Source organism: Neofelis nebulosa, chromosome 2, assembly GCF_028018385.1.
Source record: "Neofelis nebulosa isolate mNeoNeb1 chromosome 2, mNeoNeb1.pri, whole genome shotgun sequence".
In the NCBI taxonomy this organism is placed as follows: domain Eukaryota; kingdom Metazoa; phylum Chordata; class Mammalia; order Carnivora; family Felidae; genus Neofelis; species Neofelis nebulosa.
Window position 1 is genome coordinate 26,355,758 of NC_080783.1, and position 236,494 is coordinate 26,592,251.

The following is a 236,494-nucleotide window of genomic DNA, read 5'->3' on the forward strand; positions in this document are numbered from 1 at the left end:
CACATGAAAATCATATGGTATATGGAAAAAAAGTTGAAACAGTCTGATAAAAGCCTAGCTGCAGGTATAGGGTGGGGAAGTGAACAGGGATCAAAACATGGAAGACTTTGTGGGCCTTAAAATGGTTGATCTTAACCCATAATGTTCACAATAGTCATGGAAGTGTTTTGAACAAAGATGAAATGTGTGTGAAAGAAAGATCATGGAAAATGAATTAGAGGAGGCTGAAACTGGCGGAAGGAAAACTCTTAACTCTGAGTACAAAAAACTTAGAATCAATACTTATTGGTTTAGTCTCATTCTAAATTAGGCCTCAGTCTCACCCTTTGTCTGTATGTCTGTCTCTCTATATCACTACATATATATATATATATATATATATATATATATATATATATATGTATATATCTGGACACCTCTTGTCTGTCCCTTACTATATACATATATATACATAGATATATATCTGTGTGTGTGTGTGTGTGTGTGTGTATATATGTATATATATATGTGCGTGTGTGTATATTTAATGAGGTTATTTTTCCCTAATTAGAAAAATGACATGTACTTACACTGGTTATAGAAATTTTTTGAAATGCAAAATAAATTTAAATCACTTGTAGTTGCATTACCCAGAGGTACTCATGCAGTAAACATTGTAGTATATTTTCTCCCTTCTTTCCCTACACTTTGATTGAATATGACAGGGTACTGAGGACTCCATGATTCGAACAAAGAAAAGACAGTAGTAAGTAGCTTCTTAACCTTTTATAACAGTTAACCAAAAGCATGATGAGCTAAACATGGTTTTCCAGAGAGATGTCTACAACTTTAGGATATAATTCCATGACTCTAGAGTCTAAAGAAAAATATAGGTCTGAGAGTTGTAATGGGCTTTCATTTGGGTCAGTAAAAGGCCCTGCATGTAGGCTATGGTCCATGTTTCCAGTCATCAAAATGAAAGAGAAAAGTCAGAAGATTTAGAAAATTTTGTTAAGTATTCTGAATTAGAGACTTAGAAAATCCATCCATCCTGGGGTTGAGCATCCAACTTCAGTTCAGGTCATGATCTCACAGTTCGTGGGTTCAAGCCCTGCATCGGCTCTGTGATGACAGCTCAGATCCTCGAGCTTGTTTCAGATTCTGTGTCTCCCTCTCTCTCTGCCCCTCCCCAGCTCACTCTCTGTCTCTATCTCTCTCAAAAATAAATAAACATTAAAAAATAAAAAAAGAAGAAAATCCATCCATCCTGATTCTATAATCATCTGGGAATTGGAAAGACCAATAAATAAAATGACAAGTAATTTCAGATTGGAGTGTTCAAGAAAGACTTAAATCTACAACCAAACTGAAAAAAAAAAAAGAGAGAAAAGATTATTTGAGAGTTTACATCGGGATAGATCAAAGGAGACGGTAAGAGGTGATTGGTAGCAAACATTAAAGCCAGAGATAAAAAATTTAGTGGAAATATTATACTTTTATGAAAGACATTTTTTCAAAGCATTTCAAAAGAATGTATTTTTCAGGTTGGAATGAGTTTTTTGTCTCCCATAGCATTTACATGGTTCTCCCCTCACGTAAACTGTCTGCATGTAACTAAGCAGGGTGACAGGTATGGATGCATGAACACACAGCAGCCTGGGGAAATCTGTGCATTTGAAATAGATGTTCTATGAGCCAGGATACAAATCCTCTAATCTTATGAGTGATTCACTCAAAAAAGAAAAATTTTTTGTATAAATTTAACCCTTCTCTATCGATACATTTATCATAGTTTTCACTGTTTATAGTACTGAGCTACCTTCTCTTGCACAATCTCATATAGAAAATTAAAAATTATTAAAAACAAACTTTTTTTGATTTTGTTAGATTTTGACACTTGAACATTTTTATCTAATTCTGAGAAAGTATTTTATTTCTTCCATAAACTGAAAAATGTCATATATATATATATGCACACACACACATACACACACACACATATATGTATATCTATACATACATATGTATAGATATACATATATATACACATACAGAGAGAGAGAGAACAGAGAGGGGAAGGGAGAGAGAAAAGTATCCGTAACTAGTATAATTATTTATCATTTCTTTTTAAAAAAATTTTTATGTTTATTTATTTCTAACAGAGAGAGAGATAGAGCATGAGCGGGGGAGGGGCAGAGAGAGAGGGAGACAGAATCTGAAACAGGCTCCAGGCTCTGATCTGTCAACACAGAGCCCAACGCAGGGCTCGAACTCACAGACCACGAGATCATGACCTGAGCCAAAGTCGGAAGCCGAAGTCGGTCTCTGAAGCCGACGCTCAACCGACTGAGCCACCCAGGAGCCCCTTTTATTTATCATTTCTTAAGAGGAATGGAAGCATTCAGACTTCCAAATTCCTAAGAGCACTTAATTTGATAAATGTGTCATTAAGATATCTGGTATTGAAAATGGTATTATATCAAATATACTAAGTGATATTTATTTTCATGTAATATTTAAAAATTTTTTGAATATGAAAAAATAGATAATAGCTCATTCCTCTAATGTAACTTCTGTTAACATTTTAGCGTACCTTCTTCCAGCATTTATTCCTATGTACAGGTCATAGTTTTAAAGCTGTAATCAACTTGCATTATGCTTTGGTGAGGTAATATTATATTAAGAGTATATTCGATGTTATTACATGGTCTTTTAAAGCCTTAGTTGAGGGGCACCTGGGTGGCTAAATCAGTTAAGCGTCTGACTCTTGGTTTCGGCTCAGGTCATGATCTCGCATAAATTCGAACCCAGCATTGGGCTCTGTGCTGACAGGGTGGGACTTGCTTGGGATTCTCTCTCCCTCTCTCTCTGTCCCTCCCCTGCTCATGCTCTCTTTCTCTCTCAAAATAAATAAATAAACTTAAAAAAAAAAAACCTTAATTAAAAGAGCTATAAAATATTTGATTTCCATTGCTTCTAATGTTGTTACAAGGCATATCAATATTGCTATTTTTATCAATATTGACACATTTCTCCCCAAAGATAGTGTATCCATCTACACACAATTGCAGTATATGAGTGTCCCTCTCAATACACTCTGCCAACAATAGGCATTATCTTTCATTTGCTCATCTAAGAGCAGAAAACAATATTTTGTTTTTACTTTAATTTTAAACTACTAGTGAGGTCAAAAATTTCCATGTGCTTTGTATAAGTACTATTTCTTATTTTGTACATTTTTCATTCCCATTAATAAATTAATTAATATCAATGATCAAGAAAACTTCTTAAAAGGAAACGTAAAGTAACACTGATCGACAGCCTATAATAGTATTTGTACTAATTTCAAATATTGTCTTCATTTGGATGATCTATTGACATAAACAAGGGGAGATCTGCTACAAAGTGAAAAAAAAAAAAATGAGACCCAGCTCATGCTAGAGAACAAAGGCCTCAAGTTTTGGAATATAGAGAAAATAATGGCGTTAGTAATTCCTTACTTAAAAAGTACAAAAACTGCCTATTGCCCTCTTGAAGTGTGTCTTGTTAGGTAATGAATCAAAAGCAATTCTAAGAAAATTATGCATGTATCAAAAAGTCTTTAAAAAAACAAGCATGCAGGAGGTGCTTCTAGAAAAATGATTGAGTAAATGAATGGATTCCTGTGGACTGAGTACCTGCCTGATCAATTATGATTATTTAAGCAGAAACAAAATTATGTCCATAAATATAAGAGGAAATAAGGATATTCAGGAATAGGGGAAAAGAACCACCAATTAAGAATAATACAAAATGCTGTGTTGAAGAGAGAAATTTAAGAGGCAAAGTATGTCTGCAGAGAAAACAAATTCAGAGTAAAGGAAGATGAAATAACACCCTCCAAAAGAGAAAGTTCTATTTTGTGTTTGAGTCGTGATGCCAGAAAGTAGAATATAAAAGGAAGAAATGATTATTATGTTTCAATTCTGGTTTTTATTAGCCTAAAATAACAAGGAACACCATCACAAGTAAAGATATGGACAAAAAAGCCTATTCTTTCAAGGAAAGTGATGCAGATTTGTACCTGCATAGAAGGCATATACTTTCTCCCATCACAGAAATGAGAAAAAATTGATAGATAAAATAGTTTGGCCAGAGAGAAGATTTATCAATAATGACCGTAGACAGATATTACGTTATTAGATGATGGAGTCTTTAAAAAATCACATGGCTTTGGAAATCCAATCAAGTAAGACACATTCATTAAATCCAATTGGTACTTAGAGGGATAGACACTGAGGAACGAGTTTTCATGAATGTGTTTATCAATATAACATTTGATAACATAAATGTTGAAGTGATACAAAGGAAGTGCAAAATGAAGCTGGGAGACTGTAAAAATGGTGTCACACTTAAAATCCAAGCCACGTGGGATTTATAGCCTAAGATAATAAAAAAGCTCTCATGTATGAGACCCCACTCGAGAGCACCTTAAAGAAAAGAGGTTAAGGGCGCCTGGGTGGCTCAGTCGGTTAAGCGGCCGACTTCGGCTCAGGTCATGATCTCGCGGTCCGTGAGTTCGAGCCCTGCATCGGGCTATGTGCTGACAGCTCAGAGCCTGGAGCCTGCTTCCGATTCTGTGTCTCCCTCTCTCTGACCCTCCCCCATTCATGCTTTGTCTCTCTCTGTCTCAAAAATAAATAAACGTTAAAAAAAATTAAAAAAAAAAGAAAAGAGGTTAATCTATGGAAGCAGCATATATTTATAAAGAATAAATCTTGTTATACTAATTTCTACCTTTAAGAAAAGAGACACAACTCCTAGGCTAACTAGAAATGTTAGATGCAATCCACCTTCATTCAAGAGCATTGAGTACATATTCCAGACCAGGATTAGGTATATATACACCTGCTGGAGAACATGCATAAATGTAAGAGGACATAGTGAATTAGCCAGTGAACAAACCAAGCTTTTTATGTCTTTGTAGGATGAGAACAGAGTAGACAATACCTTAGAAAGTTGATTCAGAATTCACAGTGACCTTGGCAAATTTGAGACATAGTCAAATACAAACAGAGTAAAGTGCAAGCAAAGTGAGGACAAGTGTAAGTCAGTCCAAAAAGAGGGAGAAAAACAAACTGCAAATACAAACTATGGCGGAGTGATTATATATTATATATTATATGGAAATAGGCCAAAAAGCATATGTAGCAGTCATAAAGCATAGCAGGCTGCCCAGAATTAGTTATAGTAAGCTGTTATTATTAAAGCCATACATAACAGAATTTAGAGTGAAATTTAAGAAAAGAAGCTCAAAGTTCACTAGAAAGTTAAATATTAAATAATGTAAAATACTAAAAATGGAATTTTGACAGTAAGATGACTATTAAATATAAGAGCATGTCATGCAGGGTTCCTAGTCAAAATTTTCCAACCTTCTTGAAAGTCCAAAAGAAAGGGCAATTATTGGGTAATAAATAAGAAAACTCCTACAATAGCAGTTAAAACACTGGAATTTATAACTATAATATATTAGTATATACCTATATCTATGTAGAAAGATATATACACCACTTGCTGTTCTGACAGTAAGTGTCAATACGTATTCAAATAAATCCATTTTAATGGCTCCAATGCTGATAAATATGATCCTGCCTGAAAGTCCATTATATTGGAATGACAAAAGTACTTGCCATTTGTGGATCACCTACTAAGTGCTGACCTAGGTACTTGGCGTGTATTATTTGCTAATCTTGAAAGCAATCTCTGCACTGAACATAGCTAACATTATCCCTATTTCACAGACAAGTTGGTGAGTGAGTCACAGACAGTTAAGTAGCTTGCTCAAGATCACTCAGCTAATAAGCTGCAAAGCCAAGATCAAAACTCAGCTCTTAGCCAACGTCCATCCTCTCTCCAGCATGTCATTTATAACTAGGAAAAACAACATGAAATGAGTTGGAAAGGGTAGGCACATTAACATCCAATTTCATAGGAAGAATATATGATTGTAGAGGTAGCAATGCTCAGAGATACTATGGCATTACCTGGAAATTAGTAAATGTAACTTCAGTAAAAATCAAATAATGAGGAAAATGTATCCACAACTTCTCTGATTTATTATTATGTTTAACATTAAAATCACATACGAGGGGCACCTGGATGGCTCAGTTGGCTAAGCATCCGACTTCAGCTCAGGTCATGATCTCATGGTTTGTGAGTTCGAGCCCCATGACAGGCTCTGTGCTAGCAGGTGAGAGCCTGGAGCCTGTTTCAGAGTCTGTTTCACCTCTCTCTCTCTCTCTCTCTCTACCTTTCCCCCACTTGTGCTCTCTCTCTCTCTCTCTCTCAAAAATAAATAAATAAACTTAAAAAATTGTTAAATAATATAAAAAATGAAGAAGGTAACATGGAAGTAAAACCATGCAATTTTTGTTCTAGTAATCTACCTGGTGGAACCAATTGGCCAGGGAGCCACACTTCTAGCTGGCTAACTGATTAAGCTGTACTCACATAAAGTAGCAAGAGATATTTTACATTTTTCTATCTTACATCTTATTGCTTGCAGTTACTTATTCCCGAACTGGATAATTTAATGCCATTGAATTTTCATGATTGCTTATAAAAAAAAAAATGAAGTCTAGAATTGCTAAAAGAATAATGAATTCAGGAAGTATTTACTGAACACTTTCCATGTATTAGACACTGTATATCAGGAAACAGCATTCTTTTATGCTGAAAGATGCTTCATGGGAAATTGAAAAAAAATTTTTAAAGTATTGCCTAAATTCTCATCAAGCAGAATATAAAAAAGTATGTAGATAGATGGTTACAGATAGCTGAAAGGGATCCTTAAAATAATCTTTTCAATTCCTTTTTTTATAGATATAAGAAATAAATATCTAAATAAGCCAGTCATCTCATGATTTTGACTTATTTAATACTAGAGCTAAAGCCTTTAGTAGAAATTGCTGTAAAAACGTATATTTTGAACAATTACTACATTTTAAATAAAAATAATTTTGTACATAATGGCACAATTTGTGAAACAAACTACATAAATTATATCAGTCAAGCTTTACACTTGATGTTGGCCTAACATTTCTTAAAATTTGGCCTAAACATGGCTGCAACATAAATTTTACACAATAAAACGACCAACTCATCAGGAAACTATTATTCTAAAGAGTGAAATATTTCTAAGGTAAAAAATTTAATTCATCATCAGCCCTTTTGCACAATAATTATCATTGCATTGAAATCATCTTCTAATGTGCTGAACAGAACAAACAGCTCTGACGGTCTTGTTTTCTTAACGTTTGTTGAGGGTAAACACAAATGATTTTGCAAGGCTCTAAAGAGCAAACTTGGCCATGAGGAGGGGTTATCCATGGTAATCCAGGTCATGTGCTAAGCAAGTATCGGACCCTCTTTAAATTAAACATTTTTGAGAATCACAAAGAAGCAAGTTGTGCAACATGTCTTGAAGTTACCGACTTCATGAAGTAAAAGACAGCAGATTACATTGGAATGACGTAGAAGACATTTTTTCTTTTTTGACTAAAAACAGGTCACCCACGCACATTCATACTCCACCCCCTTTTATGGTACATTTGTTGTATTAAAACTGATTTCTTCCCTGGCCTCCTATTTTCAGAGGAACTTGGTCCAGGAAGATGTATTCTGCCCTCTTGAACTACTGTCATAAATAATAAAGTTCCATCTTCCTAAAATATTATTGCAAATTCTCATGAATGGACCGTACAGCTACTTCTTCCTCCAGATTAGGAGACTTGTGAGTTGAATCATTGAAAGGGTGTCTTTTTTTTTTATTTTATTGAGGTTAAATTTTTTTTGGTGAAAATAATGCTCTAGAGGGGAAAAAAAGAAAAACAAGAAGGAAGTGGACAATGGAAGGAAGAAGAGGAGGATAAAGAAAAAGAAGCCAACATCCTGATCCTTGAATTCTACAGAGAAACTGCCAACTTGGATTTCAACTCCTGACACTCCCTGGGGTGTTGAAGAATTAAATGTTTTATTCTGGTATTGTTTATTGGATGTCACTTATTTTTAACTTATACGTGACTGCATCGAAATCATCCTCAGCTGATAGGAAGAGGAAAATAAGTAATGTTGTTGCTAACTGAACTCAGATTAGGAAACTGATTATTTCAAGAGAACATTCTTGAAAACTCTGTGGACCAAAAAAGCAGATTGAGCATTCGAAAGTTGAGAACTGGGAGAAAGTTTCAAAAGTTTATTTTTAAAAGTTAATTGACTGGGATTAGAAACTGAAGCCAAATAGCAATAATAAAAATCCTACAAAAAGAGTGATTAGATATATTATGAAAAGATAAATGAAAAAGATAAGGTTTTATATTGGAAAAAGTATATTATATGTTAGTTACTCTGGATGGTACACCAATATGTAACTTGGAAAAAAAGAGAGTTGTCAGGTCAGAATAATATTTGTACTAAATATGGTAACCATATTCCTTAAATTATTAAAGACCTTGACTCAAAAGCTACTTGTGAAAATATCTATTTTTCTACCATTAATTAACAGGATTGATTAGTACTTGATTAATTAATCAATATTTCCCTATCATAAAAAAATAAATAATAAAGATAGATACAAGGCCCTTGGGGACATAGGATAGTTATAAAATATTGTTATTCCCAACACAAACCAAAGATTCTCTCAAAAGTATATGTTTCTTCTCCAAATTCACAAATAGAATTATATATCCTCTAGATAAATTTGTTATGTGATAAACTTTTAAATAAAAGACATATCTTTTATTAGGACATGATTTTTTTCTTATATTTACATTCATATAAGTTTCAAAAACTTAAAACCTGAAAGTTTACTGAAACCTTCAACTAAGTTCTTTCAGGAGTGTAGTTTAATTTCCCCATTCATGTGGCGATCAGAGTGCCTATATGATCTAATGATCATTCTGTGACACTGAAAAAAGAACTGCTAGGGTATGTGCCTCCCATTTCTTTCCATTTTTAATACAGGGGGTAAGAAAAACAGGACACTTCTTTACTGTGAAGGTATCCCAATTCTTATCTCGATAATGTTTAAAAGCACGTTGAAATACCACAGCGTACTGAGAAAACAGTACTCAAATCTGAAAATAAACATTTTTAATAATCTAAAATTAAAGTCCTGAATTGTCTGCATTTTTTTTTTTTTGGTAAATTATCACTGCAGCTAACTCTCTGCTTTAGAGACCAGAATCAATTTCAATGAAAATCAGCCTTTTAAAGAAAACATTCTTTTTAAAAATGTTTGCATTTACATAAAAGTTGTCTATAACACTAACTGACAAAAACATCGGCAAATACGTCCATCGAACACCATCAATTTTTTGTAACTGCTAATTTCAGTCCTTGGAGTTTATAAGTAGAGTCTTTGGCTCAGCTTCTAGGCAACCATGATGATGTGAAACAGGTATGATAACAAGCCAAGATGACTCTTGAACACTGAAGGTAGGACATCCAGCTATTTCACAATGATAGTATAAGAAATCAAGGCATAGTCCTATGCATATACAAAACAAAAGAAAAGAAATTAACACTGAAGTTCAAGCCTGACTCCTGGCAGAGACTAGAGCCACTCAATGGGAGGCTCCAGTTCTGCTGTGATGTTTCTTTCCCACCCTTCCCACTGGCTAGAATCAAAAGTGTCTTGGTACTCCCCGTCTCTGCTACTTGTTCCTCTTAGGTTCCTCATCCTGCCACACAAATTTCACCCAAGAAAATACTTAAAACATGACAGAAGGAGTACAGGGAACAAGAAAAGAGAGAAGTCAAAGGAGGACTGTCCAATTACAAAACAATACATTTAAAATATGTAAACAGATTTCACAGTGGCTTGACACCCTGCCTGCAGCGTCAAAGGCCACATAACTTCTGCCTACTGAACTTTTCTCCTTATAAAATAGAGTTGATAAAGAAAATTAGGAGGAATAATTAATAAAATGGATTGTGAATCATTTAGCCAAAGTAAGATGATGCGATATTTACCTGATGAAGAAATTTGAGGGCAAATTAATGGCAATTTGTCCATATCCTGTTAACCCTTCAAAGCCATGTGAAATCATACTTCCTTTATGAATTTTATGTATATCTTATGTGTATTATAAACTGCTTCACATACTCTTATTTCATACTCTGAAACAGCTACACACTGCTTATTGACTATAATGCAAAGCTAGAAAGACAATATATATACTTTCCACAGCTTTAGACTCTTTATGCCTCATTCATGTTGTGAGATCCTAAGTTAGTTTCTTTGGTGTCTTAGTTTTCTATCAACAAGTTGGAAATAGTATCAGTGGTGACCTCCCATCGGTCACATAAGACCTATGTCATAATTAATTCTCTCTAATTCCTTTTTTCAACACTTATTGGTGACATTTTATGTGCCAAGCATGGCGCTAAGTCCTGGAGTAGAAATAAGATTTGACTCCCAAAAGCTCACTCATAAAAAGTCTTTTCAAGAGTTTATTGTTTTAGGTTTATTCTTTAAGAGACATGACATAGGGGAAGGGAGGGGAAAATAAGATAAAAACACTGAGGCAGGCAAACCATAAGAGAAACTTAAATACAGAGAACAAACTGAGGGTTGCTGGAGGGGAGGTTCAGGGGATGGGTTAAATGGGTGATGGGCATTAAGGAGGACACTTTTTGGGATGAGCACTGGGTGTCATAAGAGATGAATCACTGGGTTCTACTCCTGAAGCCATGACAACATTGTATGTTAACTAACCTGATTTAAATTAAAAGGTAATAAAAATATATTTTTAAAAATAAAATAAAAGAGACATAACATACATTTTCTACTCTCATGATCAAATAATAAAGAATAACAAAAGGAACTAAAGGCTTAAGAAACTCAAGACCCTCAAGACCCAAGTATAATAGGCCAAATCAATATTCCTCTCCAACATCTCTCCCAAGATGAAATGGGATTACCTGTTAATGAACTTTACCAAGTGGAAAGCCCTCATGTCATCTTTCATATCCCAAAGGAGTTGACCCACACCCTTAAGAGACACTTCGGCTCCAACCTCTCAAGGGAATAAAAAGAACCACACCTTTCACCTGCCAATTTTGGCTAAAGGACGTAGTGATCAACACTGAAAAAATTAACTAGAGTGAAATTGTAAACATCCACTGCATGTATGGCTACAAAAACAAGGTATAAATAATGAAACCTCACATTAATTTCTTTAAAAACACAAATGCTTTATGAAAACACATGAAAGATAAAATTCATGATAAAATGCATTTTAAGTGAATTTAGATTAATATTGAATCCTATAAACACATAAGGCATAATATAAAAGACAGCAAGATTTAAAACAAATAAAGCCTCAAACACTCATGAAATTATAAATTTCTAGCTACCCTCACACCCAATAGGAAGACCAAAATATAATGACTATATCTCAGAGAGAAAAGTAAAGGCTCAGACCAAAGTTATATTAAAGTTACAAAAATTTAAAAAGTTAGGAATAATAAAATTTCTTAACAACTCCTCATCACAATCCAATGAATTGCTCAGCTCACCACTGTTCCTTCTTTTCCAAATCTTGAGTACGAGCAGCTAAGAAAAGATGAAAATTAATATCAAAGCAAACAAACTTTTGACTTTGCAAGCTTATACACAGGATGGCTGGAAACAGGATTGCCATGTCCAGGCCCCAGTTAGCAAAGTCCTTTTTTAAGGAGATTAATCTTTCTCTTCAGGCTTGAAAACCCTGTGCTATTGTCTGGGAAAATAACTACTCCACTACCTTGACACTGGACTCCGTGTTTCTTCCAGACATAAGATAAGACACTTTTCCTTATCTTCTTTGAGGGAAAGACATAGCTCCAAAGTCCAGGAGACAGGTCATATTCTCATACCAATAGAATTAGAGGCCTTGCCAGATCACCTGATTTAAAAATAGTATGGAGATGAAAAAAAAAGTTCTTGACACTTCAATAAAAAAAATTCTCCAAATTAACATATTTCTTCAGTAAATACATGTCCTAAATATCTTGACAAATTTCAAATGAAATATGACAAACATTCTTTTACACACTTAATGTATTACACTTCAGATTAGCACACACACTTTGGGTTAACCAGCAGAAATACGTTCCAAATTTTATTTGCAGTTATACTTCAAGTATGATGTAATTTTTTACTTCAAGGGCTATTGACACACTCAAACTAGCATAAGGGAAATTCTCATTGAAGCCAACTAAAAATAATTTATGGCTATAAAAATATTCTGAATATTTAAAATAATTCATACATGTAATATTTACACATATGAGTGATATATAAAGAGTTAAGTAAAATGTGATACAGAATGTTTCCCTAGAAGGACTCAAAGCATCCTGAATAATCTTCCTTTTATGTGTTTCAAGGCTTAGCAATCAACAAAACTGGAATTTTTAATACTAAACATATAAACTGCTCTTCCAATGAGGATGAAAAATATAGCTGTGTTTATGAAAGTCAACTAGAAATCCCAGAATGGAGCTCTGACATGAATTCATCCTATCACAGCAGCTAAGTTATTTAACATATTTGTCTGCATCATTTTCTCATAAGGAAATTTGAGAAAGATTAATGATCATGAAAAAAAGAGATCACCCTAAAGGTGTATCTCATCAAACATTCTATGTGCAGAGGACGAATATTTGCAGTAATATATTTCAGAACGAAGCTTCTAGTTTTACAAACCTACTGATGTGGATTTATCCCCAAAATATTTTCCATAACTCCTAGCAAGTGTGTAACATGCTAATCTAGTCAAGAAGTAAAGGACAATTCTTTCCCTAGATCTGTCAGCAACCCATTCTATTGTTAATCCATCAATTAACCTTTCTATATCCCAGTTTCTCTAAAAACTGGCCAAGTCAACGCCATGTAAATGACAGGGGTGTGTAAGAGTTAATGAGGGAATATATATCAAGCTCTATGCTCTCAGAAGACAGCACCAAAGGACACCAATTTGATTAAATATCAAATGCCCTTATGTTGATAGCCTTAGAATTGTTAAGGGAAAACTGGTGGAAAAATGAGTGTTTCCTGATCCCCTGGTTTTGTATGTCGAATTTGTTCATCATGTATCCATTTTTTTTAACATTTATTCATTTTTGAGAGACAGAGAGAGACACGGCGCAAGCAGGGGGTAGGGCAGAGAGAGAGGAAGACACAGGATCCGAAGCAGGCACAGGCTCTGAGCTGTCAGCACAGAGCCCAACACGGGGCTCAAATTCAATACCCATGAGATCATGACCTGAGCTGAAGTTGGACACTTAACAGACTGAGCCACCCAGGAGCCCCCATCACATATCCATTTACGTATTCATTCATTCAGCAAGTTGAGTATCTACTACTATATACCAGATTACTGTGTTAGGCAATGGTGAAATGAACTGACATGGTTCCAAATCTCATGATACTTCATAGGAGGTGCTGAACAAATATGAATTGGGGCTTTCACTGTATTAAGACAGCAGTAATCAATAATACAATACATGATTACAAATTATATTACAATGTATAATTACAACTCTGCAGGGAAAATAAAATCGGGTATTCAGCCAGCAAATAATAGTGGGTAACACAATTTAGATTAGATGGTTAGGGACAGTCTCTCTGAGGAAGGATATTAAGATGAGATGTGAATGATACATATCAATTAAATGGGTAATGTGGGAGAAAAAGCATTCCAGGCAGAGGGGACGCCATGCGTGAAGGCTTTGAGTTGGGAATTGACAATGTTTTCCAGGAACTAATTGGTGGAGCAAAAGGATGGTGAACAAGTAGTGAATATGACCAGGTGAAATCTGAGAGATTGTCAGACTCCAGATCCTAAAGGCCTTGGTAGGACCTGTTGGGATATATACTTGTCATTCATAGTACAGTAGGAAGCCAATGAATGATTTTAACATTCCAAAATAAATGCTATACACCGGGTGGCTTAAACAACAAACATTTATTTCTCAATTCTGGAGGCTGGGAATTCTAAGATCAGGGTGCCAGTATAGTTGGGCTCTAGTAAGAGCCCTCTTCCCAGTCTCCTTACATTTAGAGAGAGAGAAAGCAACCTCTTTCATGTCATTTCATATAAGGGCACTAATCCTATCATGAGAGCTCTATGCTCGCAACCTAATTACCTCCTAAGGGTCCCATCTCCAAACACCATCACACTGGAGATTAGGGTTTCAACATACAAACTGCGGGGAGGGTCATAAACAGTCTATAGCACATGGAAAGTGAAATTATTTTATGTTATAAAAATTGATGACTGTATAAAGAATGCATTGCATGTGAGGTGAGTCCATGTAAGAAGCTAACTGTGGTAGACCTGTTTGGGTGTCCTTCCCAGATCCCCTTTACCAGGTCAGCATACTCATCTCCCAGCCACTGTGAGGGTTGACTGCTAATCAGTCATACCTGACACCTTTTGCAGAGACTTGCCCCGGCTGATGAATGTTGCCTTCTCCATTTTAGGGTCATGAAAGGCCAAACTTCTTTCCCTCAAGAACAGACAGCTTTGCCATGTGGCTTGTGCTCCAGACCTCTCCCCATGTGGATCAAGCCAAAGCTAGAATTTACTTAAAACTATATATTTAATTTTATTTAAGGGGTGGAGGGAGAAGTCAAATCTGAGTAGATCAAAAAGTGAATGGAACGTAAAAAAGTGGAAACGATATGGGAAAAGAACACAGTTAAGTTAAGTAACAGAAGCTGGTTGAGAATGTAGAGCAAATGAAGGGCTTTATTTGTTAGGTGTTTTGTTGGTTGGTTGGTTGGTTGGTTGGCTGGTTGGGTTGGTCAGTTGGTTGGTTGGCTTTTTAGACGGAAGATGACCAGGGCATATTTGATGAAAGGAAGGAATAAATTTGTATGAGAGAAAGAGTATATCCAAAAAGTGGAGCCTTTGAGAAACAGAGTCAGGATGAAATATAGAGAACACGGAGAAGGACTGGCTCATGATAGGAGGGGTGAGGTTTCTATCCGTGTATTAGAAGAGTAGTAGGAGTAGATGTTTAAAACATCCCTTTTCTTGTTGATTTGGTAGTATGAAGATGACAGCAAGGCCCATTTCCACTTTATAATGAAGAAAGGTATATAGTTTTCAACTGAAGGTGGGAAAGTTTAAAATAACTCCTATGAAGAGTCAGATCATACTCCCATTAGAGAACCATAGCGAGAGCCAGGAGTACTGGATTCCCATTTGATCATGAATTTATAATGATACCAGAGTGTCCACGTATGTGGTTTTCTCCCTTGTGTTTGAACACAAGGGTGTGGCATAAAGGTGCAGGATTGTTCACTCAAGGCTTGAGGTTTTCCAGGCCAGTTAGAAAGAAACAGGAGTGTGGAAGTTAAGGATATCTCCAAAGAAAGAATTATAATGGCATACTCTAAGCTAGAGAAAGAAGGTTGCTCAAGAAACAGTTAACTGTGGGACTACGTGAGTATATGAAGTCAAAGAATAAGGAAGGGGCCAGGGGCAGAGGGATATTTGAATTTTGGAGGTGGTGTAATTTCTGGTAGAGAGAGGTCTAAATGTGCCCAAGGAGTTGGTGGCTGAAGTCAATGCTGAGTCGAGGGGGGGATTGGTTTGCTAAAATTGGTTTACATCATACCATGTGGTTCATGAAACCTAGCATTCTATGGTCAAAAAACAGCTGCCAAATAACACAAATTCTCTTTACAAAAATAATTAACCATTGTTACATTGGAAAGCGATCTGAATGAGTAAATTGTGTTAAGTAAAACACAAAGATTTTCCCATTTTTTTTTCCCTTTGAAGAAACCTAGAACTTCCTATCTCAGAAATACTGATTTGAATAAAATTCTAAGAACATTTTTTTTTGTTTTGCTTTGCAGGGGGTAATAGTCCTAATGTGGCCTTGGACTTCTCTAAGTCAGCACCACTGATCAATCAGCATTTCACTGATTGCTTCATTCCCCTTCTCTACATAAGAGGGGGAAAAAGCCCTTGCAAAACGTGTTTGTTCTGCTTGTTATTCTGGACAAAGCCGATAACGAGTTGCAGCTGCTGTACACAGAGTACTGCTTGCCGAGGCCATTGCTTTAACTTATAGATAGAAGTAGAGCAGCCAGAGATGTGCCTCAGGCTGAAGCGGCTGCTGTAAATAGGACAGCACTCACCAGCTACAGTATATGTGTTCCATTAGCCAACAATTTGTTCTGTGAGGACAGTTTGATTGGCCAGGCAAGGGACTCAAAAGGAGAGATTTTTAAATATCACGACTCAGCTGAAAGAGTTCTTCTGTGTTCTAACCTGAGGAATTTGCTCTGTCAATCTCAATAAAGATGCTTGCAATAGTAGGTGATGCAGACGCTGAAGGCATGTGTCCCTCTGGACACAGTGCACCCCTGATGATTAGTCTTGGGGCTGTGCCTCAGGCCTCACAATTCCTAGTGCAGAATCTCCTTGCAGATCCAGCCCTTCATCCAAATGAGTTTTGTTCTTCTTTTCCCGTGTAACTAATGACTGTGAGTCAAAAAGTTGTGAGGTCAGCTATTTGCCCTTGACCAGTAAATAGGTGTTTAAACTGACCTAATAGCACCATTTGTCTATTATTTGTGATTTCATTTTCTATTTTATCCTAGATTATTTACTAGGACATGAGGAGAACAATGGTTAACAATTAGATAGGTTAACCCAAAGACAGATTTCTGGAATGGAGAGATAAAACATTAGGATTCTTAGGCCTTGCTTGGAAAGATTTGCAAATAAGCCACTGTCTGCGTGACCTTCAGCAAGTTGCTTTAACTCTTCCAGTCTTGGTTTCTTCATAAAGTGGGAGTAAGAAAACCTGCTATGGAGGATTGTTGAGAGAATTTAAGTGGAGTAAGTTCTGTAAAATGTCTGGCACTGGTGAGTAAAGGATTCTATGGGTCACTCATAATGTGAGTATGAACTGGCTAGTCACTTACAGTACAATTTGTCACTATATGGTAAAATGTAAACTAAGCATATCCCATGGCAATTAACATTTCACATTGTGTAATTCAGAGCAATACTAAAACACACGCAAAATAATAGAGAGAGAGAGAGAGAGAGAGAGAGATTCATTGCAGCAGAAATGAACCAGTGGAAATAATATTTAAATGTGTTAACATTCTTTTTCCTTCTGAGATTTTCTTTACTGACCTTCACCACATGCACACTCCATTTGCTTTGGGGTAGTTTAGGATTATTACAGCAGGAATACAAAGAGAAAGAAAAAGTTAATATTTATCTTCTGGCATTCCAATGGTATTTTGCAGTAAGACAACAGTCCTAAAAAATAAGATGTATTTTAAAATCCTTTAAACTCCATTAACTTATCAGACCTTGCCTAGAGGACTCAGATCACTTAGCACTCTTTCATATTACCAATGGACCAACCCTTCCTGCTATAATTACTGGGTATTGAGGTGGAAAGAGGAAATGGCACGGAAGAAACACACAGCCTACCACTTCTAGGCTGAACGTGGTGGGAAGAACACAGAAGGGCAGGGGAAACCAGGAGGTCAGATCCAGATCCCTCAATCCCAGTCCCACCCAGTCCCCTCATCCAGGACCACTCTTCAAGAAGCGAAGTCATGGAGCACAAATGACAGTGGCAGGTCAACAGATGCATGCACATCAGGAAGAGCTCTTGGTATTCCAGGCCTGGTAACTAGAAACCCAGAATCACCCAGGACCATCCTCACTGTGGCAGCACAGAGGTTTTAAAGTACCAGAGGAATTACAAGGCCAAGGGTTGAGAGGAAAAGATTGCTGCAAGCGGATCATTTTAAACAAGAGACAAGTCGTTAAAGCCAGTATTACCCCCAAAGGGCAGGTGGAACATAACACCACAGCAAGGACCAGCGCAGAGAGCAGACCAACCCAGCCCCGCTGCAGATATCAAGGACCCAGAAGACTCATCGATCCAGGCACCCTTCCTGTCTCTACCATCAAATCATATAAGCCAAATACCAGATGCCACCTTGAAGAGTAATAAACAGGCAGAACTTGGAAAAAACTGAGCATCTACATAGATCAACCAAGCAAGGACAGATCTACCTAAAAGGGACATTTGGGGACCGTCTGGGTGGCTCAGCCAGTTAAGCATCCAACTTAGGCTCAGGTTGTGATCTCGTAGTTTGTGAGTTCAAGCCCCACATCAGGCTCCTGCTGTCAGCCCAGAACCCACTTTGGATCCTCTGCCCCTATGTCTCTCTGCCCTTTCTCTGCTCATTCTCTCTCTCTCTCTCTCTCTCTCTCTCTCTCTCTCTCTCTCTCTCTCTCCCCTCTCTCTGTCTCTGTCTCTCTTTCTCAAAAATTTAAAAAAAATTTTTTTAAAGTATTTGTATTGCAGCGTTGGGCTTAAGGTAATGTCTACCAGCTCATACTAAAGTTTAACTGTTGTTTTCTTTTACAGAGAGCACATGAGCAGGAGAGAGGGGCGGTGGGGGGTGGGGGGAGAGAGGGAGAGAGAGAGAGAGAGAGAGAGAGAGAGAGAATCTCAAGAAAATTCCATGCTTAGCATAGACCCCAAGGCAGGGCTCGTTCCCATGACCCTGCGATCATGACCTGAGCCAAAATCAAGAATCCAACACTCAACTGACTGAGCCACCCAGGCACCCCTAAAGTTTAATTTTTATCAGGTGAAATAGATCAGATTAGTTGTAAATAAAAGAAAATTAAGCTACATTTTCTTTGCATATCTGAGCTTTCTGTGAGTAATACCAAACCTTGCTTAAAATAATCAGTAGAGATATGACTGAACAAGGCACAATATACCAATTCTATGGAATATTTTGCAGCTGATTAAAAGACTAAAGTAGATTTCTACATACAAAGGGTAAGAGCAAACACTGACACAGCATTTACTCTGAGTATTGGCTTTGTTCTAATTGCTTCACATGTGTTAACCCATTTCATCCTCCAAAAATCCTGTGAGGCATGTTCTTTGTTATTCTCATTTTATGTATGAGAAAACTGAGGCACGAAGTTAAGTTGTCTTCTCAAGCTTCCCATACAAATTAATGATGAAATCTAGACAGAAATATCTCTAAGGCAGGGGCGCCTGGGTGGCTCAATAGGTTAAGCGTCCAACTTCAGCTCAGCTCATGATCTTGCAGTTCATGAGTTCGAGCCCAGTGTTTGTGCTGACAGTTCAGAGCCTGGAGCCTGCTTTGAGTTCTATGTCTCCCTCTCTCTGCCTCACCCCCACTCATGCTCTGTCTCTGTCTCTCTCTCTCTCTCTCTTAAAAATAAACACTAGAAAGAGAAAGAAAGGAAGAAAGAAAGAAAGAAAGAAAGAAAGAAAGAAAGAAAGAAAGAAAGAAAGAAAGAAAGAAAGAAAGAAAGATCTCTAAGGCACCCTGGTGGGTGAGAAAGGCAACATAGAATATTACATATAGTATAACACTAATACACACATGTACACAAACCAACACTATCCAATTTTATCTATAAATGACGGGAAGAGGTTTGAGAGGATATGATCAAATTAGTTATAATATTCTCCTCAGGCAGCAGGAAGAGGTTTTCCATAGGGAGGAATGTTGTCAAATATTTTAGCCTTATCTGTAATGTTTTAATTTTTCATATTCACAATACAGCAATGCACTACTCATGTTGCTAAAAATTGATAATATAGATGATATAAAAATGGGGGTCTGAGAGTATGGTGATAAGTAATATTTTTTTTTACTTTTCTATTTTATCTGCAATATGCTAATATCATAGAAAATTATTTTTAAAATGCAAGAAGTATTAGATATGTTGGAAGTTAATAAATTGCACATTGTTTATCCCAGCATCCCCACTGGATATCAGTGGACTGATTTTTAATCATGCAATAGTAATTAAATAGGAATCAATGGCATTCTCTCAAGAACACTAACACAAACAAAAAGTTACTCAAGATAATTTCTATTGAAAAATAAAAGAACAAAAAGTAAATTACTGAAATTAAAATACATATATTTATTTAAATATCTAAGGATATTTCATTTTAATATACTGAATACATTCAACCACTATAAAATTGTTTTCCTCATTTTTTTCAAAAACCAGTCGAACCTTCACTCTAGGCTATACTGTACAATTTGTAATATACAAGAGTAGACCATTTCAAATGTGATATCATTATGTATGTATGTGCATAAATATGGAAAGAAACAAGGATACAGGATGTATTATAATAGGAAATAGAGGCCTCTGTAAAGTTTATAATGGCCTTTAAAACTTGAATAGCATATTGGGACAAGACAGGAAATCTGAAAATGGAGCCTTATTGATTTGAAAGATAATTTCATCATATAATTATACAAGCTCCGTTCTTATTTCAAATCTTGCCACAAACTAACAAAAATGGCTGCCATAGAAAAGATTGTGAATTATATTGCCCACCCCAAAGCCAGGAGGATCAAAGCACCTGTATTCTACAGGAAGACAAGCCATTGCTGAGGTATCGTTCTTCCCACCTGGAGAGATTAGTAGTACCAGAGAGTAGTGTGGAAGCGGAAAAGTAGTGCGTTTTGTAGGGTAACAGACTGCTTTAGCCTCTGTGCAAGGCCAGATTTAGCACAAACATATCATCTGTCAACAGTACCTGATGAATCACATCACCACTGATGCTAAAAGAATAAAATTTTCATATAAAAGGACACACTGTTCAGGGAAATGCGGTCGCTGACTACACACCAGTGGTATAAGACATTCACCTGGGAGTCAGGGTATCATATCTGATTGAGACTAGAATTTAAGAGCAGCTGAATATTGCTGCTGTAACGCCTAGTGAACACTCAGGCAGAGCAGTACTCAGTGTTTCAGAGGGCTGCTTTGGCCAGTGTTAGTTATGTTATTTACGTGTGGCACCACTGCAGGAGGATGGCAGTTCCATGCTAGAGCAAACTCACCATCCTGTACACACAGCCTTTACTAACCCCATGCCTATTACCCTCACCAGATTGAATTAGGCAGTTATTCCCTCCAGAACTCACAGTAAACACAAAAGAAGTATGCGTATATTCACACGGAAAGAATTTTGCCAGTTACAAGTGCTTTTCTTCCCCTTCCCTTATCACCAGCTCTTCTGACCACTCAGTTGGTTTGAAAATTAACCCCCTTAGCAATGTACTGTAAGTGAACCTGGTGGTGATTTGAGGCAATAGAAATCCAAAACTGATAATTCATCTTTAGACAATATGTGGTACACCTCTGTAGCTTATCAGCATTTCAAAGTACAAGAGTTTAAGAAATTCCTATTAAAATGCATCTGCTATCACTAAGGAAGGGAATGGCGAACTTTATATCTTTCTGGGTTTCTGGTGTTCACGAATATGATGTAAATTCATCACTAACTTTCAACTGCTGATATTTCTACCACTTGGAACAGTGAAATCGCCTGTTAGTAATACATGGGCTTTTTTCTGTTCACATTTATTCATCCTGTACTATTTAACTTTAGTTTTAGAAGTAATCTAAAAATTATTCAAAGTTCCCATTCAATAATTCATTCTCATGTTCTTTATTCCTTACTCTCATTTCCCTCTTAATGGATACAAGATCCATCAGGCAATTTAAATTCTTCTCTAGAAAGGTATTATAACAGTGGATACCCACAGTTAGTATTTATAGTTCCAGTGACCTTTGAAGACCTACTGGTTTATTTTGGGTTGCCAATCCACTGGGTTTATATCTAAAGAATCACAAAGCACTATTTAATCAGGAGGATTTGTTTTAACTATCCAGAAAAAAAGCTTTGTGATTACTAGAAACTAGAGAGCTAATTTTCTTTCAAATTTAAAAACTGTATGTAATTTTTTAATCCCATACACATAAAATCCTTTTGTGGGACATTAGTTTCCATGTAATGTATTCAAGATGGGTTTAGATTAACATGTGTGTGACCAGTTTGAAATAGACTCAAATTGGAAATGGCAGTATAATGTCCACTTTTAAAGTGTTAAATACGAAGTTACAGATCTGGGTTTGAATCTCTAAATATGTTTTCTCATCTGAAAAATGAAAAATCATAATAGCACCTTTCTCATCACACCTGTTTTAGATGTTTTGCTACAGATGGGTAGCAAGCTGATTTGGGGGAACAGGGGTTAAACTGCAGTTGCATTCATCTTTACCCAATAAGGAGGAAGTTTCAATGTCATTAAAGAATGGAGAAGGAAAAAGGGAAGAAGAGAGACTGGACTTTTTTTTTAATTTAAGTGCATGCAGTAAAAAAAGAGAAAGTGTTATAGGGGCGATAATATTTTTGAAATATTAACTGATACATATCCTACCTTCCTCACTGACTCAAGCAACTGCATTCCCTACTTCCAGGAGAGGATGAATATAGCAGAGAACTAAAACATCATTCCTCAGCTTTGATATCCAAAGCTTGGTGGTAGCTGGGAGCAGAATCTGGAAAGCCAGGCTTTCAGGCACTATTGTGAGAAAACGGACTTGTGGGTTCCAATGAGCCAGAGCTTAAAAGTGACTCAGCATAGCATTTATAGTATAAAACTGGAGCAGGGATAAAACATGAGGTGTGCCAACACTAAAAGGTAGACAGAGCCTTTAATGGGAGGTAGGTGGGGAAGGGAAAAAGGAGATGAACCAGGTGAGAGTCTTACAGGGGTTGGGCAGACTGTCCCACGCTGATATGGGTAGATGCCAGACCCACTCTCTACCTACCTGCCCACCCCACTATGATTAAACATCCAGAATAGAGGAGCAATTAAAACACCCCTGGCAGGGAAACAAATGCTTTGTTTCTCAAAGCATAGCCAGGGAACACTGTAAGCTCTTAAGAAAATCCCTCATTCAGCCTGGCACCAAAGCAACATGGCACAAGAGCCACCACGATGGCTGGGCAAGGCTCTAGACAGATGGCCAAAAGAAGCCTCCTACAAAACCAGAGTCCACTCTCTGCATGGAAAGCAGCCACGAGTTCTGGAGCATCCTCTAAGGAAAAATAGGGACGTACACAGAGGGCCTGTGGCCTGAAGAGAGCCAAAACTGGATCTCTAGACCAGAGGCTCAGCCAGGCCCAATATATCAGCACCAGATGCTGCACAGTAGGCTCACGTGCTAGAAGAGGCCTGCTATACATAGGTGGAAGGCAGCAAGGACTAGGGAAGACCCAAGAAGCAAGACACTCCTCTGTTAATGCCAGGATGCCTTATAAGCCACATGTCAAGTTAGATCATTTCTAGAGATAGAAATGAAGGAGGGACCAGAAAGATAACCTCAGAATTGTACTGAATAAATTAGAAGTAACTGAACTAAGTTGAGGTGCCAAGAATAACAGTAAATACAGGCTTGAGCTAAGTTAGTTTCAGTAATAGATAAATAAACAATCCTGGTGCACCTGGATGGCTCAATTGGTTGAGTGTCTGACTCTTGATTTTGGCTCAGGTCATGATCTCACGGTTCATGAGTTCAAGCCCCACATCAAGCTCTGCACTGACAGCGCAGAGTCTGCTTGGGATTCTCTCTCTCTCCCTCTCTCTACCCCTCCCCTGCTCGCATGCTCTTTCTCTCTCTCTCTCTCTCTCTCTCCCAAAAGAAAGAAACTTAAAAAAAGAAAAATAAACAGTCCATTCTGTACACGAGTTATGACTGTAAATTTTAAACCCACTACAGTGTCTTATCAATTATATATTCCTATGTAAAGCAGATCCACTGAGACCTCTTGGAAACGTACTGCCTGTTTCTTCTAAGGCACTTGCAAGTTAACAAAAGCATGTAATCGATGCTATGTGCTGAGGTCAATAACTGCCACAGTGGAACAATCCCAGAAATGTACAAATCTGACCTACAGCAATATATATCAACGGTTTTTGGTAATTGTTACAAGAGTGGACAGTCATTTATCTTTCAGTAATGAGTTTGCATTCGGCAGAAGAAAAATGAAGTGATTATGCATGGTCCCTCCTCCTTCAAAGGTGCCCTTCATCCCTTTCCCAGCACAAGTGAAGGGGAACACCAGAAGGGAGCAGCGTCTCCATCAGTCACCGCAGGGCTGGCCATGCACCTAAGCAATGTGTGCTTCTGTAGGCAGCCCCTCCACAGGCAGCCTTTTTGCCTTTGAAACATTGCTTATTTCCCCACAGCTGTCAGATAGTAGCAGCCAAGGGTTAACTCATCAGAACACGTGGCACGGACATCCAACACGGCTCTATCAGTCATATTACACTTGGACTAATCAAGGAGCAGTCAACAAAGGGCAGCTAAGGACACTGGCTTGATTCGACAGTTCACTGTCTGATTAAACCAGGCACAGAGCATTTTCGCAGTTGGTTTCCCTATTCCCCAACGGCTTTCCTTTGAAGAAAAGGAGGAACAAAGGATCATTTTTGATTACTCTGAAATGAACTTGTTCCTATGGTCTTTATTAATGATCATTTGATTGATTCCCCTTGGTAAGCCACTGTCTGGTGCATTATCCCTCAGGTGCCTCATCCAAGAAGCCTCTAAATTGCAAAGCTAGGAAATACTCCAAATGATTCCTTTACAGAAAATAGACAAATTTGTATTGTTTTGGAAATCCAGATACACAGCTCATTACCATTGCTTTCAGCTTTATGAAACTAGACACGCACTGCTTCCATTGGTAAGGCTATGTCTTAGGAATCTTACTCTTCATACAGGTTGTAACTGAGAACACAGACTCAGGCGTCTAACTGCCTGGTTCAGATCCTCGATTCACATTCACTAAATGTGTGAACTTGAGAAAACTGCCTACTTAACTTCTCTGTGCCTCAATTTCTAATCTGTATGATTGGAATAATGGTATTGCTTATCTCATAGGTCATAATGAGAATTAAATAAGTGATTACAGATAAAATGCTTACAATACTATCTAGCCTGTAAGTGTCATAGAAGGGTTAGCTACATATTTATCATTGTTGTTATTGCTATTTCAAGACACTCTACCCATGAGCAGTTTTTATTTGCCCAAACCTCTGCCCTAAATTTAAGCCTTTGAAAAACCAAAAACGTTTTTCATCCTTAGGGTCTTCTTTGAGACCAGGAGACTCCATCTATTTAAGGTAGTGCAAGGACAATGATGGCAGGCCTTGCCAGACGCTAGTTCCCTGTCCTTGGTGGTCATGCCACCCTCCAGAAAAATCTTACACCTGAAAGGTGACTTTCCTCCCTTCCCAGCATTGGTCTTCCCTATCTTTCCCAACTTCACTGGTCACTCATTCTTATAGTGTTGTCCACTTTAGCTTGACCATAACTGAGATTAGTTCTTGCAGGACCATTTTCTCGAAGACCTTTGTAACCTAGAAGACCAGTTGAACCATGGCCAAAGAGTGTGATCTTCAAGGCTAAGTACTGAGTGTGTCTTATCAAAACAAAATAAGAATGAGCTTCCGAGTTGGTGGACACGTGGAGAGTGGCACACTCAGAGAGGACAGGGAAGCTTCCGGTTCCTTCCCACATACCTTTCCTTATGCTGCTCTTCTTTTTTTTTTTTTTTTTTTTTTTTTTTTTAATTTTTTTTTTTCAACGTTTTTTATTTATTTTTGGGACAGAGAGAGACAAAGCATGAACGGGGCAGGGGCAGAGAGAGAGGGAGACACAGAATCGGAAACAGGCTCCAGGCTCCGAGCCATCAGCCCAGAGCCTGACGCGGGGCTCGAACTCACGGACCGCGAGATCGTGACCTGGCTGAAGTCGGACGCTTAACCGACTGCGCCACCCAGGCGCCCCATGCTGCTCTTCTGTCCAGCTATTGCTTCATATTCTTCAGCTGCTGCTACACAATCGCGTGAACTTTCCCTGGGGCGGGCTGGCACCCAGCTGTAGTCTCTGGGGATCGGCAGTGAACGTTCCTGGATGCAGAACACCCAGCCATTGCTCGGTGAGACCCTTCCACAGAGGGTCAGAATGGGTCAAAGCCGCAGTCCCTCAGAAGTGAGGGGTCCAGGAAACAGCCACATCTGAGATAAAACTCAGGAGGGGCGATTCCGCCTGGCAACCTGACAGTGTAAAAGTGGGGAGTGGACAGAAGCCAGAGACAAAATAAAAACAAAACCATAAAATCATCCTATTTGGACTGTGGCTGAGGCCTGTGTCAGGTTGATAGAGTTGCTTACCAGGTATAAGACACCACGGATAAGAACCTTTTAATTAGTACCAAACTCGCTGATTTCTTTAGAAATAGCTATCTCCGGGGCGCCTGGGTGGCTCAGTCGGTTGGGCGTCCGACTTCAGCTCAGGTCACGATCTCGCGGTCCGCGGGTTCCAGCCCCGCGTCGGGCTCTGGGCTGATGGCTCAGAGCCTGGAGCCTGCTTCCGATTCTGCGTTTCCCTCTCTCTCTGCCCCTCCCCCGTTCATGCTGTGTCTCTCTCTGTTTCAAAAATAAATAGACGTTAAAAAAAATTTTTTTTTTAAAAATTAAAAAATAAATAAATAAATAGCTATCTCCTAAATCAAAGTTTGAAATGAATAGCTTCAAACTAAATTTAAGCAATTTAATTTCATTTTTATGGCACAATAATATTTACAAAATTACTCATTCACACCCAATAACACTAAATAGTATATGAAGATCTACATCTCTTAAGGACATAATATCAAGCAATTTCATTGAACAGAACAATTCAGAATTCTGAGCATCGTCACAGAAACCACTATGTGACAATCTAAAGCATCTAGCTTTCTGGACCTGGCAAACTTGAACTTCAAAAGCCAAACACAATTCTTACCTATTGTTTGTGCACAAGTCCCTTCATGGCACCTGCCTAGTCCTACCAGGAAACAGTGGAAAGGCAGAAAAGCCTACACCTACTTCAGTTTTACATAAGGCTATTTCAAAACAAGAAAATTCTTGTTGATTCAGAATTTGGGATCACTACGTAGAAACTCATTCATTTAGCATTATATCAGTTTCTCTTTTCATTCTCCAAAACAATTTTTGATCTAATACTTTCCAAGTAACACATTCCCCTTCCAAATGACTCTAAGGTCAAAGACTAATTAACCTTTTCTCTTTAAGTTTGGCAATGATCCAGGCCTTGTTGCCTTATTTTCAAGTTTGGAGCCACCTTATAACTCTACAAAATTAATTACCCCTTCCCTTAAAAGGCCTCATAATTCTTTGTGATCTAGTTGAGACTAATGAAATGCTTAAACTTTCACTCCTGGGGCCCTAAATGAAAACCATGTACAGAAATGTAGTATTCATCAGAGAGCTAACTAATTTTTTTAATTAATTTTTATTTTTTAATGTTTGTTTTTGAGAGACAGAGAGAGAGAGAGAGAGAGAGAGACAGCACGTGAGTGGGGGAGGGTCAGAGAGAGAGGGAGACAGAATCTGAAGCAGGCTCCAGGCTCTGAGTTGTCAGCACAGAGCCCAATAGGGGGCTCAAATCCACAAACTGCGATATCATGACCTGAGCAGAAGTTGGACGCTTAACCGACTGAGCCACCCAGGTGCCCCCAAGCTAACTAATTAAGATTACCAGAAAACTGCAGAATTGTCAGAGTTAACCAAACCCTGCACCTTTGAAAGAGATCATCATGTACATGAACCGGTCAGAAATCCTTGCTCTCCTCGCTGACTTAGGAAGCTTGAGTTGCTAATTTAATACACATTAAGATGTACATTTTTCTAGCAATTAAATAGGGAAAATGATAGTCAGGGTCTCCATCTCACAAGAACAATGGAGTCTAGAAAGCCAGGTACAGCACAAAAGAACTGAAAAACAGGGTTATGGCAATCTCTTCGTGCTTAAATCTTAACATTCGGGACATCCCACAGATGGGTATCATATCAAGGCCAAACTTACAGTCTTGTTCCTCAATGCTTCTTGGTAGTGGGTTGTAAACAATTTAAGCAAACCATCTGTTCAAAACAGATTCTGATATGAACTCCTCCTCGGGAATGACTTTTTTTTTTCCTGCAGCTCAAAGTTACCTGAAATTCTCTAATCTTTTTTTTGTCTTTTCTCATTCATTAGGCCAAGTAAAACAGAACTGGAGGCATGACTTCCTCAAATTTAAACAAATACTTGAATGCAAAGCTTTGGGTTGGATTGCCTCATTAAAATGTTCCCAATTGATTACTTTTATTGTTCACTTTTTCAGTAGGCATGGAATGATAAGTACCAAAGAAATAGAAATCCTAAAATAACTGGTAAATCACTGGACAATTGAGAGACCATTACACAATGCTAAATAGAAACCACAGGAGCTAACAACTGGCAGAATAATTCTGTTTAAAATTACAGACTGAACATAGAATTATCTGTTCTGCAGAGTTCATATTTTTCCCCTGTCTTTGCTTGTTATGGCTAAAATTAATTCCCCAGGGCCTTCAGCCCCAAGGCCATGATCTTTCAACTTGCATACAAGTTGCTCTTTCTGTCATCGTTTCTCCTATATCAGAAACCAGAAATGTTAAGTCATGTCCTGGAGAGTTTTCAAGCCTTGTAGTTTTATTCAGGCAGTGATACAGCAAGAGGTTTTAGGACAATATTACTGGTTACTTTTCAAAAGACATATATAAGACCTAAATAAGAATAAAGATTAAAAAGTCATTACTTCACGAACATTTCCTGAGGTAATTCTCCAAGCTTATTGTGCATAACAATGGCAAGGAAAGATGGCTAAAATGCAGATTCTTGGGCCACATACCAGACCCACTAAATCTGAATTGCTACAATTGAAACTGGCTAGACGCACTTGAAACTGGCTAGACGCATTTTTAACGAGCACTCTAGTTCTTTCTGAAGTATATGGTTGTCAGCTACATACCCACCAGAACTAGAGTATAAATGGAGGTTAGGGTAAAAAATAATTAGGGAGGCAGTATTTGTGATGCAGCAGGAAGATTCTGGAATTTGGCTAACTGCTGACTTTATTATTAGCACTCACAGCTACTACCTTAGGTTAAGCTATGTAATCTTCCTCTCCATCAGTATCTTCAACTGAGGAATGTAAACATTCATACCTACCTCATAGCACTATTGTAAAGTTAGGTTTACAGTACTGAAAACACTCAGTGGATATAACTACTAGAAATTGGCTGCCCCAGAACTGAATGCCCCTCGCAGCAGGCCAGAAGAAAACATCTTTACTTCAGGAATTGTGATGTTTATCCTTATGTCTCTCGTGTATACCAAACACAACTGTCTCTGAAACAGGAGGCGAAAGTAGTCTAAAGTGCAAGTTCTAGAGTTAAACCATTTGAATTTAAATGTCAGTGCAACCACTTATTTGAGCAAATTAACATTTATGTGCCTTCGTTTCCTCCTTTGTGTAAGCAGCATAAAGAGTAGCTGTCTCCTGTAAAATGGTTAGCATAGTACGCGTCAATGCTCAATAGTTTCGCTATTATTGTACCATAGGAAAGGGGATTTAATGGAGAAGAGTGACTAATTTTATTTTATAGTTCAGGATAGAGCAAAAATGGATGCAGATTATTTTATTAAGGATCAACAACATTTAGAAACGTAAACTGCTGTCATTTTCAACAAACATGATTCCAGATCAGAAGAGTCTAAGCCACTTAAAGAGCTCAGTAACTCCACCCATCAAAAATTGTATTTCACTTAGTATATAACAACCCATTTTGTAGAGGAATTTGGTAATAATTTTGCTCAACTTTTATATGTGACCTCATGTCCTTATGCAGGTCACTAAATTGTCTTTGATAGCAACCTTCCTGTCATGAAGGTAATTATAAACGGTAACCTTTACCAAATTACCAAGGTACCCTAGTATTACACTTTTAGTAAAATGTTTGCAGTCTCTAAGCTTTTTAAAAGGTGAGAGCTTAAAATCACTAGAATTCATTATAAGACACTTGAAATCCATAAGAGAGGATTTAGCTGGTGACAAGATCTGAAATGCTTTTGAGTGAAAATGTCCATCCTTATATATTGGGTGTATATCTCAAGTTGAAATAGAATAGAATGGAACTGACATGGAGCAACGAATGGGCAATAAAATGGAGATAGAATAAATGCAGTTAAGATGAAACCAAATAAAATCTAGACTTTGCCCATCCCCATCCATCTCCACAATACCGTCACTTATTATCAGGGTGTCTAACCTAGTTCCTACTTCCAGTGTGAAGGAAGACTCTGTCTCTTGCTGCTGGTGGACGTATTGATCAAGTAGTGAAGAATAAGCAAAATTATTCTGGAATGCTATCTTTCCAGGTTATTTTTTTTTTCTTTTTTTTTTTTCTTTTGCCAGAATCAAAGGAAAACTCTGGCTAAAATATCTCTCATTGTTTTCGTTCAAGAGGCTAATGTTTAGGGTTTAAGCATCTGTAATGCAATAAACCCAACAACCAAGAGAGGGCAAATGAAAACAAAAACAAAAACAAAAAAACCCAAAAACTTTCCCTGGTCTATAAACCTGACTGGAGGAAATAAATCGTGCAGATGGACTCTCTGGTTATGGAAAGAGGTGGCCTCTAAAATAGGTTTATTCTGGCGGAGCCTTTAAAACTGAAGACAAAATTTTAAACTAGTTCCAGGAGAAAGTGAACATTCCTTAGCAGTTCACTCTTTTCTCTCTTGACTTCAATTGAGTTTAACACCACAGTGACTTCTTTTGCACCTACCACATGCTAAGCCTTAGGAGATTGCATGAAGATTCAGGCATGGTTCTCTATGTTCAAAGAAACTAGAAGAGGCAGTACAAAATTAACTCCAAGGAGAGTTATTATGTTCTTATGGCTATGCCAAGACTGACTTTATATTTCCAGTTCTATTTCACTATAACTCCCTTTAAAAGCCTTAACTTGGACTTCTCACCATAGTGATGAATTCAAATATGCATAAAACCAAATGTATAATAATTCCCTCCTTCCCACTCCTCCCAAAAAAGCACTCTATATTCCAAATTTTCCCATGGCATCACTATTTTCCCAATCGACCCAGGCTGTAAAAGTTAGACTTTCCTTGATTCATCTTTTTCTCTACTGTCCCACTATGTCCCACAGTTAGCCACCATGTCCTATCATATTTGGCTGAGGAATTTACCCCACAACAATCTTTTTCCTTCAATTCCTATCACTAACTGTACCATATTTCAGAGTCCCTTGACCTTTATCTATTACAGTCAAAGGTAAAATAGGATGACAGAGATCTGCCTCACTCACACTCATGAACTTGGAACTAAGTGAATGAGAATGCAGTAGACACAGGAGTACCTGGCTGACTGTCAGTAAAGCAAACAACTCTTGATCTCAGGGTTGTGGGTTTGAGGCCTACATTGGGTGTTGACATTACTTAAAAATAAAATCTCAGGCACCTGGGTGGTTCAGTCAGTTAAGAATCTGACTTCGGCTCAGGTTATGATCTCACAGTTCATGAGTTCGAGTCCCATATCAGGTAAGCATGAGCCCCACTTGTGGTGAGCTTGAGCCCCGTTTTGGGTAAGCACGAGTCCCACACCAGGTGACCACAAGCCCTGCTTCAGGTGAACCCTGACTTTCTCTCTCTCTGTCTCTCTTTCTTTGCCCTGGCTCACTGGCACCCTCTCCCTCTCAATAAAAAAATAATAATAATTAAATAAATAAAATAATAAAACAAAACAAAAGAAAGAATGCAGTAGACACAGTTGGAACAGCTTCACAATTCGCCACTTATGTACCCAGGTTCTATGCCATTCCTGCCTTTCCTGAGGCACTGCTGTTTGGCTCATCCTTCTTTTCTGTGAGCTACGTTGGTGTATCTCCAATAAATCACCCTTTTTTTAACTTACTGATTTCTGTTGCTTGCAACCAGAAGAATCTTAACCAATACAAAGGGAAATAAGACTGAGAATGAGATGAATTAAATCAATAAATAGTAAAAGGAGACAGAATGTCTCTCAGATCTATATTTTGTTAAAGCTTAATTGATACTCTCGATACAAAAGAAGACATGAATGTTAAGTGGAGGCCAGTGTTGAAACCTCGTTTAAGGGGGTCTAAAGTAGCACTGTGTACATTAGAGAGGCTGTTGTGGGGTCACTAAAAAGGTTCCTATTTTTTTGCTGTGGGGTAAAAATGTTTTTTCTCATCACACGGCAACCTAGACAAAATATGCCTCCAGATCATCACCTCCCCTTTCTTCTAATTATATGCCCCCTAAACAATCACCATTAACTGAGTATAACTTACCTCAACATTGGCAACAAAGTGACCTGTGTTGAAAATGTTAGCACTGTAAAAGGACAGCTCCATTTTAAATGAACAATATCTATATGCATTTAGTTACAATGAGTGTCTTCCAAAGAGTGTAATAATTTCTTAAAGAACCAACAAAATCTGGCTTCTGGTGCTAACATGCTAAGGAAAATAACCTTAATTGACACAATTTCATAAGGAAAATATCAGTCTCTGAGCCAGTGATGCAATCTTCTTGTCACTGACTCTGATCCCCTACTCCCACTCTGCTGTATCGAATTTCAGCATCTGTGCAACAATCCCCGTCCCCAAAAGACTCTCATGCTCATTCATTTATTTTTGGGTCTTTTTTTTTATCTGTCAAGCACTATAGTAGCTAACGGAGATATAAACAGCATAAAAGGTGGATAATAACTCGTTTATTAATAACTAATCATTTATTAATATTATGCCAGTGAACATAACAAAGAACAAATAGAAGATTCTATTAGGACATATAAGAGGGTCACTTATCCAAGTTAAGGTTATCAAGGAATGCTTCCATGAGAAAATAAGATTAAAGATGAGACCCGAAATATGACCCCAGATCCCTCCCTCCAAACCTTCTTCCCACCACTGCCAAACTAATCTTTGATAAGGCGTCCAACACTTCCCCTGTGTTCAAAATCTCTGTCTGCTAGGAATATAATTTAACTGAAAAGACCCATCTTTGGGAACCACTGGACTGGGTGACTTCTAAGGTCCCTTATAGATCTAAAGATTCTATAATTAGCTTTCAGTGTGTGTATAATGTTCAATTTTACGGAATCCTATTAGATGGATGTAACTGATATATTTTTTTAATTTTTTACAAAGTTCTTATTTATTTATTTTGAGATAGTATGAGTGGGGGAGGGGCAGAGAGAGAGAGGTAGAGAGAGAGAGAATCTCAATCAGGCTCCACCCTATCAGCACAGAGCCCTAGGCGAGGCTTGAACCCACGAACCCCAAGATCATGACCTAAACTGAAATCAAGAGTCAGTTAACTGACTGAGCTGTCCACACCCCAAATCTCCCTGATATATTTCTATGTAAGAAAAGTAAGTTACAAATAAATGTATAATGTTACTCCATTTTTAGGAAAATGAACAACAGTGTAGTATAGGTGCTTTTGTTGGTATACAATTTTATAAGCATGAAGAAATACGTACAGGGAAACACATTAAGCTATTAACAATGATTCCTGATGGAAGAAAGAGGTAAGAAGAGCCAAAAAAGCGGGGGGGGGGGACCTATAGAAGAACTTAAAATTTTCATGATTTAATTTCAAGTAAAAATTCAAATGTAAACATCCTATTTATATACTATTTCTAAAAATCTGTAAACATTGAAAATAATATAGATTTGGGTCCTAACAAATAGAAGTATCATGAATAAATGACAGTACCGATTGATTGATTAGGTGACAAGATCATAGCAATTTATATCATTGGTTTCTGGTTTCATTTTAATACTACATTTGCAATTAAGTAATGTTTAAGCTTGTGATTTTAAATCGATAGCGCTTCCACTCCACTTCAAAAGATCTCTTTAGTTCAGCTTCACCCTCTCTCTTCAAGCAATTTCCCACTACTTCCCAAATGCACCCACCAAGCACTTTTTATCAGTAACCTTCAGTTTTATGGCTTTTGTGATAAATGTCAAGGTGTGTGGCGAGGGGGAGAGAAAAAGATTTCTGGAATTCTGCTGTGGCATGCACTGTGCTAGTTTCTTTACATTCACGAATCCATGGAATCCTTACAGTAATGTTAAAATGGAAGTATTTACCATTAAGGACACCAGGTCAAGTAACCTTTTTCAGTTGACCACACCAAAAGGGCAGAACTTGAGTTTTCACATGGGACAGCCTAAGTATAATATTCATCCTTTACCCACTGTGCTTGATCTTCTGTCCTCCTTTCCATGCTCATCTCGCATGAGTCCTCCAGTGGACTCTTCATTCTAGTAGTCATGATGGACTGCTTGCATTTTCTAACACAGGCCACTCTTTCTCTCACCCAATCTCCTCTTCCCAATCTTTTCCTTCTTCTCTTCCTTCTGCTCCTCCTCCTTCTCTCTGTCTCCCTCCCTGACTCCATTTACTTGGTTTGGAATACAATTCTTTTCTTCCATCTGTATATATCAAGTAAACTTGTATTCATTTCCTAAGACTCAGCCCAGTTACCCTTTCCTTCTACAAATCACCCATGGCATGGCATATCCAAACAGACTCAAGACCATCTTCTGTCCTCCCATTATGCATATTTTTATGCCTCTATTGTAACACTTACCATTGCCATAATTATTTGATTATTTAGCCACCACCCCACAATCAACTTTCCTCCCTCTGACTGTGAGTCATTACTGGCCAGAAACTATAATAAGTTATTCGTTGTAATTTCAGAATCTCATAATGGACTCAGCACAAGGCAAAAAATAAATACATGCTCAATGAATAAATAAATGAAATGTTCGCCAGAGTTCAGTACACAAATCCAGGTTCATTTGAAGAAGGCAACTGAATGAACAAAGAAGAATGAACATAGTAGTTTGCCCTCTGTTCTTAGGAGATAGCATAGTCTCTCAGATAAGTTAACTGCCTGAGAGAGGTTTTGCATCAGAATAATTAGCTGGAAAGTACAAAGTTTCAGAGAAATTATATATTACTTACATGTACTAAGTTTTCCATGGTGCACCTGTAAACTGAACCCTAACTGAGGGGTGTTCATCCACATCAAAGATTCCCTTATCCTTGGCACGGTGTAGATGCTGGGATCATGGGTATTTCCAACAATCAACAAGGTGGACAGATGACTAATGACAGCAAAGAGCCTCTGTAGTTCTCATCCCTACAGGGAAGGAGGACTCTCATTAAGGAATAGATTTTATTTCCTGCCAGCCCTGTGGATGAAACTGAGGGTTGAATTTAAGTTAGTAAGAAAGGATAAATAAATGCGATGCTTCTTACTTAACCAATTTAATATAGTTAGGATTGCTAGGTGCCAAGCAACATGAAACTCAACAACATAAACAGGAAACATTGAAGATTTTGCACAGAAGGAACAAAGACTGAGGCCTTTGGAACCAACAAGAATTAGTCAAGCTCTGAGGTTCTAGGTAACAGAAATCAATGGCATTTGTCAGAGTACTGTCTTTGAGCTGAATTCACTCCAATAATTTTCAATCCTTTTGTTACCTAATCTGACAGAGTATCTGATTGGTACAGAATGGTCATGTGCCCACAAACTGGCTAAGGGAGATTGAAGTAATTAGAGGAACAGTCCCATTAAGATTCCAATCAATGGAGGATAGTTTCCCATAGAAATATTGGGGTGTAGCTACCCAGAAATAAGAAAACAGATAAATGGAATTTGGAACAGCAAAAATAACATATCCACTATTGATTCATATCCCTACTTTTCCCTATTTAGAATGTAAGCTCCATGGAGACAAGAACTTTTATTTGTGTTGTTCCACAGTATACCTTCATCACCAGAATATTACCTTGCATACAGTAAGCATTCAATAAACATGAGCTAAAATAATTTAATACTCTAAACTCTTTGGTTATAGTTATCTAATGGGTCCTTACAAGTAAGTGAATGTTCAAAAAGCAAAAATTTGAAAAAGGATCAAAGCCTGAGGCAGAATATAATGGAACCCTGGATGAACAGAGAACCATACGAAGTTTCCAGAGCCTTATAAAAGATAAATACCATAGTACATGTTGGAGGGCAAGGCATAGGGAGAATGAGGAAACTGAGGCAGAATATAATGGAACCCTGGATGAACAGAGAACCATACGAAGTTTCCAGAGCCTTATAAAAGATAAATACCATTGTACATGTTGGAGGGCAAGGCATAGGGAGAATGAGGAAAGGGAAATAATACCCATTAAGTGTCTACTTTCTGACAGCTTTTATATATGCTCTCTCACTAAATATGGTGCACCAAAATTTCAGGGAATACATAAATTGTAACTAACGACTCCTGCAGAAATGCAATTTTATTTACTTCGTAATTGTGTGTGTGTTTGGCCCTTGACCCGAGGTACTAAGCACACATTTGTTTTGCACAATGGAGCCGTTGGCTCTGATAAAGTGCAAAGGGTCAACAGAGAAACAGCAATCTTTCCAGCCCATCTCTGCCCCACTCTCAACCACACCCACTACAAGAAATCATGTCAACCACTTTATAAGTGCCAACATGAGCATTCTTTCTTTAAACATGTTTTCAGACAAGGCAATCAGGCATGATATTTTTAAGAGTTTCCTTCTCCCCAGCCACTAAAGTGGAAAGAATCTAGCTCACTCAGTCCTAAAATAAAGACTGTTAGCTTAAAGTAGAAAGGAAGGTGTTTCCAGATCATTATCTATACAGTTAGATCTAGAAAAGGCCTAAGGAACTTTGCAATATCTAGTCCATGCTTAATTTACAGATGACAAAACAGAGGCTCAGATAAGGAAAATAAGATGCTCAATACCTCAGAGCTGGTTAGTTTTAGGAAGACGACTTGATTCTGACACTCCCATCTCCAAATTCACCTGTCCTTTTATTTCATCAGTTTGTTTAGATATTGAGATTCCATGGTTGCTTTAAGTTGTTTACAATAAGAAATATTCCATTAACTATCTTAATTATTGATTAATTATATTTCCCCTTGATTTAGTTATTTGCCTCTTTCAGAATTGTTTTTCTCAATCCATATGATGCCCAATGAAACAGTGTACCAGTTTCTCATAATAAGCTTAGAACCCAAAGAAGAATCCCAAATCATGGGTTTGTGATAAGAGGTTTTAAATTTGAGTTGCCCTTTCTCTATCTGAAGCCACAACTACATAATGATATGCTTGTTTTTTCTATTTACTATGATTGTGTTGAGATCCAATGTCCACAATGATCTCTGGAGTGTTTTAGATCAAAATAACATCAACCATCCAGATGAGGAAGTCCCTTGATAGACAAGCCAAGAGCACCCTCTGGTTGACAGCAGTAAAGGCAAGCAACAAAAATTTTAACAATCCAAACATTATATTATAACTGTCCAAAATGAAGTTTTAGGATTCCAGAGTAGCTTGCTCCCATTTTGGATTCAAAAGTTCTGGAATGAAATACAGTTTTTTGGTCTCCTTTCTTAATTATCATGTCATCTACATTTCTTTGTTCTAAATAACAAAATCCACTCTGGCTAGTATAAATAGAAAAAAAGAATTTATTAAAATGACAACACCTTTAGCTATACCAAAACATGATCCATAAAATTTAAGAATAATAAATTGGACTTCATCAAAATCAAACACATTCACACTTTCACTTACTTTTAAGAAAGTAAAAGGATAAGACATGCATGGACTGGAAGAAAATTTGTAAATAATATAATGAATAAAAGGCTTGTACCCAGAATTTATTAACAACTGTCATAGCTCAATAAGAAGACAAATAACCTGATTTAAAATGGATAACAATATTTGTATAGATATTTCACCAAAGAAGATATACGAATGACTAATATGCACAAGATGCTCAACATCAGTGGTCACTAGGGAAATGTAAAAACCACAGGGAGATACCCACTTGATACCTACTAGGTGAACTATAATCAAAAAGACAGATAATAGTAAGTGTTGATGAGGATGCAGAGAAACTGGAATCTTCATTCATTCCTGGTAGAAATGTAAAGTAGTACAGCTGTGTGGAAATCAGCTTACCAATTTCTTTTTTTTTTTTTTAATTTTTTTTAAACATTTATTTATTTTTGAGACAGAGAGAGACAGAGCATGAACGGGGGAGGGGCAGAGAGAGAGGGAGACACAGAATCTGAAGCAGGCTCCAGGCTCTGAGCCATCAGCCCAGAGCCTGACGCGGGGCTCGAACTCAGGGACCGCGAGATCGTGACCTGAGCCGAAGTTGGATGCTCAACCGACTGAGCCACCCAGGTGCCCCAGCTTACCAATTTCTTAAAAATGTAAGCATAAATTTAGTATAAGACTCAACAATTCCACTACTAGATATCTACTCAAAAGACATGAAATTAAAACATATGTCCAAGCATTCCTGGGTGGCTCAGTCAGTCGGTTGAGCTTTTGACTTCGGCTCAAGTCATGATCTCATGGTTCATGGGTTCGAGCCCCGCATTGGGCTCTGTGCTGACAGCTCCGAGCCTGGAGCCTGTTTCAGATTCTATGTCTTTTTCGGTCTCTCTGCCCCTCCCCCACTCATACTCTGTCTCTCTCAAAAATTAGCATTAAAAAAATTAAAAAAAAAAAACATATGTCCAAAGACTTATATGCAGATATTCATAGAGGCATTATTCATAACAGTCGAAAAATGTAAACAATCCAAATGTCCATCACTTGGCCAATGAATAAACAAAATGTGATATACCCATACAAAAAGCTACTATCGTCATAAAAAGGAACAAACTCCTGATAAATGGCTACTGTGTAGATAAACCTCAAAAGCCTCATTGTAACTAAAAGAAGCTGATGCAGAGGCACCTGGGTGACTCAGTCCCTGCAGCGTCTGACTTCAACTCAGGTCATGATCTCACAGTTCGGTTCCTGAGTCCAAGCCCCACATTGGGCTCCACACTGACAGTGCAGAGCCTGCTTGGGATTCTGGCTCTCTCCTCTCTCTCTGCCCGTCCCTCGTTTATGGTTTCTCTCCCTCTCAAAATAAATAAATAAACTTTAAAAAAAAATAAAAGAAGCCGATGCAAATATTGTCTGATTGTTAGATAAAATGTCTAGAAAAGGCAATTCTATGAGACAGAACATAGTAGTTGTCTGGACTTGGGATGGGAACAAAGATAATTGATTGCAAATGAGTATGAGATCTTCCTGAATTGTTGGAAATGTTCCAAAATTAAAATGATGTGATGATAATTGTATAATTCTGAGAATTTATTGAAAATCATTGAAATGTACTCTTACAATGGGTGAACTTTATGGTATATAAATTAGAACTTAAAAATTCTCTTTGAAGACTTTTATTTTTAGCTAAGATGGAGTAAAAAGGACTGAATACACCCTCCCACATGAAGGAATGACAGCAATAACAACAACCAGTGTACAGAAACAACTGCTTTTCAAGACTAAGGAAGCAGGCAGTCAGGATGAGGGGTGCCTGACACACTGACTACAAATGAGGCGAGCCCTGTGATCACCCCAGCTTACTGTCTTGACGACATTTCGGGCTTTGGCTCAGGGGAAAGGAGACCAAGGCAGAGTCCATTGTGTTCCCTAACTTTAGGAACATGAGGCTGAGTCTGGGGAGACAACAGCAGCAAGAGTTCTCAGTATGGTGTACCAGCGAGGAGTGGAGATCTGCAAAGGGTCCCCCTCAAGTATTCAGCATTTACATCTGATGAAATTACCCAGGAGTCCACAGAGCCACATCAATGACAATTAAACTCTCATAGTGTAACCACCTGAGGTTACCAGTCGCTAACCACTTTTTGGAGGAGCAAGTGAACAAATCCCAGTAATATGGATAAAGTGTATAATGTCCTGCATGCTGATACAGAACCGTGACAGGAAATTATTAAAAATGGCTTGTAGTTCTGAAAAGCACGAAACTCTCATTTTGGACAACCACTTGGATGATTGGTTCACAATACAGCACAGTCAGAATGAGTTTCCAAAAATAAAATTCTTTAAGATATCCTTCTAAGAACCATAATCTGTTTTGTATCATATATTCCTCTAAGAACAACTCAAAAGCTTTATGAATCTATTAGAATCAAAAAAAAAAAAAAAAGAGGGAGAGAGAGAAAGAGAGAGAGAGAGAGTTGGAGGAAATAGCAATGAAAAAGAAAAGAGGCTAACCTGTGTAAATGGAATAACTGCCATCATTTTTCTTTGTCATTACCTTGACAATAAAAGGTTCTCTATGGAAGCTTCTGATTTATGGTCCTTTCCAGCAGTCACTGCTGAACAAAGCCACACTGATTTCCCAGGATCCAAGGTGGGGCAGTTCAAGGCCACTAACAATTGCAACTTACACTTCTGTTAGTTGAATATCTATGAATTGGATCTGACCCAGACCAAATTTATGAATGGGGCTGCTCTTGGCCCACCACCTTATCGCTGACAAATAGAAACCTTTACCTTGCCATAAGTCACACGCATGAGTGCACCCTGGACTTCTGACCCATCCTGGTGCTAGCTTTCTCGTCGGGAGAACTTATGACTCTCTTTGAAGATTATGCACCAATAAAGCATATTAATCTTTGATACAGCCGAAACTTTACCCGCTGAGAACAGTATTATTACAGCAAGAAGACTAACTTATAGAATTAGGTGGAAAAGTTCAATGCATTTGTTCTTGGGTTTCCCTTAGGTGGTCATCATAGTACCATTAATAAAGTGGGATTAAAAATTCATTTATGAAATATTTCCTCCTTTAGAAACCATTATAGGGCAAATATGCAGAGAAATAAAGTAGGGACATAGAAAAGAATAGATCAAAACTTAGTATAATGGATGTAGATTAATCTATGCATAGAGGTAAAGAAGAGAGAGATTAATAAAAGAATGACAGAAAGAAACCTAGTATTTTAATAAATAACTGATAAAGAAGAAGAAACCCTGACACCAAAGAAATGGTAAATAAAGCCATTTGGAAAATATTGGATAAACAAAGAAAAGTCAAAGTCTGAACTATACAATTGAGTGTATCATTTAAAGGCTTTCTGGAGAAGATGGTGTGAGCTGAATTTTGAGGGCCAAGAAGGAGTTATGAGAGATAAAACAGCACGTGTGAAGATAGAAAGATGTGTTGAATCTAAAGAAGTCAGGGTGTGACTAATGGGGAAAGCTCCCAAACGCCATCTGTTAGTCCTACCTCTGTCCCCTTCTCAAGTAACACAAAAGTGAGTCAGAAAAAACAAACAAACAAACAAACAAACAACAGGGATCATCCTCTCAGTTGTCTCCTTCCTAAACTGAAGACTGTGTATACACCCACATGATGCCAATCACAATTAAGAAGTGTGCCTCCTCTTGATTGCCTAACCAATGAGAAATGGATATATGCCAGAATGCACTTCGGTCCTCCAGAATGCGGAAGAACTGGGTTTGGCGCATCTATTCAAACCTATGCCAAAGGAAATACAGCTACATGAACAGGAAATACACACTTTCTTAATGACTGTCCAGTTGGAGAATCTATCCTTTTTTTATGTGGGACTCTAATACGCAACTCTTTACCACCTGAATGTAGGGGAAAGAGAGTATTGTCTCTGGTATCACATTGCCTCAGTTCAAAGCATGTCTCAGCTACTTATCAGCTTTGTGGCATGGAGCAATTGACTTACCCCTGCTTTTACCTAGTGTTCTCATATGTAAAATGGGGATAATGACCGAACCTGGGTCATGACCTTGATGTGGGGATTAAAGGATAGAAGAAGATGTCAAGTGTTTGAAACAGTATCTAACAAACAATAAGCCCTCAATAAATGTTAACTCTTAATTTAATGACAGAACTTTTTCTTGTATTTTTCTTTGTTTTTGCATTTTTTTTTTTTTTGGTTGGTTGGTTGGTTTTTTAATGAAGATTGGTATCCGATGCTGCCAGATGGGAAACCAGAGAAGAGTAAACAACAAGGGATCTTCATGGATGGACACACACCATGCTTTGCTCGGCTGTTCCAGGCAGTGACCCATCAGTATATGTCACTCAGGGAAGAAGAGAGCACAGCAGTAAATCCTGGCACCAACAGCACAGCATCTCCCTGAATGACAAGCAGCTGGGCTGGAACAAAGCCAGGGAAGGAATGCAATCTCTTTGGGAAAAAAAAAAATCACAACGCGTCTTCGTATTTTGACAGCCCGGGGAAAAGAGGCAGCTCTATAGAATAAAGCAGCAAGCATGCTTTGAGATCTTCCAATGAGAAGCAGTGGAGAAGCACACCCTATTTACTGTGCAAAACCCCTACTTACATGTATACCCAGAGCTTTGGCCCTCACCTGAACTGCGTTGTTAAAAGGAGAGGAGTTTGACTGTTTTTCCCTGATAGGCACATAAAATTCTTTCTTTCTTCCTGGGTTTGGCTGGTGCTGCTACAGTGGCTGCGGAAGAAATCCCCAGCATAAGAATTTCTCCCAGGAACCTGAGTGTGTTCACCTTGCTAAGAATACTGTGTCTGAATCATTTTTAGATTCATGAAATGTATCAGCCACAAAGGTAACAGGATAAAATATAATCCATTTTTAGCTATAACCAGATTATAAATAGTGGTTAGAGGCAGAAACCAAGAAAAGAGGAGAAAGAAAGGAACGGAGAGAACAATGACAGAGAAAAAGAAAGAAAACCGTGGAGAAGAAGAGAGGAGCACACACCTGCTGGAAATAAGAAAAATGGGAGCTAATATTTATGCAGAGGTTCACGTTCTCTCTCCCTTCAGACAATAGGACGTTTATTTAATGAGTCTCTCTCTATCAAATTGTCAAGCAAAGCAGCTGCACCTTCTGGGCCTCTAGCTCAGGGAAAGGGACTAAAGTGTCATGTCCCCAGAAAGCTTCCTAAGCTAGGCGTCTCTAGTACATTGCCCAGGGAAAGCAAAAATTCCAAATAACCAGAATCTCCTCCATCCCAAGAATTGTCTATGCCATCTAGTGGCAGTATGTAATATAACCTCCCAAAGGTACGGATGCAATCCTTAGAGCTTCTGACTTCATTATCTATAGAGTTAGAGACTAATGCTGAAGAGGAGGTGGCTGAGGGATGGGCTAGATGGGTGATGGGTACTAAGGGGGGCACTTGTTGTAATGAGCACCGGGTATTGTATGTAAGTGATGAGTCACTAAATCCTGCTCCTGAAACCAGTATTATGCTAGACGTTAATTAACTGGAATTTAAATAAAAACTTGAAGAAAAAAAGAAAAAGAAAAAGAAAGACTCAAATTATCCACACAATCACAGGATGTCAATGCTGGGAGAGAATGTAGTGAGACCAATGGTCCTGACTCTGACTGCACAAAGGAATCACATGAAGCATCCTTTAAAAATATATTAGTACGTGGGTCTCGTGCTCAAATACTTATGACAATAAAAAATAATTTTTAATGAAACAATTGATTTTGCTCAAATAAAAGGAATTGGAGGTTCAGGGTTCCTGGAAATGGCAATTTTTAAAAGCTCTTCAGCCTCCTTAAGCTGAATCTACCCTTCAGAACCAACGAACTATCCCAACCCCCCACTTCTCGTTCTAAAGTGTGGAGAGGAAGAATGAATTACCGTGAGTCACGTAGCCATAGGGGCGCGGATGGAAATGGAAGCGCTACCCCAGATCGCGAGGTCTTGATAGATCAAGGTCAAAGTCATGAGACTGTGAAAGTGCAGGGCAAGAGGGGTGCAAGAATCACCATCTGGACTAGAACTATATGACTTCCTTTATTTGTTAACTGTTATTTGTTTTTACGCTTACTAGTTTACTGAAGGATATGATAAGGGATACGAATCAGTAGGCAGACGAAGCAACATTGAAGATCCAGGTCTGGGGAAAGGGCAGGGAGCTTCCATGCCCTCTCAGGTTCACCTCTCTCCTTAATTCCCCAGTGACTTCCTCTTAGAATGGGCTTGTTTTGCTCTTTTCTTTTTTCTCTCCCTTCTCCTGAAGTAGTTCCAAGCACATCCAAACTAAATCAATATATGTTGACCTAAATCAACCTTGCATTCATTTGAAAAGTTGATTTTGACAAAAAAAAAGTATAAATCTCCCCAAGTAAACAAAATGTAGATTTTTAAAAATATTTTTATTGCATTTATTAAAATTCTCTTTAACAAATTTTCCTGGTATTAGGAGGTATAAAGATAAATTCTTTTTTATCTATAATCTGCCTCAATTCCAAAAATATTTAGGATAAAAATACACAGAAAACAGTATTTTTTTTTTTAATTTTAAATCAGGGGGAAAGGTAATGAAGACCAAATAGTAAGACAAAATCAGGAAGAGTTAGTACCCAGTTCCTTAATTAGATCTTACACAAATTCTGCTGTGTTTAGCAGGACTAATTTCTTTTAAAGGGAGATATGATCAGTTACAAGATTCCCATTCCTTATTTGATAAAAAATAGACCAGTTGTTCAGAATAAGAGTACTTCCCTTAGACAGAAAACAAATGAAATAAATCTCCACATAGTACTAGATGGTCGTAAGTGCTATAAAGAAAAAATAGAGCAGGGAAGGACAGGAGTTGAATATTGAATGGGGTGACCAAGAAAAATGGGAGGGGGAGGCACCGAGCCATGCAGCTCTCTGCATAGTAAGCTTATTTCTTACTCACATGAAGTCCAGTGCAGGTCAGCGTGATGATTCTAATCCATACAATAATTCAGGACCCCAGGACTTTGCCATCTTGTGGCCCTGCTTTCCCACAGGGCCTCAGGGTCTTTCTCTCCACTCAGCAGGAGAACATGGAAAGAGGAGTTTGGGGTGGGTGGCACTCCTCCACCTAAGGAGCCAGGCATCACCCTCTCTCATTCTAAAGGTGAGAACCGGTCCTACGGCTCCACATGGGTGCCGCAGCTCTGGGAAATGTAGGCAAGTAGTGTGCCCAAGAAGAAGGGAAGAATATGCATGTAGATGAGCATCCGCGGTTCCTACCCACAACCAGTTAGGAAGCTACTGCAGTTATCCAGAGGGAAGATCGTGTTGATTGGGACCAGGGTGATGACGGTAGAGCTAGTGAAAACTGAAAAGATTCGGGATTTATTCTGAGTCAGCTGACAAGGTTTACTTAGGAATCAGATGTTGAGTGTGAGAAAATGAGGGGAGACAAGCTGAAAGCCAAGAGAGAACTGCTGAAGTTCACATGGTCCTCACAGAGGCATCTTGAGAGGATTCCATTTGCCTGAGTTAATTCCTACATGGCTCCTATTTGTGGCCAGAGGAGGGAGTTTGTTTTTGTTTTCGTTTTTTATGTTTACTAATTTATTTTGAGAGAGACAGTGCGGGGGAGGGGCAGAGAGAGGGAGAGACAGAGTCCCAAGCAGGCTCTGCACTGTCAGCATAGAGCCTGACTTGGGGCTCCAACTCACGAACCTTGAGATCATGACCTGAGCCAAGATAAATAACGGGACAGTTAACCCACTGGGCCACCTGAGCACACTAGAGGAGGAAGATTTTATTCAAGAACACCCAGGGAAGTGAAGCAGGAAATATTAATATGGTGGCTCTTCCTAGACCATGAATATCGTCGGAGAGATGGATAAAGAGCTTGTTTCCACAAATGGCTCTGGAGACAGAGACATACACAGTTTGTTTGTTTATCAATTCTTCAAATAGCAAAATGTGTAATGGGAAGCAGCAGATGCCATGGACACTTCTGGTGCATCAGAGCTGACCTGCTGTCTTGAACTTTCTGGTGCAAAACCTACATAAGACATATTCCAAGAAATACTTGGTATAGGGGACAAGGCATTTCAGTGACAACCAAGATCTGAATTTTTAAGAAATAATGAAATATTTTATATTCCCTACCAATTTGCCTTTATTTAGAAAAAAAAAAAAAAGGAAAGAAATAGAGGGAAGGAGGGAGAGGGGGAAAGAAGGGAACAAGGGAGAGAGAGAAAACCTATGGTACCTTCTTCCTCCATATTCTCTCTCTCTCTCTCTCTCTCACACACACACACACACACACACACACACACGCACATACCTCAAGTAATAAATTCTGTGCTCAGTGACAAAAAAGAGAGATGTGGCAAATTGGAAAAAAAAAAGGAAGTTGCTCACTAAAAACTTTTCTTCATATTTTTTGCTTCCAAAAGTCTAAGCCCATTTGGGGGAGGAGGATAAGAGAAAATGGTCCTAAGAGATCAGATATGCAAGTAAAATATGAAAACATGAAGGCAAAAGGATTTTTCTTGGATTAAATGAGATTTTCCTCACCTGGAAGGGACAGGAAGGAAGAAAGTGTACTCTTGCTAGAGAGACTGTATTTCCCACAAGGAAAGAAGCTGCTGATGGAAGGTGTACAGATCTCGTCTTTCTTTAAAATTCTGCTCTATTCTTCGACAAGGATTTTGTTTTGCATTAATTCAAATTTTTTCTTTTTTTGCGTTGGAATATGATTCGTGCTCTGCTGACTTTTGTGGCCCCCCTTAGTCCTACCTAGTTCTGGTGTCTGAATGCAGCACATCACAGAAAGATGCCAAGGTTCCAAGCATGCCACACCGCTAGACCCAGAATATCATGCCAGTGTGATGACAGGCACCCAAAGGTAACCTCAGTGGACAGATGACCTACGAATAGAAGCTCCTCCGTTCCCCCCAATTTTGCACTCTGTAAGAACTTGGAACTGTGAGGTTACGTAAACCTTAAGGGAAAAAGTGAGGTTAATAGCAAAATCAAGGTTAGGAATAAAAAATAATTTGAGTTCTGTTTCTTGTCCATTGAATTCATAGGCTGATGTTCACACCCATTTTGTCAATAATTCTCAACACTGACTGCACATTAGAATCACCTAGAGTGCGTTTAATACGTACCAAAGATACAGCACCCTCCACCCCGAGATTCTGATTTAATTGGTATGTTTTAAAAGCTCTCCAAGTTATTCTAACATGAAGCCAGGACCAGAAGCCATTGACTTATGGTAACAAGCACCATGGTGCATGCCATGAACATTCTGACAGTTGAGCCTAGCAGAGGTCCAGCAAAACAGCAACCCCCCCCCCCCCGCCGCCCCATCTTCCCTATCTTCCCTTCTTATATGGCTTCAAAAATATCTCAGTGCATACTGCAGTGAAGCATGAAACAAAACCAAGCTCGCTACAAAAAGTAAGAGAGCTTGGAAACACAATTCAAACAACGAATTTAAAAGAATCCTGGGCACCTGGGTGGCTGAGTTGGTTAAGCCTCTGATTTTGGCTCAGATCATGATCTTGCAGTTTGTGAGTTCGAGCCCCACATGGGGCTCTGTGCTGACAGCTCAGAGCCCGGAGCCTGCTTCAGATTCTGTCTCCCTTTCTCTCTGCTCCCTCCCTGATCTCACACACACACACACACACACACACACACACACTCTCTCTCTCTCTCTCTCTCTCTCTCTCTCTCTCTCTCAAAAATAAATAAATAAATATTTAAAAAGAAAAAAAGAATCCCTTCCCCTAAAGCTCATACAATATTGATTCTTTAAAAAGTGTGTTTGCATTTACATGAGCATTTCTTTCAAGATGGCAAAGCCATTTTATAATAAGTGTTAGGAAGTATAGAAAACACATGTAGAATAAAATAGCACAAAACTGATTTTAATTCTTTTTTATGAAACTAATTTATTTTAAATATTTTCCTCTATGATACATGACAGCAACATACTCTACACTACCTTTATCTATTAAAGCCTAGAGGTAAAGCATACGTCTCTACTTTGTGCTAATATGGACTTGCTTTAGATGAGCTTTAACCCTGGTTTTCAAGGTGCTTATAATCTAATAGACTATTGGTAGTTCAGCATCCAGCATCATGACACCATGATGGATGTCCCTGAAATAGCTTGTGAACCAGATTACAACTTCAGACAGCTTTATTAACCCATCTGTTCACTCATATGAATGAAATCATTCCTCTACAAACTACAAATGACTATCACTTCAAATGACAGCACTGCAAATGAGATGTTCAACTTGAAAGACTATTTGCCTGCCCCTAGGGAAATGTTACTGCCAGGATAAATAGAACCAAGAGCAAACTGAAAAAAGAACTACTTCCCCTGTTTGCCCAATAAAACCTACAACTAGCTTATGAGTACGTGTGAAAGCAGCCAACCACAAGGTGAATGAAAGGTATCAGTAACTAACAAAAATATCCCTTTACCCATTATCCAAGTGCCCAAAAAGAACCCTCAGATCCATGATTGGCAATAGATTCCTTTGGATTTAATAGTGCTGTCTCCCTGTAGACTCTATGTAAATGTACATACTTAATATCCAGGTAAAGTCTAAAGCATTGTCACTAACAATTAAATTTAATTTAATTGTTACTATCACTCAAAAGCACTTAGCACCTCACTTGGAGAAAGGTTATGGAGAAAAAAAATGATCAATGAGACAAAAACAAACAAACAAAAAAACCCCACAACTTTATTACTTTATTATTTGATCTAGGATTCACCTGGTCTGTGTTCTTACTGCAATCATCTGTACTCCTCCAGTGAAGTTCCCCTCCAATGAAGCCACCAGTTTGCCCCCTATCGGAAAACCCATTTGAACACCATCTCAGACAAGCACGTGATGGAAGATGATTTCATCTTCTATCAGAGAAGGAGTTCAGAGAAGGAGTTCTTCATCTTAAACCCACAGACAGGGGTCTGAGAATAGAAGTCAAAGGAATTTACTTATGCTTTTTATTTCTTTTTTTTTAATGTTTATTTATTTATTTTGAGAGAGAGAGAGAGAGAAGGAGAGCATGAGTGGGGGAGGGACAGAGAGAGAGGGAGAGAGAGAATCCCAAGCGGGTTCCATGCTCATGGCGGAGCCTAACGCAGAGCTCGATCTCACAACTGTGAGATCATGACCTGAGCCGACATCAAGAGTTGGACACTTAACCGACTGAGCCACCCAGGCGCCCCTGATGTTTATTTCTTATTGCAGTTTTTCCACATCTATTGAAATAATGTATATACTGTTACTTTGAATTTGTGATGATTATTAGGCCAGCCACTAGATTGTGTTATTTAGGGGTGCCTGGGTGGCTTGGTTGGTTGAGTGTCCAATTCTTGGTTTCAGCTCAGGTCATAATCCCATGGTGCATGAGTTGGAGCCCTGAGGTGGGCTCCACACTGACAGCGTGGAGCCTGCTTGGGATTCTCTCTCTCCCTCTCCCTGCCCCTCCCCCACTCATGCTCACTCTCTCCCTCTCTCCCTCTCTTCCTCTCTCTCTCTCAAAATAAGTAAAACTTAAAAAAATTTAATGTGTAAATAAGAAGCACATACATTACTGTATCACGATTTTTAGTTTATTTTGATAACTATATTTCAATGCAATTGTTTTCTTTGAATCCTTTATATTTTATTTAAAAATGTTTTTTTTTGAGGAGGAGTAACAAGCCAAAGCAGTCAAAATACAAAATATTCAAGAACCTTGAAATAGAGAAATTTCTCTTTTCATTGTAATTATTGGAAATTAGATTTCCATGTTCTCTTACTAGCTCTCCTGAGTATGTAATCCTAAATTCATATCAAGGAAGGCAAGAAACAAAATATACTCTACTAGACTCTTTGCTAGCAGTGGCCCTCTGGGCTTTATGGTGGGGGGTGAAGAAAGCAGGTATCCTCTACACTTCATCCAAAGAACACATGAAAAGTTATTTTCTGCAGATGATCACTTCAATGCTATGAAAGGCTTTCGCCTGCATTTCTCAACGAAGAAAAGAAATTGTCCTCTACCCATTCATGGTAGCTATCCTATTTCTGACTTCTGTAGTGACTTGCGAGAGGATTATGGCAATTAACTTAACCTTTTGGAACTTCTACTTCTCTATGTGTAAAAAGCATAAAGTTGTGGGTCATTAAACTGTACAACTACATTTAAAGGTTCTCTAGTGAGCAAACGCTGCTATTGCTTACAATATATTTTGAGACTTCTGAGATGAATGTTATATAATCATAAAACGGTACAGCACAGAAGAATAATTCTGGAAGGATAGTGAAGCCTTGTCAACTCTTGTTGACCAACTCTTGTCAGTTGGTATATTGGGTTGGCCTCAACGTCAATTCATAACAGCCAACTGTGTTGGCTTTGGCTGTGCCACCAAGTTTTTGATTACCAGCAACTCCCCCATCATAGGGGCAGCGGCTGCCAGTGGATCAGCTGATTCTCACCAGCTCTGATGCCACCCATGCTTAAATCTCTACTGAGGCCCCTGCTAAGTTAAGGAGATAGAACTGAGACTCAGAGAGACTGAGATGTGACTATTCTTCAGGCTAACAGGAGGGAGGGAAAGCTTGGTCCTTTAACTGGAATAGGGCCCCCAGGAAAAGATTCCTCTAGGAGAGAGGCATCTTCAATCCCTAGTGCCAACAGATCTGCTGAAGGTGATCCTACATATTTTTTTTATGGGGTAACTGGTGGAGCCTTGGTTCCCTAATGGTGATGGCAAGATGGTAACGCCCACTGTCACAGGACACACAGAGCACCAGGGAGAGCTAAACAAATCCACAGGCATCAAATGCACACTAGTACAACCAATGCAATTCAGATACATCATCCAACATTTAAATCATTTCTGCAGGAACTGAGTACAGGCAGTAATTACATCAGCCAAAGAAACAAAGCACTCCCTTATAACCAATTAAACTCATTCAAGTCAATTATTCAAACAATTCCTGCCAATATACAATTCAAACCTTCGTGTCAAAGAATGTGTTTATAAACTGATTAATGGCTTTCAGAAATTAGTTCCCTGGAAATATTATAAAGTGTCCCAGTCCAGAGCATCAGCTTTGGGGGATTTTCCAGCTTTGCCCCCACAACCTTCTGCATCTTATTATACATGAGGAATCCAGAGACCATGGAGCTTTGAGAGACTGAGATAAGAGATTTCTGAGATAAGAGACTTCTGAGGAAGAAATAGGACTGGACTCCCAAGCTAGAGCTCTATAGACAATATTCTTATTTCACACACACAGGAAAAGTATAAACTAAGCTTTTCAAGAATTACATTAACAGGCCAACAAATACACTGTACACACATGTGTTGCATGGCTCAAATTGTAGATGATACTTTGTGGGTCCAAAAATTGAACAATCCCACTTCAGTTTTCCAAAGAATTGACTTCGGTTAATTATGGTCATGGCCACCATGGGAAAAAGAGAGCCTCTCTTCTAACACTTGATATACACTATCACAATTTATTATGCCACTAAAGGTCCTTCCCCATATCCCCACTACCTCCTGCAAGTATCCCAAGTATCCCGGAGCTGTCTGCAAATGCAATACAATACAAATGCAAAAGTCAACTCCACAACTGGAACAGGAGTTCAAGTTGCAGTGGATACATTTAGATGTTAATATGCATCATTTTTAAATCTCCAATTCTGCATTTAAAATGCTATTGTAAAATCACTTAAGATTTTAAGATTTTTTTTAAGATTTTCTGTATTTACTTATAAAAGTCAATGCATGTATTAGATACAAAATTCTCTCATACAACCAATGCTGACATTGATCAACTAAAGTGACATAAACCCACATACTCACCCTGGCTGTGCAGGAGGGAAAAGAAGGAATTATGAACAATTACAATCTATAGTGGGGACAGTTTGTGGGGTGAGTGGTAGGTCTATAAACGTACAAATACCTACATAACCTTTGAGAGTATTAAGGTTAGCAACCAGGCTCCAGCTCTAAGAAATTTCCCAACTGGTGTGCTGAGAGGCAGAACAATGCCGGTAACTTACATGCTAACATAACACAGAATGTTGTTCACAGTTGAATCGCCCTCCAACTGAAGCAAGACTATATATAAAGTGAAATTTCTTTTTCTCTTTCTCCCTCCTTCCTGCTTTCCTTTCTCTCTTCCCTCCTTCCTTCTTCTTTTCATTCTTATGATAGCATGGGGAAAGGCAAGTATAACTGAGGTCCTGTGACTAGTTTATGGCTCCGTCTCCCCATTTTATGATTTTTGGCTTACACTACATTTCCATATCTTTGATTGCTCCTTACATAATATTTATTTACTTGCTCCTATGACCTCCAAATTGGAAATGTCAAAGTTCTAGCCAATAAATGCACCAGGGAACATTGTTCCCTCATGCACACATGAAAATAGCGTAGCCGTGTTTCTAGGTCGCTCCACTTTACTTCTGGTAGCCAACATGCAGAGAGGAAAGCATTCATTCCTGAAATTTGTCAGGGAGTGAACCAGTGCCAACACACCTCCACCCATATTGCACCAAGAGATTTCATCTGTCCTCTAAAAAGCTCTCTGGCCAGAAATTCAAGACAAAGTCAGCAGCAGTTGAATACCTCACTCTTCAAGTCAAATTAACCCTAGTGGCAAATAGTAACATCTGAGAGAGAAAGAGGAAAACCCCTTTCCTTTTACTCATTTTTTTTAATTTTTAAGTTTATTTATTATTTTGAGAAAGAGAGTGCAAGTAGGGGAGGGGCAGGGAGAGAGAGGGAGAGAGAGAGAGAATCCCAGGCAGTCTCTGCATCGTCTGCATGGATCCCGATATGGGGCTCGAACTCACAAACTGTGAGATCGTGACCTGAGTCAAACTTGGGTGCTTACCCAACTGAGCCACCCAGGTGTCCCAAAACCCCTTTCCTTTTAAACTGTGGGATATATATTCTTCAGCCCTAAAAGGTACTCAAACTAAAGTCCTTCTTGAAGGCTGTTTTTGCCCTGATCCAAGCCTTAGAGATAAGCTTTCCCATCATCTATAAATTTGCAGTGGAGACCAAATAATTTTTCAAATATTAAAATAATAAGTAATTTTCTTACTAAGATCTCCAATGGACAAATTGCAATAATCCTTAATCATCTGTTGCAACTTTAATTTCCCAGATGTGTATGAAAGTAAAGTATTCACGAAAAGTATGAATCTGCAGTCCACTAAGACCTCTCTTAGATTTGCTAGAAAAATCTCAGTAAACTTGAGAAATAATTTTTACTTTTTTTCTATAAATATAAAAGTAAACCTTTCTACCATTTTTCTGGCTATTGCATGCAATTACAAACTAAAAAGTAAAAGAGATACGGGAGTGGGAAAGGGGGTATAGGTGCAGTGGTAAACACAAGTTTTTAACCCAGAATTCCCAAAGAGAAACATTACTTTCTCAAGACAGATGTTTCCGTTATTGTTCAAAAGATGGGCGGAATTTATACCCTGATAAATCCATTGGTTTAGCCCTGCTCACAATGCGCCCTTAATCTCTCAAGGCAATGGTACCTATATACACAATCACTACCACAGCAGGTGCAGCAGGAGTAGATAGAGAGAACAGGCAGCATGCTAATAAGGAGACGGTTAGAAAACTGCAATCTGTCGAGCCCTGGAAAAGAGATGTGGTCATGAGCAAATTCAGCCTGCAATCAGAGACAGAGTTTTCTTGGTATGGGTCTGAATGATAATGATGAGCCCAGACATATGCTGCCCTCCTTCCTCACTTTTCAAATAGAAAGGATGTTTTTGCTCCTCCTATAGCACTGGAAACATTATAATAATACTTTACACTGACAACCGGCTCATCTCCCCTCTAAATCAGAGGAGGTGTGTCCTTTCCTCTAACACAAAGGGGAAAGTTATACTCATGATCTAACAAACAGTATAATTCAGTCCTGATCTTTTTTCTTTTTCTTTCTTCTCTTTCAACCTTGGAGAATAGCCAACATGTGCAGCTAAAAAAGAATAATGCAAGCAAGCCAAAGAAAAAGGTTGTAAAGCAAATCAGATATTTAATAAAGAAAGGAAAAGGCCATTTCAATGCAGATTCAATTAGTTTCAAGTCCAAAGGTTTCCCACAGGTCCCCAGCAAAGACCTGTGAGTTATACTGAGTGAGGTTCAGATGCCCCTTTTTAAAAAGAACTAGGACATATCCCTGTGGTCCCTGACATAGGCAGGAAAACTGATTTAGTGGCCTAATTCCATTCTCAAAATTCGAAACTCCAGTATTGCATTGGTGCCTTCTGGGCATTTTCCTGACATTTCACTGATGCTAAACTGTTCTCCATTTGGCTTTTTACAAATTGATACATATAGCTGGGAGCACAAACATGTGTAAAGGTAAATTTACTATCCAAACTCTTGAATGAAGAAAGACAAACTGTGGAGGAAAGAAAACTAAAAAAGAGAAATCAGGCTTAGCTTTAAAGGGGGCATAGGGGCATCATGATGTACTAACTAACACCTAAGATGATCTTAAACACAAAGACAGTAGGTCATTCAAAGAATGCAGCTGCCAGGAAGTGGCTTGGAGGAACATGGTGTAATTTCCATCCACTTCCTCATCCCTTGTAACTTAAATCGCACAGTTGATGCTCTTCTGTCTTATGTGAAGCATTTTGCACATGCGTGTCCAAACAATCCTGTTCTGTGTCCCGCCCCATGGGACAGCTGCTTCAGCCACTCCCGTGTATAAATTATGGAGCTGCCACAAAATTCAGATGATTCAAATTCAATCTGTTATATATCAGGATCCGCCTATGATTTGTAAGCTACTTGTAAGTCACCAGAGTGCAAACCCTCCTGCCGAATATCTAAATGGCTAAGGGCAGAGGTCACGGGAGAGATGACCATAAGCTCGAAGCAGCAAAGAGGTGGTGGTTTGGAGTATCGCTACAGCTAGGGCCACACGAAAGGCAAGCAGAGTGACATGTTATTCAGTAGATTCTTCTGAGAAAGCAATGTATAGACTCTTTGAGGACATGAGAGGGTAGAAGGTGAAGAATATGCTTGAATTAGACTTCATGTCCAGAAGTTGTAAGTAGCGACAAAGATGTGTTTCAATGTACTTTTTGTGTGTGTGTTTGTATAGGGTAGGATTCATTTACAGAGTAAGGACTTAAAGCAAGCAAAGACAGTCACAGGTCCTGCTTCAAGCTTGGTCGTTTGAAACTGACCCTGAGAGAGGGGCTGCGTGTAGGAGGTTACTGTAAGGCGCCTCTGGAATGAGGGTGGTAAAGGAGAGGGGCAGACTGAGCAGTGGGAGAAGCTGATGGCAATGCAGTTGCAGCGGAGGACCCAGCCAGTCCCATGGACAGCTCTAGATTAAGGTGTCCCTTCAGATTGATCCCGGATTGAAGCAAGGGTTCTGGGCGCTTATACTTCCCCCAAATGACCGGTCATTAGATGTTCTCCAGAGACAGGGTTAAGAAGATGAAAAAACAACCCTCAGCACTACTCTGCCTGGCCCCCGGGCTTCAGGACAAGGGCTTTACTAAAGAGCTTTGAGTTAGGCCCCATGATGAAAATGTGTTCAATGGAACAATTCTGCCTGAAGAAAATCGAGTTAAAGTTTTGCAACTCGAAAAGACGTGTCCTGACGAGTTGCTCTCCATCTTGCTCAAAACATGTCTAAACTTCTGGTTGAGAGATATTTAGGCTACATCCAACAAAGAGCTCCTACAAGTATGAGGATATTAAAATCCCTAATCAGCCGCCAAAAGGAGTATGGATGCTCCTTTTCCAGAAGGATCTCAAGTGAAATAGCTACCCATAAGTAGAGGTTGTGGTAGGTTAAACAGCCATTTCTCTTCCTTCTTTTTTCTTTTGTTTTTTAACAGTAGCCCGGGAAATACGTGAGGAACAATAACGTGTCAAATATAAACTGGAGGTTATGATAATTCACAGAATTTACTTGTTACCATTTAGCACCATAGTTTTTGTATTCAAGATTTTCTCCCTCTCTCTCTCTCTCTTTCTCTGTGTGTGTGTGTGTGTGTGTTACCAGTTATTTTTCAAAGTTTAGTCAGAAAGACAATCATACGGAGAAGTTGTTTTTTAAAAATACAGATTCAACCCAAACTTTCTAAATCAAAATCTCTGGCAGTGAAGTCTGAAAATCTGTATCTTTAATAAGCTCTCAAGGTGTCATAATATATCAGCAATACTGCTGTAGAACTTAAAGTTACCAGGGCAAAAAGTTTGGTATAACCCCTTGGACTCCAAGTCCCATCCCCCAGGGGGCAGAAAGTTAAGCCTGAGCATTTGATCCCTGCTTTCTCTGCCAACTCCAAGAGCTGCTCTGGCCCCCAGCTTTAAGGCTCAACCCAGGTTTGGAGGACGATGGCAGAGAAGCCAGCTCCTCCTTGTGGCTACAGCCCCTCTTGTCTACACCGCAGCCATAGGTCGACCAGTAATGTGATCGGTTCCAGATGATCCTACATGGCAGCAGCTGAATTCCTCAAGTTTCCTTCCAGATCGAAGTTATACTCCTCAAGCCACATTGCTCTACAGGTGCAGTTTCCCCCAACTCTTATCATAAGCTAATCTTCTCCTGTAGTTACTCACCGTCACATTTGAACTCTTGCCTCTCATGGCAAATAGGAAGGAAAAAAGAAGCACGGAAAACGTGGCTACCGAGCAAGTCAGAAAATTTTGAAGTTTCTCTTTTAAATAACTGAAAGGTACCTGCTGTGAGGCAATTCTGAAGCTTAAAAGAGAGACTGTCTGGGCCACAGTGTCTCTCTGTTGGTTACCTTACCCTGCCAGGAAACAGGACTGCCAGATATGCCAAAAAAATACCTCAAAATGGGGCACTGTTTTATGGGGCTTTGGCAATACATCATCTCCATTCCATAGGTGAGTTTTATATGGTTGACTGGGGATGGAAGAAAATGTAATCTTCCTGATTAATGACTCATCGCTGCAAGAAGTCTGCTCTGGTAAGGGATACTTTCCACTTCTACCTTCATTACGCATTTTAAGCATAGAGAGAAACGGGGACCCGCATAATTTTAACAATGCAATGTAGGTACATATTTTCAACAATAAAGGGGAAAGCTCCTTTTTCATTTTGCTTGTAAAGACATGGGCTAACACGGTTGATCAAGATCCCTTCTCAAATATTAAGTGTCGAGAGGACAAGACAGTTTAAATGTTTATACATTTTTTTACCGGCTTTCCGTACTCCACAGTCTTTCATCTCCTAAGAAAACCCCAGCACACCTGTGTTTCACATGAGAGTGGCTCTCACCCAGCAGGTACACTTAGAGAAAAGAATCTGTCTGCACACTAATAACAGTCCTGACAAGGGAGGGAGGAAACGCTGCCAGCACCATAGGAAATACTATCTCTGGGAAATTAAAAGTGTACTGCAGTGTGCATGGTGTATGTGTGTTTATGATCTTGTTTCCTTCACTGGCAATAGCTCCTGTCAATCCATGAATTCTCTATTATGAATGAAATAGGAAATTGTTTCTGTATTAAAAAGTCCCAGCTGGATGTTAAACCAACAGCATGGTGATTTTAAACTCAAGCTTAGATAACTCTTGCTTTATGCTTCTTTGAGCTGAAAAGGAAATAGGGTACTCTCCACAACAGATGCAATACTGAGGAGAAAAGTGTAAAAAGCAACAGCCATTTGCCAAATTTTGTGTGTGAGTTTTGTTTTGTGAAGGGGGAGAATTTTCTAGAAAAAAGAGAGACTATGGAGTCTCATGATCCACCTTCTACCAAAGGTCAATGACCTAGTTGCCAAGAAAGCTCTAGGGAAATTGGAGGAGGAAACAGAGAATGTGTGGTTGCTGGGAGGTCAGAAGCAGAGGAAATACCACAGAAATGTAAGCATGCCATGCCCTCGATCGGATACACGTAGTAGCAGTTACTAGAACGGCCATTATGCATTGGAGCCAGTAACTGGCCACCAAAAGCAGTCCTCTTGCATTGTGGCTGGACACTCAGCAGCTCAGCAGAAGACTATTTCACAGGCTGCTGGGAGGCTAGAGGTGGCTTAATCCTCCGTGGAATAACGTGTGGGAAGCAATGGATTCCTGGTCTGGAGCTGAAGGCATGTGCACCCCTGTGTTTCCCTGACCTTCCTACAGGCTGGAATACAGATATGCCTATGACCACTATGGATCTTACAGACAAGTGTGACACACTAAGATGGAATGAATCTGTGATCCTGAATGGCTACAAGGAGCAAAGCTAACCTAAAGAAAAACAAATGTGTTTATTTCCCTGCCATGTTTTTGAGCCTCTTTGTAACTATAACTTACTTTCACCCTAACTAGTACACATTATAACATTTTGAAACTAAGGTCTTAGAACAGAAGGAAAGAGACCTCAGAAGACACTCGTTTTCTCAGTTTACCATCGACATTACCAGATTTCTAGAGTATTCTGTTTTAAAGGCAATAATACAATGATTATTTCCTGAGAGTTCATACAAGGCACATTTACAAATTAGGAGAAGGAACACTATAATATGTTTTCCAAAAAAAAAATTATTCTAGATTGATCAAAAATGAAATGGTCCTTGAAAAATTGTCAACAGTCAAAACTATATTAACCACAGATGTGTTCAGCCACTACAGCCATAGATGAAACAGTACTGTTATGGGCCAAATTGCCTCCCCCTTCCCCAAATACATATGTTGAAGCCCTAACTCCCAAGTACCTTAGCATGTTGCTGCACTTGGAGATACAGGTCCTTTAAGGATGCAAGTAAGGTAAAATAAGGTCATTAGAGTGGGTCCTACTGTATTAGGACTGGTTTCCTTATAAGACGAGATTACCAAACAGACATACAGAAATACCATATGGAAGACACAAGGAGAAGGCAGCCATGTGCAATCTAAAGAGAGAGCCCTCAGAAGAAATCAACCCTGCCAACACCTTTATGTTGGATATCCAACCTCCAGAACTGTGAGACAATAAATTTCTGTTGTTTAAGCCACCCAATCTGATGGCCCTTTGTTATGGCAGCTCCAGAAGACTAGCACAGGTATGTCAATGCCAAACGTTTTTTCTTTTCAGTCAGAACTAGGGAGAGATTCTTTGGGTTCTTCAAACTAACAAAGAGAGAACTTGTTCATACTTTGTATCTGAACTTTCAAAACAATTCTATACACTCCCCATAGTAAGTTTGGATCCATGCCTTATGCTATATTCAAAAGTAAACTCCAGATAGGTTAAAGATCTAAAATATAAGAAAATAAAATGCAGAAAGCCATCTTTGTAGCCTCAGAGTGGAGAAAGACTTTTTGGACATGAAGCTAAATCCTCAAATCCCAATGTCAAAGTTGGATGGGTTTAATTTCATTAAAATGAAGAATTAGAGTTCAATGAAAGATACCCTAGAAAAAGCTAACAGATTAGTGGAGATTCTAAAGCCAAAGGATACCTGCAATATCCTCCCCTCCAAAAACAAAAACAAAAGACAACTCCTGCAAATCAACAAGAAAACAATGCAATACCTAAGAGGAAAATGGGTGAAGGATATGAATAAATAAATCTCAGAGAAAGGCCAGATGTCTGAAAGGCATATGAAGAAAAACTCAATCAACATCTTTAGCAACAAAAATACTGGAAGTTTAACCATCGATTACTTTTCCACATTGTCCATTAGAATTGCAAGAACTAGGGTCACCAGAGTGGCTGGCTCAGTCAGTTAAGCATCCAACTCTTGATTTCAGTTCAGGTCATGATCTCATGGTGGGGAAATCAAACCCCATGTCAGGATCTGAGCTTGGCATGGAGCTTGCTTAAGATTCTCTCTCTCTCTCTCTCTCTCTCTCTCTCTCTCTCTCTCTCTCCCTCTCCCCCTTTCCCTCACTCTCGTTATCTCTCTCTCAAAAACAAATTGCAAACACTAGAACACTAAATAATATCCAGTGTTGGAGAGGATATGGGAATGACAGAAACTATTAGATACTATTGAAGGGAATATAGATTCGTCCAGTATTCTGGAAAGCAATCTAAAGGGACTAGGGAAACTAAGTATAAGATGTCCTTTGATTCAGCAATGGGTACAGTAGTCCCCCCTTATCTGTGGAAGCTATGATCCTCAGTGGATGCCTGAAACCACAGATAGCACTGAACCCTACATATACTATGTTTTTCCCCCTAGGCATTCATATCTATTATAAAGTTCAATTTATAACTTAAGCATGGTAAGAGATAAACAACAATAATAATAGACAAATTATAAAAATATATTGTAATAAAAGTTATGTGCATGTGGTATCTTTTTCTAAAAATATCTTATTTTTATTTTTTTTTCTTTTTATATGTTTATTAATTTATTTTGAGAGAGAGGGATAGAGAGCGAGCGGGAAGGGGTGGGCAGGCAGTGAGAGAGAGAGAGAGAGAGAGAGAGAGAGAGAGAGAATACCAAGCAGGCTCCACACTGTCAGCCTAGAGCCCAATGTGGGTCTCGAACTCACAAACCATGAGTTCATGACCTGAGCCAAAATCAAGAGTTGGAGGCGTAAGTGACTGAGCCATCCAGGAGTCCCTAAAAATATCTTATTGTACTATATCACACTATACTCACCCTTCTTCTTGTGATAATGTGAGATGATAAAATGCCTGCACAGTGAGATAGGTGAGGTGAACAACGTAGGCATCATGAGGTAGCATTAGGCTATTATTGAGCTTCTGACAATTTGTCACAAGGAGGATCATCTGCTTCCAGTGAAAGGTTGACCATGGGGCACTGAAACTGCGGAAAAAGAAACCACCAATGAGGGCGGACTATGGTATATATCTCAAGAATACTCAGATACAGATTGAGAAGATGTGCCTGGATTTACCTGGCTGTATTATCTATGATGTGGAAGTGAGAAACAATGCCAATCCTTAGGGGAAAGGATAAGTAAAACGAGGTGGAGACAACTATGAAGATATTATACATTATCTAATACAACCAACTGTATACAGAGCAACACAGATCTAAATCACAAGTTGTTGAGTATTTGCAGCACTATTCCATTTATTAAAACACATACCAGGGTGCCTGGGTGGCTCAGTTGGTTGAGAAGTCAACTTTTGATTTCGGCTCCGGTTATGATCTCAGGGTTCCTGAGTTTGAACCATAAGCAGGGCTCTGCACTAACAGCAAGGGGCCTGCTTCAGATCCTTTGTGCCTCTCTCTCTCTGCCCCTTCCCCACTCGCACATACACATTTTCTTTCTCAAAAATAAACAAATGTTAAAAAAAAAGGCTTTAAAGGACATTCCTACAAAACCCATATTTTCCAAAGGATATATAAACATATTGTGGTGTTTGCCTTCTAGAGGAGAAGAATGGGTGGGAACTGGGAACTAAGAGAAAAATTAGAATAGGGTCTTGTATGCACCAATAATGTCATACTAAAAACCAAGGAGTATAATTAGCTCGTTTCTGCACCTGAGATTTAAATACACACACACACACACACACACACACACACACACACACAACAAAACCTCTCCCCAAGTTCCTCCTGTATTTTTCAGCACATTATTCCAGCAAGCTAAATCTTGAATGAGGATACTGGAATTAACCAGACAGTTGCCTAATCTTATTAAACACTTTTGGTTATACTATCTCTGTATTCACAATCCCTGGGGTAATTTGTCGCCTCCTCCCAGGGATAGTCGGCATTTGGCAATGTCTGTAAAAAATTTTTTGGTTGTGACCACTCAGGGATTGGGTGCTACTGGCACCTAGTGAGCAGGGGCCAGGGATGCTGCTAAACATACTGCAATGAACGAGACAGGCAACAGAGAAGCATCCTTTTCCAAATATCAATAGTGCTGAGATTGGGAACCCCTATAGTCTCTACACAACCTCACTGCATTTTCCATTTATTTCTTCGGTCTTTGAGAGACTGTCCTTCAAGCTGACCAAGATACTCCTTTCCTCTTTCCCATCCTACTCTCCTACTTACTCTCCTTCCAACGTTGCCCGCTTCTACTCTTCTTTTATTTCTGCTCAAGCACAATCAACAGTCTTAGTTTGCCTCTTTCCCCGTAGTAGTCATTAATCTATTAAATACCACACTGCTTTTAATTGCTCATATAAAGACTGTGAATGAGATAAACTGATAGTAAGCCATTAATAACTCAAGAAAAGTAATTGATAAAGTGCCTCTCACTCTCTTTCCTCTTCTTCCTTATGAGTTGCTCCCCCACACACCCATCTATTAAAATAGGAAGGCTATCCAATTTGAGATTCACTGAGGGCCTCTACTAAATCTTCATGAATTAGGCGAAGGAGCTAACAAATGTCTTAGAAGTAACAGTTAAAAAACAGACTGAGCCAGAGGGGGTCAGAAGCCAAGGTGGCAGTGGGGTGGTGATTGAGCTTCAGTCATTGGATGTTTGATGCTTGAGAGTCCTCCACTGAAACCAGAGGAAGGCAAAGAGCAGAGAGAGTGACTGTTTCTGACTTTTTAAACTGGACTCCAAAATTCTCTGAGCAACAGAACGGGCCCAATGTGTACCAGGTGGGATTTAAGTGTAAATGAAAGGACTGATTTTCAGATAATGGAGACAGTTAAAACATTGAATTTCAAAGTTATGGATGTCCTGCTTTGTTGGACTTCGTTAATTTTTTAAGTACTCGGGTACACAGTGTTACAGTCCAATTTAGGCTAATGAGCAGATCAAAATTCTTAAGAGCTGTGATTTGTGTTTTCATGCATTTTCCTTGAAGTGTTAATTGCCATTTGACAGCTTGTCCCTTAGGCATTCACATCTCTTCTTCAGTACCTTGGAGGTTAAATTATCAATTATCCCCAAAAGACTCTTTTTACAGCTCTTCAACATAATCCTGTTTTCTGTCCTTGATGAAGCTAATGGTGGCAGTGGGTTTTTTTTATTTTGTCTCTTTGGGTTTTGGGGGTTTGTTTGTTTGTTTTTTAGAAACAAAAGAAAAAGTTTGGAAGGTCTCTGGAGAGACATTATCCTCCCTGTTTTATTCAGTCTGAGCAGTAGAAATACGAATATGTTCAGATCTCAAGGCAGTCTTTTTTCTTCTACACATACATTCCTAATTTTTATGAATCATGTGGACCTGAATTATTTTTTTAATAAACAAATATTAAGAGAGAAGAAAGGCAGGAAATATGGGGCACAATTGCACGTTACCCTAAGGTACGTCCGCATCCGAAGTACCCAGGAATTAAATCACCCTTATAGCTTTTAGAAATCACACTCCTGTCTCTTTAACAAACTGTAAGCGAGAAGAGGGCGGGCCTCCAGAGTGCCGAAGGTTCTGATTGGTCCGACTGGCAGGAAGTGGGCGGTGAAAGCGTGGCTTCTGTTGGTGTCCGAGGCTGCTGGGTGAGAGGCCGAGGCCTGGCTGGGCTTCTGGACGCTGTGCCGTAGCTTCAAATCGCGGGAGTGGGAACGGAGGGTGCAAAACGGGGTCCCTTCTTCGCTGTGGGCGCGGGGCCCTGACAGCCTTTTCGCGGAGGTGCAGCGCCCTTGCAGCTGGGCCACGATCGGCGCGGGGTCCACTCAGACCACCAAGACCGCGGGGTGGCCCAGGAGCTGCAAGGAAGGTGTTGCTCGGCGGCTTGCCCCTGTCCTGGCAACTCGGCCGAGGCCCCTGTCTCGACTTAGGTTCTTTTTTTCTCCCCTGTTCTGCAGGCTCGCTTCCGGCGCCATGGCTCAAAGGGCCTTCCCGAATCCTTATGCCGATTTTAACAAATCCCTGGCCGAAGGCTACTTTGATTCTGCCGGGAGGGTGAGTTTGGGATACATCTGCCTGCATCCCTTCCTCCATCCAGGCCCTGGTGTTCAGAAAGGAGCTCAGTTTTGCCTGAAAAAAAGGGATGAGCATCCCCTTTTAAAATATATATATATAATTGGAAGATAAATATATCAAATACATGTCAAAATATGCAATTTGAGTTTTAACATTTGTAAAAGTCATTGTTATTAATAATTTATAATTGAAATAACCTCAGTCATTGATAATTTAAATTACAAAAATGACGAATATGGCGTTTTCCATGTAATTTTGCAGTTTTGTTCGATTTTGGTATGCATTTTTAAGAAGGGAGGAGTCCTGGTGGTATGTCACATGTGCCATGTTATTGCTTTATATTTGTGCACATATACGGGCAGGGTAAATGATGAGCGTAAATTGGAGAGTGTGGTAAAGACATCTTTAAACTGAAAGTGCTAAAAGAAATTAGGGACATAGGCCTGAAATTCTTTCCTACTGTTGCCACTCTGCAGAACACCCCCACAGCTGGAAAGCAAAAACAAAACAAACAAAAAAAAACCCCAGTAAATTAATGGTTAGCACTTTATAAGCCACTGAGCAAAAGAGAAGCTGGATGTAAGATACCAGAGGCCTGTGTTTTCTCATGCCTCTTTGAGTGAATGTAATTGTTAAGGGGGAATACAGTTCTTTTTAAGAATACCTAGTTGAGAAATCAGAGTGCATTAGGTTGGAAGAGTGATCTCTTTGAAGTGCACACACTTTTAATTCTAGCAGTTTATTCCTTCTAAACTCATCATGCGCAAAGCATTTCACATGTATAAAGGCCTTAGAGATTTTGTATCTGCCAAGTCAACTCTATGTGGCTCTTTTGATTCTTTCCTTAAAACACTTGTCACTATGGATTAACTTAACATAATCATCAGTAATGCAAGTGGGAGGGATGAAATAGATGGAGAAGAGTTGCAGGATAGAAGAGTACCAAAGTATGTATGAATCTAGAGTCAGTCGGTTTTTTTTATTTTTTATTTATTTATTTTATTTTTTTTTTTTAATTTTTTTTTTCAACGTTTTTTATTTATTTTTGGGACAGAGAGAGACAGAGCATGAACGGGGGAGGGGCAGAGAGAGAGGGAGACACAGAATCGGAAACAGGCTCCAGGCTCCGAGCCATCAGCCCAGAGCCTGACGCGGGGCTCGAACTCACGGACGGCGAGATCGTGACCTGGCTGAAGTCGGACGCTTAACCGACTGCGCCACCCAGGCGCCCCAGTCGGTTTTTTTTTAGACCAAAATTGAACTACCCAAGCAAAGCTTCTTAGAACAATCTTGACGTCATATGGCTTCCTTTTGGCCATTTGGACCTGTGTTCTGTCTAGCTTTGCCGATCCTGAAGCTCAAGTATTTTGTCTGGTCTTGTTGGAGAAAGACCTGCTGTTTCATGCTAACTTGGCAAAGAGAACGTTTGAGGATTTATCCAAATGACACAAGCCTTCAGTAAAATACAGCTCGCTATTCAGACTGTTTATAAATTAAATGCTTTTACCAATTTAACTGTTTCCACGGGAGAAAAAAGGTATTCATAAATTTAAACTCTGGTCCAAAAATAAAGTGATTTATCACCTAACACATGGTTTTGGAGAGATTCCAGAAAGAAACGAGCATACCAGTTCTAAAATTGTTTAACGTCGAACATCAAGGTTCAGACCCTGGAGATCTGTCCTCCTTAATTTGTTAACACAGACCTTCCAATTAGGAATTGGTCTGTTTTCTGGCGTCTATAAAAAAAAGGGGGGGGGGCTTTTGGAGAGTCTGCAAATTATTGCTAGAGTTTGAATAATTTTGTGGTCTGCCACAAACAATCAATTTTCTCAGGCAGGTTACCTTTATTAAATGCAGTTATATGACAAATAGGAAGTGACTTCCCTTCCTGAGATTGAGGTGTTCTCATTCTTGGGCTCAGAGTAAGGCCAGGCAAGACGATAAATTATCCGTGATCTATGAACAGAAAATGACATGTTCTCATGTAGATGCACTCTTCTATCTAGTTGAGATTTATAGACCTTTTATATTAATACTGAAGTATATTTTATCTTACTAAATGTATTTTCAAGACTTGTTGAAATCTTAAGCTCTTGGCAGAAATTGTTAAATAATGGGAGTGTGTCTGTCAAACAATGTGGTTTATTCTTCAGAGTATAAAATAAGGGATCATAGTGGTGCTTCAGGATAAATAATCCAGATATGGTTGATAGTCTGGTTTGCCTTATCAGAGATGCTCTTCAGAAGTAAAATTTTATATCTTTTATAATAATTCTGATACTGTCTTCTTACTTTTTTCAGTGTTGAGATGCCCTTTTTAAAAAATGAAATTATGATGCTAACAGGTAGTAGTTAGGTTTGTTTATAATCCTTATGGTGAAATGAAATGTTTGTAACCATGTGATATTCCCCAACCTTTTGAAGTTTTACTGCTTTGTAAAGTCCAAGTCTGGGAATCACAGCAGGTTCCTAAAATTTTTGAGGGATACATTAAAGTGACCTTTTAAGACACTTCATGATTCAGTGTATACAGAACTTTCAAAATGTTTTTCAGTTGCCTGTAGGATGAATAACATAATGATTATGTGGGCCTCACAGTTTGCCCAGCATCTATGGGCCTTCATATGGATGTCACTAACCCACAGCCTCCACTTTAGTGTGCTTTTAATCCATATCCAACTAATTACTTGTTATAGACCCTTGGACTGCTTAAATACTTTAAAAATATCAACATTTATATCCCGGAATGTGAAAGACCCAAGGCCCATGATTTCATTTGATCCTCAAAGTACTTTTTGAAATTGGTGGGGCAGGTATTATCATCCTGATTTTATAGAGGTAACTGAAGCATAAAGAAGTCATATGTAGAGCGAGATCACCCAGCCAATCACAGATAAAGAAATAGGCAGCCTTATTCATCTGGGCAAAGCCCCTCCTTTGCCAGGCACTATGCTGGGCACGGGTTTTTTGATACTAGGTCTGATATTCTTTCTACTCTGCCTAAGCCTCCTGATATCCATGAATTTATTTTGATTTTCTTATCCTACTTCTACAATTTGTAAAAATTGTTTATCCATTTTTTCACAGATGGACTTTAATAAATGTTTATCCTCATTTTTTAAATAACAAAAACAACTAGAGTGTTTCTTTTGGAAATTAATATTGCTGCTGCTTGAATGGCTAGAAAATAGCAAACATCTTATGATTTGTGCTTAGTTTATTAAAATGATTTTTATTATAATAAAAAATATTGGTTTAAGTAACAGATGTTCCCTAATAGGTGGAAATTACAGCAGTCTATTTTAGCATTTATTTACAAATTTTATGTAAAACATTTAAGTTGCAACAAAAGTATTTCCTGCCTTGAGTAGGAAAATATAGTAGCACCTTAAAGTTTTATTAATTTGTTGTTAAGAGTAAAATAATTGTCCAGTTCTCCCAGGCAAAAAAAAAAAATGTGACCTAAGTGGAAATGAAGTACCCTCCTATTTTTGATAGCCTATAGTCTGGGAAGTTGAGTGGTCCATATTTTTTGATACTTGTTTTCCCTTTAATACTTACAGCTAACTCCCGAGTTCTCACAACGCTTGAACAATAAGATTCGAGAGCTTCTTCAGCAAATGGAGAGAGGCCTAAAGTCAGCAGACCCTCGGGATAGCACTGTTTACACTGGCTGGACAGGTATGAAGTGCTGACCGTGAGCTGGCATAAGCATTACAGAGGAGAGCCAAAGCATTACCTTTGGAGAGCTGTCTGACAGAATGGGACGCCCTTAAGTGCTTATTACTGCATCTGTATAGGAGTAATTGCTTCCAGGAGAATGCGGTGCTCTCAGCCTACCCTTGATATCTTTGGGTTTTTAACAGTGCTCTGAATTTAGGGCAGGGTAAGCATATTCATGGAATATATCATACCTGACACAAATTTGGATAGCTGCTTGTGGAAAGAAAACATGATGTTTAGCTTTACATAGTCAATTTGGAGATGGAATTTCAGTGGGAAGAGCTGGGAAGCATCTCAGAATACAACATGTGAAACAGAAATAAAGGCAATTTATCCACAGGAAACAAACAGGGATCGTACATGAACACAGCGTGAACCATAGATTGCTTGAACTGATCCTTCCAGATAGTCATCGCTAGTTGGTTTGCATTCACTGTTTTGCTGGTCATTGAGATGTGGACAAAGTTTGGGAAGAAATAGTATATAGGTTTCAAGGAAGTGAGAGAGAGACAAACCAAAGAAGGAACGCTGAAGAACTTTAGTTAGTTTACTGATGTAGAGAGACAGAAAGACGGCTTTATAATCTTGAAGCACGGTTTAGAGACTCCGTGTTTTCCAGTTACTCAGAAAAGAAGGCAAAAGGAGGAACAAGTTTTCAGCTCAAGGAATTAGATTTTAAGGCAGGTTGCTTGTCATGAAAATGCAGGTTCCTGGGCCTCACAGTGGAGATATCAGTTTAGCAGGTCTTGAGTGAGGCCCAGGAATATGCATTTTGCAAGCCTCAGTGGTCCTGATGTATATAGTCCTCTGTGGACTGCACTTGGAGAGTTTTTCTATAACAGGAATTTACTAATAGCAAACCTTTTAGTAATGACAAGTGATTCTGTCCTTATGAGGGCGGGGAGGCAGAGAAAAATCAGAATAAAATTCTGTTAGGGATATTTAAGGTCATTATTTTCTAAAATAAAAGGAATGGACTAGTTAATGTTCGGCCTGCCTTCTTAGCTTCGTTTTATAATTTCAGGGGATTTTAGAAGCTTAATACAAGGTTTATTGAAAATGAGAATAAATGTGAAAGTATTTTGCTTCAAGAAGAAAGTAGTAATAACATTTGTCATTTAAATGAACATTACTGTTTTTTATTTAAAATTGTGAGAATTTGGGGCTCCTGGGTGGCTCAGTTGGTTAAGTGTCCAACCCTTGGTTTTGGCTCAGGTCATGATCTCACAGTTTGTGGGATCAGCCCCAAGTTAGGCTCCACGCTGACTGAGGGGAGCCTGCTTGGGATTTTCTCTCCCTTTCTCTCTGCCCTTGCCTTGTTCATGCTCTCTCTCTCTCTCTCAAAATAAATAAACTTTAGAAAAATTAAAAAATTAAAAAAATAAAATTACAAGTATTTGAGCAAAATAGAACAAGTACAATGCATGGTTATCTTTAGCTTTCCTCTTGATTTCCACATCTAAAGCCCACACTTACAGATCTTTTCCCAATATATTTGGAGTTTCTATTATTTTGTTATTCCTGGCAAAAAAAAAAAAAAAGAATACTAAGACAGATGGCTAGATTTAATTCCCTGACTACAAAAAGAATGACTGAAATCTCTGTCCTACTCACTCATTCAGGTGAGCTATTATTATTACATATTATAAGGTACGTTGCTTTAGGGAGAAAAGAAGTGGGGATTGACTTCAGGTTTGAATTAGTATTTTGACAATGTTGAAAAACCATCAGTCAGGCCCTCTACTGCTGGGGCTGAATGAGATACTAAAGGTTAAATAGAAGAGGAAATAGAAAAGGAATTTCACTCCAAGCAAAATGCAAGTGTGGCTAAATGTTTTGGCAGTATGAGTTTCCAGTGTCATCTCCTTTGAATGCCAATATCCTTCAACTTTTTGTCTTTAAGTATTTATGATACTTACTGCTGGCTCCTGAAAGCAGCTTATATGGCAAGTGTCTTAGGCAAATTGGCATACTAAGCAGTTTGGGTTGTTTTATGATGTAGCATAAAATCTTCTAGATAAATTTGCTAATGGCTTTGGAGGGAAGGGATCCTGATGTCTGCTAATTGAGCACTGTTAAAAAGCCATTATTCCCACATAAAATGGACTGTCTCCTCCAATGTTTTCATAAGTAAAATGCTTTTGTTCCCTTGCCAGTGTTCAGACGGTCTGAACAGTTTAAAACTCTGAGTTGCATAAGAAACTACATAATGCTAATTTGACACAAGAAATCATGTCAGTACCTTCTCTTCCCATTGTTCTATCTTACCAAGTATCATCTCTTCATTATTGCTATTTTATTGCCATTAAGTGGATTCATAAACATTTTAAGGTAATAAACACACTTGGTGTTGTGTGTCAAACCAGTGTTTACATAATTATGTATTAATTTGTATGTTACTCTTTGTATTCCCCTTTCTGTCTTCCAAAGAGGGATGCTTTTTAGAAAATAAGGATTCTGTTTTCTTTAATTTGTTCCCAAAATTTAGTGTCATATTTTTTATAAATATTGTTGTTTGTTCTTGTTGCTAACTTGTCCAAAATTATATTACTTTGGGAAACACTAATTTATTACAGAAAAGCTTTAAAACTTGATCACCTTCTTCAGCATTGGTATTTATTGAGCATTTGGTGATCATTATGTAGTTTGTATGAGAGAACTTTATGATTATTATTAATTAGAACTTTAAGTTACCATCCTATTTTGTTAAGTTTCATTCCCCAGTGGAAGTATGATCTAATAGTTAATGCTCATTCAGATAGAATCAGGATTTAGAATAGGGTTAGGTTCTGCTGCACATATATGAAAAAACCAAAATGACAGTGACTTAAATAAGATAGAAGTTTATTTCTCTCTTCTGTAAAAGCAGGCCAGTGCAGTTCAGGGTTGATATAATGGCCTCTGGATATCTTTCTGCTCTGTCATCCCTCAGCCACTGGCGTCTACCTCTTGGCTAGATCACTGCTGAAGATTAATGCATTACATCAGCCTTTCAGGCTGCAGAAAGGAAAAAGAGGCAAAAAAAAAAAAAAAAGAATGCATTCCTCTCCTTTATTTATTTTTTTAAGTTTATTTATTCATTTAAGAGAGAGAGTGCAAGCCAAGAGGGGCTGAGAGAATCCCAAGCAGGATCTGTGCGGTCAGCATGGAGTCCAATGCAGGGCTCTATCCCATGGCTGTGAAATCATGACCTGGGCCTAACCAAGAGTCAGAAGCTTAACCAACTGAGCCCTCTCATCCAACAAGCTTCCCTCGTCCCCTTTTAAAGGACTTTCTGGAAGCCCCACTCAACATTTCAACTCTACCTACTTTTCATTGTCTGGAACATAGTCACATGGTCACTCCTGTCAGGAAGGATAGTAAATGTAGTCTGTTAGCTGGGGTTAAGTGGATTTGGGGTAAGATCCTAGTAATCTCTGCTATGAGTCCTATATAACAAGAAAAATGATTTTTTTTTTATTGTTTGCACAAAGCATTTGGACAATGAGCCTTAATTTTTTTCCACCTATAGAAAGATCTCTAACATCTGCCAATTTGGGGGGAATTTTTATCTTTAAAATATTTTGAAGTTTCCTAAACAATATTTTGCCTGCTCTGGGTGTCTCGGGAGACTCACATTTGGAGTTTGTTTCAAAACACTTTTATTTTAATTTTGTTTTCATTTCAATAAGTAATAGTCCTTTCATAAAACCTGCCATTGAAAGCAAGTATGATAGGAATGCCAATTCATAAGTAATTTTTCTAGAGCTAAGTGTAACTTCTATCAAGAAAGGGGCTGCAACTGGTTCTAAAGACTGGGAGATGTCAGCGTTTTCTCAGCGTGACTGAAACGTTACCTGCCTCTCCTTACCACATCCTCTCAAACTCCTGCTTGCTTGTCACAGGGTTATAAAATTCTTAATTTGTTTGTACCCTGCATTAATCCATAGTAAACCCCATAGTCATATGTCTGTGTTTCTGCTTCGTGACTGTAAAAAGCTACAAATGGAAACTGTCCAGCTTCATAATACCTCATTCATGCTATGACTGGATTTGCCTCAGTTGCTCACTTGATCTTGAAAATGAAAGTTTTAGGAAAGAAGCCCGTGTGGTTTTGTTTTGTTCTTTTATTTTTTTAAGTTTATTTATCTATTTTGAGAGAGACAGCATGTGCAGGGGAGGGCAGAGAGAGAGGGGGAGAGAGAGAATTCCAAGCAGGCTCCTTGCTGCCAGCACAGAGCTCAATGCCAGGCTCGAAATCACAAACCGTGAGATCATGACCTGAGCCAAAACCAAGAGTCGGATGCTTAACTGACTGAGCCACCTAGGTGCCGTGCCCATGTGTTCTTAATATCACATATGCCCTTAAAACTGAAAAATTGGACTCCCATCATTTTTTCCCACTTTCTATTTTTTTAGGAAAAATTGAGACTAAGAGTGACAAGCTACTTAATAGAATTTCTGTACCTGTGTTATATGTGCTTTAGAAAACACTGTGTGCATAATGCTTTATTGGTAAGGGTGATGTGTACAGGTTAAATAAAAATTTAAAAGTAGCAAGTCATTGCTTTAGAAAGTACATTGCCTTTACAAACTAGTTTACAACTGAAATTATCTTGGATTTTATTATAAAATGGAAGCAGAGGATATAACACAGTGATGAGAATGGTCAGTGTAGGCTTTTAATAGGATTCAAGCATCATTTTCACTAAAGCCTACATATTTACATGCTGTGGGTGTCACAGTGCAGTTTTACAGTCTGTATTCCTGACTTTTACCTTTTTTTTTTAATGTTTATTTTTGAGAGAGTGAGAGAGACAGAGCCCAAGTGGGGGAGGGGCAGAGACAGAGAGAGAGAGAGAGAGAGAGACAGAGACAGAGACAGAGACAGAGAGAGACAGACAGAATCCAAAGCAGTCCAGGCTCTGAGCTGTCAGCACAGAGCCCAATGCAGGGCTTGAACTCACAAGCTGTGATACCATGACCTGAGCCTAAGTCAGAGGCTTAACTGATTTTTACCTTTTTTTTTTTTTTTTTTAATTATTATTATTCACAACAGAGAAATAAGATGCCTTTACCCTAGGAAAGAAAGGAGGGGAGAATTGTTCAAACCAGCAGCTGTCTCATATTGGCCATTGAGGCAGTTACGGTAATACATCGCTCTGGGGTTCATGCTTATCCAGGAATGAAGTATTGTGAATAATCAATTTTGTAGGCAGTAATTGAGAGGTAACAAATTATTACTGATGTTCAGAAACAAGAATTCAGTAATTTAATAATAAAATATATGGAGTAAATTTTGGTTCCCAAGGGAATGAAGATCATCAATATGCAGTTTCATGATCATTTGACTGATAAAGGACAGAAGTAAAGGTTAAAAATGATGCCTATTAATAAAACGTTGCTGGGATTGACATTTGACAGGATCCAGTGTGTGGGCGCATATGCCAGTAACTAATGTTATATGCCAGGACACCATTCTAAGTGCTTGGCATTTGTTAACTAACCTAAATCTCAGAACAGCTCTGTGGTGTGGATACTCTTTGTGTCCCCATTTCACAGATGAGAAAACTGAAGCAAAGCAAGGCTGAGTACCTATTCCTGGTTACATAGCCGGTAAATTAGAAAGTTAAGCTTCAGCTCAGCAAGTCTGGCTTTAGAGGCCCTGTCTTTACCCCATGAGAGTGTGTGCCTGTGTGTGTATTTACTCTCCACTTCTACATCTGGGTTCACTCCCTACATTTTAGGATGTATCACGTATGGAGAAAGTGTGCACATGAGCTGTAGGGTGGGGTCGCTTGAGCAGTGGTAACATGATGATACTCGTGCTGTCCAAACATTTTAGAGGTGACTAATGACTAGTGAGTTTTAAGTGTTTTAGAAAAAAATTAGGATAAAACATGAAAGGAATTTGGTAGGAAAGAGGGAAACATGAGCTAGACAGGCAAGAGTAATAACTAAAAGTCTATAGGAAAAAGTTATTTGGGATCGGACATAAAGCAAACCGTGGAAAGATTTATGGGCATTTGCAGCCAGAAAAATGAAATCTCCAGCATTGTGCTATAGAAGTTGTTTCCATGCTTCCTAATCCTAAATTAATATATTCAACATGGTTTCAGGGTAGAAAATTCACTGGGCCAGAACAGAAGCTTTTCCTCATAACTGTTGTATTTGAAAACGCTTGTTGTGGATCTTCTCATATGAAGTATCTGTTAGTCTGAAAATAATCGGTAGCTGTTACAGCTGTTAATAAGCAATATTTGAAATGAACAGGCCCAGTTCCTTTCACTGAACTTTATAGTTCTTTATAGAATTCCTTTGTAGAATATCCTTTATAGAATTTAGTACATTGAAGTGTAATGCATCGTGATACTGATGTATGACATGTGCCAGCAATAAGCACTGAATTGTTCGCTCTTAGCCATAATCCTTTCCTGCTGGACTTACCAGGAGTTCTTTACAGAATGTGTTCCCAGCTTGTGAAGCAAGGAAAACATTTCTGTTCTTTAGGTGCTCCATCAAGAATTGCTCTTTATGCGTGTGCACATAGCAGCAGACAGTACAGAAAAATGACAAGCATGGAGTCCCCTTAAGATCATACCCAATGGCCAACTACTAAGTGGTCCTAGGTGGTGTCCTGGAATCTGTTGGGACTCATTCGAGAGCCTGATGGCACCTATCTTTGGGCTGCTCTGGTTTTCATTCCAGGTAGCTTCCAGGGAGGAACAGATTTTAAAGTACCTTAATAAAATAGAAATTATAAAGCACTGGTGAGGAATTGATATTACAGAGAATTAAATGAGCAGATGAAGTATTTTTGTGTTAGAAATAAGCATTTAGGAGAAAAGATTGCTTCCCTTGCAGATAGCATAGTAGAAAAGTTAAGTAAACCCAAGAGATAGCTGATCTCTCTAGTGTCTTTAAGAATGAGGGAAAGTGCTAGCCCTCATTTAATTTCATTTTTTCCCAGTCTTAACTATGATGATTCCTAAGGGAAATGATGATCAGCTCACACTTAAACACACACACACACACACACAGGACTCTAGGGGCTTTAGTTCTAAAAGACATAACCCAGTCTTCTATAACCAACTCACAAAGTTAATGAGGCTAAGATCAGCATATATTTCCCCTTTTCAAGTATTAGATAACATTTTAAATAAGAGGATATGCAGCATAATCCCTGGAGTAATATTAACTTGCGCTCTAAATGCAAGTCATTAAAGTGTTTCAAGATGCTGTTCCTCTGATCTGCCAAATGTATAGCCTTTGAGCTACAGCTTTAGCATGTGGGGCTTAGTTTCTGCTGATACCAGACTTATTTGAAAGGAATCACTCTGGCTAGGTATCTTTTCTTTGCAACTTCATCTTTTTATTACATAACTTTTCAATGAGAGCCAGCATTTCAGTGTCTAATTTGAGCCCCAGCCAAGTGTCCTTCACCTTCATGAGAAGCGCCTGTGCCTCGCAGCCAGCGCTGCCAAGGCAAGTGGAAGGAAAAAAGGGCGTGGATCCACACTGGGTTTATTAGAGCCCTTCACAGTGAGCACTAGATAGAGAACTGCCAGGGTATCACCTACTTCCTTTCTGACTGCACTTTTTACTGTGTTGATTTCATTACACTGTAGGTTATCTTAAGTGGCTAAGATACAGGCTTGAAACAAGTATAGGGTTCAAATGCTACCAGTGTGCTTGGGCGAAACACTGAGAACAGGAAGAGAATGTTGATAGACCAGAAGAAATGGCAGGAGGGAAAGAAAGAAGACCTATCTAAGCAATTTGACTTTTCTAGACAACACCAAGGAGGCGGGGCTATGTTTTGTCATTTTGATTCTGAGCATCTTCAGCATTTAACACAATGCCAGGTCCATAGTTGGTGCTTAATAAATATTTGTTGAATGAATGAACGAATGAATGAATGGACAGTGTCCTGCTATTACTATTCTAGCTACCACCTATGCAAGCTAAAAACAGTCACTTAAACAAAACTAGATGGAATGGGAAGAGAGTGGAATTCAACTCATTTCGTTTCTGTTAGGATGTAGAAGAGTTAATCACATCTCTTTCCCCTTAACTTCTGATCCAGTTGAGAAATGAATTCGGAAATTAGGTAGGGCTCATGACATCTGCTTTATACTTGGTAAAGCTGGATAGAGAGCCTGTTGTTTAGACCTGGATGTCAAGTGGGTTTCTTCCTTCTTGCCACTTGATTTGAACTTACCTCCTTAGACTCAAACAGAGCATCTGGATAGCCCATGTATGGATTAGCCCTTGGGAAACAGGAGAGAAAAGAGGGAGAGCCTGAAAACAGAGAAGACTCCCAGAAGCTCAAGAGAGGGGCCAGATGGCACGTGTATAGGGAACATTTTTCTAGTCAGAGGAGCCAGTAAGGGTGGAGAGAGGCAGGGACATGGGAAGAAGAGTATAGTTCCCTCTGTACTTTCTGTCCCTTTCAATCAGGCATCACAAATCAGATGGAGTCACTCTTTCAACACTTGGTGAAGTTCACAGTATAATGGAGTTGGGCATTTATTTAGTCACTGTGTGCTGGGGACTTGTACTGATCAGCATGATTCACAGTAGCTATAGAGTAGCTACTATTATTTCCATTTTATAGGTAAACATGCTTAGGCACAGAGAGGTTTAGTAAGTGAGGTAAAATCACACAGCTAGTGAGTGGTAGAGCGAGACTTCAATCCCAGACATCAATTCCTGAGCCCGTGCTCTTAATGACCACTATGCTGAAAGATTTATCACCTATTAATGGCAGTCTGAATAAAAGACTAGGAGCACTTCCTAATTTGACAGTTATGAAGCAGGGTACTGAGGGAAGGAGGAGGAAAGTATGATGTGTCCTTTTTTGAAAATCTGTTTTCCTCTCAGACAGTCAGCTCTGGAAATGCATCAGAGAGAAAAGAAGACACATGTTCCAAGGGCTTTTTTGCCCTCTGCCTTTCCTACTTCTCTGTGCGGGACGATACTACGTAATTAATGGTGCAGAGGCACACCGGTCTTCTCCCCATGCTACCTATACTCCCGATGCGCCGCGGCTTGTCATGCTTGGCTTTCCTCTGACAGCTGAGCAGAGCTACTGGTCCGGGCAGTGTCCACTGCGGGCTCTGTGGAGAGCACTGTGCACAGAAACAGCAGTGACTAGGAATGGGAACTGTGCCCTAAAGACAGCTGTGATTTTGTTGACAAAATAAACAGCATATCAGAAAGTACCAACCTGATGCAGACAGATGATCATACTGTACGGGGTTAATTAGAGAGAACAGTCACTTATGTTTTCATAAATCTGAAAGGAAAAAAGAAAACTGTGGTAATTGGTGAACTTTCAAAGTTTTGACTAGGGAACAGTTTATTTGAAACTCAGTCATCCATCACCTTCCAGGGAGTCCCCGCTTCCGTACCGCTCAGAACCATTAAGACCATTGTTGGTGGTAGCATCTCTAGTGACTCCCGCAGTATTGCAGTCTGAACACGGCTCTTCCCAGCAGATTACACGAAGAGAATCTTGAAAAGACCCTGACCTGCAAGCAAATACTTCGTAAGAGGATGTGCAGTGGCAGAGGTTTTCACATCAGTGCAGACTGGTCATAAAATAAATGAATAATGTTAAGGCATAATCTCTAAAATGCAGACTCACAGACAAGTGTTTTTGAGAGTTCATACATCTCTGGAGATTTTTTATCATCTCCATATACATTTGAGACACACCAAGGTCTTGATTGGTCAAGATGAATAGGACTAATGATCCCTCGGAAATTCAAAGGCTTGGTATTAATTACTTCTCAACAGCTGGCTATATTTATAGTACTACTGGGGATAAGTAGCTGAGTAAGGAAATTGCAGATTTAGAAGTGTCCCTAAGCAGTTTATCCTCCCTTCCCCAAGTAGTAGCTACAGAAGGAAACCGAATAGAAAAATCTAGTTCAGAGCTTCCATACTAAAAATCAGGACAGATTCCTATTACAGCAAAGTTCTCTTCAGTCCTCACGGTATCATTTTTTCTTTAAATGAGTTACCAACATTCCAAAAACAGATTTCTAGGATGAACTGTGGGGGCAGTGCCAGGCTTCCTGAACTTCTTATGCAGAATGACATCTGTCTCTGGTGTTCAGAACAGTGCTGTCCTTAGAACGTTCTGCAGTGATAGAGAAGTTATTTTGTTGTCCATTATGGCAGCTGCTAGCCACCTGTAGCTCTGGAGCATTTGAAATGTGGCTAGTGTGACTGAGACACTTTATTGTAAATTGTTCACTTTTAATTAAATTTGTGTAGACACTTACGGTTAGAAGCTGTCATATTGGCCCCCAGTTATAAGTAACCAGACAAGATTTAGGAGTTGTAAGCTCAAAGTAGTGTATGTCTGGACTGCTTCTGGCCTTTCAGACCACAAAGGAGGTTTTTGATTTTTGGGTTGGTTTGTTTGTTTGTTTGTTTGTTTTTTTAGTTAAAAGCAACCCCTGCCTACATAGGATTGATGAATCTTGCAGCCCACTTGCTCCTGAAGTGCATCAGAGAATCATTGACTACTCTAGTCGTCACATGATTCCCCACCTTTGGAGGACATTTGTCCAGCCTTTCTCCCCTGAACTCTGGACTTTTACATCCAGCTGCCTATCTGACCTCTCTGCTTGGATGTCTAGTGAACATCCCAAACCTGAACTGTACAGGTTTGGCTCATTCTCTGCCTCTTCCCCACTGCCAGGCCCTGTGTTAGACGTGCCTAGTGCCCACCCATATCTGGTGTCCCTCTCCTTCTGGACTCCTAGGAGGATTAAACCTCTCAACTTCAGTGTACTTATGTGAGGCAACCTCTTCGAGTCCAGGGGGTGCAGGTGGAAGTGGCATGTGATTACAAGCCAAAGCGTGTAATTGCCGGTGTTTTCTTCATGTGGTAGGTGTCCAGGATGCAGTTCCCTAACAAAGTCCTGCATGTTCAGTCCCATCTTGGAGGGCCTAGACTAACCCATCGGGTTACCTTTGAAAAACGCCTTGTTAAAAAAATACTACTCCTCGACATAAACCAACCATAGATTAGCATCAAACCTAAATTTCTATGTCTGGTTTTAATTTGAACCCCCAAGGAACCTGTCCTTACTAACCGTGTCATCTCCTAGCCTTCTCATCCACATGGATTTTCTCAGGTAATTAATTCCACTCTCCGGGAATACCATGCACTGGCTCCAGTTCAGTCTTCCCCTTGTGGTCCACACCCCATCATACCTCCTTCTCCTTGATGGTATTGTTTTTCACCCTGGGATGGAGGGAATACTCTGCCCACTTCTGTCCATGCTTCTTCTACCAACCCAGCCTCCAAAGCTGTGAATAACTAAGGAATGCACTTGCCATATCTAAAGCATTTGCTAACTTCACATGCTTGATTCTAAAAGGTACTTGAATGAATGATTTTTTTTTCCTGATGTTATATTTATCTGGATTTGCATGTAAAATAGAGGGGGTATCCCTATTACAACTTTCCTATACCCTATAGGAAATGAAGTACGACCAACCAGAGTAGCAATAATCTCTTGTTCCTGAAGGAGAGTACTCATTACTGAACAGGATTAGTTATCCCAAATGCTTTATTGGTCACCTTTAGTGACTTTGGGATTAATGGGCAAATAATGGATTAGATTTTGCTTTACTCATTTCTTAATGCATCTCTCTTCATATGGATTATTTTCCCATTTAGAATATGTCAATAAGTTTAAGTCATATATATGAGCAAATTTAACAAGACAATAAAATTCAGACCAAAAAAGCATTAGTTTGCATAGCCTAATAATGACAGTAGTTATCAGGGAGTGGACCAGCTAAGAAATAGGACATTTTAACATCAATTTTATGTCAATGAAGATGTCAAAATCCCTCCAGATTTAAGGGGGGGCAGCTTTCTTTTTTTTTTTTTTTTTTCCTTTTTTTAAATGTGTATTTACTTATTTTTGAGAAAGAGAGTACACGCACAAGCAGGGGAGGGCAGAGAGACAGGGAGAGAGGGTATCCCAAGCAGGCTTCATACTGTCAGCACAGAGTCTGACACAGGTCTCAAACTCACAAAAAGTGGGATCATGACCTGAGCTGAAATCAAGAGTTGGATGCTTAACCGACTGAGCCATCCAGGCACCTTTTTTTTTTTCCTTTTTATGAAGTAATTCTAATATCTAAAACTATTTGAAGTATATTTTTACAACTAAATGCATTCAAAATTTATTTTTGAATGTTTATTTATTTTGAGAGAGTGAGTGTGTGAGGGGCAGAGAGAGAGGAGGAGAAACAGAATCCCAAGCAGGCTCTCCACTGTCCACACAGAGCCCCACGCAGGCCTCGATCCCACAAACTGTGAGATTATCACCTGAGCCAAAATCGAGTGGGACGCTTAATCAACTGAGACAGGCACCCCAGTGCAATCAAAATTTACGTCTGACTTTAGTCTTTTCTGTTCTGGAAGAAAAGGTGAAAGGGTAGAAGAAGGAAGCAAATCTCCTTTATCCTGCCTTTCGCTTAGTGAACAATATAGAATGAAATTTTATCTGCTGCTCAAATTTAAGCCCCAAATACTCTGATTAAGTGGCACATCCTGTGATAAAAAGAAAAATGAAACATTAAAAAGATTAAGCTCCATATATCATCCTGTGTTGAGTCTCATGACCAGTTTGGATGGTTGTTAGCCTAGAAGCCAGTACGAATGTTCTTTCTCATTATATTAAATGTCATTTACAGGCTGAAATCATACTTGGGGATGAGTTTATGAATGGATACAACTGCAGTCCTCCCTCCCAAACCTGGCCCTGCCCTAGAGGCATATTAATATCTCAGTGGATGAGAAGCATAGTAGCCTTGCAGTACCATTTGACTTTTTCCATGAATAACAAACTTATTTTTATAAAAATTAACATTTGAAAAGTTTTTTAAAGCATAGACCGGGGCCAGGGTTGCAGGTATATGTAAGGGGACTGGGGTGAGTTTTCCCTGCCAAGCCTTCAAGGTTGTGTCTTTATTTCCCGCCTTGCTAGTTATCTCTCAGCATTCAGTATTTATGCAAAGGTGATGTTATATGCATGAATATTGCTAAAGGTTGGGAGAGCATAACGATCAGGTTTAAGACATTTAGCCACACACAGTTCCCCCATTTTTTCTATCGGGTCATCTGGGGTACACAGAATTGATGAGTCATTAAATGTCTTCGACTTACACATTTTGTCTTACTTTCTGGACCTAGACTCATTTCTAGTAAGTTTATACAAGAAACTTCTGTGAATTGGCAGCAACACTCCTCACTTGAAACCCTTTCATCCATGGGTGTCTTGTGACAGGAGGTAGACACCGTAAACTGAGGCGCAGATCGCTGAACCAAAATACAGGGATGCTGAGGCCCAGAATGAGAAGCAGAGGAACAGAACCCAGGAAGAGAATTCTCTGCTAATCAAAAAGAAAAAAAGTTTTCCATCTAAATGAAATATGGTGGAATGGAGAAATGACTACCTGTTTTTCGTGAGAAATGCATCAAACCTTACCACTGCAAACTTCAGTGGGTTTTGTTTGTTAAATATTTAGGCCAAGAGGAATTGTTGATAATGAGAGACAAAGGTTTGAAAAGGAAAACAATCATTGGGCTCGTATTTAATCACTTTGTATTTTCTCAGACTTCAGTCATGTCATTATCTGGCTGCAGTGCTTACAGAACTCAATTAGGGGAGTTCAGGCAGCAATGGGAATAGGAGGCCAAAATGAAAGGGTAACAATTTAAATGGATCACCGGCAGATGCCTTGTGTGGATGGAGATGAAGCCATTTAAGGACCTAATTGCAGAAGAAGCTCTTGACATTGATCATTTGTGAAAAGGAGATTTTTTTTTCTTACATACATGGTTTTGTACACTTACGTCTGCAGACCTTCAGCACTGGTACATCCGATCATCAGCTTGTGGAATTCCTAACACCAAGCCACTTTGAAAGAGCAGACAAGGTTATTAACTTAGGCAGGAAATGAAAATTTGGCCTTAATATACATGTGAAATTGAATTGTCTGTAGCACAAAGCTTTGGAGATTACCCATGCAAAATGAGAAAACTATCTAAATTTAAAATTGTCCTCAGTACAGTGAAAAGTAATTTTGCAGACTGCATTTTTACTGCACTGAAATCCATGAAGAGATTGGCTCTATTAATTTAGATTTAAACAGAGACTCTGTATCTTCTAAAAATGGTAAATGAGATGGAAAATGTACTTTAAGGGGAGAAATGAGTTTCTGGAAATGCTGCAGGCAGGTAGGTTCCCTACTCCACATCTTTGAGTCTGCCCTGAGACCAATCGGCTTCAGAGGGAAGGCTCTATCTACTGTGACAGGCATTCAGACAACACCTCAATTATATATACGTATATAGCAGGCTTCTCTTGAAGGATAAGAAGCAAATCGAGGAAGGCCCAAAGCAAAAGTCATTGGCAGTTTTTACAGTATAATTTCTCAAGTAGCAGAGTCCTTGATAGAGAAAAGAAATTAAGGAGGAATTGAATTTATTTTCTCAGATCTCAAATAACTTAGTAGTTGTTTTATAATCCCTGCCTGGAACGATACTGGAGTAGGGAATTTGGTTACTGTCCCTACCTTCTCATTCACAAAATTACCTTCCCATAGAAAGAGAAATTGAATTTTTCGCTCCCTGGTCTTTGAATTTCTGTAGCTCGCAAGGACAAGTATTACTTGTTTACTTATTGATTAAATAAATGATTATATGTTAAATAAAGAAGTGACTATTAGAAATATAGTTTTGATAACCTGCCATTTAACCATCAAGAAGAATACATTTACACACAGTAGAGTGCAACAAGGGTTAATAATAAACTTAGGTTAGAGTTCAGAGATGGTCTCAGAGTTCCTATTATGTACAGTTGCAATGATGAAGAAGCAGAGCAAGTGCCTTCGTCTGGTTCTTAGAGCTGCTGAGTCTAGAACTAAGGTCATCTAAACTTCCGGAGAGTTTACTTATATATGTGTTATGGCTTATCGACAATCAACACTGCTGAGTTGGCAGCAAACCAAAATAAAACAGTGGCCCATTCTTCATCGTTACATTATTCTCTTTTTGCCTTTCAGGTATCTCTGTGCTTTACTTACATCTCTATGATGTGTTCGGGGACCCTGCTTACCTACAGATGGCACATGGCTACGTAAAGCAAGGTCTGAACAGTTTGACCAAGCGTTCCATCACCTTCCTGTGTGGGGACGCGGGCCCCCTGGCGGTGGGCGCTGTGGTGTATCACAAGATGAACAATGAGAAGCAGGCGGAAGACTGCATCACCCGGTAATCATATTTCTTTTTGAGGATTATGATCTAGATGTCATAATGGATTCTGTATGTGTTAGCACGAGAACATTTTAGTGAAGGTAATTTTCTTCCAGCAGTAAATCTTACTACTGTCATTTGATCACACATAATCCCGATTTAGTTAAGGAACAACCATTATAGTTCCTATTTTATTGTAAGATGTAATGACACTGACACACACCAGATCTAACATTAGTTTAATAACAAAAATGAGATCAAAAGTTTGATCGTGTGATTACTAATATAAGGTGCTGTCCAAGATCAATAATCCAAAAAATGTGCTTCACTTCACTTCCTTTCGTGGGCTGGGGGAGGCCTCCTAACAGACGACAGACTGATTCAAAATTGTTTTTTATAGGAGCAAATACCATGCAAATCCAGATTCTTATTTTTAATGTAGAGCAGGGCAGCTCACTAGAAGCTTGTGAATTATGAAGAATTACTAAACTCTGGTACTAATAAACTACAATTATTGTTTGACTAGAGCTTATTGAGCACAAATTCTATCAAGAAGTCTGGCTCCATGCAATACTGCAAGCAGTGCTGTTAGGCTCTGCTGAACATATTAACACACAGGAAGTTGCAATTCCAGCAAAGGTTTTTGGTTTTGTTTTGTTGTTTAATAGACTTTACTTTTTTTTTTTTTTTTTTTCCATTTCATTTATTACTGGAGAGAGCGTAGTGGGAGAGAGGGACAGAGGAAGGGGGAGAAAGAGAATCCTAAGCAGGCTCCACGCTCAGCACGGAGCCCAACGCAGAGCTCAATCCCATGATCCTGGGATCTTGACCTGAACCGAAATCAAGTCACATGATCAACTGACTGAGCCACCCAAGCGTCCCTAGACTTTACTTTTTAGAGCAATTTTCCATTCACAGAAAACTTGAGAGGAAGGTACAGAGATTTCCCATATACGTGCTATCCCCACACCTGCATAATCTCCCCGTTATCAACATTCCCCACCAGAGGGGCGCACTTGTTACAGTGGATGAACCTATGCTGACACACCATGATCACCCAAGCCCATAATTTACATTAGTTACATTAGTTACCTTTTGGTGTGGTGCAGTTGGTGGGTTGGGACAAATGTGTAATGACGTGTATCCATCATCATACTATCATAGAGAGTAGTTTCACCGCCCTAAGAATCCTCTGTGCCCTGCTTATCAATCCCTCTTCTCCCTAACCCCAGAAACTACTCATCATTTTACTGTCTTCTTGGTTTTGTCTTTTCCAGAATGTCATAGTTGGAATCATACAGTATGTTGCCTTTTCCAATTGGCTTCTTTCACTTAGTAATATGTATTTAAGGTTCTCTCATGTCTTTTCATGGCATGACAGCTCATTTCTTTTTAGTGCTAAATTACAGTCCATTGTCTGGATGTACCAGAGTTTATCCATTACCCTACTGAAGGACATCTTGGTTGCTTTCAAGTTTTGGAAATTATGAATAAAGCTAATGTAAATGTCTATGTGCAATTTTTTGTGTGGACGTAACCTTATAGCTCCTTTGGGTAAATATCAAGGAGCGCAATTGCTGGGTCATATTATAAGGGTAGGTTTAATTTTGTAAGAATTTCCAAACTATCTTCCCAAGTGGCTGTACCATTTTGCATTCCCATCAGCAATGAGTGAAAGTTCCTATTGCTGCGCATCCTGCCAGTGTTCCAGATTTTGGCCACTCTAATAGATGTGTCATGGTATCTCCTTGCTTCTTGCTTGTTTTATTATTTATTCTTAATGTTTATTTACTTTTTGAGAGACTGAGAGAGCACAAGCTGGGGAGGGGCACAGGGAGAGGGACAGAGGATCCGAAGCAGGCTCTGTGCTGACAGCAGTGAGCCTAGTGTGGGGCTCAAACTCACGAACTGTGAGATCATGACCTGAGCCGAAGTCAGACGCTTAACCGACAGAGCTACCCAGGCGCCCCGTCCCTGTTTTAATTTGCATTTCCCTGACATACAATATGGAGCATCTTTTTATATACTTATTTGCCATCTGTATTTCTTCTTTGATGAAGTGTCTGTTAAGGTCTTTAGTGCATTTTTTTTTTTTAATTTTTTTTTTTAACGTTTATTTATTTTTGAGACAGAGAGAGACAGAGCACGAACGGGGGAGGGGCAGAGAGAGAGGGAGACACAGAATCGGAAGCAGGCTCCAGGCTCTGAGCCATCAGCCCAGAGCCCGACGCGGGGCTCGAACTCATGGACTCACAGACCGTGAGATCGTGACCTGAGCTGAAGTTGGCCGCTTAACCGACTAAGCCACCCAGGCGCCCCTTTAGTGCATTTTTTAATTGGGTCCAGCAACATTTTAATCAGTGATTGCCCCCAGTTTGACCATGGTTTTTGATTCCCACTACTCTTTCTTATAAATTACTGTTGGAATGGCATTATCATCACTGATTTCGTTGGTGGAGGATCTTTGGTTAACTTTACACTGTGCAGTGGTGTGTATTTCATTAACAGGCTTTGGCCTAAAATTATAATAACTACAGGTGTTTCCCCCCTCAAAATTTTATTATGAAAAATTTCAAACATACAGAAATGTTGAAAGAACAGTGAATACCTGTATATCTACCCACATAACTTCTAGCATTCACATTCACATTTTACCGTACTTGCTCTATCACAGATCTAATCCATCAATCTATTCCTCTATCCACTATTAATCCACTATTAATCCACTATTTTGTGGGGGGCGCGGGGGATGTATTTCAGAGTAAATTGCAGACATCGGTATCCTTCCTTCTAAATACTAAAGCATATATATCATTTACTTGGGTTCAATACCTGTTTAGTTTTCTTCTTTTGACATAAAGTTTACACACAGTGACCTGCCCAAGTTTGATTGATATTTGTTGAGTTTTGGTAAATGCATATACCATCTAGATTTGCAACACAGAAACTACGTTTCTGGGGTTTTTTAGCGACACATCTGCTTTATAGACTCCGAAGGGAGTCTCATTCAGTGAATCATTCTTAAGTATCATAAAAATAAGCTGTAGTGGTCCCAGTATTTTATACGTAATGCCAGCCTTTCTCAAAACATGTACAACCAGATAGTAATTGTTTGTTATGTGAAACGTGAAAACAAGATTTATGTATTCAGACTGGGTACGTGCTAATTAAACAAAGTTAAATATGCACCTTTACTGGCTGCTCAGAGCCTTCAGTAGCTTTTATGCGCGGGGGAAACTCGTGACCGTAGGGAGTGGAATTTGCCAAACTTGTCAAGTAGACAGCCCCTTTTCTCAGGACATTTCAGGGCCTACTGTTCTAAGAAACACTCTTTGGGGGAATAGTACCATATATTAATACTGGTTTATTATAAAATACTCTTAACGGTAAACTAAAATTTCTTTATTTTGACACCTTGATAATAAAGGTGTTTTTGTTATTTACATCTTTTTAAAAACGTTATCAACATTTCGATAATAATTATAGCCAATAGATTTGTTAAGATGAAACATATAGAATGTGGATATACAGTAGGAAAATAAGCTACTCATGGCCACAGTTTTGATTTTTCATTTCTAGAGTTCATGGTACAACAGGGGGAAAAAAAAAGGAATTATTTATAAATTGCTTTCACATTTCTTCCCTTTTAAGGGAAAAATCTGTAAGTCTTCTCAATTCAATTGAAATAATTTGATGTCATTAGATATTAAACCTACTGGTTTGTTTCATTTTTTACTGACCCTTCTTCTTCACATCACATAGCCCTTTGGAAATGGCAGAGTTCTGTGTGTGGCACCTCACATCCCATTTCAGCTTACCTTTCCTGGTTTTTCTTAATATGATGGTCTTTCAGAATCATCATTTTGAGTTATAGAGACAAAGGAGTCAATGTTTCCCTAAGATAGGGATTCTTAACTTTGGGGCCCTGAGAATCTTAGGGCTTCCACAGGTCTGTAGAAAACCCCAAATTGTAGTCAGCATGGAGAGAACACTTAACACTTTTCTCAGACGGGTCTATAACTCCCTAAAAAGGAGTGTGTGTCTTTGTGTCTGTGTTCATGTTCAAATGTCCTGCTGTTAGTGGAGGCAGGTGGCAAGGAAAAGGATAAATAGCACAATTTTTTCCCTTCTGTTTGATTTGTACTGTGTTCGTTTTCACCCTTCCTTCCACACACAGTTGGTGCCACCGTGCAGAGAGAGCACTGCCTACTGACTGTTCCTACTGACTGTTCAGTGACTGATGTGATAATACAAAGTGCTTTTGGGCCAAGACTTAGAATAATGAATTTGGGCTTTCTGGTCAGAAAGTATCCACTCTCTCTTTTGTAGTGTGATGAGTAAGAAAAGGACTCCTTTTTAAAAAGTTACAATCCTTTAGATGATATAAGGTAAAAACTCTCCCCAGTAACACCCTCGGGAAATAGGAGTGGAACAGAACTATCCTGGTTTTATATGTCCTTATTCTTCCTTCAGTGACATTTCAGTACCATGTCTCTTCTGAAGATCGGTTGCTATTAATATCAACATAGCAAAACAAATGGAGCTGCAATGATGTGCTTCTGGTTTTGAGTTTTTGAAAACACACAAAATAACCTTTATGACTATAAATGCTATCATTTCTTCACTTTATCTTGAGAATGTAGCTTGTAAAACATGCAGTTAAAAATGCTACCTTTAGTAATCATCAGAACCAGCTAATGAGTTTTAAGGATTTGAATTCAAATCCAGAAAAAAAAAAAGGAATACTTCCTTTCTTACCCTAAAGTCTGAAGTATTATTTTAAGGAGATACTCTGAGCAATACTTCATCTTCAAACATTTGAAAGGATTTTGCTATCTACTTTAAACTTCCAAAATGCAAATGCGTTTGGCTGCAAAATAATTGGAATGCTGATTATGTATCGCCACCTAGTGGTAATATAATCCATAACATTGGCCTGTAAAGGAAACGTGGTTCAAACACATTTAGGTGAGAACATCATTGGAGTTAATGCAATAATTGTTCTGAGTAACTTCCACACAGCAGTATTTGTTTAAAAAATTCACAGTAAGTTTCCTTTTTTGAATAATTCAATTTCCTTTATAATAGCAGACCAAAAATGCTTTTTCATATCTAAATTCAATACAATTTAATATGCTTACATTAAAACTTGGTAATAAATTTTTAAATCAAACCTCTGAAGTATTCCTTCTGTTTACTACAACAGTTGAGTTTTTATCCACTAAAAATATTTTATTTTGTTAAGATCTCAACATTACTGAGTTACCAGTTCTGGCATGAGAATAAAATATAATTTTTTTAATAAATGTTCTTAAGTTCTTTAAAAATATTAGGGGTGTGTCTGTGTATGATACTGAAGTAGAAAAAAAAAATGGCCCATAATTCTACCAACCAGACAGGCCTGCTGACATTGGGGAAAATCTTAAGAAACAACAAGAAAATTGAAAGTGACCTTTGCCCACCATGTCCCTATTCCTAAGATAACCACTGTTCCACTGCGAGTTTAATGCCTATACATATAGAAGAAAAAACATACATGAGCCAGCATTTGCATGTTTAACAAATCTGATGAGATGCCTCCATTTGTTGAGGTATAATATAACCGACAAGGTATAATAGAACTGTCGGTAACTGCAACCCGCCGTGCTTTTTCACACCCCTCTTTCCTGACCAGGAGTGAGTTCTCTTAAGGACACTTTTATAACTTTTACTCAGTCTATTTCATAATTGTTAGCCCCTCTCAGTCACTAAAAGCATCTCATTCTGGTTATTAAGACGTGGCTTTTTAATTTTAAATTGTGAGTGTTCCTCTCCCCCGACCACAGCCTTATGGAAGTGGAGTGGGGAGGGCTGGGCTAAAGGAATTGTCTGTTCTGCCACAAGTACCTTCCCTATGGAGCCAGGACACTCTTCATTATACCCATTGGTTATAGACGTGGCAGCACTCGTTAGGTTTTTGTTTGTTTGTTTTTGTTGTTTGTAGATATTGGTGGTCTCCAGAGATTAGCAGTAGGAGCTGTATCCCCCCTCAGCTGTAACCTTAACACTAAGTACGTTAAAATGAGAGCACGAGCAGTGAACCAAGTCCTACCAAATAAAGAAACCAAGTGTACCAACACTGATTAGGAAGTAAGACACATGCACATACACACAGGTAGTCTCCTGCCCTGTTCTTGTGACTTAGAGAAAACCACGTTTGTCCCCAGACAATCTTATTAGGTCTTCTTGATCAAACAGTAGTAGAGCCAGTACCATCTTCCACACCTTCCACCTGTCTTCACCATTCATCCCACCAACAAAAAAACCGTCTTTAACATTCTTTACCTCACTTATCAGCAAATCCTCTGGTGTAGATTTTGGTAAACTTATTTCAAGTGCCGACTGCCTCTGAATGGTGATTCCTGATAAGAGTCGTTCAAGTATAGCCAGGCACCCCAGGGGTGTGATTCTGGATACTTCAAATGTTTATTATAGTGTTTATATTAAATAGTGCTTATTAATTAAAGCATATATTAAATATGCTAATAATTAAAGCATATATTAAATATGCTTATAATTCCCGATATATAAAGTTAGATGATATACTTGCACAGGCACTGTTTATACTTAACTACTTTGAAAGTAAATTTCTACACAGACAACAAGAGAATTTTACAAACAAATAATGGCTTTGTCCTCAGGCAGTGCGGTCAGTGTCATCTGCTACCCGAGGACAAAGCCATTATTATTTGGTAGGGCCGATGTCCTCTCATTACTGCTCTTTTCCTGAAATTCCCTGGCTCTTCCCTCTTACTTTTCCAGTAGACTGATATTTTGTCAAGTTTCACCAAAAATTATATTGTTTTAATAACTGAAAACACATTGACTATATAGGGTAATTTAGGGGTAATTGAGATGTACTTTCAAAATTTCATGTGATAAAAATCCAAAAGAGCAAAGACATTTTCCCTACTTATCCTATTTGCTTTCCACACCCTCCCCACCACCCCCCTACGAAAGGCAGAAAGATTCATTCTCTGAGTTCAGACTACAAATATGGTTGCTTTCCTGAGCTCCTTTCCTTGCGAACCCCACCTAGTTCCTGGTTCCCTGGGGCTTCCCTTTTTGGTCCTCTGGAAAGAAATCCACTCTGCCAAGTATTCCCACGACTGCAGCTGAATCTGGGGCTAAATGCTGGCAACGTGAGAAAGGAGTGAAACAGTAGAGGCTTACCCCACCCTCCTGGGACCACAGCTCCTCCAGTCTGTGAGGAAGGGTCCCTCCCTCAGAGACCTGGCTTCCATGGGCTCCTGTTGCCTTCGTTTCTGCCAACGTTGTGAGACTGCTTGCGGCCCGGGGTGTGAGTAAACGGAGGGAAGAAGAGAGAAAATAAAAAAAACTGAGAGGCTTTACTCACTGTCTCTGATGTCAGGCATGCCCTTTCCCATTGTTTCTTGAGACAGAACTCAAGGGTTTCTTCCGGGACTCTCTTTCAGCCCTTGGGGCTCACTTCCAGGTTTGGGACTATTCTGAATTCGGGCCAGGGGAATACCGTAGATGAAAATACGGTAAACTCACCACTGGTTTGGTAGTACTTCAAATTCTGGTCCTCCCCACTCTGCCTGCTGCTGTTTACTGTTTGGAGTCCTCAAAGAGCCGCTCTGCGCATTCTCTCCAGGTCTTGGAGCTGCGTTTACCAGGAGAGGCAGGCTGGAGTGTGCTTACTCCGTCTTACATGGAGCCAAAACCAGAAACAACTTTTTGTGGCAAGCCACACTGAGTCTATCAGTAGGGAATCAATATCTTATAATATATCCCTTCAGTGGGATACTATACAGCTGCGATAAAGAATGAGACTACTCTGGATGTGCTGATGTAGAATGTTTGTCAAGATGTATTGATAAATAGCAAGCCACAGAACATTTGGGGAGATATAGATATGCATATTTATGCTTCTATGTGCATAAAATAATTCTAGGACTATCCAAGAATTTGGTAACCGTGGTTGTTTCTGAAAAGAAGGGTGGGACGGCTGGGAGACTGGGAAGACAGGGAGGCTGACTGATGCCTCTGTGCTCTCTCACGTCTTATCGGCTGTGGTACATCAGGCCGTGGTACAGACACTTCACGGAGGCCTGATGACATGTTAAGAAATGAACTAAGGAAGGAGGTAAGTAACTGGGGTGTAGCAGGCTTTTCATTCAGTGCAAGTAGATTTCATCCTTTGAATTTGTTTCTCATTTCTATTGTGAACTGAAGAAAAATTTAGTCGAGGGATAATTTTTGAACCCGGACTACCCTTTGTGGTCTGGCTCAGCGCACTTAATGTGTAATAATATATAACAATTTATAATATAAACCCATGAAAATGTTTAGTTTATATATTAATTATATTGAAAATGTTTAAAATAACTGTAATAGTAAATTAATATATAATATTTCTATGCATATATTTATGTGTATGTATTTTTGAATGTCCCAGTTTAAGTATATGCCATTATCTGATCCCTTTCAAGTTATCTTAGGCATGTATTTTTATTCCCAGGCTAATTCATCTAAATAAGATTGATCCCCATGCTCCAAATGAAATTCTCTATGGACGAATGGGCTACATTTACGCTCTTCTCTTTGTGAATAAGAACTTTGGAGTGGAAAAGATTCCTCAAAGCCATATTCAGCAGGTACCACATTTTTGTGCTTTTTGGAATCTTGTTAGGATCTCAGTTAGGATCCCCTTGTTAGGATGCCTCAACTACTGGTTTTGTTTCTCCACTTAGCATAGCCCAGGTGGAAAATAGGTGTGTCGGCCTCTAAAGATCAGGCGGGATCAGGGAGCTGACACTGTCCTTCTGAGTGCTGTTGGAAACACAGAGAGTGACTGGGAATGAGAAGTACAGCCTGCTCCGTGTGAGAGTATGGCCCTTCCAAAGATGAGGGCCGGATCTCACCTCCCACGTGCAGGTGTCTCCTTTCACGCCTGAAGGAATTCATGCTTTCCTCGGACAAGTGAATTCTTGTCAGCTCTAGTAAAGAGAGTTCAGGATTTCTGTATCTCTGTCCTTTAGACAGAATACAGTCACCCCTACTTTCTGCGAGGAGAATTAATCTGTGCCCATCCGTGGCCAAAAGATCACGTCCCATTCACTATGTTCTCAATACCTCTTAGCAGAAAGTTCCACTGGGAAGATTTTTATTCTGGTTCTCTCATTATTGCTATCGGTTTTCTCCCTGTAGGTTTGTGAAACAATCTTAACCTCTGGAGAAAACCTAGCTAAAAAGAGAAATTTCACAGCAAAGACTCCACTGATGTATGAATGGTACCAAGAATATTATGTGGGGGCTGCTCATGGCCTGGCAGGAATTTATTACTACCTGCTGCAGGTAAGAGGCGAAGATGGTGTAACTTGCTAATGCGCCTGCCGATTGGACTGTCCGGGGTGAGGACACCAGCACTGCCCTCGGGTGTTGCACCCCGCCGACTGCTGCATCACTCTCCTTGCAGTTTCCTGGCCTAGACAAACAAGGGCAGTGTTTGCCAAGGTGCATGTGAAAGTGCATGCACAGAAAAGGCACCGCGCTGTGAGATGACATTCAATTTGTAGGTGACCGTCCTTGCCCACCTAGTGCCACTCCTGCAGACTGAAGTGTTCTCCTGTCCTTCAGCATGCAGTGCCTCGTGCTCTGCTCTGCTGTCTCAGCAGATGCCTTGGATTAATATTATTGCATATGATTAGACACAACCCATTGAAACAAATTCCAGAAGAACAAAATCAATAGAAAACAAATGACCATATGTTGCCTGAGGTTCACTTAGAGAGCAAAGCCACAGAGCCTTTTTGGCGGATTTTGTGTAACTTACCTGAAAAATAGCTGAATGCGCTGTGCCCAACAGCTCTTTGGATCTAATACTATAGAGGGACGTTAGCCAAAGTCGAAAAGACTAAGGCCAAATAAAATTTACTGCAGCAAGCATAACCTGGCAGGGGAGGTCAGAAGAGGACTTCTCATGAAAGCATCCTTTCTGGGGGCTTATTTAGCTCTTTTTAAGGAGAAATTGGCACTCGGGAATAAAAATCCATAGCAAAAGAAAACTGATTTTCAATGGCAGCAAAGGTGCCCCCCTCACCTTCCCAAAGTACAATGCAGCACAAAGAAAAGTGTTTCATTAATATGTTCAACATGAGTGCTTGGATATACATACTATTAGCTGGTTGAGTAGCCGGCTGCAATAATGCAAAATCAATGTCAGACTTTCCCTCTCCCTATAGCTAAACAATGACAACGAAGCTGAAAAACTCAAGGTTATTATTGCCTTTGAATGCAAAGTCACACTTGGAGTGTTAGTGGCAGTAAGAGACCAACTTTTGTATTTGTTCTGCACTTCTCAATTAAGAGTTTTAGAATGAGGGGTTTTGACAATTCAGACTTAGACTGTTTTTCTGGCATAAGCCTCCACTGGCTCTGTATTTCCAGAAGTAAATATATATTCTTAAGTTTTCAGGAAAAGAGAGTTGTGTTCTGAAGTTTAAAGGTGAGGTAGAGTCCTACATGTCAGTGACTGGACAGCCTCATGACCTTTCATTGAAGCAGATCATCAGGAGTCATTTTACTGTCCATCTGCCTCCTTTTGGTGGCTATAGTGAGAAACCTGGAAACCTGTGTTCCAAATTTTCCATTGGCAGGTTATTGCCTATTTGAAATGATTTAATTCTTAATCCAAAAAGTCCATTCCAGTAGGTGCTTATGTATCAACATAAAACAAACTATTATTTGTAGTTCATTTGAGATAAATTCTGCAAATTTAAGGAAAATTCTCCTCTAGCAGTTTAAACTGAGCTTGTACGATATTCCGTGGGTAAAGTGAAATCTGTACATGCCCTGAAGAACTTCGTGCACGGTCAGTACGTGTGCTTCATGCCCCTGCCTGTTCCCTCACCCCACATGCCCACCCACTGCTTGGCAAAGACACTTTGATTTTTTTCTTTGAAAAAGCGAACAATGCAATGAATTAAGGACAGGACCAAAGGAGAAACTAAAAACTTAGATCAAAAATGAGGCTCATATGCCCTATGGCAGTGTGTCCCATCAATCCGTACATCGTTGTATCAGAATAATCCTGCATAAATATCAGTCCCAAATCCTCTGCAAAAAGGCTTTAATCTAGAACCTGGATCTAAATTCCAGGTCTTCCAACTTGTTAGCATCCTCCTCTATTGGAAACAGCTACCATTTCTCTAAATGTAATGGTGAAAGTTATGCTTGTGTTGTCTAATGCATCTCTTTGTGGCTTTCAGAGTTTGCTTAAGGTATTAAAACCTTAGGAAAGGTCTCTTGTGTTCCTGCATTGACTTAGGAAAATTATATGTGTGTATACAACGATAAATATTGAAAAATAGTATGTATGTAAGATCTCAAGAGTTAACTGATAGCCTAATTTTAGTTTGTTCCAATAGGTTAAAATATATGGAATGGAATCCAAATCTAGTTCCTTGTGGTCATGTTTTCTTTCTGGTTTAAATCTCATCCCTGAGACTTAGGAAGATCTGTTTGCTTCAGCAGAACTAATGATTCCTTTCCTCATTTTTAGCCCAGCCTTCAGGTGAGCCACATGAAGTTACATGGTTTGGTCAAGCCCAGTGTAGACTATGTCTGCCAGCTGAAATTTCCTTCTGGCAATTACCCTCCTTGTGTGGATGATAATCGAGATCTGCTAGTCCATTGGTGTCATGGTTCACCTGGAGTAATCTACATGCTCATCCAGGCCTATAAGGTACTGTGAGTTTTCTCATTTTTGAAATAATTTGGAAAATGTGACATAAAATTCTATAACTTAAAATTATTTTTATGTATAATCTTTAAAGGAGCAGTAGATACATTACTTGTTGGACCTAAGATCATTTTGCTAAATGGATTCTAATCATTCTTACAGTATCCCTCTGTACCAAAGCAGATACTATTTTCCTAGATCGGGAGGCTGCTTCACTGACAGGTAGAATAGTCAAGATGGTAGCAGCAGTAGTAGAGCCAAGAGAAGTATCCCAGAAGTTCGGTTGAAAACAGAACCTTTCTTGTGCATTGCTGGTGGGATTGTAAAACGGTGCAGCTGCCATAGAAGAGAGTTTGGTAGTTCCTCAAAAAATTAAACGTAGAATTAGTATATGATCCAGCAGTTCAACTCCTAGGTTTATATTCCCCAAAATTTAAACACAAAGATTCAGGTAGATATTTGTGCACATATGTTCCACAGCAGCATCATTCACAATTGCCAAAATACAAAATGTGATATCCCGCCCCTACACACTCACTGGAATGTTACTCAGCCATACAAAAGAATAAACTTCTGATCCATACTACAACAGCAGGGACCTTGGAAACATTATGCCAAGTGAAATAAGCCAGATGCTCAAGGACAAATACTCTATGATTCCTTTTATATGATGTGATGGTTAATATGTAATATCTGAACAGGCAAATGCATACAGGAAGAGAATAGAACAGAAGCTAGCAGGGACTGGTGCCCGGTGGGAGGGATGGGGGACGAGGTGCAGGCTCACTTCATGGGCACCGAGTTTGTTTGGGATGATGGAAACGTTTTGGAAATAATAGTGATGATTATACAACATTGTAAATGTAGTTAATGCCACTGAATTATACACTTCAAATGACAAAATTTACAACTTTTATATTTTCTCTTACTTTACCAAATAAAAGAAATGCAAATATCATTTCTTAAAAAGCATGTGATGGCAGAGCCATAATCAAAGAACAGGGTTTTATTTGAAAGAAAAAGAAAAACAAAATAGAAGTAAACCAAGATATCTATGTCTGTTGGTGCCCAATCGACACATTACAAATCTGTGGAATATGAATAGGCATTGGTATCTCATACTCTAAGTAAGCATTTAGTACATCAAATTTTACTTTCAGAAAGTTGGATATAATGGAAGAACTTTCTAAACCACCTTATTCTACTTTTCAGAACATTTAGTTTGCAATGAGATATTAAAGCTGTCTACTGAGAATATTTCTTGAGTCTTTGATCAATATATAGGAGGCCACAAAAGATTGGAGAGATGTGTCTGTATTTTTCTGACATAGTATTTTGTAATCAAATCAGTTTTTATAATCAATTTTATATACAGCTTCTTCCCCATATATAAGGAAACTTCCTAACAGTGAAGGGCATTATTGTTAACCAAAGAAGATAGCATGCAGTTCTTGGGAAATTAACTGATGATAATAGCAAGTCACAAGTAAAATCAATGCTACTTCACCACTAACACCTATGTACATAAACACAGAGCGCACACAAAACACAGATGGCACAGACAAGGTCATGTGCAGTTATTTAAAAGCAAAAAAAAAAAAAAAAAAGCAAAGCTAGTAAGCTTGTATAATTTGTCCCCACCCACACGACACATCTCTCTGGCTCTAAATCCCTTACCCTTTCTTACTAAGCCACCTCTATCTCCCCCTCTTGCCCTATCTCCCCCCCTTTCCCATCAGGAAGGAATGTCAATAGACGTTTCTTTTTATATCCCTTGTAATAAAACTTTCCCTTGGCTCTGCAGGTGTTCAGAGAGGAACACTACCTCAATGATGCGTACCAGTGTGCTGACATGATCTGGCAGTATGGGTTGTTGAAGAAGGGGTACGGGCTGTGCCACGGCACCGCCGGGAACGCCTATGCCTTCCTGACACTGTACAACCTCACACAGGACGTGAAGTACCTGTATAGGGCCTGTAAGGTAGGCGCCAGAACCACCGGCAAGAAAACACATTCCCCCAGGAGATTGTAGAGAGGGCTCCAGTCAATCTGATTTAATTCATTTACCTTTATAACCACGAGTCTGTAGAACAAATCCAGTTATTTAAGAAAAGCCTTCTAAACCCCTTCAGTTGAATTAGCTTTCTTGTATAAGGACACAGTTCTATTCAACATTTATGGGGGGAAAAAAAAGAAAGAAATTTTTCTCTGATAACCTTGGAGACAGTGGCTCAGATGGCTCATGACATTCCTCCCTCCCATCCTTCATACTCTTTCAGACCGTCTGTTTCTCTGTACTAACCCCTTTTTTCTGCCTGAAGATAGCTTTGGACTTTTCAGAGTAATTCTTACTATCAACTATCAACTTTTGGGGGTCTCTGGAAGAAATCACTACCATAATTAACATGGTCTCACTTTCAGTTTGCTGAGTGGTGCCTAGATTATGGAGAACACGGATGCAGAACACCGGACACCCCCTTCTCCCTCTTTGAAGGTATTTTTCACTCCTCACTTAGTTGCCTTATAATGTCAGCATCTACTTCTCTGCTTGGTAATTAATGTATTTGAATTTGAGCTTTATCAACAAGTTAATTTTATAGTCATTTCTTAAACTACCTCTTTACTTCCTAATGTGAGAACTCAATATTAAAAATCAAGTAGTACAGGGACTATCTCAGACCTAATACAAGTAGTCATAATGGTGACTACCCTTTATGGAGCCAAGCACAGGCCTGGCATTTTGCAGATGCCACCATAAATCATCTCAGCAAAAACATACAGACATTATTATCCTCATGTCACAAATGAGGACACGGAAGCTCAGACAGGTAAGTGGCCCGTGGTGCCATGTGAAGGAGCTGACGTGATAAATGACAGGGCTGAGCCTTGAACTTCTCTGGTTCAACTCTCCCTCCTGTCTTCCACCTGGATGAAGAGACTGAGCACCTCACTAGTGATCTCCTCGCGTGTTGACCTGCATCATATAGTAAACAGATGCTTGGTTCCTTTAAGTCGTTGCCATTAGTATCATAATGTCGTTGGTGCTAGCGAATGAAGCCACTCTATAAAACGGAGTCATGTGGTGTGATAACTTTTGCCTCTTTTTCTTCCTTCAGGAATGGCTGGAACAATATATTTCCTGGCTGACCTTCTAGTGCCCACAAAAGCCAGGTTCCCTGCGTTTGAATTGTAAAAGGAAAGCCTGCCCCCTGCAACTCACTGCATGAGCCTTTCTGTATATCAAACCTGGACGAAGTGCTTTTATTGCTTTTCAAGGAGACATAGGGTCAAACCGTGTACTTGATTTAGTTGATTTTTTTTTTTAATTTTGGAATTTGTCTTCAGTTCGGTTGCTTCTGTTTATCATTCACTTTTACTTAAAAGTATCTAAGGAAATCCTTTAACTTTAACTTCAGTTTCTTCCTAAAGGAAGGGTGAGTGATATGTGCAGTGTTTTGAGGGCATAGATGTATATATTTCAGAACTTGGAGGAAACCTTACTCTTACTTAAGCTTATGAATATAACCATCCTTTGCTGTTCTAAAACTGTTTAAAAGAAACTAAAAATGTAGATAAAGAAAAATATATGGTTATTGCTGGATATTTCTATCCACCTCCTTAGTATTTTTCCTCCAACAGGGCGGACAGTTTTATAACTCTGTTTTTCTTTAGGTGGTTGATTATGAAGGGGGACAAAATTATTAACTATATGCTTCTGAGACAAAAGTTGCAAGAGATGCAAACTGGTTTAAGGACCATAGTGCTTGTTTAACTAGATAACGATACTTTCAGATTTACTTCTTTTTGGTAGTAAAGCATCCAGGTTCTATTAGTCAACATTTTTATCAAAAATTTCTAAAATGCAATGGTGGTTTTGAAAATTCTGGTTTGAAGATTGGTTTAAGATAAGCTAACAAAAAAGTTTATTGTTTATCCTAAAATAAGTTATTGTATCTTTGAACTATTTATTTACATTTGTTTGTTCCTTGGATTTAGTATAAGATCAGGAAACGATTTTCTATATGTGAGTATGTGGTGACTTAGGATTTGAGTTCACCTTGTCCAATTGACCTTGTAAACTTAGATTTGTGTTTTACTTACTTGGCAATGACTATGCGTTACTGCTTGCAGTTTGGTACAAGCCATAAGATATTTTCCTTCCTTTCAATCTATCTGGATGTTTGTCTTTTCACTGAATAGTACAGTACTCTGCATCTCTCTAAAAGGGGGAAAGGGTGCTATATAGCCAATAACTTGAATGAAAACACTAAGCTTTCCATTGAAATGCTGTTTATTTGGGAGGTATTATCCAGTGCAAAGGATTAGAACAAACACATCCCATCTCTTTGCATATCCTAGGTTTAACACTCATCAGTTTCTGAGCCCTCAGGATCCTGTATTTAACCTGGTAGATGAAGGGTCCCTGGTGCTTCACATTCTCTACAAATGTTTCCACTCATCAGCTTCCCTTCCTCCTCCTTCCTTTGCTGCCTTTCCCAGGCTTGTTTCATCATTTCTTGCATGTTCTGACTGATTTTAGAACATTTTGCAGCTTTGAAAATCAGGGTCTAAGAATTTTAAATGTGCCTATTTCATGGCTTTCTTGGTCATAAAAGCATGCTGTTTTTATTTTAAATTGGAACCAAATCCCAATGGGTATATGTTGGTTCCTCAGGATAGTAGTCCCCTATTATTTTACATTTAGTCCCAAAATAGCTTATATTATTGGAAATTGACCCTTTAAAGGCTTCTGATGGAAGGATCTAAAAACCAGCCCACTGCTCAGTTCCTAGGATTAGCTTATTCCTCAGTGACTCGCACTAGTTGGGAAAACCTTGTGCCTCTCAGATGTCTGAAGCTGCTGGTACACTTTGCCTTTCTCCTGGGTGTTTCAGATGAGCACTGTTGGCATTCCTAGTAAAGCTAATTTGCCTTTGGCTGGATATCCAACTTGAAAGAAGAAAACCCATTTGGTTTAGTTAAATGTCTTACAATACTGTGCCTGTACTTTTAGCTACTGTAATTACCAAGGGAAAGAGAGCAAAACACACTTTCTCTTAGCCAGAGGAAACTTGATCACAGTGCATCTCCAGCATCTTGATTAATTTAACCCCAGGAAGACTTCTAGGCGGGGAGAAGAACATTCTGAATAAGAGTCATTAATATTTAGGTTGCAATTTACTGTCATCCATTAACAAAGTCATCAATACGAACACAATTCAGGTTTCTTCTTTTTTTTTTTTTAAGCTTTTTAGGACTTTAATTAAGCTGGTGGATTTTCTATTCATGCCATTATTTCTTTTATTTATGCTTAAGAGGTAAGAAAATCGGATAGGATTTTAAACTCCAGCAAAAGCCGTAAAACTAAGACCAATATCCTAAAGCCATGGAGGAAACTGAAACTTTTATACCAGCTTTATTAGTTTTAGAAGGAAGAGGCATCATTGCAGTTCTATTTCTGTTACATCATTTTTCCCTCAGATATTTTCTTTTGGTGAAAAAAAAAAAAAAAAAAAAAAAAAAACCTTTCCAAAAGTTGCCTCCCAAAAAACTTCATAGTATCTCTTCCCTCCCCATACAAAAATGAAGTAGTAAAATCCTAAAAGCTTCTTGAGCAGTGTTCATTTATCTTGCCATGCATTTCTGTTCCTGTGGTGATGAGAAATTACAGTAGTTAACTTTTCATCATGTAAAAATGTTAACATTCTCACAGCCATTTCCATCATCCCATTGGGTTTTGGTCTCCTTCGAGTTGTTGGTCTTTAATCCTTAGAGTCATTGATTTCCTTTTCATCTTTGATGTCAGTTCCAATTCTTTGGCATCAAAAGCCTTCATGGTAGGAAGAGTTTTAGGTAAAAGTGGACCCAAGATGATCCCGCCTGCTACTGGCTGATTTGAAATACAAAATGTGAAGAGTGAACATTTATTCATCTACTCCTTTGGCTACTAGAACTTATCTGCAGTCCTTTATTACTCATACCAAATTCTAATTCCACCTTTGCTTCCCATCAATAGGTCAGAGCACCCCATTTCTCTAGTACTGAGCTGTAGAGCTGTTTCTCCTGTAGATACAGAACAGAGTGGGATATTCAGGGAACCCACCCCAGTGTTATATTGCCATTTATTGGGAAGGGCTGGGGTCATAGGTATTTCTATGTTCTGTAAAGGATTTCACTTACTGATTCTCAATAAAATTTTATTAGGACTGTACATGTCATGTGCTTTCTGTTTGCTTTGGTTTAAACTTGAGAAATCTTTTCTTTATATGGTAAATGAGGGCTTTTCCTCTATACTCTCATTCCCTAGGATTTGTTCCTGACTTTTCATCATTATTTTATCAAACAAGAAAGATTCAGAGGGAAATATTTTTAAATCTGATTATTATAGAATTAGGAGGAATCTACTAGGATCCAAACAGAGCAGTGTATTAACCATCTCATACATATGAGAATCCACCCTGTGGTTAATAAGTAAAGGCCTAATTCTAGAAATTGATTTCCCTGATGACCAATTCTGAAAGGAACTTTGAAGAGAGGAAGAGATTACATGAGGCATAATTATGAAATGTATATTCAGAGGTAGGAAAGGAGCTCTGCTGTATCACCTGGCAGGACCTTGTGGCACTTAACTTTCATGCCACAGCTGTGTAGTGTGATGGCACAACAGAGATCTGCCAAATAATAAATCCTTATTTTCATCCCTGAATTAAGATTTCATCCTCTGGCACGTATCATTAAAATGCCCTTCATCCCTCTAGTGTTGTGTCTAAATGACTCATCATAGGAAGGATAAATGCACAGTTATTTTTATTACACTCTTTTGAATGAATGAATGTATAGTTGGTGATAATCACATCTTTAGATGCAGGTGATGAGGACTGAAGGGCACAGTGGCTCACAGAGGCCACCCAGAGACCCCAAATTGATGTCTGGAGCATTCCTGCTCCCTGTTGGCAATATTACACTGCATTGGGTAAGGCTGGCCAGCCCCACTGTCTGGTTTACCACTCCCTGGCTCATCCTTCGAACGGAGGAAAAATAATGACAGGCATATTAAATTGCACCACACTTGTAAGCTCATGAACAAACAAAACCTGAAGAACTAAGTCTCCTGCGATTTAACCCATAGTTGTTTTTTTTCCCTAACTTTGCATTAGAAAAGACCTTTGCCTCCCTCCCCCTACACTCTCTGAATAGAATAATAAGTTTTTTTGTGTCATTTCTTTTTCCCTAGATAGTTCCCACTGTGGATTCAGTGTCATTAAAAGTTTTGTGCATTCTCGATTCTTCTAAGCGTCATTGAAACTGAGAAAAACCTATAAGTCACTCCCTGATGATTTGCTTTCACATTCTGTTTCCCATCCAGACTTGCCCTTTTCCTTCTAAAGCTGAGGGTCAATTAACAAAGCAAGAGAACATTGGCTTTTTTACATTGGAGAACATATTGGCTTGATTGGTCCCATTATGTAAAGTATTGAAACAGTATTTTCCAGAAGCCCTGTGCTTGTGCATCCTCAGGGACTTCTTTGACAATTTTGTGAGTAATGGGAGAGAGTGCACACAATAAACCAAGAGGTGAAATAATGAGCATAGAGAAATGGATCTTAGCAGGACCACTGTTCATACTCAGCCAGTTCAATTTCACATTTCTACATTATGTTAACTTCCATGCACATGCAAATGACAACCATGGTGACATTAAATCTGCAGCTAATGTTCTGTCACTCTACAAATAAGTGTTCGAGAAAGCATTTCTGAGGCACTTAGTTATTACGCAGGGAAAGGCAGGACTCTTGATAAATCAGTTTATAAAGTAATGTCATAGTTGCCTAATTTCTCTTCCCTGATGTAGCTGGGATAGTAAGAAAGGCATCTGTGACCCAAAAAATACTGCGGTGGCTCACTGTGAAAGTGGATGGTTAATATTGGTCTCTCAGGATTCAGCAGTTAGGAATTAAGATGGGCACCCCCTTGCCGGTAAAATCCAAAGTGGTGGCACTGTTTATATGCTGCAAACATGCCATTTTATTTAAACATGCCATGAGCAATGCTTTAAAACCATTTTATCCCCCAAACTCATTAAGCACGTATGTCTGTATGCAAGGTGCCTGGCAGGGGCATTCTGTGTGCACAGGATAGACATCCCCTACTCTGGTGAACTCAGCCTGGTGAGGAAGACGAGTGATGAGATAAGTTACAACGAAATGTATTTGAATATTCCTGTTTAGCCCCCACCTACTCTTCCTTGTTCCACAAATTTCAAGAATGCCCAGATCTTTCCTGTGATCCACAGTGTCTGGCTATAATTGGAGATTTGGAGTTTATAATCCTGCAGGGAAGAAGACACTTTAAAAGCCACTCGGCCAGTCGAGAAGCACTCAGAGTTCTTTCATTTGGATCACCCTGATGATGGGTGAGATGGAGGGAAATTTGAGCACATAAAGTCACTTGCCCCCAAAATTACTTTCACTCAGTTGGCTAACTTCTCAAAACTCCCAGCATCAGCATTATTAATTTAGGTTAAATCCATTTCCTTCGGGAATCTGGTTAAAATGCAAAAATTTTTAAAAAGGTAGTTAATCAACTTGCTATTATTCATTAGCATTTTAGTACCTGGTGTCATGACCTACACAGCAATTAATTTGAAGAACTTCAATCCCAACAATATTAAGTGTGCTACTAGCATATGCTAGGTACAGCATCTAGCTAGGATTCGGAAGATGATACCTGCTCACAAAAGACTGTTTAAATCTGGAGATAAATATAAATAAATAATTTCGGTATGATACAGAGCCTCACCAGGATTCGCTCTTTGTGAGTGGGGGAAAGGCAGGTGTAGGAGAGTCAAGGAAACTTGTTAAGAAAAATTTGAGATCAGCGCTTCTTAACCATATATGCATACAAATCACCTGGGGATCTTGTTAAAATGATACCAAAATGCCATTTGATGGGGCCTGAGATGCTGCAGTTTTAACAAGCTCTCAGACAATACCTGTACTGCTGTCCACAGAGGCTACTTTCAGTACGATGGACCCAGATACTCCAGCATGGAATCCCGACTTAGTAGACAAGAAGGAAGTGAGGTCACGAGTTGGCTGATGAATTGATAGGACTGATATGTGTGAATCAAAGAGCACAAGCACTAGTACAAAGAACATAAAAGCTGGAATGATTGGAGTCTGATTTTTTTTTTAATGTTTACTTACATACTTTGAGAGAGGGCATGAGCATGGGAAGGGCAGAGAGAAAGGGAGAGAGAGAGAGAATCCAAAGCAGCTCTGCTTCATCAGTGCAGAGCCTGACACCAGGCTTAAACCCACAAACTGAGAACATGACCTGAGCTAAAATCAAGAGTCGGATGCTCAACTGACTGAGCCACCCAGGCACCCCTGGAGTCTGATTTCTGATGTGACTCAGTTGCACATAACATCAGGCAATAGGTCTTGGGGTGATTAATTTTCTGTGGTGGTGATGGTAGCAAGTGAAAGAAACAGATTTGGAACATATATTTGTTTATAATTTTAATGGAAAATTTGCCAAAATTTGATATCTTTTCAATCCAAAGAGAGTAATAAGCTTCTGGTAATTTAAGAATCTTATGGAAGACATTTATATTAAAGAGTTAATTTGAGGGGAGGAGCCAAGATGGTGAAACAGCATGGAAGTCTTTTTTTTTGTGTCTCGAGACCATGAAATACAGCAAGATCAACACTAAACCATTCTGCACACCTAGAAAACTGATTTGAGGATTAACACAACAATCTGTACAACCTGAACCACAGAACTCAGCAGGTATGCAGCACATAGAGGTATACTGGGGGAGAGAGAAGCCACAGAGGGCAATGAGCTGTTTTTGCTTTCAGAGCGAGGACGGAGATGGGGGGAGAGTACAGGAAAAGCACTCCCACCAAAAGCAGCTGGAGAGAAAGTGGAAAAGTGGAAACAGCTGCAGGGACTGAACTAAAAAGGGAGAAAGGAGAGGGTTTAAATTCCATTAGGATTCTATAAACAGGGGGAGCACAGAGTCTGAAACTCTGCAGCTCAATACCTGGTGGTTCTCTGGTGGGAAAGGTGAATCCCCAGGAGCAGAGTGAGGTCTGGGAGGACCTCAGGCCACACGGGGAGAAGCAGTTCCACTGCTGGAAGGACATTTGGTAGAGGCTTTGCAGCCACTCGGTCCCAGCAGACCCCAGAGAACAACCACATATGCTGGTGCTGGAACAAGGTTGCTAATGGTGAAGTCTGGCACCAAATGTGTGCTGTTTTTCCATAATCCCTGAAATGCTGCTGCTACACGATTGCATGAACTTTTTCTGGGGCAGGCTGACACCCAGCCGCAGTCTCTGGGCATCAGCAGCAGCAGTCCCACAAACGTTCCTGGGTGCGGCCAGCATCCAGCCATTGCTTGGTGAGACCCTCCCCAGAGGATCTGAACGGGTCAAAGCCACAGTCCCTCAGAAGTGAGGAGTCAGGAAACACAGCCACATAGGAGATAAAACTCTGGAGGGAGGTGCCGCCTGGCAACCTGATGGCTTGGTCACAGACAGGATAAAAACGGGGAGTGGACAGAAGCTGGAGACAAAGGACCCGTGCAAGATTGCTGGTCTGGGAGAGCAGAGTTCCGATACTAGAGACTGGGTAGCTGGGTGATGCCATTTTCACCCCTCCCACGTGTGCACATACACACCTACAAGCGCCACAACAATGCACCCCAGTAAGCTAAGCAGCACCATCTAATGGAGAATGGAGCCGCTACATTAACCTGGGGCAACCTCACTCTTCAGGGACACCACAAATCTCTCTGCCTGCTTAGTTTACAGACTATAAAATACTTCATACTTTTATTTCTAGGGGAAAACAATGTAATTTCATCGAATTTCAGTCTGTTCACTGGTCCACCTATTCAATTTTTTTTGTTTCTTTTTCTTGAATACATAAAGAAAAAATTTATTTTTTCAATTTTTATTAAAAATATTTTTCTTCATTTTTTCTACTATATTTTTTACTTTTTTGTAAATTTTTAAAATTTTATTTTACTTCCATCATTTCAATTTATTCTATTTCATTGTATTCATTTTCTCAAATTTTAAAATGTTTTCCTTCTTTTCTTTTCTTTTTTTTCCCTCTTTTTCTCCTTTTTTTCCCCTCTATCAAGCTCCTTTCAATAACCAGACCAAAACACACCTAGGATCTAGCATCATTTATGTGATTTGTATGTGTGTGTTGTTTTAATTTTTTTATTTTAATTTTTTTATTTTAATTCCTTTCCTCTTTCAAAATGATAAAACGAAGGAATTTACCCCAAAAGAAAGAACATGAAGAAATGACAGCCAGGGACTTAATCAACACAGATACAAGCAAGATGTCAGAACCAAAATTTAGAATCACGATGTTAAGAATAACTACCTGGGGTAGAAAATAGATTAGAATCCCTCTCTGTGGAGATAAAAGAACTAAAAACTAATCAGGCTGAAATAAAAAATGCTATAACTGAGCCGCAATCTCGAATGGATGCTATGGTGGCAAGGATGGATGAGGCAGAGCAGCAAATCAGTGATATAGAGGACAAACTTATGTAGAATAATGAAGCAGAAAAAAAGAGAGGGACTAAGGTAAAAGAGCACAATTTAAGAATTAGAGAAATCAGTGACTTGTGAAAAAGAAACACATCAGAATCATAGGGGTCCCAGAAGATGAAGAGAGAGAAAAATGGGTAGAAGGATTATGTAAGCAAATCATAGGGGAAAACTTTCCTAACCTGGGGAAAGACAGATATCAAAATCCAGGAAGCACAGAGGACTCCCATAAGATTCAACAAAAACTGACCATCAACAAGGCATATCCTAGTCAGATTCACAAAATACTCAGGCAAGGAAAGAATTATGAAAGCAGCAAGGGAAAAACAGTCCTTAACCTAAAAGGGAAGACAGATCAGGTTTGCAGCAGTCCTATCCACAGAAACTTGGCATGCTAGAAAGGAATGGCAGGATATATTCAATATGCTGAACCAGAAAAATATGCAGCCAAGAATTCTTTATCCAGCAAGGCTGTCATTCAAAATAGAAGGAGAAATTAAGTTTCCCAGACAAACAAAAATTAAAGGAGTTCATGACCACTGAACCAGCCCTGCAAGAAATTTTCAGGGGGACTCTCTGAAGGGACAAAAGATGAAAGAAAGAAAGACAGAAAGAAAGAAAGAAAGAAAGAAAGAAAGAAAGAAAGAAAGAAAAACGAAAAGACCGAAAGCAACAAAGACTAGAAAGGGCCAGAGAATACCACCAGAAACTCCAACTCTACAAGAAATATAATGGCAAGAAACTCATATCTTTCAGTACTCACTCTAAACATCAATGGACTAAATGCTCCAATCAAAAGACACAGGGTAACAGAATGGATGAGAAAACAAGATCCATCTATATGCTGTTTACAAGAGACCCACTTTAAACCTAAAGACACCTTCAGACAGAAAGTAAGGGGATGGAGAACCACCTATCATGCTAATGGGTGACAAAAGAAAGCTGGAGTAGTCATACTTACATCAGACAATCTAGACTTTAAAATAAAGACTGTAACAAGAGATGAAGAAGGGCATTATATCATAATTAAGAGGTCTATCCACCAGGAAGACCTAACAATTGTAAACAATTGTTATAAATGTGGAGCACCCAAATGTATAAATCAATTAACCACAAACATACAGAAACTCATTGATAATAATACCATAATAGTAGGGGACTTAAACACCCCACTTACAACAATGGACAAATCATCTAATCAGAAAATCAACAAGGAAACAATGGCTTTGAATGACACACTGGACCAGATGGATATAACAGATATATTCAGAACATTTCAACCTAAAGAAGTGGAATATACATTCTTCTCCAGTGCACATGGAACGTTCTCCAGAATAGATCACATACTACGACACAAATCAGCCCTCAACAGGTACAAAAAATCGAGATCATACTGTGCATATTTTCAGACCACAATGCTATGAAACTCAAAATCAAACACAAGCAAAAATTTGGAAAGATAACAAACACTTGGAGACTAAAGAACATCCTACTAAAGAATGAATGGGCTAACCAAGAAGTTACAGAGGAAATTAAAAAGCACATGGAAGCCAATGAAAATAACACCACAGCCCAAAACCTCTGGGAAGCAGCAAAGGCAGTCATAAGAGGGAAGTAAATAGCAATCCAGGCCTTCCTAAAGAAGGAAGAAAGGTCTGAGATACATAACCTAACCTTACGCCTTAAAGAGCTGGAAAAAGAACAGCAAATAAAACCCAAAACCAGCAGAAGACTTGAAATAATCAAGATTAGAGCAAAAATCAATGCTATCGAAAACAAACAAACAAACAAACAAACAAACAGTAGAACAGATCAATGAAACCAGAAACTGATTGAAAGAATTAACAAAATTGATAAACCACTAACCAGTTTGATCAAAAAGAAAAAGGAAAGGGCCCAAATAAATAAAATCAAGAATGAAAGAGGAGAGATCACAACCAACACAGCAGAAATAAAAACAATAATAAACTGAGAGCTTTCCCCCTAAGGTCAGGGACAATACAGGGATGTCCACTCTCACCCCTGTTATTCAACATAGTATTGGAAGTCTTAGCCTCAGCAATCAGACAACACAAAGAAATAAAAGCCATCCAAATAAGCCAGGAGAAGGTCAAACTTTTCACTCTTCACAGATGACATGATACTCTATATGGAAAACCCAAAAGATTCCACTAAAAAACTGCTAGAACTGATCCATGATTTAAGCAAAGTGGCAGGACATAAAATCAACACACAGAAATCAGTTGCATTCCTATACACCAGCAATGAAGCAACAGAAAGAGAAATCAAGGAATTGATCCCATTTACAGTTGCACCAAAAACCATAAAATACCTAGGAATAAACCTAAACAAAGAGGTGAAAACCCATACACTGAAAACTACAGAAAGCTTATGTAAGAAATTGAAGAAGATACACACAAAAAATGGAAAAATATTCCATGCTCCTGGATAGGAAGAACAAATATCATTAAAACGTCCATACTACCCAAAGCAATCTACATATTCAATGTAATACCTATCAAAATAACACCAGCATTCTTCACAGAGCTAGAAGAAATAATCCTGAAATGTGTATGGAACCAGAAAAGACCCCGAATAGCCAAAGCAGTCTTGAAAAAGAACACCAAAGCATGAGGCATCACAATCCTGGACTTGAAGCTGTATTATAAAGCTGTAATCATCAAGACAGTATGGTACTGGCACAGCATTCTTCACAGAGCTAGAAGAAATAATCCTGAAATGTGTATGGAACCAGAAAAGACCCTGAATAGCCAAAGCAATCTTGACAAAGAAAACCAAAGCATGAGGCATCCTAAAGAACATCCTGGACTTCAAGCTGTATTATAAAGCTGTAATCATCAAGACAGTATGGTACTCCGATCAATGGAACAGAATAGAGAACCCAGAAATGGACCCACAAACGAATGGCCAACTAATCTTTGACAAAGCAGGAAAGAATATCCAATGGAATAAAGACAGTCTCTTCAGCAAGTGGTGCTGGGAAAACTGGACAGCGACATGCAGAAGAATGAACCGGGACCACTTTCTTACACCATACAGAAAAATAATCTCAAAATGGAAGAAAGACCTAAACGTAAGACAGGAAGCCATCAAAATCCTTGAGAAAGCAGGAAAAAACCTCTTTGATCTTGCCTGCGGCAACTTCTTACTAAACACATCTCCAGAGGCAAGGGAAACAAAAGCAAAAATGAACTATTGGGACCTCATCAAAATAAAAAGCTTCTGCACAGCAAAGGAAACAATCAGCAAAACTAAAAGGCAACTGACAAAGTGGGAGAAGATATTTGCAAATGACATATCAGGTAAAGGGTTAGTATCCAAAATCTATAAAGAACTTATCAAACTCAACACCCAAGAAACAAATAATCCAATGAAGACATGGGCAAAAGACATGAATAGACACTTCTCCAAAGAAGACATCCAGATGGCCAACTGACACATGAAAAAATGCTCAACATCACTCATCATCAAGGAAATACAAATCAAAACCACAATGAGATACCATCTTACACCTAATGGCTAATATTAACAACTCAGGCAACAGCAGATGTTGGCGAGGATACAGAGAAAGAGGATCTCTTTTGCACCACTGGTGGGAATGCAAACTGCTGCAGCCACTCTGGAAAACAGTATGGAGTTTCCTCAAAAAATTAAAAATAGAACTACTCCACGACCCAGCAATTGCACTACTAGGTATTTATCCAAGAGATACAGGTATGCTGTTTCGAAGGGGCACGTGCACCCCCATGTTTATAGCAGCACTATCAACAATAGCCAAAGTATGGAAAGAGTCCAAATGTCCATCGATGGATGAATGGATAAAGAAGATGTGGTATACACACACACACACACACACACACACACACACACACACACACACACAATGGATTATTACTCGGCAATCAAAAAGAATGAAATCTTTCCATTTGCAGCTACGTGGATGGAACTAGACGGTATTATGCTAAGCCAAATTAGTTAGAGAAAGATAAATATCATATGACTTCACTCATATGAGGACTTTAAGATACAAAACAGGTGAACATAAGGGAAGGGAAGCAAAAATAATATAAAAACAGGGAGGAGAACAAAACATAAGAGACTCAAATATGGAGAACAAACAGAGGGTTACTGTAGGGGTTGTGGGAGGGGGGATGGGCTAAATGGTTAAGGGGCATTAAGGAATCTACTCCTGAAATCATTGTTGCACTATATGTTAACTAACTTGGATGTAAGTTAAAAAAAATTAAAAATTAAAATAAAATAAAATAAAATAAGTTAATTTGAGTCATCTAGGATCGTCAAGGCTTGTATGAGGAAAATCAGACCCCTCTGCCCCTTGTTTAGAATTTATGAGGAGCTGTAATTAGCCAGCCAACTTTTTGAAGGTGCTTGAAACACAAAAGCAGGTCAATCACATTCCTGTTTCCACTTTTTTTCCTCAGCATGTTCTGAGTAGTAAATGGACACTAGATGTGTTGTTTGCTTTTATTTACCATCATCTCTCATTTGCCATGTTTCCTAAATGAGAATATCAAGGGCTATGGGTCTACAGTGCCTCAGGTGCCATTCATCCAGGAAAACTTCAGAACTAAAGAACAGGGCTGACCCAGGAAGTCTGGAAACTTCACTGGAAATAGGAAGAACCCATTAGTTCTCAACTCCTAAACTGAAAGGCTAATACAAATAAGTGTGGCCATATACTCGTGTTCACATAAGCTTCCTGGGTATTTCCTGGGTGTTCTGTACTAGGCGCTTATCCAAATTTAGATGGCTCACATTACCAGTACATTTCCTACCACTTATTACAGAGAATGTTTATCTTTTACAAGTTCTTTCTCAAGTCCTGTTAAAAATGGAGTTGCATTCATATTTTATTGAAATGTATTAAATGAACCTCTTTAGGTCTGGCTTTGATGATCTTTTCTTCCATTTCCTTGAAAAGGCCAAGTTTATCACCTTCTCTACTTCTCCTTCAAGTTGCCCCTCAGCTGAATTTCCTAATTCAGTTCATGGTATTACCTGGCTGCTTAAGCCAAAAAAGGTTAATTAACATTCTCCCACTTGGTTCTCAAAACACGGTCTCTGGACCAGCCACATTAAGTAGCATTACCTGAAACTTGTTGGAAATGCACATTCTAAGGCCCAACCAAGACCTATTAAGTCAGCACCTCATGCAGGAAGGGGCCCTTCCAAGTTCTGGACCCAATGTGTAAGTACTTGTATAGCACACACAGAGCACTGAGAAAATGTGTGTTAAATGTTCAACTGAGATACGATTTGACCAGCTAGAGAAATGGACTTAGAAACCTTTACTTAGATTTACTACATGCTGATCTTATATTTAGCTTAGTTCTATTTTCTATTTGTTAAGTACAACTTTGCTTGGTTGTTTTAATAGTAACCATCTAGTTAGTAAAACCTGAGCATTACAAAGTTGGTAACAATGAAAAACAGGTTTTGTCCAGCAGATGTCAGTAGAGCTCAGTTTAATAATTTAGTTGTTAATGAACTTGAAAAATTAATGGAGATGATGAGACGGAAAATACTTTCAACCAGAATAGCATTACTTTGTTGACATTTAAGAAATGGTGTCTGCAACAAAAACTCCTTACAACAATTCAGGCATATTGGAAATGCTGCAAGTATTGACTTCACAACAGTATTATGACTTCAAAACAACCATGGCCTTAATGGTAAATTTCTTCCACTTCAAAGTTCAAAGTATTTTACACTGGACATCAGGTTATTGCTAACTAGAGTCAAAGTCGTAAGTGAGGGGAGGAGAGCAAGGCTGTATATATAAGATTATTCATATGTGGATTATGATGCTGGTGAGACTGTTTTCTGAAGACCAGAACTTTATTTCACTTCACCAATTATTTGGACTTCTTTCTGTAGAGTAATATTAAATGATACTTTTATACTTCTAGAAATAGAAAGGCCTTTCCATGGCTTTACATTTAAAAACAGAGGGGGCAAAGTAAAAGTACTGTGTGTGTGTGTTATTGAAGGAAAATCCATTTCAAATTCACCAAACCCAAAGTGTTTTGAAAGAGACTGATGAAACCATCACAATGCAAATATTATAATTATCATTAGTATCATTAGGCTTTTCCTAGCTCTGAATGTCTAATTTGTTTATAGCTAAGAAACGTCAGTCCTTCTGGTAAAGCTTAAAAGAAATATCTTCAGCTAGCACAGATTGTCCTGGAATCAAGCCTGGTGTCCTTTGGCCTCTGACTCTCCCCTCCAGCCTCCATTGTTCTTCTCCACACTGCACCCACATCTTCCTTCCATTGCCTTGAGGACAGATTCATGAAATCCCACCAAAAAACCTCAAAGGTCACAGGTTGGAGGTCTCTCTTGCTGCCCCAGGGATAGTGCAGGGAGATGCAGATAGAAGGTAGGCTGCCAGGCCTTGGGCATCCTGCCACACTTCAGCCAGGACAGTCCTTGTCAATTGAGCAGCTATTTCCATTTTATCGGCTTATTCCTAACCAACAGTAAATGAAATGGCTCTTTTGAAGCTCAGTCTCCTACACACACACACACACACACACACACACACACACACACCCCACACACGATCTCAACCTCAGGGCTCAACAGTCTTCTTCATATCCCCTAATACTTCCCCCATCCACAGTCCCGACACGTCTCACACTACCCTGAGTCCCTGAGGTACCATTCATGATGGAGAGGTACTTTTATAAAATCACTTTCCTCTGCAGCAGCCCATTACTGTACTTTTTAAATTACCATATCTTAATGGGTAGAAAGGAAGTTTATATTCTCACCAACATTAGAGGATAAAAAAAGACAAGAAGCAACTGACTTGTATTAATAACTTTGTTGGAAAGTGGCAAGACAACATCTGGAATACTTATTACCCATTTGGCATGCTGTTCATCTCCATGGACAAGATTCAACATGACAAGCTCTGTCAAAAGGAAATAGGCTCCATCTAGTTAAATTAGAATGATTAGGGTCATTTAGACAGAGGAAGTTTAATTTGTATGGATCTAGAAATTTTATACAAACTGGAATACCTAAGTATTTAATCTTCCCTGAAGCTCAATTTAAAATTGAAAGAGACGATTGCATAGATCTATAATGAGATGAGACATATTAGAAATTAATTTAACTATTACTGCACTGTGAGCATGTAGCCCAAGAAATCAAAGAATGTTTCACTTGTAGTTTGCACACAACAATAGAAGAGAATGTTCTGCTACTGCTCATTAACTATTCTATTGTTTTACAAACTCTTTAAATGGAAACTTGAGCACCCAGAGTGAATTTGAATTTTTGGTACTGCTTTTAAAATTTTCTCCTACCAAATTTATGCTACAGAGTAAATGTGAACAAAATTCAATCCTAACCTTCCCTTCTACAATGAGGGTGCTTAACTGTTCTGGTGTTATGGATCTTTCTAACAATCTATTGCAGGCTATGGATCCCTTCTTAGAACATGTTTTAAATATATAAAATAAATACTTAGGATTTTTGTTTTCAGTGTGTAAATAACATCTTAATATGTAAGATTACAAAGGAAAACAACTGTATTGAAATATAGATACCAAAGTAGTTTTCATTGTGATGTTGTATATGTACTTTTTTATTAGCACATCTAATAACTAAATCTAGTGCTGTATCTATTATTATTTTGAAGTATGATGAATAGAAATAATTGCTATCATGTAATTTAAAAATATGGGTCATTCCCAGCAATGACAAAGTCACGGGGAGTGCAAATACTACTGTTTTCATTACCTACATTAATAATTGAGGGAGTGGAGCCTCAGTGGCTCAGTCAGTTGAGCGTGTGGCTTTTGATGCAAGTCAAGACCTCATGGTTTGTGAATTCAAGCCCCACATCGGGCTCACTGCTATCAGTGTGGAGCCCACTTCAGATCCTCTGTGCCCCTATCTCTGCCCCTCCCCTGCTTGTGCTCTCTCAAAAATAAATATTTTAAAAAAATAATTGAGGGAAATGGTTAAGTTCAGTTAAAACATGGCAAAAACTAAAGTGTGATTGTTTTCCACCCATGTTTGTAGACCACCAAATCTACTTAACAACCATCACGGTTGGTTAAGAACTGTGGTTCTATAGTTAGGTAGATGTGTATGATGCCATTAAGACTAAGGGCAGTCACTAGGCTGGCAAGTGTGGATAGCAAAAACAGAATGCAAAGGGCAATCTGCAATTCCTTAGTTAGCTAATTAACAGCCTAGACAGATATGAGGGCTGAACCACCTATCTCAATCACAGCAGCATTGTCAGATATCCATTCCATTTCATTCCGTGTTTCCAGACCATATAGGCCCATCCCAGACTTATGAGAGGATACTGATTCTAATTACCTGGTTTAAAGAACTGTTCAGAGCCCCTAAGTCATTTGGCTAATTCCATATCTTATTATACTCTCTTAAAGTATCCTTTTGGGGTACCTTGGTGGCTTAGTTGGTTAGGCATCCAAGTCTTGATTTCAGCTCAGGTCATGATCTCAGGGTTCATGAGTTTGAGCTGTCAGTGCACAGCCTGCTTGGGATTCTCTCTCTCTCTCTCTCTCTCTCTGCCCCTTCTCTGCTTGTTTCCTCTCTCTCTCAAAATAAATAAACTTAAAAAAATAAATAAAATATCCTTTTTTTGGGATGAACATTGGGTGTTGTATGGAAACTAATTTGACAATAAATTTGATATATAAAAATAAATAAATAAAATATCCTTTTCACCTATAACAGTAATAAACCTTGAAGTGTTCTTATAAACTCTTTATTACCTTCTTTAGTGTGAAGACCACAATACCTTCCTTGAAAAGGTCGTGTTTCATTCAACAGCATTTATTCAGTGCCTATCTGATGTCAGCCAGATACTACAAGGGTTGGGTGCTGAGGAGCCAAAGCCGAATAAGACTTTGGCACTGTCCTGCCTTTAAAAAACTCATTAACTACAGAGAGAATCAAATAAGTAAACCACTAAATCCAATACCAAGTTGTAATTCTCATGGCCAGTGCTACCAAGTAGTATTGGCCACAGAAGTACCACAGAAGAGAGACAGTCCTTCTGAGATTCAAGAAAAATAAAGAAATGAAGGGAACCAGGATAGTTGTCTGCAACGTGTGTAAAACCGTGGGTGACAAGGAGGCATGGGAAAACCATTCGGGGGATCAGTACATTCAGGGTCATGCAAAGATGTGAAAAGCGAAGGCACAGTTGAAGAAAAGGTGGGGAGAGGTGGGAAGTAAGTGCAAGGACATAACTGTGACAGGGTCTTAGGTTTCTTGTTAAGCAGTTTGGATTTCACCTTGTTGGCTAGTGTTATCGGAACCAGCATCATCAACATCACGTGGGAACTTGTTGGAAATGTACATTCTCAGACCCCATTCCAGACCTACTGACTCTGAAATCTGAGGGTGGAACCTACTCATCTGTGTTTTAACAAGCCCTCCAGCCAATTCTGATTTACACTAAAATTTGAGAACATTAGGGAGCCAAATCACTAATGATAGGTTCAGAGAAACCACCAAAAATGGAGGGGAAAAATGATCCTCTTCTATATTCAGCAGAGTAAATGATATGGCTAGAATTGCAAATAGAAAGATTATTGATTTATTCACATGGAAAATGGATTGGAAGAAAGAAAAGGCTAGAGGCAAGAAGGCCATTTGGAGGCTGTGCAATGTCCCAGGGAAACCCAGAAAAGATCAGAACTCAAGAAGTGGCAGTGAAGATGAACACAGGGGGTAGCCTTGTCATAACTGTAGGTGGGGGGCGAGTTTAATATAGGTGATAAGGGGAGGGAAATGTCAATGATGATCTAGTTAGCAACTGCCTTGAAAGGCTTGCTTGGAAGTCCTTGAAGCACACCTGGCCTTTGATAGTGTGGTCAGAACTCACATGCTGTGTTCTTTTACAATTTCAGGAATATGCAGGGGCACCTGGGAGGCTCAGTCAGTTGAGCTCCGACTCTTAGGTTTGGCTCAGGTCATGATCTCCTGGTTCATGGATTTGAGCCCGGCATCAGACTCTGTGCTGGCAGTATGGAACCTGCTTGCGATTCTCTCTCTCCCTCTCTCTCTGCCCCTCCCATTGTTCTCTCTCTCTTTTTCTGTCTAAAATAAATAAATAAACTTAAAAAAATTAAAATAAAAAGGAATATACAGTCCTATTATTAGTGATTGACGATACATGTATTTGAGTTGTTTTAGGAAAGAATCTATTCAAGACCCAGGATTTTAGGAACAAAGAGAAGAAACCACTAACCAAAAAGACCAGATATTAAATTTCTTGTGGAAGTGACTGATCCAGGTTTGGGTGGGAAGGGGAAAGCTAGGATGAGCCTGAAACCTCTTTGGGTGCCACAAAGTAAGGAAATGCTCAATAAAATATTGAGGGAATGCTGAAATGACACAAGAGCCAATCGAAGCTGCTCCTAAGAGCCAAAGCTGAAGAAATTTAGCAAGAAAATAAATAATAGTATTGGATTATGGCCCAGGAGCACATCACTTCTGTAGTATTCTTGCCAAAAATACATAACCTCAATCTAATCATGAGGAAACATCAGACAACTACCATACTGAGAAACATCTACAAAATACCTGAGCAGTACTCTTCAGAAGAGTCAAGAAAGAGACTGAAGGATTGTCACAAACAGGAGAGACTAAGGGAACGGGATGACCCAATGCAATGTAGGATCCTGAATTGGATCCTAAAACACAATAAACCAGTGGTGAAAATTTGGTGAGAAACTGGTAAAATTTAAAATCTGTAATTTAGTTAATAGTATTGTAAGAATGTTAATGTCCTGGCATCCATAATTACACATAGTAAAGTGTTAACATGAAGGAAGGTAGGTGAAGACTATATGGACACTCTGCATACTATTTTTGTAATCTTTCTGTAAGTCTAAATGTATTTCAAAACTAATTTTTAAATAAAGTAAATAACTGTCATCATTTGAATCCTTTTGCTGGCCTGTGGAACTGTTCCAGATAAATAAACACTACCAGACAGTTCTTCTGGGGGTAGTGGCTATAAACCACTGTAATTTTTCTTGAGGCTGGGAACCCTATTTTATGTGTCCTGATTCCCTAAAGAACTTAGGGAATTAGAAGCAGATTTACCGTGAAGCTTCATGAAGCTTAAACTTCAGGGATGTTCGCTGGCATAGGCTCCATTGAGCACTAGGAGTTGCTGGAAGCCGTAGAATGTTCTATCTAGGTAAGGAAATGAAGCCAGGTTTCAATCAGAAGCATTTCTACATAAGCAATTATGGTAAATTGCCTAAAGAATGCTCAAAGAAAGGGACTTAAACCTGTAAGCCTCAGTATCTTGCTATGATTGCCTTTCTCATTCCAAATAAATGTTTGCATCTAAGGTTGTATTTGTAGTTGCCTTTTTGTAAACAGCGTCTCCCAAATCATAGAAGACTCAGTTCCCACAAACCTGGACACACTTCTGTATCTAGCACAAGGGCTCAATAAACATTTCAATTAAATTATTAGAAAAATCATCTCTACTTCTGTGAAACAGAGTTAATGGTATTGACCAGTCACCTAACAACAGAGTTGGAAAGGGCTAATTTGGGGAAGACTTTTATGTAATAATTTTCTCTATAGAAATTTTAACCTTTTTAAAGCCACTTTCACATTCATACTCATAGCATTTACATGTTGGCACTTTGAAAATCCTAAGAGATCTTCAAACATTTCCCTTTGTAAATGAGTGAACAGTCAGTCCCAAAGAGGTTAAGTAATCCAAGGGCACACAGCTAGCAACAGATTGATGGAGGGAAGAGGGAAGGGGGCAGGCACAGGCCTACTGATTTGGCGGAAGGTCGGGAGACGGTTGTCAGAATTTCCATACACTGCCTTAAAACAAAGCCTTCTCTTTTTTTTTCTTGCTGATAGCTATTTTCCCAGAACAGCAAAAGATAGTTTACCCCTCTTTGTACCTTCTTCATAGTGCAATTTTAACAGGCAATGATTAACTACTGTATTAAGGTAGCCTACTACGCGTAACAAACTCTACTCAAAACTCTTAAGTCTAAGCAACCATGTTCCTGTATTAAAAGAACAAAGCAGAGAAATATAGGGGAAGAGGTGGGGTTGGACTGGGATGGGGTCAGAGGAATGTTTCTGAGGGGCGGGGAAGCCTCTTCAGGCAGTACTGGGGACACTTGATGCCTACAGACTTTTGCAGTGACTGCAGTCTGTCACCGTTCGACAGTGACTCCAGGCTGAAACCAAATCCACGGTTAGTTCATGCCTTCACCAATCTGGAGCCAAGCCTAGAAATAGTTCTCTGTTCCTTAATGGTATTTGGGATGGGAGCAAATGTTCTACGCTGTGGTGCCTGTTGGCTCTAATCAGATAAATTAAGGACTTGAGCATGTTTCCACCATTTGGTTTAGTTTTATTTTAGTCCCCAAGTCCCTTTGCTCCCATTTTAAGGCCTAGCACTTTCTCACTGGTGAAGCCCACACTGCCTTAACCCTGAGAGAAGATTCCTCAAGTAGAAGCACCACATGCTGTATCTGTCCTGCAAGCCAGTATGCAGCAAACCAGTTGTGCAGCTGTTCCATAACATCACAGAGGCGGCTTCCTTGTCTTGACATGCTTACAATCATCTCTCCTCGAAAATAAATTAATGAAGTCTTCCTGAGAGAGCGATTTTTCCTGCACTTTCCCACACTTCCTGGGTGAAATAAAGTGTTTTTAAGATCAAGGTTAAAAAGTGAGCAAATAGGGGTGCCTGGGTGGCTCAGTCGTTTGAGTGTCCGACTTTGGCTCAGGTCATGATCTCACAGCTCATGAGAGATGTGCGCTCTGTGCTGACAGCTCGGAGCCTGGAGCCTGCTTCGGATTCTGTGTCTCCCTCTCTCTCTGCCCCTAACCCACTGGTATTCTGTCTCTGTCTCTCTCAAAAATAAATAAACATTAAAAAAAATTGTTTTTAAATAAAAAAATAAAAAAAATAAAAAATAAATAGAGTGAGCAAATAGACTTGGCTTTTAGAGACAGCATCAGGTGTAGAGTTAAAGAATAATACCTGACTTCATCTTCGAAAAGAGCTCATATTCAAATCACAGATTCTCTTCCACTGCAGTAATAGTTGAATCATAACCTCGCTGATATGCTACTGTTTTCTGACCCATAAAACTGCAATTTCATATGGTTCACATAAATATTTATTATTTACATAATATTTATTTATATGTCCAGATAATTGGCTCAGCTCTCTCTTTTACTTCCCTGTGTAGACATCTTTTGGAATTCCTCTTTGCAAGTTCATATATTGCCCACAAAAATATAAAGAATGTATAGGCAAATGAATAAGGAGTAAAAGAATGCAATGCTGATTGCTATTAGCTTTATCCTCCCCTTTCCCTATCTGCCTAACTAGTGGTAAACTGCGCACGAGTGCTGTTGACTGGAGACTATCCACGCCAATCAAGTTATTTCACCAATGGTAAGTCCATCTTTTATTTTATAGATGAGAAGTTTGCACTGGAAGGGCATTTACATTGTTGGCAGAAAACTGGTGTAATGGCAGAAAGGACTTGAATCCTGGTTCCTACACTTAGAAGTTGTGTGATTTGAGGCAAATTGCTTAACATTTCTGGGACGTTAGATTCCCTAAGTATAAAATGAAGACAATGATACTGCTCTTCACTTTATAGAGTGGTTTTGAGGGTTCCACAGGGCAACGTACATAAAGTACAAAAAGCGTCTAGCACACCTGGCTCCCAGGCTCCTAGTGAATACTCAATATTCAAATGTTAAAGATGCAACTAGCTGATGGGGCACCTGGGTGGCTCAGTAGGTTGAGCATCCAACTTTGGCTCAGGTCATTATCTCATGGTTCTTAAGTTCGAGCCCCACATCAGGCTCGCTGCTCTCATCCCGTCAGTGCAGAGCCAGCTTCAGATCCTCTTCCCCCGCCTCTGTCCCACCCCCACTCACAGTCTCTCAAAAAATAAATAAAACATTAAAAAAAAAAGATGCAACTAGCTATTTATCATTTCTGGAATGATCAAGGAGGAAGAAGAGCTGGACAGTGCCTGTTCTATGTTTATCCTAGATAAGTTTATCTGGGATGAACATAGAACTTGCCGTTTGCTCCTTTACCCCTCCACTCCTTTCCTACTTTCCTTGGAGACTTAGGAAGAAATTGCCAATCCCTGCTGTTATAACAGTTTCTTGAGCCTTTGAATGCAAAGGGTTTGAGACCAAATATGAAATTTGACAACAAATTAATATGCCTATTTGAGTATCCACTATACCTGGAAATCATCAAAATGGCTTCCCAAGAAGGCATAAGGTGACCTTCTGAGCTGTCAAGAGTGATCTATATCTTGATTGAAGTGGTAGTAAAAATTCATTTTGTACTTTTTATAAGTCACATCTCAATAAAAAAATTAGAAAAATAACCTTTTTATTAGAAATCGATCTTCTTACTTTTTAATTACTGAAATGGATTTGTTTTAGGAACTCTAGATTCTAAGCCTTATTGCCATTTATTAACAAAGTTAATATTTTTAAATGAATTGGAGAAACAATTTCAAAGATTAATAAAGACTTCATCAGGATTAAAATAGGGCAGGGTCCAGAAAAGTGGTGGTTCTCAGCCCTTCTATTTAGATACAAAAATACTTAGTAGAGAAAACTGGAATTTTAGAGTGAACACAGTGAATATAGGAATTATACTCTGCTGGTCACTTTCACCCAGGTTTCTCACCACCCTCTGTCTACTATAAAGGCAAACACATTCACTTTTTATCCTTAGGACTTAGCACGGTGGCAGGTACATAGGGTCTCAAAGACATTGGATGACCACACATCCTGGGAGTGTCCTGATTTATGCCTACTGTTATTGGCCTAATTACTAATCATGCTCTTTTCATTACTAAAAGTGTCTCAGTTTGGAAAATAATGGTCATCCCACCAAGAAGTGCCAGTGTTTGTTGAGCCTTATTTTTATCAGTATTCTTCCTGATATTGCAAAGTGACTTAAGCCAATTTGAGCTTCACAGTGGTTGGATCTGTCTGGTAGATATTAGTAGCCTCTAACAATAAAAGAGGTGAGACCCATATCTCCTTGTAATCTGGCTGCCACATTGGCATATTATCTAGAAAAATGAATCTCAAGACAGAATTCTGTCACAAAAGCATCTATCTAGGCATACAGCCTGTCCTGGGAGGCTCTGTGAAATCCAGCTCATTGTCCATCCGGCACTGGAATCAGCACCTTGCACAAAATAGTGTCCCAAGGCAGATATGACAGTGTTCTAACAGCAGGATCATCAGCCTTCAGGTCAGAGAAGTCAACTGAATTCCTGGTTAAGTTGTGGGGACCAGAAACAAAGGGGTCCTAGAATAGAATACCTTTCAAAGGATATTTTTGATACCTCCATATTTATAAAACGTTTTGTAGAGGTGCGTGTTCTGTATTTCTGGCCAATCCATATATCTTTAACACCACTCAATGCACCATTGAAAAAGTACTTCTAACTTCCTTCATGCTAGGTAATGAACTCTCTAATGTAGGTTCAGAGAGCAACATTTGAAGTACTTATTGTTTCTGGAGTGTAGGCTCCGGAAGAGGGTTTTTCAAACACTATAGCACCACTAATGTGCTCCTGCTCCTTGGATATATACTACATTAAACCATATGCATACATTTCATACCTCTTATGTTTTAAAATACTTGAGTATTTAGAATTAAATTATAGACAATATACTTGACATGTGTTCTACATTACATATTCAAATACTCAGCATGGACCATTGAAATAGCAATAAAAGTAACCCTCAAAGGATCAACACTGACCTCCCACTCTCCCCTCCTCCACTTTTCTCCCCAGGAGCAGAAGCTCAGAGATATAAGTCTTGGGCAAAATGGAGTCTTAAGAAACATATGCATGAACCCTTTGTGTGAGGTCAAGACAAACACTTTCTAGAACTCTGTTCTTCTCAGAATTCTCCTTTACATGGTGTTCTTTCAATGGTTCTCCCCTCTCTCCCTTGCTGTTGGTTTGTGTGGTAAATGGGACACAGAGGTGTCCACTCCCTTTTGGATGTCAGACAGAATCTGAATAGAACCAGATGAAAGGAAATTGAGGGTTAGGCCAGTTCTCTTTGGGGAATTAAGGATGCCTCTCTGGGTTTTTTTTTTTTTCTGTACTTTTCCTTATCTCCTTCTCTAGCAATTAAAAAAAAAAAAGCCCCAGAGCTTCACAAAGACCTTGGCAAAAGGGAAATAGGAACAGGTCCTTTTCAACTGCATTCAATCTACACCTTAAGGTAAAAGACGAAAACAAGGCATCAAAATTCACATTGATCTGAAAAAGTAAAGTAAAGTAAAAGGCCGGGGCGGGGGCGGGGGGGGGGGTTGTTCAGAGTCACATGTCTAGAGAGTAAGAAGTTGTATATATGTGTGGAGAACTCTTCAGAATTCTAGTGAGGGTTGGCCATGCAGAGGTTGTCAAATCCAAGTTTGCACCTCTAGCCCTAGTGTCGCACCACACACATGCTGGACACTCATTCCTGTTAATGATTAATCATTCTTGTAATTTAAAATCTGAGCAAGTTATGACAAAGAAGAGAGAAAAGTATAACATGGTATAACTGTTGATAAAACTCATACTCAAACTTGCCAGGGCCACGTACAAAAATTTACAAATCCTACCATTATATCACCATTGTATTTGTTAAAACAATGATTAAGTGGGTAACACCAGCTTCCAGAAGATATTCCCCTAATCATGCATTAATTGTTTTTTATTTTATTGTATTATTTTTGAGCCATCTAGATTTTGAGTAAGAAAGTCCTCCTGATTCCAGATGTCATTGCTATAAGCATTCCCCAGCATCATTTTCTTGGACTGTTCCCTCCATTCATTTTACTGTGTGCTGCTCAGGGGAAAAGAATATTGTTCACATAATCTCTGAGAACAGAGAATAGGCTCAGAAAGAGAATTCAGAAATATTCTGCTGTCGTTCATTTTAATACCATGGCTGAAGCCTTGTTCCTTTTTTCTTTTGAATCTCACACACAATCAACAAGATGCATTTAGAACTAATTACACAAATACCACTTTAAGCCCCATTGTATTCTCCAATAGCCTTCAATTAAGCGCAATGGCACTATATTTGAAAGAGAGCTTTGCACTGCCTCAAAATCTCCAACTGGAAAGAGAATGTGCATGTCCAGAGACTCCATGCTGCACGTTAAATATTAATGCTTTCAAAGAGAACTTTACAAACATTTGTCATTAAATTTAGTAATTAAAAGCATTTTCTGGGTATTTTAAAAATATTTAAGTGATTAGAGATGCATATCGATTCTTATTACAAGTTACCTTCATTGATTAGCAACATTTTACTAAATAAAATCCATTTCAATGAAAAATACCACAACTTTTGGATACAGAATCATTGTAAAATTGATTAAGGAAACACTAAAAATTTTTCCACAGAAACCTATCAACAAGGGAATTGGAAAAGATGAATTGAGGCATTTCTCATGAGCTGGCATTTTCTCAGGGTACGAAACCCCAGGACAGTATAGCTCTCTGCCCCTACTTTAATTGGAACTCATGCATTATTTATTCAACAAATATTTATTAAGCACTACGGCTAGGTCAAGTCTAACACCACAATTCAATTGATGACAACTTTGCCCATAACCTGGAAACATGGGCATTTTCTGAGTATACGAATGACCCTTACTACCTCTGAGGGAAACTGAATCACACCAAAACCATGACATTTTGAATAAGTTCTACAGAAAATACAGCAGCTAAAAAAAAAAAAAAAGTATGAGGGAAGCAATGTCAGTCACTGTTTATCACAGGCTGAGGAGAAGCCAAGTAGAAGATAGAATGGATTCTCTCTTGTCTCTGAATTCCCAGGAAAATTCTCTCAATCAGAAGATGAGACGGAAATGAGAAGGGGATGGAACAATACTGTGGAAAGAAGTTCCATCTTGCCTGAGTCTCTCCATATCAACACAGGAGTCTACATTGAAAGGGGACCCATGAACTTCTTACAACCCACATGTATAGGTTGTATGGTTAGGTGACATTGCTGGAAATCTTGTTTTTAAATTTTTATTCAATGATGTGATCCATCCAAATCAGAATAAAGAACTTGAGGAAGAGGAAGACCTAAAATTTAAAATAAGTTGAAGAATTATGCAAACAACTATTGTCAATATTAAGAAATGGTTTTTGAAAAAGATGTATAATGAAAAAAATAATGATCTGAATCCAAAATTCCAGATTAGATCAATAAATTCTAGGAAATGAGAGGGAGAAGGTAAGTATGTATGTAAAGTGTTCAGCTTTCTCAGGGGGAAGCCAGTAGAAACTGCTTAATTGTTAAGGTTCATAGTGAAATATATTTGTAACTATCCTTAAATTTATTCAACAATAGGTGTAAAACTTCTAGGTAACTAGCAAAATGGAAAAAAAAATAAATGAAGAAAATGTGATCAATTCTTAAAGGCAGAAAGGTTTATGTACATTAGATTCATTTTTTGATAAAGTTATAGTGAGATGAAACATACAAAGTTGTTACTAGTGATACTAATCTTCCATCTTTAATGGGATTTTATTGGAAACACTTAATGCTACCAGAAAGTACTACAAGGTTGGCTTCTAGAATATTTTACAATCATGTCACTTAGCATAGGCATGTTCCATGAATATTAATAGCCTGATTCCAAGATGTTCATCAGCAATGACCTTCAAGCACGCTATGTACTCTTTGCAAAGCTTGAATTTAGAGGAAGAGATCTTATAGCCAAGAGTCTAATTTCCTCTTTACAATATAAAAATGAGGGAACTAGAGGGAATAAGGAGGTGTGTGGGTCTGTTCTATGAATCATACATTTAGGATTAAATGTATTTTAATTGAATAATAACCATCAACACACTTGAATATGATATTTCTCCAAAACGGCATCGCTGGGAAAAGTATCCTTCCTTACAGCATGGCTATTATACAACTGTAGTGATTGGCCCTTGAGATTTTAGTGGAGGTAGATAGAAAATGAATAAAGGAGCAGAACAGAAATTCAAGAAGCAGATTCTCAGATATATGGACACATGTTTCTTGGAAGTGTTATGACAAATCAGTAAGGGAAAAATTTGCTGTTCAATATCTAGTGTTAAGACATATTATTAATATGTAAAAAATTATCCCTATTTTATATTACACTCAAAAATACAGAAATATAGAAGAAAAGACAAAATATCTTAAAGAACTTGGATTTGGGAAGTTTTCTTAAAAATAATTTCTTGGGGCATCTGGATACCTCAGTCAGTTAAGGGGCCAGCTTTGGCTCAGGTCATGATCTCTCAGTTTATGAGTTTGAGCCCGGCATCAGGCTCTGCACTGACAGCTCAGAGCCTGGAGTCTGCTTCGGATTCTGTGTCTCCCTCTCTCTATGCCCCTCCCCTGCTTGTGCTCTCTCTCTCTTTCAAAAATAGATGGATAAGCATTAAAATAATAATAATAATAATAATAATAATAATAATAATAATTTCTTAAGGGGCACATAGGTGGCTCAGTCAGTTAAGTGTCATCCTGTTCAGCTCAGGTCATGATCTCATGGTTCGCAAGCTGGAACCCCACACTGGGCTCCAGGCTGACAGGGAGGGGCCTGCTTTGGATTCTCTCTCTCTCTCTCTCTCTCTCTCTCTCTCTCTTATCTTAAGATATATATATATATATCATATATGATATATATATGTGATATATATATATATCATATATCATATATATATATATATATATATATATATATATATATATATATGTCCCTCCCCTGCTCCTGCTGTCTCTCTCTCTCAAAATAAATAAACTTCAAAATTAAAAAAAATAATTTCTTAAAGAAAAAGTACAAACTATAAAAGATTATTAAATTTGACTTTAAAATTAAAAACTCATATACAACAACACATGAATGAAAAGATATACCACAGATTTAAAGAAGATATTTACAAGCCATATAAAAATCATTTATATTCAGAATATAGAAAGAACTCCTACAAAAATTAGAAAAAGGCAAAAAAAAGTCATAAAATAGACAAAGGCTACATACAGGCATTTCACAAAATGTAAATCTGAATGGCTACTAAGCATATTACTAGCAATACTCAACTTCATTAATAATCAATCAAAATGCTGATTAAAATTAGAAGTTAATTTATACCTATTTAGACTAACATATGATTCCAAAGCCTGATTTTTTCAGTTTGGAGTGAGAAGTTGTAGCATTATGAAATCTCATCCATGACAGGAATGTATAATTGAGGTCCATCTTTGGAGATCAATCCAACAATATATAGCGAAGTTGAAGACGCCTGTACCCTATGGATTAGCAAGTCCATTCTATAGCTCTGAAAGAAACTCTTACAGGTATGTAAGGACATATATACAGGAATAATCATTTCAAAATCAATAGAAGAATGAATAAATAAATTATGGTAATTTGGACCTTCAAATTATACAGTCATGAAAAATGAACAGGTTAGAGTAACATGTATTAACAGGAATAAATCTTGAAAACAATGCTAAATCTATAAAGCAAAATGAAGAAGTATATTCACTATGTACAATATAGAAGTGTATCTTATTATGAGTCCCTATATTTTTATATGTATGAAATAGTTTATAATTTTTACAGGTTAAAAAAAAAGAATAAAAACTTCCATCATGAGTACCAGAAAGCAAACACCTGGTATCTCTCTTAGGTGTGCCCTACAGTAGCTGTTTTAAGCACAAGGTTGACTCGAAGTCCAGGATGGGTCTTATATTAATCAAAATTTCCTGAGAGGGAACTTATATTACATGCGTTTATGTCTTCAAAATCAAAACAAAGCAGAATCGCAATCTCTTTTCCCAAAGGTATTGGGTGCTGATACTGTTAAAAGCATACAAGAAAGAAAGGATCTCCATCCCCTTCCCATAGATCTGCAAAACAACCCTGCGCATTGAATCCTAGCACTTATTGGCACAACTAACCAGTTAGAGGCTGCATCTGGAGGTGCTAACGAAAAAGCAAGAGAAAGGAAAAGAAGAGAATCAGCTGGACTAACTGGAGAAGGCTAACTGTACATAAGTAGGGTTGCAAGATTTAGCAGATGAAAATGCAGGACTCGTAGTTAAGGTCAAATTTCAGATAAACAAGAAATAATTTTCTACTATAAATGCATCTTAACATAAAGGTACACTCATAGCCCAGAAATTCACTCTAAGCATGACAATTTCTGTTAGGAAGTAATGTGGAATAGCAAGAAAAAGAAAGAAAAGAAAAACAGGACTTGGTTAACAGACCCTCAGTTTGAATGGCAGCTCTCTAGCTGTGTGACTCCAAGCCAAATGCAGAACTTCTCTGAGCTCCATTTCATCATTTCTTAAAGGAAGACTATAATACTTGTCTTACAAGCGTAATTAAAATATCATGTGTGAGAACCTACTTAGCTCACAGCAGTTACTCAATAAATAACTTTTAAAAACCGACTGAATGGTTATTAAATACTTACTGTGACAGTCCCTTTACCAGGTTTTGGGTCTATAAAGCTGAATAAGAAATTATCTCTTGTTCCAAAAGCGCTGTTTCGTTTGTTGGTTTGTTTGGGGTTTTTTGTTTTGTTTTGTGGAAGACATTTACAAACCACATAAGTAAACAATCACAACACAACATGCTTTGTTCTGTAACTGAGCTGTGTGCAAAAGATTTCTCCTTACCCACTTTTCAAAATCCAACCCAACCTTTGAGGTCATTAAAATGCAAAATGCACTTTCTTCTCAATGTGTTGCTCATTCTCCTGGGTCAGAATTAGTCTCTCCTCCTCTATTCTACCAAGCAAGTTCACTTAGACCACTGTTGTGGAACCTAAACTTAATGGCTTTAGACTGTAATTACTCTTGTCTGTCACCTGCACTAGATCCTGGGCTGAAACAATTTCTTCATTTTTATGTCACTCTACACATAGTATACGGTATGTGTTCAGTAAATGCTTGTGTTGCCTTTCCAAATGGAACTTGGCTACTATTTCTATGAATGAGAATAAACAATCAAGTAGCAAAATCCTTTCTCAGGCAATTGCCTGAGAGTAAGGTTTTGAATCCACCTGAGATATGAAAATTTGACACACATTTTTTTGGATTAAGTGACCCAGAATGAGCAATACAACACATTCTAGTATAGATATATTGTGAACTAAAACAAAGAAAGTTGCAGAGCAATACATAAAATACAATCTAGTTTTTATTTTTAAAATGCCATTATTTTTATATGTGGTAGGATAGATATAGAAAAAAACTTGAAAAAGATATGTTTAACTATTATTGTTGGGATTAGAATTATGGAAAATTTGCCCTTTCTAAATTATGGAATTCTACAGTATTTAAATGTTTTACAATGAGCAGATGTTAGTGTATTAAACAACAAAGAAAATCATTAAAAAAAACTTAACCCAAGAGTTATGTCATTGAGTCTTTTGCTTATTTTTGTTTTCATGTTAAAATTTTTATTTTATTTACAATAAAAGATAAGACTTTTCCTAAAATAAATAAGTGGCGGCAATTCTTTTTTTTATGTTTATTTTTGAGAGAGAGAGAGAGAGAGAGAGAGAGAGAGAGAGAGACCTAGCACGAGCAGGGGAGAGGCAGAGAGAGAGGGACACACAGAATCTGAAGCAGGTTCCAGGCTCTGAGTTGTTAGCACAGAGACCCACGTGGGGCTCGAACCCATGAACCCTGAGATCATGCATGACCTGAGCTGAAGTCAGACACTTAACTGACTGAGCCACCCAGGAAACCCGGTTATTCTATTTTTAAAGTAAAAAGCCAGGGGCACGTGGGTGGTTCAGTCGGTTAAGCAACTGACTCTTGATCTGGGGTCAGGACATGATCTCACTGTTTGTGAGTTTGAACCCCACGTCAGGCTCTGTGGTGGCAACATGGAGCCTGCTTGGGATTCTGTCTCTTTCTCTCTGCCCCTCCACCTCTTGTTCTCTCTCTCTCCCTCTGTCTCTCTCTCTATCAAAATAAATAAATACACTTAAAAAAATAAAGTGAAAAACCAGACACTTCCCTATGCCTTTCTTCCCTTCTGTATTGGAGACTGAACAGAAATGGCAACCTTGTATCATGACACCAGGACTCATAAAAGGCAAAAACAGACAAAACTTTTTCCCGCTTTTTTTTTCTCTTTCCTCATTAGTCTGACATACTCAGGCACTTCATTTTTTGGTCCGATCCTTTTCAGTGTTTGCTGGAAAGAAATTCTTTAATACTGCACATAAGGAGTCAAGTGGAAGCCAGTCAAGTGCAGTATTGATTTAGCGAAGGGATAAGGGAAGCAGGCACTTCAATATTTCCCTGCCTCCTCCGGGAAGGTTAAGGAGGACTTAATTCAACCTGAAGTGGTGTAAATATCCTGAGACGAAGCCCGGTTAACAGAATTGATGTGAGGGAGCTGAGGGCTGTCTCAAAGCGCAGGCACATCCTCTGTGAACAAGTTTACAGCGGTGCAGGGCAGAGGGCAGCGAGGCAAGCATGGCAAAGTGGGAGAGGGAACATGCTTCCTGAGCTGGTGAGGAAATTAAAAATCGCCCCAAAACTATCATTCATCAAATGTTCTTTTCAATACTTAAGGTAGTGCTGAGAAAGTAAAAAAGGAAGCATACCTCCTCTTGAAATGTCCTTGAATGTTCGGTGTTTAATTTTATTTTGGGAACCTCTTGATCTTGGGACAGCTGTGAAGAAAGAACTTTCCTTTTCTAGCTTCCTGGGAGGGAAGTAAGTGATGAGTGAACTCAAACAAGAACGGAGATGAACAGCAATCTCCATTCCTGTTTAGGATCAGGGAGAATCAACATTGCAAAGATATAGTTCCTTTCTACAGAAAATGCCAGGGGAATAAATAGAAGAGAGATATGAAACTCGCAACCTCTTTACTTCAGAAGTGTTAGAGAATTGCAGGGTGATTTTAGTTCACCCAAGCATGCGTCTTTCACTGAGTATTCCTCTCAACATTTCCTCCTTTTATTCATTTATTCATCCATTTTTTTTCATGAATCTGTATTAGATGCTCACTATGTCCAAAGCACTGCTCAGTACTCATGACATCATTTCTCAGATGCTTAACATCCAGAAGCACTGTTAATAGGCTTCTGCTTCTACTCACACAGGAGGAAAGAATGAGCATTCCTCCTCCTCCTTTGCATTCTGGCTGCCGGCTCTCATTACAGTCTGCATTGGGCCTGGCTTTACACAGAATTAGCCTTTAACTAGTTACCTTTAATCTGCATAATCTGATTCAACAGTGGTTAGGACTATATATGAATTAGGATTCAGTAAATTTTGAATCACACTTTCAAGTTCTCTCATACAGAAAAAAAAGTTAAACAATTTAATGCAGTGGCTCATAAACTTTACTGCACGTTAGAATCACCTGGAAGTTTCTTTAAAATTCTGATGCCCAGACTGCATCCACACCTTGTAAATTAGAATCTCCGGAAGGACACCAGGCATCAGTGGGTTTTTTCACAGTTCCCCAAGTGATTCCAATGTGTAGCCAAGATTAAAAATCAACACTATTTTTTAAATGCAAGTTAGTTAACATATAGTGTAATAACGGTTTCAAGAGTAGAATTTAGTGATTCATCACTTATGTGTAACACCCACTGCTCATCTTAACAAGTTCCCTACTGAATGCCCATCACCCATTTAACCCATCCCCCCCACGCAACACCCCTCCAGCAACCCTAAGTTTGTTCTATGTATTTAATAGTCTCCTATGGTTTGCCTCCCTCTCTGTTTTTATCTTAATTTTCTTTCCCTTCCCTTATGTTCATCAGTTGGTTTCTTAAATTCCACATATGAGTGAAATTATATGATATTTATCTTTCTCTTATTTCGCTTAGCATAATATATTCTAGTTCCATCCACAAATCTTGCAAATGGCAAGATTTCATTCTTTTTGATCACTGAGTAATATTCCAGTGTGTGTGTGTGGGGGGGGTATATAACACATTTTTTTATATACATTAGTCACTCTATGGACATTTGGGCTCTTACCATATGCTGGCTATTGTCGATAGTGCTTCAATAAACCTTGGGGTGTTTGTGCCCCTTCTATTCAGCATTTTTATATCCTTTGGATAAATACCTAGTAGTGCAATTGCTGGGTAGTAGGGCAGCTCTATTTTTAACTTTTTGAGGCACCTCCATACTGTTTTTTAGAGTGGCTGCACCAGTTTGCATTCCCACTAGCAGTGCAAAAGAGTTCTCCTTTCTCCACACCCTTGCCAACATCTGTTGTTTCCTGAATTGTTAATGTTAGCCATTCTGACAGGTGTGAGGTGGTATCTCATTGTAGTTTTGATTCATATTTCCCTGATGATGAGTGATGTTGAACATCTTTTCATGTCTGTTAGCCATTTGGATGTCTTCTTTGGAAAAGTGTCTGTTCATATCTTTGTGCATTTCTTCACTGGATTATTTGTTTTTTTGTGTGTTGAGTTTTATAAATCCTGTATAGATTTTGGATACTAACCCTTTATCTGATATGTCATTTGCAAATATCTTCTCCCATTCCGCCAATTGCCTTTTAGTTTTATTGATTGTTTCCTTCACTGTGCAGAAGCTTTTTATCTTGATGAGGTCCCAATAGTTCATTTTTGCTTTTGTTTCTCTTGCCTTGGGAGGCAGGTCTAATAAGAAGTTGCTGTGGCTGAGGTCAAAGAAATTGTTGCCTGGTTTCTCCTCTAGGATTTTAATGATTTCCTATCTTACATTTTAGTCTTTCATTCATTTTAAGTTTATTTTTGTGTATGGTGTAAGAAAGTGGTCCAGGTTAATTCTTTTGCATGCCACTGTCCAGTTTTCCCAACATCATTTGCTAAAGAGACTATCTTTTTTCCATTGGATATTCTTTCCTGCTTTGTTGAAGATTAGTTGGCCGTACATTTGTGGGTCCATTTCTGGGTTCTCCATTCTATTCCATTGATCTCTGTGTCTGTTTTTGTGCCAGTACCATACTGTCTTGATGATTATGACTTTGTAATACAGCTTGAAGTCTGGAATTGTGATGCCTCCAGCTTTGGTTTTGTTTTTCAAGATTGCTTTGGCTATTCAGGATCTTTTCTGGTTATAATTGCTTTTTGTAGCTCTGTGAAGAATACTCATGTTATTTTGATAAGTATTTCATTGAATGGGTAGATAGCTTTGGGTAATATCAACATTTTAACAATATTTGTTCTTCCAATCCATGAGCATGGAATGGTTTTCCATTTCTTTGTGTCTTCTTCAATTTATTTCATAAGCTTTCTATAATTTTCAGCCTACAGATCTTTTACCTTTTGTGTTAGGTGTATTCCTAGGTATTTTATGTTTTTTGGTGCAATTGTAAATGGAATTGATTCCTTGATTTATTTCTGCTGCTTCATTATTGGTGTATAGAAATGCAATCAATCTGTATGTTGATTCTTTATCCTGAGACTTTGCTGAATTCATGTATCAGTTTTAGCAGTTTTTTGGGGGAGTCTTTTGGGTTTTCCATGTAGCATAACATATCTTCTGTGAAGAGTGAAAGTTGACTTCTTCCTTGCTGATTTGGATGCCTTTATTTATTTTTGTTGTCTGATTGCAGAGCTTCCAACACTATGTTGAACGACAGGGGTGAGAGTGGACATCTTTGTAGTGTTCCTGACCTTAGGAGGAAAGCTCTCAGTTTTTCCCTATTGAGGATGATATTAGTGGTGGATCTTTCATATATGGCCTTTATGACCTTGAGGTATGTTCCTTCTATCCCTACTTTCTTGAGGGTTTTTATCAAGAAAGAATGCTGCATTTCGTCAAATGCTTTTTCTGCATCTATTGAGAAGATCATGTGGTTCTTATCCTTTCTTTTACTTATGTGATGTATCATGTTGATTGGGTTGTGGATATTGAACCAGCTCTGTAGCTCAGGAATAAATCCCACTTGATCGTGGTGAATAATTATTTTAATGTATAGTTGGATTTGGTTTGCTAGTATTTTGTTGAGAATTTTTGCATCCATGTTCATTAGGGAGATTGGTCTGTAATTCTCCCTTTTAGTGGGGTCTTTGTCTGGTTTTGGAATTGAGGTAATACTGACATCATAGAATGGATTTGGAAGTTTTCCTTCCATTTCTATTTTTTGGAACAGCTTCAAAGAATAGGTGTTAACTCCTCTTTAAAATAATTCCCCTGGGAATCCATCCAGCCCTGGATTTTTTTTTCTTGGGAGAGTTTTGATTACTGATTCAATTTCTTTACTGGTTGTGGGTCTGTTCAAATTTTCTATTTTTTCTTGTTTTGGTTTGGGTAGTTTATATGTTTCTAGGAATTTGTCCATTTCTTCCAGATTGCCCAATTTTTGGCATATAATTGCTCATAATATTCTCTTATTATTGTTTGTATTTCTGTGGTGTCGGTTGTGATCTCCCCTCTTTCATTTGTGATTTTATTATTTGTGTCCTTTCCTTTTTCTTTTTGAGAAATCTGGATGGGGTGAGAACCAAGGCTTTAATGAAACTTGGACAACTATGTCTTTGCATCTGGGATTTATTTTTCCTTTTTCCCTAGGTTTTTGTTTGTTGTTTGCTATGTTTCTGACAGGTTGCTGGAAATTTTACTCTATGAATATTGGGGTGACATTTTTGAAAGATCACAGATATTTAGATATAATTATTGGAACATATAACTGGTACAGCCATTCCAGGATAGCCAGTGCCAAGCTTCAAGATGTGCATTTCTCCAGAGACTATATGAGAAAAATTCCAAAGCACTATATGAGATAAATTTAATCTTTAAACCCCTAAGCACTTGCCTGAGGATAAAAGTGCAGCAACTACATCATGCACAGAAAAAAGCTAGCCACTCTCAGTGTTCTTTCCTTCCTGTCTTCCTTTCTTCCTTTTCCTGAACTCTTATGAAAGACTGAAAAGGCAAACAGAAAGCACAGAAGAGCAAATAATTGTTGAATGCTCTATTTTAAAGCTTATTTAGAATATGTGGGGGAAGCAGTTTGGAAATCCTAAAGCATGTAGTTGTCACTTTTATGAACCTAGATTTATTTCTTAGGATCTTTATTTTTTAAAAGCCAGATTTTTATATATAAATCAAACATTACAGTCAAATAATACATCAAGCCAAAAAGGACCTTATGCCACCAATTGAAGTGAAAGAGAGGTACATTTGATTTTATACAAAATAATCACCTGGATAAAAAGTGAAGTCAATGTTGGAAGCACAGAGGTCTATATAAAAAATACAGAAATTCCAGTAAAAAATATCACAGAAAATATTTGCATACAAGTTGAGCAATGTTAGAATTCTTTCCCAATTTTTACCATTAAGTAACCACACTTAATAGTTCTCAGAAGATTTTAGCACTTCATTTGGATTTTTAATTACAAAACATTTCACAAAGAAAAAAATACTAAAACAGGGGCACCTGAGTGGCTCAGTCGGTTGAGCATCCGAATCTTGATTTTGGCTTAGGTTATGATCTCAGAGTCATGGGATCAAGCCCTGCATCGGGCTCTGCACTTGAGTGTGGAGCCTGCTTACGATTCTCTCTCTCTCTCTCTCTCTCTCTCTCTCTCTCTCTTTCTCTCTCTCTCTCTTTCTTTCTTTCTCTCTCTCTCTCTCTTTCTTTCTCTCTCTCTCTCTCTGCCCTCCCCCACTAGTGTGTTCCCTCTCTCTCTCTTATAAATAAATAAATAAATAAATAAATAAATAAATAAATAAAACTCATACATTCATCATGTAGCACAAGAAATAACACATTACAACTATAATTATACCCCTTATCTACCTTCCCCAGATCCCATTTGCCTTCTCTTCTTCTTACAAAGAAAATTTCTATCTTAAATTCAGGGTTTGTCACTTTCATCAATGTTGCACTTTTATTCTGTTTAGACCATCAACAATACATAATATTGTTTTGCATGTTTTAAGCTATACAAATGGAATCATATGCTATGTATAGCTTCTACAATTTGTTTTTTATCTTTAAGTGTAATGTTTGAGAGGCTCGTCTATGTTGATATATGTACTGTTTTATTCATTTTTGCTTCTGGAGAGTATTGCATTGAATGCATTATATCAGTATCTCATATATTTCATGGTTTATGTTGCCACTCATTTGCGTTTTTACCTTTTATGCTTTCTAAATTTTTCACTACAACAATGCTCGGGGCACATTTTCATGCTGTGTGGCTGAGTATTCCTAATATATGTACCCAGGGCTGGGATTACTGGGCCATCGGATATATACAACTTCAACCTCACTGGATTAAATTGATCTACAAAGTAGTTATGCCATAGACGTATACTCCCACAAGCACAGGATGAGAGTTCCTAATTTTAATTTTCTGGCAGTCCTTTTAAAATTCTCTTTAGCAAAGCCTAACTACCAAATCACTTAAAGGAGAGTCAGAATGAATGACATTCTCATGATATAAAATGTCACCTGATGCACCACTGCTGAAGTTGGGTCTTACAGTCTTTGTACCTTTTATGGAAAGATAACTTGGGTAAGTATTAATGGAGTGTGGATATTTTTAAAAACCCCAAAGCATTTTACAAATAAGTAGGATATAAACGTAAAGTAGTTGTGTCCATAGGGTTAACATATATAGAACAGTTTTTGGTGATGAATTATGACTAAGGTAAGTAGGTACAGGATTAGAAATACCCATTCTGTGTGTTGGACATTAAATTTAATGACTGGAATAAGCTTCACCAAATGCAAGTACTCTTTTTTTTTAAATCAGAGAAAAAGAAAGGGATAAAACTGCCCATGAGTGAAAGTGAAAGAATTGTCTGGTTTGTGTTGAGTGGGTTTTGAGTCTTTTAGGCATCTACTCAGATGATGAAAGTTAGAAGTTAATAGCATGCTTAATTATTTTTTATTAAAACTGATATGTATTTCTGAAGACTGGTAATTGTATATGGAAGTCACAGCACAAAACTGGCCCTCAGGTTCATGAGGGAAGAAATCAATCCTGTTGTTTGCTTTTTCATTCTCACTCAAAAATTTTTTTATTTGTGGAGAACGCTCTATATATTGTTGTTTATGCAGGCACAGTGATAGGCCTAAGAGATCTCTGTGCACACAGAAATTGATATTGATAAGCACAAACAATATTGTCTTCCTGCATGCAGATATCTACTATGGTGTCTCCTGTGTCCTGAGCTATCCCTTTAGTATGGGGTTGATGTGGCTACTGGCTGACTGAGGAAAAGAAGCAGAATGAAAAAAACCTAGAAACTAAAGAGAGGCTTGTGAAAGCCAGCTTTTAACTGGCCTCCAAGGATTTTTTGTCTCCTGGTATCCACACCTTTAGGAAGTCCCCTTCCACATAAAATAGGTTGACATGAATAAAAATAGTACATTGAGAATAAAAAGCGTGACTCTCAAGGCAAGGTCATAAAAATCATTGTGGCTTAAGATTGCTCTCTTGGATCACTTGCTGTAGAGGAAGTCACCTGCCATTTTGTGAAGACCTTCAAATGGTCATAAACAGAGACCAATCTGGCAAGAAATTGAGCCCTCCTCTCAATATCCAGCCCCTATAAGCTAGCCAGATGAGTGGACCACGCTGGAAATGGACCCTCCAGTTCCAAGCAAGTCTACAGGTGACTGCAGCTCTGGCTGACATATTGACAACCCCATGAGAATCTCTGAGCCAGAACCACACATTTAAGCTGATCCTGAGTTCCTGACCCATAGAAATTGTGTGATATAATAAATGTTAATTGTTGTTTTAGGCTGTTTTGAGGTAATTTGTTATGCAGCAATAGATAACAAATATAGGGTTGGAAAGAGGAATGAAAAGCAGCTCTCTTACTTCCTTTCTCCAAAACTGTAATGAATGTTTATTTTTACTTTTTTTATTTAAAGAATTAAATCAGTTGGGGCACCTGGGTGGCTCAGTAGGTTAAGTGTCTGACTTTGGCTCAGGTCATGATCTTGTGGTTTGTGAGTTCTAGCCCCACGTCAGGCTCTGTGCTGATAACTCGGAGCCTGGAACCTGTTCAGATTCTGTCTCTGTCTCTCTCTGTCCCTCTCCTGCTCACGCACTCTCTCTCTGTCTCAAATATTAAAAAAAAATAAACATAAAAAAATTAAAACAGTCCTCTCCTGGGGAGAGGTTGGGGAGACATCTAAGACACCATTCTCAGAAAAAAAAAAAAACCTATAGTAAAAAGAAAAATATATCACCAAAAATGAGTTTATTCATTCACTTATTCAACAAATATGTATTGAGCATACTATATGTCAGATACTGTGCTAAGTTAGATAACTACAACACTAAACAAGAGAGTCATGAATGCTGCCTCATGGGATTTGCATTGGAATCAGCAAGATGCACAACAATCAAGTAAACAAATAATTCAAATTCTTATAAATGCCATGAGTTCAGTGAATGAAGTATTGCAATATGTAAGAGGGGAAGTAGAATCTACTTCAGGTTAGTGTGATAGGTAAGGCCTCTCCAAGGAGATATCTAGGCTAAGATTTGGCAAATAGGAAGAAAGCGATCATTGAAAGAAAGGTGGGAAGGGCAATCCAGGGAGAGAAGATAGCGTATCCAAGTATCCAAAGGAGTTGAAGTACATGGATAAAAATGAATGAACTGAAGAAGGGAAGAATGACAAGAATCCAATGTGTGAGGAGAAAAGTAGCAGGATCTGAAGTACGAGTTTATCCATGTGTCTTCAACATTCTAGGAGAAATACATCATTGTGAGAAGACTATAAAGATAATCTCACTCACATACAAGGACTGCTTTAGATAGTCCTTCTCCTTCACACTTAAAGAAACATTTACAATTTGGTAGAAGAAATGGGATCAAACCAAACAACAAACTTGAGCACTCAACCTGCTGGTTCTTCACTCTTCCAAGCCCCAACCACATGTCTTCCTCTTTTTGCCAAGATATCTTGGATTTCTAGACTTGTAATATCAATGCACAGCACTATAGGTTTTCTTTAGAGACACATAATGGCAGAGTCTAGTCTTAAAGCTGGGGAAATATACAAGAATATGAATACATCTCAAAAAGCTAAATTTTAGGGAAAACCTAAGGCATATTGGATTTAACAATCATCGGAGGGGTGCCTGGGTGACTCAGTTGGTTGAGCATCTGACTTGATTTTGGCTCAGGTCATGATCCCAGGGTGTGAGATCGAGCCCCACATCGGGCTCTGCATTGAGCATGGAGCTTGTCTAGGACTCTCTCCCTCTCTCTCTGCCCTTTTCACCCTCTCACATGCACTCTCTCTTAAAAAAAATAATGGAGACAAGAAAGTTTAGCTGGGAAGTTTCTGGCACTTGTCAGAGGATTATATGACTGCTTTGGAGTTTGAAGACCAAGTGTGCTCAGTGTTTGGACTTAAAATTCTGTCTCTGTGTAAGACCTTTCAGGCTGTGTTTGCTGAAGAAAGACACTGGAATGTAAAGTCTCCAAATCACATTGTAACATTGCTAGCTGGCCAGGTGTTGAGGGACCTTATGCTATTTACTTAGCCACGTTGTAATGCCCTTTACAATTCCAAATTCATTCTTGCCTCTAGAAGATTATTGAGATGGAACTTGTGAGATATACAGCCTATTTCAACAAACAGCAATCGACTTGTTCCTTTACAGTTTCCAGGGAAGGAAAAAAAAAATTACCTTGCCAGCTGGTACACAGGCTGTACCATCGAAGCTACTTGAATCCTAACTGTCAAAAAGGCACCAAGGGGATTTTAATATATACAGTGTGGATGTGTCAGAAGACTCCTTTTATGAGGAGTTTAATCTGTGCATTTGAAAGAGAATGGCAGGAACAGTCCTGTGGGGCTCACCTCCAGGGCAGACAATGTTTTCACTCTTAAAAGAATCCCGCTTGATGAGAATCAATACGTGTAGTTGGTCTTGACTACAAATAGTTCATTCCACGCTGAGAAAAGGGCCGCTGTCACTCCATTTACCTCCTTCGGAGCTGTAATGGTCCCAACTCTCTCCATGTCAGAAAAGCCCACAATTACTTGATAAAGAAGAATGTATCGGGCAATTCAAAAGCTAGAAATCTCACGTGGAGATTTATAATTACAGGGGAGCAGGTGTCTCGCATTTTAAAAATCCTGGTGCTGGTTTACAGCAGAACAGGCGAGACCATTGTCCTGTCCCCTCCTCCAGAGCTCCTCCAAATGCACGAACTAAGGCTGCCGGTCCGTAGAGGATGCCTAACGTGCCACAGTGTGGTCTCCTGGAGACATGGATACTCTCCTGCGCCTGAATTAGAAAACCTTGACCAGGACCAGAAGCAAATGCACCGTCAGCCATGGGCTATTCCTGTCCCTGCAGTTGCTGCCTGTCCTCAATAGGGAGACAGTGACACTCATGCCATCTGAAGCTACCAACACAAGCTTAAAAACAAAGCCCCCTGACCCTTTGATTCCATTTAATGTCATTCACTTTGCTTTGGAAGGTAGTATTACATCTTTTTCTTAATTAAGTTTTTAATTAAAGTATGAGCTACGTTCAGAAGAGTGCAAAAGTCTTCAGAGTACAGCCTGATGATGTTATCACCAAGTGAACATATTCGTGTAACCGCTTGCCACTTCACTCTCCATCCCTAGCCCACCCTCCTCTCAGGGGTAATGCCATCAGCCAGTTTCACTTGGCTTTGAACTTTAGATGAATGGCATCAGACAGTTCATATTGGTTTTTGATCTGAGTTCAGTAACTCAATACTACATGAATTCATCCATCTTCTATACATACTTGTACTTTGTCCATTCTTATTGCTGGGCAATATATGATCATATACCATACTTTACTTATCCTTTCTACTATTGATGGACATTTGAATTGTTTCCAGTTTTGTGCTATTGTGAATGTTACTAAAGACATTTATGTACATCTTGATGCATATATGCAGACATTTTTGGAGGGCATACGCCTAGGAGTGGAGTTATACCTAGCTTTTAATGTGTGCACACATTTAGAAATTGTTCTTTTAAAAAAAATTTTAACATTTATTTATTTTTGAGAGACAGAGAGAGACAGAGCGTGAGCGGGGGGAGGGGCAGAGAGAGAGGGAGACACAGAATCCGAAGCGGGCTCCAGGCTCTGGGCCATCAGCCCAGAGCCTGAGGCGGGGCTCGAACTCACGGACCGCGAGATCGTGACCTGAGCCGAAGTCGGACGCTCAACTGACTGAGCCACCCAGGTGCCCCCAGTTAGAAATTGTTCTTGATGCTCTTGTCCTAGAAGAAACTTTGTGCCTTCTTTCCCAGAAAAATATCAACTCCCAGAGCTGCTTCTGCCAGTTTGTTCTTGGAGCTCTACTCTCTGTCACAGAATGATAGTGGACCAATGGACAGTCTTTGCCCTTGGGCATTTGGACTCTCAGCCCTCCTTCTCAGGAGGCAACCAAGAAGCATTCCTGAATGAGAGTCTGACCAATCAGTGAGTGTTCTCTTGCTGCCACAGCCCCTTCTCCTGAGGTAACATCAATACCGTATGTCCTTCTGTGCCACTGTCTGGGATTTTCTGTCCCTTTCATACTCCCCTCTTGCCAGAATCACATACTACAGTATCAGAATTACACAATGAAGCAAGCTCTGAGCAATTTTAATCACTATAAATGTCCTTCCTTGAGAAACCCTACACCCCCCGCCACTCCAAGGGAAGTAGCATGCTAACCATGTAAAGAATCACTCTGTCTCCACTTCCACATGGCTCACCTTCTCCCTTGGAAGACAAGATTCCCAAGCACTGGCCATGGCTTACCCCGGATGTGGCATGACCTCTAACAAGGCAACTCTAAGAGCAGAAGGAGAAAAATAATACCCATCTCCTACTTACACAAGGATGGGATTTATGGAGTGTTAAAGAAATAATACGGTTAAAAACTTAGTGATGAAAGGAGTATAAATATTTAAAAAATTATCTTTATTACCCACTTCTAGTCTTTTAGCAAGCTTGCACTTTAACACCTATCTATTCTTAAGAGGAAACAGTTTCCAACATTTCAGAACACGTTTGAGTATCTCATAATCTCCAGTTGGTAAGTTACTTCTTTGCAACTGGAAATCTTTTCACTCATCCCCATTAGTCTCATATTAAGAATAGCTGATGACTATTCTCTTACTATGACACTTTACGTAATGAAAATTTCCCTTGAGCCACTGTTTTTCCTTCCTTTGACTAAAATAACATCAAAGTCTTCATCTTTCCAGAAAGGGCTCTAGCCATCAATTCTCTACTCACACATTGCCATACTCCAAACTCAACTTTTGGAGTTCCAAACTGTCTTGGGTCATTTAATTATAACTGGTAACATCAAAATTCATGACAGTCTTCAATTTGTTTATTCATCCATTCGGTAACTAGATAATTGTTTTAAGCTTACTGTGAGTAAGAGCTTGAGCTTCAGTATAGAACTAGACAGATGAATCCCTCATCTCATGGGTCTCACTTCCAAAATATATTAGAAAACAAAGTAAAAATATAAAACTTATAAAGGCTATGAAGAAAATAAAACCATATGTTGGCCTAAAGAATGACTGGAATAGGAGCTACTTAGGATTGTATGATTGTGGAAGGTCTTTCCGAAGAGATTTCACTTGGCTGAAATCTAAATGATCTTAGGAGGTGCCAAGGAAAGTGTATGTGAAAAGGGGTTCCAGGCAAAGGATACGGCAATGACAGACCCTGTGTAGGGAAAGTCACTGTGACCACAGCATGATATTCAAAGGGAAGGGAACAGTGTGGGGACACTAGGGAGGCAGTTGGGAACCAGATCAAATCCAGCCTTGTTGGCTATCATTAGGAGTCTGACTTGCAAATCCCACAGGTCATTGGTGATCATATATGTAAGTTTTTCTCTGGATAACGAATCCAAGAGTGTGATCCTATCACTGTTGCATGCGCACTTCCACTTTGTGGTTGCCAGAACTCCCAAGGTCTCTCTGCCATCAGCATTGCTAGCCTCCTTTTTTATCTTAAAGCCCCTCTTCTTCTGAAACACAACCTTCAAATGAATCCTTTTTTACAAGCTAAGATTTAATTCTACCATAACAGAAGGGCTGAGACACAATACACCTAGTTTTTGCCATGTAACTATCTTACCCTTGGCCAATAGGAAGCAATAGTTAAGAGATTAAGCTTTAGATTGAATCGAAACCAGGTTGTGTTTCTGTTTTTTGACACTTTTACTGTGTGTAACTAGCATATTACTTTACCTTCCTGAGTTGTTTTTTTTTATCCATAAAGTGGAAATTATATATCTACCTAAGAGTTGCTGTAATGATTGATGGAGATAATACACATTAACCCTCAAGAGATGGTCATTAATAACAATGACATTCAAAAAGCAAAAACGATAGAACTTTGTAGTAAAACCAGTTAGATATTACTCCATTTATTTCTCTTATTTTGTATTTAAGTCTCTCTGAAGCTAAATAAATTATCAATGGTCACATAGTCAGAAGTTCACCAAATTTCTCAAGTCAGTAGTCTTACAGAGGAATAATTCAACCATTCACCACTTGCTTTAGCTTTGAGATTGGGCTTTATGAGCTACATAATCATTATTTGAATAAATCATGCAGACATTCTGATACCTGATGGAGCAAATTGTGATTGGAAAAGTGTGTGGTTTAATAAATGCTATTTTTGAGGACTTGAGAGATTCAGAACCATGGATTCTACTTTTTATCCAATTTGTTAAGTGGAAAAAGTCAATAAGAAGATGTGGCTGTTATATAGATCTCATCCACCAAATGTGGATTGTAATTTATAGTCAAAGCTCTCACAAGAAAATAAATTACAGGTTATAGAAGAGCTTTAGTAAGCAAATTTTTGGGCACAGTGAATATGTCATCTAAGGGCCAAAATCTAGAGAAGTAGCTGTTCTGGCATGGAATTATATGAAACCCTCTTATTTCAAGTGCCTGTCATTGGCAGGTTTTCACATAGTTATCACACAGACATGAACTGACCTATATAAGTGTGAGGGGGAAAAATCCTGAGCCTTAAGCATAAGTTTAAAAAGTAGGCTTTTACATGAACTCTGCATATTATACTTGTATTTAGTCCTTACTATTGGGTTTTAAAATTATTTTATTATTTGCTTATTTATTATATAAATAAACTGCAATTGTAGGAGAAAAATAGGAAATATAAAAATATGAAGAAGCAAAAGGAAATTTATGTATAATTTTACCAGTCAGAGATAACTATTATTAACATCTTGCCATCTACACACACACACACACACACACACACACACACACACACACAAATTCTTCCCATATCCAAGTTAATTCTTATTTTACCTAAAGTAATACATCAAAGGAAATTGACACAAAGTTTTAAACCAAACATTATACTGAAAAGTGATTATCACAAGGGAAAAAACATTTTATATGAAAAACTTCAAATTTTCACAATGATTGTTTACTAGATACTTAACCAACAACCTCTTTTCCTCGGGAATATATAAGGGATTTACGACAAAAAATTCCATTGTAATTCAACAAGACTTTACTAAACACCTGTAATGGTCCCAATATTGGGGGAAGCACAAAACAGTGTCTATGCTTTTGAGAAATTATATCTGCGAGGAACACACAGAAAAAATTCAGATACTTGAGCAACATGATTGGTAGAAGGAGAGAAACACACATTGAATTTCTGATTCTAAGGCGGTCAATGCTCTTCTTTTTCAAAGTCTTCACTGTGAAATGGGACTACTACCTGTCTTTTCCTTTCCTCACAAGGAGACAGACAGTAAAGTCCATTACACACTTTGCGTTCTCAGGATTTTTTTTGAGTTTGCTAAAACTCTGCTGGACAGATGGGATTCCTGAGTTATTTTGCAGACATGGACTCAGCCAACAAGTCAAGTTTTTAAATTTTAAATGTCTTTTTGATTTGGAAGACAATTGATGCAGCCACTTTAAATCTACTTTAAAATTTTACTCTCATTGAAGTACTGTAGTTTCTAATTTGCCTTAATATTTCTTTTATATAAATATTGGCTTTATTGCATATGGCAGCCCCTACCAGGATGGCTTGTGCACTGCTCTTCTCTTTGTCTAGAACCCTCACGCCTTCCCCCTCACCTATGAAACCCTCTCTTCCTCTTCTTAACCCAAATATCCTCTCCTTAGAGAGGACTTCATCATGCCCACAGGGAGGACTTCGTGATGCCCACAAGTTTTTCCAACTCCGTGTTTTCACAGCCCTGTTCATATTTTCTCTCAAACACTCATCTCGGTTATAAGTTGATATTTCTTTGGGTAATGATTTACCAGTGTTTCCCTCACCAGACTGTAAGCTCAAGTTTTTGCTCACAACTGTATCTACAATGCCCAGAAGAATGCATAGGACATGCTAGATAACAAATGTTTGTTGAATAAAGTTCCCTAAAACCAATCATCTGGATGCAGTGCTCTACACAAGGTAGGTGTAGTATACGGTAAATGCTTGGCATTCACTGAGTAGATACTTGGGAACTCTACTACACATTTGCATTAATATATTTTTTTCAAGAATCATGAGAATCATTTTTTCACCCATCCCACATCTAAAGTAAGTAACCCCTCCTTAATAAAAACATCTTTCTCTAGGGGCATGTGGGTGGTTCAGTCATTTAAGCGCCTTACTCTTTCTTTCTTTTTTTTTTTTTAATGTTTTACTTATTTTTGAGACAGAGAGAGACAGAGCATGAACGGGGGAGGGGCAGAGAGAGAGGGAGACACAGAATCGGAAGCAGGCTCCAGGCTCTGAGCCATCAGCCCAGAGCCCGACGCGGGGCTCGAACTCACGGACCGCGAGATCGTGACCTGAGCCGAAGTCGGACGCCCAACCGACTGAGCCACCCAGGCGCCCCTAAGCGCCTTACTCTTGATTTGGGGTCAGGTCATCATGTTCACTGACTGTGGAGCCTGCTTGGGATTTTCTCTCTCCCTCTTTTTCTCTGCTCTTCCCCAATGCATGCGCACTCTCTTTCTTTCTCAAAATAAATAAACATTAAAAAATAAATAAAATAAAATAAAATAAAATAAAATAAAATAAAATAAAATAAATAAGCATCTTGTTCTAAATATAGCAATACCCACAGCAGGCTCCGTACACTGCATTATCACTAGAAGAGGAGCATAGGGTAAATCTATACTCTCTGTCCGTGGCTTATGGAAAGGTTTGACTGAGTTTAACAATGATTCATCGTATACCTGAGAAATACGAATTCCAGGTCTGCTCACCTTCCCCATACTAAAAGAGGAACCCAAAAGTCCTGTTAAAAGTTGTCGCCATTTATTCACTTGCTTAATTGAGACACACATTTTTTTTTATTTAAATCGTCTTGCTTTTCCTTGTGGTTTCAGATAAAACTCGTTTTCTTTAAACAATTACATGTTATTGTCCAAAATTATCTATTCATCACAAACTCTGAGCATCTGATATGGGTCAGCCACAACCCTGAGTGTTGTCACAATTAAAGAAATCCAGCCCAAACAGGGGTTTACATTTTATTCACCTCTCTCTCTAAAACATCAAGGAAGTCCAAGAACTTAGTCCATGACAATTCTTACTACAATTTCCTGTCATCTCTTGCTCTCTAGTACTTCACAATTCCTAAGTCCCCCCTTCCTCTATTACCTCTAGAGACGTCTGCCCTGTCCTGCCATCTTGGTTCTCTGCCAGCACCTGTGTCCCCCACAGCGAGTTCCCCAAAGCTCTTACCTTCCATCTTAGTAATCCCTGAGTAGTGTGGTTCTTTGTTTAATTGCATTCCTCACAGGAACTACTCAGAAGACTTTCTCTTTCATCAGAGGACAAATGCTAAGAGGAAAAGCCATAATCTACATGCATTACTATTTTTCACATCACAATTATAGGCATTCAAAATTCATCTCCTTTGACAAGTAATAAGAAGCTCTTAGCGTGGATGTGTGTGTGTGTGTGTGTGTGTGTGCACATGTGCATTACAATGAGTTTGTGTGTGCTTGTAGCATGTGTGTGTGTGTGTGTCAGTGAGTTTGTGTGTCCTTGTAGGGTTTGTGTGTGTGTGTGTGTTTGTGTGTGTGTGTGTGTGTGTGCACGTGTCTGTGTAGAGTACGTCTCCCAGACATCCATAAATTGGGCACAACTGAGAAAGCACAGAGTGCCATTAAAGGGAGAGCATAACAATGAGTGAGACTGCAAAAATTGAGTCCCTGTTCCTTCTCCTTCCAGATCCCAAGTCATTTTCAGCTATCACCTTTCCACTGCAACACACTTAGCCATGAACATTTTAGAAAACATAGTGACATCATTTTCAAATTCATATCCTAAGATTGATATCATGCTTCATTGTTCTGAGGCATAATGGGAGGTAGTCTTCCTAATATTTCCCTACTGTCCCTGAATCTACACTGAGCTTGGATCTTTCCAAAGTTCCCATAACTCCTTTCTCACCTATCTGAACAATAGCTGACACAGACATGCATTGATATATGCATAAAGAATTATATAGATTTTTGTGAGTATATTTACACATATGGTATCAAACTATACTTCATATTCTGTAAATTGCTATTTTCATGTCTTACAGATCTTTCCATATCAGCATATATTGGCCTACCTCATTATTCCATAGAATTGTATAGGAAAAAAAAACACACATACCATGTTGATTTAACCAATTTTTATTGACAGGCATTTGTGTTGTGACCTTCTTCCTATTAGAAACAATGCTGTAATACCATCCTTGTTCAGACTCCTGGTTCATAGGTGTGAGTATTTATAGTTAGTGTTTCTCAAATCTGGCTTCACATTAGAATCCTCCGGAGAGCTTTTAGAAATACTGCTGCCCATGCTCCCTAGCCCCTCCCTCCACTAGGCCAGTTAAATCAGAATCTGGGAGTGGAGCTCAGGCATGGGTGTTTAATAAAATCTCCCCAAGTAATTTTAATATGCAGTCAAGGTGGAGAATCATTACTAATTATGAAGAATTGGAATAGTTGAGCTGAAGGGTCTATACATTTTGCATTTTGAACTCATTTTGTAAACAGTTAAATTATATACAGTTTAAATTATGTAGTATCATTACTTCTGCTCAGTTCTCAGGAAATCCGAAAGCATAAACCAAGTACCAAAAAAGGGTCTCTGTTTAAGTTGAAATGGGAGCTCCTCCGAAATGCCTATATAAAGTGAGTGCCTGCTCCACCCGAAGTCATTATTTTCACAGCACTGGGTTTGCTTTCTTTGTATCACAGGCATGGCTCAGAGATGTTGCTGGTTTGGGTCCAGACCACCAAATTAAAGCAAACATCACTACAAAGTTAGTCAAATGAACTTTTTGTTTTCTAGTACACATAAAAGTAATGTTTACATGATACTGTAGTCGATTAAGTGTGCGATAGCCTTATGTCTCAAAAAACAATGTATATACCTTAATTACAAAATACTTTATTGCTAAAAAAAAAAAAATGTTAACCATCCTCTAAGCTTTCAGCAAGCATAATCACTGAGCACAGATCATCACAATAAATATGATAATAATGAAAAAGTTAAAAATATTACAAGAATTATGAAAACATGACACAGAGATACAAAGTGAGCAAATGCTGCTGGAAAAAAATGGCACCGGTAAAATTGCTCAACATCGGGTTGCCATAAACCTTCAATTTGTAAAAAAAAAAAAAAAAAAAGGAAAGAAAAAACACAAAACAGTATCTGTGAAGCACAGTAGAGCGGAGCACAGTAAAAATGAGTATGTCTGTACTTGTGACAATTTGCAATCATTTCATGTCATTGATCTTTCACACCCCAAATCTCCAACAGAACTCCAAGAGATCAGGAACCCAATCTGTCTTGCTCACCCAGTAATCCTAATGCCTATTATAAAAGCACATAGAATTTAATACATGGTAAATATGTGTAGAATGAATCAGTCCCTGCGGTTGTTTAATCAGTCATTCAGCATGTTAGGCTCTGAGAAGGACCAGTAAAATGAAGGAGAAATGCTGGTTGCTCTCATTTCCCAGGCCTAGAATTTCCAAATAGAAAACAGTATTTATTTTATTTTATTTTATTTTATTTTATTTTTTATTTTAATTGCAGTGTAGTTAACAAAAAACAAGTATTTTATCTTAGCCAAAAAGAACCTAAAAACCTACACTACCATACAAGAAACAGATTAATGTGTGACAAATCTTGGAAACAAAAACACAAAGAGATTAGAAGGTAGAATATGATGAGCCGTCTTTAGTAATAAATTTGTCCCCTCTCTGCCATTCTCCTGCATTTTGGTAAACATCTAAGAAAACTTATACAGCAATGGTACAGTTAAGCATGAGGAACACTTGGAAGATCTGGGCACAGAGCGTATCAGCTGTCACTGAGAACATGATTCCTCAGCTGTTCCCCTTCTTTCCCCTTATAAGTAAGTCTTGTCACATAGTCCTATAAAAAGGAGGGGTCAAGACAGCAATTTTGTTTTGATTCTGATTATCATATTAAATTACTCAGGATCATAGTTGTAGAAGGTCTCTAAATTCTACTTTCTCAAAACCTAAAGAATATTAAAAAAAAAAAAAAAAAAAAGGCAGGGGGCACCTGGGTGGCTCAGTTGGTTAAGCGTCCGACTCTCAGTTTCAGCTCAGGTCATGATCTCATGGTTTCATGAGTTCGAGCCCCCCGTCAGGCTCTGCGCTGACAGTGCTGAGCCTGCTTGAGATTCTCTCTCTCCCTCTCTCTCTGCCCCTCCCCCACTCACACTGTCTCTCTGTCTCTCAAAATAAATAAATAAACCTAAAAAAATATTTTTAAAAAATTCTACTTTCTCTACATGTAAGTTCTGTGTATAACAAATAATGGCTAACCAAGTGACATACACATTGTGCCCAATAGGACTAACCATTTTTAAAAAGACCTCAGTGTTATAAATTATGAACATGTTTAGACTGTCCTTCTATACTATACCTGACTAAAACACAAAGAACATTGACTAAGTAGGAATGAGACCTCACATCTCTTTTATTTGAAGTTTCAGGATGAATTTTTACATGTTTTAGAATTTCTAAATTAATTTATTTTAGGATAGATCTAGATTTATGGAAAAGTTGAGGGAAGTTCCCATGCACTCCACACCCAGTTTCTCTATTATTAACATCTTATTTCAGTATGGTACATTTGTCACAATTAACAAACCAATATTGATGTGCTATTATTAGCTAAAGTCCATGATTTATTCATATTTCCTCATTTTCTACTTAACATTCCTCTTTTATTTCAGGATTACATCTAGGACACCATATTACATTGACCCATCATGTTGCCTCAGGCTCCTTTAGTCTATGAAGTTTTCTTAGTCTTTCCTTGTTTTCGATAATCTTGACAATTATTAAAAGTGCTTATCAGGAATTTTGTAGAATGTTCCTCAATTTGGATTTGATTGATGTTCTTCTCATGATTATACTAGGTTATGGTTTTGGGACGAACCTGTCAAACATTACCTCAGCAACATGGTCAAGGTTAATATCAATAGTAATATCATATTGATAGCATGTACCCTTGATATGATATGAATGGCACGTGTACGTTTGTGAGCTCCACTTTTTAAGTAGAAAATTCTATACCAACATACTTTCCTCTGGTCAATAAATAAATCTGAGATATATAATTGGTAACATAAAGAGATTTAGATATATAGTGAAATCAAGTCATTTGCTCCTTAATATGAAGTAAAGTCTTCTTATTTCAATTTTTTTTTTTGACTCAGAACATAAAAAGTTCTTTTACATGTAAGCCTGTCATAGATTTTCAGGGATTTCCTTTTTTTTTTTTTTTTTAGACTTTAAAGGATTTTGCACATAGGGAAGTATTAAAATAGGCTGTGGAGGCTCCTGGATGGTTCAGTCGGTTAAGCTTCCAACTCTGGATTTCAGTTCAGGTCCTGACCTCACAGTTCAATTTGTGACATTGATCCCCTAGTTGGGCTCCGTGCTGACAGCATGGAGCATGCTTGGGATTCTCTTCCTCTCTCTCTGCCCCTCCCCTGCTCTCTCTCTCTCTCTCTCTCTCTCTCAAAATAAATAAACCTTAAAAAATAAAATAAAACAGGCTGTGAATTAAAGTAACAGTTTATCCATCACTCAGTAATTTCAGAAAAACCCTATTCTTCCCTTGATAGTCCAAAGGAAAACAAATTGGTGACTACATTTCTATTATTTAAAATACAGTGTTTCTATTATAAAACATAGCATTCTTTTTTAAATTCTATTCTAATTATTTAAATTTGAGATATTCCATATTCTTAGGTAAAATATGTTCAGGTTCTCCTGACTGTCTTGTATATAAAAAATGAGTACCAGCAGCTAATGTAGGTAATGATTGAATCCTTGGTGTGGGGTAGCGAAGGAAAGAACTAATAAAATACTTCTCCTGAACCTATGTGGGTAATATAGTCAAGTAGATCATGCCACTTCAGGATATAAGGAGACTGATAACTATGGGTCAGATGTGATAAGTGAATTATTGCTAATATGAGACTTTAAATCACTCTTAGCTATAATATGTGGAGAGGAATAGTGACCTTCCCCAAATTGGGGAATGCTTTTATATCAGACCAAAAGAAAATGGCTAATAAATCTATATCTTTAAATAACAATATGCAACAATTAGAATACAAATATGTGTACTTACACATACATACTTATACATGTATGTATATATATGTATATGCTCTTACATGTCTTATATATCTGATATACGCTTTTGTAAAACCCCAAACTAGCTAGTGGGTTTTTGGGGGTTTTTTTGTTTGTTTATTTTGGTTTATTTTGTTGTTGTTGTTTACTAACTAATAACTACTCTTTCATTAAATATCTCACAAGTTAAAAGAACTGAAGTGAAGATGGTACATTGTTTAATCTTATGCTTCTTAATATGAGAATCTAGCTTCATCAACTGAGGAACCCAAAGACAGAAAAGGAAAAACTTTCAAGTTACCCACCAAAATTCACACAGTATTAGTAATTAAAGTCCTTCTCTCTCTCCTTATTTGTCTGGCCACTTAGATTAAAAATATACCTGGGGCGCCTGGGTGGCGCAGTCGGTTAAGCGTCCGACTTCAGCCAGGTCACGATCTCGCGGTCCGTGAGTTCGAGCCCCGCGTCAGGCTCTGGGCTGATGGCTCAGAGCCTGGAGCCTGTTTCCGCTTCTGTGCCTCCCTCTCTCTCTGCCCCTCCCCCGTTCATGCTCTGTCTCTCTCTGTCCCAAAAGTAAATAAAAAACGTTGAAAAAAAAAAAATATATACCTTATCTCCCTAATATGGATAAAAAAAAAAAAATCAGGTGATAAATAACTAGGCTTTACGCCATTTAAGAAGTAAAATGGATAAGTGTCTACTTTGATTGACTGTTATTTCATTATTAGAAAAGCTCTTTTGCAAGAAGGTAAAACTTACATCCTGTTTAATTTTTTTTTCATTATAGAAAGAAAATTAAATTATAGGAAGTAGTTTTGAATTATTTTTCTTTAATATGCAGTTCCTTACAATTACAAAAAGAGAAGGAGAGAGAGATAGAGAGAGTGAGGGAGGCAGAGTTTGTGCTCCCTAGAAGGGAAAGCTTTTAATATTTGATGGGCTCTCCTTTTACGTCTGCTTTTTATTTTTAAACACCACCACCTCTTTGCTGACCAACAATTTCTTGCAAATTATGGCAAGGGGGGCGGAGCATGAGCAAAGGAGCAGGGTGAAAGTTAGTGATACTCCCTGTCAACGTTCCAAGTTGAAATCAAATCCTTCGGTAAAGTTTCTTGGGCATGAAAAAAAAAAAAAAAAAAGATTTACAACTTCAGCAGAACTGTAATTCTACCAAGAAAAAGTATCAGTCAATCTACTTTACTGTCACCAAAGGATCTGAAGCTGGCTTTGTCATACTTCTTTCTCCTTTATATATGGAGGTGGGGGAAAAAAAAAAAAAAAGCAAGAGGAGTTTAAAAAAAATTGATGAAGCCCTGACCCTTTAGATTCCATTTATAGTCTGAGCCTGAATGCCATCCCCCTTGACTAGCGAACCGTCCAATCCAGCCGCATGTGTCAAGATTCTATTAGGCACTTAGTGAAATATATATGCATGCCCTTATACCATTTAACACTCTGGGTCCACCTTCAAGACACTGGGCTGTGGATCAACTGAAGCACCACTCCTCTTCCAAGAATCATTTTGACAGGTTCTTTTGGAGGTGCTCCTTTTTTTTTAGCCTATCCTTTTAAACAAAATGGCACCAAAGAAGGACGTGAAGAAACCTGCTGCCGCCCCAGCCCCTGCCCCGGCACCTGCACCTGCACCCGCCCCAGCCAAACCCAAAGAAGAAAAAATTGACCTCTCTGCCATTAAGGTAACTAAAAGGGGTGAAATGTTTGGTCACTGAAACATCTTTCAACAGTAGGAAACTCTAGGAACTTGCAAAGGGGCATATTTTTCATTGAGAGAAGTGGCGTTACCACACAGACTGGTAGATTTGGGGAGAAAAGAATCCAAATTAAAAATAAATAAACTCTGTCATTACTATGAATGTGATATTGCCTATGGAGCCTGTATTTTGCTCCAGTTTTTGTTCTCTGGTTTTCTTTTTTCCCTAAATGGTCAAAGTGCAATTTAGGGGCAAAATGTGTAAGTGTGAAAAGGTGTTTCGCAAATACTTAAACCAGTGTTTTATTTTGTTCTGTTTTGTTTTAAACAAAATCTCTGTGGAAACTGGATCCCTTACCTTAATGCTACATCAAAAGAAATTTTTAGCCCCGACTTGTTTCCAAAAGTTTTAAAACAGCTGATGACCCAGTTGTCCTGGGCGTATTTATTTGACAGCTGCTTTATTTCTTCTGAAAAACAGAGGATTTTTGCAATTCAAGTTAATTCCCCCTTCAGCTTTGCTTAATAAAATTTGATACAACACCAAATTAGATCTCAGTGCAGACAATTATGCACTCAAGTGTTTCAGTGACTAGAACTGTCATCTTGTTTATTTATATATAGTATTTAATTCAGAATGTGTGAGTTGCTTCTAAATGAAACTAACCCCCAAAATACTATAAAATTTGGTTATATGGCTTTTAGCTTATGTCTTTGAGCTCTTGCATACTGATCTTCAACTAAGGAGAATGTGATTGATTTTTGTGTCGACACTTTGCTGTGATCAAAGTTCTCAGTTGCCACAGATTATCTGCTTTTGGGAAAATGACGCTGTGCATGTATGTGCCTGTTACCTCTCAGTGCTGTGATCCATCAAATGTGCTCCTTCTCCTCATTCACTGGGGCTTGACTGGTCTGAATGACAGTTTGAAATCTTTCAGGAACTCTGCCTTATATGGAAAACTAATGGGCAAAAGGTCCTATTAGGTGATCTTTTCTCTTAAGCCAAAAGTTCTGTACATAATAAATCTAAATTTTGCTAATTTAATACTGTTTACCTGTAATGACCAAGCTGACCTATAAATAAACATTTCATTGACTATTTTAGTATAATCATGGATTTAAAAAAATACTCCCGGGGCGCCTGGGTGGCGCAGTCGGTTAAGCGTCCGACTTCAGCCAGGTCACGATCTCGCGGTCCGTGAGTTCGAGCCCCGCGTCAGGCTCTGGGCTGATGGCTCGGAGCCTGGAGCCTGTTTCCGATTCTGTGTCTCCCTCTCTCTGCCCCTCCCCCGTTCATGCTCTGTCTCTCTCTGTCCCAAAAATAAATAAAAAACGTTGAAAAAAAAATTAAAAAAAAAAAATACTCCCCACATAAATATTGAATTGGATCATCCTCAGATCTATGTGATGACATTAAATAAATACATTCATAATTTTTATAGCATTCTGGTTAAACATGAAATTATATGTTCCAAAGTAGGAGTGGATTAATACAAATATTTTATCTTGAGTTTTTAGGTACCTAAAGCCATATTTGAAAAAAGTTGGTCAGAGAATCTAATACTGGTTAGGAACTCTTCTTAATGAATACCCACTTAGGAGGAGAAATGCATGTCAGATTTTCTGATAAATGGTGTTCTGCCTAAAGGACTGCATATAGTTCATTAAGAAAAAACCAAATTTTTCATCTCCAGCAATTCTAGTTAATGTATCTTTATAGATGCACACTGACTACATTATACAATGAACGTGATTATGGCCACTACAAGAATCCTAATCATCCGTATTATTTGACTCTCCATTCCATACTAAGACTAGAGATATGAATCAGTGTCAAAGCTATTCCACTATATTTATTGTGATTTATAAGACAATGTTACCTCTTTGTATCCAGTATTACAAATATCTGTGGGGGGGGATAGAGGATGTGCCTTCTTAAGAAGAAAACAAAATATCCCACTAATGAAGGCAAGCATTAATTTTCTTCCCTGAAGAAATACAAATAACACTGATTGATGATTGATTGATTGACCGATTGATTAAAAATTTAGTTTGGCAGTAAGTGTCTAAGGAAAGACAAAACACCACTTTTTTAAATCCAGAGATTAAACTGATTGTCCACAGCACAGAAGTGACGCTGTTTTGAATCTTGAAGGTTTATCCTTTCATCTATATGTTGAATTCATGCTAGGGTGGCTAATGTAGCTAGCACAACTAAGCAAAAGAAGAAAACAATCTTAGGGCGTCTCTGCAGTGATGAGGTATGTAATATGTAACATCTTCACTAGTTCATTACAGAACGAGAGATGCGATGGATCCTGATAAGGGACGCAAACTAAAATGGAGCAGTTAAATGCATCTAGAAGAAACAGGAGGAATTTAACCTTTACATTTCTTTCAGAGGGCCTATTCTTAATAAAGAGAGAGAAAAGGAGAAGGATAAGACTGAAAGTAACATGTTTTTGTAAAGGAATTTAAAGGCCTTCAATGATTTGCATTCATCACTATGAAACCAGTGCACATTTATAGGTATTATAGTCAAAGAATGGACTACATCTTGAGAAGTATATAAAATTTAATTTCATCCCAGTAGGTAACAAGGCAAATTAAAATGTACATTAAAACATTTCATATTATGATGCTTTTAATCACCTAATGATATTTCTAGATATATTACCTCATATAAGTTATAAACTTTTTTCAGGCAGAGAAAATGAACTCTAAAGAAATTAATAGAGCTGTTATATGTGTTCATTAACTTTCTGAAAACTCGATAAAGAACAAAACTTAATTGGATTTTAAACTTTCTTTCATAAATCATATAATATTAGAAATCCAGCTGTCCTTGAGACTTTGAGTAATGCTAAAGTTTAAGTAACTATCTCTGTAGTATTATAGGCATGGCAACAGTAATATTTAATTCTTCACTACTATTCCCAGCTACTATGTTCTGCCTTATAATATACGATCTTTAACAGCTATGTATTTAAGTCCCCATAAACTCTGAACAATCTTTAATATTGTTAATTAGTTTTATCAATTTCTTTAATGTGCTTTGCAACCTGATTTCCTAGTTTGTTGGTTATTTAGAACATTTGTTCAGTTGTTCTGACATAAAACCTCTGATATTCACTGAGGGAATGCTTACCTGATGTCCTATGACCATGGATTTTCCAGGAGTGTCCTTTTCAAAAACACAAAGACAGCTGATATTTGAACACTAAAGTTACTTTCTTGGATGGTTCTAAACACTCTTTGCCTTCAGAGAGCTGACACTTCCAGCAACAATGCCCGACTAAAGAACACTGTCTGACAGACTCTCAAGTGTAGGAATTAAAACCCCCCATGAGCATAGTTGCAGGCGCAAACACAAGAATTAACACCTGCTGCCCAACACTTCAGCCAAGTGTTGAAATAATGAAAAGAAAATAAATAATGAGATGACTATGTGCCTAGATTTTAAAAGATCAATGTGTAAATAAATTTTTTGCACGATGCATGCCGCAGCTGATATGTCAGGATTGCTATGAGGATATAAGACTTTGAATGATGTCTGTCCTTGTGCTGTTTAAGTTTTAATTCTCACTGTTTTCACTGTAATTCAATCAGGTCATCTCTGCCTAGACGCTGCAGGTGGTATTTACAAAAAGTGGTAAAGGTACAGAATGCATTGACAGAAACTTATCAAATAACAAATCTAAATGATTCAACACACACTTGGGGAGATTTAAACTTTCAATTTAATGGTAATGTAGGAATACAGCATTCCCAATAAATGCATGTATTTACTGACAGGTATTTAGTGGAGGCAAATATTATATATACACTGCATTACCTGACTGGCTCTGGTCCAGGTATAGGATTATTTGTTTTAATCTACAAATTCATTTTTCCTCAGCTCTAACAAGGCTAATACAAACCCAGTCCCATTTTGAAGAATTGTTGAGAAAATCAAATGAGGTCATGGCCCATGAAAGGCTCTGAAAACTACAAAGTTCTTTGTAATATAATAATAAATATGCATTGTGAATTAACTCCTGTGCCCTATTAGCTTATTTAATCCTCAAAATGTTATACTGGGGTGGTTTTTAGCCTTGTTTTGCAAGAAAATAAATTGAGTCTAATGAGGTTCAGTGCTATGTTCACAATCAGATAACTACTAGGTGGTGGAGCTAGGATTTAATCTTGCAGGCCAAGTCCAGAGTCAACTGTGGTAATTGTATCCCAAACTACTTCCTGTTCATAAAGAGTAAATTGCTGTTAAGAATACATGAAGAAGGCTTTTTTTTATTCTTAAATGTATGGGGTAGAGTGGATCTCATATTGCCCTGCACAGTCCTGTGTAGCCAGAGTTAGGGGTGATAGACACAAATCAGAGCAGGTTCACGAAGACTGTTGACCTTGGCCGTTCACTACTTTTCTGTTCTCTACAGATTTCCCCTATCTTAGCACCTGTTACTGACAGGTTGGGTGCTCTCTTTTACAGATGGAAGGTGGGAATATTAGGAACCTAGAAAGACTCCTAGTCACTTTGTTCTAGCTTCCTATAAAAAATTTGTAAATGGAACATAGATATTAAAAAAAAAAAGTCATTATGTGAGTAGATTAGTAGTTGTCAGGGATGGAGCTGGGGATGGGGTAAATGTGTAAAGGTGGTCAGAGGGTACAAGATTCCAGTTAGAAGATGAATAAGTTCTAGGGGCACCTGGGTGACTCAGTCAGTTGAGTGTCTGACTTCGGTTCAGGTCATGATCTCGTGGTTCATGGGTTTGAGCCCCGCATCAGGTTCTGTGCTGACAGCTCAGACCCTGAGCCTGCTTCAGATTTGGGTCTCCCTCTCTCTCTGCCATTCTCTCTCTCTCTCTCTCTCTCTCTCTCTCTCTCTCTCTCAAAAATTAAATAAACATTAAAAACATCATTTAAAAACTTTTTTAAAAAGATGAATAAGTTCTGGGATCTAATATACAGAATAGTGACTACAGTTAATAATACCATATTGTACACTTGAAAGGTGCTAAGAGAGTAGATCTTAAAAGTTCTTACCACACACACACACACCATACACAAATTGTTTTTTAATTTAAAAAAACTATTAAATAGATGTATCAACTAACCTTACCATGGTAATCATTTTACAATATCAAAATCATTACACATCAAATCATGTTGTACACCTTACTTAAACTTACATGATGCTATGTCAGTTATATCTCAATAAAACTGGAAAAAATAAACTATACCAAAGTATTTTTAAAATGCTCTTAAATGTGAGGCACCTGAGTGGTTCAGTCGGCTAAGTGTCCGACTTCAGCTGAGGTCATGATCTCACACTCCGTGAGTTCAAGCCCCACGTCGGGCTCTGTGCTGACAGCTCAGAGCCTGGAGCCCGCTTCAGATTCTGTGTCTCCCCCTCTTTCTGCCCCTCCCCTGCTCATTCTCTGTCTCTCTCTGTCTCAAAAATAAATAAAAACATTAAAAAAAGTTTTTTAAATGCTCTTAAATGTAATGAAACATATTGAATTTTAAAATAATTTTGGTTTTGTTTAAGTATACACATATACCAAAACTGACCTCCAAATTTTGCCATCAGGACAATATTCTGAGAAAAATATGGGATCTCTATTTTGTTTACAAATAGCATGATTTTAACTGTAAGGAAATATCAACCATATGTCTTTTGGAGTGATACGCAGAAATATAATACCACATGTGTAATGATTAAATCTTAACCTTAACCAGCTTGAGAAAAAGAACTAGGAAAAGAACACATATAATCAATTCCTGATTAGAAGGAATGACTGAAAACATTTACAAGGTGTCTCTAAGTTTTCTTTAGGTAATTGTAAGAATTTGTTTTTTTATCTTGACCTTTCAATAACACAAATTAATTTTTAATACAACTATAATGTAACAAATTGCGATATCAATCCATTTGCAGTGTGAATTTAACCTCAGGAGCAAATAAAAAATTATTTGAGATTACCACTAGATACCATATCAAGTTTCCACTTTTAAACATCTATGATGTACAAGAAGGGAACAGGTGGAATGGAGTGAGAAAACACTAAAGGGCATTCTGTAACTCTCCAAAATTACATTTTGAATGATATGTACCTGGATAATATCTTTGCGAAGTAAAATGCAGTTTGGAAAGGAATAGATATGTTCACCAATTAATAGTGAATAGCACTTTTAATTTTAAAGATAATGAAATCTTTGCAAGACAAGGAGACCACAAAGTGACAGTGACAAATTTAGACTCTTGACATTCTAATGTTGCAAATGAATCCCCTGGCAAGTTGTCTTTAGAAGTCGTTCCATAATTACCCAGCATTAAGCACCATCTGACTCATGGAAATTATGGAAAGGATTATATTTAGTCTGCTGATACGACACTTTCTTCTGCTTCTCCTCATACTGAAATACTTTTTGTATAAAAATGAGATCTATAGTTTGTTTCTATATCAACTTCTACAGTTTGTTTCTCAGTCCAAATCAGAATTTGGAGGGCAAAAGTTGCAATATACAAGCTGTAGTCGCTTCAATTATATTAGTTAAAAATTCAAACTATATGGATGACAGATCCTTGTTATTCTGGCCATAAATTAATAATAGTGAATTGAAGCCAGAGGAAAAAAAAATTACCTTAGAGATAAAACCACATCTACTCAACTTTATAGTCTTTCTTCTGTTGTGGCGAGTGAAGTCTTTGTACATAGCACGTGCCTAATGGTTCAACGTCTCCTGTTTCTGAAGCATCTGACTCACTTGAACACAGTTTATGAAATTATATTTTAACTCCTCTTTATCTAAATTACTTGAAAATAATTTTGCTTAATGAGTTTTTAAGCACTAAGCCCTTTTCCATTAAAAAAGGAAGTTGAGGTTGATTCTACTAACAAAAACATGGAAAATTCACACCAGTGCAGAACATAGCAAACCTAGAAATCATACAGAGGAAGCTGCGACCCAGATAAGTTATTTAATCAAAAGACACATGCTTTATTATAATAGAACAAAATTCTGAATGTTTCAATCCCTGTCTAGTTCCATTCCCATCATATCAAAAGACCTGAAATCTCTAAAATGGTAATGCCAATATTCATAAATCCCTGTGGTCACAAAAAGAACTTTTATTCCAGATGAGGAAAAAGCAGATACTTTAAATTTCTTAAAACACATACACCAAGAATTTTTCGAATGCTCACATTTTTTAAATAAAAAGAGGCAGGAAGGAACAAAAACACGACTTGGATTGTTAATAAATTGCATATAAATAAATGTACAAAGTAGAGAAGGTACAACTCTTAAAAAATCTTAAATTTATCAGTTATTAACCATAGGTAAGCTGAAGAAGTATAGACATGTTTAAATTTTTATTAAAATTCACCTAGGCCTCTCATTAAGTCTTGTAAGTCTGAATTGTGTTATCTTACAAATTCAGCCTTTGCTCCAATGTGACTGAATTCAGTTGACTAGTCCACACTTTCTGAGCATAGAATTACTTATTTCTCCTTCTATTCAGATCAATGTATCCAATATAGCCATCTACTCTCTCTTATATTGGACAGCCTGGACTGGTACTGTATTCTCATTGTTCTTAATTTCTCCCTTTTATTTCATATTACAGTCACCAGCCTAAGTATATCCTTTGTTGAGGTAAAATAAAAAATGAAATGAAAAATATGCATTTCCTTTAAATCAAATAAGTTACTCTGAGGCACAAAATTCTAATTTCCAAAACAGTATTTCTGCTGCCTTTTTATGGTGATTCACGGTAACTCTGTGAGATTAGAATGAAAAATAATAATCTAAGTTTTTCTTAGGTTTTGCATACATTCTAGGTCTTTAAATGCCTCTCTGCCAGGCATTAAATCAGAGAACATGCAGCAATGTTTTCTTGCTTGAAAACTGGCCCTGCTTAGATTAACTTCTTTACTTAGCCTTACCAGTCATTAGCCTCATTATGTCTTGCAGGGAAGATGAAGGCTGTTTAAAGACCATAGTCTATGTTCCTTCCTAGGGCATTTTCTCTCAGTATTCAACGTCACGGATCTCCCAGATCATCCTTAATTATAGCTCTTCTTGATATACTAAAGCTTAACATACAACAATTTCAGAGCCTGTTTGATTAAATTCATCTTAATATTTCCCCTATAAATTAATTCCTTCTATACACTAGAAGCTTTATTTTGTCTTTAATCAGTTAACCGAACATCACGAGTACTTTTCAAAGTGAGAAAACATCTGTAAACATTGCAATAAAAATCCTTTTCACCACCAGTCCCTTGTAAACTACTGCTTACTTAAATCCAGTACGAAAGAGCACAGGAGTCACAAAAATATGGCATATAGCTGTTGTACTAACAGTCTGATATAGGTATGTAGGCTAAGATGGAAAAGCAAATTGAGGGTTGGCAAATTAGAATTCCTAAGCATAAACTTTTACATAAAATCTAAGGAAAGACTGTGGAAATATAAAGGCACATACATCAATAATTCAAAATGAGCATGCCTCGTATGTGCTTGGCATTTCTAGGTGCTGGACCTATACCCCTGAAGAAGAACATATCACCTTCTATAGAATGTAAGCTCTTTGAAGGAGATGATGAAATCTCCTCCCTCATGGAATATAATATTCTAGAGGAGAAGCTAATGTTTGAGGTTGGAACTTACTGTGCATATGCTCTAATGATTTTAATTTATAGAAAATCTGTTGAACAACTAATACAGACAAGGTATTTTATAGAGCTATGGGAAATGAGTTATAAAAATAAGGCAGAGGAAGCACTCTAGGGGGAAAAAATTGGGGTGGGCCCATGCCCAGTTTGCATCAAGGACAAAGGTAAATGGTTTTCACTAATGGCCTGGACTTTCCAGAAGTTTACAACCAGGAAGGTTAAACATCTTTCAGTGGGAAGAAAGGAGCTGAGTAAATAGAAAAGATTCTTTCAAGAGGAGATTTTATCAGGGCTTTGAAGAATAGTTAATTTCTAAGAAACAGAGATGAGAGGAGAGGATTCCAGGTAGAATGGACTTAAATCTAATTTTTTAAAACAAACCAAATGATGACAAAGCAAACGGAGGCCAAAATCAGCTGACATTTTGTATTAATATCATGTCTTTGTTCAAAGAACTGATGACTTCATCATTCCAACACCAAGAAAGAGATGCAAAGGAAACTTTTCATCATTTGTAGAAGTGTACCAGAGAATGAGTAGCAGTTCCCATTTATTCTATGACCACAGCGTTCAGGTCTTTTAACTTTTAAATTGTAGTTTCTTCTCTAGGCTAGAATACACTGTCGCTTTTCTGCTGTTATCAATAACTTGCTTAAATGTTCACTTTGATTCTCAATAGGTACAAAAAAATCTAAGCTCTCATCCTTTATGTAGTAAAGTTATATAGAGAAAGTAGAGTAAAATTGTCTGACAACCGCCTGCCACTTCTATTTTAATAATAGTAAACGTTTACATAATATTGAAGTGGTTAGGAATAGCTTAATCATAGTACAAATACAACTTTAAGAATTATTTTCCAGTGTACTCCACAAGTATTATACAAATTGACCATATTTTGTATGTATTCAAGGACACATTTTTCTGCTCAAAAAAAAACCTCGCAAATAAGTATTATGTAGGGCAAATGATAGGCATTCTGTAGGGCAACTTTGATGGATTTATTTTGCATTATTTGTAGTTTTTAGTTCTACTAAAGATATATACTAGTTTTCAATGTTAGCCATAGGGCAATTTCAATTTAATGACACAATACATAAATATAATTATAAGACTAAAAAGAACACAAAGAAATATGGTCTGCTCTCATGGCTTTAATTTGGGCATCAAAAACCATGAGGCTCCAAATTACACACTTATCAAAGGTTAGAAATTTCCACCTTTGTCCCTCCCTTCCATTTCCTCCTAATAATCCAAAGCATCTAAGTTTTTCTATTAACTTCCATTTCTCATAAATTCTCAAAATGTCTATTTATTAAAATACATTTTATTGGGTACTAATATTTTTTAAATTATGTTTTCAGTCCTCACTTTGGGACTTAACACCCTATGAAATTTGTTTCACTACTTGTGAATTTGGGACAAAAAGTGATATGCATTTAAAATTTGATTTCTTCCTAAATGTTTTGAAGTAAAGCCACAAAGGATTCTTCTGTCTAGTGAATGGAGACTTCATGCTTTTTGTGACCATTCCCTTAAAAATAGTTGCTGAGACAATACTTAAATCAAAATTTATCTCCAACGTTCTTTGCACATATAAGCTGCTTTAGGTATGTAGAAAACTGATAAACATGTCTGAATGTACGTGGACATTCTAGGACTGATCTTTCCTAAGGACCACTTTTCACAGTATCATTCGAAGAATGGAGTTCCTTCCTATTTTCAGGTAAGCTGCCATGAAAACCCACTACCAGCCAATCCCTTAGATACCTTTAAAATCCTAAAGTGCCAACTGGCACTTTACAGCCCCTGCTTTGGGTTTTTCTGGTTCTCAGTCTGGACTCTGAGGATGGAGGAAATACCCATTTTACTGTACAAAAACTAAGGGAGAATGGTGAAAATGGAGCTTTGAACTATCCTGGCTTAGATAAACTCTATACATCCGAGAACACAACTTGCAAAAGAGTGGTCTTTAGTTAGAGATTTCAAGAACTGACCACACCTTCACTTGGGTGAACTCTAAGAAACACGAAGAATGTGCATGGCCTTTTCAAGTCTTCTGAACTTTACCACCAAGGACAGAGCTCCACAGGCTCTTCCTTCTATAGTAATTGCCATTTGAAACCCCAACCCAGTCCCATCCAATAAATTCCATTAAATATCAAAACTTGCTGATGCAAAGTTTGCAAAGCCCATAATTCAACGAGAGAAGGGGTCAGCCTGAGTGTTCGAGAAATTCTAAGCTCCTCTGCCACTGAACAAGTAAGAAGCTTCTTAAAGGAAGAGGCTCCAAGAGAACATCTCAGGGATAAAGACCATAAAAGTACTGACAGGCTTCGTCTCATTATGGCTGTCCACTCCTAGGTTCTGGTTTCCTAAAAATAGCCCTCAGGGTACAGAGCCCTCCTTCCCTTTGCCCTAAGAAAGCTAAAGAACTCTCTAAGGGGAGTGGCCACGTCTCTCTGAAACCTGATGCTAGCTGTGAGGTCACAGCTTCCCCAGAAATAAAAGGCAGCCTCGGCAAGCAGGCCCCACTCAGGGACTGGAGCGGCCCTCAACTCACTCTTCAGCTTTGCCGCTGTTCCTCAGCCCAGAAGTTCTGCCATGGTGGGTCCTGTGAGAAAACTCTTTGTCCTTTATAGGAGGATATAGCCGTGGATATGACCTTACTGAATAGAAAGGCAGTAAAGGAGCAGAACTAAGGAAAGAACATTCAGTATAAGTCTGTAGAATCTACTTTTGCTTTTGTTGAGGTGGGGTGAGGATAGATGAATTCGAGCTATTATGCTAACTGAAAAAGTACATCTTACTCCCCAAAGCAGTACTTTATGCTTCACTAACTTTTGTTATATGACATAAGGTTTATTATATCTAAACATGGGGGAAAGGAAATTGCTACTATAGCAAAATACTATACTTTTAAAAAGTCTGATGAAGACAGCTAAAATAAGTAAGCTATTTCCGACCCATCAGACACATGGTCGAGCAAAAACCTCCTAGTTAAATAGAAGAAAGACTTAAGGTGATCTTTTTAATGCAGTGTATCTCTATTTCTTAATTCAGTGTATCTGTATTAGACATATTTTAAATACATCACAGACTATTATGTTATTCCAGGAAGTATTTGACTTAGCATTTGTTAAATCATTGATTCATTGATTAAGATGCAGAGAGATATTCCCTAATTATCTTTTGCAATAGCTTATTTTTCCTAGATTCCAAAGTATCCTAAGGCCACCTCTTATTCTATGACACCTACATATCTTCCTAGAAATCTCAGAACAGAGAGCACTCATGCTTCTGTCAATGCATTTGAAAGAGTACTATTGTTTCTTTCTTTCTCCCTCTCTGGACACTGCAGTCCTTCAGTGCCGACCAGATTGCTGGTAAGTGAATTGAGCTTCTCTACTCCAGATGTAGGCAGAGCACTGCCTGGTTTCTGAAATATCCCTTATCTCTAAGGCATGTTACTGCGTGGCTCAACCTGTTTGTGTCCAAGCTATGCCTGACCTCTGAAAAGTAGGCTTGCTTTTGGAGCTTACTTTGAAGAATACTCAGGGAATGAGCTTGGATACACTTAAAAATAAGGACATTTTTGTTTGGTTAAAATATTCTTTGTGGTTAATTTCTTTCTAACAGATCGAGTTCTCTAAGGCACAGCAGGATGGTAAGTTTAAAAGATACAGTTGTTAATGTGTGCACACTCATAAAGATGGCATGTGAGAAAACCAACTCCCCTGAGATGAGATCAGCTCTTCCTAATTATCCCCACTGGTGTAGCCACTCTAAATATAAATGCTCGCAATCACTCTAAATAGAAGTTTTCTCAACTTGAACCTCTTGCTTATAATCAGTAATCAAAGGTTTATGCAAACAAAAGATAGACACCATAAAATAGGTCCTTGCAATCACTGTTCTAAGTAAAACCATTTTGATAGAGTAGCCAATACCATAGATAAACCCCAAAAAAGTTGTAGATTTTGAAAGGCTAATCTGTTCATCAAATTCCTGAAGACAGATTTGAGAGGTCTGAATTGTTCCATTTAGAAAATAATATTGATTGTGAACCTGCCCAATTACCAAACCTACATAATTTCAATGGGCATCACAGTGAGTTGAGAGAAACAAGTGAAGTGGATACAGAATAAAAGTGAATTCAGAGACAGAGAAGGAGGAAAAGTTTATCATAAAACTGTGCAAGAAACATTAGACATCTCCTGGTCTGTCTTTAGAGAGCTGATAGGACTTGTTCAATGACCCAAAATATTAGTAACAGGCCCAAACTCTGGTATTAGTTTAAGCTAATTAGAAATTTATTTCACAAAAACAGTTACTAACTAGAAGATTTCAAATTCTTAAAATTCAAGAGAAGCTGAGTACTTTCCCTAACATTTCCTTCAGGTCTTTGGACCCAAGAGATCTCATGTCCCACGAAGTTTGTTTTTTCACTAGAAGCGTAGGAGAGAATGTTTTATGGACTGAAAGTGTCACAAGTTCAAACAAACTGACACAGAAATTACATCTAAAGAAGTGAGGGAGAGAAAAACTTTAGTTATATGATAGCATACATAAATAATTATAGTTATAGGTGTTTAATAAGAAACTATTCAAATACTTGGCTCTGTACCTAAGAAATGCCACATTTTTCAGTCTGTTTCAATGCCTAGAATATTTCATGTCTGGATGTCAATTAAGAAAAAAAAAGGATATTTGCTGTAGTAAAAACTCACATGTATCTACATCATGGTTGATGATCTCATGTCAACAGATCAGGTGATTCAATGACTCAGAACTCAAGAGTATTTGAAATTATACTACAAAGGACTATTTTTTTCTTATTGAAAAAAATGGTAATCCTACTATATTTTGTTTGAATTTTAATGCATTTTTAACGAGTGATGCTGCTACATTATCAGCTACTGCATCCCAGTCCTCTCAAATATCCAATTTACGGTGTCACTTTGGCTGCCAAACTATGGTGGGACTAAGCAACAGAAGACTTACTGTTGGCCAGAAGGACAGAAGGACTTACTGTTGACCATTAAACCTATAACTACATATATGAAAGAAGTTTTAGATATAAAAGTTCAGGAAGCATTGGTGGGGTGGACTGGTTTTCTCCTTGTGCCAGGAAAGCGAATGTAAGCTCTTAAAATTTCAATGGAAATACAATGCTTGTGGAAATGAATGAAAACTTCTTTGGTTTCCTTCCTTGTTCAATGATTAAAGAGTTTTGGTCATGGCTGCTCCATTTGAATGTATCACAGGTTGGAAGAAAAGGGGAAAAAAAGGAACATGATTGCATTCTAAAGGTCTAAGTCCTGTGATGTCCAGTGGAGTTGCCACTTAGCCACATGTGGCCATTTAAACCTGAATTTTAATTAATTAAAAATAAAAGCATTTAAGCAGCTATTTTCTCAGTTGCACTGCTCATATTAGTGCTCAGGGGCCACACAGGGCTTTGGGGGCAGCCCAGACATAGAACATTTTGATTGTCACAAAAAAGGTTTCTAGTGTTGGTCTAGACCAGGGGCTGTCAAATTTTTTTGCTAAAGGGCCAAATTGTCAATATGTTAGGCTTTATTGGGAGTACAGAAAACAACTCCACTCCATTGTTGAGGTTTAAAAATAGCCATAAACAATACATAAAATAATGGGCTACATTCCAATCAAACTTTATTTTAAAAAACAGGTGGCCAGCCCCTAGGTAGCAGTTTGCTAATCCATATTCTAGACTCTTGAAGAGAATAAATCTTAAAAATCGGGGGTAGGAAGAGCAATATCTGTCTGTCCTTGGCATTTAAATCAACAAAGGGTTAATGTCAGAGAGATTCTATTACAGCCCATAAAATCCTATTTGTATATCAGCATCTAAGCAGGGTAATAGTGAGCCCTCTGAGCAATCTGTGCATGAAAGCATGGAGCCAGTAACAAGAATAGTTTAGTTTCACATGTCCCTTAGAAAGATGAAAAATAATATTTGACTAATAATCCTACTGTGCCTGCAGCGTGCTTTTTAGGTTAAGGGAATGGTCTGATATAGTCAAATTGCATAGAATCTGAAGGGAAACCTTTAGCCAAGAATGGTGACATGATCTATAGTTGATTGTGAATATGTCTGGTACAACCTTCCATCAAGGGATGGAGGGATGATAAAATAGGGCATTTTGCTGAGTAATCTATCTAGATGGCATCTTTTGATCTAAGGCCATTAATGGTCTAAAAACACTGTTTTCAGCTCATTAAAAAGTGGTTGTTTTGAGTGTTGTTGGGATTAATCCAACAAGTTGTCATCAATACTTTTGGGTTCTCCAGAAAGTCTAATTTAGTTAAGTTTAGAAAGTTTCAGTTAAAATGTCACTTCTGGCCCCTAAATCCATAGTAGTACCCTTTTCTGTCTTTTTGGCATATACTTTGTTAACATAATCCTGAAAGGCAAAAACAATTCCATCAACATAGAGTGACAAAATTTAGGGAAAGTCAGCAACAAAGTGATTGTGATAAAAATAGACAACACTTTAAAGATATGTACTTATACACACACATAAAAGTTCAAATAAAACTAGAAATATCTGAATAAAATTGGTGGAGTCTATCAATGTGAATATTCTGTTTGTGACAATATTGCCATAATTTTGCAAAATGTTACTATTGGGGGAAACTAGATAGAGTATTTAAGACATCTCTCTGTAATTTTTTTTCCTTAACATTGCAGGTGAATTTACAATTATCTGCATAAAATTGTAATTTAAAAAAATGTGTACTTAAATTCTAAAGCCAATATGGCGACATGCTGTCATATGTATTATCTGAAAAAGAGTAAAGTTTAAACAGATTATGATAGTGATATATCCAAACAAATATTTCTCCTTCTGAATCGATTACATTGGGAGCCCATTAAAGTCATACACTGCAGTGGTTAAATGACACTATTGAACTCAGAGATTTGTTTCACCTTTCTAATTTTTTTTTCCTGAGAAATGAAGTTGCTCCTGAAGATAACTAGTCCAGGGGGGAGGCTAAGAGATTTGTCCTTCAGGAAGAGGGTTTTCTAAATAATTTGAGAAACCTGGGTTAACCTCTTATAACACAACCCTGATTGAAAATTTGTCTTCTTGAAATTTTATTAACTTTCTCAATTATGAGTTCTTAAGGTTTCTCAAGACCTCAGAATTTCTTAACCCAGTCATACTTCTCAGGCAGATGAAGGAAATATGAATAAATACATCAAGGAGCTTCAATTTCCATATCTGATTAAAAACAATATATGATTTGAGGCTGGAAATGCTGCTTTAAAATAGTCCCCAAAAGAAGTGTCAGAAAGGATTGCCAATGACTGTTTGAGCTAAGAAAAGGAAGAGTTCAAAGATAACAACATAAGTGGTTGCAAAAGGTGAAAACAGAGGAGAGTGAACTGGATCCTTGATGAAATTAGGGGTAATTTATAGGTCTAAGGGAGAAAAAGTATCCTAAAGCTTCTTGCTTCTTGCAGAATTCAAGGAGGCGTTTCTCCTGTTTGACAGAACAGGTGATTCTAAGATCACCTTAAGCCAGGTCGGTGATGTCCTTCGGGCTCTGGGCACAAATCCCACCAATGCAGAAGTCAAGAAGGTTCTGGGAAACCCCAGCAATGAAGGTAACCGTGTTTTCCCAAGAAGTTGGGAAGCAAGATTGTGTGTGCATGCACACACGCACACACGCACGCACACACACACACACACACACACACACATACACACACACACACACACACACACACACACACACACACACACACCACAAGGAGGGGGGAGGGGAGAGACACAGAAAGGGAACTTTATTGAGAAATAAGATCCATAGAATAGAGCTTAACTTGTTCTTGATGGTAAATGTGCTTCTTGTCTGTCTAGAATCTCAGTTTTTCCTCATAAAATAAGTGAACCTTCCTTTGAGAATTTGCAAGCATGATAAAATTTCATGCCAATGAAAAGAAATAAAATCTAATGCTAACATTGTCATCATCATCCCATCTAATGCTCATAATTTAAAGGTTAATGAATAAAATCATATCCAAATCTGCACATTTTTTCCAAACCTTCAAAGGCAAAAATACATTTTGACAAAGATGTTTAACATGGCCAAAACACAATACATTTTGTGAACAACTCAGCAAATTGCAATGGCACACTTCTAGAAAAGATCTACTCTGATAAGAGCTGTGGAAATAAAATCACAGTGCTTTCAAGAGGTTGACAATGCCTGCTGACTTTGCCCAGTGCTCAGTCTCTTGACACCCTGCTCTGTGCCATTTTAAAAGAAACTCACCTCTCCTAATTAAGAATAGACAGGATGTCATTTTAAGAAGAGTATTTTCTATTCCCAAAGAATCACAAGAGGACTTAAAAATTGAAGCCAAAATGTACATTCAGTCTCCCAAAGTAAATCCCAGGACAAAAGACAGTAGATATTTAAGTGGCAAATTGTAGACATCATTTGCTTGATATGGTCATCCAGTTATTAGTCTGGAACAAAAATATTTTTTTAATTCCAAAGATTCATGGCACAGTGTAATAGTCTATTGGAGAATAGCACACTGAACAAAAAAGATGAGAAAAAAACTGAATTTTTTTCAAGTAGATATTTGAGCTGTTTATCTTTGCCATGAGGGGGAAAGAAGGAGGGGAGAACAAGTAATCTCATTTTCCCCTTGATAACTGAAAAGACTATTTTCCTTTTATACCAAAGCGGGGGAAGTGGAGCTTGAATTTATGCAAACGGACTTCTAAATCACTCCACTGGAATTTTTCTCAAACTTCACTTTCTTTAGAGGAAAATGTCTAGGTAAATCATTCAAAAGGTAGCTGAGAGCATGAGACAAAGTGAGAAAATGATAAGCCAAATCTTACTTTGTAAATGCCATTTTGTAAATTACCAAACATCTATCTTTAACAGCATTATTAGGTAAATAAATGTTCATTTATTCAATGTTCAGATGTGGTCTTTTCAATATCGTTCAATTTCCATTCTATGAGGAAGGACTAATAAAAGGGAATTTTGACTTTAGGGCTACATAACTTTGTCCATTCACATACATCTGGATAGTCTGTTTTATACTTTTGTTGTAAATGCGATTTACCTTGTTTGTTGTATATTTTTACATTGCTTCTTTAGTATTTGTAGAAAATATTAAATTGACAATACTAATAAAAAGCAGTTAACACTTATTCAGCATTAGGTTTGTCCCAGGTATTGTAATAAATTTCGCATGTGTTATCTCATTTAGGGCTCACACGAACGCTCTGAGGAATCTCTCTTTTACAGATGAAAAAGTTAGGTACAAAAAAGGGTGAGAAAGTTGCCCGTGATCACACAGTTATAAATGGTGGATTGGGGATAGAAGTTTAAGCACTGGGACTCCAGAACTCATGCTATCATCTATCACCAACTTTTTGTCATCAGCAATTTACTAACTGAAATTTAAGCTATATGAAGATATTTTAGATCAGCTGGAATGAACTTTCAAGTTCAATTTGTGATTCAGAGATGACATTTTATGGTAACTAATAACTCTCCAAATTGCAATTTCTTCCAGAGATGAATGCCAAGAAAATTGAGTTTGAACAATTTCTGCCCATGATGCAAGCTATTTCCAACAACAAGGACCAGGCCACATATGAAGACTTTGTTGAGGGTCTGCGTGTCTTTGACAAGGAAGGCAATGGCACAGTCATGGGTGCTGAACTCCGTCATGTTCTAGCCACATTGGGTAAGGAAAATTTATTTCAGTAGGCTTCATAGGACAGAATATATAGGAAAGAGCATGAATTAAGGAAATCAAGTTATAACAAAGTAGGTAGGGAGAAAAGCTATTGGTAAAAAAGAATAGTCAAAAATTAATGACCATTTCTACTGGCCTCAGTGCCAACAAGTTTGTTTGGGGAAAGTGGTAACTTAAGTTACTAGTAATGAGTAACTAAAGTAAAGCATGGTAGTCCACATAGGATAGAGCTTGGATGATCAGGTATAATGTGTATTTAGGTCATTCATTAGAAACAATTCATTGACAACATACTAAGTGCCAGAAGAACAGGATGGGCTTGATTTCTATCCTCTAAGAGCTTAATCATAGTCTCAAGGAACCCAAAACTGATCAGGTATGGTGAAATTCTGAAAATATTCTCTGGCCTTCTTTCTGAACAAAGAGTTTTCTTTCATCAGGTGAGAAAATGAAAGAGGAAGAAGTGGAAGCCTTGATGGCAGGTCAAGAAGACTCCAATGGCTGCATCAACTATGAAGGTACAATCTCATGTGCTTTGGTATTTACAGCCACTCTTAACTGATTGGGTTGTTGATGGACTCCTTCCAAGGTTAAAATAACTTCATCTCTGTCTTCTTTACTCAACATATACATGTTATTTATTATCAATCAATTACACAATAACTCTAAAAAGATATTCTCTAAGAATCTGCCCGTGTACATAAGATTTTTATTTCTGTGGGTTTTGACAATCCTGGGCATTGTTAAATAGCTTAAAATGTTTTCACATGTATTCTTTCTTGCAAGATCTTTACCACATTTCTGTAAGATAGACAGGGTTTATGCCAGAATAGGGTTTAATAGAATATTAAAGTTGGAGAGATCTCAAAATCTTTAACAGCAAGTAATTATGAAAATGAGGAAACTGAGGGCCAAAGAGGTTTAGTTACTCAGTGAAGGTCACACCATTAATGGAAGGGCTGGTACTAAAATTTAGTTCTTCTCCTTGTCTGGTGTTCTTCCTTTCATGGCCAACTCTCTATGCTGTGCTACCAATTTAGAGCAGCTTCACCCAAAGGGTTGGAAAAACAATACTCCACACAAAATACAGATGCAAAATAAAATTCCATGACATAATTTGTAAAATTTAAAATTTCCAAAAAAATTGAGAAACTTTTCTATCAAAAAGACTAATCTAGCTACTTTTCAATAAAGCTACGTTGATAGCTTTGATGTAAATGTCGAGATGAAGGCTAATGACTTGGGGAAAAGTAAGAACAGAAAAGCAGGGAGAAGAAGAGGGGAGGAGAGGGCAGGAGAAGAGGCAAGCAGTCAGCCAAGCACATTTTCACTGACAATCTTAATTAAACACTTTTTCCCCTGCAAACAATGTTTTACGTTTGGTTATTGCCATAAATGCATTATATAAAAGAAGAATCATTCAATAAATATTGTTTGCACAAGTGGTTAGTCATTTAGAAAATAAAGTCAGATCTGGATCTCATACCAGGATAAATTTCAAATGGTTCAAAAATTTAAATGTAAAAGCCAAAAGCATAAAAGCCATGGACGAATTCTTTTATAACTTTTAGAGTGGGAAGGTCCTCCTAACACTGATAAAAACCCAGAAGGCATTACAAGTTTTGATAAATTCAACTACATAACTTTTTTAAATTCCAAATGGCAAAAGCCACCAGAAGCAAAGCCAAAAGACAAATAGCAAACCATTAAAAAAAGTAACCAGTATCAGAAAAAGCTCATTTTCCTAATTAAAAAAAAAAACTATCGCATATTAATAAAAAGACCACAACCCAATAGCAAAATTCATAAGTACATTGGAAATTCACATAAAAAGAAATTTTAAAAATCTATAAATACAATGTTAAACTTCACTAATAATAAAAGAAATGCAGATTAACAGTACAAGGAGATACCATTTTTCAATAAGCTGATTGCCAAGCATTAGAAGTGTGACAACACTTTGGGTTGAGAAGAGTGGATGGAAACAGGAAATCTCATGCATTCCCGTTGGGAAGGCATATCATTAAAATACCAATATGGTTATGTAGTACTAACTATTAATTCTAGCGAATCTACATCACGGGATGTAGCTTTTAGATATGCTTGCACTTGAAACAAGTGATACATGATTATTCACTACGTTGTTGTTGGTAATAGCCAAATGTTTTAATAACTTAATGTTCACTAACGTGGTATGTATCAAATAGACTCTGGTACACTACACAATGAAATACGCCTACACAATGAAATTCCCCACAGCTCCCTCCCCACTCCCCAAATGATAAGGATACTCTGGTTTGCAGTCATTAAGTGAGAAAAGAAAAAGAAAAATAGTTTGTAGAATATGCCACCATTAGGGTGAAAAAGAGTTTCAGAAACACATATTTGTATTTTCTTATACATGCATAATACCTCCACCAATTTCACCATAAAGAGAGACACTAGATAGATGGGAGGCAGTGGTGAGGAATATTTCTTTTTTATTATAAACTCTTTCATACTTTAAAGAAACTTCTAACCATGTTAATGTACCATTTATTCCAAAAATTAAATTTACAAAGTCAGGGGAAAGGCCATGAATCCAGGATGAAGAATAGTAGACTATACCGAGCTTTAAAAAAATAAATGCTAGTATTACAGCTAAGGAAAATTAAGATTGAACTAACTTGCTAAACCTCTCTTTTATTAAACTTGATGGTTTTCTAACTCTAAACCGTCTATATTATGCCCACAGCTTTTGTCAAGCATATCATGTCTAATTAAATGGAGCTCTCAAGGTAAATATCTGTTTGCTCTTTATTATATAAGCTCTTTCTTGATGCTGTATTTTTTTTTATAAATTTAACAGTTTCACTTTGTGCTATAAACATAATTAGTATTAGTTCATGATTAAGATTTATTTATATTTACCAGAAAATATCAACCCGTCGAAATGGGTTATTTGGAAATAGAGGGCTTTTGTATAAATGTGTAAGCAAAAATCTCTGAGACGTTTGCTTCCATCTATAAACCCTATCTTTGATTGTGTTGTAATTATGCAGTGAAGATTCAAACAAGCCAGAGACTAGTTCATTAATTTATCTGGAACATAACACTAATAAAAGTAGGGGCCTAAGTTCTTTGAATAATAGATGTCACTTTTAATAATTACTGCTCTAGAAAACGAGGTTATCACAGTTCAAAGTTAAGCACTTGAAACAAGGTTATTATAAGCAGGAAAAGGCTTACCTTGGAAGTGCTGGTTCATTTTGTGTTTTTTCTTCTTTTGCACTTCAGACTATTTCCTCCCCAGCTTTCTTTCTGAAAAGATGCAATCAACATCTAACTCATTTTCCCTTTTCCTTTGTAGATCAAGCATTTTTAGGACAACTGGCTGGAAACTTATTGCAATAACACCCATGACTCACTGCCCAGATCTGCGTCCCATCATTCAGAAAACAAAACGATGTGGACCGTTCTAGATGGAAGGACTCCCTGAATTTTTATATACTTCACGTTCCTCTATGAATTGTATTCATACCACACAAGCCAAGTGTCTTCCTGCTCTAGACAAGAAGGATAAAATACTCACAACCTCAAATTCAAGCACCATTCTTTATTTTCTACCATGGGTCTTTGAACATCCTTAAAACACTAAATCAATAAATAATTCTGGTCAGTCGGGAACGTTCAAGTTGCATTGTGTTTTTACCTTATTCCTTAGAGAAAATAATTTTTAAATTTTCAAGTCTTTTGTTAATGTACAGAATATGGATGAATTGTAAGCTTCTAAAGAATAAATCCTTGCAGTCTGCATAGTAATCACAAATGGAATAATCATCATCAAAATATTATTGAAAATATGAAATAGGGAACTGAGGAAATTCAGGTAGGATCAGAGACATTTTAATATAAATTATCCAGGCAGTTTAAGAATGAAGCAGGTTTTTTCAGTTTTGTGTAAATCATCGTGTACATGCCTTGACTTATCACTTCTAGTGACAATCTAGCCTATTCATAAGAGAAAGTCCTACGAAGCCCTGATCCTTCTCACTGAATGTCTTCAAGGATAAAATTTAAAGTGACCTTTCCATGGTTACTTGAAAAAACCTCTCTGTATGAGACTGTTACTCAAGAACTCAAGATCCTGTCTATTTATATTCTGTCTCCAAATATGACCCCTCTACTTTGCATGCCCATGTCCCTGAATCTTGGTTCAACCTTTTAACACTTGTCCTAAATGGTAAGACTAATTGATTGAAAAGTTCAGAGTGTAAACTTACTTTATAATCTCATCATGCTATCAGGTATCACTTTTTTCTTTAGAACAGAGGAAGAATTTGCAAATTAATAGTCATCTATACGTAAGAAATAAAGTGACAAATAGTTCTCCCGCTCTCTAAAGAGAGACCTGTAATATATGTGATTATAAAATCTCTGAAAAGTACCTGTCTGCCTATACATTTTTGGAAGCTGAAATTTTTGGGTGCTTCAGGTCAACATGACCTTCCACCTTTAGCAAAGGGTACCCAGAGCTCGGGGAGCCAACAGCTTCAACTCTGACCTATGCTTTTGTAGCCAAGATGATGTTGAGACATTATAATCACTCTCTTTAAAAAAAATTTTTTTTTGTTTATTTACTTTTGAGAGAGAGAGACGGAAAGAGAGAGAGAGTGAGTGGGGGAGGAGCAGAGAGACAGGGAGACATAGAATACTAAACAGGCTCCAGGCTCTGAGCTGTCAGCAGAGTCTGACATGGGGCTGGAACTCAGGAACCGTAAGATCATGACCTGAGCTGAAGTCAGACACTTAACTGACTGAGCCTCCCAGGTGCCCCTATAATCACTCTTTTAAGGAAAATTCACTAGGGCCTCAAGATCCTTGAGGCCACGTTTTCCTAAGATCAGGATTCAGAAATTTTGCACAGCACTGCCTACTAGAACTTTCAGTAAATATAGAAATCTTCATGTACATTGTCCTATTTGGTAACCACTACCCACATGTGGCACCTGAGCACTTGAAATGTGTCCAGTGTGACTGAAATTAAATTTTTTATTGATCTAAATAGCTACATGTGGCTCATGAATACCATACTGAACAGCACAGGTTTCAATATATATTTAATTCGGTTGTCACATCAGGCAATAAAAAGGCTCTTCAAAAATGACAAATGTCACCATGGAGAGAAGGTGGCTGGTACAAATAATCCAATCATAAAAGACTCATTTTTGTTTTGGAATATGTGGCTAAATTTCACTTATTTAACATTTACACTTCTTTAATGTTTTTTAATTGGAAAAATGTGGTGTCTACAAGGTACTAAAGTTTTAGTCTCAAGCTTCCTCTTTAATGCTTTTCCCTGAAGACCTTATAAAACTGCTTTAACTCCCAGTGGAATAACATCTTGTACACTATCATGGGACTTAACCTTATTACATTACCATGTGTGAAATGCCCATAACTCAAGTAGTAGCAGGTGCAAAATAGAGCAGCGAGCGGGAGAGTGACAGTAATTTTTAACATCTATACCAGCTGGCAGAAACGACAGGTGCTTAATTCCTCAGTCTTTAAAAATAACTTTTGAAAGCCTGTGCTGCATAAGCAAATATTCTCAAATTTGTTTTTTTAACTACCTTCAAGTTACCTTCCTGAAAAAAAAATGTAATATTATACACTGTGGGCCTCAAGGTATATATATATATTTGAAACTTAGCATACAGGAACTTAATTTATTCCCCTCTATGAATAAAATAAACAATTATTAAATCAGGGAAATAAAAACTAGTTTTTGAGACTTCATAGTAATATTTCTCAAAAAACATATCAGAAAAAGCTCTTAACATATATTTTTCTAACTGTATTTACATGTTTTTTTCTATAGTGGCAAATAAAACTTGGAACTTCATAAACATTCTTTATCATAGAATGGATAAAGAATGTCTTCCTTTAAATTCTAAGTCTAGTGAAACCATGAATCTATAGATTTATTTAGCGAACCAAGTCTATACCACCCCCTCCAAAAAAAGAGATTAAACAGCAAGTATCGGGAGTCCAGACTGAAGAGTTATGTTCCCTTAAATTACCAGAATAACTGAAATTAAGGAAGAGCATAATGATGGAATAATTCAGTCAATGATCTCAATTTTATAGTTCAATGAGTAAGCCCCAGACATGTAGGGGTAGGCCTGCTGAGAAAGAACAAAGTCAGACTTTTCAGGGACAGATCTTGAAGTTGCCCAGAAATGCTCAAAAAAAAAAAAAAAAAAGGTAGAAATACTCCTCTTCTTCTTGAACTTTTAAAAAATAACAGAAGTTAAATTCCTTTGTCAGTAATCACATAGGTGGCCAAGAAAAATTTGAGTAGCAAATAAGTTGGGCTTTTCTTTCTATTCTTAAAAAAAAAAAACAAAAAAGCTTATCCTTTTCTGGGGTGCCTGGGTGGCTCAGTTGGTTAAGCATCCAACTCTTGATTTCAGGTCAGGTCATGATCTCATGGTTTGTGAGATAGAACCCGGCATCAGGCTGTATGCTGACAGCACGGGGCCTGCTTGGGATTCTGTCTCCTCTCTCTGCCCCTCCCTCATCTTCACTCGCACTCTTTCACTCTTTCTCTCTCTCAAAGTAAATAAACTTAAAAAAAAAAGAAAGATTATCCTTTCCTATTGTCTTCCTCCAACCTATGAAGGAGAAAATCAACTCATCTCATAATATTCATTGTGTAGGGTAAGAATAAGTATAATGCTATTAGAAGAGTAGTAATGGATAATAATGCTTAGTGGTACAATTAAAAAAATAAAAAGTGAATTTAAAAGTGATGGGCAGGGACGCCTGGGTGGCTCAGTTGGTTAAGCATCGACTTCAGTGCAGGTCACGATCTTGCAGTTCATGAGTTCAAGCTCTGTCTGTGCTGACAGCTCAGAGCCTGGAGCCTGCTTCAGATTCTGTGTCTCCCTCTCTCTCTTCCCCTCCCCTGCTCATGCTCTGTCTCTCAAAAATAAATAAACATTAAAAAAAAGTGGTTGGCAAAAAAATATTTGTGGAAAATTTTTATACTTAAAATATATATATTAAAGACTTAACCCATAACTTGTATAAAAGTGTGCTTAATGATAATCATTCGATGACCACTGGTAAGATTCACTGGAACCATAATTCAGCAGAAATGTTCAAATAGCAAACATGTACTTTCTCTTGCTTACTTTTCCATCGTCATCAGTTAGATATTCTTAGGAAGACCTTGAGGGGCACCTTAAGGGGCAGGTGCTTTAGTCAAGGCTTGGGTTTGATCCTTACTGCTACTACTCCTGTAACAGCAGTAGCTGTGTGACCATGGCACAATCACTCAACCTTTGCAAGTCTCAAGTTTATCTTCCATAAAATGTCTTTTAAAAAGGAAGGATTGTTTTATGGATTAAAATAAATTAAGAATGTGAGGTATTTGGCATGTGGCAAGCACTCAACTATTTTTCTTCTCAGTTTCTTTAGTACTATCCTCTGGGTTTATATGGAGTATTGAGTTAAATCTTTAATAACTCCCCATTACTGAGAGAATAAAATTCTGAAATTATCAAGACACACAAGAGCTTTTAGGAACTTTTTCAGTTTTGTCTCCTGGTATTTCTTCTTAATTACTCTTCCTCCCAATCATACTGAATGGTACAGTGGGTAAGAGCTCTGACTTAGGTTTCAATCTTTTCTGTCACATCCTAGATATGTAATATTGATTACATCATACATAAAATAGAATACTTAGGAAGCCCCACTGTGTGAGTTAAATGAGGCAATATAGATAGAGTGCCTATGGAAGAGCTATTTATTGTGAAATCTAAACAAAGGAAATGGTAGGTATTATAATCATCACCTCTTGAAATTGTTATGAAAGTTCCTACTGAGAAAAATTATTTCATATCATTTTTAATGTTTATTTATTTATTTTTGAGAGGGGGAAAGAGAGAAAGAGAGAGACAGAGAATCCCAATCAGGCTCCATGCTGTCACCACAGAGCCTGACTCAGGGCTGGAACCCACAAACCATGAGATCATGGCCTGAGCCAAAATCAAGAGTCAGATGCTTACTGACTGGGACACCCAGATGCCCGTTACATCTAAGACTTTACTCAGCTATCACCTCTTCCATTGACCTTTCCTCACTTCATCCACCCAGAAATCCTCACCAATGTGTATCCTATAGTACCTTGTATCTATTACCATATGTATAATATAGCATAATTACTTGTTTGCTTCACAACATATCTGTATCCTCAGAGTGTAGAACAGTGCCTGACACATGGTTAGCATTAAATATTTTTAAAAGCATGAATAAATAGATGAATGAAACTATATCTAATGTCTTCCCTTCCCTCAATCTTGAAGTAAAAACAAAAACAAAACAAACAAACAAAAAAAAAAAAACCATGTCCTATTGACATGTGTATCCTGAATTTTTAGGTGAATAATAAACTCAATAGGTATTCAATTCACTAAAAGTTCAGTGAATGTATTCATGAATTAATTTACATAAGAATGTATTAATAAATGAAAATTCCTACAACTCTGAATACAATTCCTATACTCTGAAGTATATAACCACCTTCTAGGACCAGGTAACAAATGGGCACAAACTCTTTTTGATTGGTAGTGTTTGTCTGGAACACCTTTTTAACCAGAATTATGTGGCTATGCCCAAGTTCAACAGGAAAGAATGCTGTGATTGATTAGCATCAAAATAAGTATTGTGAAGTCTGCCCTAAGATAGGATGGGTAAGTAATGGCATGCATGCCATGAATTTGTTGCTTCTGAGAGTCTAGGGAGTTTTCTTCATCAAATCAGTCCATTTCAATAATGTCAGATATTATAAGATCAATACTGAACTGATCACATTTTAAAATTATTCATTGGGCCATGTTCTATCTCAGCACATCAATGAACAAAACATAAAAATACAGCAGTCATCATAGATTTCCATTCTGCAGGTGGGAAAACAGATAACTAACCAAATACATAAATAAATAATATAGGATTTTAGAAGGCTATTATGTTACAGAGAAATGGAAAGTAGGGAGAGGGAATGCAAAGCAAAAAGGGAAGGAGAGGGCTAGGGACAGACCAGGGAAGACCAGAGAAAGCTGAGAAAAAACTCGGAATAGGTTAAGCCAATTGTTTCATGTATTTAATTCCAAAAATGGTTTCGTCTCCATTGGATTACATTGATAAGTAATCCAAATCACTGCCTTGTTTTCCCTTGTGGATCCCTTGTGAATATAGGAGTTTAGAATTTATCTGTCAAATCCCTTAAGTTGTGGGGGCACCTAGGTGGCTCAGTAGGTTAAATATCCAACTCTTGATTTCGGGTCAGGTCATGATCTCACAGTTTGTGAGTTCTAGCCCGGTTTAGGATTGTCTCTCTCCTCTCTCTGCCCCTCCCCGGCTTGTGTGCAGGCACGCTCTCTCTCAAAAGTAAATAAACATTAAAAAAATTTTTTTTAAGTCCTTAGGTTGTAGCCCCTGAACATCACATGGCAAATAAAATCTACCAATATTTAATCCAGTAAAATTAGTATATCTGTCCAGTTGATTTTTGTCTCAATATTCCAAATTCAAGTTCTATAAGTTACAGCAAATAAAACACAATAAAACTTTATGCTGCAAAATATACACACACACTCAAAAGGCTAAGAAAGATACAAGTATTGTTGATGTCGATATGGATAATGATGAGATTTTTGCTTGTTTGTTTGCATGTTTTCTTTATGTAGGAATTCTTGACTTTCATAGTAGGGGTATATTGCTTTTGTGATTAGCAATTAAAAACAAAATAAATACTTCTTTTAATTTTGAAGTCTTTGAATTTTGAAATACCACATAATAGTAGTAGAACTAATGTCAAAAGGAAGATACGGTAACAAAAACATTTTTAAAAGACAGTTTACTTGAGAGAAAGATTGTAAGGACGTTTAGGTTTTAAAAGGAATGGGTATCCATATCAAAAGTAAAGATTTAACGAAAATTTCCATGTAATTACCACATTACCCAGTTTTCATTTTTCAGTTGTTTATGTTATAATAATACAATATAATAATTAATATTAATATAATATAATATAATAATTTCCCATGTGATTTCAAAAGACAGGGATAAAGCTATTTCTGTTAGGAAGTACTTTGCAAGAAGGCTGAAGTTTTTACTTATTATGAGAACTATTGCTAAACAGGTGTTCCAGTATTGTTGGTTTCTTTACTTAGTTTTTGCTCTCATAACATGATGGGTGCACTAGCCAAGATGAAAGTAAGTGTCAGACTGTTTTCACGTAAAACCATCTACTTTGCCTTTTGCCTTGGTGGTCAGGAAGCTCACAACAAATTTGATATATTTTACAATTCTCTCCATATAATATTTTCCTCTTCTTTACATGTTTTTTATCTCAATTTTTACCTTTATTTTTAACTGTCCTATTGAAATTTCTTTTATTTTAAGCCATTTCGATCTGTTTGCAAAGATTGGTGGTATAAACTATAATAACCATATTGATAGACTTCATGGTTTCATCTTTCCAGATATAAACTTTATTTACTACCCATGAAAATCAACTTCCTGGATCAAATAAAAAGATGATAAAATGGCTCATAAGGTTTCTGGACATCAAGCATTTTCCACCAAATAATATTTCAATGAGTAATGTATAACTAAATCAGAAACAGATTTAATTTCCCTTGAAATTCACATGGCTTTAGGCTAAGAGTTTAACACTTATTATTTGCTGAGTTTGCTAAACCCAGATAAAAAGAGAATTAGCTAAAGTTTTCTAAACAACCAAAATTCTATTTTTTTCCTGTTCTAACTGAAAAAAAAATCAAAATCAACAAGGGTCATCATAATATAATAGAAAATATGAGGACCCCTCCCAAGATAGTAATAATAATGATAAATTCAACTATCTTAGGGTGGGTGTCCTTACTTCAGAGGCCAAACTGACACTTGAAATTCCCTTCATACTAACCTGTAGAATCAGGATTGAAATTAAAACCCCATGCCATTCTTTCCTTGATTGTGGTACCATCACTTCATTGTGTGTGTTGTTTGTCTCTTGAACTACACTAAGCTTGAATACAAATAAAAAATCTGTACCGAATACAAATTTGTTTCCAGATTGTTAGATAGGCTTAGAAGTCAATGTTGCCATTTGCAAATTTCTGTACTTTACTAGAGAAGTTGTAGAAAACAAGAAACAATTCTACCCATTGAAGACTTCTTTCCAAAATGGTATCCTCTTGACTCTTAAAGGGAGAGACATCAAATATTCGTATGCATAGGTTTTCTCTTTGAATTTTTTTAATGTTTATTTATTTTTGAGAGAGACAGAGACAAAGTGCAAGCGGGGGAGGGGCAGAGAGAGAGAAGGACACAGACTCCAAAGCACGCTCCAGGCTCCAAGCTGTCAGCACAGAGCCTAATGCGGGGCTTGAACTCACAAACTGAAAGATCATGACTTGAGCCGAAGTCTGACACTTAACTGACTGAGCCACCCAGGCACCCCATAGATTTTCTCTTTGAAAACTTGTCCTGGACAATGGATTTTTTTTTTCTAATTTTGTGACACTGTAAAACCTGTAACTGACTTAGTTTCTATCTCCCATGATCTATGGGACACATTTGCAACCCATTTCCAGCAACTGTGCCAGGAGGACTCTATGATATGAGTTTCTGTGCGAATCTTTGAGGTTCAACTTTTGTACAACTTATTCTTTTAAACACTATTCAGTGAAACTCTTTAATCTCTTTTCATACGCTAAATTAATATGGGGGTTTGTTGTTGTTTTTTGGCCTCTAGTCAAATGGATGCTTCCACCTATCTCTCTCTGTCACTTCCTGCCAACTAAGTTTACCTTTGGCCAGGAACACTGAATTTGTTCAGTGGACTGCCTGCACCTCTGTCTTTCTGGAATTAGTTGAATATTTACTGCATTTTGTACCTATTCTATAAAAATGAGTTAAAAACTGAAAATTGAAAGTGTTTGTGATATTGATAAAAGCATAGGCTCCATAAATATAAAACAAATCAACAAAGATGGAAATTATTAAGTGTACCAAAGCAGCAAGACAGCCTCAATTCCATATTCATGTGTTGGTTGACTAGATATTCGATTATAAATTAAAAGAACATGTTGAAAAACTGGAAATGTATAATGCAAATACTGAGACTAAAAGGCAAAGAACATTCCTTTTGTTACATAACTCTTTGGGTCCACACTTGCAATACAGACAGTTTTTGTACCTATGTTATGGTAAGTTTATCTCTCTTGATTCACCTAGTTTGCTTTTATATTCCCTGTAGGTAGTGTTTTTTTTTTTTTTCCTTTGATAACCTATTCAGTTTACTATATTTGCTCTGATAAGCTTCCTCATCCTTTCTGGAGTGAGGTAGAACACACAATTATAAATTAAATATTTATTGAATAAATGATGGCTTGCTTACCGTTTTATAAAGTAATAAGAAAAGTTATTTGCATTTGTTTTGCTCTTTGGGCAGGCTGTTTTGTTAGAAGGTTATAGGCTAAAAAGCCAGAAAGATTTAGATATGAAATCATAAGCAAGTCCCTTAAGCTTGCTGAATTTCTGTTTCCTTTTTTATAAAAACAGGGATAAAACTGCATTCCCAGGCATGGTGAGGACTGGGTGATCTTGCCTGCATTTGGCATATATAATAATTACTCTCTAGGTGTAAGCTGCTATTCTGATGTGCAGCTTATGGCTCTGTGTTGTAAGTTTTGCTACGGGTAATATATATATATCATATAGATAATATAATATACCATATCATATAAATATGACTAAATTAAATTGCATATAGTTCATATAAATATGATATCTCTGGTTAACTTTTCTTCCAATATTTGTGCTGAATGCTCTCCAAAAGGTCCCACTGGAATTGAATATACAACATTTTAGGGTGTGAACTACTGTGGCTTTTACCTTAATTACTCACAGCATTTAGGGAGTCACCTAAGTTGTCATCCTGAAAAGACATGTTACTATACTGACAGGGATGAAATACTTTTGGGAAGGAAAATATATGAATCGGCCTCTTAACAAATACATATAAAGGCACCACAATGGCCTACCTGAAAAGAGGAAACATTTGAGTCTGTATCTAGGGACTCCATGTGGTATACAGCAAGAGCACCATGCTGAGCTTTCAGGAAGAGCAGCGGCAGTTCTCTGATAATGTCATTGCAATGACCCAAACCTTTGAAGTGGAGAAGAGCGGAAGGGGGATTAGCATGTTTCAAAAAGTAGGATTAAAGCTCTCCTCCTCCGAGGAAAAAGTCCCGATTTACTTAATTACTGACACTTACTACCTCACCTTGCAAGCTCTAATTATGTAAAGCAAATGCATTGGTGGTTCTCTTTTAATAGTGCTGTTTTGGAACAGGACGACCATTAAATAATTTATAACTGGAGATGGTCTCTGTTAGGAAGCCTCCTGTCACCTGTCTTCCATCAGACAGGGGACAAAGTCAACAAATGAAAGGCTTGCTTTTCACAACTTCCCCCTCCCTTGTCCATTTAACTACACCAGTCATGTTTTGTGGAATGAGATGGAGAAAACTACATTTAGTAGGATTTTTCTCAGGAAGAGTGTCATATATGCTTTTAAGAAATGCCTTAATATAGTGCCGGAAAGTAACAGGAATGTTTTTATTGCATAAGAGTGAGTGGGAGATACATCACAAATGGAAAATTTGATCCGGAAGGGAAGAGATTCAACAGAGACTCAAGAAGAGTGGTGAGGCTAAATGAAGCTGTTTTCTGCTTGTGCCCAATCAAGGCCGCCCACTCAAAAGCATGGCTATTTTGGGACTCTAATTCCTTGTGATCCTACCTCTTTCACAGCAGAAGACGATGATGACTGTGTAGCTATGCCACCGCCTTTGTACTGCGTCATTGCCCTCTCTCTGCAAAATTAATTACTAAACCAAATACCAAAAGAACTTTTCTAAGTGATTTTCTCACCTCCCCAAAAGTCATTTTCCTCTTCATTGAATTCAACCAGTCAGTTAAATTCTAAAACCTATTATTTGTGCATCACTTATGCAATGACCCTCCTCATCACCTCCTTGTCAATTTGCACCTGTTCAGCCAGCTCGCTTTTATTAAAGCTATTTATGGGGTGTGGAGGATCATTCCTTCTTACATTAAGAATTAATTATAGGATTATTTGGATGTGGCTTGAACAAAAGTACAAGCCTATCAAATTTTCTTTCCCAGAAAAGAAAAATATAATATTCTTATAGGAATGGCACTGGATCACACATGTTTTTTTCCTAAAATCCTTTTAATGTTTGACCTCGAGCAAAATATTAAGGGTGAGCTACATTAAGGAGCATATCTCTAATGTTTTATTTGTGTAACCTGAGTTACTCCAGGCTTCCCACCAGATTGTGGGAACAGATGGGCAGATGATAACAGCAAAAACCCAGACTTCACTTATGTTTCTTCCCCCCCGCCCCCAACACCCCACCTTGTTAAGGCAATACCTCTGAGCTCCTACAAAGGGTACTGCCTGCTCCCAGCAGTTGTTTCTGGAAGTCCCCAGGTCTTTTTCACAGGTGTGTATTCAAGTCCCCCATGCTGAGCCTCACCGCTGCCTTACTGAGTAAGTACATCTAGTACAAACCACCATGCACCTTAGCTTGGTGGCAGCTGCTAAATCCTACCAACTCTGCTGTGTACGTGCCATTTTCCATAGGCACCCACTGGACACCAGGATGTTTTTGGACACCTACAGTTTGCCACTGTGTGTCTGCTGCATATGGCCATGTAGCTGGACACCACTATTCTCTTGCCCCTATGGAGCAACCAAAGTCTCTTAAGTTGTCAGAACAACACAGTTTTCTATTTAAAAGTAGGAGAGGGTCGCCTGGGTGGCTCAGTCGGTTGAGCGTCCAACTTCAGCTCAGGTCAGGATCTCGCGGTCCGTGAGTTCGAGCCCCATGTCCGGCTCTGGGCTGACGGCTCAGAGCCTGGAGCCTGCTTCCGATTCTGTGTCTCCCTCTCTCTCTCTGCCCCTCCCCCATTCATGCTCTGTCTCTCTCTGTCTCAAAAACAAATAAACGTTAAAAAAATAAATAAAAATAAAAGTAGGAGACGATGTCACTCACCACCCTTACGTTAAGTTCTATGGAAGGGTCCCTACCTACTGCTGCTGATGTGGTCAATATTTTATAGTCTAAATGAAATTAGTTTTTATTAAGGTACAATTTTATAACCTCCCCAAATAGGGCATGTTAGGGCAACTGCATAAGAGTACACAATTGGTCCCCAAATGAAGAGTCGAGTAGGGACTGTTAGTGCCCACACTTCCAGGAGCTACATCTCCTTGGAGGATGAGAAGTCTTTTTCTTCCCACAAAGGCTGCATTATCTTGCTGAGCCACTGAGCCTTGTGCTGCTGGGGCCGCATCTGACCAAAGGCGGTGCCTTTTCCTAGTTTGCACAACAGCACTACAAGGGCTGCAGCAACCCATGGCACATGTATCTACTTAGTGAGGCTGGAGCAAGGAACCAAACCAAGAGACCCACACTGTGCAGTTTCAGAACCACCCTTCCCTCCACCTTCTCGGAATCAAGAATCATGGCTCTCTTCCTTAATCAAATGCATTGTGCACACCACCATTTTTCTTCAATGAGTGATCCCAGAAGGCCCCTGGATCCTTGTGCAAAGGAGCTTCTGAAAATCCCTCTCACCTAATTTGCCAGACATGATCAGGCATAGATTAGTATCCCTTAGACAGAAGCCATATTCCTACAATCACGAAATAGTCCTGTATATTATCTCAATGCTGGATATAACTTTTCATGAAATAATTTGTGAAATAATATTTTATAGTTTGAATAATACCTTAATCCATAAATTGAAGGATAAATATTTATATACTGCCAGATTTCAACTATACTTCCAGGATCCACGTTCACCTTAAGTTGCACTGTCCTGCCCTTAAGATGTGCCATTTCTCCGCACAGAGGCGGCAGCAAGTGAAGACATACAACCTGTTCCTCCACGAGTCTTTCAGCAACATTTGCTGACTTGAGAAACACTTTGATTTAGTGAGAAGAGCACAAGGTTCAACAGCAAAGCGTTTGGGTTCTAATCCTAGCATTGCCACTGGTTCTGGCCAATGCCAATTTTCTAAGCCACAAAATGATGGCAAAATCAATTCTGCTTATTTTACGTGGTTGCTGTGAATATCAAATGGAAATATTTGAGAAACTATAAAAGCACCGGATAAATGTAAATCATTGTTATCATCTGCTATCCACAAGGACCTAGAAAACCTTTTATAATGAAAGACTCTTCATATAATGATGCTTACTAAATGGGATATTGTTTAAACATACAAACTGATATATATACATACACATATATATGTGTGTATATATATATATATATATATATATACCATTACTGCAATACATTTTCAAGAAGTACTTTTACTACAATTAAATTTCAAAAGATAATTATTCCTTGCATTTAAAAATTATTACACAATTTGCTAGTGTCAGCAACATGCATGTATATGAACAATTCATCTCCCAACCTCATGAAACATATGATAGAGCACTGAAGGGAGAGTGCTGAGCCCTGGGTCTATGTCTAACTAGCTCTAAGACTTTGAGCAGGGTGCCATGAGTGTGCTCATTTAAATAAACAGAATCAAACACTTGAACATAGTCTTGCCAAAAGAGCAATACACTGCCTTAAGAAAATCTGAATTCTTTTCTAGGACCTGCTGTAGACATCTTTCTTATTTCTCCTATAGGTGACTAGTGAACCTAAAGAGACAGAAATTATTGTATAAGAGAGGTACTCTGGTAGTTGAAAGAGGATCAAGCAGAGGCAGGATGCTAACAAAGTAAGATTAATTACTGAAAAACTAAAACAGAGAGGGCCACAGAAGAACCAAAGTCAGGGTAAGTGGAAGAGTACTCCTCATTTACTTCTAATGACATTTTAAAGATATTTTTCTTATTAATTTACTTATGTATGAAAGTAATGCCTTTTGCTCTTGTATGTAAATCTTATTTTTTATTTCTTATATATTAGCTCTGAATTTCCATAGAGTCAAGGCAAAATGGAAACAGCGGACTACACTGCTATCATCGCCTACTAGAAGAAGCATTAATAATTCTTCATGTAAACACAGTAGAGTTTATGGAACCCATGTCCAAGGAAAATTATGTCAAGAATGTAGGGGAAAAAAGCTAGATAATGATGAGCTAATAAGACAAATATGTGGAAAGTATTGAGAATACTTTTCTAGTCTTTAAATGTTGGAAAGTCTATTGGGATAGCAGTTAATTGTTCATGTTCAACAAGGCATGAAAATAGGAAAGGGTTCTTTGTGTTACTTTTTTTCTAAGTTTTTATTTATTTATTTTGAGAGGGCGAGCAAGCTGGGAAGGGGTAGAGAGAAAGAATCCCAAGCAGGATCCACGCTGTCAGCAAGAAGCCCAATGTGGGGCTCGAACCCACAAACCGTGAAATCATGACCTGAGTGGAAACCAAGGGTTGGATGCTCAACCGAATGAGCCACCCAGGCACTCCTCTTTGTGTTACTTTTAAATTGGATGCCATTCTTCTCCCACAACTCACTATTCATTTCTAAATCATGCATCTACTTATTTTTATGATTTTTTTGTGTTTGTGTGTATGTTTCTTGAGATCTAGCAAGATTTTTATAAGCTTTTTGTTTTGTAGATTCACCTGAAGTTGCAAATAAATATACAGGCAACTGCCATGAATCATTCTTCCTCCACCAGTATTGACATCTTGTATATCTACTATATAATAACAAAACTAGGAAATTGACATGAGTATACTCCACAGAGCTTATTCAGACATCACCAGTTATATAGACATTCATTTGTGTGTGTGTGTGTGTGTGTGTGTGTGTGTGTGTGTGTATGCATGTGGTTTTATGCAATTTTATCAGATGTGTAGCTTTATGTAACTACCACCATAATCAAAATACAAAACCTTGCCATAACCACAAAACTTCCTCTTGCTACTCCTTTATAAACACACTCACTCTTGGGGCGCCTGGGTGGCTCAGTCAGCTAAGTGTCCGACTTCTGCTCAGGTCATGATCTTGTGGTTCATGGGTTTGAGCCCCAAGTTGGGCTCGGTACTGACAGTTCAGAGCCTGGAGCCTGCTTCAGATACTGTGTCTCCTTCTCTCTCTGCCCCTCCCCCACTCGTGCTCTGTCTCTCTCTCTCTCTCTCTCTCAAACTAAATAAACATTAAAAAAAATTTTGTTAAACTCACTCACTCTTTCTCCCAAATCTCTAACGTTCAATCTATTCCCCATCTCTATAATTGTGTTATTTCAGGAATGTCATAAAAATGGAATCATACAAGATTAGCTTTTTTCATTCAGAATAATTTCCTTGAGGTCCATCCAAGTTGTTATGTGTATCAAACTGAGTTTAAAATCCAAATGAAGTCATCATTCTTCAGATGTCTCCTTTGAAATCTTCCCATGTAATTACAAATGCTTATCCTCATTTGGTAGAAAAAAATTTACTTTTAGATGAAGCAACTATTTATCAGATGTGATCCTATTATTTCTGTCTTGTTTTAAGTAATACTGCTCTTTATTCAGATAATTATGCTCAGAACATCTGATTAGCTACAAAAAAAATCTTAGTCTTACATAAGCCTTCTAGATTAATTGGTTCAATGGCATACAGTACCCTTCATTAGAGAATTCAACTGAACTTGCTTTTGCCAATAATCTGTACTTCATAAGGAAAATATAGGTTACTTTGTAAACATTTTATCTCAAGTTAATGTAGCAATGATTGACAGCAACATTCTTAAAACAGTTTGTGGTAGGATGAACAACTGTTAATCTCTTAAAAGAAAATGCATTGGATCAGTTTAGAGAGAGAAGGAGTGAGAGAGAAAGTATATCCTCAATCTCTTGAAGTTCCCTTCCTCTTCTTATTCTAACCAATATTTGATCTTCCCCAGAGACTCGGTTTGCCCTGCAAGTAGTACCTATTTTTTTTCCACACTGAATCCCATATACATATATATCATATCTATGATATTATATATTATATCTGGAGATGAAGTGAGCCACTTCCAGAAAATTCTCCCTTCACCCTAGAACACTCCAGCTTTGAAGTTCCTGCTATCAAGCCATGTCAGCTGCTGTCCCTTCTTACCATAGTCATCTACAGATCCCTAGGTCATTCCCTGTCACAAGTATTGAGGATTCAAATATCCATTCAGATGATCTTTCTAACATTTTGACCTCACAGTACCATGGCCCTTTCCATTTCAATGATCTTGTCCTCTAACCTTGTCTCAGCCACCTACTCATATGGTCATGCCCTAAGCCATTGCCATCACCCATCACTACACACCCTCCAAAATCTCAAATTTCAGCTTCATAGCACTCCCTAATTTTCTTCCCCACCGTCTTTGGTAGCTTGACCCCAACAACTCAGCAAACCACAGATCTTATTTCCATTTGATTTTCTATTGTCTCTCACCCCTTCACATCCTTTATCACATGACTTCACACTTTATCTAGTTTAGCTTCCATGATCCATAATTATAATTACACCCCTGTACACAGCTTCAATTTCCTCACTCTTTTGTTGTCTGTAGTACTCACATGGCCAAACCTCAACCTTGGTGAAATCCATCACACAGCCTACTTTGTGACACCTGGCACGGTTGAGAGTGACTAGAAAAACAGTGGTGGTGACTAGTCTCCATTTAAATTTACTTTGGTTTAGTAAACCAACCATGACGTTGGTTTAGTAAAACTATTACATTTTCCTCAGACATTTACTTTCTCACTCTTCTAGATGACTATTTCTCACTTCTTCCTCCCCTCTCAAATCTCTAAACTTCCTAACCCATCTCACTCTCAGAGGATGCCCTTACTTCCTACATCACTGACAGAATAGAATAAACCAGAAAAGAGCTTCCACAAGCCCTCCCCAACCTTTCTACCAGCCTATATGCATCTGTGCCCATACACTTTGCCTTATCTCCATTTTATTATGGAAAATCTAGCTGTGGCCACCTTTGTTCACTTGTGCATGGATTCCATCCCCTGGTGGCTCCTCAAGGACATAGGTTCTACAATCCCTCCACCACCACCATTATTAATATTCACTCTCTACTTGATCATTTCCATCAATATACACAATTGTAATACCTCCCATGTTTTCAAAAAGTTACCTCTTGATGTAACTCTCTCTTCCAGCTCTTCCCTAATTCTCTGCTGCCCTTTACAGAGAAACTAGTAAAGCATTGTCTCCACTCATTGTTTTTAATTTCTCCCCTCTAATTCTCTCTTTTGAACCCACTGGACTTTCTCTCCCACCACTCCGCCAAAACTGTTCTGATCAAAGCACTTCATTTCATAAGTGAATTCTCAGTCCTCAATTTAATTAATGTTTCAGTTGCATTTGAGAAAGTCAATCGTTCCTCTTCCTTGAAACGCTTACTTCAGGACTCTGCTACTTTCATGGTTTTCCTTCTATCTCCTGAAAGTTCACTTGTTTTCATAACTTCAGTCATTGGCTTTTTTCTTCATTCACTTCCTAGGGGATCCCATCCAGTCTTATAACTTTAAATACCATCTATATGCTAATAACTCCCAAATTGATTCTCCAGGCCAGTTCTTTCGTCTGAACTCCAGGTTCATATATCTAAGTTCTGGTCAACCTCTTCATGGAAATGTCTCAGTTACCTCAAACATAGCATATTCAAAACTAATATTCTGATTTTCCCCCTCCAAAGTCTCCTCCTCACACATTATCCCCCATCTCAGTGAAAAACCTTGGAATCAGCCTTGATTGGTCTTTTTTCTCTCACTTGGCACACCCAATCTTTTAGCAAATCTTGTCAACTCTATCTTTAGAATAGACTCAAATTCTGACCTTTCCTCACTCCACCACAAATGCTAGAACCCTGGTGTTCAAGCTACTATATCTCAACTGGATTATAGCAATAGCCTCTGAATTCATCTACCAATTTCCATCTTGTCCATCTTACAATCTATTCTCTACAACACGGCCACAATTATCCTTTTTAAAATAGAAATGGAATTATCTCACTCCCTGCTTAAAACTCTCCAATCCATTTCCAGCTCACTTGGAGTAAAAGCCAATGACCTTACAATGTGTTGTAAGGTCTTATATTGTCTGGCTCCCACTACATCTCTCACTTCGTCCCTTAATCATTTTCCCTTTAGCACATTCTTTGCTTGCTACTCCAGTCCCCTTTCTGTTTTCTGAACATGGTGAGCACATAGGGTCTTTACCTCTGTTATTCTCCTAACTGGACAACACTTCACCGATTACACTCTTGGCTCACTACATTACTTCCTATGAATCTCTGCTCAGATGAACCATACACTGACCTTGACCACCTATCTTTCTTGTTTTGCTCCATTCATCCCTCTAGATCTTATCATCTTCAGATACGCCATCATTTGTTCATTTATCAGCACCTCCCTCCCCCAGCAGAATTTAACTTCATAAGGGCAGGGACTGTGTGCAGCACCTTGAACAGTGCCTAGCACAAAGTAGATATTTCAGTAAATATTTACTGAAAAATATTTGCTTATTTGTCATACAAAAAAAATAAAAAATAAAGGCAAGTAATCTTTAAATATAAAAGAAATGTTTTATTGTTCTTTTGAGTTAAAATTTTTTGTTTTAAAGAATTTTAAAAGAAATTTTAAGGGTTTAAAAGTTGTAAGATTTTTAAATTTTATTTATTAACATTCAACAGAATTTATTTGGGCATTATCCTCAACACAAAGAACTAGAGGAAAGATATTTATACCCCGGATTAATTTTTTTAATTTACTGTTAAACAATTTCAAGCTTATAGGAAAGTTGCAAGAATAGTACAAAGAACTCCCATGTATACTTCACTGTATTTGTAATCACTAACATTTTCCCACATTTACTTTATCATTCCCTCTCATGCATGCACATAAGGAACTAAGTTGTAGATATCATACTCTTTTATTCCTAAGCACTTCAGTTTACATGCTGGCTTCTCATATCTACTAATTTCAAATGGAAATAATAAGTAAACTAAAAATACCACTAATTGACTAACATGGAAAATTATAAACCCACATGCAATTCTTTCTACCTTTATGAATTCAGATTAGTAAAATAATTCATATAATGAGTTATTGTGACTCAATTTTTTGATGAGCAATGTATGTTCTTTACTTTATTCCTCTTATAAAAAAGTACAGAAATACCTAATAATATGAAATAACTTGGTCAGCTTGAGCAATGAAAGGACATGTCCTACAGAAAAAACTTGAATTGGGGATGTTGGTCTTATGTATTCATATTGCTACCAGAAAGATAAATGCAGATAGTATATTATGGATGCAATAGGGGGTAACCAAAAAGTTCTAGGGAAAAAAAAAACAATGATAACAGCAATCCTTACAGCAATTTCTAAGTAAAGGAGATTACGTTGTGCAGAGGCAAAGGGGTTCAGAAAGAAGGTAGTATTTGAGCCAAACTGTTACAAGTGGCTTGGATTCCAATAAATAAGAAAAGGAGAGGAGGCCACATCTTACAGAACACATGGAAAGAGTAAGGGCCCAGAAGTAAAAAAAAAATAAGTGAAATGTGTGCTCAGGGAGCAGCGAAGTGACCAGTCTGATTGGAACAGGTGTGTACTGAAAGAGAGCAACACAAGAAAATGCTGGCAAGGGAAGCGGGGCCTTACTGAAGAAGACCCTGCATATTGGCCTATGGGTTCTGAACCCACTGAAAGTGAGCAGAGAAGTGAAATGGAAACCACTGGGAGCACCAGGCTGGCTCAGTTGGTAGAGCATGCAACTTTTGATCTCAGGGTCATGAGTTTGAGCCCCACGTTGGGTGTAGAGCCTACTTAAAAAAAAAAAAAGAAAAAAAGAAAGGGGACATCTGGGTGGCTTAGTAGGATAAGCATCCGACTGTGGCTCAGGTCATAATCTCACAGTTCATGAGTTTGAGCCCCTTGTCAGGTCTGTGCTGACAGTTCAGAGCCTGGAGCCTGCTTCAGATTCTGTGTCTCCCTCTCTCTCTCTGCCCCTCCCTCTTCATGCTCTGTCTCTCCCTCTCAAAAATAAATAAATATTTTTAAAAAATTTTTTAAAAAGGAAACTATTGAAGGTATTCAAACAGAAGTATAAAATGCTCAGAGTAGGGCTCTAGGAATATTTTTTTGGACAAGAAGACATTGAAAAGCAATCCAGAGAGTATCACAATGATCCAGTTATGCTAGAGCCATTGGGAAGGTAAAATATTAAAGACCTGATCAATGAATGAGAAGTCAGTTATTAGACCTAGATATCTAAAAAAAATGGTAAACAGTATTGTGATAAATCAGGAACTCCTTAGAGGGTAATCTTTATTGAGAAAGGCAATCAGATCATCTTTGTTCAACAATGTATGTATCCCTTGTGGCTAGAGTACATGGTACCTGTGATTATTCGGTCCATATATGTTCAAAAGATGAGTAGATTGGGGTGCCTGGGTGGCTTAGTCAGTTAAGCGACCAACTTCTACTCAGGACATGATCTCGCAGTTCATGGGTTGGAGCCCCGCATCAGGCTCTGTGCTGACAGCTCGGAGCCGGAAGCCTGCTTTGGATTCTGTGTCTTCCTCTCTCTCTGCTCCTCCCCTTCTCATGCTCTGTCTCTGTCTCTGTCTCTCTCTCAAAAATAAATAAACTTTCTTTAAAAAAAAAAAAAGATGAATAGATTAATTTAGGAGAATAAATTAAAAGATCAGTTTAGGACAAAATAGATTTTTGAGAGCATATAGAGATAACCACCAATTAGAAATAAAGAGCTGAACCTTAGGAATTTGTCAAACTGAATTGATCTAAAACTTATCAAATGTTTTTTTTTTTTCTTTTTTTTTTTTTCTTTATTTATTTATTTATTTTTGGGACAGAGAGAGACAGAGCATGAACGGGGGAGGGGCAGAGAGAGAGGGAGACACAGAATCGGAAACAGGCTCCAGGCTCCGAGCCATCGGCCCAGAGCCTGACGCGGGGCTCGAACTCACGGACCGCGAGATCGTGACCTGGCTGAAGTCGGACGCTTAACCGACTGCGCCACCCAGGCGCCCCTTATCAAATGTTTTTAAATATACTTTGCTCTTCCCAACTTCAATGTGTTGTTTATTAGACTAGAAATCCAAATTTTAGATTGTTTTTCTCTATAGGAATAATCATTTGATGAGATCTTCAAGGAAAGGAAGGTACAGAAAAAGACAGAAATCTTAAATTAGAATATTTAAGAGCACCTATTTAATGGGTGGGAGGAAGAAGAAGAACCTAAATAAGAAATAGACAAAGACTTTTCAGAGAGGTCAGGAGGAGACTGAAGGGACTGTAATATCACATAAGTCAGCAAAAATGAAAGTTTCAATGTGTGTGATACTGTTGAGAGTTAGGTTATTGAACAGCAAGGCTACTGGTGAGCCAGGAAATGTTAGCAGTAAAAATGGATGCTAAAAGAAGAAGACTAAGAAACTAAAGACATAGAATGTAAGCTACCCTTTTAAGAAACTTGGCAAAGAAAGAAAAGACACGGAAGAAAAGGACAATTAATTTAAAAATCAAGGGAGAGTAATTGCCGTTTACAATACTACAAAACTGACTTTTTTCCAGCAAAGAAGGGATTAGGGACAGAAAAATTGGCAATCACCTTCGTTTTTGCTATTTCTGTGCTCTTTGCATATTTTCCATGTCCAAATCACACGACAATATAATTAGGTGTGTATTTTTGTCTCTCCTTCTTGACTGCACTACTTAACTATCTCATTCTCCTTTGTAGCCCTAGCTCCGGGCACATAGGGGACACTCAAAAGTTTGTAGAGCTTGAACTGAAAATTCAAGACACAAGAGGATCATTGAAAGAGCATGGTCTTGAAGGAAGTGGGAGAGTTTGAAGTGGAGGAGAAAGCCTCTGGAAAGGAAAAAGGACGCGTCTGCCTTTGTGACAAAGGGAGAGAACTGGATCTATGAAGTGGAGGCACAGTGGAGACTAGAGAGGAGGGAAACTGAGGAAATCCCATCAGATGAACTAGATCTGGTTAAGTAGGATAGGCCTGGCAAAAGATACAGGCGGGAAAGCTGAGGAGAATGGAACACGTTTGCACAAAAGCTAGAGAAAATGGGATGAGAATTGATAAAAGATTGTTCAAGGCCAAGCTAGAAGTGTTAGTCTCACGAATACTAATAATACTTAGCTCAGTTGTTCTCAATCCTAGATGCATAGTAGAATCACCTGGAAATGCTTTTTAAAAAATAATTTATATTCTTGCCCACGGAAATTCTAATTTAAGAAATCCGGATGAGACTCTGGCATTTTTAAAACCCTCGAAGGTCACTAATGTGCAGCCAAACATGAGAACCTCTGGCTTCATAGAACTTTGGTATTTAAATGGAAAAATGGAAAGTACTTAGCATCAATTATTGGTACTGTGTAGATTTCATAAGAAGAAAAAATGACAGTGTACAGGTAACATGTCTATAAAGACAGTGAATTGGATAATTCTGTGTACTACAGTTCACTACTCTCTGCTTTAACTGTTATGAAAGAAATTATCAATAACGGTGCTAATTTCTCTCTACAGACACACAGACTTCTATGAAGAAAAGTCACCCTTAATGGTAGTTTTCTTTGTGAGTCTCTGTCTCTGCCTCTCTCTCTCTCTCTCTCTCTCTCTCTCTCTCTCTCTCTGTGTGTGTGTGTGTGTGTGTGTGTGTGTGTATCTCTCTTTTAAGTTATAGATTGGAGCCCCCTCTGCTAATCTGAATCCAGTTTGTTATTTTATGCAAATTAAAATGCAAAACTTAACATATTCCTATAGAGTACCAGATCTCTCAGGTCCAGCAATAGAAAGATCTCAGTTTATTGATATTTTTACTACCTTTACTGACACAATGAGATCACTTTCACAAGTCCTGCTCTATAAAGCTATAATCACATCATCAATGAGTGGAAATGAGCCTGCATTTACTTGACAAACTGATTAGAGGAGATTGAATGCACCATGTTAAGGATAAAGTATCTGTGGCAAAGAAAGGAAAACACTCTAAATAAAACACCACACTCTACCTATCTCTGACATAATGGGAGTAATTAGTGTCCACCATAAATAGAAACATGCAACCTGTTCTTGGAAATTTTTATTTATTTTATTTTGTTTCAATTATATACTTAAGAAGCAACAAAAAATGTTTCGACAGAATCTAATGGTTAGTGTTTTTTCAAAACTACAGTTGACCCTTGAATAATGTGGGGTTAGGGGCAACTTAAAATCTGCATATAACTTTTGATTTACCAAAAACTTAGCTACTAATAGTTTCCTATTGACTAGAAGCCTTACTGATAACATAAACAGTAGATTTACACATATTTTGCATGTTATATGTGTTATCTACTGTATTTTTACAATACAGTAAGCTAAAGAAAAGAAAATGTTAAGAAAACCATAAGGAAGAGAAAATACATTTTATAGTACTGTTCTGTATTTATGGGAAAAAATCCACATGTAAGTGGACCCATACAGTTCAAACCTGTGTTGTACAAGGGTCAACAGTACAACACAAATTTCTTCCACCCTAGTTTAGTGGGAAGAACAATAGCTAACATTTTTTAGCTTCATATTACATGTCAGGCACTGAGCTAAATGTATCATTTCATCTAATCCTTACAATATCACCACAAAATAACAGCTATTATTCCTCCTATTTTACATAAGAGAAAATTAAGTTTCGGGGAAAAAAAGGGTTCTGAGGATTCTTTTGCACAGAACAAGAGAATGCTGATATCAGGTAAGATTTTGTTGTCACTGACTTTCTTTTTTCTTTCTTTTTTTTTTTTTTAAGTATGAATTTCAGTCTACTTGCAAAATAAACTATTTGTAAGAATTTTGAGACAAAGTTTGGATAAGTAGTCAATATAAGCATATTGAAGGACAAGGGCTAGGAAAAACTACATAAATGCCTCTACTGTTAAGATTTATGTTACTCTATTGCCATCTTCTGGTTTTATTCTAAAATGCACTTTATAAATGTTAATCTGGTTGCACAGCTAGGTGAGAAACATCATCATAGCATTATGTATTTCAAGATGTGAATTCTGGAAATTGCAACACAGCATGGTTTTAAACTAAGCTCTTCACTTTATATATGAGTTTACTTATTTTTTAACACATTTATTTTATTTTTTAAAGTGGGTATCCTTTAGGGTTTGTTTTTTGGTTTTTTGTTTTGTTTTTTTTTAATTTGAGAGAGAGCGAGAGAGAGAACGAGAGAGAGAGCATGCACGTGATGGGGGAGAGGGACAGAAGAAGAAAGAAAGAGAATTTTAAGCAGGCTCCACACTGAGCAAGGAGCCCAACGTGGGGCCCAATCCCACGACTCTGGGATCCTGACATCTGCTGAAATCAAGAGTTGGACAGTCAACTGACTGAGCCACCCAGGCACCCCAATACATGTATTAATTAAACAAATTTTAATGAATCTGGGACTGAGCTGAGTGCCTGTGATATAACAGCCAAGAAATGGTCATCCCATCAGGAAAAGCTAGAGCCCTAAGTAAAGGAAAAGGCTTATTCAAAGCCACCCAGGTGTTCCATAGACATATGGCAGCCCGAGTTTATCATCACCCAGTTACATGTATGCTTTAGTGTTATATGAAGCACTTAATTAGCACTATTTGAATAAAAATCTAAAGCAATTACAGAAAACAATATCTAGCCCTTGTCTACACCATTCCACTCTTACACCCCACCTTTCTTTCCTTTAACTTAATGCCCAGCATTATTAACACATTGTAGTCAGCTGCACACAAGCTGGAGAATGTTGTCCATTACCATACTTAAAACACTATAGCTTTAATGTGAACCAATAAACTCAAATGTAACTATAGGAAAAGACAAATCCAAAATCAAATGGAATTATCCCAAACTTTTAATACCTTAGAGTTGACATTATCTGTACTATACAAGAAGCAAATTAAATAACATGCTAACTGAAGCAATCTATAGTCCCACTTTGTTAGCTCTGCATAGTGGATTTCTTTTTTAATTACTTACAAATATTCAAATATTAGTGTGTTTTATATAAAATTATAACTTTTGCCTGTGCTTGAAAAATTGGAAGATCTACAATTGCATAAGCTTTCTTCCACGGTAATAATGGGCTAGCCCCAAGTAGACAGTGTCCCCTTTGGATGGGGCATGATTTCTAGTTTGCCTTAATCCTGACTACATCTCCCCATATGATCCATTTTATATGTAAAATTATTCTCTATTTAATATAATAAATCATACAAATACATATAATTCTATTTCATCCATTTTAACTCTAGTATAGTATTCTATTGTAGGACTACAACTGAATTTATTTATACATTCTTACATTATTCTTTACATTATTTACACATTATTCTACACTAATGAATATTTAGGATACTTCTCATTTTTCCAGTATTATAATAACTCTGCAATAAACATTCTTGTAGATGTCACTTCATGGTCACACATAATTTTTCTCTAGGGGAGTGGATCTCAAAATTTAGTGTTTAACAGTATCACCTGGAGAGCTGGTTAAAACACTGTTGTTAGGCCCCATCTCCAACATTTTTTCCAATTCAGATGGTCAGGGGCGAGAACCTAAAATTATCAATTCTAAAAAGTTCCCACATGACCCTGATGCTGCTGGTCTAGGGATACCCTTCGAGAACCACTCCATTATGATCTACACTGAAGAATGGAATCACTCCATGCACGATCTACACTGGCTTCCATTCAAGATAAATACATCTTGAACTTATTTAGATATTGCCACATTGCACTTCCAAAGACAGTATAAGAACTGATAATTCCATTATCAGTTTTTGTAAGTTCTCTTTGTTCAACATTTGGTATTTTCATATTTATATTTGTCAACTTGCCAGATTTGAAATGCTATCCCATTATAGATTTAATTAGTTTTCTGATTACTGATCTGATTGATCATCTTTTCATGTATTTATTTGTCGGTTGGTTTTTCTCTCTTTTGCCTATTCTTCTCATTGTTTATTTTATGAGTTTTGACCATTTTCTCACTGATTTGTAGAAGTATTTTCTGTATTTTGTGGGGTTTTTTTTAATGTTTATATTTGAGAGAGAGAGAACGTGCACACAAGCAGGCCAGAGAGAGAGGGAGACAGAGGATCCGAAGCAGGCTCCAAGCTGTCAGCACAAAGCCCAATGCAGCGTTCGAACTCATGAACCCTGAGATCATGACCTGAGCTGAAGTCAGATGCTCAACGGACTGAGTCACCCAGTGCTCCTATATTTTGGATAATAATCCAATGTCTGTAATGCACAGAATATTTCAATTCTACCATAATCAAACTTACCAATCCTTTTCTTTAAAATTTGTGTAAAACATTTTTAAAAAATCTACTTTGAGACCACAAGGATAATCTCCTATTTTCTCTTCTAAATGTTTTATAGCTTTTCTTTACATCTAAAGTTGATTTTGGGATAAGGTATAAACTAAGAACGTATATTATCTTTACATATAGATAAGGAGTTGTCCCAGCACAATTTATATAGAACAATTCACCCATTTTCACACAATTTTTAATGTCTTTATTTTTATTTATTCATTTAGAGAGAAAAAGATGTGTGTGTGTGTGTGTGTGTGTGTGTGTGTGCGCGCGCGCACATGCAAGTGAGAGAAGGGCAGAGAGAGAGGGAGAGAGAGCGGGAGAGAGAGAGAGTCTCAAGCAGGCTCTGTGCTGTCAGCTCAGAGCCCAACATGGAGCTAAACCCCATGAACTATGAGATCATGACCTGAGCCAATATCAAGAGTCTGATGCTTAACCAACTGAACCACCCAGGCACCCCTCACACCATTTTTTAATGCCATCTCTCATAAATTAAGTTTCCACAAATGAAAAGGTATGTTTTGAGGCTCTCTTAATTTGTCCTATTGGTTCATTTGTTTATCTTCTCATTAATAACACACTGTCTTAATTAACACAACTTTGTAAGCCCCTTCCCCATCTTGTCTTTCTTCAGAAATGTGTTTTTCTTGATCCTTTGGTCATATATATATATATATATATATATATATATATATATATACATATATATATATATATATATATATGATTTTGCTTTGATGGTAATTTTATTAAATTTATAAAATAATTTCAGGAGAAGAAACACCCACTCTTCTCTATGAACAGTAGTAGTCTTGAGTATGGACTGGCAATTAAATTCACAAGAAATAACTGACTTCATCCAGTACCACATTTACTTAACATGAAGAAAGAAAATACAACAGCCAGCCATACAGCATACATGACAACATAAAGTCTGGTGATGCCCAGGCCTGGCTTCCTAATTTCCAAAAATCACCATATGGTCATTTGCGGTCATGAAAGACAAAATTGAATGTGCAGAATAGCTCAGCTCAGTGAAGCCATCAGCACTGAGGGCCTCCAGGTTTCTACCCTCTAGTCACGAAGTCCTCTCAGGGCTACGTGACTGGTGCCCATTCTTCAGTGAAGCTGTATTTCATCCACACTGATTACTCATCAATTGCAGATTACTTAATAAACAGTCTTGACAATGAACACTAGGTGGTTGGTCTGGTACACAGTCAGCTCTGCCACTTTCACATTTTCTGTTGCTGATGTGTATGGGAAAGTAACTGAGTTTTTAATGCCGATCTCATATACAGTAAACTTTGAGATCTTATTTCTAATAATTTGTCCCAGCGTTCCTTTGGATTTTTCCATACAGGCAATCTTTATCTGATAATAATAACAACTTTTGTACTTTCTATTCATTATTTATAACTTTTATTTCTTTTCCAACCATTCTTTTTTTTTAAGATTTTATTATTTTTAAGTAATCTCTACACCCAACATGGGGCTCAAACTAACAAACCTGAGATCAAGAGTTGCACACTCTACCAACTGAGCCAGCCAGGAGACCCCCAATTTTACCATTCTAATAACTAGAAATTAATCTTGGATAGATGTGATATCAGAAAAGGAATACTTGTGAGATTTTGACGTTTATTATAATATTTACTGCAGATTGTATTGTACACACCCTTTAATGGGTTTATGATGTTCCTTTCTTCTACGTTACTAAAAGTTTTTGTCATGATTTGGTTTATATTTTATCAAATGGTCCTTTTATTCTCAAACAATTTTTCCATTAATCTGATTTGTTTCATATTAATATAGCTACATTAGCTTTCTACTGGTTCACTCTTAGCTAACCTATTTTACATGTTTTTACTTACAAACTTTCCAGGTTTTAAGTATGTCTCTCATAAACAGCCCATAGTTGTTTGTTTGTTTGTTTGTTTGTTTTAATTTTTTTTCAACGTTTTTTATTTTTATTTTTGGGACAGAGAGAGACAGAGCATGAACGGGGGAGGGGCAGAGAGAGAGGGAGACACAGAATCAGAAACAGGCTCCAGGCTCCGAGCCATCAGCCCAGAGCCTGATGCGGGGCTCGAACTCACGGACCGCGAGATCGTGACCTGGCTGAAGTCGGACGCTTAACCGACTGCGCCACCCAGGCGCCCCATGTTTGTTTGTTTTTTTAATTTTAGGAGTTTGTTGTTGTTTTAATGGTTTTAATCCAACCAGATGATCTGTCTTTCAACTGGCAAGCTTAACTCATTTACATTCCCCACAATGTTTTTCATTTATTTGTGTCTTCTTTCCATTTTCTCAAAATATTTTTTCTATTGTTTCTTCAAACTACTTGTTCATATATTTGCACAGAAAAAAATTACTTGTTCATGTATTGGAAAATTTCTGTTCACTATTTTTTACCCTGCTACCTTACAAAAATTGTTGTATAAAATACTTTCTTTAGTTGATTTCTTGGGTTTCTAGATATAAAATATTATTATCTGTAATTAGTTTTCCTTTTCAATTTTTATGTATAGATTTTTCTTGACTGCAATAAAATGTTAAATAATAATGGCAGTAATGGACAACTCTGTGTTATTTTTTTAAATTTTAGCCATTCTTGTGGGTACATATTTGAAACCTAAACCTAAGTGAAGTCAGGCCAATAGTTCTAAATCCTTAGGAAAGTATTTTTCTCATACCCAGAGTCAGGTTGAGATGCATAAACTTCCTTATCACCTATGTGCTTGCATTTATGGGTAGACATTTTTCTTTTTCTTTTTTCTTTCTTTTTGTTTCTTTCTTTTTTTTTTGAGATATAATTCCCATATAACATATTATTAGTTCCAGATATACAGCATAATGATTTTCTATGTGTATATACTGCAAAATGATCACTACAATAAGTCTAGTTAACATCCATCACCATATAGGTACAATTATTTTTCTTTCTTGTGATGATGAGAACTTTGTAAGATCTACTGTTTTAGCAACAGCAGGCATTTTCTTTGCCTTTTCACTTAGCATGTAGCCCTTTGAGGATTCCAGTTTAATGTAGGTTCTCAGTATCTACTTCCCACCTTTTAAATTAAACACTTAAACTCAAGCCCTTAATTACCAAGATCAAGGAAGATCCCTTCCTGCCTCCAAAGGCAACTACATTTCCAATTCCCACTTACTCTGCTATTTGTTTCCCTCTTCGTTTTTGATAGCTGGGCTTTACCTAACTTTCTTGTAATTCGACTATGAATTTTAATTTAAATTTTAGAAGTGTGCATTGATTTTGTATCCTGAGACTTTTCTGAATTCGTGGATCAGTTCTAGCAGTTTTGGGGTGGAGTCTTTTCGGTTTTCCAGATAGAGTATCATGTCATCTGCGAAGAGTGAAAGTTTGACTTCCTCCTTGACAATTTGGAATGCCTTTTATTCCTTTGTGTTGTCTGATTGCTGAGGCTAGGACTTCCAACACTATGTTGAATAACAGGAGCCAGAGTGGACATCCCTGTCTTGTCCCTGATCTTAGGGGGAAAGCTCTCAGTTTTTCCCCATTGAGGATGATATTTGCGTTGGGTCTTTCATATATGGCTTTTAAGATTTTGAGATATGATCCTTCTATCCCGACTTTCTTGAGGGTTTTTACCAAGAAAAGATGCTCTATTTTGTCAAATGCTTTCTCTGTATCTATTAAGAGGATAATGTCATCCTTGTCCTTTCTTTTATTAATGTGATATATCACATTGATTGTTTTGTGGATATTGAGCCAGCCCTGCATCCCAGGTATAAATCCCGCTTGGTCGTGGTGAATAATTCCTTTAATGTATTGTTGGATCCAGTTGGCTAGTATCTTCCTGAGGGTTTTTGCATCCATTTTCATCAGGGAAATTGGTCTGTAGTTTTCCTTTTTAGTGGGGTCTTTGTCTGGTTTTGGATTCAAGGTAACGCTGGCTTCAACAATGAGTTTGGAAGTGTCCCTTCCATTTATATTTTTTGGAACAGCTTCAAGAGAATAGGTGTTAACTCTTATTTAAATGTGTGATAGAATTCCCCTGGGAAGCCATGTGGCCCTGGACTCTTGATTTTTGGGAGACTTTTGATTACTCATTCGATTTCTTTACTGGTTATAGGCCTGTTCAAATTTTCTATTTCTTCTTGTTTCAGTTTTGGTAGCTTATATGTGTCTAGGAATTTGTCCATTTCTTCCAGATTGCTCAATTTATTGACATATAATGCTCATAATATTCTCTTATTATTGTTTGTATTTCTGCAATGTTGGTTGTGATCTCTCCTCTTTCATTCTTGATTTTATTTATTTGGGTCCTGTCCTTTTTCTTTTTGACCAAACTGGCTAGTGGTTTATCAATTTTGTTAATTCTTTCAAAGAACAAGCTCCTGGTTTCATTGATCTGTTCTACGGTTTTGTTTGTTTGTTTGTTTGTTTGTTTGTTTGTTTCGATAGCATTGATTTCTGCTCTAATCTTAATATTTCCCCATCTTCTGTTGGTTTGGGGTTTTATTTGCTGTTCTTTTTCCAGCTCTTTAAGGTGTAAGGTTACATTGTATCTGAGACCTTTCTTCCTTCTTTAGGAAGGCCTGGATTGCTATATACCTCCCTTTTATGACCGCCTTTGCTGGATCCCAGAGGTTTTGGGTTGTGGTGTTATCATTTTCATTGGTTTCCATGTACTTTTTAATTTTCTCTTTAACTTCTTGGTTAGCCCATTCATTCTTTTTTTTTTTTTTTAATGTTTATTTTTGAGAGAGACAGAGACAGAGAGAGAGCGCGCACAAATGGGAGAGGGGCACAGAGAAAGGGAGACACAGAATCCAAAGAAGGCTCCAGGCTCTGAGCTGTCAACACAGAGCTCCCAACGTGGGGCTCAAACTCAAGAACTGAGAGATCATGACCTGAGCAGAAGTCAGAGACTTAACCGAATGAGCCACCCAGGCGCCCCACCCATTCATTCTTTAGTAGGATGTTCTTTAGTCTCCAAGTATTTCTTGTCTTTCCAAAATTTTTCTTGTGGTGGATTTCGAAGTGTAATATATTAATATAGCATAACAAATTTTAAATAAGCTATGAAAATTCTCTCTACACCACATTTTTATCATGATTTGGCTTATATTCTTGCCACTAATCCTTGCCACAAATAACCCCACAAGTAACCACTACTGCTTCTTGTATATGTCTCCAGATTTTCTTTATACTTGTACAATCAAATACAAAATATATTCTAATTATAGCCCCCTTTTTATTCAAAAGGCACCATACCATACACAATATCCTGTGCATTGCTTTTTTTCTTACTTAACAATATATCTTGGGAGATCTTTCCACATTTCTACATATGATGCTTTCTCATTTTATACAGACATGTTACATTATATTGCATGAGTGAACATAATTTAGCTGATCAGTTGCTTACATTTGTAATATTTACATTTTCCTCTATTACAAACTATGTTGCAAAGAATAATTTACATATAGATCATTTGCTGGGCATGCAAGCATAACTATCAGATAAATTCCTCCAAATTGTATTACTGGGTCAAAAGGTATAAGCACTTGATATCTGGACAGTTATTACTAAGTTGTCTTCCTTACAGGTTGTAACAATTTGCACTTGCCACCAATAATGTGTAATCCTCTTAGTGGTACTGAGGTTTACTGAGCAGAAGTCCAGGGTGGAAACCTGGACAGGAATGATTAGCTCTGAGTTTGGGTTCCTGGAAATCCCAATGCTCCATACCAGCTTATGTTCAGCCACTAAACTAAAAATTCAACTGGCTTCTCCTTGCCCTAGTAGACTTCCTCTGCCCACTGTCTCCCACGACAACTGCCCCTGGGGGTGGAAATGTCTGAAGGTCTCTCTGATGTGCCACCCAGATCCTCTATGGTTCACTCTTTCTGAAGACTTTACTCAGTCTTCATTACGTTCTTTAAAAGCTCTAAACATAAATGAGATTGCGTTTCTGCTTGTTTGTTTATCCAGGTCTCCTCAGTAGAGATGAAACCAGGGCCTTGCCCTCACATACCCTATTTGAAAGCTTTGTCTTTGTTTTTTGTTTTTTGACATGAAATGAAAAACCTCTAGTGCTTCCAGTCATCATGATACTGGTTCGGGGGCCGAAATAGAATAGTCTATAGTTTGAAGAAATATCCATCAATCCTTACTTTACTGAGAAATTTTTTATTCACCAATGTTTTTTATTTTATAAAAGACAACGTTTTTTATTTTATTTTAGTATACACAAAGGATATAAGAAAGAAAATTTTAAGCATTCTTATGCCAGAGAGGGTAAAGGTTGAGGATGAGGCCCAGGACTTAATTATAACGGTGTCAGAGCTACAGAGGAGATTAAATTCTCAATCCTGCTAAATCTAACGATTCCTGGATTAGAAAGGACTGAGACCTTGAAGCATGGGATAAGAACTTTAGTTTAATACACTCAAAAATATTGAATCCCAAATCCTCCTGAATCCTCTGGGCCCACAGAAGTGGCTCACTCTTCAGTTAAAGACTAATACTTAATGAAAAAGATCCACTTCTGCAGACCTTACTCACTGGCTTCCAGCTCATCCACTCTCTCCCCACTTTTCCTCCCTTCTTACTTTACCCTTTCTATTTTCCATTCCTGCATTAAATCACTGGGGAGTTTATAGCACAAGACAATGACTTCCTTCCTAAATGAAGAGAACATGAAATCCCAGTAACTGTTGTTTAAATAGTGTCACATGTTACTTAAGAGTAGAATGGTTCATTGAACCAGTCTTATAAACTTAGAATCCACACCAGAGAAATCTTAACAGTTCAAGGTAGAAGTGACAAGAAATGACAGATTTTTCCATAAACTATTTCATGACTATTTCATGACTGTAAAGCGACCATATTTCCAACCACTTACTGAGCTATATCTTCTATCAATATTCAAGTGAAATGTTGCTTCTGTGGGACCCAAGGAATTTAACAAAAATCCCCTACCCCTGGACAAGCAGAGCAAGACTAACTCCATTTTGTGCTACACCCACCATCTCATGTATAACCCCCACATGACCTACTTATTGCTTAAGACACTCCCCTACCCTAGTCAAGCCGCTGAGCACAGCCTTACTGGAAACTGGCTCATATAGGAATGCGGAACCCCTAACCGCCAAAGAATGTAAACCCCGCCTTTTGCCCGCCAAACTTGCACGCCAATTCTGACCAGAGTGATAGGCTAGTTCAAACAGTTACTATAGGGTAAATTGTAATTCAATTGGCCACCTGCGTGTGGACTGGCATGACTATGCAACTTTCTGTGTGTGTTACAATCTCATTGGCCACTGGCCCCTATAAAACTGCTACTACTTTTAACCTAGGGGTCCAAGTCCTTGCTCCACTGTGTCGGGTATACTTGGGCCCAAGCTCGAGCTTGCAAATAAACGCTCATGTGTTTGCATCAGTATCGGCTCCTTGGTGGTCTCTCGGATTTGAAATCGGGGGCGTTATAGCTTCCACATCTAATCTGTTGATGCTGTAGTCTGAATGTTTGTGGCCTTCTTTCTCCACAAAATTCATGTCGAAATCCTAATGCCCAATGGGATGGTATAAGGAGATGGGGCCTTTGGGAAGTGTTGTGGTCATAAGGGTGGAGCTCTCAGAAATGGAATTTGTGCCTTTATAAAAGAGGCTCCAGAAGGATATCTTGTCCCTTCCCCCTTGTGAGGATAGAATGAGAAGTCTGTAACCTGGAAGAGAAACCAAAACCTATGTACTGGCACCCCACTCTTGAACAAGCTACCCAGAGCATGATATTTTGTTATGGCAGCCTGAACAGATCAAGGCTGTTGTCAAACCCTGTCAATTCTATCTCCAAAAAATATATATTGAGAATCCATTCATTTCCTTCCATCCCCACTACATCTATTTCCAGATGACCATCATCTCTCACCAAAAGAGCACAGTAACCTCTTAACTGGGATCCACAAAACCACCCACCAATCCCCTCTCCACAAATGTAAACAATCATTCCACTCCCCTGCTTAAAACCCTCCCCTGGCCTCTTTTTGATGCTAAAATAAAATCTCAAACCCTTCTCCTGGGTTCCAATGCTCTGTATGACTTGGCCTCAGATTAGCTGCCCCCTTCCCACATCTTACACCAGCCTCCCACTCATTCACTACATTATATTCCAAACAGGCTAAACCTTCAAGCTGTTCCTCCTCCAGGCTTTCCCTCCAGGCTTTGTAAGTGCTCTTCTCTACCTGAAAGGTAGAGATGATCCACAAAATGAAAAACCATCTGCTCCTCTATTTTGTGGTCTCATGTATCTTTTTACTTTAACCAAGAAATAGTGTATACATCGAGAATCCACTCCTCAAAACTAATGGGATAGGTTAGAAAGAAAAATGGGAGGTGGGGGAGGAGTCATGGAGACAATTCTATATCACAGTATGCTAATGAGTGTGTATTTGGTTTTGAATGGGCAAGATAGGAACAAGAAAATAAACCCCTGCCTCTCTATTTTTTTCCACTTGAGACAGACTTAAAAGCTATAAACAACATAGAATTTCCCTTCAGGCTAAAATGCTAGCCAGTACATGCCTGTGCTCCCTCATTTAGAAATATAGACATTTTAAAGCTATCATATTTAATGTCATTTTTCTGCTAATATCAAGAATTAGATCACTGGTATAATTGCAATGATTCTAGATGGAGCAGGAAACTGAATTAGGGATGAATGGGTTTATTAAAAGCATCTGTCCTCCTAGAAATGTTTCAGAGAATTGCATTACTTAATCCTAATTATTGGATCTTTATAATTCTGAGAGCTTTCAAAAGAATTCTCCAGCTTCATATTCAGAAACAAAATATGCATTATTTACTTTCTACAGCTATAATAGCTGCTTTACTCTGGATTCAAGTCAAAAGAAAGATCATACAAGTGGGGAGCATGAAATTAGATCACACACTCCTAGCCTGGGCAGCTCACTATTTGAGTTCCCACTGAAAATTAATGAAGCAACTACCACCAGCTCTACCAGAATTCTAAATTTTCAAATTTTCAGTATGTTTTAAGCAGGTTCTCCAGAGAACAGGAACAGTAGGATGGATAATCTCCCTACAAGGAATTCGTTCATGTGATTGTGAAACATAAGGAAACAATAGAACATAAGGAAAAGTTAGTATGCACCCACTGTAGAAATTCAGCATTTATTCACTCATTTACTAAGTATTCATTGAACATTTACCCTATACAAGACAAATGTGGCAGTGAATAAGGCAAGACAATGCTACACTCATCAGAATTCTATTTAAAAACATATTTTAAAAGTATAATAGCTAACATTTCTTTGCTACTGATTATGCAGCAGGTCCTATGATTTTATTCACATGCATTTCTCATTTACTCTTGTAATTTACTCATCTACTCACAAATGTAAATTAATCCTCATCTTTTAAAAATTATATATGAAAGGGAGGCGTCTGGATGGCTCAGTCAGTTAAGCGTCCGACTCTTTATGTCAGCTCAGGTTATGATCTCACAGTTCATGAGATCGAACCCCAAGTCAGGCTCTGTGCTGATAAAGCACAGCCTGCTTGGGATTCTCTCTCTCCTCTCCCACTTGAGGGTGCCTGCAGTCTCACTCTCAAAATAAATATATTTTTTTAATTGCATATGAAGGAAATGCAGTAGGCTGAATAATGGCTTCCCAAAGATGTCCATGTCCTAATCCACAGAACCTGTGAATAAGTTAATTTACATGGTAAGATTGGACCTCGCAGAAATGATTAAATCAAGACTGGTAGATTCTGGATTCCAGGTGAGCCCGATGTTCACAAAGGTCCTTCCTTATAGCAGGGAGGGAGGAGGATCCAACTCATTAATAGATATGTAGGCAGAAGCAGAGCAGAGTGGTTAAAGAAGATATGAACCAAGAAATGGAGGCAACCTTTAGAGGATGAAACAGGCAAGGGAACAGAGCCCTCCTTGGAGGTTCCGGGAGAACACATGCCTGTCAACACGCTTGATTTTAGCCCAGTGAAATTTATTTGTCTTCGGACCTCCAGAAGGGTAAGGTAATAAGTTTGTGTTGTTTTAAGCCACTAACTTTGTGGTAATCTGTTATCCCAGCAAAAGGAAACTAATACAGGAAGACAGAACTTTTAGGAGGTAGGTACTGGTTCTCTGCCTTCTAGTGACTGACTTATGAAATCTTTTATGGGACCAGGTTACTCTGAAAACGTTCCTGAAGTGCCTCCAATAGTCACTCACACTTGGATAAAAGCTTTTGGTAGGTAAATGAAAGATCAGCACTATCTCTTAAAATTTGATGCAGGATGTAGAACTCCAGGTAAAAACTACATTTCATTATATCCCAGTGATTATCTATAACTGTCCTAAGTTGTTATATCCCCCTAGCAACTGAAATTAAGCATTGGAACTAAGTATATTGAAGATGAAGTCAAAATAATATAAAGTACAATTTTATGAAGAGGTTTTTACCTCTTTGTAGATTTACCTCTTGGCAGATCACAGATGGAGGTACTTTGCCAATACAGGTTCCCCCATTTTTTGAGTTCACGTTAGGCCACTTGGCTTTTATAAAAGATCCACATTAGTACTTGTTTTCACTAACTGAAAGAGATTTGAAGAATTTTCACTTTCACGATGAAAGGTAAAAAGCGAAAATAGCTTTGTATGTTTTGTAGCAAGCTGTTATTGAGCTGGCATACACCTGGTGAGGCTGGAGGGCCCCTCCAAGATCCTTCCCCAGGGACCACACAGCAGCTCACCATCAAGCCACTGTAGACTTGAACTGTGTCTGTGATCCTCTGTGCTTTATCACAATTTATTTTGTGCATCTGTTAGCAAAATGTACCCTGAGGTACCGGTAAAGCCGAAAAGAGGTTATTTTTGGGGTGAGGGTATGCCCCAAATTTTAACATATAAATTAATGGTTATTGCTTCTATTTTGTTCAAAGGAATACGCTATTTTTGAATAGCAGGAGAAACCTTTATTCTTTGAGACTTTTCTGCATTTTGCCTTTTATACATGTCTAACACTCTCATTTAATCTTCTTGTATATATTTTTTGATATTTAATTACAAAAAACAAAACCCCCATCTGTATAGGTGCCTCTATACTCTACCTCTGTATACCTCAAAGTCCTTATGAATTCATTCATTCATTCGTCCTCTATTAGCTCACTTACTCATACTCAATGAAATCATTGAGTGTTTAGCATGTGCATGCCTCCCCTGCACACATTCTTTGTACTTGTGGAGATAAACAGACAAAAAAGACATAGTCCTTACCATCAAGAAACTTATTTCCTCTATGCTTTATTAGCAATTTGTAAATACCTTTATTACCGTGCCTCTTACATCAGATTACAATTGTTTATGTCTATGTCTCCTCCAAGACAGTGAGCTCTTGTGGACAGGAAGCAGGTCATATTCATCTTTATATCTGTGGAATTCAACAAACGTGTGCTTACATATGTTCCTGATTGAATGAATGAATTTAAAAGGAGGCTAAAGGGGGCGCCTGGGTGGCGCAGTCGGTTGAGCGTCCGACTTCAGCCAGGTCACGATCTCGTGGTCCGCGAGTTCGAGCCCCGCGTCGGGCTCTGGGCTGATGGCTCGGAGCCTGGAGCCTGTTTCCGATTCTGTGTCTCCCTCTCTCTCTGCCCCTCCCCCGTTCATGCTCTGTCTCTCTCTGTCCCAAAAATAAATTAAAAAAAAAATAATAATAATAAAAGGAGGCTAAGGTAAACAGACAGAAAATCACCTTGACAAATCAAAAAGAATATGGAAAATCACATTTTACTGGGGGGGATTTTACAGATGGAGATGGCAAATGTGACAGAGTCAAGGCTATAAAGTCACCAACCTTTTTTTTTCCCCACCTGAACACAAAGGAACACAATATTTTTTTTTATAAAAAAATTTTTTGTTTAATGTTTATTTTTGAGAAGAGAGAGAAAGAGAGAGACAGCGCATGAGTGGGGGAGGGGCAGAGAGAGAGGGAGACACAGAATCCAAAGCAGGCTCCAGGTTCTGAGCTGTCAGCACACAGCCCAACACGGGGTTCAAACCCACAAACTGTGAGATCATGACCTGAGCCAAGGTCAGACGCTTAACTAAGCCACTCAGGCCCCTAGGAAGACAATATTTTCCAGACTTCTCAATCGTGATGGGGTCAAATGAAGCCATATGGGATCATGTGATTAGTCATGACCCATGGGACATGGGTCAAAAGAATGTAGGCTACTTCAGGGCAGTCCCTAAAGTCGGTCTCCACTTAGATTTTCTGCTCCATTTTTTTCTGTTTTCTCAACAATCTTAGAGGTCACAAATCAAAGACATGGTGTTATGTAACAGAAAGATCTGGGTACATAAATGTCTTCATGTCATTAACCACCTCCCTCCCTACCACTTTCATGAAGACTGTGATATAAGCAAACATTAAACTTTTATTATATTGAGCTCTTGAAATGTTGGGATTGTTTATTACAGTAGTTAAGCTCTGACTAATACAGAAAAGGATGGCTTTCCAGGCAGAGGGAGCCACAGGAACAAAAGCAAAAAGGAAGGACAATAATATCAAATGGTTGCAAAGTGTAAGAAAGAAAAGAGTCAGAAGAAATCAAACCTAATGAAACACCCAGTCAGAGGCCAGGAGGGCTTTGATTGATGAACTAATCTGAAAGCAAACGAAGAGCAGTAATTTTCCAAAAGTGACACAATCAAAATAGTATTTTAGGAAATCTAGATGGCAGCAGTGTCATCTGGATAAAACTTTTAGTCCTTTGGATGGGATAAAATCACAACTCAAGTTAAATTATCGGAAAAGAGAATTTACTGACTCCCATAACTAAAAAGTCAGGCATAGTTGGATTGAGGGTTTCAATAAGACTCTGAACTCAGTCTCTCCCTGGATTACTCAGCTTTCCCCTGTAATAGTTTATTCTATTATCTATTATCTCTTATGATAGTCATGATGTTTCCCAGTAACTCCAATCTTATTTTCTATTAGCATCAAGTCCAGCAGAACAAGATTCTCTTTTGTAACTCAGAAGTGAGTTTATTTTTAGAGAACATGATTAACATGCACAGCTCAAAATAATCACTGTGCTCAGGTCCAGGTCACAGGCTCTTGGCTGCCAGAGAATAGAAACTGTTGGGGAGGAAATGTTTTTCCTTTTTTTCCCTTCTACATTCTTTGATTGATATAATAATTAAATTGACATAAGACAGATCAAATAGAGAAAAACAAATTTAATTTCATACCTACAGGAGCTCATAAAAATGAGACTCAAAGAAGTAACCAAAGCAGATAGCTCTTATACCTTTCAGACAAAGAAAAAATAAACTTGTGAAGAATTGACAAGACAAAGAAGTTGGGGTTTGGAGTAGCACATTAATGAAGCAGTAACAAGGCTTGTTTATACAGCCTTGTCAGACCTGAGTTTCCTACCTTTGATAATAAGGATGCTTTCTGGATAGAAGGCAACTTGTGAGAACAGGGAGAGTAGTCTTTCCATGAAGAATTCATGTCCTGCTTTCAGGGGGACAAAGGACAGTCAGGGTGTCCTTCTGGTACCATCTATTTCAGTAACTTTAGCTCAAAAGAATCAATATGCCAAAGAGGCATATTTTAGAAAAGTCTGCTCTGAACCCCACCATAACCCATTATATCTATTACTTATTACAGTAGTAATGCTGTGTAACAAACAACTACACAGCTTCAAAAGCCTCCAATAATAAGCATTATTGCTCACATGCCTGGGGGAGAGCTGGGAGTTGGCTATAGGAAGGCTCTGGTCCCTTTCGTGAACCTCCATGGCACAGCAGGAGTGCAAAAGAAGAATCAGAAACATGCAAATCTTCTTGAGGCTTTGATTCACTTTCCCATAAGGCTATAGGCCAAAGAAAATCACACAGGTTGGGGAAATGAATTTCACCTTTATAGGAGAAACCCCAAAATTACATACTAACGGGTGTACTACAAAGAAGGATGAAGGACTTAGACCACTAAAGTGAACCATCTACCACAACCCTGGATACCCTATGGGCAGAATGGGAGAGAGATGCTATTCCAAGGAAAACATGAATGCTATTAATGGAAAAAGTGGTGAATAGATTCGGGTTAGCAAAGTCAATAGATGACTACTTCTGGCTGACAGACCACAGTAGAAAGCAGAGTGTAGGAAAATAGATATGGTATTTGTTTCCCAGGGCTGCTATAATCTATTGCTACAAATGGGCTGGCTTAAAACAACAAAAATCTAGTCTCTCACAGTGTTGCAAATCCAGGGGTCTAAAATCAAGGTCTCAGCAGGGCAATGCTCCCTCCGTGGGGTCTGAGAAGAAATTTTCTTTGCCTCTTCCATTTTCCAGTGGCTCCTGGCACTCCTTGGCTTGGGGCTACAAAACTCCAATGGCTACTTCTATCTCCACTTGGCCTTTTCCTCCATATGCCTTCTCCTTTCCCAGTACAAAAACTTAAAAGATAACTTTACAAAACAAAGGAGGGGTGTGTGCCTGGCTGGCTTAGTCTGTATAGCATGTGACCCTTGATCTCAGGGTCATGAGCTCAAGCCCCATGTTAGGTATGGGACCTACTTAAAATAAAATTTAAAAATTTAAAAAAACTTTATTTTTTTAGAGCACAGTTTTAGGTTCACAGCAAAACTGAGAGGAAGGTACAGAGACTTCCCATATATACTCTGCTCCCAAACATGCTTAGTCTTCCGCAGTATCAACATTCCACACCAAAGAGGTACGTTTGACAAACCTACATTGACACATTATAATTACCCAAAGTTAGTTTACACCACAGTTCACTTTTGGTGTTGTATATTCTACGGGTTTGTCCAAATGTATGATGCCATATATCCATCATAATAGTATCATACAGAGTATTTTTGCTGCCCTAGGGAGCTTCTGAACTCCATCTATTTACCCATCATCCCCTCCCCGAATCCTTGGCAACCTAGCGACCACTGATCTTTTATTTTCTCCATCGTTTTGCCATTTCTAGAATGTCATATAGTTGGAAACTTACAGCATATGGATTTTGTAGACTGGCTTATTTCACTTAGTAATATGTATTTAAGGGTCCTCCGTGTCTTTTCAGGCTTGATAGCTCATTTCCTTTAGTACTAAATACTATTCTATTGTCTACATGTGCCCTGGTTTATTTATCTATTTACCTACTGAAGGACATCTTGGTTGCCTCCAAGTTTTAGAAACTATGAGTAAAATTGTTCACATTCATGTGCAGGTTTTTTGTGGACAATAAGCTTTCAGCTCCTTTGTGGGTAAATACCAAGAAGCACGATTGTTGGATCACATGGTAAGAATATGTTCAGTTTCATAAGAAACTGTCAAAACTGTCTTCCAAAATGGCTGTACCATTTTGAATTCCCACCAGCAATGAAAAAGAGTTCTTGTTGTTCCATAACCTCATCATTTAGAGATATTGGGGTTTTAGAAGTTGGCCATTTTAGTAAGTATGCAGGTATATCTCATTGTTTTAATTTAGGAACTTTTCATTAGATTCAAGGTCCACTAGTTAATCCAGAATGATGTCATTTTGAGATCCCTAATTCCATCTGCAAATTCTCTTTTCCCAAATAAGGTCACATTCACAAGTACCAAGGGTTAGAACTTGGAAATATCTTTTTGGGGGCTACAACTCAACTCACTACAGATGCTATTATAAAGGGTCCAATAAAGATAAAACACAAACTAACTGGGGCACCTGGGTGGCTCAGTCAGTTAAGTGTCTGACTTTGGCTCAGGTCATGATCTCACAGTTCGTGGGTTCAAGGGCTGCATCAGGCTCTGTGCTGACAGCTCAGAGCCTGGAGTCTGCTTCAGATTCTGTTCTCCCTCTCTCTCTCTGCCCCTCTCCCACTCATGCTCTGTCTCCATCTCTCTCTCAAAAAATGAATAAACATTAAAAGAAACTTTTTAAATACAAACTAATACAGAGTGTTTAGTAGTAGAAATGTGAAGAAAGCAATGTCTGAAAAATGTTAGAAGTAGAATCATTAGTATTTTATGACTATATTTAGAAGTGAGAGAAATTGGCCCAATGATTCAAGCCTAAGTGGACTGGAGAACAGTGGTACATCAGACTTGGATAAGTTTCAGGGTAAGGGAGTGAAGGAAACAATAAATTTTATTTTAAACATAGTGTATAGATGGATGAAGAAAAAGAAAATAAAACTGAAATGGAGGGGGATAAATCGAAGATGTTCATCTAGCTGAGTCTGAAGTACAAAAACTTTCCTTGAAAACCAGAATTTTCAGAAGTTGTACTCTGAATTTCATCTCAGGTCTTTATAGCCAACTCTTCATCATACTCATTACCTTTATTGCAAAGATACCTTCTGGTATCTTGGAGGATGAGTTTCTAGAAAAATCATTAGTATTTTGTTCCTATTAACAGGAACAATTATGCTCTACCAGTATCATAAAATCTTGAAGAGCTCAATATCATGTGATGTTTTCAGGATATCAATACAATCAATATTATCAAGAAAATAATACAATTCAATTCAGGGTTTGTGCCCTGTTTATTTGGTTAGCATCTGATTCCCTTTAAATGAGTAGATCAAAGTAGAGATTCTATTGTGAACCTCTACTAAGCAGGATGTTTCCTTTTAACCAGAATATCTCTACCCAATGACCATCAAGGTAAGTGGTGATCTGATATTATCTTTCTAAAAATAGATGTCTTTAGTTAGGATAGCTTTCTGCATTCTATGGTTAAAACCTGGAGCTGTTTCTTGTGTCAGATTTTCTTTTCTCTCTTCTGCAGGTTCGATTACAGCCTATACTTTTTAGTTCTACCCTCAAAGCAGCAGATCAACTTGCTTCTAGAGAACTTACCAATACCGGTAATTTAGAGAGATTAAGAGGAAGAATACGGGCCCATTGTTGTGGGATACAGAATCAGACAAACTGGGCCACTTGCTGGCTAGGTGACTTTCGGGGAATTACTTATCTTTCTGTGCCTCAGTTACATCAGAATACTTCTGCTTTTCATGTTTTACCAAAGAGATATCAAACTCAGATGCTTTCTTAATCAGCAAAGTGAATATCAGAAAGATATTTTCACGGGTAAAATTAATGACTTGCTGGTCATCATAATTGTTATTCAGATTATCACTGGAAAAATTAGTGGTGTTCAAGATACATGATTGGCTGAAATATATCATACATGCTTCCCACACTTAACAAAGAGCTAGGTTTTTTTTTATTTTGTAGTATGAACTGTTTTGTGCTTGCCTGCAAATACATGTTTAATAAATGTCTGTGTAAGGGGTAAAATTTTGTCTGAGACTTGCTTTTACTATAATCTGTCATCAAAATGTGGGGAAATGGACAACCTTCACCCACCTCAAACTTTTCCGTGGTTACTATTATCTGACAAAAAGAAACTTAAGGGTTGTATGTGGCCAAATAGGCTTAAGTCCATTTATAGTAGTAGTTATGTTGAGTAAATGTTAAGCAATTAGTTCCTAGTTTCAAAAATCATAAGAGACCATATTTAGTAACCCCCAGGAATAATAATTTTAGATGGAGAGCCAATATTTGCTGCTATTATAATTTTTAATAGACTTTAATTCCAGCAATTTAAATATATTATTTGTGACTGAAGTTCACTACAACAGGTACAGTAAAATATTTCGGCTTTTAAGAGCTAAGCAAAAAATACACATGGCTAAATGTATCAGTTGACTGTATTCTTGTTTAAATTCTAAAATCTGGGATCATAAGAATGGAGTATAAACTTAATGGAATAATGAGTTCTTGCATAACTCCCAAGGACCGGGAAAATCATCCTCCATAATGAGGAGATAGTTCAAAGAAATTAAAAAAAGAAAGAACTCTTATTTTTTCCCACTGGGATTAAATTATTAAACTCTAGGGATGTTTCTAGTACAACTCTGATTTTATAATAGTGTACTAGGAGAAAGGTGATCTCTAAAGCAATTTTATACAGCTTTGGATCAAGGTATGTATGTCCTTCATAACTTAGGTTAAACTTTGAGATACATAAATAGATCTTATTTAATTGAGTGAACCTTCAAATGTAATTACCTTCAAATTTATGGCTTGCTTTATAGATCATGAAGATGCTTTGCTAAATATTCCAGAAGGTAAATACCTTTAGACTGAAAAAATGGGACAGTATTTATCAACTCTTTGACTGTCAGTTTCAACAGGTAACATTGTGCCAGAATTTTCATTAGCTGCAAAGATGATATATTGCAGCACAGATAAAGAGTATTTCCACCCAGAAGTATCTGGGTGAAAATTCACAATGCAATTGTTATTTAGTCTCTCTCTCTCTCTCTCTCTCTCTCTCTCTCTCTCTCTCTCTCTCCTCTCTCTCTCTCTGAATAATAAAAGAAAACCATTTTCACCCTCTGGGTAAATAAAGAAAACTCTGGCATTTCTCACTGCTGGTTTGCCAAGGCAATATTCACCACCAATCTGGAGAGTCTACCCAGCTTGTGACCGAGACAACAGCAAATTGCAGACCTCAAGCAACCAGCCAGAGTTCAGGAAGTTCAGGCAAAACGTTGCATTCTCTGAAAGCATAGGGTGTCTCTTGTGGCTTCTGTAAGCTTTGCGGTTTCTCCTCCATGAGCACTGGTAATGAAATTTGTCCTGGGATACCAAGCAGCCTGGAGCCTGCTTCAGATTCTGTCTCTCTCTCCCTCTCTCTCTCTCTCTCTCTCTGCACCCCCCCCAGTCATACTTTGTCTCTCTCTCTCTCAATCTCTCTCTCTCAATAATAAAACATTAAAAAAAGATACTCTTCAGATCAAATATAAAATAATAAAATAATCTTAGTCACTCCATTTGTATAGATTCATAAACAGACAGCGAATGACTGAAGTTAGAGAAGCTGGCTTTTCCATCAGTCCAGAAAAGGACCATGTGGACCTGATATTTACAAACAGGTATCAGGACAGAAACATATGCAATCCCTATACCTCACTTACCCTCTAATTAAGAGACATGGCATACACAATTCTTAAACATATAAGACAGTGTATCTTTGTATAATCTCTAATAAGTACTATTAAGAGAGAGAGAGCTAAATACAGTTAAGGAGATGTTTTTTCCTTCATATACTCCAAAGGGTTAAAGATTCTTATATTTCAATTGGAGAACTGGTGGTAATTTTTTCTTCTTCTTTAAACTTGTAGTTTTGTGGGTTTGTTTTTTTTAGTGTTCTTAGGAGTTTCTCTGCCTTTTTTTGTATTCCAAAATATAGATATTTCTCAAGGATGAGAATAGTTGCAAGTTATTGAGCGCTTACTATAATCCTGCCATTGTTCTAACCACTTCATCCTCTTTTTCTGAAAAATCCTCCCAACAATTCCATGATATAGACACTGTTATTCTTCATTTACATGTAAGTGGAAGTTAAGAGAATTATGCTGTATCTACTAAGTCCATGCCACCTCTGAGGTGACCTGTGTCAATCAGACTGTGTACAAAGGAGCCTTAAGAAAATTGAAGCAAGGAGTGCCTATGTGATTCACTAGATTAAGTATCAGACTCCTGATTTTGGCTCACAGTCATGAGATGGAACCCCATTGGGCTCCTCTCCCTCTCCCCCTCCCGCCTCCCATGCACGCTCACGATTTCAAGATTTCTCCGTCTCTCAAAAAAAAAAAAAAAATTCAAGCAAGCCAGAGAGGTTTCCCAACATCTGGTAGATTCCAGTGAGCCCTATCCTTGCCACGCCTTCCCTTGCATCTGTCTTAATCATGAGATATCAATCTCATCTTACCTCTTATTCTTGGCTCCACTTCCTGGACTTTACTGCTGTCTGACTTGTGATCCTGTGACTTTGATGTATTTATTGTCATAGCTAAATAAATTTGAAAGTTTCCAGAGAGTTTAACAACCCATCTGTCCCTTCATGGTCTGTAATCTTGGGTTTTCCTTTAAAATATTAAAATATGAAATATAAAATATCTGTTCCCCTAAAGGCAAATAAAGCTTAAAGTCTAACATTCAAAGTGGTTGTTTATACCATATCAGAACATTTAACCAGGATTATTGCTCAATTTTAGAATCTGGACAAATGAAAGTCTTTTGCACCTTAGCTTACATTTGTTTTATCTTGAAAGATCCCTAGTGTTGGTTGCAAACTCTCAGATGAAGGACAAGCAAAGGGCAGCATTTTCTCAAATGATATTAGTAATGGAGGCTTACTTTAGCTTTCTCTAAAATGGGAACAAGCTATGGAAAGAAATCAACACAACATAGACTTAAAGCTAGCGCCCGTAACCCTTGCTCACCCTCACAATACAAGGGTTAACTAAAGTGACCAGTAGACACTGGCCTAAATATCTGAAACTAGAAGAAGCAGCTTTCCAAATGAATGAGGGCTAACTCAGTTGGAAGGAAGGGGCAGTTTCTATGGGTTTTGTTTCCCTACCAACTTGGGAAGAGGATGGCCTCTCCTAAGGATGAAGGTAAGGAAAAACAGTAATGATGTTACTATGAACTGGGCTCTTATTGCTGCCAGACTGGATGCTACCCATGTTTTGCCTTGTTTTAGCCTCAGAATAACCCTGTGAGGTAGACACTATTAATATCTCCATTTTACAAATAAGGAAACAGAGGCATGGAGGAGAGATTAATTAACTCAAGGGAGAGGTTTCCAACTTCAATCTTGAACTGTGGAATGTTATATGCCCATGATTTTTCCACTAGCCCATAAAAATAAAGTGGGAAAAAGAGGCAAATCAAGTAGGCCACCCACAGTGTCAGTTCCCTGCTCTGGACTGTTACCTTACTCCTACATTTATCATGCTCTGTCTTCCATTTTAAATTATCTTATACCAGTCTTATTTTCATAACTGTATTCCAAGATCTTTGAAAGCAGATATTTTATCTTGTACAATATTGTACCCTTAACATTAGGAGGAACCCAACTAGTATTTACTGAATAAGAGAATAAATAAATGAATGAACTCTACTCTCCTAGGTCTTAGGGACTCTACCTCCTACTACATCAAATCTAAATTGGTGTGATATTTAGTAATAATAAAAATACTGGCCAACAGTAACTGAACTGAATAGCTACAATGCAGCAAACGGCTCTGCAATACCCTTCACATAAGCATCAGAACTTAATTCCCACAATGACAACAGGCAACTGGTAAGGAAGAGAGTTAGGATTAAACCCAGGTGGTCTCATGCCCAAATCCATACAGCAAGCCTATGTCCCAGGGTGCCTCCCAGCCACTACTTATCTGATGAACCTGAATTCCTACTTCTTCCCAATATCCATCCTCCAGACTGTCCTGCCTTTCTAGAAGCCTTCCTAGTTTTGTTCCAAGCTCCTCTAGTGCCCTGATCTTTCATTCCCTTCTGTTAATTACTAAAGCTCTAAATTCAAGGTATATGCACTAACTGGAACATTCCTTGATTACTCTGGCCCTAATTTACATTTCAATTAATAAAAGTATGCTAACCTGCCAGTAGAACTCTCAAGTAAAAGATGTGACTTATTCCTGCCAAGGAGATATAAACGGCTCAAAGTATTCATGAAACACTGGGCAATTTGACTAAATCATTTCTGCATTCAGAAGCACATTTGATCTTAATTCACAAAATGAAACACAGGAACTTATGAAATACTACCTTTGTGATGGAGAAACCTGGTGAACATCATCTTAACCAAGTTAAGATATTAAAATTAAGGTGGTTCAGACAAGAGAGATCCAACATGGCGGAAAAGTAGGGGGACCCGGAGTTCCCTCGTCCCTCAAACACAGCAGTGTTGATGCCAAAGGACCTTGAATTCCAAGAGTCCGGGCTGTAGAGGGACAAAGATGTCTCCAGGGGCCCACTGGGACAACCTGGTGGGCCACAGGTGTGTGATTGCAAACTGGGAGAGATAAAATGGGTGGCATAGGCATGAAGGGGAGGGATCCCCTTCTGTGGAGAGACACAGGGAAAAGAACAAGAGGCTGGGGAGTGTACATCTGTATCTGAACAAGTGAAAAACCATGGACCAGGACAGAAAGATCCAATCTCTAACTGGGGGGCTTCCTCCAGACTGGGGCCAGCTGCTCAGTTTGCATACCTGGGGAGGAGGGGAGCCAGTCCTGGGCTATGACTAGTTCAGAGGCATAGTCTGCAGTGGGAGAAAGCAATCCCCTCCCTGGAGTGCTGTGAGAAGAAGGTATAAAACCGTTCAAAGGACAAAGACTGCCTGCACCCGCCAGCAGAGACCATATATGGGCAGCGGCAGCATGGAGAGGCACTCCCCCTGGTACTGGGGCGCACGGAGTGGGACCCTTTAAGACATTGGGGTTTTAAGCCCAGTCGAGCACCAGGGAAGCACGAGAGTCAGCGGAATTAGACAAACTGCCTCATTCATGCCCATGGCACTGCGAGGACAGCCAGAACAGAGTGGTTTGGGACACCCGATCCATAGAGGAGAGACTGGGATTTCACCATTTTTCTCCCCATCACCAATAAGGTGGGATCTCAGGGAATGGAAAGAGGGCCCACAGGGGAGGCAGGACCAGCCTACACCAAACCACAACCCTCTGTGCCTGGGAACTGCATTGCCACTGGAGCGGAATTGATGCTGACGAACCAGACAGCCCCTCCTCCAGACTAGCACTGCCACTGGTTGCAAGGCACCCAGCAGTTTTTCATTTCCTGATTTAATTATTGGACAATTCTTATTTTATATATATATATATATATATATATATATATATATATATATATATATATATTTTTTTTTTTTTTTTTCCCCCTCTTCCTTTTCTCCTTATTTCTTCCCTTCTCTAGTCTGGTTATCCTGGTTATTGGTTTGTTTAAGCAGACATATTTAATCTATTCTCTTTATTCCTGTTCTGTATCTCCTTTATTTTCCCATCTCTCTCTCTCTGGATTAAGCCATAGATTTTCTTTGCCTGGTCAATTTTCTTTTCTTTTCTTTTTCCCATCCCTGTCATAACTCTCTTTGTCTGGGCTTGAAAAATGCATAGAAGACAGCAGAGAATCTATTGCTTCAGAGATCAAGGAACTAAAATAGTAAATGAGTAAATACTAAAATAGTAATGATGAATTAAAAAAGCTGTAAATGAGGGGCGCCTGGGTGGCTCAGTCAGTAAAGCATCCGACTTCGGCTCAGGTCATGATCTCACGGCCTGTGAGTTTGAGCTCCACATCGGTCTCTGGGCGGACAGCTCAGAGCCTGGAATCTGCTTCTGATTCTGTGTCCCTCTTTCGTACTATCCGTCTCCCGCTAGTGCTCTCTCTCTCTCTCAAGAATAAATAAACCATTAAAAAAATTCAAAAAAACAGGACGAGAAGGTTATTTTAAAAAAAGCTGTAAATGAGGTGCAAAATAAACTAGAGGCAGTGACAGCGAGGATTGAAAAGTGAGAGGGGAGAATAGGTGAAACAGAAGATAAAATTATAGGAAAAGATGAAGCTGAGACAAACAGAGATAAAAAAAAATTCTGGACCACTAGGGGAGAATTAGAGAACTAAGTGATTCAATGAAATGGAATAATATCTGTACCATAGGAGTTCCAGAAGAAGAAGAGAGAAAAAGGGGCAGAAGGTGTACTTGAACAAATCATAGCTGAGAACTTCCCCACTCCGAGTAAGGAAACAGACATTGAAATCTAGGAGGCACAGAGAACTCCCTTTAGACATAACTTGAATCGATCTTCTACATGACATATCATAAAAATGGCAAAATCAAAGATAAACAGAGAATTCTGAAAGCAGCTAGGGACAAACATGCCTTAACATACAAGGGCAGACACATAACAGTAGTAGCAGACCTATCTACTGAAACTTGGCAGGCCAGAAAGGAGTGGCAGGAAATATTCAATGTGCTCAATATGAAAAATATACAGCCAAGAATCCTTTATCCAGCAAGTCTGTCATTCAGAATAGAAGGAAAGATAAAGGTTTTCCTAGACAAACAAAAACTGAAGGAATTCATCACCACTAAACCAGCCCTATAAGAAGAGATCCTAAGGGGAACTCTGAGTAGAATGTTGCAAAGACCACGAAGGACCAGAGACATCACTACAAGCATGAAATCTACAGATAACACAATTACTCTAAATCCATATCTTTCAATAATAACACTGAATGTAAATGGACTAAATGCTCCAACCAAAAGACGTAGAATATCAGAATGGATTAAAAAAAAAAAAAAGACCCATCTATTTGCTGTCTACAAGAGACCCATTTTAGACCTGAGGACACCTTCAGATTGAAAGTGAGGGGATGGAGAACCATCTATCATGTTACTGGAAGTTAAAAGAAAGCTGGAGTAGCCATACTTACATTAGGCAACCTAGATTTTAAACTAAAGGCTGTAACAAGAGATGAAGAAGGGCATTATATCATAATTACGGGGTATATCCATCAAGAAGGGCTAAAAATTATAAATGTTTAGGCACCAAATTCAGAGGCACCCAAATATTTAAAACAATTAATCACAAACATAAGAAATCTTATTGGTAAGAATGTGGTAATTGCAGGGGACTTTAATACTCCACTTACAGCAATGGACAGATCATCCAGACAGAAAATCAACAAAGAACCAATGGCCCTGAATGATACACTGGACCACATGGACTTGACACAGATATATTCAGCTTTTCATCCTAAAGCAGCAGTATACACACTCTTCTCGAGTGCACGTGGAACATTCTCCAAGATAGATCACATACTGGGTCACAAAACAGCCCTCAACAAATATAAAACAATTGAGATCATACCATGCACATTTTCAGATCACAGTGCTATGAAACTTGAAATCAACCACAGGAAAAGTTTGGAAAACCTCCAAATGCATGGAGGTTAAAGAACATCCTACTAAAGAATGAATGGGTCAACCAGGAAATTAAAGAAGAAATTTAAAAATATATGGAAACAAATGAAAATGAAATCACAACAGTCCAACCCTTTGGGATGCAGCAAAGGCATCCTAAGAGGAAAATACATTAAAATCCAGCCCTATCTCAAGAAACAAGAAAAATCCCAAATACAAAATCTAACAGCTCACCTGAAGGAACTAGAAGCAGAACAACAAAGAAACCCCAAGGCCAGCAGAAGAAGAGAAATAATAAAGATCAGAGCAGAAATAAACAATATAGAATAAAAAAAAAAGTAGAAAAGATCAATGAAACTAAGAGCTGGTTTTTTGAGGAAAAAAAAAGAAAAAACAACAACACAAAACTGATAAACCACCTGCCAGGCTTCTCAAAAAGAAAAGAGAGAGGAACTAAATAGATAAAATCACAAATGAAAATGGATTTATCACAAGAATCCCTCAGAAATTGTGGGGAATAAGCTTAGGAATTCCCTGAGCCTGCACTGATGAGTTAACAAGGCAAAAAGAATTACAAAGCCATAGGATGCTCATACCCAAGTTTGGGTGAACAAGATTAAGTAAATAAGTATAGAGAGGGTGGGGCAAAAGCCCCAGTATAGAGAAGGCAGGGCTGAGGCCCCAGGATAGAAAGGGTGGGGCAAAGGCCCCCATTACAGTATATGAGGTAAACAAGATTAGGTATTCAGGGCAAAAGTGTCCCCCAATTTAGTACTATAGCAGAAAGCTGCTTTCACAGGAAGGAAGGACCAAATTAGGCAAACAGGTAAATAGGGCTATAGACCCCCTGAACTGCAGGTGAAGCTGCCCAGAGCAGAGCTGATTAGCAAAAGAAAAGGTGCCTTGTTAACGCTGCAGTTACTTGCTCTCTCTGTCTTATTCCCTAGGCTAGCTACGATAAACAGAGGTGGTGCCTCATGTCTGCTGTAAACAACCTTCAGCCCAGCTGTCTGGCACCAGGATTTTGTTTTGTATTAACCCAAACCCCTAACCTCAAATATCTTCAAGATGCCCTTTCCCTCACATCCATGAATTAATGTTCACAGTTTCATTGTCTCTTTGTGCACGTCCATCCCTATGTTTGTAAGCCTTATGATCCTAATAAAAACAGAGCAAGGACCCTTAATCGGGGCTCTTGTCTTTTCCCAGACATTAGTCATCTCTCACATTTAATCCTGTGTCCCACATTCTTGCTAGACAAGAAAGAACTTTAGACTTAGAGTCCAAGACAAGAAATACAAGCAATTATCAGAGAATACTATGAAAAAAAATTTTTTTTAATGTTTGTTTTTTTGACAGACAGAGACAGAACATGAGCGGGGGACGGGCAGAGAGAGAGGGAGACACAGAATCCGAAGTAGGCTCCAGGCACTGAGCTGTCAGCAGCACAAAGCCCAACGCGGGGCTCAAACTCACAGACCATGAGATCATGACCTGAGCCAAAGTCAGACGCTCAACCGACTGAGCCACCCAGGCGCCCCCTATGAAAAATTACATGCCAACAAACTGGACAACCTGGAAGAAATGGACAAATTCCTAGACACCCAAACACTACCAAAATCAAACAGAAAGAAATAGAAAATTTGAACAGACCCATAACTAGTGAAGAAATTGAATTAGTTATCAAAACTCTCCCAACAAATAAGAGTCCTGGGCCAGATGGCTTCCCAGGGGAATTCTACCAGACTTAATATGTATCCTTCCAAGCCATTCCAAAAACTAGAAATGGAAGGAAAGCTTCAGGATTCATTCTATGAAGCCAGCATTACCTTGGTTCCCAAACCAGACAGAGACCCCACATACAGGCCAATATCCCAAATGAACATGGATGCAGAAATTCTCAACAAGATACTAGCAAATAGAATTCAAAAGCATATTAAAAGAATTATTCACCATGATCAAGTGGGATTCATTCCTGGGCTGCAGGGCTGGTTCAATATTTGCACATCAATCAACATGATACATCACATTAATAAAAGAAAGTATAAGAATCATATGATCCTGTCAATAGATGCAGAAAAAGCATTTGACAAAATACAGCAACTTTTATTAATAAAAACCCTCAAAAAAATCAGGATAGAAGGAACATACATAAATATTATAAAAGCCATATTTGAAAAGCCCACAGCTAATATCATCTTCAATGGGGAAAAACTGTGAGCTTTCCCCTTGAGATCAGGAATACAACAGGGATGTGCACTCTCACCACTGTTGTTTAACATAGTGTTAGAAGTCCTAGCATCAGCAATCAGACAACAAAACCTTATAAATAAAAGGCATCAAAATTGGCAAAGAAGAAGTCAAACTTTCACTTTTCGCAGACGACATGATACTCTACATGAAAAACCCGAAAGACTCCACCAAAAGGCTGCTAGAACTGATACATGAATTCAGCAAAGTCACAGGGTAAAAAATCAATGTACAGAAATCGGTTGCATTTCTATACACCAATAATGAAGCAACAGAAAGAGAAATCAAGAAATTAATCACATTTACAATTGCACAAAGAACATTTGCATTTATACAATTGCATAAAATACCTAGGAATAAACCTAACCAAAGGGGCACTTGGGTGGCTCAGTCAGTTGGGTGTCTGACTTCGGCTCAGGTCATGATCTCACAGTTTGTGGGTTTGAGCCCTGCATTGGGCTCTGTGCTGACAGCTTGGAGCCTGGAGCCTGCTTTGGATTCTGTGTCTCCCTCTCTCTGTGCCCGTCTCTCACTCATGCTCTCTGTCTCTCAAAAATAAATAAAAATGTTTTAAAAATTAAAAAAAAAACACTAACCAAAGATATAAAAGATCTGTATGTTGAAAACTATAGAAAACATATGAGAAAAATTGAAGAAGACACAAAGAAATGGAAAAACATCCCATGCTCATGGATTGGAAGAATAAATATTGTTAAAATGTCAATACTCCCCGAAGCAATCTACACATTCAGTGCAATCCCAATCAAAATTGCACTGGCATTCTTCTCAAAGCTAGGACAAACAATACTAAAATTTGTATGCAACCACAAAGGACCCCGAATAGCCAAAGTAATATTGAAGAAGAAAACCAAAGTGGAAGGCAGACTTCAGCCTCTACTACAAAGCTGTAATCATCAAGACAGTATAATATTGGCACAAAAACAGACACATAGACCAATGGAATAGAATAGAGAACCCAGAATTGGACCCACAAATGTATGGCCAACTAATCTTTGACAAAGCAGGAAAGGGTATCCAATGGTAAAAAGACAGTGTCTTTAGCAAATGGTGCTGGGAAAACTGGACAGCAACATGCAGAAGAATGAAACTAGACCACTTTCTTCCATACACAAAAATAAACTCAAAATTGATGAAAGACCTAAATGTGAGACAGGAAACCATCAAAACCCTAGAGGAAAAGCAGGCAACAACCTCTTTGACCTCAGCCTCAGCAATTTATTGCTTGACACATCTCCAAAGGCAAAGGAATTAAAAGCAAAAATGAACTATTAGGACCTCATCAAGATAAAAAGCTTCCGCACTGCATAGGAAACACAACAAAACTAAAAGGCAACTGACAGACTGGAACAAGATATTTGCAATGACATATCGGATAAAGGGTTAGTATCCAAAATCTATAAAGAACTTACCAAACTCAACACCCAAAAAACAAATAATCCAGTGAAGAAATGGGCAAAAGACATGAATAGACACTTTTCCAAAGAAGATATCCAGATGGCCAACCGACACATGAAAAGATGCTCAACATCACTCATCATCAGGGAAATAGAAATCAAAACCACACTGAGATACCACCTCACACCAGTCAGAGTGGCTAAAATTAACAACTGAGGAAACAACAGATGCTGGCAAGGATGTGGAGAAACAGGAACCCTCTTGCACTGCTGGTGGGAATGCAAACTGATGCAGCCACTCTGGAAAACAGTGTGGAGGTTCCTCAGAAAAGTAAAAATAGAACTACCCTAATACCCAGCAATAGCACTACTAGGAATTTATCCAAAGGATACAGGAGTGCTGATTCATAGGGACACGTGTACCCCAATGTTTAGAGCAGCACTTTCAACAATAGCCCAATTATGGAATGATCCTAAATGTCCATCAATTGATGAATGGATAAAGATGTGGTTTATATATATAATGGAATACTACTTGGCAATGAGAAAAAATGAAATCATGCCATTTGCAACAACATGGATGAAATTGGAAGGTTTTTGCTGAGTGAAATAAGTCAGTTAGAAAAAGACATACATCATATGTTTTCACTCATATGTGGACCTTGAGAAACTTAACAGAAGACCATGGGGGAAGGGAAGGGGAAATAAAATAGTTACAAACAGAGAGGGAGGGAGGCAAACCACAAGAGACTCTTAAATACAGAGAACAAACTGAGAGTTGATGGTGGGGCAGGGGAGAGGGGGAAATGGGTGATGGGCATTGAGGAGGGCACTTGTTGGGATGAACACTGGGTGTTGCATGTAAGCGATGAACCACGGGAATCTACCCCCAAAACCAAGAGCACACTTTAGACACTGTATGTTAGCCAATTTGACAATAAATTATATTTTTGAAATTACCTGGCTGTATTCTTCAAAGAATGTTAATGTCATGAATTATCAGACAAAAGGAACTGTGCCAGGTGAAAGGATATTAGAGAGGCAAGATAACAAAATATTCTACATTGGACTTGTCAGTAAGTTCAGAAATAGCCAAATCAAACCAGTGAATCATTGAAGAAGTAATTAGTAAAAGTTTCTTCGGCACACACCAAAAGTTCACAAATGGGAAGCACTCAAACCAAAACATAGAATAAGGCTTAGGGGTTTATTATTATAAAGCAGTTTAACAGTAGTGTACCCCACCCCCACCCCAATCTAGTTTTGCTTTCCACAGTTTCAGTTCCCCATGGTTATCTGTGATCCAGAGGCAGAGGATCTTCCTTCTGACAAATCGTCAGTAGCCTAACACTATGTCATGGTGACCACATGATTCACCTCACTACATCTCATCACATAGACATCACAGGAAGAATGGTGAGTACAGTACAATGAGATAGTTTGAGAGATCATATGCACATAACTTTTTAATAGTACATTATTATAATTATTCTATTATTGTTGGTAATCTGTTACTATGCCTAACTCATAAATTAAGCTTTATCATAGTGAAGGAGGATTTCTGCTGCCCGCATTTTGACCTCACACTTTCTAGTTGGGTTCTTCTTTCCAGTTTGTTTCTTGACTCAGGGAGAAGACCCTGGGGGTGGGTGCCCAGGTAGCTCAATTGGTTAAGAGTCTGACTTCGGCTCAGGTCGTGATCTCATGGTTCATTAGTTAGAGCCCCACATCTGGCTGTCTGTTGTCAGCGCAGAACCTGCTTTGGATCCTGTGTCTCCCTCTCTCACTGCCCCTCCCTGGCTTGCTCTCTCTCTCTCTCTCTCTCTCTCAAAAATAAATAAACATTAAAAGAAAAAAAAAAAAAAGAAGAAAGACCCTGGGGCCGAAACATCCCCTGATGGGAATCCAAACTACCCTCTTAAGCAATAAGGCTGCCCTGAGCCAGCAAGACCTGACAAATAAGTTTGGATTAACTCTAAGACAATGATTGACTTGACTTTCACTGCCTACCCACATGGACCCACTCACCTTTGCCCCAGATTTTCCTTATATAAACCTGGAAGTATTTCAGCACTTTGAAGATAGTCTTTGAGACACTAGTCCACGGTCTTCCTGGTGTTGCCCTCACTGAAATACATTCCTTTCTTGTTTCACCACAGTTGGTTTCTCCACTTTTGGATTTCGTCAGCAGAGAATTGCTGAACCCAGTCTGTTTCAGACCCCAGAAGTCAGGTGCTCTTGCACCCCTGAATCCCAGGTACAATAGTATGTATAAAAAACATGGTATATACAGGGTTTCAGGCATCCACTATGGGGTCTTGGAACTTATCCCCAGCAGGTAAGTGGGGAAGCACTACTGTATGGCAAGGAAGACAGTGACTATTCTTCACAGTGGTTAGTTATTAGTTATAATATTGGGATTTTCTTAAATGAAAGGGAGTTGGTCCTCATATCAATCTTGGAAAAAGAGTTCGTTCAAGTTTTGCCAGCGATTTTCAGAGGCAGTAGGAATAAATGACCCAGGTCAAGTTAGTCTTAAAAATAAGCTACATTCAGTTTTATGCCTGAACTGGTTTTGTGCACTCAGGCAATTTTAAGGGCTGATCTCCATTTTTTATTTTATCAGACTTCACTGTAATGGAAGGATATTATTAGAACACTTGTTGAAATTGGAATATGGACTGTAGATATAATTTAAGAATATTATATCAGGGTTCAGGGCACCTGGCTGGCTCAGTCAGTAGAGCATGTGACTCAATTTCAGGGTCGTAAGTTCAAGCCTCACAGTGGGAGTACAGCTTACTCTACAAAATAAGAATAATATAACTAAATAAAGAATATATATCAGGGTTAAATTTCTACATTGGATAACTGTGCTACAGTTATTAAGAGAACTCCATTATTCGTAGGAAATATACAGTAGAAGTGAACGGGACATGATGTATCCAATTTATCCACAAAGGAGCTAATTTTGATGAAAAATTAAGATGACCTAAAGTGCTCAAAAAAACTTTATTTTGAAAAACAAAAAAGTTCATTGAGGAAAAGAAGAGATAAAGGTGCAAAATAACAAGATTACATGTCAAAGGGGCAATCAGCTCACATTTCAAGGAGGTATGGCAAGTATCCAAAACAATTATTTAGTATTTTCACCTTTGAAAATGGCTTATAGATCATTTAATGTTGTACTTCATTAAACACATAGATAATATCTTCCTAATCTCTTCATGTAAATGGAAATGTATAATGAAACCCATCTCCACAAACATCACTAATCACTGCCTCTAAAATTAGGAGTCTTGGGGTTTCTTCAATGATGTGGAGAACAAAGGCAAAAGGAAACGTAGATAAAAATAAATTTCCTTTTACCTGCAGCCCATTGACAAATACTTGACACAGAGTGTAACATTCCTCCAGGGACTCCCCCAGCTGTGTTAATGGTGATGCCTGGCTAGAGGGAAAAAGAACCTTAGCTTGACAATAGCCAGGCCTCCAGGATCCTGCAAGTCTTCTTTAACATATGAAAATCCTTTTGGAAACTTCCTTTGTCTTTACACGCCCCTCCCCCCCACTCCAAAGTATACAGTCAACTGCTCTTCACAATCTCAGTGCAGCTCTTTTTATTCAAGGGTCCTGTCATGCTATAATAAAAACACTTTTTGCACTGAAGACATCTCAAGAAATCTTTCTTGGCCATTGACTCTGGACCCCAACACTTCAAATCACCTTACTTACGTTACTGCATTTCCTAGGGATTTGGCAATAATTCTAAAACTCTCTAGAGAAATCTTGCCTTTGTCATCTACATGGGCATGCCTGGTCCTGCTCAGAGACTCAAAACATAGCCACAAAGTACCACAAAGGCCTGCTTGCTTCAGACAGCTCCCCCATAGGTCTGCCCCAAAACTTCCATTTCCTCTTGAGGCAAATGAATTTTTATCTTGTTCAGATCTTCTTGATCTGAAATATCACTATCAGAGCCAATTATTTGAGTTAGAAAAACTCTGATTGTTGTCAAATTGATTATTAAAGGCCATTATTAAAAGTCAGGATTACCTGAAAATGTGAATATGTGAGTGGAGGAGAATAAAAACAGCTTACACTTACAGAAAGTTCTATGCAGAGGCTTCAGCAACAGTGCCCTAGATGTGGTCCAGGTGAGATGGAGGCTGCAGAACTTGCCAAGGCAAGGCCAAGGATATCTCCTCACTAAGTTGGGCCTCCTGGTCAAGGACATGAAGATAAACTCCTTGTGATGTGGGAAAGAAAGGTAAATGAAAAATTAAATTTCCTTATAACCTATAGCCCATTGACAAGTCCTTGACACAGGCAGAGTGACCTTCCTCTAGGAGCTCAGCTGTCTCAATGATGACACTTCGCTAAGGGGCAAAATGCAATCTTAGTTTAACATTATCCCAACCCCCTAGGGTCCTGTAAGTCCACTTTAACATATAAAAAGTCCTTTGGAAACTTCTTGTACCAAGATATAGGCTGGCAATCATACTCCAAGCTTATGGCCCACTGATATACTTCTGAAGGGTCTCATAACTAAGTTTTTACTAAACAGTAATAAATGACCTTTTCCTAACAACAGCTAGCCCCTCAAGGTCCCAGAAACCTTGTTTCCAAACTACCTTAGAGACTTATGCTGTCCCTACCCACCTCCCAACCTGAAAGTATATAATCAGTCACTCTTCATAACCTCAGTGCAGGTCTTTCTGCCCACGGGTCCTGTCCCCATGCTTTAATAAAACCACTTTTTGCACCAAAGATGTCTCAAGAATTCTTTTTTTGGCAGTTGGCTCCAAAGGTCAACACTTCATACCATATCCCTTGGCGTTCTAACTCTTCTCCTTGCCTATTAAGGAGTTTGAGATCAACTTTTTTTCTGTTAATGTGTCTCTTTAAAGATTAGGGCCATGCAAAAGGAGACCTGCGCTGGCCAGTAGACTGAGTTCAAGGCATTTGTCACCATCCGGAACTACAATGACCAAGTTGTTTCTGGGTGTTATGTGCTCCAAGGAGACAGCCTCTGCCACATGCTGGAGCATGGTCTTGGCCCACTTCTCTATAGACACAGGGCAGTGAGTGATGGGGTTTTGGTACAAAATGGTAATTTTATTAAAGCATGGGGACAGGACCTGTGGTCAGAAAGAACTGCCCTGAGGTTGTGACAGGTAACTAATTATATACCCTCAGGTTGAGAGGGAGTTAGGGATGGAGTAAGTCTCTAAGGAATTTTGGAAGCAAAGTTTCCAGGACCTTGAGAAGGGAGGTGCTGTTAGGAAAACACCATTTATTGCCATTTAGTAAAACCTCAATCATGAGACCCTTCAGATGTATATCAGCGGGCCATAAGCTTAGGCTATGATTGCCAGCACATATGTTAGGGTAGTTGAGATAAAGGAAGTTTCCAAAGGAATTTTTATATGTTAAAGTAGACTTACAGGACCCTGGGGTGGGGGGGCGGTCAGGATAATGTTAAGCCAAGATTCCCTTTTGCCCCCAGCAAAGTGTCATCACGGAGGCAGCTGAGCTCATAGAGGGAAGTCACTCTGCCTGTTTCAAGGACTTGTCAGTGGACTGTAGGCAGTAAGGGAATTTAATTTTTCATTTGCCTTAGTTTCCCACATCACCATGGCAAGCACTTAAACCCCTTTCCTTTGTTTTTGGGTGGCCAGGAGTATCCAAGGAATATCACACATATTCCACCTGCGAGGTGGGGAGAAGCAGGATTGCTGTCAGCCTATACTTTGCCCTCAGCCTGCCTTATGCTTCCTCCTCACTATCAAACAAATAATGGTAAACCTGAGGTTGTATTGCTTGGGTAAATGCTGTCACTGCTCAAAAATTACATATATATATACATATATATATATATATATATATATATACACACACACACACAAAGGAAAATTATAGTTTTTGTGACTCTTGTTGGAAATATTGCTTGTCCTCTAATGTTTGTTCTTCCAAATTAAGGAAACTTTCTCTTAAGATACCTATGACTTACAGAAATGTGATAAAATATTCCTTTGTGAACAAAATAAAGCATTTAATTTTCTCCCTACCTGAACCCTCTGAAATTCAAAAGCTCTCAATAAGGATTCTTTCTTTCATGGTCATTACAGTTATTTGGAGAAATTCAATAAGAATCTGTTCTCCTTGTAACAGTTCACCCTTGGAGGTACTGGTTATTTTACCAAGGGTTTGACTGGAATGTCATATTTGAGAGCGACACGCATAGACTCAGATATGACCAGACAGTTTTAAGGAACTAAGGTTGACTTTATGAAGCATGAAGCCAATAAAGCCCCTTGGAAATGTTGGTCTGATACCTCGCTTAGAGAGTTCCCAGCAGCCTTACTAGGTGAGTAAAGAAGGTCACTTCCCGGCAGGTGCAGGAACCTCAGGATACCTTGGGGACCTCATGAAGAGGAATTCACCCAATCCTATAGGTATTGCAGGCATGTCTGATGGCAAGTACTTGGCTTGGCTTCTGGCCTGGCGAGGCTACTAGAAGTTCAGTCTAGAGGTTCCTTATAAAAAGTTCCAGCAAAGCAAATTTTAAAAGATCTATATGACCAATCACTGTTCTTGATGAGCTTATGTAAATAATTAGGCTGAGTTTGTTAAAAGTGGACTCATTCTACAAATGTATTCATCTTGATTTGGCTCTCTCTGGAAATCAGGGTTACTAGAGAGAAAAATTATATTTCAATAACGCACCTTTATGGATGTTAAATTCTAGTTCTGATTGCCTTTAAATGTTTGTTGTTTGCCTACACTAGACAACTTGAGGCAAACTTCAGAGAAATTGTCACAAAACTCATGTATAGACAATCTTTGTGCCTGTTGCTCTATGGGCCATTCAGATGGATCACCACAGACATTTGAATTACAAACCAGAAAACCCCATCTGATTCTTGCTGCCTGTTCTCAGTCTATCTGAGGATGCCTCAAGGTTAACATCTAAAAATCTCACTGGTAGAACTGACAGACACTGGGTTTATAATTTTGCTTTAACCATTAACCTGTATTTTTGTTTCTATGATTATCACTTACTAATCACCTGACTAAGCAAAACAGAATCTGTATGATGATTAACACTACCTATTACACAATGAAGGCCTTAAACGATTCTCAAAATAACATTATATTAATTATTAAACACTAAAATAACTCAAATGCATTAAACCATTCTTCAAAATAAAATGCCTTAGATATTTTACCTGTTGCACAGGTGGAATTTGTGGTCTCATAAAAACAAAGTGCTGTATATACATTCAGATTACCACAGAAATATTTCTGAGTTTCTAACTGAAAAATACTCAAATTGGCACTTTAAATGATCCTTGTCTTTCCTTTAATAAGTGGTTGAACTCCTGGACCGAACTAAAGGAAGATTTTTGTCAACTATCAAAGGACTCTTATTTGGGCCTTTTTTGTTACTTTAATCATGTTTTGCTGTTTCCTCCCATGACTCTCCACCTGGTGCCGAGACTCCTTCGATGCTATAACTTCAAGCCAACAGATGATCCTTTCTCCTCAAGAAAACTCCCATATGATATCCCCTCTAGATACTGCTGCAGTTAGGCTTTTCTAACTCCTATTAAATTCTCAACTGACTAGCCTTGACCCTTAGGTAAGCCCATCTCTACGCCCTTATTGCAGCATGAAGATGCTACAGAAGATGAGACCTTCTGCCTTTAACAACCTTAAAGATGTAAGGGTCAAAGTTGTTCAGGGCGGGAAATGAGGTAAATAAAGGCAAGAAAAATGTAGTTTAAATTAAATTCCCTTCTAGCCTGCAACCCACTGATAGATGTCAGAGACCTGCAGCATGTAACACTCCCCAAGACCTTTATGGTTGCCATAATGCCTTAACGTTTACACTTCCTTAAAACCTAGGGGCACCTGGGTGGCTCAGTGCATCTGACTTCCACGCAGATCATGGTCTCAC

General features: G+C 38.1%; 2 protein-coding genes and 1 long non-coding RNA gene across 10 annotated transcripts; 2 read left to right on the forward strand and 1 right to left on the reverse strand.

Annotated features, from left to right (window-relative positions):
- Positions 1–60,108: 60,108 nt before the first annotated feature.
- On the reverse strand, positions 60,109–232,686 carry LOC131498873 (uncharacterized). 2 transcript variants are annotated; one of them, XR_009255624.1, is made up of 6 exons: positions 232,639–232,686; positions 173,771–173,842; positions 76,395–76,540; positions 76,237–76,305; positions 76,036–76,138; positions 60,109–60,270 (listed from the first exon to the last, which is right to left on the reverse strand). It is a non-coding gene; the product is annotated as an uncharacterized LOC131498873 (long non-coding RNA). The 2 variants fall into 2 exon arrangements; XR_009255623.1 differs by lacking the exon at positions 60,109–60,270 and adding an exon at positions 71,878–73,748 and having other exon boundaries at positions 75,229–76,138.
- On the forward strand, positions 62,804–100,256 carry LANCL1 (LanC like glutathione S-transferase 1). Of its 6 annotated transcripts, none has more exons than XM_058706285.1 (10): positions 62,804–62,875; positions 63,185–63,281; positions 66,869–66,986; positions 82,110–82,317; positions 90,824–90,959; positions 91,513–91,659; positions 93,866–94,048; positions 95,850–96,026; positions 96,467–96,539; positions 97,162–100,256. In XM_058706285.1, the coding sequence occupies exons 2-10, from the start codon at positions 63,201–63,203 to the stop codon at positions 97,236–97,238; spliced, it is 1,200 nt and encodes a 399-aa protein (XP_058562268.1). In that variant the 5' UTR covers positions 62,804–62,875; positions 63,185–63,200; the 3' UTR covers positions 97,239–100,256. The 6 variants fall into 6 exon arrangements, with proteins under 6 accessions (XP_058562268.1, XP_058562251.1, XP_058562259.1 ...); XM_058706268.1 differs by lacking the exon at positions 62,804–62,875 and adding an exon at positions 62,882–63,096; XM_058706276.1 differs by lacking the exon at positions 62,804–62,875 and adding an exon at positions 62,882–63,090 and having other exon boundaries at positions 63,183–63,281.
- On the forward strand, positions 151,837–174,208 carry MYL1 (myosin light chain 1). Of its 2 annotated transcripts, none has more exons than XM_058706318.1 (7): positions 151,837–152,090; positions 164,425–164,452; positions 168,278–168,421; positions 170,357–170,530; positions 170,983–171,060; positions 173,277–173,319; positions 173,892–174,208. In XM_058706318.1, exons 1-6 carry the CDS (start codon positions 151,971–151,973, stop codon positions 173,303–173,305), a joined length of 573 nt encoding a protein of 190 aa, XP_058562301.1. In that variant the 5' UTR covers positions 151,837–151,970; the 3' UTR covers positions 173,306–173,319; positions 173,892–174,208. The 2 variants fall into 2 exon arrangements, with proteins under 2 accessions (XP_058562301.1, XP_058562310.1); XM_058706327.1 differs by lacking the exons at positions 151,837–152,090; positions 164,425–164,452 and adding exons at positions 163,288–163,392; positions 164,147–164,171.
- Positions 232,687–236,494: the final 3,808 nt, after the last annotated feature.

What these genes read in the sequence shown, in the direction of transcription:
- LANCL1 (XM_058706285.1), top strand. Translation starts at nt 63,201, where the DNA reads ATGGCTCAAAGGGCCTTCCCGAATCCTTATGCCGATTTTAACAAATCC. An exon ending in TTTATTACTACCTGCTGCAG is followed by an intron (nt 91,660 to 93,865) that starts GTAAGAGGCGAA and finishes CCTCATTTTTAG; the next exon opens with CCCAGCCTTCAGGTGAGCCA. An exon ending in ACCTGTATAGGGCCTGTAAG is followed by an intron (nt 96,027 to 96,466) that starts GTAGGCGCCAGA and finishes TCTCACTTTCAG; the next exon opens with TTTGCTGAGTGGTGCCTAGA.
- MYL1 (XM_058706318.1), top strand. Translation starts at nt 151,971, where the DNA reads ATGGCACCAAAGAAGGACGTGAAGAAACCTGCTGCCGCCCCAGCCCCT. An exon ending in CTCTAAGGCACAGCAGGATG is followed by an intron (nt 164,453 to 168,277) that starts GTAAGTTTAAAA and finishes TGCTTCTTGCAG; the next exon opens with AATTCAAGGAGGCGTTTCTC. An exon ending in GGGAAACCCCAGCAATGAAG is followed by an intron (nt 168,422 to 170,356) that starts GTAACCGTGTTT and finishes AATTTCTTCCAG; the next exon opens with AGATGAATGCCAAGAAAATT.